At 48.8% G+C, this 283,863-nt stretch overlaps 6 protein-coding genes, 2 long non-coding RNA genes and 1 pseudogene across 20 annotated transcripts; 6 read left to right on the forward strand and 3 right to left on the reverse strand.

The window, feature by feature from the left end:
* Positions 1-2,370: 2,370 nt before the first annotated feature.
* On the forward strand, positions 2,371-4,041 carry LOC118721723. The gene is made up of 3 exons (XR_004988801.2): positions 2,371-2,502; positions 2,797-2,799; positions 3,737-4,041. It is a non-coding gene; the product is annotated as an uncharacterized LOC118721723 (long non-coding RNA).
* Positions 4,042-6,993: 2,952 nt separating this feature from the next.
* On the reverse strand, positions 6,994-20,450 carry MPC2 (mitochondrial pyruvate carrier 2). Its single transcript, XM_036442935.2, has 5 exons — positions 20,081-20,450; positions 15,491-15,531; positions 10,608-10,692; positions 10,001-10,112; positions 6,994-8,038 (listed from the first exon to the last, which is right to left on the reverse strand). The coding sequence occupies exons 1-5, from the start codon at positions 20,187-20,189 to the stop codon at positions 8,002-8,004; spliced, it is 384 nt and encodes a 127-aa protein (XP_036298828.1). The 5' UTR covers positions 20,190-20,450; the 3' UTR covers positions 6,994-8,001.
* A 609-nt stretch (positions 20,451-21,059) lies between these two features.
* DCAF6 (DDB1 and CUL4 associated factor 6) lies at positions 21,060-103,945 on the forward strand. Of its 8 annotated transcripts, none has more exons than XM_036442927.2 (22): positions 21,060-21,376; positions 29,891-29,952; positions 32,073-32,165; positions 35,658-35,843; positions 37,623-37,736; positions 41,827-41,962; positions 44,748-44,962; positions 47,845-47,938; positions 49,152-49,271; positions 51,263-51,463; positions 62,239-62,394; positions 69,528-69,587; positions 79,897-80,014; positions 85,607-85,722; positions 87,704-87,790; positions 88,584-88,911; positions 95,501-95,542; positions 98,033-98,171; positions 99,596-99,752; positions 100,516-100,604; positions 102,516-102,621; positions 103,489-103,945. In XM_036442927.2, exons 1-22 carry the CDS (start codon positions 21,280-21,282, stop codon positions 103,551-103,553), a joined length of 2,781 nt encoding a protein of 926 aa, XP_036298820.1. In that variant the 5' UTR covers positions 21,060-21,279; the 3' UTR covers positions 103,554-103,945. The 8 variants fall into 8 exon arrangements, with proteins under 8 accessions (XP_036298820.1, XP_036298818.1, XP_036298817.1 ...); XM_036442925.2 differs by having other exon boundaries at positions 21,061-21,376; positions 51,215-51,463; positions 87,707-87,790; XM_036442924.2 differs by having other exon boundaries at positions 21,062-21,376; positions 51,215-51,463.
* LOC123652525 lies at positions 25,933-28,973 on the forward strand. Its single transcript, XR_006741900.1, has 2 exons — positions 25,933-25,965; positions 28,896-28,973. It is a non-coding gene; the product is annotated as an uncharacterized LOC123652525 (long non-coding RNA).
* A 6,163-nt stretch (positions 103,946-110,108) lies between the features above and the next one.
* Positions 110,109-145,733, reverse strand: GPR161 (G protein-coupled receptor 161). Of its 3 annotated transcripts, none has more exons than XM_036442667.2 (6): positions 145,509-145,733; positions 130,441-130,857; positions 126,342-127,066; positions 119,941-120,045; positions 111,661-111,780; positions 110,109-111,061 (listed from the first exon to the last, which is right to left on the reverse strand). In XM_036442667.2, exons 1-6 carry the CDS (start codon positions 145,517-145,519, stop codon positions 110,796-110,798), a joined length of 1,644 nt encoding a protein of 547 aa, XP_036298560.1. In that variant the 5' UTR covers positions 145,520-145,733; the 3' UTR covers positions 110,109-110,795. The 3 variants fall into 3 exon arrangements, with proteins under 3 accessions (XP_036298560.1, XP_036298562.1, XP_045438902.1); XM_036442669.2 differs by lacking the exon at positions 145,509-145,733 and adding an exon at positions 145,041-145,199; XM_045582946.1 differs by lacking the exon at positions 145,509-145,733 and adding an exon at positions 144,631-144,905.
* A 9,028-nt stretch (positions 145,734-154,761) lies between these two features.
* Positions 154,762-175,468, forward strand: TIPRL (TOR signaling pathway regulator). Of its 4 annotated transcripts, XM_036442347.1 has the most exons (7): positions 154,762-155,076; positions 160,724-160,903; positions 161,552-161,651; positions 163,852-163,983; positions 169,098-169,193; positions 174,258-174,320; positions 175,206-175,468. In XM_036442347.1, the coding sequence occupies exons 1-7, from the start codon at positions 154,868-154,870 to the stop codon at positions 175,347-175,349; spliced, it is 924 nt and encodes a 307-aa protein (XP_036298240.1). In that variant the 5' UTR covers positions 154,762-154,867; the 3' UTR covers positions 175,350-175,468. The 4 variants fall into 4 exon arrangements, 3 of the variants coding, with proteins under 3 accessions (XP_036298240.1, XP_036298242.1, XP_036298241.1); XR_006741901.1 differs by lacking the exons at positions 174,258-174,320; positions 175,206-175,468 and adding an exon at positions 169,833-170,724 and having other exon boundaries at positions 154,830-155,076; positions 169,098-169,293; XM_036442348.2 differs by lacking the exon at positions 160,724-160,903 and having other exon boundaries at positions 154,831-155,076.
* On the reverse strand, positions 159,267-159,367 carry LOC118721828 (annotated as a pseudogene).
* Positions 175,469-182,539: 7,071 nt separating the features above from the next.
* SFT2D2 (SFT2 domain containing 2) lies at positions 182,540-199,213 on the forward strand. Its single transcript, XM_036442442.2, has 8 exons — positions 182,540-182,704; positions 187,604-187,690; positions 187,886-187,971; positions 190,808-190,889; positions 192,520-192,555; positions 192,638-192,696; positions 195,078-195,107; positions 196,538-199,213. Exons 1-8 carry the CDS (start codon positions 182,642-182,644, stop codon positions 196,575-196,577), a joined length of 483 nt encoding a protein of 160 aa, XP_036298335.1. The 5' UTR covers positions 182,540-182,641; the 3' UTR covers positions 196,578-199,213.
* A 14,945-nt stretch (positions 199,214-214,158) lies between these two features.
* On the forward strand, positions 214,159-237,535 carry TBX19 (T-box transcription factor 19). The gene is made up of 9 exons (XM_045583406.1): positions 214,159-214,162; positions 214,281-214,593; positions 225,927-226,191; positions 227,475-227,609; positions 228,783-228,844; positions 230,404-230,465; positions 232,355-232,543; positions 234,867-235,002; positions 237,052-237,535. The coding sequence occupies exons 1-9, from the start codon at positions 214,159-214,161 to the stop codon at positions 237,335-237,337; spliced, it is 1,452 nt and encodes a 483-aa protein (XP_045439362.1). The 3' UTR covers positions 237,338-237,535.
* The last annotated feature ends 46,328 nt before the right edge of the window (positions 237,536-283,863 follow it).

Genomic DNA, 283,863 nt, shown 5'->3' on the forward strand with positions numbered 1-283,863 from the left:
GGGTCTGCCCCTGACTGAGAACCTTCAGTCATCATGAGGGCGGTCGCGAGCATCAGGTAGTGTCACCAGAGACAGACCAGCACTCACCACCTTCGCCGTGTCCCGTCCGCTCTAATCCTCCTGTTCTTCTACACGCATCTGCGAAAGTCTCCTCCTCTCTCCCACCCCCGGGCTCACTGCTCACTTTGACCTCCGCTCCGCCTCCACACAGCAGTGACATCAGGACTCCGCATAACATTACTGGTTGCTAGACGCCAGTCGGGGCGGCCCTAGCGACCAGTTTATGGTAAATTAATTTTCATTCTGAGACAGAGCCTGGGGGGGGGGGGGGCTTATTTTCAGCGGGGGAGGGTGCCTTATATATCACTCAGAAGGATGAATGTTTTATTTTGGAGGATGTTTTATTTTCGGGGAAACACAGTATCACCACAAAAATAAGACAAAAATCCCCAAAGAATTGGACACTTCAACATGTAAGTAAAAAATGAAATGCTTTGTATGAAAAACTAAGAAATCACGTTGGTTTGACAGTTTACGCGTCCTTAACACTCCAACGAGCTGGTTCCCCTTTACCACTGTCCATCACATTTCCCAACTGGCTGTCCTGCAGAGAGCTCGGAGGGGCGCTAAGGAAATTCATGATGATATACCTGAAGAACACGCACTGTGTGTATGAATGTGAACACCTACACAGATGTGCCTTCCACTGGATGGATGAGAAGAGGACGAAACTGATAGACAAATGGCTCTCTGCCCAAATGAAATGAAGAACCGTAGAGCTAAGTGGGGGGGGGGGGGGGGGGGGAGAGACAGGATTTGAGGCTGCTGAGCCCCAGCTCTACATATACTGTATGTGACTGTGAAGAACTCCTCTGAGACTCAGTTTCCTCATCGGTAAAGGGAAGATGACAACCACCTCACAGATTGGTGAGGACTAAGTGACAAGCACACAGTAACATATAAGAAAAAGCTGACAAAACAAAGAGCACTGTGCTGGTTTTCAGTTTCGGGTGGGGGTGTGTGTGTGAAGAATTGCTTTATTGAAAGAGATAATTGAGGAAATAACACCATAATCATAAGTTCAAGTATTTTTTATTTTAAGTACATTAAGCTTTCAGAAAAAAAGAGAACTTTCTTATACGTGTGTTTTGGTGAACATATGTATGCATTTCACTTGGGCATATACCTGAGTGGAATTGTTGGGGCAAAGGATATTGAACTGCAGGAGAGCCTGCCAGTTTCCTCAAGTGGTTGTACCAATTTATACCAAGATAGGAATTCAGAGCCCTATATCCAACTAGCGCTTGCTAATGTCAGTCTCTTTCCATCTTAGCCATCTTGATAGGTCTCTGAGGTTTTGTTTCCCTGGTTGCACTAATGAAGTTAAGCACTGTTTCATATGTTTACTGGCCATTTTGCTGCAATATTAAGGCACATAAGCAGTGTTCAAATCTGATCCAGAGCACTGTTAGTTCTGCTCCTTTTATTTGAAGTTCATTGACTATCAAATATAAAGAATGATGGGAGAGTCTGGGGATGTTTTCAGGACATGATGACATTTAGGTGAAAACAGGAGTTGTCCTCACATATTTGAACTAAAATGTGAAAGTTAGGAGACAAAGTTCCCTGTGCAGAGTCTAATGTGGGCCCCCACATTCAACAAGAGAACTCCCCTACTTTCTCCTTCCGGTAGGGATTGCATTGGCTAAGCCACAGTAAGGTTCAAGGGAGGGCTGAAGAGGGAAAGGAAAGTTGGGTTTGTTTGTTTTTTTCCTTGGTAGGGGCAGCTAACTTATCAAACTCATGACCTTAAACAGTAGTTTCTGTAGGAAATGATCCTCTGAAGAAGTTTCCACAGAGATGCTGAGGGGCCACCGCACTGAGACAGGACTGAGCAGAACTGAGCCGGGCAGAGTCCCATTCTTCCTCTCCTGCCCTGCTCACTACCTCAGCTTCTTCTCTTTGCCTACCACTTGCAAGACTCCCAGAGTTAGCAAATAAAAACATATGACATCTAATTAAACTTGAACTTTAAATAAATAATAATTTAGTATAAATATACCCTCTCAAGTATTGCATTTTATTTACCAATCCTACTAGCAGCCCCTTCAGTCTCGGCAATACCACACCCTCCTCACATGCACAGTATGGACTGTCTTTGCTTTAGTTTTAACACCGTGTGGAGAGTGGGTTCGATTTTTCTCTAGAATGATTGACTAGGATTGATGGCTATCAGTCACTGGGAGGCAAACTTTGAACTGGGAAGTCTTAGGAAGTATTGGGTTTCCTGGTGGGAGGCTGCCTATCTGCCTGACTGTAAGGCTGCAGAGGTGGTTTGTGGAAAGGTGAATTAAATGATTGCTAAGATTCCATGGGTTTAAAGGGTGAGCTGAGAACCTGGACAGCTTTTTCTGAGTTTGTGATTACTAGGCAAGAAAAGTAGATGCATTTGGAGATTATGAAGACAAATGAAGAAGGGAAACTAGAATACCAAAATTATTTGTTACTAAAGGCCTGGTGCATGAGATTCGTGCACAGGGGGGTTAGGGGGATTGGGAGGAGGAAGGGTGTCCCTCAGCCCAGCCTGCACCCTCTCCAATCTAGGCCCCTCGAGGGATGTCTGACATCGGGCCTAAATGGGCAGTCAAAAATCCCTCTCACAATCCAGGACTGCTGGCTCCCAACTGCTCGCCTACCTGCTTTCCTGATTGCCCCTAACTGCTTCTGCCTGACAGCCTGATTAACCCTAACCACTCCCATGCCAGTCTGATTGATGTCTAACTGCTCCCCTGCCAGCCTGTTTGCCTCCAACTTTCCTCCTCTGCCGACTTGGTCACCCCTAACTGCCCTCCCCTGCAGGGTTGATCACCCCCAACTGCCCTCCCTTGCAGGCCTGGTGCCTCCCAACTGCCCTCCCCTGCTGGCCATCTTGTGGCGGCCATCTTGTGTCCACATGGGGCAGGACCTTTGACTACATGGGGGCAGCCATCTTGTGTGTTGGAGTGATGGTTAATCTGCATATTACTCTTTTATTAGATAGAATAGAGGCCTGGTACATGGGTGGGGGCCAGCTGGTTTGCCCTGAAGGGTGTCCTGGATCAGGGTGGGGGTTCCCTTGGGGCGTGCGGCAGCTTGAGCAAGGGGCCTGTGGTGGTTTGCAGGCCAGCCATGCCCTCTGGTGATCCAAGCGGAGGACCTGGTATCTGGGATTTATTTATCTTATACAATTGAAACTTTGTAGCCTGAAGTGGAGCCAAGCCTTCTGCTTGCTCCGTGGCTGCCGCCATTTCTGTTTGGATTTGTTTACCTTCTATAATTGACTTTGTAGCCTTAAGTCAGGCGTCCTCAAACTTTTTAAAGTGGGGGCCAGATCACAGTCCCTCAGAGAGCTGGAGGGCCGGACTATATGAACTACTAATTCCTACTGTAACACCTCAGCTGCGCTCACTGCCCAAAAAACCTGGCGGGCCGGATCAGACTCCGCTGCGGGCCGCATGTGGCCCGCGGGCCGTAGTTTGAAGACGCCTGCCTTAAGTGGAGGCCTAGGCCGGCTAGGGCAGGTGGAAAGCTTGGTTTCCTCCGTTGCCTGGTAAACCCAAGCCTCCTTCTTGCTCTCTGTGGCTGCAACCATCTTGGTTGGGTTTATTTGCATGCTCACTCTGACTGGCTGGTGGGTGTGGTTTGTGGCGATAGCAGAGGTATGGTCAATTTGCATATTATTTTTTTATTAGATAAGATGGGCAGAAGAGGCAAAGACCTCTAAACTGAGTACCTGAGAGTTTTTCCTAAGAACACGCATAAGATAATAGAAGTTTTCTATTTTAGAAAATACTCTTCTGCTTTAAAGTCTACATCAGAAAATAGTGATGTGGCACATTCCATGTGGTAATTGTAATTTATTAAGACCTTTTTGTGTGAAGCATTTTACATAGTTTGTCTTATTTAATCCTCAAAACAGCACTGAGGCAGCCTACTCTGGCTGAATGGCTATCTCTCCATCCCATAGACACAGACCCTGAAGCTCAGAACCATTAGATCACACAGTTGGAAAGCTAGGTCTTCAGATTTGGAAGTCTATGTGCTTTCTACTGTACCATGCTACATCCCATTTGTGTTTTACGACACTTTGGGGATCTTTATGATCCAGAGACAATACATATTTAATTTTAGAGCATGTTGATGGTACCCTCATCAATCATTTGGCCAACTCATTCACAGTCAAGGACAGAGCGTGAACAGAATGGGATATGAGAAAACATAGATGCACCTAAGAATGAGGATCCTGAAAGAAGATCAATTATATCCATTATTGTTTCTGTAAATAACTCTTCTAGAAATTTCTAACAGATTTCAGTTTCATCCAATTTTACATTAATATGTAAAATAAAGTTTTACGAGTCCAAAAAAGGAGTTGACCTTAAGGAATCATCTTACTGTTCAGGAAACCTCGCCAGACCAGCCAACACAGCTTTTCCTCTGAGGTCTTGGGCACTTAGCTATAAATTCATGCACCTTATTTTCTATTTAAATATCCTTAATTGTCTATTCATCTATCTTCCTCTGTGTTGTAAACTTCTCTTATACAGATTGGGTTCTACACCTGTGTTTCCTCCACAGCATCTTTCTAGCGCCCTTCACAGGGTAGGTGTTTGCCATTTGATGACTGATGAGGGGGATATCACATGAAAAGTAGGTGAAAACAAGTCAGAACAATGGCACATCCAGAATAAACAGCACAGGCAACACGTATGCCCTCAAGCTTCTAATCTCACGCAAGACAGACAGACAGAAATGGAACCTTGACTCCTAGCCCAAGGCCTTCCCACTTTCAGCTCCAACACCTGTCATCTTCCCAGAGGGTCTCCCTCAGCCAGTCTTCCTGCGAGACTCCCACATCTACATACCTCCTCCTTCTCCGAGGCTGAGGAAAGCCGGAGCCTAGATTAGGGACTAGATCTTTCAGGAGAGTAGAAGCCAGGAAAGGGGCTGGGTGGCATTATTCTGAAGACTGCGGAAGTGCCATGTCTGTCGATAGCTGACCAGTAAAATGACAGTTTTGTCTAAAAGCCGTTTTCCTGGCCACACCCTCATCAGAAGCTCATTGTTTCATGGGCACCGCCTATGCTTCTGATTGGCTGGCACTGCCCTGCCTCCCCCTCCCCCGACAGCCCAGGGGGCTAGTGCTCAGACCTGGCCTGGCTCTCAGGTTCTCAGGTCTAGACATGTGGGTTAAAGGTCAGTGAAATGAGGCAACAGTTGGTAGGTGACCATCATAAAGGCGAGTCTCTCCTGAGTAAGCAAACGTGACGTTTTGGTCAATAATGATCATGGCTTTTACCAGGCCAATGGAACTTACCAGTTACAGTGCATTCAGTACTTATTTCCAGGGGCTTTTGTGTGCTAAATTTCTGACTTATCCTTTCTGACTGGTCATGTGGATACTTTTAACCAATTCACCCCCTAAGAGAATCTGCAGTCTCATGTGGCACTGGAATGGAGTTTCTTAACCCAATGTGACACTGGCGAAATGCTTAAGACATATTTCCTAACAGCTAAAATTATGGTTTGACTTTCTAACAGTTCATATGTATAGCACAACTACAATTACACTTACTGACACATGTAAAACTGGAATTTAGAAACACTGAACTGGAAAAGAAGCATACATTCTTAAATAAAGCCCAACCTTGTATTTAAATTTACTGTATTTCAAAATGTTGTAAAACACAGTTGATGTAAGGGAAGGAAACATGGGCTCATTTAATTATTTCTCAAATGAATTTTCTGGTGGAAAACAGTCTTAACATAACTGGACTCACTTCTCCTATAATTGAACAGACCCTGTGGGGCGAAGCCAGCCTGAGTAAGTACCAGTGCTTTCCACTTCTGTCATTGTATAAGCGAACTCCTATAGCGACAGTTTTGCTTTACAGAGAGGAACCTGGGCTTTGAGGTCAGTCCTGTTAAGATTCAACTTTTCACCATCATTTTAGCAACAGAAAAAAAATCTGTTTGCCATGGAGAAACAGCAGACGTACTTAGGAATAATGTTTCCTTGAGAGCAATGCCTAACACAAAGACGAGGGAAAGAATCTACCTCCTAATGAGCCTTCTCCACCTGCCTCTGTCCCCCGTCCCAAAGACTTGTTTTCTGTTTGAACCCGTGCAAGTTTCAAGAGTTCCAACAGTTATTACCTCAGAAGGTGTACAAATAAGTTCACACGGTATATATATTTTGCAGCTACATTAAAAATTCCTTTGTGTAACGAAGTACTTTTCAAGGATCTTCAATCAATAAACCTACTATTTTCTGAAACTTTCTATTTAACACCCATCATGACCCAGGCACTGGGTTAAAACTTTATCTTGATTCATCTAGACAACAATCCTATACAGTAAGTACTATTATCCCCATTTGATTCTTGATGAGACTAAAGCTCAGACCAAAGTCTGTTTAAGTGGGGAAGACCTGGCTGAAACCCAGGCCTGTCAGACTCACAATGAGAAAAACATCTCATAAAGTAACAGCAAGGGCTCAGTAGAGCATTCTGATACAGAATTCAACTCAACTGGTCTGATCAAGTGCTCTGTACCATTATGAAAGGTATTTTTACAGCGTACACTACCTGCTTTGGTAGTAAGAACTTCTAGTCTATCAAGTCTTCTTCCTAAGTTTTTTAACATAGCTGTGAAACTGACCACTGTGTTCCAAGTGGCAGTGCGAGGTTTTGATTGGACACGAATTAGTCATCTAATTTGATCCTTATCAATAATAGATGTACGAGAGTTTGGGGAAGAAAGGAAATATGAGATGATTTGTCTATCAGTGGAACTTCTGCGAACCAAGAGGATGGCCTATGACTGCATCTAAATGCTACAAGTAATTTGACTGACCAGTGGGAACCCATATAAAAGCCCATATAAAAGCCGGAATAAAAAAAGAAAAACTGAAACACCATTTCAAAATATATTTTAATTATTTTTGTGCATCTATGCCATATTTCATAATAGATGTTTTCCCTAAATGCTTAACTCTAGGAAACACACACATGCCAAACAAATTTAACAGTGTAGCTTATAAAAAGGAAACAGTGCCAATGTCAAATTCCTTCTCAAAGATGGACCACAGTGAAGGGATATATGAAAAAGTGCAGGGTCTTCAATGGCTAATTGCCAAATTTTGATTGTTATAGTATATTATTATTCAAGTTCTTTTTCTATTTGCATCTTCATATTTAGAAATAATTTGCTTGCTGATTCTACTAATGGCAGTTCTAACTAGGACTAGCTTTTTTTTTTTTTTTAGAAAAAAGCTCCATACGCCAAATTGGAGCTCAGATCCAAAAGACTGTTAATTATTTCTAGTATGCAGCAATCTATACCCAGTCTTTCCTAATAATGGGGATGAAGGTCCCAGACATTTACAGAAAGCCTAACATTTAGAAATCCTTCATTACTCTTGTAGCTCTAAAATAATTTCACACAATACACAAAATATAATTTTTCAAGATTTTTCAACTTAAAATATCTTAAAATAGTTTTAAATCATTTTGCTAGCCATTCTACCCATTTCTCAACCTCTTTAACTCTATTTACTTCCACTTTTAGCTAATTCACCATCCTTCACTGAAAATAGATTACTTGACCTTTCAACTATCTTTCAACTTGCTTGAACATGTGCACTCTTAAACACACATACTTTGGTGAACTAGAACAGGAAGAGACTAGAGGTATGAATGAGCAAGTATGATTTATTACGGGAAAAGAGTAGGAAAAAATGTTACTAATACCTATAGATAAGTCATATGTAGAGTCACTGTTATTAAAAATTTGCTTTATTTTTCTGCTGAATTGAGCACTAGCTCCTATTTAAGTTAGATTTTTAAAATGCGTTCCAATTATTAGCATAGAGAGCATCACCTTACCAATAACAAATAATAAATCAAACTAGGTCCCAGTGGTATGGCTACATCTAGGTTGTTGGGATGATCAGGAACTCTTTTATTTGTTTGCGCTAGCTTTTAGTTCTTGATTATATCTATGGAGAAAACAGAAAGAAAAATAATCATGAATCATAATAGATAAGTATACAACAAGAAGGGAATGAGAAGCATATTCCATCTCTTCCCTCTCACTAGTAGAGAGGCTATCTAGTTGTAAATACAATCTTCTCGAGGCAGGAAGGAAAATGACTATTTGCATCTGACTTCCAGCTGCCAGAAAGTTTTAATAACTTAACTGATATGCAGTTTCCTGTACAGAAGTATTATTTTAATGACTATTTTCATTCTTAAACTATACAAGAGCATGACAAAAAGTGTGGACTGCATCACTGACTCAGAGTGGAGGACAGGACACGCATAGGAAGGAACTTACTCTATGACGTAAGCATACCTCCCAGGTCTCTCAAAAGGCCCCGATGCAAATATTCGATAGTGTTTTCCTAAATGCTCCAGAGCCAACATCTGCATCTCTAACGAAATCTCTCAATCTGTTATCGTACCAAAGGTGTCAAAAATTCTTTTGTTAAACTGTATTTTAACTTCTAATATTAAAAATAATAGGGCACTTAGCATTATCTTAGCTCTACTATCTATCATGAGTTAATGTTAAAATGGGATGATATATGAGAAAAATATAAATAAAATCACTATACAAATTAAAGTTTATATTAAATAAGTCTTAAAAATATTGTGAGGCATACTCTGTAATGAGTTATTTATTCACCCATCCATTATATGCTAGATGATAATAAAATGATTAAATTATAGTTAATCATTAACCTAGGGGTGTTAACGATGAATTAAATGTACTATACTCCATGGAATAGAATGCCTTCTGAAAGGAATGTAAATTATAACTTAACTAGAGGCCCAGTGCATGAAATTCATGCATGGAGGGGAGGGGGTTCCCTCAGCCCAGCCTGTACCCTCTCCAATCTGGGACCCCTCGGGGGATGTCCTGAGGATCAGGCCTAAACCAGCAGTTGGATATCCCTCTCACAATCCAGGAGCACTGGCTCCTAACTGCTCGCTGCCTGCCTGCCTGATCATCCCTAACTGCCCCCCCTGCTGCCCTGGTCGCCCCCAATTGCCCCACACCCCCAGCCAGCATGGTTGCCCCTTACTGCCCCCCCTCCTGCCCCTCCCACCAGCCTGGTTGCTCCCAACTGCCACCTCCCTGCGGGCCTGGTGGCTCCACAAAGCCTCCTGCTCAGTTATTTGTCACCCCTCACTAACCCCCCTGCCAACATGGTCACCCCACACAGCCTGTTGCTCAGTTGTTTGGTTGCCCCACGCAGCCTGTTTGGTCATCCATTAGGTTGCGATGGTCACTTAGGCTTTTATTATTATAGATGTTTCTCCTTACTGAGATCATTCAATTTTTTTTTTTTACTAAAGAAAACTATTATTCATGACAGTGTTTTGTAATTTAGAAAGGTTCTATGGTGCAAACAAAGCCAGAGCCTTCATCTCAGATGAGCTCATTGCAGAATATTAATGTTCTTTAACATTATTTTAAATAACATAATGTTATTAACATTATGTTAAGTAACATAATGTTATTTAACAAGTGACCAATGTTACTGATGGAGTAAACAGTTTGAAAAATTTCCAAAGCTCATGGAACATTTTCTAATGAAACCAAAAGCCTCACTGGAAACATCATTTCCAATACTACATAACTATGTTTCAGTTCCGCTTATTATATGTAATCAAGAGTTCATTCAGAAAACTTCTTAGTATATCATAAAGTATATATGTTATCTTAATGAAATAGATTCTATGAAAGAGCTATACATCCAGATAATATACAAATTTAAAACCTAGGTAACATACTGCTTAACACTTTTTAACTTAAAACTTAACTTTTCTAGAAGTGCTAAATTTTTGCTTCATACACATCCCATCTTAGTATTATACATAAATTTTACCAAAAAAAAAGTACTGCCACCTGTGGGGCTTCAGAGACACATGTTTTATACCGTCGGTGGGCTTACCTCCAAATACGAAAGAGCTGAGAGGCTCCTGCTGCCCCGACAAAGAAATTAACAGCAAACAGACTCCAGTTTTTTGGAATAATTACAAGTGAGTATCTTGACCAAATAAGCCCTGTTGAAACAAAATATATATTTTAAAAGTATAGGTATTGTTGCAATAACTTATCTGAATATTTAATATTATAGTAAAATATTTCTAAATAAGACTATGACAACATAATATAGGACAGGGGATAAAAAAAAAAACTATATTCTAAGTCTTAATTAAGCTGCTATAATTCATTGTTACATAAAATACTCAGTTCTTACATCAAATTGAGGCAATCTTTATAGGGGAAGTGAATATTTAATGGAATATTTTTCTGACTCATGAAATTATGCTGATGACAAAACCCATGAAAAATAAAAACCCACTGTAACCCTCCTCTGCCTTCTCTGTCCAATAACTTCCTAGAGATGAGCCCTGAATTCCTTTGTGTGTGTGTGTGTGTGTGTGTGTGTGTGTGTGTCTGTGTGTGTAATGTGTTCTAAACATTAAATTATGAGGTAAAACAATATACAAATATTGAATGTCCATACGGAATATGAAGGGTATTCTTTAATTTACCTGTAGCCATCAAAACAGCAGACTGAGCTGTGCTGAGTTTTTCTGCAGGTCTGGCCATGTCAGCCAATCCAGCACACACCAACCCCTGAAATACACAGAAAAAGGAAAAAGCATCCTAAGTGTCAAGTAATGGTTCTTCACATAAATTAAACGCAGAACTGCTTCAGAGATATCCACATTATAATAGCGGTAATTTTAGTATCCATGCCTTAAGAAATTGTATATCATGAAAAAAGCTACAGTGAATTCAGAATACTTACACAATTAATCTGTATTTTGTTAATCAGATTAAGAAACCTGATATATTTGAAAATCAGTAATGTGTGTGTGTGATATATATATATTTGTTCCACAAATGACACTTTTTTCACATATGAATTTATATATTCTTTATACATGTCAGGAACCACTGACATGGAGGATGCCTGAAAACTAAGGTAATTTGTATAGATTCCTCTTTTCGTTTTTTTTGTCAATGTTATTCTTTTTTTTCTTTTTCTTTTTTTTTAAGTGCAAGTATCACCAAAGCTCTGTTAGAATTTTAGTGTCCTAGTTAGACAGTTTTTCTTTAATGTCAGAGGACAGCTGGTCATTTTGTCTCTGCTGTGTTTTTGACACTGCCTTTGATGCAATTACCCACTCATATAGTCTTAGGATCAAGGGCAAAAGGTCCATGTTCCTTTTCATCTTTATTCTGAACTTTGTTCATTCAGATAATAAAACTGTATATTCAGAGAGTGCTTAGAGTATACCACAAGATTAAATGAAATACTCCCTAACCATACCTAGATCCACAGTGACTTGTGTGAAGGCAGTCATGTTAGTGTTTAAGGGCATAGACTTGAGTCAAACAGACCTGGAGCTTCCAATCCTGAGCCTGCCACTACAACAACATGTGCAGCCAGTTCTCTGAGCCTCAGTACCCATCTCTGAAAAATGCTGATTCTATTTATTTCTCTGATATTTTTTGGTGAAGATTAAATACGAGATAATGTATTTTAAATTCCTAATACAGAAGGCTTGGCATCATTAAACAAACTTAAAAATGTTTTTCAAATGTCTGAAGCTCAGATTTGTGGTGATTTCAGGCATTTGATTATCTCCATTAGGTAGCATACTCATCCTATATAATAAAAGCCTAATACACTAAGTGTCCAGTTGTCCATTCAACCAACCAAAGTATAATATGCTAATGATATGCTAAGGCTGCTCAACCACTCATTGTGACGTGCACTGAACACCATGGACAGATAGCTGGCCAGTCGACCAGTCACTATGACATGCACTGACCACCAGGGAGCAGACACTCCAACTGGTAGGTTAACTTGCTGCTGGGGTCCAGCCAATCGGGACCAAGCAAGAAGGGCTTGACATGCCCTGAAGCCCTCCTGCAGTCCCTCCCCAGCTGGCCAAACTCCCATGTCCCTCCCTGGCCCCGATATGCACTGGTGGGGGTCCCTTGGCCTGGCCTGTGCACTCTAGCAATCCGGGACCCCTCAGGGGATGTTGGAGAGCCAGTCTCAGCCCAATCCTGTGGCCAGACCAAGGGACCCCACTGTTGCATGAATTCATACACCGGGCCTCTAGTAGATAGCATAAAACGAACTTTCTTTCTTTCCTCTTTCTTTCTCTCTCCTTCCTTCCTTTTATTATATATCCTATCTAATAAAAGAGTAATATACAAATTAACCATCACTCTGCTACACCCACAAGCCATGCCCACCAGCCAATCAAGAAGCGAGCACGCAAATTAACCCCAACCAAGATGGCTGCGGCCACTGAGAGAACAGGAGGGAGATTTGTGTTCCCTTGGCCAATGGAGGAAGCCAAGCTTTCTGCACATCCTGACAGGTAGAGGTGTCCATTCAAGGCTACAAATTTTCAATTATAGAAGATAAATCTCAACAGAAGTGGTGGTAGCCACTGAGCTAGAGAGAGCAGGAGGCTAGGGTTGCCCCAGACAATGGAGGAAGCCAATCTTTCTGCACACCCTGGCCGACTCAGGCCTCCGCTTAAGGCTACAAAGTTTCAATTATAGAAGATAAATAAATAGCAACAGAAATGGCTGTCACCATGGAGCAAGCAGGAGGCTTGGCTCTGCTCCAGGCTACAAAGTTTCAATTGTAGAAGGTAAATATATCCCAGATACCAGGGCCTCCACTTGAGTTGCTGGAGGGGGCGTAGGGGGGTAGTTGGCATAAAAACCACAAGCCCCTCTCCCAGGCCGCTCCACAACCCAAGGGAACCCCCACCCTGATCTGGGACACCCTTCAGGACAAACCAGCTGGTCTCCACCCATGCACCAGGCCTCCAACCTATCTAATAAGAGTAATATGCAAGTTGACCATCACTCCCACACACAAGATGGCTGCCACCATGTGGTCAAAGATGGCTGCCCCCATGTGGACACAAGATGGCCACCACAAGATGGCCAGCAGGGGAGGGCAGTTGGAAGGAACCAGGCCTGCAAGGGAGGGCAGTTGAGGGCAATCAAGGCTGCAGGAGAGGGCAGTTAGGAGTAACCAGGCCGGCAGAGGAGGGAAGTTGGGGGTGACCAGGCCTGCAGGGAAGGCAAGTTCAGGGGGACCCAGGCCTGCAGTGGAGAGCAGCTGGGTGGGACCCAGGCCTGCAGGGGAGGGCAGTTAGAAGGGGACCAGGCCTACAGGGGAGGGCAGTTAGGGGCAAACAGGCTGGCAGGAAGCAGTTAGGCATCAATCAGGCTGGTAGGGGAGTGGTTAGCAGGTGATCAGGCCGGCAAGCAGAAGCGGTTAGGGGCAATCAGGCAAGTAGTTGGGAGTCAGCAGTCCTGGATTGTGAAAGGGATGTCTGACCCACTGGGATCGGGCCTAAACAGGCAGTCGGACATCCTTTAAGGGGTCTCAGAAAGGAGAGGGTGCAGGTTGGGCTGAGGGACGGTCCCCCCACTCCCGTGCATAAATTTTGTGCACTGGGGCCTCTAGTACATAAATAAAAGCTTTGGCCTCATTGTAGATGATTCAAAAATAAATAAGTATTTACATAATTTGAGTTAAAATAAAATATTTAAGGTATAATTTTTATGATTAATTATTTGGTTTTAATTAAAGTGGCTAAGGTCTCCACCACAGTTAAATGTCTGAAGAAGAATAGTCTGAAATTCTTCAGACAGAACACATATGGTTGGCAGCAGCAATTTTTATGTCATATATAGATTAATTACCAAATGCTCTGGGAGAAGAACACACATTGTACATAAAGTAAATAACCAGCAAAAGAAGTCTCTGCACCAGCGAACAAGACACAGAAGTTCCTATTGCTATGCAGTCATCAGGAGACTATGTTGATTTCAACACGAACTTAAAATAGATGTTTTTAAAGGAGACAGAAGGCACTCAGGCATATCTGATTCTGTCAGTGTTTCAAAACACTGGTGGAACAGATCAAAGAAACATAAAAGCTATTAATAAAATAAATAAACTCCCAAATTGTGGCAAATTTGAGGTCAAAGAGAACCATATTTATGGTAAATAGATTAAATCATTCTTATTCTTTTAATAATGTAGAAATAATACTTCATTAATCATTCCACTTTATAGATATGTTTTACTATATAATTTTAAGTGTAGTAGGGAGAGGAGAAGAAGGAAACAATAACATACCTTCCATTAGTCTAGGTTTTTTGGAGGCATATCACTATATTTGAATGCTTAGAGTGTGAGCATAATCATCCAAGGTCATATAAGGAAACTTTAAAAAAAAACTAATGGGATCTTTTCTCAATATATAAGTATAAAAAACAACTGCTCTCTAGTTCTCTCTAAAATACAGCTCCCAACTACTCATCTAATCTTGCTATTTTATAGCTGAGTATGTAAAATGGCATTCCTCAAAATTTAAATATAGCCCCGCTGGTGTGGCTCAGCAGTTGAGTGTCCACCCAGGAACCAAGAGGTTGCTGGTTCGATTCCCGGTCAGGGAACATGCCTGGGTTGTGGGTTCAATTCCCAGTGGGGGCCATGCAGGAGGCATCCAATTAATAGTCATTAATGTTTCTATATCTCTATCCCTCTCCCTTCTCTAATCTGTAAAATTCAATAAAAATGCATTTTTAAAAATATTAAATATAGAATTACCATATGATCCAATAATCCCACTTCTAGTATAACCCAAAGGAACTAAAAGCAGGGACTGGAACAGACATTTTGTCCACCTATGTTGACAGCAGTATCTGGAGTCAGAAGTCCTAGACTCTATCACTAACCAAATGTTAACATACATCCTTGGCTAAACCCCACTAATTTTTGAGACTACCTTTCCTTGTTTCTGTATTGGTGTATCTTTAATACTCATACTAAATTAACAGTAACAGCTAATTTAGGGAGGAGGGTTCTAACTAGTTTAATGTTTTCTTAGTCATAAAATTTTAGAATGAAGTTCCATGTTTCAAGGGCTCACTTATGTTGTTTTTTTTCTTTTAAAAAAATATATTTTATTGATTTTTTACAGAGGATAGAAGAGGGATAGAGTTAGAAACATCAATGAGAGAGAAACATTGATCAGCTGCCTCCTGCAAACCCCTTATGGGGATGTGCCCACAACCAAGGTACATGCTCTTGACAGGAATCACACCTGGGACCCTTCAGTCCGCAGGACAATGCTCTATCCACTGAACCAAACCGGTTAGGGCCACAATTGTGTTTTGATAACAAATATGTTCCCAGGCCTCCAGATCAATGGAGTTCAGAAAAAAACTAGTGAAAATGATACATCTGAGAATCTTGGCATGACATCATTTAGAGGCATCCCATGAACATTTCAAAGTACATCCTTCATAAAAGTTGCTTCAAATTAGTAAGTAATCAGATAATTTTTTTCAGTAGCTTCTATAAAAACTCAAAACTTACCCATTTCATAATTGGAGCCCAGAAAAAAACTGTTCTAGGACCTGAAACAACAACAACAAAAAATTTAGGAATAAATCAATTATTCAATCATTCCATATGTCTTTTAATAGCTATCACATTTCAAAAACCTAAAGATTTATCAATCTATTTCTAATCATTTTTTCCATTTTTAATCTTTTAATGTTTTCTACATATTTTGTTCATAAGCTAACTTTAAAAAGTCACCACAATATCAATCTTTCATACAAGTTCTTTTGATCTCCCCATCAATTATTTGTATTTTTGTGACCTGTTAAAAAGAAAGTAAAGTGCAACGGAGATGGTTTTGGAAAACATAGAACTTAATGTTTGTTCACTCATGGATAACTTCAAGTTGGGGAATTTACAGATTTCCTTGCCGATGTTTCATCCCAAAGGCTAGAGTTTGATATTTACTCATCTTCAGGGACATCAGGATCCGTTTACATCAGGGTTGCTTTAGACTTTCACTCACTAGTTACTCCCTCTTAAACCATGCCACTCCCCGACCTGGCTCCTGAGAATGCTTTCCCTGAGACTGAAGCCATGATGTACTAACAAGTCAGCTTTGCAAACTGTCTGGTTATTTTGCTTAGCTTGAGCTTCTGGGATTCCTATCCTCACACTGGTTCACTTCTCTTTGTCTACACAAAGTCTCTGGTCATAGGCAGGATCAATGACTAAGTTCATCTTTTATCCCTGCATGAAGCCTGACTTCATCTCTAAGGGTAATTCAGCCCATGTTTTAGTCTCTGGCTTTGAATTTTTCAGCAGACACACCTCTTTCTATTTTCAAAACTCATGTTTCCTCTTGTGCTCTCCTGAGCAAAGCCTCTAGAGTCTGCTTCTTGACCAGCTTAAGTGATTGATACTTCAGGGTTAATGAACCAGCAGGCTTTTCAGTAGGTTTTCCTGGGAACTACAATAATAAGTGTTCCGAGCTAGGTGACAGTCTTAAAATATTAACTAACTGCCCCTGTCCCGCTAACCAAACCAAACAAAAAAACTTCAAATATTACTTCAGTTACTAGAGCCTGGACTAGGAGCGGTATGAATATTTAGTGAATAATTTAAAACTACACAACAAACCCTACATAAGTATGAATTTAAAAATATCAGTAGCAAATAAAAATCAGAGTTGGATATTTATAAATGCAATTCAGTAGTGTTTTCTTCATTGTTTAAAAAAAGGGAATATGGCTATCACTCTTTGTGATTATACAAAAATTTCAAAGAAAACTAATTTTAGCTCACTCTTCCAATTTATCTTATCTAACATTTTCTACCTTAAGAGTAAATAAGCCAAATAAACTTAAACGTGTAAGAATTCAAGTACAGAGGTTGTCTTCCTGAAAAAAGCAATTAACCAATAGTGGACATGGTAATGAGAAAAGATTCCAACTTACTTCAAATTTCTAAAGCAGTTTGAATAAAACAAAACATTTAAAAATAGATATGCTCATACAGTGACAACACAATGTCACATTAGATCTGAGTGTCATTCTAGAACTGGGAAAACCAGCTTTATAGTCTACAGAATGACACAAATATTCTCTCAGCTGTTCATTAAAACACAGCAATTCATTAAAAATATGAGACAATTAAATAATTATGATGCCTGAAATGATTATATTACCTTAAGATCAAGATAGGCAGAACTGTAAACTAATAGGGTACATAGCTAATATTCATTATGAGGCATGAAAAAACGTGATCAGGTCAAATATACTGAATAAAAATCATCTACTATATTTAATTTGGAGTCCAAAATGAGGAAAATATGTCCCCATTAGATATAAACATACATTATTTTAGACAGAGAGTTAAATAACAATTAATATATTTTCATCTTGTTTCATAGAAGTCCATTCTTGGAAGTTGAAAAAGGCCTCAAATGCTGACAATCTGAAAATATCAAACAAGTATTCAGAAAGTATATACACTTTTAAAAATATAAATTATTTTCAGGCATTACAGAAAATGCAGAGGATAATATAATGGTCACTTTCTTTTGTATTGTTATGGGTTTATCTTATTTTTAAAGTGAAATTTTTTCAGAGTTCAAATTTTCATAGAAGAATTTGAGAAACTCTGCAAGAGAATATCACACCAAATCTGTGACATACATCTTCCAACAAATTAACCAATCTAGCTGCCTTGATGAACTTTGATGAACCAGTTAATAAAATGACATAAATTTACCTCCTAATTTCCTCATCTGAAAGGAATCACTGTTAATGAAATATATAAATTCTAGCCCTAGCCGGTTTGGCTCAGTGGATAGAGCATTAACTCTCAAACTGAAAGGTCCCAGGTTCAATTCTGGTCAAGGGCACATACCTCAGTTGCAGGCTAGATAAATCCCTAGCCATGGTTAGGACCTGTCTAGGAGGCAACCAATCGAGGTGTATCTCTCACATTGGTATTTCTCTCTCTCGCTGTCTCTCCCATCGGCTCTCTAAAAATCAATGGGAAAATATTCTAGGGTAAGAATTAACAAAAAATAAAAACAAATTAATTCTACCAAGAAACTACGTCATTTATTGTATGCATGGTTTTCTCCCTAAGGAAAGACTTTCTTCTTGGGACGGAGCACCAGTAAGTAACATTACAAACAGGCATATTGAGCTGAGGTGCTCAGTAAGTCCCAATGTGAAAAATAAAGTTTCTAACTGAAGGCTTAATACTTAAATGGGAATGATTCAATAATATACTGTTATGCAAAACAGTACAAAAAAGCTTGAAGATTCAATCTTGTAACTCTTGGACATAATCAGTGTTTTCTAAGATTTTATTCAATAGTAACATACCAACAGTTATGTTTTTCATACTTCTCCATTCTTACATTGGTGTGCCTACAACTTTCTAATCAAATCATTTTGCAGTGATAGGTATTCTTTCCCTGCGTACTGGTTAAAAGCATAGGAGGGACAGAACAAACATCCCTTCAAAGTCTAAGTGCAAACACTCTGCTACGTGTTTACTGACACTGTCATTTAATTTTCATAACAATCCTTAAATGGTGATAATTATTTTCCCTATTTTATAAATTAGAAAACTAAGGCTTTGGGGATTTGAGGCCAAGGTCAAAAAGTTAAAATTCAAACTGGTCTGTCTGGCTTCTAAGCTTATGCTTCTTCCACTGTACAAACAAGAGATGACAACTCATCTAATTCAGGAATACCCAGGTGAAATGTACAATCTACAAATGTATTCCATTTCATTCTGGGAGTTGAATAAAGTATTATAAGCAAGGAAGGTGGGTGGTTAAAGTCAAGGCCTTGGAAAACATCACTATAAAACGACCTGTTATTCTGGGCTTAAAATTGCTCCTGCTCTACCCTGTCCTTGTCCTAGCCCAGACACAAAGCTGAAAGGGTCAGAATTGACTATGGAATTCAGATGACTCTAAAGCCTGGATTATTACAGAAGCATTGCCCAACCTCCCTCCTGATATCTTAGCACAAAATGCAGCACAACTCTAAACATCTGAGTATTAAAAGAACTAAAAGGCAAACTAAATAAACTTTAGCAATAAACACCTCTTTTTGAAAGATCAATTTCATAATGGGTTCAATATGTACTGCAGTAAACAACATTATACTCAGTATAATCCCCAAATACAGTTCATTCCATTATCAAACTGGAAATCAGATTTAGTGATAGCCAGTTCGGATTCCAGAGAGTCACTTGGGGCGGGGTAGGGGGGTCAGGGGGGAAAAAGGGGTAGTCAACACTTTTAATGAGGCCAAGTGCAGAGAAGAGTCAGCTAAAAGGGCTCCTTTGAGAGCTGCACTTCAATATTTCAGTTTATAGCAGATTTTTCTCCTTTGCAAACTCTTAGGTTTGAAAGAGATCTGCTTTTCGTTCCCAGACAACTAAGTATTATTACTGCCCACTGTACAGAGAATTCCGGCTCATACGTACAGAGTGGGAGGGACTGGGATCTTCCCGTTTCCGTTTCCTATAGAAATATATATATATATTTTTTCAACAGCAAGAACACTGTGTTCCGACAGGGCAAGAGAGCACGCAAACATTTACTGAGCATGAAAGAACAAACATGCATGTTATATTTAACTCTCACCTTGACCATTTTATAAAAACCACAAGAACCAGGGTTTCACCCAAGGTCATGCCTGCAGTTATGGGCACATCTGGGTGACATCCAGGTGTGTCCACGCAAAAACGGTGCAGGGGTGGTTCACCCATGAATATCACGAAGGACAGTCTTAAGCTAGACCCACGGGCCGGGGAGTGACAGGCTCGGAAGCTCGGACGAGAAGGCGGCGTGACCTTTCCGCCAAACCCGCCGGGGCCGCAGCGCTCGGGCCGGGGGAAACGGAGCGGGCTGCAGCCCAGAAGTCGAACCGGGCCAGAGTCGCGCCTAAAGGAGGGGGTGCGACAAAGGTCGCCAAGGTTGGTGGAAGATGTTGGACGAGGCAAAGGGAACAGCAGGGAAGGCGAAGAAGTAGACGCATTCACTCGAGGGTGTAGGTGACGCCTCCGGGAACCGAGGTGTCTGCGGGCCCCGGAGGCCAGGTCTCGGCGGGAGCCGCTCCGGTGCCTTACCTGCCGGGTGGTTGTACAGCGGCCTCAACTTCTCGGGCAGCATGAGCTCCACTTTGTCGAGGACCCGATGGTAGGTGGCCCTCAGGCCCCGGACGCCGGCGGCTGACATCTCTGCGGACGGGGGATCGTGGCCAGGCGGGCGGGAGGGTGGCCGCGGACTCGTCCCTGGCAGACGACGAAGGACAGCTTGTCACTTCCCCGGCCTCGGGGCCTCGCGTCCTACACTCCCCTCGGGTGCTCGCCCCGCCGCCGCTCAGCCAGTCCCCCTTGCGAATCACCGAGGGGCCCGGGCCCGAAGAAGGCGGAGGAGGCGGAGGCTCTGCGACGGCCCGCCCAGGGTCGGCCCTCCGCCCGCCCGCCAGCCGCCCACTAGGAGGGGAGGCATGGCAACCGGGGTCAGAAGAATTACCTCCGCGATTCCGCCCGAGCCCGGCGCAGCGCGCGTGCGCAAGCGGACTGACCCACGCTGATTGGCCTGCCCCGAGGAGTGGGCGTGGCCCAGCGCGAACCTCCCATTTCTCCTTCCTGCCCTCGAGGCCATGTTGGAGAAGGGCAAGTGAAGTAGCCCCGAGCCCCTCTCATTTCGATTAAGGAGGCCCATAGTTAAAATGGGCTCATCGGCCTGCCGTGCCCCAACTAAAGATGATGGCGCACAACTCTCTCTTTGGAATGAAACTCGCGAGAAACTTCCTTTGGAATGAAACTCGCAGGCGAGAAACCTCGCATCTCCGCTTCCTCGTTTATCCTTGCAGAAGGACGGACTTGGCTGCAGGGACCTGAACCTGCTTTTCTAAGGATGAGGGCGGTTTTTCCTCGTGGGGCCGGACACTAGCGGCTTCCGTCCCCCGGATGGTCGTCATCTCGCGAGAAAGCCTGAGGGGCGGGGTCGAGAGCGAGGGGGGGAGAGGGCGGAGTCGCGGCCGCCTCCGCCTCCTCCCCCGCCCCCTGCTGGAGGCCGAGGGAGGGACTGTTGCCGAACTGGACGTTCCGGGCAGTCTGAGGAGAGTATGAGGCGAGCGCCGGCCGCGGCACGCCCGGGCTTCGGGGGCCGAGGCGCCGCCGCCGCCTTCTGAGGCGCTGCGACCGCCCGCAAGGTCCGGCGCGCGGATGGTGCCCGTGCGGCTCGGGGGCTGATCGCACGTCCCCTCCCCCGACCCCTCCCCACGCGGTGGGCTCCCCTCCCACCCGGCGGCGGAGCCATGTCTCGGGGTGGCTCCTGCCCACACCTGTTGTGGGACGTGAGGAGAAGGTCCCTCGGGCTGGAGGACCCGGCCCGGCTGCGGAGCCGCTACCTGGGTGAGCGGGGGCGGCGGGCGGAGCGCCGGGTGCCGCCCAGGCGTGGGGGAGGGGGCCGCGGCCGGGGCTGTTGGCGGCGGGACGGCGCCTCGGCCGGGGCGCCCCGGAGACTCGGGGGGCGCTGGGCGGAACCCGACGGGCGGACCCCGAGCCCCGCCCTCCACGGCCAAGCCCCCTCGCGTGCTGCCAGCTGCCGCCCTGGCCGGGTCTTCTCGCGGGGCCGGACGGTACCGGCCGGGAAGGTGTCGGGGCGGCTTCGGGAGCGGGACTTGGGACGCGGCTTGCCGGGCCTCCCGGGGCGTTTGGAGCAAAGTTGGCGCTCCGGCTCCTCCCGGCGCCGGCCCCGCGCAGCCGGGACCTGCTTTCGGCCGCACCCCCCCTCCGGCCTCTGGAGGGCAGGGGGTGGGCTCCGCCGCGCCGACCGCCCCCGGGACTGTCACGCTCGCACGGGCTCCGCGGAGCCCCCGCTCCGGCCGGGCTGCCGCCGCGGGGCCGGGGCCGCTGGGCGGCCGGCTCGGCGCCTTGAGGAGGTGTAGGGTTTCACGTTCCCGGTCCCAGCCCCGCGGAGCACACTTGGCATTTTCTGGTTCTTAGTTCAGCTTTCTAAAAACAGCCTTCCGTGCCTGAGGGAGCTGCCTTCCACCTTCCCCCGTTCGGATGGAGCGGTTTGGTGGGGATTCTGGGTCACGCCCGGGCCAACCAAAAAGTCCACCGTCTTAAAAGTGGACCTACCCAGCGTGGGTCTTGTTGTTTTCTTCTTGTGCAAACTTGTCATTTCTCTTTATTCTTCATTTGTTTTAATTTGAGGATAACATGAAAGTTTCTTTCCAATTTTGCCACTTTTACGGGCTAAATCTTTTTTTGTTATTTGTTTTGGACTTCAAGTCCGCAGAGAAGTTGAAAGCATTTTTTTTCTTAGCCTTGATGTTGCTTTTTAGTTTTGCAAGTGACATATGAATACATTCTCCTTGTAAAAACTTAGTAAAATGAAGCAAAAAGCCCTGTGATCCTTCCCATTCCAATTTCCCACACACACATCCTTGGAAGTAACAATATTGTCTGTTTCCTGAATATTTGTCCAGACTTTTCTCTGCATTCTTACCAGCACATATGTATACATAGAGATGCTATAGTGTGTGTGTGTGTGTGTGTGTGTGTGTGTGTTGTGTGTGTGTGTGTGTGCGTGTGACCAGCATATGCTGTAAACATTGCTTTGCAACTTTCTTTTTCTACATCTTAGAATTCTTAACATGACAGTAAAAATAGATTTGCTCTTTCTATAGAAACATATATAAGTTTACATATTTTCTTCTGGTTCAGCTGTGTCTATGATAGAATCTATTAAAATAAAAACCCTAGATTCCCCCCTTCCTATTCTAACTCTAATGGAATGGAGTTTGTGTTGAAGTTAGGGAATAGATCTCTTTCCTCCTGCTTCATACATCAAGGGTCAACCACTAAACCACACCGTCCAGACTAGATCCCATTTTTGAGATTTTAACATTTAAACGTTTTGATTATAGTATTGTAAATTAACTACATTTCTAGTTTATTTCCATTATTTGTATTTCTGATAATCAATTACTACTAAATAACAGTGAAATTGGGATAAAATGAAGTGACAGATCTTTCTTGTGACATTTGCATTTCAAATTATTTCACCATAGAATGTATCTTTTCAATGGTAATATTCAAGCTTTGTTGTTTTTGTTTTATTTAAATTTGGTTTATTATCTCTTTTCCTCTCAAGAGAGAAAATTACAGTTCACAAAATGTGCTTTCCATTGTGAGAACGAAGATAATAATTTGTCATACATTATTTAGGAGAAAAAGTATATTTACCAGTAGCCTCCAAATTCACCTAAACCAGTAGAGCTTGGGTTGAGACAGTAGTCCAGGGTTTGTCTTCTCTGTGACCCTGATAAAAATTTCAGTGCAAGATTTATTTTTTTAAACACTAATTGTCAAAAATCCCGAGTTGGAGACACTTATAAGTTTAAGTATTCAGATTTTCTCAACATGTTGTATACGCTGTAGCCACTGAGCACATTGGGAAGTTCTTTGGAATTCAGTGATTGTTACAAATTATTAGCTACACGTTTTAGTGTATATTTGTTTTGTAAAGATAAGCATTGCTTATAAAAGAAACTCATTTCTATACATTTCCTCTTTCCATGTATCTTTCATTTTAGACAGACATGTCTACTACCTATAATGCTTAAAATATTTAATATAAAGTGTTCAAGTTAAGATTAAGTAGTGTCTTGGTCAGCCTGGGCTGCTGTAACGAATTGCCATAAACTGGGTGCCTTGTAAACAAGAGAAAATGGTTTATAACAAATTTGGAGGCTGGAAGGCTGAGATCAGGTGTACACATGGTCAGATTCTGTCCAGGCCTGCTTCCTGGTGCATAGCCATCTTTTCACCATAACCTCATATGGCTGAAGGGCTAGCTTCTTCTCTGGGGTCTCTTTTAGAAAAGCCCAAATCCAGTTCCACTGGCCTCCCAAGACCCCACGTCCTCATACTATCACTTTGGGCATCAGGATTTCAATAGAGGAATTTGGGGATGGGAGCTATATAGTAGGCAGCCTGTGACAACTTTATAGTAGAGGTTGAAATCCTTTTGTAAGGGGATTAGGAAGACTGTCTGAATATTATTAAAGTCAATATGCATTGAAATGGATAATTTTTCATTTACTCTCTTTTAAGTAACTTTTATTTTTGAGAGTATTGCAGATGTCCCCCATTTTTAGCACATCCTGAATTATATCCACATTCAGATTTACCAAATCCATAATGTGTTGCCAAGTTACAATATATTATATGAGGGTCAGTAAATTCTGACTTTGCCTCCTATTTAGCTACTGGGGAAGAGTTAGTGTTTCTTTAGTCTTGAAATCTCTAAAAATTGGAAAATGTCTGATTTTAGTAGTGAAAACGTCAAATATGAAAATATGTCAAATAGAATATGCTAATTCTTGAATATAAGACCATCAGAGGCATATTTTCAGTCATAAATGTAGATAGCAGGATAGGATCGCTCTGTTGAGGACTTCATCCTTCCCTGGTATTGAATGAATGTGTTGAGGAGGGACAAGAGCTTCTGGTAGCGCAGAACTTGTGTTACAGTTAGATAGTAGGTCAGTGTTTGCAAGTGTTTGACCATGATCCACTGTGAAAATGTATATACATGGCAGCTTGAGATACACATGCACACTGAAATAAAAAATTATAGAGTAGGATTTAGCCTTACTAGGTGAGGTATATTTTAATTTAGTTCTTTATCATATTGAAAATGTTGGTGTTGACCCAGTACAGTAGTCGGCAAACTGCTGCTCATGAGCCACATGTGGCTCTTTGGCCCCTTGAGTGTGGCTCTTCCACAAAATACCATGGCTTGGTAGAGTCTCTTTTGAAGGTCTGCTTAGAAGAAGTTTAAATTTAAAAAATTTGGCTTTCTAAAGAAATTTCAATCGTACTGTTGATATTTGGCTCTGTTGACTAATGAGTTTGCTGACCACTGATCCAGTAAATACCCACTAATGAGTTTCAGCTTGAGGTCTGCAAAACTATTCTAGATGATGCGTATTTTTTTTATAACTGTAATTGAATGTTGTTGTCTTCAGGATTCGAGTGGCTGGGGTTTCCAAGTATAGCAGATTTTAAAAAATGTTTAAAACACTGCTTAAAACACTGCTGATGTCTAATATGGAAGATATAAATAATGAAACTTTTTATTTAAACATTGGAAAATAAAACTAGAGCAGGATTCTTTAAAATCCTCATTTATTGGGTAAAGAACAGGGAGATTGCTGAGTTATATACTATGTGTGTTTAACTTCACAAGAAACTGCTAGACTATTTTCCAGTAATTGTACTATACTGCGGTGCTTGAGCGCCCTGTTGTTCCACATTTTTATCAACACCTGGCATTGTGAATCCTCCTAATTTTAGTCTTTCTAGTAAGTTTGTAGAGGTACATTATTATCTTTTTAAGAAAAAGTATTTTTATTGATTTCTGAGAGAGAGAAAAACGTCAGTGATGAGAGAGAACCATTGATCAGCTGCCTCCTGCACGCCTCCTACTGGGATCAAGCCTGCAATCTAGGCATGTTCCCTTGACCGGAATTGAACCCTGGACCCTTCCATCCAAAGGACGACACTCTAGCCACTGAGCCAAAAGAGCTAGGGCCATTATTATCATTTTAATTTGCAGTTGATTTAATTCCCATGATTAATGATACTGAATATCTTTTCACTGTTTATTTGCCACCCATACACTTTGGTTAAATGTTCAGGTTTACCTTCTTAATAATTTAAGAATTCTTTACATATTCTTGATGCAGGTCAAGATAATGCGTTTTGGATATGCATTTTGCAGTATTTTCTCCCAGTTTGTCTTGTCCTTTATTTTTCTTAACAGTGTCTTCTGTAATTCATACTTTTGGTATCCTATTTAAGACTCTACCTAATCCAAGATCAAAATTATTTCTACTGTGGGTTTTTTTTGTTTGTTTGTTTTTTTTAACGTTTTCTATTTTTAACTTACATTTAGGTTTATGAACAATTTTGAATTATGCTATGAAGTAAGGGTCAAGTTTCGGCTCTTTGCCAATGAATGTGCATTGATTCAGCACCATTTGGAAAAAGGCAGTCCTTTTCCCTTTGTTGAAAATCAATGGACCATGAACATGGGTTTTTTCTCTCTATTTTTTTAGGTGTTCTTTCTTTTCCCTCAGCAATGCATTATATATATATATATTTTTTTTTTACAGTCTACAAATCTACACATATTTTGTTCCGTTTTCCCCTATATTTTGTTTTCTCTCTCCAGAGGTTTGTCACTTCCAGCTCTGTGGTACGATGCCATGGGGTGGTTACTTCAGGAAGACAGCAGTCAGTAGTGACAGATAATTCTAGGAGGTCAGGAAAAGTATGACTTGAAAAAAGACCATTGGATTCACTGATAACCCATGATTTCCAAGAAAAAAAAACAATAAAGAGGAGGGACCAAAGGCACAGTGTCAGAAAAGGAAGACCTGACCATGAGCCAGGGAGGGCAGCAAATGTAGATGATGGAAATTTGGCATAAGAAGCTGTTGAGACAATAGGATCAAGAAAAGTGAACATTTCTGCACAGGCGCTTTCCTTCTCAGTATCACTAACCTTATTCTTTTCTCTTAACCACTTGAAGTTACCTCAGCCCCTTCAATAAAGTCTTTCTTTAAATCATCCTTTCTCTTTTCAGACAATATTAACTTAGGACAATCCCACATGTGCATAAGGAGACTGCTAATCTTGAGTGTCTACAGTATATCAGTCACATCTATGAGTTTCCCGTATGCTAATTGTTTACTCTCAGCATTAAACCTGTAAAGGTGATGGTAATATTCTCATCAGAGATAAAACTTGTACCAATGTGAAAACTGAGGCTTTTAGAGGTTAGGTTTTTCCCAGAGTATGTGTATAGTACGTTTCAAGTTAGATATTTAAACCTAGTTCTGACCTTCCTTGTCTCAAGCATCTAATAATGTAATAAGAGAGCTAGTTATGCAGATAAATAACTTATAAAGCTATTTAATAAGTTTCTCAGTCATTAAAATGAGTAATGGCTCAGTATTGATTGTCATTGAAAGATGTTCCTCCCAAATTATTGAGTGAAACACATTATAGAACAGAGTGAAGACTTTGATCCCATTCATTTATTCATTGATTCAGCAAATACAGATTGAGTGCCTGCTTTGTGCTAGGCACTGTTCTAGGCATTTGCTCCTCTTTTTTATGGAGTTTATAATCCATTAATACTGAATGGAATGCTGAGTTTGAAATGGAATCTTAAGAGGCAGTTTGGGTCGCAGAAAGACTGGAGTGGGAAGCCACTGTCATAGGTAAATTCATCTGTCACAAGAGTGTAATTGTTGGAAGAGTTTTCCATGCTTTGTTACATTTCTGCATGTCTTGTGAGCTGAGGCACTGGCTGCTTTGTTCTGGACTATCTTTCCAACGATGTTTACATAGTTTCTCCCTCTGGGGCAGAGGGCAGACTTATTTATTGTCCAGCATAATGAAGACAATGTGTCCCTTTTATCAGGCAGGTTATTTGATTCAATATTTGGGTCCCCGCAGTTCAGAGCTTTCTGGCTGTGATTCAGATCCAATGCTTGCACATTGTAGCATCCAGACTGCTCCGCATTGCCCAGTGGGAATTGGGGGCTGAGGAGTAAAGTGTTAACCTGAAGCCCATACCGTTTGCTGTGCCATGAGTAGTAAAATCTTTGCTTCTGGCTTGAGAGTCTTTTTCTTCTGCCAGCTCCCATGAAATGGCAGGTAACTTGTCAGCTTGCAAGTAGGCCAGACTCTGCAGGCATGAGTTTATTTTTACTTTTGTTTGAGGGGGGTTGAGTTTCTTTAACTTACAGCTCTTATTTTCTGATGGCTTTCAGTTCCCATTTCTTAGAAGCGCATTGAATTGCTGAAAAGGTAGAGGGTGTTGACACTTGTTATTTCTAGAAGCTCATTTTATGGGATCTGTGTACGCACAACCATTTTGATCTCCAAAGTCAAGTTAAAAAATACTCAGGAGCTATCTACTTAACTATTGTGCTTCAGCGTGTGTTTTAGGTACAAATTTCGTAGATGAGCATTATTCTGGAACTCACTTTGTCTTCATTTGTCTTATGTGCCATCATTATTTTCTGTAGACAGAAATGGCAGAGCTGTTTTTTCAAAATCAGATTTTTGAAGTTTGGAAAAGTTTCTAGTACATTTATAAAAATATTTTAATGAATTGTTAATGTTGTTAATTTGAATAATACTTTATTTCTTAACTATGAATTGATTACTTCATAGAATTACCAAGCCTGCCATTGGCCAAAGAGAAAAGAATTTTTTTTATTTTTATTTTATTTTTTAATTTTTTTATTGATTTTTTCACAGAAAGGAAGAGAGAGGGATAGAGAGTTAGAAACATCGATGAGAGAGAATCATGGATCAGCTGCCTCTTGCACACCCCCTACTGGGGATGTGCCCGCAACCAAGGTACATGCCCTTGACCAGAATCGAACCTGGGACCTCTCAGTCCGCAGGCTGACGCTCTATCCACTGAGCCAAACCGGTTCCGGCGAGAAAAGAATTTTTTAAAAAGTTATCTATTTGCACCCAGATGGTGTGGTTCAGTGGTTGAGTGTCGACCTATGAACCAGAAGGTCACAGTTCAATTCTCTGCAGGACACGTGCCCAAGGTTTGGGATCAATGCCCAATGAATGATTCTCATTGATATTTCTATCGCTCTCTCCCTTCCTCTCTGAAATCAATAATTTTTTTTAAATTTGCTATTAATAATGTTTTTATAACTGAAAATTAGATTTGAAAAGTTAAAGTACAACCCTGTTCAGGAAAATACCTTACTGAATTTCTATCAATTGTTTTATTCTACAATAGTAAGTTTTGGAAATGTAGAGCATTCCCCACAAACAAAAAGAAATTTTTTAATCCATATGTTCATCCTCTACCTAGACATCTTGCCAGTTATAAGGAAGGAGAAAAAAAAAACAGTTTGGCTTCAAAGAAGATGCTGATCTTTATGTAGCATGGCGAGAAAACATAATAAAGAAATCTGTCCCTATGACAGTATACAGAAAGCATAGTCAAATTTAATTTTATCCGAGATTTCATCAGCCTGATTACTTAGCTAATTATCGCTCTTTGTCACATACTCAGCTTCCTTTCACTACAGTTTCTGAATAAACATGAAGCTTTTTGGTCCATCTTTGGTAAAGATGATTCATGTCTTAAAGGGAAACATATTTCTCTTTTTCAAAGAAGGAACATGTTCTATTTTTGTAGTGTTTTAACTGATGGACAGTTAGGTTGATTTTATTTTATTTTTTGCTGCCACATTTCATCATTGCAAAATGAGCTTTGAAATATGTTAACATTTCTCAAATTGAGATGTGTTTAAGTAGAGGTGGCAGCTAGCAAACGCTGTGCGCCACCCTATTTCAACTGAAACCCCGTCCTCCACCTCCAGGCCTCTCTCACCCCTTTCTCTGCTTCACTTTTCCATGTAGCACCTTCACCTTCAAGTGTATTGTTTATTATCTTTCATCCCTCACTAGAGGACAGGGGTCTTTTTCTGTTTTGTTTTACCACCGTATTCCTAGCTCCTACTATACTACTTGTACAGAGTAAGTACACTGAGTATTCAATGTATTTGTTGGATGAATGAGTGAATGAAGGGAACCTTGAGTGTTTACTGTGGTCCAGACATGGTGCTAAGTAAGCCCTATCACCCAATCCTTTAACTACAAGAAGTAGGTAGGTACTCTCATGAGGAAACTAGGGCACAGGATGGGGTTAATTTGCCCAATATCACTCAGTTTATAAATGGAAGAGTTGAAATTAGAGCTTGAATCTACTTACGCCAGATCCTAGGCTCTTAACTTCAGTGTTCTACTTTCCACAGCAATAAATTTTAGGATGTATTTAGTTCTTTCTTTCTTTTGAAACAGGAAGAAGAGAATTTATCCAAAGATTAAAACTTGAAGCAACCCTGAATGTGCATGATGGTTGTGTAAGTAATAGTTGTTTTCAACCATGAATGACTTTAAAACTGAGTGTTGAAATGTTTGATAAAATGCCCCAGCCTTGCACACTGAAAGGTTGCTGGTTCATGCAGAAAGCAGCCCGTTGATGTTACTCTCTCTCCTCCTTCCTCTCTCTCCAAAAATTAATTTTAAAATCTTTTTAAAAAAATTCCCCAGTTTTCCCTGAAGAGATTGTAACTGACCAATAAATTGGGAGAATAAAGTTTTACATTGAAGTGATTTTGAATTTAAAAAAGTATATGGTACGTGTTTTTTTTTTTTTTTTTTTAAATATATTTTATTGATTTTGTACAGAGAGGAAGGAGAGGAATAGAGAGTTAGAAACATCGATGAGAGAGAGTCATCGATCAGCTGCCTCTTGCACACCCCCTACCGGGGATATGCCCGCAACCAAGGTACATGCCCTTGACTGGAATCGAACCCGGGACCTTTCAGTCCCCAAGCCGACGCTCTACCCATTGAGCCAAACCAGTCCCGGCGGTACGTGTTTTTTAAAGTAGAGATGGTCCATGCTACTCTGACTATCCATTCCATTTTGACTAAAAGTGGAAGTCTAAGTAGTTTTTAAAAATTTAGATATAGTTTATATGTCATAAAATTGACCCACCTTAATGTGTAATCCAGGGTTTTTTTATGTTTTATATTTTTTATATTGTGTATCTATTTTATTGACTATTGGGGAGACATTGGTTAATAAAATTATATAAAATTCTCTAATACATTGTATTGTGTGTTCACCACCCCAAGTCAAGTCTCCTTCCATCACCATTTATCCCCTCTATAATTTAGTGGTTTTTAAAATATAATCATAATGTAGTACTGCCGTCATCACTATCTAATTCCAGTATATTTTCAGCATCTGAAATATAAGTTTGTGCCATTTATCAGTCATTCCCATGCCCTCCCCACCTAGCTGTTGGCCTTCACTAGTTTACTTTCTGTCTCTATAGATATGCCTCTTCTGGACTTTTTATGTAAGTAGAATAACATGTAAGGCTTTTCAGACTGGCTTCTTTCATTATCATTAACGTTTTCAGGGTTTGTCCATGTCACATTATGGGTAATATTGCTGAATAATATTTCATTGTGCAGATATTTTGTTATAAGCAAACAGTCACATTTTGTTTATAATATTTGGGTTGGTTTCTCTTTGGGTTCTTATGAATGATGCATCTATGGACTTTTGTGTACAAGTTTTTGTGTGACATGTTTTATTTTCTCTTGCATATAGACCTTGTTGTGGAATTAATGGGTACAGCATAATTCTGTGTCAGTTTTGAGGTGCTGCCAAACTTTTTCCCAAAGAGCTGTGCTATTTTGCATTCTTTCAGCCATGTAGAAGGCCTCCAGTTTCTTGACATCCTCACCAACTCTTATTTTCTGTGTGTGTGTGTGTTTGTTTTTAATTATTATAGCCACCTTATTAGGTGTGAAATATAATAGTAACTCATTGTGGTTTTAGTTTTCATGAAGATTTACACCTATGTTTTCTTCTGAGAGTTTCATTGTTTTGGCTATTACGTTTCAATATTTGATCATTTTCAGTCAGTTTTTATATATGGTGTGAAGTAGGAGTCTAAATTCATTCTTTTGCCTGTGTATATCCAGTTGTCCCAGCACATTTGTTGAAAAACTGTTCTTTCTCCATTGAGTAGTCCTAGACTCCTTGATAAAAATTACTTGACCATGAATGTAAGGGTTTATTTCTGACTATCCATTCCATTCGGTTGATGTGTGTTTATGGTTATGACACCACCACACAGCCTTGACCACTGCAGCTTTGTAGTAAGTTTTTTTAATTCCTGTTTAGGTGACCCAGTTTTATGTCTTTGGATATAAAATGAATTAGTTAAAATAATTTAAATAATAAAATTTAAGAGAGACAAACATTTAATTGTGAATTTTCAGAATATTGTGTTTGCTAAATAGAAGTCAACATGTACTTTCAGGTAGTAAATTGGTAAATACTATTTTCCGTACATACAACCTCATTAGTGATATAAATTTTGAACCATCAGTTAAGTAAAAGATTCACACTTGTTTTTATGTTCAATTTGCTGCAATCCCTTTTTTGCTTTCTTTTTAGGTTAATACAATCTGTTGGAATGAGACTGGAGAATATATTTTATCTGGCTCGGATGACACCAAGTTAGTAATTAGTAATCCTTACAGTAGAAAGGTAAGTAATTTTTAAAATCTACAATTTTATGGGAGTGAGAGAAAAAAAGAAATTATAATAATTACGGACTGTAATAGAATATTCTTATTTTGCTCACGTTTGTTATATAATTTATAAGTTATTACAGCCAGGTTTGCTAGTTTCCTTAGCAAAACATTAGGTTTCGTTCTGTTTTTTGATTCTAGAATATTTAAGCATGCTTCATGTTATCCAAGTGGATAACATTGCCAAAAGTGATATTATCTCAATAAACCACTCTTTGAAGGCCAGGGAGGCAATGTGATCTTTTTCCTTTCTGCTCAAGGAAAAATTTTTTCAGCCAAGCAGTATAAGAAACGGTATTTTATCAGTTTAAAAACAGTGGCTAGGTTCTAGTGGTATGTTTCTTCAGTTCAATAAGCTGGGCTAGGAACTAGGATTGCGTTCTGGTTTTACTGGCTCTTCCTCTGACTGCTTATATAGGAGTACGCAACCATTTTTATGTCAGTGAGAACATGGTAAATAGGCACCCTTTTTTAATATTATCAATCTTACAGGATCAGTACTTCATGTATTTCTTATTTTCCTTTAGTTAAGCTATTTAAATAAATGTTTGTTGTCCTTCAGCCTAAAAAGAAGTTCACATTGATGCTGTCCTTGATGGAAAAGATAGGTCATAATTTTATTTCAGAGTCAGCTTTGCTTAATTATACTGGCTTACCAGAGGGAAACTTGATGTTTTCAAGCTCTATTTCTCATACGTCTGTAATTACTAGGACTACTACCTTTTTCTTACAGTGGAGAAATTTCCTGACCATTAGAATTTCAGTGCTTATAATATACAAAGCGCTCATCTAGGTACCGACAAACTTTCTTTAAAAAATGCAGAGCTTTATTTTTTTTAAATTGTGATAATATGCATATAACATAAAATTAACCATTGTTAGGAGTTCAGTTCAGTGACATTATATACTTTCACCTCATTGTGATACCCCGTCCCCACCCAGCTGCAGAACTCAGACTCTGCCCGGAAACTGGAGCTCCTCGTTCCCCCTCCCGGCAGCCCTCCCACAGTCACCAGTCTGCTTTCTGTGTCTATGAATCTGATTACTCTAAGGCACATGTGTCAAACACAAGGCCCGCGGGCCAAATCCGTCCCGCCAGGCCTTGCAATGTGGCCCGCACCGCGCTGTCATCACTGCACTCCGCTGCGTTTCCATCACAATGACAGTTTATGACTGTTCAGTAAACCATTCGGCCCGCGATTTAGGCTGGATTTTAGATTTTGGCCCCTTCTCTGATTGAGTTCGACACCCTTACTAAGGACTGCATCTACTTCTAGGCACAATAGCTGGTGCTGCTGGCCCTAGTTTGATGTTAATGAACTTCACATGTGTTTGTGCAACATTTGCCCTGTTATGACTGGCTAATTTTACTCGGCATAATTTTCTCAAGGGTCACCCACATTACAGCTTGGGTCAGATTTTCTATCCTTTTTAAAGCTGAATAATAACCCATTGTGTGGATAGACCACGTTTTATTTACCCATTTATCTATCAGTGGACACTTGGGTTGCTTTTGCTTTTGTCTGTTGTAAATAATGCTGCTATGAATGTAAGTGTATAAATAACTCTGCAAATTCCTGCTTTCAATTATTTTGTGAAAATGTCCAATGGGCCCTAGCTGGTTTTGCTCAGTGGATAGAGCGTCAGCCTGCGGACTGAAGGGTCATGTGTTTGAATCTGATCAAGGGCACATGGTTTCAGGCTAGATCCCCATTTAGGGGCCGTGCAGGAAGCAGCCGATCAATGATTCTCTCTCATCATTGTTATTTCTGCCTCTCTCCCCCCTCTCCATTTCTCTCTAAAATCCATATATATATATATGTGTGTGTGTGTGTGTGTGTGTGTGTGTGTGTGTGTGTGTGTTAAAAAGCCCAATGGCATAATTTTTAGATCAGGTGCTTCTTTTTAAATTGCTTTTTAAAAATGATATTTGTTTTATGCATGGTTCCTAGTAGATTGTATAAGTAATAGAGGTCCAGTGCACAAAATTCATGGCAGGGGGAGTATCCCTCAGCCCAGCCTGCACCCTCTCCAATCTGGGATATCCCTCTCACAATCCAGGACTGCTGGCTCCCAACTGCTTGCCTTTCTACCTTCTTGACTGCCCCTAACCGCCAGCATGATCACCCCCTAACCACTCCCCTTGCAGCCTGATTGATGCCTAACTGCTCCCCTACCAGCCAGATTGCCCCTAACTGTCCTCCCCTGCAGGCCTGGTCACCCCTAACTGCCCTCCCCTGCAGGCCTGGTGGTCCCCAACTGCCCTCCCCTGCTGGCTATCTTGTGGCGGCCATCTTGTATCCACATGGGGGCAGCCCTCTTGTGTGTTGGAGTGATGGTCAATTTGCATATTACCCTTTTATTAGATAATATTTGAAAAGCAATTGCTCATTACCCACCCTCATTTCCAATTTGATGAATGACTAATCAGATAATACTTTCAGAGATTTTAGGTATAAGAAGACTATCTTTGTCACATAGTGGTTTTAATAGTTTCAAATTTTTATATCATACAAATATTTTTATTTTTATTGTAAAAAAACTAATGATTGATTACATAGGAAAATTGTTTTCTTTTTAATCCTGAGTTAAATCTTTTCTTATAGTTTCACTCTATTTTTAGATCCTGTGAATTCATGGGAAGATTAATTAATACTAAAGAAAGTTTCAAAACACTACCCATAGAGTTAAGAGATCAGAGGTGTTTCTTATTAATGGTATATCTTAATCATTTATATTAATAAAAGGGTAATATGCTAATTAGAGCAGACATCTTCCGGACATCCTTCCAGACAAAGCTGCAATGGCTGCTGCTGTGAGGACCGGGGCTGAGGCTAAGGCAAGCTGGGGTAGCTGACAGTAGGGCGTTGCCTTCCCCTGATCCGCCAGGTCGCCTCCTGCAGAGGAAGGCCAGACTGTGGCTTAGGCCCACTCCCCCTGGGACATGTCCTGAGGGCTCCTGGACATTGAGGGGGGCAGGCCGGCCTGAGGGACCCCCTTCCAGTGCACGAGTTTTTGTGCACCAGGCCTCTAGTATATATAATAAGTCTCAAATATATTAAAAAGAGAATGTTTTGTTTTTCAAAAATTATGGGCTAATTTATTTGGACCAATCCTCCCACTGAAGACAATGAAAAAAATGCTTGATTAAATAGTCCTAAAAATAACAAATAACTTTTAAAATAGTCCTAACAGATAACTGCATGGATAGTGAGGCATTCAGTCCAAAATGATTGTCAAAATTCTTAACACCTCAGAGGGAAAAAAGAAAATATGAATGATTTTGATTGCTTTTTTTCCTAATTATAATATTTCAAACCAAATGGTAATTTTCATTGAGATAAAAATGTTAATGAGAGTTTATTCCTGGCTCTGCTTATGTTAAATATGAATTTTTATTTCTAGGAAGTAATAAATTGCCAAGAATTACCTTCTTTGTATGTTTCAGGTTTTGACGACAATTCGTTCAGGACACCGAGCAAATATCTTCAGTGCAAAGTTCTTACCATGCACAAATGATAAGCAGATTGTCTCCTGCTCTGGAGATGGAGTAATATATTACACAAATGTTGAGCAAGATGCAGAAACTAACAGACAATGCCAATTTACGTGCCATTATGGAACTACCTATGAGGTGCAGTATTATTATGATTATACATGTGATACATATGTGTATGTTTTTATGTAAGTGTATGTATATAGTACATATGTGTAGATTTATGTATGTACACTCCTTCATGAATTTGTAGGCAAAGATAGTATTGATAGCATATCTAGATTTCAGTAAAGCATTTGAGAGCATGGGTCTTGATATGCTTGGGAATAAAGTTAAGAAATAAGCTGTGAGTAATAGTAATTATGTGAGCAACCATACTCTTGGCAAGCAGGTGTCAGCCTTTAAAAGATGCTTCTGTATTGTGCTTCACTTCTTAAACTATCTCTGTCTTGCATAAAGTCTTTATGTCAGTACTATAATACTGGTAATGTTTTAAATACAATAGCTTTGTAATATTTTTTGAAAGCAGCAAATATGAGGCCTCCAGCTTTGTTTTTCTTCGTCCAGATTGTGTTGGCTATTTGTGTCTTTTGAGTTTCATATGAATTTTAAGATTTTTTTTTTTTGGTTCTGTTAAAAAAAAAAAAATACCACAGGGTTAAATCTAGATCACCTTGAGTAGTATGGGCATTTAAACAATATTAAGTCTTTCAATTCATGAACATAGATGTCTTTTCATTTGTGTGTGTCTTCTTTGATTTCTTTCAACAGTGTCTTATAGTTTTTTGTATATAAGACTTTCACCTCCTTGAATAAGTTTATTCCCAAGTATTTTATTCTTTTTGCTTGTAATATAATGAGGTTGTTTTCTTAATTTCATTTCCAGATTGTTTATTGTTAGTGCTTTAAAGAAACCCAACTGATTTTTTTGTTGACTTGTTAACCTGCAACTTTGCTGTATTCATTTATTAGTTTTAATGGTTTTTTTTTTTTGTATGGAATCTTTAGAATAGTGTACATATAAAACCATGTCATCTTCAATCGGAGATAGTTTTACTTCTTTTTCAGTTTCGATTACTTTTATTTCTTTTTTCTTGCTTTAGCTAGAATTTTCAATAATGTATTGAATAGAAGTAATGAGAGTAGACATTCATGTCTCGTCCCAGATCTGAAAGGGAAAGCTTTCAGTTTTTCACTATCCTATATAATAAAAGGCTAATATGCAAATTGTCCCCTTGACCAGGAGTTTGACTGGGAGTTCGACCAGGGGGCAGGGCCAGCTGGCCAACCTCCTGCATCCTCTCCCCTCAGCCATCCAGGCCTTATCGCCCCAATTGGGGCAGGCTGGCTGGACCCTGCCGATGCACGAATTCATGCACCGGGCTTCTAGTTGAATATAATGTTAGCCATGAGCTTCTCATATATGGTGTTTATGTTGAGGTAATTTCCTCCCTTTCCTAACTTGTTGAGTGTCATAATCAAGAAATTTTGTCAAAAATTTTGAGACGCCAATTTAAATGCTTTAATCAATTCAGCATCTTATAGTTTTTTTAAACATTATCATAGAAGAAAATTAGAATGTGTTTATAATATAATTACAAATTTATATCCAGAACTCATAAAAATTAGTCTTTGAATAGCTTGAACAAGTTTCCTAGGGTAAAAATATTTCTTGTCAAAGTTGTTAGAAGTTTATAATTTTAAACAACCACCTATCTGCAGGAACATTCATTTCAAACTTCAAAGTAATGAGTCATATTAATTTAACTATTACTTCTTGTATACTTCTATATGTATTTTACTGTTTCGACATAGTTGCTTTTGCTTTAATCATTTTATAAAACAGTAGCAATGCTTCTCAAAGCCACCTGTTTAAGTGTTCAATAAGAATACCTGTGATTTTGCTCTCATCTTCAGATTATGACTGTACCTAATGACCCGCATACTTTCCTCTCTTGTGGTGAAGACGGAACTGTTAGGTGGTTTGATACGCGCATCAAAACTAGCTGCACAAAAGAAGATTGCAAAGATGTAAGAATTAAATTCTTGTATAAATGATGCAAAATATATAAGATTATAATTAAAATTGAAATAGTAAGCCGTGGCCTATGTTTCTTGGTGGTTAGAGCATCGGCCTACACACTATAGGGTTGTGGGTTTGATTCCTGTTCAAGGGCATGTACCTGCGGGTTGGGCACATGCGTAAGGCAACCAATCTATGTCTCTCTCACATTGATGTTTCCATCCCTTCCTCCCTCTCCAGAAAATCAAAGTTAAAAATATCCTTAGGTAAGGATTAAAAAAAAAAATTGAATAGTACCAATAAATTATCTCTGGATTATTGAGATTATGGGTCAGTTGTTTTGAAAAAATCTTAAATAGCATATATTTTATAATTAACATTTTTTTACATTAAAATGTTAATAGTGAAGTTAAGGAAGTTGTATTTTTATTGTACATTTTAAATTATATATACATGAGAACTGTTCAGTATATACTTTAGTATTATAAAACTAGAGCATTTATCAATATAGCCCACTTATGGAGATAATTTTGGCTAACCAATAGCCACAATGAAAGTGTATGGTAATTTAGTGTCTTCTCTTTGTTTTTACCCTAGCTTTTAAACCAACAATTATATGTTTGGGTTTTTTTTTTTTTTTTTTAAGTAACAAGATACCATTCTATCAATGTGTTCATTCAGATTTAGCACACTTCTCTATAGGCATAGTTTCACTATCAATTTTGTATTTTTAACACTATTGTAAACTTGAAAAAGGCCTGAGAAATCATGTAATGGCCCCAGACAGCTAACCCCAAATGTTATTTATAAACAGTGGCTTTTTTCTCAGATAATTTTGAAGTACCAAATGAAATAAGAAAGTATTACTAAATATATTTTTACTGGAAGTCTCCACCCCCCTCAAAGAAGAATTACTAGTGACGAGGTTAAATGCTTGCTACTTAAACCAGTTACTATTATTGAAATTCTTGATGTGGAGGAGGGGGAGAGATTATTTTCTACATTGAAACAGAAAAAAATAGAAATTAAGAAATTTTAAATGTATGATTTTTAAGTCTGTTTTTATGTTACATATATGTACACACACACAAAACTAGGAAAGCATTGAACTAATATATGAAAGGCAGAATAAGTTTAAAATATCAGATAGTTTACTAGGGTATTTGATATTCCTATTTCTCAGTAAATGGTAGATATTAAAATTTGTTATGTCAAATTCTTTTAAGACATATTTTAGTGTGCACATAGTAAGATTTAGTTGTGCTTTTATAACCAAAAATCCGGTAAAAATAAAGATGAAAGAAAAGCTAATAAGTGAAAACATTGTTAAAATTTTCCTTAATAAAACATTTTATTTCTTTATATATTCAATATAAAAATGAATAGACGCCAAAGTATGAAAAAAAACAAAACAAAAACTGGCTCCTAAAGTAATCTTTAACTACTAAAACAGAATTATAGAAGGCATTTGGTAAACAAATTTGGTATAATAAGAATAAAGTTCTGAGGTCAATACCACTATATAATAAAGAGGTAATATCCAAATTGACCCTCACACCCTCATACAAGATGGCTGCCCCCATATAGTCAAAGATGTCCACCACAAGATGGCCAGCATGGGAGGGTAGTTGTGGGTGATCAGGCCAGCAGAGAAAGGTAGTTAGGGGTGACTAGGCCAGCAGGGGCGGGCAGTTAGTAGGGACAAGGCCTGCAGGGGAGGACATTTGGGGGTGACCAGGCTGATGGGGAGAGCAGTTAGGGGTGGCCAGGCTGGCTGGGGAGGGCAGTTGGGAGTGACCAGGCCTGCAGGGGAGGATAGTTAGGGGTGACCAGGCTGGTGGGGGAGGGGAACAGGCCTGCAGGGGAGGACAATTGGGGGGGGGGGGATCAGGCCTGCAGTGGAGGGCAGTTGGGGGCAATCAGGCAAGCAGGGAAGTAGTTAGGCATCGATCAGGCTGGCAGCAGAGTGGTTAGGGGGTGATCAGGCTGGCAGGCAGGCGATCACTTGGGAGCCAGCAGTCCCGGATTGTGAGAGGGATGTCTGACTGCAGGACATCTAGGGATCAGAACTAAACCTGCAGTTGGACATTCCTTAAGGGGTCCCAGATTGAAGAGGTGCAGGCTGGGCTGAGGGACACCCTCCCCAGTACACAAATTTTGTGCACCAGGCCTCTAGTTAAATAAATAAAACATAAGGTGAATATATTTTAAATACACAGCTGAACTGAGAAGAGTGAGGAGCTTGGATTACAGACAAAATAGTATAAAATTAACAGAACACCTTTAGGATATGTGTTCCGGGTCATAACTCTTACATTTTCTAATGCTTATGGAGGGTAAATGGTAACATTATAGTAAAATTTGTCTTTTATAGGCTGTGTGTGTGTGTGTGTGTGTGTGTGTGTATATGAGAGAGAGAGAGAGAGAGAGAGAGAGAGAGAGAGAGAGAGAGAGAGAGAGAGATTATACTTATATTTAACCTGATAAGGAGAAAGATTTTATAAGTTGAGAAAAGTTTAAAAGTTTAAAATCAATTAATAATACTTTTGTTAGCCGGGACCAGTTTGGCTCAATGGATAGAGCATCGGCTTGGGGACTGAAGGGTCCCAGGTTCGATTCCGGTCAAGGGCATGTACCTTGGTTGTGGGCATATCCCCAGTGGGGGTTGTGCAAGAGGCAGCTGATCGATGACTCTCTCTCATCGATGTTTCTATCTCTCTCCCTTCCTCTCTGTATAAAATCAATAAAATATATTTAAAAAAATACTTTTGTTATATTTTAGTAGTAAAAGAACTAAAATATTATAAGTACCATATAAAATAATTAGTACTAATCAGACAAAGGTAGATTATACCTCCATCTTTACTGTCCAATGGACCAAAAACAGAGGCATTTCTAATGTGGTTAACAACTTATTGATACATTATATATGTGAATGTTTTACATTCCTAAAGATGTTCATTAGTCATAAGCATAAGGATATTTAGGGGGCATTTCTGAGAAATAATTCAATTTGTATTATATCATTATCTGAAGTGCAGCTAGTTTTGAGAAAGGATTTAAATCATGATTAATGATTAGTTTCTTGAATTATTAGCAGCTCTTTTGTAGCTGCTGTTGATTTAGCTGCTGTTTGAGTCTTATATCTGGGAACAATTTTTATTTCTTTCCTCTTTAGAATGTATTTTGAATTACTCAGATGTTGGTTGATTTTAAATTGCTACTTTAATTAAATGTAGTTTTCCACATATGTTTTCTTATTTTGTTTGGTCCATAAGGAAAGCATAAAATTTATATTAGAAGTCAGTTTTGGAATTGTATAACAAACTATAAAGAAAACAGAGTTTTTCTTAGAGTGGTAAACTGCTGAGGAGGAATATTGACTGCATGTATTTATCTTCCTTTCACATAAGCTGAATGTTTTAGAAACTTACTGATAGAAAGAAATCTGAAAAATGAAAGGAAACTGCATTTTCCCCCTTTCAATGTCATACTTATTGAATTAGGATTTCTGAGAAAGATTGTTTTCTTCTAATTGAAGAAAACCTTTTTCAATATACCGTGTTTCCCGAAAATAAAACATCCTCCGAAAATAAGACCTACTTACAGGTTTCCTTCTGAGTGAAATATAAGGCATCCCCCCGAAAATAAGGCCCCCCTAGGCTCTGTCTCAGAATGCTATTGCTAAACATGAGAGATTTGGTCCACTGATTCTGAAAAAAATGGAGTTACAAGAAATTCACCAGGAAATTCAGGAATTGGATTGTTATGATGATGTTCAAGAAGATGATGACATGATTGTCATTGAATAAATGAGTAAATTCTTGATACTGTAGGATTCACAGTTTGTCTGGTTTGTGTTGACAACTACCATACTACCATACCGTATACAGGTAATAAATTTTCTTTATTTTCATTTAACAATAAATGTGTACCGTATTCTTCTTCATGGAAAAATAAGACATCCCCTGAAAATAAGACCTAGCGCATCTTTGGGAGCAAAAATTAATATATGACACTGTCTTATTTTCGGAGAAACAGGGTAGTATCATCTCTACTGTAAGCTCTATGTAACTGCTGCTATTTTGTCTTTTGTAGGATATTCTAATTAACTGCCGACGTGCTGCTACTTCTGTAGCGATCTGCCCGCCAATACCATATTATCTTGCTGTGGGTTGTTCTGATAGCTCGGTTCGAATATATGACCGGAGAATGCTGGGCACAAGAGCTACAGGTACAAAGATATATATTAATGCAGATACAAGATTCTATCAGTTCAGAAAATAAATATGACACTTAAAATTTTTTTATTACAATTTAGTATGTAGAATGTGTTTAAATAATATGTATTATAAAAACAGCCTTTTACTAAGTTTTTATGATTCTGTTGAGGTGGTACTTTCGCAGTTTTTATCTTTAAAAAGTTGTAGCGCTTGATGTATAGTTGTCCTTTACTATCTCCAGGGATGGTTCCAGGAGCCTTGGGGTACCCAATTCCCCAGATGTCCAAGTCCTTTATAAAATGGCTTAGAAAAGTGCATATGTTCAGCCCTCCACTGGTGGAAAGTACCGTTTTCCTTCAGGGGTGGTTGAATCTGTAGGTTTGAAACCTGCAAATAACAAGAGCCAACTATATTAATTTCCTAGGGCTGTATACTAGGTGGCTTAAAATAATAAATTTATTGTCTCATAATTCAGAGGCTAAAGTAAGGATTTTGCAGGGTCGTTTTAATGTGGAGGTTCTCAGAGAAAATCTATTACATGCTTCTCTTCTTTTTTTATTTTAAAGTTTTAAAATTGATTTTAGAGAGAAAGAGGAAGGGGGTGGGAGGAAGAAGGGAGGAAGAAGGAAAGGAAGATTGATTTGTTCCACTCATTTATGCATTCATTTGTTGATTTCTGTATGTGCCCTGACAGGGATTGAACCTGCAACTTTGGCGTATGGGGGCGATTCTCTAACCAGCTGAGCTCCCCAGGCAGGGCTCTCCTTGCTTCCTTGTAGTTGCCACTGGCAATCTTTAACATTCCTTGGCTTTTAAGTGCATTGCTTCAATCTCTGTTTCCATATTTACCTGCCTTCTGCCCTGGGTATGTCTTTGTATTTCTCTTTACTGAGAACATCGGTCATACTGGGCTTAGTATCCTAAGCCAGTATGACCTCATTGTACCAAATAGGGTCATTCTGAGGTTCTAGTGGACATGAATTTGTGTGTGTGTGGAGTGGGGACACTATTCAACACACAACACTTGGTTTTCCTAATTTCTCTTTGCCATTTTTTAAATTCAGAGGTTAACGGTAAGATGATGGAGAGGAAAGAACAGTAACTTGTGCATTAATGTACAGCTTATGTTTTTGCCTGCTTAGCAGATTTGAAGTGCTGTTATCAGTGATGCTACAGCACTGAACTTGAATCTGCCTTCAACTCCTCATCCATTATGGGATCAAACCACTTCTGAAATTCCCAATTCAAAGCCAGCCTCCATTAGTATTTCCTCAGTAAAGAAAGCCAGGAATACTTAAACACTCACATACCCAAATATCAAATATATATTCACATAAATTATATTGCTAAAAATAAAAGTGGACGTGGCCAGAAATAAATGCAGTGTCAATCTCATTGTCAATTTATGTCATTAAAAATGGTTATTGAAATGGGAAGGCGAGAGGAAATTATTTTTTTCTCAACTGATTGAGGAGTCTTTGTCTATTTGAATATGCACATTTAGGGAAATAGTATTAAATACAGAATTACAGGCTTCATTATTGTTTCTCAACAGATGGGACCCAGGTGACATTGTTTCTCAACAGATGAGACCCAGGTGTAAGACCTCATTGTGCAGAATTGTTCAACTTGGTGTATAATTTAGATTCTTAGAATTGAGCATTCCTGAGTCCTCCAGGAGACAAAGTGCTCATTTATCCTCTCTGTCATATTGCATTGTATTAATGACTACTACAAAGAATTAAAACTGGCATAGTATTGCCACTCTGTAGTCTTAGAAGGAAAAAATTTCACGGCAGTCAAATTTTTAAAAAACATGAAGTAGAAGGTAAATCAGTTTAAAAGGACACTGCACTTTTTTATCTAGTATACTAATAAATATAAGCTTTCCTATCCTATCTAATAAAGAGGGGATATGATAATTGATCCTCACAACATTGCAAAGATGGCAGCGCCCACAAATAATAAGGAGGGAATATGCTAATTGACTCTCCTTCCCTTAAAAATGGCGATGCCCACAGTCAGTAGGGAAGGAATATGCTAATTGACTTCCATACCCGCAAAGATGGCAGCGCCCAGCCCCCTCAGCCCTGCCTCTGAAGTCCCCCAGTCCTCTCAGCTCCCGATCCACCCAGGGCCTGCCCGAGGCACAGGCAAGCCTCAGATGTCAGCTGCCCAGCCACACAGGGCTGGCCTGTGATGCAGGCAAGTCTTGGTTGGTGGCTGCTCAGCTGCCCAGTGCTGCCCAAGGCTCAGGTAACCAGGGCCGGCTGAGGCTTGCACTGCTGGCAGTGTCAGCAGCAGAGGTGTGATGGGGCGTCGCCTTCCCCAGATCACCAGATTGTCTCCCGCCCCTAAGGGCTCCCAGACTGTGAGAGGGGGCAGGCCGGACTGAGGGATCCCCCCTCCAGGGCATGAATTTTCATGCACCGAGCCTCTAGTTTATATTACAAAAAGTATATTAATTTGGGGAGAATTTTTTAGAAGATGATTTAGTGTGACTATAATCATAAATTATTTAATTGGTTAAATCATATTTCCAATAAAATATGTAATCTGGCATTCCAGATGATTCTGAATTTTTTTAAAGGTACGTTTCCTTTGTATTGTATTCTTTTTCATTTTGTTATAAAATTTGGTTATTGAAAAAAGAGCCTCTTCTTCTAGAAATAGAATGATACCTTTGATTTCTGTTACTATACATTAAATTATGTATCTCCTTGTGCAGATTAACTTTTTAAAATGTTTTTCTTCAAAAACATGAATTTTAAACACCTTCCTGTTTTCTTATTCTAGGGAATTATGCAGGCCGGGGGACTGCTGGAATGGTTGCCCGTTTTCTCCCTTCTCATCTTAACAACAAGTCCTGCAGGGTGACGTCTCTGTGCTACAGTGAAGACGGTCAGGAGATTCTCGTTAGCTACTCTTCAGATTATATCTACCTTTTTGACCCCAAAGATGACACCGCACGAGAACTTCGAACTCCTTCTGCAGAAGAGAGAAGGGAAGAGGTAAGTTTACTCAAAACCATCTTCTTTATTTTACTCAGAAAATACTAATTCAGTGACTTCTGGAGCCTGAAGGGCTTTAAAAAATAGAGCCAATTTTCAAGGCACTTATAGTCTAGGAAACAAAGACACAAAACATAGATGAAAGAACAGAAGCTAATAATTAAGGAAAGGCTCTGCAGCAGTGGTTCTCAATCTTTTTAATGCTGTGACCCTTTAATATTGTTCCTCATGTTGTGGTGACCCCCAGCCATAAAATTATTTTCATTGCTATTTCACAACTGTAATTTTGCTACTGTTAATGAATCGTAATGTAAATATCTGTATTTTCCGATGGTCTTAGGTGACCCTGCTAGTGGTTCTCAACAAGAATTGCTGCTCTCATGACCCACTGGTTGAGAATCGCTGCTGTAGAGCCTAAGGCCATCAGAAAACACAAATATTTACATTATGATTCATAACAGTAGCAAAATTACAGTTATGAAGTAGCCACGAAAATAATTTTATGATTGAGTGTTACCACAACATGAGGAATTGTATTAAAAGGTCGCGACATTAAAAAGGTTGAGAACCACTGCTCTACAGAGAAGAATTATAAAATATTTTTAAAGAGAAAATATTTAATAACAAAATGCTTTGCTAACTATGAGGTTGCACAATAGCAGCAAGAAATAGCCAAAAGTCTAACAGTTACAGAAAAGGTAGTTAAAATAAAAAAATGTGATGTACAGATTTCCAGGAGACTAAATATTTATGTTCACACACTAATTGGAATTTTACCTTTTACCATTTACTATTCATATGGGGCAAGCAGTTCTTCTGTTCCAAAGACTGCCTTGCCTCTCTTTCACACTTATAACCTACTTAGAGGCCCGGTAAACAACATTCATGCACTGGGGGAGGGGGTGTCCCTCAGCCCGGCCTGTGCCCTCTTGCCATCTGGGACCTCTTGGGGATTGTCTGCCTGCTGGCTTAGGCCTGCAGGGAGTTGGCCTAAGCTGGCAGTCGGACATCCCCCAAGGGGTCCTTAGCACTGCCATTGAGATGGGAGAGGCTCCTACCACCACCACTGCCCTTGCCAGCTGTGAGCCCAGCTTCTGGCTGAGCGGTGCTCCCCTGTGGGAGCGCACTGACCACCAGGGGGCAGCTCCTGCATTGAGTGTCTGCCGCTGGTGGTCAGTGCATTTTTATATATATACTAGAGGCCCGGTGCATGAAATTCGTGCACAGTTGAAGGGGGGAGTGTACCTCAGCCCAGCCTGCACCCTCTCCAATCTGGAACCCCTCAAGGTATGTCCGACCCCAGTGGAATCGGGCCTAAACGGGTGGTCAGACACCCTTCTCACAGTCCAGGACTGTTGGCTCCCAACTGCTCACCTGCCTGCCTTCCTGACTGCCCCTAACTGCTTCTGCCTGCCAGCCTGATCACCCCCTAACTACTCCCATGCCAGCCTGATTGATGTATAATTACTCCCCTGCCAGCCTGTTTGCCCCCAACTTTCCTCCTCTGCCAGCCTTATCACCCCTAACTGCCCTCCCCTGCAGGGTTGATCACCTCCAACTGCCCTCTCTTGCAGGCCTGGTGCCTCCCAGCTGCCTTCCCCTGCTGGCCTGATCACCCACAACTGCCCTCTCTTACAGGCCATCTTGTGGTGGCCATCTCATGTCCACAGGGGGCAGGATCTTTGACCACATGGGGGCAGCCATCTTGTGTGTTGGAGTGATGGTCAATCTGCATATTACTCCTTTATTAGATAGGATTCTTTTGTTTTCAGTTGTTTCTCATTTCTCATTTTCCTTTATTATTATTATTATTTCTTTTTATTGTCTTTTCTCTCTTTTCCTTTTCCTCTAATTTTTAAACTGAATTTATTGGGGTGATGCCTGCCTCACTTCATCATTGAACTGCTGCATTGAATACAATCTCTCATTTTTTCCTAGTCCCCATAGTTTTTCTTTAACATATACATCCCAAATCTGTAGCACTACTCACCACCCTGGCTACCACTGCTACTTGGTGCAAGGTGTCAGCATCTCTCTCCTCTGTTGTTATGGGGTTTCTAACCAGTTCCCCTGCCACACTTCCCATAATCTTCTCATCAGGTCATGTTGCTCTTCTGATCAGCTCTTCAAGCGGCTCCCACTTCTTTTAGAGCCAGACTGAGGTCTTTAGTAGTGTAGTTTCAAGTACCGTATTTTTCAGACCATAAGACGCACCAGACCATAAGACGCACCAGTTTTTAGAGAAGAGAAATGAAGAAAAAAAGATTCTGAAACAAATAGTGTCCTAAAATATTTTATGTGCATTAAAACCCAACATCACAGTCATAAACACATGTAATCAACCCTGTAAAGTAAACAGCAGCGTTTAGAACCATTTTAGAGCCGGGCAAGCACACAGAGACCACACAGAGCCGGGCAAGTAAAAAAACTTTTTTTTTAAAGTATATGTGTAGGCTATATTTGGACCATAAGACGCAGGGACTTTTTCCCCCCACTTCTGGGGGGAAAAAAGTGTGTCTTATGGTCCGAAAAATACGGTAGTTTCAAGGGCATGTATGGGGGGGGGGGGTAGACAATGGAAAAATATGTACACATATAATACCTTAATAAAAAATCAAGTAAAAAAATAAAAAAAGACCTATATCATCTGTTCTCATACTCCCCTGCTCTCTCTGCTTCTCTGCTCTAGCACATCTGCTCACTCGGGCAGCTAAGCAGGCCTCTACCTGAGGGCCCTTGGCTTCCTCTACAATATTTCCTTTGTGTCTCTCTCTCTTCAGTCTACGTGCGTCCTCAGTACAGAAGTAGGGGGAGGGAGAGAAGCTATTAGATTGGAAGTGTGCTTTAGAGGTGAGCAAACAAGTGTCCTTCTCACCTTTTAGTTACGGCAGCCTCCGGTGAAGCGCTTGAGGCTTCGTGGTGACTGGTCAGATACGGGACCCCGAGCCAGGCCGGAGAGTGAACGAGAGCGAGATGGTAACTATACTTTGGTCAGCTTTTTTCTTTTTCTATGGTATTTTAAAATGAGCATTTTACCAGTTTCCATTGTTAGAAGTGATATTGCAGCAAGCGTTCTGGTACATCTCTTAGCACACCCGTGCAAGTGGGTCGCAGCTAAATTTTGCAGTAGAAATATATAAAACTCTGTAAATAAATAAGTGGGATGGCAGGGCCACTGGATTAGTGCCCAAAAAGCGCTTCTTTACATTCCTACTGAAAGTGTAAGAATGCTCGTGCCTCATAAAACATCAGGTGTCATCAAACTTCTTAATTTTTGCCTTTCTCTCAGATATAAATGGAATGAGAACCCTCAGTTTCCAACCAGAGAATTTTATAATAGCACATACATTTTTTTACCCTTCTCTCAGATGCCTTTGACAAGTGTGAGAAACTACCTCAGAAGCTTTAAGATGGCATTTTAAAATATAATTAATTTTAATAAGTGGGACTTTAACGAAAATGTTACTCTAATGACTTCTGAAATCTTTCAAGATCAAAGGCATATTTCCCAGTATATTATCTTTTGTATTATTTTATATCTAAATAGCTATATAATATAAAGGCAATGAAGTATACAATAAATTCTATTTTCACAGAAAATTAAAGAACAAATGATTTTCATTTTTAATTATATGATTGTAGAATAGAAATGAATTGTCAGTGTTGATGTCATACTTAATTTTAAAATGCTCAAGAAAACTTGTGTATTTGAAGGAGGAAAAGCAGGGAGGGAAGAGACGAAACACCTCTAGTTTCAGTTAATTTCAAGTATGTGGAATTTGCTTACAGTAAATGATGAAAACAAATTCAGTTTAAGAAAATTTAAGTGAGAGTGCAAACTTTTCTTTTAATCTGAATAGTGTACAATGCACAAGCCCTTCTTAGCTGTGCACTCTTGGAACTAAAGAGGTGGGTTGGGTAGCGGTGAGAAGACCCTAAGACTAGGCAAAGATGTAGAAGCTCAGTCCTATTCTTGAGAAACTCAAATACACATGGAGAGCCACTCATTTAAACTTGTACTGTGAAATGTGATGTGGCTCTTGTGGATCTGTGTACATTCATAGAATTATTTGGGCAATTTGATTTTTTTAAGTTATGTTCATTTTTAAGGCCCTGAAATCTGGGTTTTTGCATTAATGAAAGGTGCTGACTTATTACTAATTCACTGATATGACCTGTGTTTTCATAGGAGAGCAAAGTCCCAATGTGTCATTGATGCAGAGAATGTCTGACATGCTATCAAGGTGGTTTGAAGAAGCAAGTGAGGTTGCACAAAGTAATAGAGGACGAGGAAGATCTCGACCCACAGGTAAGAGCTTTTATTAATTACATCAGAAAGCTGGTAAAAACTACAGAGTGGGGTTTATTTTTGCCATCTGATTTCCACCAAATTTTAGATCTACAATAACAGAAGGTTCTTACTGTTGTGTGAAGCAGGGGAGGGAGAGGGCATTAGGTACAACTGGTCCCTTCAGGTTCCACTAGTTCTAGCCCTTATTTTTTGCTTTTCTCAAAAAAAAGTAAGAGCAGCTGATAGTCCCCATTTAAGATCTTTTTTTTTTTTAGAGTAGAACTATATAAAACTCTGTAAATAAATATGTTTTATATAATTGAATAGTTTCTACTTTTGGTTACATATATATTGGTTATTAATTACTTTTTTGGTGTTAGCTGACCAGTTTTCATACCTTTGTTCACTACTTTCCAGCTTTGTGGTCTTTGTCAAGTTATTTATCTCTCTCAAAAGTGGGCATATAAAAGTTAACTCCTAAACATTTTAAATCCCCAAATTAAAGATTTGTATTGAACTTTATCTGTAAGTGGATTTTGTTAAATCATGCAGATCAATTAACTTTTAAAAAAATTCCTTGGGCCCTAGCTGGTTTGGCTCAATGGATAGAGCATGGGCCCATGGACTGAAGGGTTCCAAGTTCACTTTTGGTCAAGGGCACATGCCTGGGTTGTGGGCTTGATCCCCAGTAGTGGGTGTGCAGGAAGCACCCAATCAGTGATTCTCTCTTATTAATGTTTCTAATTTTCTCTTCCATTTCCTTCCTCTCTGAAATCAATAAAAATACATTTTAAAAAAATTCATTGTACTGTGGATTTGCTGAAGAGTTACTAAATTTGTGCTTAAATTTAAGAAATATTTAAATCATGGTAATTAGAAAAAACAACATTGTGTGGTAGTTGTATCTTGCAAAGCATGAACTTGGTTTGTCCACTCCATTTTTAATAAAATCTAGATTTAAAGGAAAATTTTTAAATATTTATTGAGTATTAATTATTCCTTTGCAGATAGCAGGAAGCCTAACATAGCACATAATGGACACTTACGCCCTTTAAAATAATGCCTTTATCATGTTAGTTTAGTGGTTAAAACATGGCTAGTGAAATATTAAGTACAGGCGACAGTTTGAAGGAAAAATAAAGAACTTAATCCTATTCTGGCCTATTTGTTTTATTCTTGCTAATAAATTTTCTTTTTGCTAATAAAATTTTTTATTAAATATCTTAAATATTTTACCAAGGACTTGATGTTATAGAATGGAAATATCTCAGTATAAATCCATTATTCTATTATACAACTATTGCATCGGAATCATCACCTTATTTATTTACTTATTTATAATATACTTTTATTGTTGACAGTATTACAGATATCTCCTATTTTCTCCCTTCCCCCCTTCCTTCCAGCCCCTACTTTCTCCTTCAGATCTTTACTACCCTACTGCCCATGTCCATGTTTTATGCGTATAAGTATATAAATTCTTCAGTTTATCTCTTCTCATCTCCCCAACCCCATATCGAGGTATGTCAGTCTGTTCCATGCCTCCCTGCCTTGGGTCTTATTTTGTTGGTCAATTCATTTTGTTCATTAGATTCTACAAGGAATCATCATCTTTAAATTTGAGGAACTAGGCAGTGTTTCTAGGCATCTCACAAGTTATTTACTAGTAGCTTTGTCTAAATGAAGCTGCCATATGGAGCATTTTGCTTAAAAGAATGATTATTTTTAATAAGAATGTGCTATAGATAGATGTTTACCTCTGTTGACTAGCCTAGTCAAATGGACCAAACTATCAGTAGGTGCTTTTGATTTTCCTGTATATTATATGTTCATGTGTGTGTGTGTGTGTGTGTGTGTGTGTGTGTGTATGTAAGCAAGTGTGCTTGAACATACCTCTTCTGAGTGGTTGGCTTTGGAAAGCATTTAGTATTTGAACTTGCATTAACATGTGCTTTTTGAAGGTGGGACGAGTCAGTCAGATGTTTCGACTCTTCCTACGGTCCCGTCAGGCTCTGTTTTGGAAGCGGGTGACACTGTGATGGAAGTAGACACTCCAGCTGAGCAGCTTCTACAACCTTCCACGTCCTCCATGGCCCACTCCGCAGCGTCTTCTGCAGGAAGCCCACCTTCTACTTCTCTGCTGTCCTCTCCAGACAGTGAGCACAGGCCATCTGCCGAGGCGTCTGGACAGCACACACATCATCAGTCTGGTGAGGATGTTACTCTTTAAATAGGCAGTGGGTCGTCTGATGGTTTCTGATCATGATCATTCTCTAGGGACTGTTTGGAAAGATACTAAGTCACATCGACTTATTCCTGCTGGAGCAAATGATCTAAATGACACGTAATATGTGAACATATAACCAAAACCTGAAATTCAAATGTGCCTAATCTGCATGAATTTTAATAAGTAGCAGGAATCTTCCATTTACATAAGAGAGTTTTATAAAAATAGGGTATAATTTAATACACTTAGTTTAATACACTCTATTAAAGATTATTTTTATAGGCCATTATAGACCAAAATCTTTCTAAACCTATTTGGTTGTAAGTCTTTATTAAAGTAATGGTAAAAATTTAGCACTGATTATTATTGTTTCTATTGTATTTATATTTTTCTTTTTTTTTCTCAAATCATGAAGCATTTTTAATAATTCTGTATAGTGATTTGATGTGATATGTTGTCAGCAACATACACAGTACAATTAACTAATAGAAGAATTATTTCTTCTATATTTACTTTAAAAAAAAGTTGTTTAAACTATTCCTTGCCTTTTTGATGCTTGATATTAGGGGAAAAGTTAACTTCTAAATTCTGTTAAAGTACTATTTCCTCAGTATTATAACTCCTTGTGTTCAATTTATTTTTCCTTCAAACTGTGGCCGTACTATTTATAACAGTAATTGTTAGCAGTTATATCTGTAGTTATTTGGCATCTTAACTGTATATATGTAATTATAATAACTGGTAAGATGTTTTTCCTTGGGTTTTTCTAAGGAACCATTTTACTTGAGATATAACCAAAATATTAGCACCTGGAGGTACAACTGGCAGGCCTAAGCTGAAACTGATAAAATTTCCTAACAGTCTAACTGCCAAGCTGTCACTGTATTCTTGTTCTCTGAATTGGATGCCAGATTACCAAATATGGGTGTTTTAAAATTAAGCACTTTAAATCAATATTTCCCATTTTTATGAATTCATTTTAGGTTTCTATGGGAATGAAAGCCAGAACTAATTATGTAACTGTTAACAATATGCTCAGTTTATCTATAGAGTAAAATAAAGCTAAGCTATAAAATCCGGTTTTTCATTCTCTAATCAACATAGCATTCCAACATATGGAAAAATAAAATATTTTGGAGAGTTTGGGAAGTAGGGACAGAATCAGTTAAAATTTGCTTTTCAAAGCAGGTAAAATTGGTAAAAATGAGTTTTTAATTTGATAACATTCTTGGAAATATTCTTCAGTATCATAGTCATTTGTAAGTTATCAGAAAAACTTAACAAGAAGACTCCTTAGGTCACGTTCACGTTCCAATGCATCTCAACTCATTACAGTTATTTCTGAGAAAAGTACTTAGTGTGGAGTTTATTTATTTTTTGTCATAGTTACTTAACACATCTTAATACTACAGTTTAAATTGCTTAATCCTTTTTATGTTAAATATATTAAATTCTTTAGTCATGTGGATCATTGAACTAGAAAAACTTTGTGATGACCATGTGATCACTTGGCAGTTTGCCTATAAATTTTTCAAAGAAAAGTAAGGAAATATTTTTAACTGGTAGATTATTGAAAGAATTTTGGTTGACTACACCATGGAAAATTGGAATATTTCTATGTTATCAAGATAGTTTTGCTATTGAGGAAAGTGTTTGATGTTAGATGTAACATCTAAGGATTATGTTTATAATTGTTTTGACAGTAGGCCTTTCATTACCCCAGAACCCAACATTTTAACCATAAGGACTTAATGTCTTCCTTTGTTTCCCAATCTCTTCTGGACGCTTAAGTCCAGAATCAAGGTTTGTAATGGTGGGACTTGTTCATGGAGTGGGTGGGAGCATCATCTTTGAGCCATAATTTCTCTTACTGCCCTGCCTAGAAGTAGAGAAAACGAAAAGTGTGCTTCTTGCCTTGCTGTGTAGACTTCTTTCTGTGAAGGTTTATGCTCTTCATGTCCCTTGCATTTCCTGTCACTTTTGCTGGGGTGAAGGACAGGGACATTGAGAATGTGGAGACTTGCCTGGCAAAATTCCTTCTCTGATTGAACCTAATTATTCACTCTCTCTTAGAGCTGAGTTCTTGAGCAATAGTGAGGAAGGTCATGACCACACACGTCAGTGTGTGCTCCACACTGTCATTCTACACCTTCTTCTCTCTCAGACTTTTTATCCTCCCCTTTGCCCTCATCCCACCCACAGCTGACCACCTTCTGGCTTCAGCACTCCCATTGATGTGATGGGAGAAGTGTCTGCCTCTATGAAAGGACGCTGCCATTCCTTCCCAGAACCTCCAGGACTTTTCTCCCTCTCCTGCATCATTATTGCCTTTTCTCCTGAATTATTTCTTTTGGCCTCAAGCATGCTCTGTTATTATTATCCCCTGACTTTAAAAATTCTTCTCTTAATTATTCCAATTCCCTTTCAGCCTTATAACTTTGCTTCTTTTAAATCAGTCTTCAAAATAGCCACTCATACATATTATCTCTCTTTTCTTAGCATCTTCTACTTATTTATCCACTAATTCCAGTCTGCCTTTCAGCCCCCTTTCCCATGGAAACCTTTGTCAGAGTCACTAGTGACTTCCCTTTTGCCAAATTTAAAGTCTACTCTTCTGTTAGTACTTACTCGAACTTTTGACACAGTTGCATTTAAGTCTGCTGCTCCTTTCTTTCTCGAAACTTTCTTGGCATTTTGACACCACTTTTGCCTATGTACCCTGACTACCAACTCTCACGGTGGTTTTCAGTGCTGATGTTTCTTCTTCTGTAGAACCCCGTAGTCCGGCTTCTCTTCTCTATCAGTGATCTATCCCTGGACGACTGTGTCGGTTCCCATAGCCTTTTAAATATCTCCTCCAAGTGGATGAGCCCCAGACTCCTATGTGCAGTGGCTTAGAGGACACTGCTTTTTTACTGTCTTTGAACATCTTTAGTTTAGCGTGTCCAGATTAAAACTTAATTTAGCCCCCCACGCTTCCAGTCCCCTAACCTATTCCATCTTAGTTCTTTTACATGTTAGTAAAGTATAATACCACTGCCCGTTTGCTTGTTTTAACAGCCTATGACTTATTCCTGATTGTTCACTTTCCCTCATGTCCCAAGCCCAGTCCACTATCAAGTCCCATTGTTTCTATATCTTTCCCTCTCACCACCTTTCTTGTCTTCTGATTGCTCTTCCTGTAGCTGTTTTGCTCCCTTATCATTTATTCTCCTGGCAGCAGCCTTGTATTTTTAAAGCTTTTTAAAATGTTAACTCAGATTATATAACTTTGCCATTTAAAACCCTTCAAAAAGCCCTGGCCTGTGTGGTTCAGTTGTTAGAGAATCATCCTGCACACCAAAGGGTCACAGGTTTGATACCTAGTCAAGGGCAGGTACCTGGGTTGCAGGTTTGCTCCTGCCCCCGGTTAGAGCTTTTTTGGAGGCAACCAGTTGATATGTCCCTCTCACATCAATATTTCTCTTTCTCTCCCTCTCCCTCCCCCTCCCTCCCTTCCATTCTCTTTGAAAGCAATGGAAAAAATATCCTCAGGTGAGAATTAACAAAAACAAAACAAACAAAACACATATACAAAACATAACCTTCAAAGACTTCTAATTATAATTGGAAATACAACTACAGAAGAAGAAAATCAAACTCCTTGTGGACTTGTAGGAACTGACTTAGCCTCCCACTCCAGCTTTATCTCACACCGCTTTCTCAGTCCCTAAGGATCACTGCGTTCTAGCTGTCCTGGATTCCTTTCAGTTTCCCAAATGTGCCACTTTCTTTCTGATTCTGAGCCTCTGTACTTAGAGTTGGAAAACAGTAAGTACCTGAGCTGAGAAGTTCTTCTCCTGACTTAATCAGAGAGTCAACCCCTTGTTTCTTGGGTCTCGGCTCAAATGTCTCCCAAGGGAGATCTTTCATAACTCCCCTAGCTAGATTCATCTTCTTTTCCTACCCTCCCTAAAATTTTATTCTCCCTTATCAATAGCTGTTTATTTCCTGAAAAGTTCTTATAAAATTTTGTAATTTTCTTGCTTGTTTTTGATTGACATATAACATTTTCTCTTTCTAGAATATATTCTCATGTAAACAGAGAGACATTATCTGCCTTGTTCTACATAAGCCTCCCCCCAAAAATATAGTTACTTTCTAAAGATACTATTAAGATTGTTACCTTTAAGCTAGTATAGCTATACTAGTGACCCGGTATATGGATTCGTGCACATTGAAAAGAAATTAATTAGAAGGTGACTGGTGGGACACGACTGGGTGAGATGGGCCAGACACACCCTGGAGCCAATCTCCCGCAGTCCCTCCCCGGCATCTGCAGAGTGAGTGGGGGTCCCTCCAGCAGGTGGGGTCCCTTGGTCTGGCCTGTGGGGATTGGGCTGAAACAGGCTCGATCATCCCCCAAGAGGTCCCCGAGTGTGAGAGGGCACTCTGCAAAGTTGCTGTTGTACACGGTGTGGAATGCACACACAAGTGTGCAGTAACCAGCAACAACATAACCCACTGCTGAAGGTGGAATCACGCAGCCCCATGAGGAATCAGGCTCCCTCCTCTCTGGTTTCAGGGTGTGTCACCCAAGAACCACCGCTGCCAAATCACTGCAGCTCGGCAGCTCCTGCATTGAGCGTCTGCCCCTGGTGATCAGTGTGTGTCATAGCGACCAGTCGGACTGTCGGACACTTAGCATATTAGCCAGATAGATAGATAGATAGATAGATAGATAGATAGATAGATAGATAGATGATAGATAGATAGATAGATATAGGGTATACTTAGCTCTACAGAATATTAGTCTGTATAGTGTCAGCCCACTCCATTCATTCTGGATGTTTCCCATAGGCTCCCCCATGTGATGTCATCTAGGGGAGATGCTGTGAATGGGTTTCCAGTCATTCATCATTTTTGGATCTACTGTTTGCCCTCAACTATTCAGAACATATAAGACTACATTCTTTCCTACTTTGTTCAAAAATATCTTAAGGTAACTTATAGAAATACTTTTAAAATCATTTTTATAAATGATGGAATTAGGACAAACAGAAATATAAGTAGGAAAAAAATAAAATGAAGCCATGAGTGAGGTGAACACACCAAATGCATTACCAAGGAAGACTGTATCTAGGGGACCCGAGTGAACCATTATTAATTAGGAAAATAAGTATATTCAAGTGTAATTTGAAATCAGCTGGTAGTACTTTGGTTTGACTTATTTACTCTTTGAATACCTGAATTTTATTTCGAGTAGTCAAACCATTTGAAACCATGCTCTATATACATAACCCAAAATTTAAAGAGACATTTTGATTGTCATATTACATGTGGTCTTTTCTTGAATATTTAACAAAAGGCTGGTTATATAATTATCTAAAAACCAGAAAGGTCTGACTATGCATTGAAACTATGTAGGTTAAAATGAAATCTTCACTATTTTATGTATTTAAAGGCAATTATAAGATATTTTCTCCTTTTCTTGGTAATGCCAATCAGACATCACTTATAGTCATTTCTAAATTAAGCCCAGAAATGTCTTCTTTTTGTGTGTTATTTGTAATTTTTTCCCATGGTAATAAGGGAGTGTTACACGAAGCCATCATTCCAGCATGTTATACCTTTTTTCCTTTAGTTGCATTTTAATCTAAATCAAAGGATATGATTAGCAAAGGTGGTTTTGGATTGGACGGGTATCTCATACATACAAAATTCAGTTTGGGAGGCTCCCTTTGAGAATTTAGTCACATCAAGGGCCCCTGTTTTGAATTAAATGGATCACTTAGACCAGGAGGATTTCATTTTGTTAAGATAGTATATGATTTGGACTATGTGTGGATTCCTGCTTATTTACCAACAACTGTGTCTACTCAGATTTATACATTTATTTAGATTTATCCAGAATCATTATAGCTGAATTGTGCTCTGTAGGAAAATGTCTGGGGACATAAGAACTCTGTTATTAGAGCACACATTTTGAAGCCCATACATCTAGATTTTAGTTTCCTTAAAGGGTATCAGGGTCTACTCAGACTAGGTAAGGCCATTTATAGATTATAAACAAGTGGAAATGTTAGGTTGATGGCCACTTTGGGGAAACTAAAGAAGAGGTTAGAGGAATTTGGAAGTCTTAAGTAAAGTAGTGACCAGTTCTAGGAGAAAGAAAGCACAAGGACCACCTGGACAAGACACACATTGAGAGCAGGCAGAGAAAGCACCATGGAGTCAGGTATAAACATAGCTCAGTGTTCATGACCAAAGACCCTGTGTATTGGAGAGGCAGCGCCTGAGGTTAGAACCAAGCTGGCCTTTGTTCTTCTGTCTCAGTGGGAATTAAAGCCTTAAAGAGACTAGCCTGGCATCTTTGAGAAGAACACAAGAAGAGAGTTAGTAGTTTTAGTGATGGAAGTACAGATTTTCCTTTAGCATTTCCTGACACATTGTTGAGGATTTTTTGTTTGTTATTATTTTTTAATTCAACCCAAAGGTATTCATTTTAAACATTTTCTATTTTGGCCTATCTTAGCAAAACTAATTCTAAGCATTTATTTGTATTATAAATTATATATGTCTGTGCGTGCATTTTTACAAGGGTGTAATATGTATGTATTTTACCTGTCTTTAATATGTCAAACCCACTAGCAGAACTATTTGTATGTGTGGTTGCAAATTTTAATTCAGCATTTGCTTTTCTTGTGTTGACTTCTTTTTCTAGGCTCATTTTTTTTTAACCCAATGGGGAAAAGAGCCACCATACAATCAGCCTTAAAAACAGGCAAACAAATTCTTCTTTCTAGAGCACTGGAAGCATTGGTTAAATCTTGATTTTCTAGGTTAGAAATCACTGCTTGTTCTTAGGGCTGCTCTTTCTTTGCTACATCACCTAGTGTTCTAGGATGGAGACTCTTATATTCCCATAAAACATTTGGCAGTACAAAAGAGAGGGTTGGGACAACCATGAAATTGGGTGAATTTTTTGGTGATTTTTTCTGTTTTCATAGCAAAATTTGACAGATATAATCTCACTTCTTATGGCAATTTCTTCTGAAGTATAAAAAAATAGACCTTATGCCTTTATAATGATGCTTTATTTTATATTGTAAAAAGTATTGTTATTATGCTGACAGTTAGTCCTATATAATAAAACCTAATATGCAAGTTGACTGAACTGCGGAATAACTGGTCACTATGATGCTCACTGACCACTAGGGGGCAGATGCTCAGAAACTGCCCCCAGGTGGTCAGTGCGCTCCCACAGGGGGCGCCGCTCAGCCAGAAGCCAGGCTCACAGTTGGCAAGTGCAGAGGTGGTGGCAGGAGCCTTTCCCGCCTCAGCGGCAGCACTAAGAAACAGCCAGCCAAGTAGTAAAGGAGCAGTGAGCAGGCAGGTGGTATGGAGCCGGGAGTCTCAGACTGTGAGAGGGCTATCCAACTGCCGATCCAGGGGGATCGGGCCTAAGCCAGCAATCAGACATCCCCTGAGGAATCCTGGATTGTGAGAGGGCACAGGCGGGGCTGAGGACCCCCTACCCTCCACCTCCAGTGCATGAATTTCTGGCATTGGGCGTCTAGTAAGGTATATGTGTCTACCTAAAAGGAAAGCACTATGCTATTGAGCATACAGTTCATTTCTCAATGAATACTATCCTCCCAGTACTGCTGAATTCTCCAGGAAGAACTAGCAGTGAGAGACTATGATGGTACTTGAATGGCTTGTGAAATCTTAGATGCCAGTTGGCTAATTGAATAAAACTCTTTATACACAGATGGTAATGAGAGGTTAGTATCTCCGGCATAATGAATTCCAGTGTTTGCAGTATGTACAAGAGGCTGAAATCTGTTATGGCAGTTTGTATATTTGCAGCCAGTGTCACAAGAAATTGTGTGCTCCCATCATCAAATCTACAACTATTGACTCTTACCATATGCCCCCACTGCCCTTTGGTTCTGGTGAGTGAAGCTTTATGCACCTGTCCAATAACCAGTTCCTCCTCAGTGCAGCCCATCTCCTTTGGTGGACTCAGGGTATCCTTCTTGTGTTTGCTACTTCTTTTCATGCATCATGTTTTTTTCTGCTCCCATTGTTCGTTAGCATACAAACAGGGATTATCTTCCAAACTAACACAAACCATTCATCCAATTTCTGTGTTCCTCATTAGCAAGACTTGGATTGTAAGTGCCTTTTTAAAATATATATATATTTTTATTGCCGAAACCGGTTTGGCTCAATGGATAGAGCGTCGGCTTGGGGACTGAAAGGTCCCGGGTTCGATTCCGGTCAAGGGCATGTACCTTGGTTGCGGGTGTATCCCCAGTAGGAGGTGTGCAAGAGGCAGCTGATCGATGACTCTCTCATCGATGTTTCTAACTCTTTATCTCTCCCTTCCTCTCTGTACAAAATCAATAAAATATATTTTAAAAATAAATAAATAAAATATATTTTTTTATTGATTTCAGAAAGGGAGAGTGAGGGAGAGATAGAAGCATCAATGATGAGAGAGAATCATTGATCAGCTGCTTCCTGCATGCTCCCCACTGGAGATTGAGCCTGTCACCGGGCATGTATCCTGACTGGGAATACATGAGCTCCTGGCTCATAGGTCAACCACTGACCTACACCTTCCAAGCACATGTGCCTTGATTCTATATCATTACTTCTCCTTTGTCTTGAACCTGTTCCAGTAGGTTTGGCCCCTGTGATTTCACTCAACTCCTCTAGTCAAGGTCAGCAGTGATTCCAAAGTGCAAAATCCAATGGGAAGGTCTCAGTATGTTTTTCATTATATCAGCAGCTTTGACACAGTTGCTTACTCCAAACTTAAAAAAAAAAAAAATATATATATATATATATATATATATATATATATATATATATATATATATATTATTGTTATGCTCAGCATTTATTTTTTTATTTTTATATTTTATTGATTTTTTACAGAGAGGAAAGGAGAGAGATAGAGAGCCAGAAACGTCAATGAGAGAGAAACATCAACCAGTTGCCTCTTGCACACCCCCTACTGGGGATGTGCCCACAGCCAATGTACATGCCCTTGACCGGAATCAAACCTGGGACCCTTCAGTCTGCAGACCAACACTCCACCACTGAACCAAACCGGCTTCGGCTTTTTAAAATATATTTTTATTGAATTTTTTTTTTTTTACAGAGAGGAAGGAAGAGGGGTAGAGAGTTAGAAACACCGATGAGAGAGAAACATTGATCAGTTGTCTCCTGTACCCCCCACCCCAATCATGCCTTTGACCAGAATCGAACCTGGGACCCTTCAGTCCACAGGCTGACACTCTATCCACTGAGCCTAACCAGTCAGGGCTTACTCCAAACTCAACACATTCTGTCACTCAGGCTATAGAAGTCCCTCACTCAGTTCTCAGTGTTCCTTGCGGGCTTCTATTTCTCATTCCTCCTCTTAAGCACTGGAGTGTCCCAGAGTTCAGTTTGTAGACTTTTCCTCTATCATCACTTACTCCCTAGTCACATCACCAGTGACATCCAGATAATTGGGAAATGCTAGATTGTCATATTTAGTCCCTGTTCAGCTTCTCTACCTGGATATGTTAGTTCTTTTCTTTCTTCTAACACTGCTTGCTCCTTCTCTGTTCTTCAGTGTTGCAATAAGTGGCATTCTCTTTTTCCTGTTACCTAGGCCATCAGCAAACTGCTTCCATTGCCTGTAAGGTAATCCCACATCCCAGTGCACTGGCCTCTGAGCATTTGCACTTGTTGTTCCCTCCCTCAGAATGCCCTTCCTCCACACAGTGCTTCCTTGAGGTCTTTGTTCAAAAACCATCTTGTGAGAGAAGCCCTTCCTCATGACCAAACACAAAACAACCTTCCCACTGTCTGTCCCCATTCCTTGTCCTGCTCAATCATCGCATTATCCCACTTGACATGCAGACACATACATATGTGCTATATACATGTGTGTTCAGTGATGTCTTTTTTTTTCTCAGAACATAAACTCCACATGCATAGAGACTGTTTTATTTTGTTCACTATTTCATTTAACTCCAGAGCCTAAAGCAGTGCTTCACACACAGTAGGCACTCAGTAAGTATCTGCAGAATTTTGTATACCTTTTTTTTATACCTATGATCAAGGCTTCAGAAAAAGTTTAAGAAAATATTAAAGATTATATACACATATTTGAGCATTAAAAAAAGCAAACCAAATGACAATTCTAACATAAAAAGAAATAATTTTAGCTAAAAAATACGGAATTTTTACTTTTTAAAGAGCTCTCCACTAATACATCCCAAGAATTGTTTCCAAATGTCTAACTTTTTCATCATTTTAATTGAATTTTAATTATTATTTGAATAAAATTAGTAACACTTTGTAGTTTAGATGAGATAACTGATACTTTTTAGTTTTTCATTTCTTAGCATCATTTTGTTGTAAAAATAAATGAAATTAGTGAGGAGTGGGGAAAGGAATGTTTGTTTTAAAATGTTTTAATCTGGAGGACTTTATTTTCATTCTGTTTAATTAAATATTCTTAGAGAACTATATGTGTCTAAGTCAAGTTAAACAGAAGTATTAGGGTTTATAAGAGTCTATACTGTATATCTTAATGACTGGTAATTTCTTTTTATATGAGTAATTTGTTTTTAGTATTCCTCCATGCTACATGTGTTTAATTTATATCCTTCTCTCTTGTATAATCAGAGTACTATTTTCGTGTATAATCAGATTCTTGCTATTTTCTATTTTATTACTATCTTTTCACCTTTCTTTTCCTGTCTGTGTCAGAATTTTTAAGGGGGCCTGAGATAGCTTTGCTCCGTAAGCGGCTGTATCAACTGAGGCTTAAGAAGGCTGAGCAGCAGAGGCAGCAGGAGCTGGCTGCTGCTTCCACTTCCGGTCAGGCTTCCCATGAGGGCCCCGCCCAAGACCCTCAAGCTGCAGGTTATTAGCATACAGTGTCCTTTAGTAGCTGGTGGAGTTGGTGTTTAACACTGCTACTGTGTAGTCAGACGCTTTTCTTCCCCTTGGAAACAAAGCTGATGCGCTTGCAGCCTCTCCTCTTTCCTGCCTATCTGGGTGGTGGTCATCCCATAACTAGAGGGACACATTGGCAGCAGTATTTGCCAGAAGGGAATATAAAATAATGCATTGTTTTATTTATATTTGGAGAGGGGCTAATGTTTTTTGCTTTTATAGTCAGTGAACTACTTTCTAATAATTACCTATTGAATTTTGAGCCTCCATTGAGATTTCTATTGAAATTTCCTATATCCTTAAATGGTATCTATGCTTATGGCTCCTAGCTGTTCCTTCTCTTTTTTTCTTTCTTTCTTTTTTTTTTTCATTGCTTTAAAAGTTAACCAATATTTCTATTCCCATATAAATGTAGTTATGCTGGATTTTAGTATTGTTTGGCCATACTAACATACTGACTCAGTCATCCCCTTCTGTAATTATTTGACATTTTCAGTATCTGCTGACTTATCTCTTCTACACATAATCAGCTTTCTGATATGTAGGACAGCAGAAGTACTCCACAGTTTTATGTTCCTGTTTTGATGCTCTAAAATTCTGAGATAGTAATTACCTGTACCTCTCTTTTTCTTGGAGTATTTTACTGGCCCCATTCTTTTATGGCAAGAAAGCTTTTGATGCTCAATAAGCATTTGTTGAGAGAATTGATGAAAGACAGAGCATAAAATAATTTGTCAACTCTTTCCAGATGGATCATAGGTACTGCATATCCTATGTTGTAGGTATTGTCTTAGGTTCCATAAATCTCTGCTTAGGAACTAAAGTGTGTCTGCATCCTCATACTAAGAGATTATTATACTTTATTTTACTACCATGAGGGGTGGTGAGTTTGGGCATTAATTGCTTTGAGAACTCTGATTTAATTACTTGGAGTTAATTTGCATATTGGTAAAATTGGACAACTTCTCTGTTTATTCCAGTATGCGCTCTGATAAAAAAAAAAAATTTAAAAAAGCACATTTGTTATAATGCCATGGTGGAATAAAACAGATTTAAGTAACTTATATAGGTGTGCTTTTTCGAACACATTCTGGGCCTGATTTTTAATGCAGTCAGGCAAAGATGTCTCTCATTTGTTTTGTTTTTACTATAGAGAAATCTTTTCCTGTACTTGAAACTAACCCAAAAAAATTGATTAGGTTACAATCATGGCATTTAATAAAACATTTGCTATGACTTTGTGTTTGTATAAGGCTTCAGCTAAATTATTTCAGAAGTAAAAAATAGACAACATAGAAACCAACAAGAAGACAAAATGTCCGTGTGTGTGTGTGTGTGTGTGTGTGTGTGTGTCTTAAAAATACAGAAACTTAAGTGAATTTGAGTATAAAACAAAACTGTTTACATTAGCAGGAAAGCAATTTAAATGGAAGTAGGTTCTTTTTTGAATCAGAAAACTTTAGGGAACTTTAAGAAGCTGAAGCTGAGTAGACACCTTTCTAGTTTTGAAGTTGAAAAATGTGTTATCTTTTCTTCGTTATTAAACAAAGTACTTGGGCCCCAAGGCTGCCACATGCACAGTATCAGAGACCCTTGGTATTGCCACTCTAGGTGTGCCACTCCCCTCACTAAAGATGGGGTCTTCGTCCATTTCAAATGCTTTTGACATAGCATATGTCTGCTCTGCACATGCCCTGGGCTCCTCAACAGTGCTCCTTCCACATGTCACAGGAATACTTTGGTAATCACAAGAACTGCTAAACTATGGGCTGTCACTTTATTCTAAAGGACAACTAATAAAATCTATATATTTTATCCAGTTAATTCTGGAAAATACAAAATTCTTCATTATAGAATATATAAATCATAGAAATAAAGAATGGGAATGAAATTTATGAAATTAAACAGAGAGAGGGGTTTTATTAAAAAGCTATTATTAAAACATTTTGTAATACTTAGTGATTAATACAATTTTTGTATGTATATTATGGGCATTAAGTAATCCATTCTTTTATGCTAGACGTTACTATTCAAGTCTTCTATCAGTAGCGAAAGTATCTAGATTTTAATTTATTAACAATAAGCAATATTCATATATAAAAACCTGTATTTTTTCATTATTCCTTGATATCTTTAGAGTATCAGTGAGTGATAATACTGTCAGTAAATTATATCTCTATTGTCTTCTCATCCATTTAAATCTTATCGATATAAGATGCTCAAAGGAGACATTAATGTAATATGGAAACCAAATAATTTTCACAAATGTAGAATTTCTAAATTATTACATTGTCTAGCAAATAGTTTATTCTCTTTTTAAAATATAGGTCTGATGAGAATCTTTTGTGAAAGACTAAGTTTAAGATGAATCTACAGCACCTAATTTCTGTAGGAGAGTGGGATTAAATCATTTGGTAGAAATCATCTACATTTTAATGGGATGGGGCCTCATGCTAGTAAAAGATAATCCCAAATAGAATATATCTATTTAGTTGGTAGTATTTCTTGGCAAGTAAAAACTAAACATAATTTGAAGGCACCAAATAGTATCACCTTCAGTTTCAAATTGCTGTTTTAAATGAACTCTGGAAGATGTTAAAATAAATTTAAAGTTATTTTCCTCTTCTCTCCTCCCCTCCATCCCCCCCGCCTCTTTTCAACTGTGAACCTTGTACCAGTCTCATATAGAAGTTCTAAGACAAAACACACAAAAGGAATACTGTTGTGATTTCAGCACAAAAGAAGATAAGGAAGGTTACTCACCTGCTTGCCCCCCGTGCCTCCCCCAGGGCACTGCTGCTCCCTGAAGCACATTTTGGAATCACTACTCCTAAAGAATTTTGACACCTATAAAATGACAATTCTACATGGCTAATTTTAAAACATTTTATTTCTCAGTCAATACATTTTTCCTTTATTTAGTGTTTTAAAAAACAGCATTCCCCACCTACATTTTTAGGAAATACACCATAACTTATTGTATTTCTAGCCTTTTGGTGATTTTTTTTTAAATCATACAGAAATGAATTTGCCTTCATCAGATTACTGCCTGGGTATTAGACTTGGCTGAGATCTTGTCTCTGGCTCAATGACTTGATGACCTTGGGCAGGTCATTTAGCTGCTTTATGCCTCAGTTTCCCAATTATTGATGTATTTAGATAGTGTGACTGGCCATAATTTACAGAGATAGCATAAGGATGGGTTAGAATTCACATGTGTCAAACACAAGGCCCGAGGGCCAAATCCGTCCCGCCAGGCCTTGCAATGTGGCCCGCACCGCCCTGTCATCACTGCACTCCGCTGCGTTTCCATCACAATGACAGTTTATGACTGTTCAGTAAACCATTCGGCCCGCGATTTAGGCTGGATTTTAGATTTTGGCCCCTTCTCTGATTGAGTTCGACACCCCTAGTTATACTCCTAAGAAGAGTATACGTAATAATGTATTATCCTAATCATAGTATGTTTCACTTACTACCTCAAACATGCTTTTATCAGGGCCCCATAAGGCTGATAGCATCTGGGGTTCTGAATGAGCTGTGTGTATATTTCTCAATCGAATGCCGCAAACAGTTATGGCAAAGGCCTTCGGCATATGGCTGATTTTAAACCAGCTCTTTTTTTTCCTTTCAGGTCCCCCGAAGTCATGGGTTGCTGGCTCCTGCTCAGAGTGACAGCACCCTGTGGAGTCTGCTGGTCCTGGCCCAACCACCACAGAGCCCCTCTGGAGCAGGGAGCCAGCCTAGAGAGGGTCAGGTAGGAACTGTTTTTTCACTTTATGGCACGGTTTTGCTGACTGGAAAAAAAAAGTAATTTTATACCCCCCAAAGGGTGTAGAACATTGGTGATTATTTTCAAAAAAAGCTTTTCAAAACTGAGCCATATTGGAAAAAATCAGCACTTACTCGTTCCTGGGCAAGCAGGCTCTTTCCATCACTAGATCGCCGGTGTCCGTGGTCACAGTCACGTGTGGCCCTTCTCAGGTGGCTGCACTCCATCCACATTTTAGTGTTTATAGCAGAGGCCACAGTAAATTTGACACAGTGTAGACTTAGCCCTGCAAGCACTCCTTAATAACCTTGAATGAGAGTCCAAGCAAAGTCCTAGAACTTTAAATATGGGGCTATGCTCCATAGTTTTCAGAACAGCTTCCTGTCATCAGTTTTCATTTAACACTGTTCTGAAACACAGACAAGTGATAATCCCATGAATTAACCCTTTTCTGTGAGCTACTAAGTAGTGTATGTGGATTATCTCATTAAATCTTCCAAGAATAGTGTGTGGTAGCTATCATGTCCATTTTACAGATGGGGAAACTGAGACTTAGAGGAGTTAAATAACTTGCCCAGCATTATAGTACTACTGAGGAGAGAAGCCAGATTTTTTGAACCCAGGGGGCCTGGCTTCTGAAGAGTCCCAGTTATTTACCTGTCAGACTTCAATTCGTTATTTTTTTTTTTTATAGTTGAGAAGATTCTGACATCAAAGGGCTAAAAAACTTTCTCAAGACCAAAGCATAAACTTTTCAAAAACATACAGTAATTGGCATGAGATACCTTGAGTTATTATTGAATGAGCTTTTGCTTAAAGTTTATCTTGACCTTAAAAATAATATCATTCTAGACACTTCCAATAAGCTGGCAGGCCATATGGTGCTTTATAGTAAATTACTGCTGCACCATATGGTTAGATAATTATTTTGTGATGGTGCCTTCCAGAAGGTGTCGCACAGAGAGATGGAGTAGAGTATGGAAACTAAAAAGCAAGCAGAATTGAGTGAATAAGTGGATTTTTGAAATATAAGCTATTCTGATGGTTATTGAGTTAACTTTTAGAAATATTTCTAAATATCATGAGTATGATATTTAGAATATCTAGTAATTTAAAAACAGCACTTCAAATGTTTACATAATAAGCAAATAATCTTTATAGTAACAGCTGCAGGGCACCAGGATTAGAAATAGAAGGGAAGCAGTGGACAAGAAGGATTGATTGTTAAAGGCTGATCTTCAGGACCTGAGGACCGAAAGTTCCCTGAATGTCAGTGGCTGGGAGACGAAAAAGAAACCCTTTTGGTTTAATCGTATCCATCGTAACAAACTTTGTTCATGTTTTAAATCCTTTTAACGTTCAAAATATACAATTTTATAAAAATGACAGCATTCTAGGTCAAAATCAAAGTTGTGAGGTTTTTTTGTTGTTGTTTTTTTTAGAAGTTTATTCCTTCCTAAATTTTATTTCAATAATTAAATAAGAAACACTTCATAACATTTGTATGTTCTGTAAGTTTATGGAAAAATTAAAGATTTGTAAAAAGATTGCTTGGACAGTTTATAAGGATCTTCATCATGAAATGAGAGCACAATAAAATGTATACTAAATCCAAAGGGATGGAAAATATTTCATAGGACACATTCTAGGAGGATTTTCCAATATTTATTTCACTCTGTCTCTCATTTTTATTATGTTTTATTTCAAAGAATAGAATTTTGTTTCTCTGTAAAAATCAACTTATCTATTCTTCAAAAGCAACATAGGATTGTATCCAACTCTGCAATGGATAATTGAGAAGCAGTCTTGTAAAGGAGAGGAAAACATGAAGAGTTAGGGAACTGATTGACGTTCTGTCATTCCTACTTTCTTTTGTGTGTGTGGTACAGATTTGTTGAACAGAATGTTCTAATGAAGAGGTGATCAGTAAGGATAAGTAAAGCTGTTATTCAGATGATGGCCATGTTCTATCAAAATCTAGCAATGCAGAAACCTATGAGCAAACCGATTATATCAGAAAGCAGACAATTTAAAGTTGATAGAAGGGGTCCTAGCAGCAGGATTCAGACTATTAAATGTACAGATAGTCAAGTGATATATAGTTGCTGAGAATTCAGGATATATTGGAAAACTCTTTGCTATCATGTTAAGGACACTCGTAACTCAGAAGATCTATATACTTTAGGGGGCATCAGATGCCCTTATGAACGGGAACTGGTGATCAGCCACAATGCTAGATCTTTGTTTTCTTAACAGAACTTGCCACGAACTAGAGCTTAAGAGATTAGAAACTAGGAACCATTCTTACATTTAAGAGAGAATTGTGCTTATTATCCAAATTTTTCCTTTTCCTGTAGCTCACCTGGAACACTGGAACCCAAGCCAGGAATAGTAGCCACCTCCCACTATTCCCCAGTGCCTCGCTCAGGTTCCCAGGATGGCCAGGAAGAAAGGAGAAGTTTAGGCCTAAAAATGTTGTGACTTGTTCTGGGTCACAGAGCTCATTATCAGAATCAGAATAGAGTAAAAAATGACTAACTCCAGCAACTGCTCTTCCATTTTATCATGCTGCCTCCCCTCTATACCAGTGTTTTTCAAACAATAGAGCCCATTTATAAAGTAAATTCTTCCATAGAAATTCAATGTATCAAAGAAAAAATAAAATACTCTTTTAGGGGCCAAGGTGAACATCAGCATGAAGCCAGACCATTAAGCTTTCTTTCTTTCCCCACAGGCACCCATAGAAGCCTGACTTTGCAGAGTACAAATGTGCTATGCACGACACATCCCAGAGTTTTACAGTTACCTCTTTCTGTAGTGGTAATGACCTCACTGAATATTTCTTACATAAACATTTTCTTGTCTAAATCCTCACTTGAGCTTCTTTTCAGCTCAGGGTATAACGAACATCTAGCAAAGTGTAGTGAGCACCTCATTTCATGCTTGACTCCTCCAATCCAGAGTAAACTCACCGTAAGGAACTGGCACAGGGGTAAAGAAGGACAAGAAGTCTACTGTTTAGTGGAAGAGTTAGCATTTCTGTTTTATCTCCCTTGCCCCTTCTGCCTGTGCTGAGTGAATTTGATTAAAGGTATATGCATGGAAGTGGAAGGATACTTCCTCAGCTCATTCTTAAAGTTGCTACCTGCTTGTCTGGAATAACATATCCTAAGCATATGCCTTGCTTACTCACTGCCTGGGGAACACTCCGCAGTCTTACTTCTGTCCCCACCCTGGTCATTTGTTTCTTAAGCTTAGATATGATCATGACCTTGCTGTGCAGTTGTCTGCTGCTTACTTTTAAGTGGAAATCTCATTTTTGTTTCAGATTCTCCTTCTTCAGTGGTTAACAAACAGCTCGGATCCATGTCACTTGACGAGCAACAGGGTGCGTGCAACAGGAGATGTGCTATGCCCGCCATCCATAGTTCTATTGCAGTGCATAGGCCAACCTCTCTCCTTTCCAGAAGGTTCCATTTCCATTACGGTTTAAGAGTCAGTATTTGTGGGCTAAATTGCCCTAGGTGGTACTGTGCAAGGCTCCTTCTTGACCTATACAAATATGTTCTATGTAAACTAAGGTAATTTCTACTTTTGGCCCTTTATGCCAAATTGAATTCTCTTCTGATACCAGTACTGTAATGAATATAAAATATATCCATTTTTTTATTCTACGTATCTGTCATAAAATTGTGTAGAACTGTGGATGTGAGGTTAGCATATTACCTAGTGAGTAATTCAGAAAAGGTTATTTGAACATGGTAGTACTCTATATTACTACATTGCTATAGTCATGATACTTGGCCTGACGTCTCACTTTTCTGGTGAGTAAGCTCTGGATAGCTGTAACTAAGGAATACAGTTATGAGCTATAGTCCTGAGGCTCCAAAGCCACAGTCAGAAAGAAAAGGACTTCCATCTCCTGCCTGCACTTTGGAAGCAAGAGAAGTGCAGAGTCAGCCTCAGAGCCTGGAGCAGAGCCTGATGAGATAGTCATTACAAACGTTTTTCCAAACAATCACTGAATTTTCTGGCGTATAAGACGACCCCTAATTTTACAGTTAAAACAGGTTTAGGCCTGTATTCGCTGTATAAGACTACCCCCCACTTCAAAGAAAACACTTACTTTGCCATCAAGATCTGCAGGTAATTTTTGTGCAATTTTGGTCTTTTGCCCCCAATTTTCGGTTGACCTTTTTTTCGTTTCAAAAGTCATCTTATACGCCGGAAAATATGGCAATAAAAAACTGAGCTCAAAAGCCATAAGCTTATTGGCTCAGTGTTTCCATACGCAGGATGCCTCATGCATAAGCAGTATTGGGAAAGTGAAATATTGCTGAAGAACCTATTTGGTGTGAAATCTAATTTTAATTATCTTCTTGGAGAAATATTCAGAAACTAATTTTAAAGCAAATTGGAAAACTCCTGTACTTCTAATCTTAAATTATTATTTATACAAGTAGGTTTTATGCTACAGGTTTTTCTGTCTTGATTTTTTTAAAATATATTTTTATTGATTACAGAGAGGAAGGGGGAGAGAGAGAGAAAAAAAAAACAGCAATGAGAGAATTATTAATTGGCTGCCTCCTGCACAACCTGGTCATGTTCCCTGACTGGGAACTGAACCTTGACCTCATGGTTTATAGATCGACTCTCAAATGCTGTCCAGGCAGTTTTTCTGTTCTTGAGAACGAATGAATGAATGAATAGGTAAATGAATTTTAAAACTAAGAAGTTAAGCATACTTTAACTTTATATATTTATTGTAGTGGTATTAACAGTGAAGAATAATTACTTTGAGGTTAAATACAATTATAGTGACATTACATTTTATATTTTACTACTGTTTAAATTGCTCTCTAATCAAGTAATTTTTTTTATTTTTTTTTTTTTTGTAAGGATATCTGAATGTGAAGAGTATGTTACTACCAGGGAGTTTGTAGCCAGCTTCATAGTCTATAAAATCACATGGAATAATTTCCATGGAATTGTATTAAATATCATATTCAATTTAAGTTGGTATTTAATTTACATAAGGTATGGGACATCATGGAAGGAAACAAAGGATAATTCCATATGTTGAGTTTGAAGTATCTTGGGATGTCCACATGGAGCAGTCTCATAGACAGTTGGATGGATATGTGATTCTGAACGTCATCAGAGAGATCTGAGGAGGAGATAAAAACTAGGAATCTCCACTTTCCAGGTGGGAGTGGTGAGACTGTTGTGGATAAGAGGGTGAGTGAAAAGGAGTCTGTACAGGAGCAAGCAGAGAAAGAGTCTAGCTCCGAGACAGGAAGGAGTTGTCAGAGAGACAGGAGGGGTGCCATTTCCAAAGTTGAGGGGATCTGGTCAGTGGTGCGATGGGAAGCACCGGCGTTGGCAGTTGGCTGGTTATCGATTGCTTTGGCATTGCAGTTCCAGTGAAGTGGTAGAAAGGTGTGGTTTTTTTTTAAGTGGAGACATTGGCCTGTAGGTGACTCAGTAAGCTCGATTAGGAATGAAACGATAGAGGAAATGTAATATTTAACATAAAAATGTAATTATCTCTTATCATTGTGTCATTTTGAAATAACATAAAAATGATTATCTCTTATCATTGATGTTTCTATTGGGGATGTCGTTTCAAAACTAGAATGGAACAAGTTGTAGATTTAATAAGTTTCTTTCTGAATATATCTCTAACGAATGGTTGTTTAAGCATATTTTAGATTGCCATACTTTTAAAGAAACACTAATGTATTTTTAATTGGTAATTCAGCCCCCGTGCTTTTAAATGTTTTAATTTTCCATAGTATTGAATATATTTCTTTATTTGAGGCTCAGGACTTCTGTGTCCTCCGGGAGCTGGCTCTCTCGCACTGGGCACTGGGCCGGAGAGAGAGCCTCAGTCAGGCTCTTGGCTTCCCCACTAACCCTCACTAGAGTGGATTGCAGACCCATGCGGACTAGGAGGCTTCTATCTCTGAGGGCTTGCACACTCCCTAGACTTTGTCCCAGGATGCAGTAACACTTCTAAATGATACTAAGTGTCTATATTCTTCTACTTGGCAGACCCACACTAACGAATAAGCTGGCACTTGGGGGGGGGGGGGCGGGGAAATATATTTTATCAGGTTATTTATTTGAGGTGATTACCAAGGATAAAAATGTTCTTAATAATTTATTTTCATTTTAATGGCTTACTTCACTGAAAAAAATGTTTTTCATTAATTATGTACACATTATTGAACTGGTTGTTTGCAAATGGTGTTTTTGCTTATTTATCTTGAATTTTTAACAAAAGTACAACATTTTAGAAACAAATATATTTAGTCTAAACATTGAGAGTCATACTTTCTCCATAGTTCTTTTCTTTTATCAAAATACTTTTTAAGAAACAAAATAAGTTTACAACATGCAGATTGTTTCAATCCTGTTCTAAAACATTTTCTAGTATTCTCCAAAGTTAGTGTTGTGTGTACACCCAGTCATCCCTTCTAAGCTAATTAGAAAATCCATTTGGTAACAATGATATCTGTTGTGTGTTTTCTTTAGTTTGAATAGTATGTCTCAATGCGTAGTTTATTTATTTATATCTCTACGCCTATGGGAAAAAGTCCTCTTCTGGCATATTATTTATTTTGCCTATTCATATTATTGAAACTAACAAATTTTTCCTCTTAAAAATATTTATGCCAGAAATTTCTCCTTGTTCTATTAAAACAACAGCAACAGCAAAAGAAAACTGTGATCTTCAAATTTAATTTTTGAGAGGGTATGAGAAAATAACTTGCTTGAGTTTTACATTTCAGCCATGACTAAAGCCACATGGTTTTGTATTCATCACAGTGACTATCCCTCAGTGGAAGTCAATAATGCTATGAAGTGTACAATTTAAGCCTGTAGGCAGACACTTTCTATTCTATGTCTAAAGAGATATGAATGCTAATTTACAGGCTAAAAAATACAAATGTTAACTCTCCATTAGGTACTATTTTACATAAGCAGTCTTCTTTTCTGAAAATATATTTTTATTGATTCCAGAGAGGACGGGAGAGGAAGGGAGCTATAGAAACATCAATGATAGGAGATAATCATTGATTGGCTGTCTCCTGCACAACCCAGGCATGTGCCCTAACCAGGAATCAAATCGTGACCTCCTGGTTCATAGGTTGACACTCAACCACTGAAGCATGCCAGCTGGGCCAGACTTCTTTTGATGTTTATAAATATTTACTTATAGAAAGAGACTTGAATGATCAGAATCCAGTGAAACAGATTACTAATTTTATTAGGTAGATTGGGAAATTGGACCTGTCACCAAATTGGAATTTTATTTTAGCAATATCATCTTGACAAGATTGCATCAAATTATATTTTAGCTAGCCATTAAATTCACTCTGACAATTCTCATCTTCATTAAATAAATATCTAATAATTGAAGATAAAAATCTAATAATTGAAGCCTGCTGTGTTAATGGTAAATATAAGTTCAGAGTTCATCACACTAGAATTTATCTCTAAATACTATATTTTAAATTGTAGAGAGAAATAGTAAAATCAGACTTTATTCTAGATTTTCTGTATTCTTCAGAACTAATCATCACTTAGATGTTTAGAATGAAGTAATTCAGCTGGGACCGGTTTGGCTCAGTGGATAGAGCGTCGGCCTGCGGACTAAAAGGTCCAGGGTTCGATTCCGGTCAAGGGCATGTACCTTGGTTGCAGGCACATCCCCAGTAGGGGATGTGCAAGAGGCAGCTGATCGATGATTCTCTCTCATCGATGTTTCTAACTCTCTATCCCTCTCTCTTCCTCTCTGTAAAAAAATCAATAAAAAATATATTTAAAAAAAAAATAGAATGAAGTAATTCAGGCCCTTCCCCCCCCTGCTCCTAAGTCTGGTATGCCCAAGTAGGTAGATACACAGGTCTCCCGCACTCTGAGAAGAGGTTCCTATGATTCTTTTGTAAGCTGAAATGGCATAAAATGAAGATGCAGTTACCATTAATATGGAAAAGTTTTGTAGTGTTTCCAGACCAGATTATACCAAATAACGCATAAAACCTAAAAGGGCACTAACATACGTACTGTAAAAGCAGGAAGAACTAATCAATGGAGATAAAGCCCAGATGCCCACAGATAGTGCAGAGCTCTGGCAGCTGGTGCCAGACATGCCCAGTGTGGTTCCGGGATCGTGGGGCCACTTGCTGCTTAGGTGCACGCTGCCTCTGTCATGGTTCATGCAAAACAAATACCAATGTCTCTCTTCATAAAAGCAAAGCCCTTTTTGGCTTTCTTTTGGTTTGGTGAAATCAGGTACTAATGTAGATAGGTCTTTTGTCAAAGGAAGTGGCGGAACACAGACTTTCAGAGAGCAGGCTCCCTGTGTTCTTTTGGAAGTTGAGCCCTATTTAGCTTTTCTGCATACGCTTATTGCTCTACTTGCCTGCTAACCAAATCAGTATATCTCCAGTTAAATTGTTTCTAACTCAGAAATGTCTGTGATAAAAATAACTGACATTTTTTGAGTTTTTTAATGTTTTAATTTATATACATTATCAAATTTGTTCTCATTTAATGAGGTAAATGCTAATACTACCTTCATCTTCTTGATGAAGAAACAAAAATGCCAAGAAATATGTAAAGACTAGTGCAGTTAATGGTGGGCCATGTTTGTAAATGTCTATTTCATGAGTTCAGCTGATATTTAAATGCCTGTCTACCTGTGGCAAGTATTGGGATCAGCACTAGGATGCATAAGTGAATCAAGCTAATGCTCCCTGAGCTTAGAACATAGAGTTAATTAATGATAACTCTATTATTAACAATAAGAGAGTCAGTTAACTAATAATAACAATAACATAGATACTTAATATGGCATTTTTTTTGTGCCAAATATTACTTTGAGGAATTTTTGTATGGTTACTTTACTTAATCCTCACTACAACCTCCTACAGTAGAGTGTTATTATCCCCATTTTCTAGATGAAGTAACTAAAGCAAAGAGAGGTTAAGAAACTATTTTAAGTGTGCCTCAGGTCACACACAGGAAATGGGTCTAAGTGTTAGGGATGTGATTCAGACGCAAGCAGCTTGACTCAGCATCTGTAATCATTACGACCGTGCTTTGCTCATCATCTGTGATCATTAAGACAGATAATGGACAAATAAATGTGTAATGAGTGTCCTAAAGAGAAAATAGCAGAGTTCAATGGGGAACATGTAGGAAAGAGTCTTCTGGTAGGGGCCTAGCAGCTGAGTCCTGAAAGAGGGTCAGGCTAAGTCGGGTGAAGGGAGCAGGGACATCGTGGGAAGAGCCTGAGGTAACCACATATGATGACTGGAAGCAACTGGTGTGGTCGGACCTTGTCATGGTATCAAGAGAGGGGGAGGGCCCAGACGGGGAAGGATCTTTGGGACAGTTTCAGGTTTGGGATTTTATATTAAGAACATCAGGAAGCTAATGGAGGATGTGTATTATGGAGTGTAGCCTGGTCTGGTTTGTTCCACACAAGTAGAGAGAATTGTCCGGAGACTAACTCATGTGGGAGGTTCTCCTGGTAATAGATTCTGACCCAATGATAGAAGTAAAGTAGAGAGGTGAAGCGATTGATAAAATATTTAGGATGTAGAATAAACAAGATATACAAACCTAGTTTCTAGATAGTATATTTTGTACTACCGTTAGCACACTTAATTTTTTTGGTATGTCTTTGAGCATGTGTGTTTAGAACCACAAATAAATATAATTTAATAGTAGTAATGGATTAAATAGTAGAAATAGATTGAATGGTTTGAAACATGCATTACCAAAAAAAGTTAATTTGTGGTTCTTCTGTGAAAGGCTTGGAAGATACCTAATTAAACAAATAAACTTGAAGTAAGTTGCTTTCAAATTCTATTCCAGCCCATATTGAAATTTATTTCTGAGCCAATGCATTCACCTGACAAAAGGGCTTTTGTACCATTTCTGGAAGGGACCTTTAAATTTGTCAAGAATCTTATGTTATTGACTATTCACTTCTAACCCTGAAAAATGAAATCTTTCTAGGACTTACATTGTCATTTTTATGTGGTTACTAGAGGCCCAGTGCATGGAATCATGCCCTTGGGGCTTGGGTCCCTCAGCCCTGCCTGCGCCCTCTTGCAGTCCAGGAGCCCTCGGGGGATGTCCTACTGCTGTGGAGATGGGAGAGGCTCTTGCCACGAGCTTGCCAGTTGTGAGCCCAGCTGCTGGCTGAGCAGGCCTCCACCTGTGGGAGTGCACCAACCACCAGGGGGCAGCTCTTGCGCTGAGCACCTGTCCCCTGGTGGTCAGTGCACGTCATAGTGACTGGTAACCTTTTATAATATAGGATTATTGTGCTTCTGAAGCATGTATTTTAATTAGGTGTCATTCGCCTTGATTGAAAGCATGCTGAGCTACTAACACCATAGGTTGTTTTTCATAACTGTAGTCACTAAGCAATATAGAATGGCGCCTGAAGTCTTAGCAGTGTTGGACAAGGCCATAGTGACTTCCCCACTGTACTTTAGTCTCTTCTGATGTCTTTAGAGGGTTAAGAAACAGTGCGGTCTCTAAGTGCCCCGAAGAAGGTGTTTCAGTGGCACCAGAGTCACAGCATGGCTACCAGGATGTTGATCAGTTATAGTAGTGTTGCTGAAGGAATGGTTACGCAGCCCTCTGAGGAATAGCAGCAGTAACTATTTCTGAATTAAAATAGTTATTTATTCAAGCACTCTTATTTTCTACTTTGTAGTCAAGCTATTTCCACATCGGTCTAGTAAGTAGGAACTTCATGTTGCAGGAAACTAGGTAACTGGCAAAAAAATTTCATCATCTGGAAAGTGGAGATGGTGACAGGAGCTACAAAGATTGAAAAAAAGGAGTATATCTTTCTCCCAAGAGATGAGCACGCAGTACCTTCACTTACTGTCATGATGGTGCCTTGGATAGTGTCGTTTGTGTATTGAGGTGACGCTCTAACCTTATGTCTCTTAAATTAAATCTCTACCAGTTCAAAAGAAGTCTTAAGTAGTATATATCTGCACTATGTAAGCAAGGCTTTCAGTAATAACATTTTTAGAATGTGCTGATCCAACCTCTAACAAATAAAGCAAATTAGGGAGAACCAATATGGTTATAAATATTTTTTTCAAATACAGTAGATATAAAACAAATGTAATATTTTTGCTCTTTTAAGCAGATTTTTCTTAGACATTTGTAGCTTAAAATATGCACTTTATCAGAAACAAATTGTGAATGAATTTACTAGTAAGTCAGGGAACTTTATTTCAGAGAAAACTAAACCTGATAGATTGTAATGATCCAGCTGAGGAGCATTAAACTGGAAAGAGCAGGATGGAACAGACAGGTTGTGAGCTCTGGGCCTCAGAGAGACCCTCCCACTCATACCTCGCTTCGAGAAACTTGGTTCTATGCTGCGAAGTAGTGTTTTGGCCAGAGACACCCTGATTATTGAATCTATAGGGAGGTACCTGGATTCGGGAGTCCGAAATTGTGTAGCTGACAGAGGGGTGCATTCTGCCTAGATAGTGGGACAATTTTAGACAGACTGCTGAGTTCCCAACAACTTAACACCAACTGTAGTCATTTTATAAATTAAATGAATTCTGTGTGTGACATGATTTACATTATATAGGTTATATTCAGGAGAGAGTGGAGGGTAACTCTGTAGTAGATTCCCTAAGGAAGAGGGTTTTAGTTAACAATGACCATCCAGAGCTTCTTGGTTTTGGGTGGTGGTGGGGCTTGACTATTTAAATAAGGTATTTTTTACACCATTCTGACCTCTTGACAACTCTGCTTACTATATTCCTGTAGTCATAGCATGCAATCTAAAACCCCTTCTAATTCTAAAGGAAAGCTTTGAAGTAGCATTTAAATTTCACAAGGCTTCCTAACCAAGGTGTATCTAGGAAATTTAGTCCTACAGTTCTTTCACACCTGCATGGTTTTCTTTTTATTCCTTCTTTAAAATAAAATAGCAAAGCACTTTATAAAACTTTGTGAGATAATGGGGGGAAAAAACAAAAACAGTCCCGTTCCGCCACTTAGTTTCCCTGAGCAGCAGTCTTTCGCTGTCCTCACCAACTCCAAATGCCTAATGACCATGGCTTCGGCAGCAGTGAGACCAAAATTTCAGCAATAGAACTAAAGAATACAGGAAAGCTGTGTGGACAAATGACTAACAAACATCAAAAATTTCAGAGATGGGCAAGGGCAAGATAGATGTTTTAAAAGTTCCATTCTTGGTAATTTTATGTAATCTAAAAGTCTGTTAATTATTTTATCAGAATGTCATTTGGCAAAATATCTCCTATGAAAAAGTGTGATAACAAATCTTTGGATGTTGTAAGGGAGTGCTAATTTATTTCCAGTGCTGTTTATATCAAGGACATAAGTCATAACACAAGTAGTACAGTAATTTTACCACTTGGGAATTCGGCTTTAGAATTGATTTACGTGTTTATTTTCAAATAGTAATTGATGTTATGGAAGAGGACTTCTTATGAGACAAAGGTAAAGATAGTGTTATCAGCCTGATTTCTCAGCTCTTGGAGAAAATCCCTTTCCTTCCACCGCAGTTCTGTTTAGAAGTCTTGTGACTTGTTCTCTCTCATGATCAAAGCTAGACCGAGGGTCTCTGAGATTCTCTCTTAATAAGTGCGCCAGTGTCTCCAGCAGAATTCAAAAAGATGGAAGTCCTTAATGTAAAGCAGACCTCAGGACCACAGAGCCTAAGTAGTTTGGGTTTTGTTAAGTTGTTAATTGTTTTTGTTGTTATCTTACAAGACAAAGCTTATCTTTATATCACTCCTTGAACTGATATCAAGAAAACAATTATATTACAGGAGAGTTCTCTTTCCGCAGGCACTGGCTGAAACGGTACATGTTTGATTACATAGCAATTTATATTCCCTATGTATTTTAATGCTCCCCTAAGCTGCTATTCATCATAAAAAGGAAAAAAATTTAAAGCCCTATTTAATATTGCTCTTGAATATCTATACTTTGAAGTGGTCTATATCAATTTCTGTAGAGTTTCTTAATTTTATTTGCCACTTTGCAAATATTATGTTCTTTAAAATAGAGGTATGTCCTGGAAATCACCTACAGATTTGTAAGGGGAAATTCCCTTTTCTCTAATTTAGTGATCAAATTTCTTGCAAGATTAGCCAGGAGGAAGAGATTAAATACACCAAAACATATGGTCTAATAACAGAGTTTTAGAAAGTTACAAAGCACTGGAAATTTTCTCCCTCCTCCCCCAGATTGTGTCTATGAATTTGAAAGAATTTCCTTTTGGAGCCGTTGCATCCCCTCAGTGTTCCTGTAGTTACTATTGGTGCCATAGCAGCTGACGTAGAAAATCATGAGCATTCTGTTAAATAAAAGTATCAGTTGATAACGTATGTCATTGCATGTTAATATTCTTTGAATCTCTAATGATGAAATGCAGTTCTGACTTCCATCTGAATCCAAGGGAGTCATGCACACAAGGCTAGAACAGGATGCAGTGCCGCTTTGGAATATGAGTGTTTCTATGACACTTGCCCTTGAATTTAAGTGAGAACCATAACAGATGTGAGAATTATGATGAGGACAACCTAATTTAAGTTTTATAAATTTTAGGAAATGTCATCTTTTATTTCAGAGACTTTTTCAAATGTTTTAAACACAATTTTCAGATAACAATAATGAAAAGCTGAGCCCCAAACCAGGGACAGGTGAACCAGTTTTAAGTTTGCACTACAGCACAGAAGGAACAACTACAAGCACAATAAAACTGAACTTTACAGATGAATGGTAAGTTCATATTTTTGTAAAGATGTTCTTAGCCATTTTGTAGGATTTTGTTAGATATTATTTGCAGCACTTCATCTTTGTGCCTTGCTTTGCTATGTGTGCTTCAGAATCACTTGGAGAGCTCGTTAAAACAAAGGACTGGGTCCTACTCAGAGTTTATTCAGATTGAGGAGGGATCCGAGAATTTGCATTTCTAGAAACTTCCCAGGTGATGCTGATGTTGCTAGTTCTGGGATATCCCTTTTGATAGAAAATGACAAAGATAAAAAGAATTAATCACCTATAGACCATTGGTGTAAAAATAATGAACCTAGCACTTTGGAGCTTTTTGTAGTCTGGGTCCTGTTTATATATGTGTGTATCATTTTTGTTTTTAGTTTTAAATCATAATTTTAATCGTGTTGAATGTATTCTCTCCTGCATTTATTTGACTTAAGTTTATAATAAATATTCACGTTACTACTTAGCTTTGATAAATATTATTTTAGTACCTGTATATACCCATCAAGTAGATGTACTACAGTGCACTTAACCATTTCTCTTTAATTGGGCAGTGAATTTGTTTATCCTTTTTTTACTTAACTAAATAAGATTATAATGAATATCTTTGTTTACAGGCTTTTTTCCTACCTTTAAGATTACTGATTTGAGATATGTTTCCAGAAATGAACTACATCTAGGTCAAAGATATTGCCAAATTACTTTCAAAAGAGTCTTGTATCATTCCATTTTACTAGCAGCATATGAAAGTACATATTTTGCTATCTCTGGGCCAATATTCAATATATTCATTTTTTTAACTTGTATATTTGATTTTAAAATAACATTTGTTTCTATTTAACTGATTACTAGTAAGATTGAGCTTTGTATTTATTTAATAGTTGTATAGGTTCTCTTTAATGATATTTCTGATTATGTTTATTCCCATTAACCTAGTTAAATCTTACTCTTTTAAAAAAAATCAGTTATGTAGACTTCTTATATTCTTTCCCACTGTTTCATGGCCTTCTGCTTCAGATTACCTCCAACATTTTTATTTAAATTTATTACTATTGCTACTTAATATTAATAAAAAAGTAATATGATCTTTCCTAATATGTCATTAATTATTAATATAACTACATATTATATATAGTAATTGTATTAATCATTTAATAACCAATATATTAATTATTTGGCATAATTAATATATTAACATACTTAATCACATATTAATATAATATATAATGTGCATAAATACTATATAATGTCATTATATATTGTTTATTAATATATAATTAATTATATGTTCATATGATGTTAATATTTATGTATTCCAATTCACTGGTTTCTTTTTGTGTTTACATGTGTATGTATTTTGCATTAAAATCTGTGATTAAATAATATTTTCAAATATTATAGAATACTTTCTATGTTCCAGACACTATTGTAGATATGGGGAGTGCATCAGTGAAAAAAGTAGGGGGGAAAAATTTCTGTCCTGTAGGAACTCACATATCTGAGGAGACAGATAATACATATCGGGTCTAGTAATAATTAATGTCGTTTTTAAACATTCGTTTAAAATCTTGCTTGGCGTTGACTTGTATTGACATAACCTTCAAACACGTGGTATCTACAGAACGTGTGAAGTGCAATTAACAAGTTTTGCTTGAAAAAGTTTGTGTTTGGTTTGGTTTTTGTTGCAAAACTAGGGCTAAGAAGATGGCAGATGAAGAGCATATTCGGCACTGCATGCTTTACGAGTTCCAATTAGGAAGAAAAGCAAGTGAGGCTGCAAAAAACATCTGTAGTGCTCTTGGTCAAGATGCAGTTAGCGCCAGAAAATGCCAGCGTTGGTTTGAGAAATTTCGCGAGGGAAATTTTTCGTTAGATGACAAGAGTGGTCGAGGCCGTGTGTCCAATTTTGATCAAGAAGCTCTTCAAGCTCTTTTGGTGCAAAATCCTCAAATTACCCAACAAGAGCTTGCGACAACTTTAAATTGTTCACAAAAAACAATTTCCAATCAATTGCGTGCACTTGGCAAAGTCCAAAAGTTTGGAAAATGGGTTCCTCATGAGTTGACCGACTACAACCGTAATCAAAGAGTCACAATTTGCAGTTGGCAACTCTCTCGTCAAAACCGTTTGCCGTTTTTAGAGCAAATTGTTACCGGAGATGAAGAATGGGTACTGTATGTTAATTTGAAAAGGCAGCCTCAATGGTTGGACAAAAATGAGGCTCCGCAGCCCACGCCAAAACCTGACTTGCATGCGAAAAAAGTGATGTTGTGTGTTTGGTGGAATTTTAAAGGAATTCTTCATTATGAACTTTTACCATCTAACCAAACCATTACAAGTGCAGTGTATAGTGCCCAATTGGAAAGGTTAGCCCAAGCTTTAAGAGAAAAAGAACCCGCGCTGATTAGTTGGAAGGGCGTAATTCTTCACCACGATAACGCACGACCGCATACTGCAAGAATCACTGCTGAAAAACTGCGCCAGTTGGAATGGGAAGTTCTCCCTCAACCTGCATATTCTCCTGATATTGCCCCTTCCGATTACCATTTGTTTCGTTCTTTGCAAAACTTTCTTCTTGGAAAAAAATTTCATAATGAAGAATGCCTCAAAAATGCATTGACCGAATTTTTTGCATCAAAATCACAAGAATTTTACAACAGAGGGATTAAAATGCTTCCTGAGCGTTGGGCACAAGTAGTAGAAAACAACGGCAACTATATTGTTGATTAAATTTTGTTGTATTGTTTAAATAAATTCGATTTAAAAAAGTATTAGAAAACGACATTAATTATTACTAGACCTAATAAATAAGTGAATTGTAATACATTAGAGTACTAAGTACTCTGGAAGAAAAGGTGAGGGTGGTTGACAGGGTGGGCAGCAGCATTGGGGGGATGAGGAGGAGTGAGCTATGCACAGCTTGGGGAAGAGCAGAGAGAAAGCCAGCACAAGGCTCTGTAGGAGCAGACCTACCGTGTGAAAGGATCTGTAAAGAAGATACATGTGTAGCCAGAGGGGAGTGACCAAAGGAGAGAGCAATGGCAGAAAAGAGCCATTTTCTTTTCAAGAACAGCCGACTAAGTGAGGAAGACATTTGAACGATAGAGGATATCTGGTTGCTGTGTAGGCATAGGTCATCGGTAGAGATGGGACCATGATCAGAGGACAGGCTGAAGCACTAGCAAGGTGAAAGGTGGGTAGTGCCTGAGGCAGGACAGGCACAGGGGAGGTAGTAAGAGGAGACTGGATTCTGGATATGTATTTGAAGGTGCAGTCAATAGAATTTCTTTATGAACCTTAGCATTTGACCTCTGCTTTTTAAAATTAGGTATCTATGGCCCTTTCTCTTAATATGTAATTTAAGATCACAGAAGATTATCATCCTTATTCTGTTTATCTTTTCTATTCTCATAATTCTGAACAGAGGGGCTGGTTTCTTATAAAGAATCTCATCTGAGCACTTTTTTTTTTTTTTTTTTTTAAGAAAAAAAGATCCAGTCCCTCTTCTTTTGAACTTTTCCATCTCTAAAAACTGACTGAATTATATTCTCTTACTCACCAGTTTCTTATTTCTTTATCAAAGAAGTAATTAGCTTTTTTTCTGATTATGAGAGTATTCAATATCATTGTAAAAAAAAATCAAGAAAGGATGCAATTTTTTTAATCTCTGACACAGAGTGTCCTATTCTTAGTTTAGTTTCTTTGAGGACAAATGAGTCAGTGGAGCCCATGGATTCCAGTTTTCTCACCTGAAAATGGGCATATTTAATAGAGGTGCTTGTAGAGTTAGTGAGACCACAACAGGAAAGCACATGGCACTTGGCACATTGACAAGCCCTAAAGAGTCCTGAGCTGCAAGTACCATCTTTTGTAAACTGCCTTTCAGGTCCTTGGCACAGTTTTCTTCTGTGGTGTTTGCCTTTTTCTTCTTGATTTACAAGAGGTGTTTATAGGAGTCAGTGGGGGAGATACCATTGACTTCCCTTTGTAGCAGATATTTCCCCCAGTTTGCTATGTCTTTCAGCTTTATGGTAGTTTTACTCTAAGGTTACAGTGAGCGCATGCCTGTAAAAGTCTGTCCTTCCCAGGATTAGGGAGAAAGTTTTCTCTTGTTTTCCTCTTAATTTCTATGATTTTATATCAAAGATTATATGTTTGGTTCTTCTATAACTTATTTCTCCATAAAGTGTGCTATAGAGCTATAGCTTAGTAATTTTTCACACGTTGCTTCCTTTGTCCCAGTCCCACTTATTGAGCAATCGCTTCATTTCTCTGTGATTTAAAATGCCATATTAACATCTGCTAAATTTATTTACTTTGTTACTTTGTTTTTTCCACTAATGCCTCTCAATTCCTACATCAGTGGCATGATGTTTTAATCATCATAACTATTATACGTGAACATTTTATTTATGCCTGTGTCATAGCTTTCTCAGTAGAATATGACATTAATTTCACTTTACCCAAGTGACTATATACTTTTTTCTGTTTAAAAAGAAATGCATATTAATTGCAAAAAATAATTCAAAATTTACAGAAAAGCACAAAAGAATCACTGACAATAATGCTACTGAAATGACACCACTGCCCGTTCTTTGACATTTTTCTCTGGGAATATACCCAGAAGGATACACATTCTTTTTTCTTTTTTTTAATTCCATATTATACATGGATGCCCTTTTTAAAAAAATCAAATTGACTTTTGTAATTAGCCCAAAAGCAGTTTTTATAAAATCTTGGCCAAAAATCTCATGATAATTTGTATTGTTTACTGAGTCACTGATACTTGTCTGTAATTAATGGTTTTTAGGTTATCATAACTCTTAAGTTTCATTTCCTTGTTCACATTTATTCTAAATTAGAGAAAGTGTCACATTTCTGTTAATTTAATTTTAATCTGAGTCAGATACATTTTCTCCTATTTTCTTTCCCACTCAATTCCCTCTTTATAATATGTGATGCCATGACTGGTCGTCGCAGAAATTCATTTAAGTTGTTTATTTAAATTGGTCTAGCATTCTGCTCTCACCAAAAATGCTAACAGAATTATGGCCATCATCAGGTGGGTAGTAAAACTAACCCAGAAAATGTCTTCTGCTTCTACAAACTGGTGCCCAGTCACTTGCCATATTGAACAGCAGTCCGAACTGGAAGTGGTCCGCAGAGGGCAGTGCAAAGACCAAAGAAATGTCTAGCCTTTTCTAAAGTATTAACTTTAAAGTAGCCTAGGGGAAAAAAAAAAAATATATATATATATATAAGCCTAGGACAACAAATTGGGCATATGATCAAAGTCTGTAGAATCAGTAAGGATTAGGGTGAACAGAAGGGAGACAATGTAATTAAGTTATGAAGTTCAAGAGAGAGTTGGGTAGAAATGTGAAGCCGATCATAGAAGCATTAAAACAGTATGAAGCGATCCTTTTGTATTTCTAGGGCTCCTTTTTAAGATAAGTAGGTTAGAGTGGTCACCTTATCAAAAGTGATATTTTGTAAATACTATTAAAATAATACACTCTACATTTTATTTGAGCCTGAATTTTTGTTAATCATTGACTTATTGTGGGACCACTGCCTTTATTTTGATGACAGGAGCAGTACATCCTCCAGTTCTAGAGGGAACGGGACCCATAGCAAACCGGAGGGTCAGGAGGAGTCCCCGGTCCCACAGAGCTCGGAGCCGCCTCCAGCAGGAGATAGTGAGAGAGGTGAGCTGTGACTGTGCTTTGTCATCACAACCCCCAGTGATGGATGTCCACCCATTTTTCTGATCCCTCAGTGATGCCCTTTGGTTTCTTGTTTTTAATGAATTACTTTTTCCTCTAGTCTAGCTATTCCTGTTGATAAATAGGTAACAGGTTCACCAGGAAGGACATTTGAAAGACAGAGGAATGAACTGTAAAAAATATAATTCACAAGTCTTTCTTTGAAGTCACATAAAGGAGTCTCTATGAAGTCACTTAATGTCAGCATTTCAGATGGGGCATCACAGTGCAGCCCAGTTTCCCTCTGTGGACAAATGACCAGGAGACATGGTTACTGCTCTGACAGTGTGTGCACTGTCACTGTCAGTTTGGATCACCTGCCGTTTTATACCAAGCAGTGGAATTCAAAGTATCTGTCTTGATTTTTTTCAGTGTATATGTGGTTTATGGAGGAAAAGAAAGAAGGAATATGATCTAAATGAGTTATGAGTGAATCTTGTTTCATACAAGAAGTGCCATTTAAGGACTTTTTCAGAATCCTTTCCTAGAATATTTTTATGTAACACTTGAGGTCCAGTGCATCGAATTTGTGCACGGGTGAGGTGCCTCAGGATGACCTGCGGAGATTGGGCCCCAGCTGGCACCTTCACCCTTGCAGCCCCAGCTTGCACCCACAGCCCCACAGCCTCGGCCTGGCACCTCCCCCTGGCACCCCGCCTTGGCCTGGCACCTCCCCGTCACCTGCTCCACATTCCCTCCTGCAGGACAATCAATCAGGGCTGGGCCCCCCACCATCGCCACTGGTTGTCATCTGTGGGGCGATTGGGCCCCCGCTCACACCCACCTTGACCTGGTGCCACCCGATCACATACTCCACCATCCTGCTGCGGTCCTGCTCTCGTCAGGGCCCATCAGGGCTGGCAGCGCCTCCACTGTTGCCCCCTTCCAGCCCCGCATTGATGCCGCCCCCTGGTAGTCAGCGCACGTCATAGCAAACGGTTGAACTTGCAGTCAAACGACTGTCGAGGGGACAATTTGCAGGATTATATGAAAGTTAGAGTCTAGCAAAGAGCTTTAAACAGTTGATTATCGATAATTATTTGATGAATGAAGGAATAAATGAATTCTGTTTCTTAAGAAGTGAACAGATGCTTTAGTGTAACAGTTTACAAGAATTAAATATGTGTAAGACAACTGTCCAGTTAGGTAAGCAGCTATCCAGTTAGGAATAAAAAATGGATCCTTTGTGGGTCTTGGAGTTAAATCCCAGAATTAAGTATTTTCAATGGACAAAGCAGAATTTAAAGTAGGCTCAGCTGTACTATTGGTTCATGATAGTTCAGGTTATGCCAAATGTTTGAGGGGCTTAACAATACTCTGTATTAAGTTTGGCTTTGTGACGATTAGAAACAAGCAAGATAAGGTCATCTTGGCTGTGAGGATCATTGTCACCAGATGTTCTCACATAGAGTTAGTTCCCAAAGGTTGGCGCCTCTGGAAGGGGCTGAGGACACAGCGGGGCACCCTCCTTGAGGGTGTCGTATTTGTGCACGTCTGTGTTTGTGTCATACTGAGGGGAGGCTCATCTGACAATCTAGTTTCCATGGCCTCCAAAGGGTTAAGAACTACTTATATATAAGAGGGCTGGAGTATTAAGTTGATGGTTATTTTCCTACAAACGGTCTGGGCCCTGGCCAGTTATGTTCAGTGATTAGAGCATAAGCCTACACACAAAATGGTCATGGGTTTGATTCCCAGTCACGGGCACATATCTTGGTTGCAGGTTTGATCCCCAGCTGCAGTCAGGGTGCATGTGGGAGGCAACCAATTGATGTGTGTCTCTCACATCAGTGTCTTTCTCTCTCCCTCCCTCCCTCCTTTCTCCCTTCCACTCTCCCTCTGAAAATCAGTGAAAAAATATCCTCAGGTGAGGATTAAAACAAAAAATAATGTGGATTTAATGATCATTTGGTTTATTTCCCAGAAGCTCCTGAAGAAGCCTCAGAGGGTGTGAACACATCCCAGGAAGGTGCATCTGCAGAAAGCACAGTTCAGAGCCAAGTAGACACAGGTGAGCTGTCTTCTCTCTAGTTGTTTCAGGTGTTAGTCTCCTAGAGTCAGAGGTTATTTCCAAATAGATGTGTTGTGGAATTTTCCCTTCCGTTTAGGGAATATTTTAGTTTATATTAGAAAGTAAATATAACTAAAGGCCCGGTGCACAGATTCATGCACCAGTGGGGTCTCTCAGCGTGGCCTGCGGGGATCAGGCTGAAACTGGCAGTTCAGTATCCCCCAAGGGATGTAACAGTGCGTGAAGCCGCAGCTGGCTGGGAGGAGCCCGAGCCCGGGCCAGGCGCCATGCTGCTCCGCTCATCCCAGCCCCACTGCGCCACTCGGTAGACTTGTTGCCGCTCCGCTGCGGTCTCCACGCGCCTGTCCTAGGGCAATGCTGGCATGCCCATGGCTGAGAAGCGGCCACAGGCTTGCGCCCAGGCAGAACCAATGCCAGTCTCGATCCTGGTCCTGATCCGGACAGGGAAGGGCGCACACAGGGAGTGTCCACTGGAGAGGCTTGCGCCGCTGCAGCCACACTTGCCAGCTGTGAGCCCAGCGTCTGGCGCCCATCGGTCAGCTGAGTGGCGCTCCCGCTGGGGAGCACACTGACCACCAGGGGCAGCTTTTGCATTGAGCATCTGCCCCCTTGTGGTCACTACCGTCATAGTGAACAGTGGAACAGAACAGTCGCTTAGGATTTTATATATATAGATACTTTATATTGGAAAACGTCTATGTCTGCTTTGGAGTTAGATAAAATAGTCAAGGTTGCCGACATCACCATCTGTTACTACTTTACTTTCCAACAGCACAATCAGACAAGTTCTCATCTGAGCCGTCAGATTCCAGCTCAGGAGAAAGGAACGACTTCAATCCTGATAGTCCTTGTGGGGTTCCAGAAGACACCGCTTTGTCTGAGAAAGGCTGGGAACCAGGGACTTCGGATCAAACCAGTGCTGACAGCACTGCCCATCCCAGTAGCCCTGATGCTGAGCCTAAGACACAGACTGAAGCTGTGGGGCCCGTGCCTCCCGAGGAAACGTCAGCCACAGACTCTGCTCTCCAGGACACGGATGACAGTGACGATGACCCAGTCCTGATCCCAGGTGCCAGGTATCGAGCAGGACCTGGGGACAGGTTGGTACATTTTTAATTGAAATGAACCGTAAAAAGTATAATTCACAAGTCTGTCTTTGAAGTCACATAAAAGAGTCTCCATTTTTGACAGTTGCTTTCTCTAAGGATGTCTTAGTCATGTAAACTTATGGAGCTTTTCAAACAAAGTCATTTCACATGGACCTTCTCTAAGCAGAGTGTGCATGAAGAGGGAGCAGTCTCCGCGTTTCTCTGACTCTGAGGCTGCTCCTCAGCTTGCAGACTGGAGAGAGGAGTGCCCAGCAGCCTCATGTGAAGGCGGTATATTTAGCCATCATACTGCTTGGTGGACATCCTTTTCCTTTAGCAGGTTTTTGGATAATTTTTACTCTTCAGTGTATCTGCTTTTCGTAGACACTGATAAGGTAGTGTGATAGCAGTTCTTGTCTTGAGAACATTATTTTTCTCTGATTTATTCTAAATTTTAGTAACTTAATTTAGAAACTGAAAAATCACACCAAATAACAAATATAACCATGATAAAGAATTGAATTGCTACCCAGTCAACATAGCTCAGTGGTTGAGCATTGACCTGTGAACTAGGAGGTCACAGTTTGATTCCTGGTCAGGGCACATGCCCATGTTTTGGGCTCAATCCCAAGTGTGGGGCATGCAGGAGGCAGCCAGTCAATGATTGATGTTTCTATCTCTTCCTCTCCCGTCCTCTCTGAAATCAATCCTATATAATGAAAGCCTAATATGCTAAGTGTCCAGTTGTCTGGTTATTGATTCAACCAATCAAAGTGTAATATGCTAATGATATGCTAAGACCACTCAACTGCTCACTATGATGTGCACTGACCACGAGGGGGCAGTCAGTCAACCAGTTGACCAGACGCTCTGACATGCACTGACCGCCATGGGGCAGATGCTCCAACTGGCTCAGCTGATCAGGACTGAGCAAGATGGGTTATACATGCCCTGGAGCCCTCCCACAGTCCCTCCCACAGTCCCTCCCTGGTGCCCCTTCCCAGGCCCAATCATGGACCAGTGGGGTCCCTTGGCCTCGCCTGCACCCTCTTACAATCCAGGACCCCTCGGGAAATGTTGGAAAGCCAGTTTTGGCCTGAACCCACAGGCCAGGCCGAGAAACTTTACTGGTGCACGAGTTCATGCACCAGGCCTCGAGTAAAAAATATATTTTAAAAAAAAGAATTGAATTCCTAACATGGTCAGGTACTTTACTCTATATTTGTACTTGGAGATTAATCATACGTCTCTACCTGCCCACATTAGTCTTCAGCGTTCTTATCATATGTTTTGGACAACTAACACTTTCCGTACCAGAGGGAGTCCCACAAGGTTAGCAGGCATAGCACATTTAGAAAATCACATTGATGGTTTCTAAAACCTAGGTGGAGAGTGAGAGTTGTGTTTAAGTCTGTATGTTTAAGGCCTCTTGAGGACACATGTCCTTGTTTTTTTCTGTATATAGGTAACAAAAACAATACTAAGATCATAATGAAAAATAAAATTATCCACTTTTAAATAAAATATATAACTTTCCAGATTTGTTTGCTTAAATAAGAAATTGTATTTTTAATAGATACTAGACACTTGCAGAAAATCAGAATTATTTAGCAGCTTCTGTCCAGGCTAATTACAACACATTTTTTTACCAAGTGTGCTTTATACTTGAGGAATCTGAGGTACTAAGCATGGGTTTTCTATATTCTAGACCTAAGGTGCATTTTTTTTAAAAACAGAGTACCCTGTTTTCCCGAAAATAAGACAGTGTCTTATATTAATTTTTGCTCCCAAAGATGCACTAGGTCTTATTTTCAGGGGATGTCTTATTTTTCCATGAATAAGAATATGGTACACATTTATTGTTAAATGAAAATAAAGGAAATTTATTACCTGTATATGGTACGGTAGTAAGGTAGTTGTCAACACAAACCAGACAAACTGTGAATCCTACAGTATCAAGAATTTACTCATTTATTTAATGACAATCATGTCATCATCTTTTGGAACATCGTCATAACAATCCAATTCCTGAATTTCCTGGTGAATTTCTTGTGACTCCATTTCTTTCAGAATCAGTGGGCCAAATCTCTCATGTTTAGCCTGGGGGGGCCTTATTTTTGGGGGGATGCCTTATGTTTCACTCAGAAGGAAACCTATAAGTAGGTCTTATTTTCGGAGGATGTCTTATTTTCGGGGAAACACGGTACTTTGTTTTATTCTGTAGGACATGGTAGAGTCACTGAAGGATAAAATTCTTACCCTTAAAGAAACTCATTTGAAGAACAGAGGACAGTACACAAGCCACTTATAAAAACATGGAAAACAGTTTATTAAAATTAAGAAATTAAATATATATAAAGATGTACATATGAATGTGATGCCAAACTGTTTATGACCACTGCTTCACAGTTTCATCAATTTTTCTTTGATATTTAGGAATTTTCTTTGAATTATTCTTTCCCAACTAATTACCAAAAATTTGTAAGTGGTGAAAAACCTTCCATCTGACTTTCATCTAAGTAGTTTTTAAGGTTCCTAACTTCCATAGCACCATCTTAAGTCTTGAGCTACCTGTATAAAATATACTTTACTATCTCTGCCCTTTCTATGGGCTCTTCATCCTGAGACTGCTGCCATCTTCTGAATTCAGAGGAATAGCTATGTTGATTTTTATTCTAAAGTGAGAAAGTTTAAGACCCTTTGCTTCTTAGGAACATGGGAAAGAATCATTTACCAGCTTGTAAGTAGGCATATGATTTTTGAGAATTTATTTCTGAAGGGACAAAGGACCCAGAGCTCTGTTGTAAAAAATTCAGTTCTTGAGGTCTCAGGATACATTTCACATGTGGATAGGATGCCCAATTAAAGTGTGCATGCCTTACAGGGAAGCTGATCAAGGTTAGTTTGGTTAGGATAGAAAAATGGTCCAAAATTAAAAATGGTGGAAGTGTGTATTTAGGTCTGTACTTTAATTTCTATAAAGAATTACATAGTAGAGCTCATAATTTCTTTTGTCCCAAATTACGTTTGTTTTTGTTTTTTTAAATCCTCACCTGAGGACATACTTACTAATTTTTTAAATATATTTTTATTGATTTTTTTTAATAGAGAGGAAGGGAGAGAGATAGCCAGAAATACTGATGAGAGGGAAACATCGATCAGCTGCCTCCTGCACACTCCCTTACTGGGGATGTGCCCACAACCCAGGTACATGCCCTTGACCGGAATTGAACCTGGGACCCTTCAGTCCATAGGCTGTTGCTCTATCCACTGAGCCAAACCAGCTCAGCCAGGGCTTGTTTTTTGTTTTGTTTTGTTTTGTTTTGTTTTGGTTGTTTTTTTGTTTTTTGTTTTTAAGAGAAGGGAAAGGGGGGAGAGGGGAGGTAGAGGATAGAGAAACAGAAACATTGATTGGTTGTCCCCCATACATGCCTTGACTAGGGATTGAACTTGAAACCTTTCACTTTATGAGATGATGCCCCAACCAACTGAGTAACACAGGCCAGAGCCCAAATTTAATTTTTAAAAATGAAACCTAAAAAGTTTATAGCCAAGCCATTTTGGACAAACATTTAATAAAAATATCAGAACAGTTCTTTGCAATGCAGAGTAATGATTTCTTTTTAGAGATTTGTATTCTTAAATTTTGGTTAATAAATACGACCTTGGTTTTTACTTTGGGGCTGAGATTAAGCATGAGAGGAAATGTCTCAGAAAATAAAGACCTTAACAACTAACATGGCTATTTTAAAATGGAATGCTCTTATTAACTACAGCTAGTTTCGGTGTGAACAGAACTGGAACCTATAGCAGAGGTCGACAGACTTTTCCCTCAAAGGCCAGAGCGTGAATCTCCTAGGTTTTGCTGGCCAAGAGGCAAAATGGAGGCTGTTATGTAGGTCCTTGTATAATCATTTAAAATGTCACCATTTACAAATACGAAAACTCTTCTTAGCTGCAGGATTAGGTCCAAAAGCCAGAGTTTGCTGTTTCCCTTTGTAGCTAGTCACTCTGGTAGAGAACCAGGCTAGAGTATATGGTAAAACACCGTGACTGGCAGATCCCCAGAGTTTAGAACATTAAAAAGTATGACTCCCACATATTAGGTCCCTGTGAACTTGGCCTGGGGCAGGAGCATAGAAGAGTAAGTGAAACTAAAGTGAAGGAAGAAATAAAAGTGATATTGATAAAACAATACATAAAAATAGGATGTGTATCCCATAGTGATTTTACATACTGGACTTAGAAGTAGACACACATGCCTGGGAGTGGGTGAATTGTTTTTATGTAAAGTGTTTTCAAGGTGCCTAATTCATCTTAGAGGGCAGAGGCCTAGCTAGTAGCTCTTCCGCCTGCAAAGTTCAGGAATTCTCTGCTCAGAACTGGGGGCATCTAAGTAAGCTTCCTGCGAATAGGTTGTGGTTACAGATTCCAAAATACAAGACATTAACCCTCTAAACCTGTTAATGACTTTTTTAAATATATATATTTTATTGATTTCTTTACAGAGAGGAAGGGAGAGAGATAGAGAGCTAGAAACGTCGATGAGAGAGAAACATTGACCAGCTGCCTCTTGCACACCCCGTTCTGGGGATGTGCCCACAACCAACGTACATGCCCCTGACCAGAATCGAACCTGGGACCCTTCGGTCTGCAGACCGACGCTCTACCACTGAGCCAAACCGGTTTTGGCCTGTTAATGACTTTTAAAAAGTATTTATTTGCATAGAAATTTGGTTCCAGTTACCTATTGGAAGCCAAAATTCTTCACATACTGTAAATTTGCCATCATCTATTTAGTCATCATATAATCACTTTCAGTATTTCTAATGATTCAAGTTTATTCTTTATTAACCTGTTAACTGAGCGGGACCTATAAATATGTCAAATGTAAACAATATCGGGAACGAGTAGGACTTATGAATACGTCCTTGAAATATATGTTGCGCCCCGAGAGGGATGGTATATATTTTTTGTAATCTTTTATTTTATTTTATATTTTATTGATTTTTTACAGAGAGGAAGGAAAGGGAAGTTAGAAATATCGATGAGATGAGAAACATCGATCAGCTGCCTCTTGCACACCCCCCACTGGGGATGTGCTGGCAACCAAGGTACATGCCCTTGACCAGAATCGAACCCGGGACCTTTAGGTCCGAAGGCCGACGCTCTATCCACTGAGCCAAACCGGTTTCGGCTATTTTTTGTAATCTTTATCATTGTTTGTAAAATTTATAATTTTTTAATTCGACGTGTCCATTTTTTTTTTTTGTCGGTATTCTTTTCTATTTTTTTGTAATTTTGTATTTTCCTTTGTGCTTTATATATATAAATAAATGAAAAAATATATATATTTTATTTATTTTCATTAAGTATTGTATAAATAAAAAAAATAATATGAAATTACGTCCTCCAGGCGTGACGTACTGACACGTCCTAGTGAAAGAGTACGCGCCCGTTACAGGTTGCGTAATTAACCTGTTAATGGAGCGGGACCTATAAATACGTCAAACATAAACACTATTGGGAACGGGTAGGACATATGAATACGTCCTTGAAATATATGTTGTGCCCTGAGAGGGACAGTATATATTTTTTGTAATCTTTATAATTGTTTGTAAAATTTATTATTTTTTATATTTTATTGATACTTTACAGAGAGGAAGAGAGAGGGATAGAGAGTTAGAAACATCGATGAGAATCATCGATCAGCTGCCTCTTGCACACCCCCTACTGGGGATGCGCCCACAGCCAAAGTACATGCCTCTGACTGGAATCGAACCCGGGACCTTTCAGTCCACAGGCCGATGCTCTATCCACTGAGCCAAACCAGTTTCGGCTATAATTTTTTAATTTGATGTTTCCATTTTTTTGTTGGTATTCTTTTCTATTTGTTTGTAATTTTGTATTTTCCTTTGTGCTTTATATATAAATAAACGAAAAAATATGTATTTCATTTATTTTAATTAAGTATAAATAAAAATAATAATAATATAAAATTACGTCCGCTGGGCGTAATGTATTGACACGTCCTAGTGATAGAGTATGCACCCGTTGTACGTTGCGTAATTAAAAAGGGAACTCCCCGGTTAACAGGTTAAAGAAAATTGCAGAGAAAAAATAATCATAGAGAAGAAAGTGTTCCCAGGGCATTAAAAGCTATGTTGTCCTTCGCTCCCTTGTTATATAGACTTCTGGTTAGGACAGTGAGTCAACTCGGGGCTTAATTAGTTATTTCCCAAAGAGCAGCTCAGCCCTGAGGGGTCTCCCAGGTGCCCAGGGGATGGAATGGAAGATCTGAGTCCTGGCAGGTCCCTCCACGGAACAGGGCTGGTTTCTAACCTTTTTAAAAGACAGAGAGAGGAGTTAAGTGCAGGGTCTTCCTTCTAATCTGCCTTCAGTGAGTGTTTCTGCTTCCTTCATTTCCTCAACCTTTCATTCAACTATTTAGTTGAATGACATTCTCACATAATAACCTAAATCACAAAGAGCAGCAAAGGTTTTTTAAGGTTGAGATGTTTGGATGAAATGGTGACCTTGATGCTTTACATATCTGGTTCTCTGAGGTCTGTGAGTGACTTTATTGTGTTCCCTTCACTAGATTTATTATCAGAGGAACAACAATAGGTGATAGAATAATGAGGTAATTCAGTATGTTCCTTCATTCTTTTATTTTTTTTACGATGAATTTGCCAGGTCATCCTTTCCACAGCTAACCACCTTTCCTATTAACACTTAATACTCCTGAACGTACTGAACTCTTCAGGGCTAAGATTTGTAAAGCAGGTTGCTTTTCACGAACTGTCGTAGCTGCATGACTGCATGGGGACAGAATGAAGGAGATGTCCTGTGTGCACACCTAACGGAAGCTCACATCTAGTGTGTCGTATGCCAAGCGACTACAACTGAAATGATGTACTTTAACGTTGGTAACTTGCTTTGACTACGTTATTGAGAAATGCAATGTAGGGTATTTTTTTTTTCATTGTAGGGTATTTTTAAAGCTGTTTGGGATAACAATTAGCAACTTTTTGTCATTATCTCATTTTTTTTTTGAGATCATTAAAAATGGACTTGAGTCTAATTCTGTGCATAAAGATTCTGATTTTTTAAAAAGAAAGCTGTATTCTTACAAATACCTTAATAACGTAGTAAGGCAATACATCAAGACAATACACAACTCTCAAACACTTCTGCAACCTGAAGACTAACACGGGGGTACATTTTAAAATCTGACATTAAACCATTATTTATCCACACAAAACCTGGTATACTGACTAAATGAACAAAATAAGCCAAAAACTAAGAAATTCCCTGTTATGTCTCAAATTGTTTTGCTTTTATGCTGGTGTTTCTAGGCTGTTTTCACATTAAGGTATGTTTGAAGTAACTTTTAGCAAATTGGTCTGTTGCCAATTGTCACTTTCTAGTTAAATAACAATAAAATGGAATTTGTTTCAGGGCTTTTTTGAATTTCTGGTTTATACTTTTTATCCCAAGTACTCAAAGCCAGTTTCTGCTCTTACAATGAAGATTGCAACTAAAAAATATCATGTTGCGTTAAATGAGTCACATTTAACCATTGAAGTGAGATTATTATGAACTGGTGAACCTGATAAGCAGAAATGTGACCCTAACCTCCCTCAGAGGGAATGAGATTAGACTCCTGCTCTGCCTCAGTTGCTTCTTTCTTCCAGAGAGAGGGTCTGGGAAATTTCTAAGGAAAGGCAGTCTCTTCCTGCCCTTGTCCTCATTCCTATTTTTGTCTTCCTCTCATTTTCTGCCTTGTGTGATTTTAACTCAGCATTTTATAGGCACCCATTTTCTTTCCTTTCTTGGCATATCAATTATACTTTTATTTTATTCTTTTAGTGGTTGCCCAAGAGTTTACTTCTGAAATTTTCCATACATTTTCTTATGAATTTTAAATCATACACCAAGTTAGTATAATAAATCATAAAAGAAATGGTAACTAATACTCTCAAAAACAACTTTGCAAACAGTAGGCTTTTAAGGAATATTTGTTTTCTGCTTGGTGTTCTTCAGATGTATGTATATGTGTTCAATGGAAATTTTACAATAAAAGAGTGCACTCTCTTTTTACCTAGAGAGCCGCTTTCAACTCCCTGCAACAATGCCTGTTTTCCTGCATTCTTGCCACTCACTGACAGAAGTTTTGTTCATCTAATAGATCAGATTGTTTTATCATTATCTCATTATTAGTAAGGCTGAGCATCTTCTCACATATTTACTAACCATTCATTTCTTCTGTAATTTTTCTACTCATGTCCTTGGCCTATTTTTCTGTTACAATATTCATTTTTCTTACTGACTTAATAGACTTTTTATATATTTTAGATTTTTGGTCTATTACATGTTGAAACACAATGTTTTAAATAACATATTCAGACTAAGAAAGTTATTAAATAGTATCATGTGTTAGGACAAATTTCTTCTAATAAGTAAATCAGTCTTCAGTCTCCAGCTCTGTCATCAGCTGAGCTCTTAGGAGAGTAAAGTCTGCCTCACTTGCCCCAAGTCTGTATTCCACCGTGGAGTCCATATAGCTAGATGGTCTGGGAAGTCTTTCTTTATTGCACCTATGTTAATATTTATTCTCTTTTCTCTTGACTCATCTGTTCTTTGCTGGGAACATCTTTAAACAAAACCTCAAAACATACGTTTATCTATTGCTATTACATGTTAACCTTAATTTCTTTTGGTTTTTATTTATGCCTTTACATTTCCTAAAGTAGAGAGGAAAAATGGCATGGACTATAGGACTTGTTTTATTTGTGGAAAACTGCACACGAATTTGTCTGTATTACATTTTTATAATATAGCCCTTTGAACCCCAGTGTGCCGCATGCTACTCCCCTTACCGTCCTAGCCAGGACCGAATCTCTTAAGTGACCTATTCACTAAAACATCTTGTTCTAGTAACTCAACTAGTCTCGTGGAGTCCCACTGTCATGTTTGCCTTTTGATGCTTTCCGTGGGGTGCCTTACTGAGATAATATGTAGTCTACATATTTTCTGACTTACTGACTTAAATGTGCATCATTGATTCCACAGGAGCCTGTGAGTGTTTTTCACTTACTTCTGTTCTTTTCTTTTCATGTGTAACTCATAGACGCTCTGCTGTTGCCCGAATTCAGGAGTTTTTCAGGCGGAGGAAAGAAAGGAAGGAAATGGAAGAACTGGACACCCTGAACATTAGAAGGCCACTGGTGAAGATGGTTTATAAGGGCCATCGCAACTCCAGGACAATGGTACCAAGTGCTCGCGGCATTCTTTACAGAATGTGCGCTTTCACAGCATGACTTTTTGCATAACAATTATCCTCCTGTATTGCCATGTGGCTCCAGTATAGCTGGCACCTTCATGGTTATCTCTTCAAGTCCTGTGATTTATCAGGAGAGACCAATAGTTTTTTTAAGGAAACTTTACCCAGGAATTATTGTAGAGTTTAAATTTTTAGCTTGTACAAGTAACCAGTGCTGCTTCTTTGCGCTCTCACACTTGCTGTGTACTTTTCTAGTAGATTGTTTTTGGAGAGAAGGGTTTGGCTATATGAAATCAGATTCATTGAGAAATATAGTCAGGTTGCTTTCATAATCACCCCGTTAAGATGACAAGTCAAGGTTGGTTTTAGTCACTTTGCTCCCTGAACTTCAAGTTCCTCATCTGTGAACTGAACAGAATAGATCCAATGATCTCTAAGGTCTTTTCCAGTTTTTACAGTCCCCACATCTGTGCACCCAGTGCTACATCCGTCACCTACTAAGGGGATATTGGGAGGTGGCTAGTGTGTCATAACTGTGATTCTGAACCATTTCTGTCTAGAAAGTGCTGTTCTCACATTCACTGAGTTCTCAAACGTATCTATAGAATCGGTATTAAACTGCTTTCTTACTTTAGGGAAATAATAAGCTCTCTATAGAAATCAGTGGTAGTAACAATTTAATCATTCAAAAAATAATATTGTTATTAATAGAAGTAACCAATTTACATTTCTTGCATTTTGCTGGTTAAAATTTGAGGAAAATAATTAGGGGCTGGAATAAGAAAAAAAGATAAGCAAGTAAAATAACAGCTTCAAGTAAGAACAGAATGGGTTCTCCTCTTTTACGTTCCCAAAAACAGCAGTGACAGCTGCAGATAAAATGACTGGAGAATCCGATCTGAAGCACAAAGATTTTGATGGTTTATTCGTATGCATCCATTGAAAAAAATGTCATCATAACTACTCCAACTGTCTATTCCTTTGTCTCATTGCTTCATAAAAGTGCATGTGTTTATATCTTTTCTTCTTAATTATGAGAACTTCAGAGAACTAAGAAAAAGATTGGTACTTTTTGTTATGCTGTCAAAAACCCAGAAATTTCATTCATTCATTTAGCAGTTAATTAATTCAGCACCTACTGTGTGCTAAGAGCCGTTGCAGGCACGATAAACACAGTATTGAACAAAAACACATCCCTGTCCCTGTGGGGGACTCGTCATTACTGAAGGCCTGGTTCTCTTTGCTGGCAAATCTACCAGGATTTGTAGATATTAAAAGACCAGGATGCTTTTCAATTTGTGTTTTATTTTCTAAGCCAATTAATTTTTTTAACACAAGAATAGAATAAGTCTTTATTTTAATAACTGTGATTTGAATTTCCTTATAACTTTTTTTTTTCTTAAACCTTAGATAAAAGAAGCCAATTTTTGGGGTGCTAACTTTGTGATGAGTGGTTCTGACTGTGGCCATATATTCATCTGGGATCGTCATACCGCTGAGCACTTAATGCTTCTGGAGGCTGACAATCACGTGGTGAACTGCCTGCAGCCACATCCATTTGACCCAAGTAAGATGACCGTGCATAAGGCGAGGGCTAGAAATCATTAGTGGCTCATCAGCCCAGCGGTGTTCTAGTTCACAAACAAAAATCTGAATTATCTGTAGTAGCCACAGGAGTCACTTCATCTCTGCTTGGGTTTAAAACCAAAGCACACTTATAACCCGCTTTGGGCAGAAAGTATGGTGAAGTAGGTTAAAGAGTGTTCTAATATTTCTTCTAACTGTTTTAGCCATAAGAGGTTTGGCTGATTGAACTTCTCACTACTTATCCAAATGGAATCTGCAAGGCTCACTGGTGTGCTCTTGCCTTCCATTGGAAATTGCCCCTAGTCTTGAACTAATATTCTAGAGTGGCTTTTAGGAAATCTTCAAAATAATATTCTCAGTTAACACATGCATCAGTACATTTCCACTGCAGCTCACCTTTGCTGTGATGTACACACAGGAAGTCCTCACTGAACGTCATAGATAGGATATGCAACTTTAAGTGAAACAACACGGAACAAAACCAATTCTATCCTAAGCCAATGGTTATAAACAAGGTTAAGTTCCTTTAGCATCTCATCAGTGGCACAGTGAAAAGACGTTAAACAGAATGACTGTATTTGAGGCCCTGATGTATATGTACATATGCCTGCGTCTGTACCCTACAAACACATTGTATACACACACACACACACACACACACACACACACACACGTGTCTGTGTACATAGCTAGAATAAATGCATGTGTTCTGAGTTTATGTTAACTGTACTTTTTGTTTCTAGTTCTAGCCTCGTCTGGCATAGATTATGACATCAAGATCTGGTCACCACTGGAGGAGTCAAGGATTTTTAACCGAAAACTTGCTGATGAAGTAAGATGTTTATTGCATTTATTAGACCATAGCTTACCTTGTTCCTGAAATGCTTTCTTAAGAAATATCAAAGCAGCTCCTCCCTTAATTGGTAACATAAAATAATTTCATGCAGGTAAGGAAGTCAGTTTTAAGAAAAAGAAAAATGAAGATAAAACCATGCCTAGAGGTAAAAATTGAACTAGTATTTTGCTAATTAGAAGACTGCGTATTAGTAATAGCAGATTGTTTTGTAGTTTAAGAAAAGTAGGTTGACTGCCTACTGCAGTAAAGAATCATGAAAAACACTGTCCTTTTGAGAAAACTCATTTCACTGCAACATCTTCATCATCATGGCCCAGTGGTAGCAGCACAAATGATGAGAATCTTTTCCTTTGTTCTATTTTAAGATTTCCTCAGCTTCTTGTTAAATCAGTAGTTTTCCAACCGAGTTCAGTGAAGGGCTAGGTTGTTTATGAAATTAGGATAAGAAAGCTGATTTCTAAGCTTCAACCAGGGTTTTCATTTGTTGATTTCCATAGATTTCTTATAATAATTAGGGTCCATTGCATTAATCAGCTACTCATTGCTGAACTCCTATGGGTAGATGAGGGCATAAATTGGTAAATAAGGATCTATCACTTAAAAATGTTAGTAAATGGCCGAAACCGGTTTGGCTCAGTGGTAGAGCATCGGTCTGCGGACTGAAAGGTCCCGGGTTCGATTCTGGTCAGGGGCATGTACATTGGTTGCGAGCACATCCCTGGTAGGGGGTGTGCAAGAGGCAGCTGGTCAATGTTTCTCTCTCATCGATGTTTCTAGCTCTCTATCTCTCTCCCTTCCTCTCTGTAAAAATCAATAAAATATATTTTTAAAAAGTATATTTTTAAAAATGTTAGTAAATAGGTCAAGCAGCACCTCAGGGTGAGGTGGACAGTTCCCTTGGGTGCTTTTCCTCATTGAGTAGACACACAGCAGTGTCAGCCCTGCACTCAGAGCGCATGGTAAGAGGAACAGACACAGCACAGAATGTTGCAGTCAGTGTCTGAGGTGTATGCACAGCGTTTGGAAGCCTTAGAGAAGTAAAGCTGCTTGTGAATGGAGTTGATGGGGTGGGGACATCCTCACGGAGGCTATAGAAGTCGCTAGGACTGCGTTCACCAGGCAGAAAGGAGAATAGGAGCGCTGGAGACACGGGACCAGCAGGTTCCACGTTGTAAGAAAGTAAAGGAAACATCCGTGTGCAGAACCTACAGTGCGAGGGAAAGCTGCTCAGTCAGACTGGAAAGCTCATTTGGGACCCTAAAGGGCCCTGAGGGACCCAGGAGCTGAGAGAGTTGTCATTTCACTGTGGACTGTTGGCCAGATGGCATCTTTCTCCTGCTCTCAGGCTTCCCTTTCTTCCTTCCCACACTCTGCTTTTCCTCTTCCTTCTTTCCTCTGCCCATGGTATGCATTGGGTTCCTCAGAGCCACGGACAGTCAGCTGATTCCTTCCTTGGTGCTTCGGACACAGCTCTTGGTAGCTTTTGTCCAAAGGTTTGTTTTTCAAGATTACTTCGCCTCAGCCAAGGTAACAACTCTCAAAGGAGCCACATGAGGCGGGGACAATGATTTAACACAACTTTGTCCCAAAGGTACCTGTTCTCCTCTGCACGGTGTAGACTGCTCTGGGAAACAAGTAAAGATAAATTGAATTCTTGGATGTTTTAGTAACTAGAGTTGACCTTTGTCTTCCTGCCAATCACATGAGGCATGTTCTCTCATCTTACTGCTCACACGCAAGTCAAAGTAATTGGCCTTGAGAAGCCTTAACAGGGAAACGTGACAGCAGGCACCTTGGGATGGCAGGCCGCTCTTTTTCCTACCATTCTCCTAACCTCCAGGGGCGGGGCAGGCGCTCTGTCTCTCTGACCGTGATTTCATTGCCCAGGTGATCACTCGGAATGAGCTCATGCTGGAGGAGACCAGGAACACCATCACAGTGCCCGCCTCCTTCATGCTCCGCATGCTGGCCTCCCTGAACCACATCCGGGCCGGTAAGAACAGCCAGCCTCTATTCCAGTTAGGACTATGTCTCAACAGCATGGTGTTACCTAACATTTATCTGTGACTTCCTATGTCACACAATGGAGGCAGAGTAACTCATTAGCACAGTAACTCATTTGATGAACCTCACTTACTGGAAAGCATCACAATGACAGACAGTCCCCGCTGCTTCTCTGAGTGGAGGCTCCTACACAGGCCTTGTCATCATAAATGCCTTCAGCAGTCCATTCGCTCCAGGTCGGCAGAGCCCAGACGAAAGAAAGGTAGCATGCTAGGGAGGCTGAACAGGCACCTCTCTGTTTTCTTCATCTTTGTTTTGTCTTAAGTGATAAACTGAGGCTCAGTGTCACAGATAACACAAAATGCATATATTGTAACTACTATTCAGGAAGGAATTCAAAAGCTATGCTCATAACAAGAAAAAGTTCCAGTATCTGTTATTATCAAGAGTATGTTCACTGACCTCATGAATGAAATGTCTCCCTGTGCTGAGCATCCCGTCAGTTCACGACAACAGTGACCACCCTCATTGAGCTCCAGCCTTCTCAACAGGCTTTCTGTAATGACTTACCCAGGCCACACCACTGACACATGGTAAAGCCATCTGTAGTGTTTTTAAAAATGTTTGTTTAGAATGACATCCATTTTCAAAGTTAATAGTGTTGTTTCCTTTATTTTTTAAAATTTCCCTGTAGAGGCAAAAATTTAGTATGTACACACAGTGGTGAACTGAATTTTACATAGTGGTGTGTTGAGTTCTATACATTTTAAGTAGCTTTAAATAAAAGGCATTGAAGATTACCCTAATCATAACCCTAAAAGTATTTCTTTTAACGAATCTCATATCTGTTTTCCAGACCGGTTGGAGGGTGACCGATCAGAAGGCTCCGGTCAGGAGAATGAAAACGAGGATGAGGAATAAGCAATTCTGAGTGGCCAGCACTTAGGATGTTTTGATATTTGTATAAGACACTTATATTTTTTTCTTTACAGAGCTTCAGTGCAATTTAAAGGTTATGGTTTTTGGAATTTTCCCTTTTGGGGGGGATAACCTGACATTGGTGTGGAGTGATTGTGTGCATGAACTTGAGAGAGTGTGTGAAATAAAACTAGCAGAATGTTTTAAAACCTAGTTGCCATGTATGAGGAGTGCTAGCAACGAAAGTGCAATACTGCCAGCCTCAGCACGGGGGAGCTTGGATCAACGTTGAAGAGCAGTTCTCATGGTAGAGACAATGTTGGTTCAAATAAATTTCTACACTTGCCATTTGCATGTTTGTTGCTTTCTAATTAAAGAAGCTGGTTGTTGTAAGATCTCCTGAATTTGACATTGTTTTAATGCCTGTTACCCTGGCCTGTGTTTTCCAGTCTTTCCTATCACATAGGTCTGTTTCTCTAGTTATAACCATCTTTTCTGTTTTGACTTGTGACCGAATCATATAGAAGAGAATTACTCATGTCTCATTCCAAAGTGCTTCATCTTCACCACCAATCATCATCTTAATGATCAGTGAGACTGTGTTACCCACAGGAGTCGGGGCCAGCAGAGACCAGAGCGTCTGGGGTTCACATGCTATAGGAGCATAGGCTAGTTCTGGGGGCCCTGGCTTCCAGTTCTCCTGCCTTCAGCTAGATTCCAGCTGAGAGCTGTGACCATCCTGTCTTCTACATCCTGGCCTTCCTTAGCTCCAGTGTCCACCTCCACTCCAGGCATCAGTACCCTGCCCTGTAGCTTATAGGTTATGACCTGAATCTGTTCCTGCAGACTTAACCCTTCGGTCACCCTCCCTTCCCACTTTTAAATTGTCATCCTTTTCTCCGGCTGGGCCATGAGGCTCAGGTGTAGCCAAGTAGAGCACCCCTCTCCGGTGTGGAGACCGGGATCGCTTCTCCCCAGGTGTGCAGCTACTGATGGCAGGTTGGCTTTGTGGAGAGGAAAAGCCCCTTCGGTGGCTCAGTCACTGGAGCCGGACTGCCACCCCTGACCCTTGCCCTGCATGCACAGGTGTCTCCACATTAGAGAACGAGGTAAGTGGGTGAAGAGAAGGAATTAGGGTTTTAGTAAAACAGGGCAGCTGACTGGGCTACAGATAACTTCTGGAAAGTGCCAGGGTCTTAGTTCCTGGTTCCCAATTAGCTATGTGACCTGCTGGGGCCACCTGACTTGTCTGGGCTCCTGCTCCATCTCCCAGGGGCTGAGTGAGGGCCCCATGACACCCAGAGGAGGAGGGACTCTACAGAGTAACTGAAAACACTACTGTCAGCACATCCGGGACATCATTCTCACTGGAGTGAAGCAGTTGCAGGGATTCTTAGAGTGCTGGAAAGCTGGCAGGACAGAGGCTACTGGAGGGCTCCCTGGGGTCAGGAGTAACTGGCAGGAAAAGCAACCGAAAATCAAAATGGTCTGGGTACCCTCCAGGCAGGATGGCACGGGGGGATGGGCAGAAGTATGTGGGACCTGACCTGACCTGCTCAATTTTGCTTGGAACCCAAAAGTGCTGTAAAGCTGTGATTTTTTTATTGATTGTTAGAGAGGAAGGGAGAAGGATAGAGAAACATCAATGAGAGAGGAACATCATTGATTGGCTGCCTCGGGATTGAGCTCACAACTTTGGGCATGTGCCAATTCTGAGTCGAAACATGACCTCCTGGTTCATAGGTCAATAACCCCTGAGCAACACTGCTGGGCTATTATTTTTTAATGGTATTTGTCAAAGGAATTACCGTGTTTCCCTGAAAATAAGACAACCTCGAAAATAAGACCTAGCGCATGGAAAGATAAGACATCCCCTGAAAATAAGACCTAGTGCAACTTTGGGAGAAAAAATTAATATAAGACACTGTCTTATTTTCAGGGAAACAGGGTAGTTTTCCTACTTTGGGTGATTGTGTAGTTTGGTGTGTTAAATAGGCACAGGGCAGACCAGACCACAGTCCAGGGGCAGAAAGAGGACATATTCCAGGGAGTTAGGTCCTGGCCATGGTGCAGTGCATGCTGGGGGCAGGTTAGGCAGCTGGAGCCGAGCTCACCCATGCCCTCAGCCAAGCCGGTGAGGGCTCAGTTGGGGGTGCTGGGTTTTATGCCCTGAGGTGGTTTTGAGTCACTGATCACCACACCCTCTTGACCTTGGTTATGGGGTGAACATGTGGAAAAACCCTATAAAATCTGGGATAGGAGTATTTGTTCTGTATTGACACTATTTCATGAATCTCACCGTCTTGGGGTATTTTGAAAATGCATGGCTGGATGTACCCAGGTGACTGTGGTGTGGATCACACACACACACACACACCCAATTCTGCAATAGCCCTTCCTGCTCAGTCTCCTTCCTCTTTTTAGCCCTTGGGAAGGAGGAAGGGAGAAAGGAAAGGAGCTGTAGGAAATGGGGATGTGGGGGGAAGGAGGAACACCCAAAACCCACAGTCCACAAGTCCAAGTACAAATTCACTATTTCCACATCTGTACACGTACCAAAAACATTTACTCAAGTAAACAAAGCTATTCTAAATACACTTACTTGTTTATAAATAGTGATTTATAATAACCCTAAACATTTTCTTGTTTTAAAAAAACAAAGTTTCAAGTGAAATGCATTTCAGGACTAGCTTGTTTTGTGTGAAGGTTGGTGTTTAACCCCGTTTGCATCCTGGGCTCCATCACCAGAACACAGGCCTCCCCTCCACAGACCCACAGCTGGACCCCTGTGCCCGCGCTGTGGTCTCCTCCCACTGCCCCGGTGTGGCCCTGCCTGCTCGGGCCCAGGACTGTCCTTGCCCCTGGGAGGGGGTGACTTGCCTGGGATGGTGACACTGCAAAACAGTGGTGTCAAAAGGAACAGCAAGTGGCCTCGAATTCCAAGCTATTGCTGCTGCTCAGGAAGGTGCTTCCTGGGGGAATGAACAGCTCTGTGATGTCCTAAAATAACACCGAGCAACGTGGTGCCGTGCTAGTCTGCAGAGGAGAGGGTCTGTGCTTTGGATCTTTCCAGGGAGTCTAAGCACATCTCCCGGGCCGTGATTTCTGCGGGCCGGCAGGCGGGTGCTCCAGGCACTCAGCCACCAGCTCTTCTACACGAGAAAGCCGCAGGCCTGCTTCTGGGAATGCCTTCACGGCCCCTCATCCTCGAGCTGCACGGCTGGCTCCTTCCCCTCGGTCACGTGGCCAAGACCCGGCGCTGGGCCCTGACGCTGGTTCCCTGCACCTCGAGACCTTGGGCATTTCTTCACTTTCTAGGTCCCCCTGGATTCTGTCTGTCCCCAACCCAGGAGTGTCCACTCTGCCTTTTGTCAATATGACTCTCAGCCATTTTCCTTTGCTTCAGGCGAAAACGGTGGTTTTCCTCCAGCTCCTCGTGGTTCCCCTTGGGGTTCTGCATACCCTGGGGTGGTAGATGGGCTCCGGTCCCTGCACTGGCCTCCTCAGGGTGGAGGATAGGAGAATCTGAACCCGAGAGCCACCGCCACGCACTCACTGTCCCGCAGGACGGACTGGCCGCAGTCTCTTCCGGGCTGGGAAGCTGAGCTGATGCCACGACACGGGGTCGACACCAGGCCCGGCCATCACCTTGGACAGACACTGTGTGCCCCTCGGACCTCTGCAGCTCCCAACGCCACACCTTCCCCTCCTCTCCCTCCCCTTCCTCACCGCATCCCTTAATCCCACGTCCTCTTGTGCTGCTCAGCAAGCAGGACAGTTCCCACAGCGGAAGCCGCGACACCTCTGATCTAGAACAGCTCCTTAGAGGCCCTACGAGGCAAGAAGAGGACACCCACCTTGTTATGGACGAGACCCCCGTGGTCCGGCCCCACTGCGTCCCAGGTGGGTGCCGGGAGCTTAATCCACGTGGCCTCCTGGGGGGGGGGGGGGGGTTGCTGCGTTCTACATCCCCACAGGAAACAGGTGGTGAGAAAACCGATGAGAAAAATGGACTGGCCCAAGAACACCCAACTACCCAGCAGTCGCGTGGGTCTGAATCCAGAACTTAGCCCAGCCGTCTGCACTGCTCCCATGTGGACACGGACACGGACACGGAATGAGAGCCCTCAAGTGCCTAACACGGACACGGAATGAGAAGCTGCACAACAGGCAGAGTTCTCCACCGTCAGGCACACAGTAGGTGCTCAGCCCGGCCACCCTCCCAGTTCCTCCCAGACAGGACAGGGGCCAGAGCTGGACACCGGAGGGTCTCCTGGGCTCTGTCCGGAGACACGCCTCACATGCAGGTGTCTCAGCGAGTCCGGTGGGAACACATTCCTGCAGTGAAACCTAGCAGGCTACGACCTCTTGCTGGAGCAAGCTTCTTCCCCTCCTAACCCCCTTTCCTGGCCGACTGCAAATACTGCTTAGTCTCACTGGCCACTCAGGTATAGCTCCTGGGATGACAGCACATTAGCACCACAGGCCCAGCCTCATACAGTTGCTTAAGATCTTACAGCTGAGCAGGGGCAGAACCTGCTGCCCCAAAAAGGATCACACGTGTGAGCAAGCTGGGTGGTCCTTCCAAGGCTGAGGACCAAGGTGAAGACAAGTTCAAAGCCAGAGCTCTGCTGAGGCATGCCTTCAGGTGTTTCCTTAGCGCTCCCCACTGCTGCAACCTCGTGGCTAAGGTGCTGAACTTCAGTTTTCCCAGGCCAGGGAGCCCAGTGCCTCTGGATCATAACAGCCCCAAGCCTGGAATCTGGGCAGGCACAGCACAGGGACCATCAAGTGGTGATCTCAATGAAAGAAGCAGAGATGGCAATAGCCCTAAACTCGGTCCTGTCAAAACCGTGGACAGAGGTGTGGACAAATGGCCAAAGTGCCACCTGCCACTGTCCATGTAGCCACTGCACAGAGTCTAAAGCTATGGCCTGGGTTCCAGCCAGCACTAAGGGCAAGTGTCCTCAGAAATGCCTCTTGGAGCTTCAGAATGTATGGGACTCCCCACTCCTCCCTCCCACCTCCTTTACCTCCTCCCTCCCTCCCCAACCCCTTCTCTTTCTTCCAGGCTTCATCGGCAACTTTGAATTCTCGGTTATGCAAAATATGGTTCCAGCTGCCAGATATCCTCCGAGGCTTGGCTCAACTGCCACCTCCACGGAGCTACATGGAAGTAGTCACCTCCCTCTGGAGCCCACCGTTCTCTCTCTAATAATCACTCGACTTTGCTATTTATCAGCATCCGCCTCCCCCAGGTCTGTCCCAAATGAGAGTGCAAACACGTCCATGCGACTGCTCACGGGCACAGCTCGGTGCTCTGCACAGGTGTCCTGCAGGGCCTGGAAGATGAATAGACGAATGGTCCTCGGTAAAAAAAAAATAAAAAAATAAAAAAAAGGAAACGGTGAATCCTTCTATGATGCGTGGCATTTCTAGATAAGTTTAGATTTAATCCTAGTAAATCGCAGCCAGTCTGCAGCCAGCCAGTGCAGACTTGGGGTCTCAGGACTCTCCCTAGAGCCCAGCCCAGTGCTGCCCAGGGGCGCGCACTCCAACCCCGGGCTCCCAGCCAAAGGTGCTGCACTCAGGCCTCACTAGCGAGCGCCCTAGTCACCCCAACGAAGTGGCGATGCCCCCTGCCAGGAATATGGTCCCCTTATAACGACAAGTGCTAGGAAGATGTGAGAGTAAAGCGCCGACTGAGGAATGCCATAGCATAGAGTGAGAGCAGCCTGACTTGCCAATCTCCTTAGCCGAACCCGCAGATGACACCACCCTGCTCCTTCCCTCCCGCCCACAGCCACCGCGGGCCAGCCGGGAGTCCTTATCCTTATCCGTAAGCTGATCACCACGAAGGTGCAAGCCCCCAGGCCTTGCAAAGGTCTCTGCCAACTGCAGACTGAGGACCAGCCAACCACTGGTGTCCACACCGCAAACCCGCTCCCCTCCTCCGAGGAGGCATCTCTCCTCCGCGCGGCCCCGGGCAGGCGGCACTCTGAGCGGACGAGCCGGGGAGCCGCCTCCCCGGGCCTCCGGCTCTGTCCGCACTCACGCAGGGGCTGTGCCAACACGGGCCCGGGGTCCCTTTTCCTTTCCTGTCTCTAACTCACAGAACATCAGAGGGGGCAGCTGGCACCGATCCCAGAGACGGTTCAGTCTGACAGCTCCCTCCCTCCCCGGCTGCACAGAGTGCTGGGAGGTGGAGGGAGGTGAGGAAGAGGGGGAGCTGGGCGGGTGGAGGTGCGGGCTCAGGCCAGCGCTTTCCATTCTGCCTTACCTCCTGTCAATCACACTTCACACTCAGAATGCAGAGGCCCTGGGAGGAGGCTTTCCTTCGTGAAGGGAGTTCCTCCAGCGACAAGTGCCTCCCCCTGCTGTTGGGCTCCACGGCCGTCCAGGCATCTCCTAGCCCAGTGGTCGGCAAACTCATTCGTCCACAGGACCAAATACCAACAGCACAACGACTGAAATTTCTTTGGAGAACCAAATTTTTTAAACTTAAACCTCTTCTAACGCCACTTCTTCAACCTAGACTCGCCCAGGCCGTGGTATTTTGTGGAAAGAGCCACACTCAAAGGGCCAAAGAGCCGCAATGTGGCTCGAGAGCAGCAGTTTGCCGACCATGACCCTAGCCAAACAGTTTTTTTAATTCTTGGAAATGAAGCATCCGCCTGTCTGTCACAGCGGTTTCTCCCTCCCTTCTTTCGAAATAGCAAAGGATCAGCGAGGAGGGAGGGGGCCCGGGGCTGCCCCGTGAGCCCAGCAGGTGGCTCCACCGAGGCCAGGTCGTAACCAGCACTGCGGCCTGGGCACTGTGTGGGGCCCTGCTCCCAGGCTCTCCTCTGGGGACCCCACACGGCCTGCTCCCCCCTGCAGAAGCCGGGGTGCCTCACCCCATGCACTGGGAGAGCCCCCTCCTGAGCCCCCAGGGGACAGTGAGCAGAAGATGTGAACAAAGAACATGACCCACCCGGTGGTGCCCCAGCCTGGTCTCTGGGCCCCACCTGTGTCCCCTTCCCAGAAAGCCACAGCCACACCTCCGTCTGCTTTTCTTTGTGCTTTTGATGCCTCTGTCCCAGCACGGGCATCTAGGAGCCCGCGGGTGGGCTGGCACAGACACAGAGCTCCTGGCGTGGACGCAGTTCTCGGTGTTGTTTTCTGGTGGCTGCACCCCCGAGGCTGTTCCTACCCCGCTTCCTGGGGCTGTGGGCACCGTCCGGGGCCCGGGCCAGCCCGAGGCCCTCACTTCTGCTCCGCAGCTGGCACGCTCGCCTCCTCGATGCTCTGCAGCTGGAGCCTCTGGCTCCCGAGGGCTCGGCCGCCTCCGCCGGCCCCAAAGCCCGCCCCCGGGATGGTCCGCGCCGCCATCAGGACCCCGGGCAATGCCTCCTTCCCAAACAGGTTGATTTTGGCTTCTGCCTCGATGGCTTTGGCCAGGCTGTCCGCGTAGCTGTCCAAAGATTTGTGCACGTCGGCTTTCACGTGGAGGATGGGGTTCCTGGCAGCTTCTGGGGGAAGACGGAACAAGGTTACGAAGGGCCAGACCCACGTGGAGGGCGCAGGGTCCCAAACCGGGGTCCCTCCTAGGTCCTGGGAAGTGGTAGGAGTCAGGCTAACCTCAGGGTCTCCTCTGCCGAGAGAGGGTCCCGGTGCACCTCTTACTCTGCAGGGTTTCTGTGCTAAACCGTTCTTCCCAGAGGCTGGGCCAAGGCCCGGCTCCCAGGAAAGGCCTGGTCACTATTTCCCGTTAACCACATTCACAGTTTGCTCCTTTGGAGGGGCTCTCTGGCCGCTGGCTGCCTGGGGTGTGCGGTGTCTGCGGCTCTAAACCGCCCCAGGCTGAGTGCTGAGCCAGGAGGGACGCTCAGCTCTGAGCTGGCTCAGGCTCCCCCGAGTCAGGGCGGCCTCGGGGTCGGCAGGATACCTCGGTTCCGGCGCCAAGGGCTCGAAGGACATCAGGGTTGGGAGTGGCAGGGGCGGGGGGAAGGGAGGGGTAAAGTGGGGGGCCCGGTGTGCTGGAGTGGGACGGGGATGAGCCAGGAAGTTTCCTAAGACCATTCCCTCTCCCTGTGCTGTCCGGGCGGAAGCTGCAGGCACAGAAACCAACCTTTCATCTGCTCCACTTCGTCCTCGAAGGTCACGGAGCTCCTCCTCTTGGGTGGGAACGCGGAGTGGGAGGGAGGCTGGTCCTCAGACGGGTAGTCTTCCAGCAGCATCACGTCCGTCCCTAAGACCAACGGGGCAGGTTGCACACAAGGAACCGGCCGTCCCAAGTCCTCCTCCACCTCCTCCTGGCCCGACGGCTTTCAACCCCCTGGGATCCCTCTCCCCCGTTTATTCCAACCCACAGCCCTGTGCGAGAGCGGCTCTGCAGCATGCACCCAAGAAGCGAACACGGTGCCATGCTATCTCAGGGAGTCGGCAGCCAGCCACTGGGCCTCTTCCGACACGTGAGGCACAGCAGTGCCTGCAGCGCTGGGCGTTCTGGCCACAGCGCGCACACTCAGTGTCCAGTGGCCGGACCTGGGCTCAGGGAGGGGAGGGGAGAAGTGGGAGAGACCGCCCTGGTAAGGGAGCTTTGTGTTCTGAGTGATTCCTCTTACCATTTGTATTTCTATCCGTCATTACTTTAAATGCAAATGGATTGCACAATCTACAACACATGTGTCAAACACAAGGCCCGCGGGCCAAATCCGTCCCGCCAGGCCTTGCAATGTGGCCCGCACCGCGCTGTCATCACTGCACTCCGCTGCGTTTCCATCACAATGACAGTTTATGACTGTTCAGTAAACCATTCGGCCCGCGATTTAGGCTGGATTTTAGATTTTGGCCCCTTCTCTGATTGAGTTCGACACCCCTAATCTACAAAAATAAACTCAAAATGGATTAACAGCTTAAATGTAAGGCCTGAAACCATAAAACTAGAAGAAAAATAGAGAGTAAACTTTGTGGTTAAAATACATTGCACTAAGTAAATATTTTAAAAATATGTTTTATTTTTTTCAATTACAGTTTACATTCAACGTTATATTAGTTTTAGGTGTTAGGGCACAGTCAGCACACATTTATGTAACTTACAATAAGTCTTGCACCTTCCTGTCCCCACACACATTTACTGCAATGTTTCTGAGTGCTAGAGGCCCGGTGCACGACATTCGTGCACTGGGGGGGGGGGGGCAGTCTCTTAGCCAGGCCTGCGCCCTCTCGCAGTCTGGGACCCCTCTGGGGACGTCCAACTGCCGGCTTCAGCCCGCTCTAAGCTGACAGTCAGACAAGGCGGGAGAGGATCTTACAAGGACTGAACACGGCACTCCCTCTGTAGGAGTGCCCTGACCACCAGGGTCAGCCCCTGCATTGAGCGTTTGCCCCCTGGTGGTCAGTGCGCATCATAGGACCAGTCGTTCCACTGTTGGATCGATTGCATATTAGGCTTTTATTATATAGAATGTCCTCTTGTTGCACCTCACAGCTCCCACTACTGCTATGACTGCCGATTTGTACTTCTTAATCTCCCCACCTTTTTCAGCCAGTCCAACCCCCCTCCCATCTAGAAACCACCAGTTTGTCCTCTATCCCTATGAGTTTGTTTTTCCTTTGGTTGGTTTTTTTTAGACTTCATTTAGGTGAAATTACATGGTACTTGTTTTCCTCTGTCGGAATGATTTCACTTAGCACAATCCCCTCTAGGACCATCCATGTTGTCACAAAGGATGAGAGTTCATTCTCTTCTTTGGCTGAGTAATATTCCCTTGTATATGCGTACCAGATCTTCTTTATCCAATCTGCTATCAATGGATATGTAAGGTGTGCCCATATCTTGGCAACTGTAAATAATGCTGCAATGAAAATGAGGATGCATATATATTTTCAAGTTAATGTTTTTGGTTGTGTGTGTGTTTTTTTAATATATAATATATACTCAGAAGTGGAATTGCTGGTTCATATGGTAGTTCTAATTTTAATCTTTGAGAAACCTCCATACTATTTTCCATAGTGGCTGCAACAATTTATAATCCCAGCAAGAATGCTAAGGGTTTTTCTCCACATCCTCCCCAACACTTGTTTGTTGATTTATTGATGCTACTCATTCTGACAGGTGTGAGGTGACACCTCATTAGGGTTTAATTGGCATTTCTCTGATGATTATGTTAAGCGTCTTCCCATATGTCTGTTGGTCATCTGTGTGTCCTCTTTGGAGAAATATCTATTCAGGTCCTCTGCCCAGTTATTAATTGGATCTTTTTTTTTTTTTTTTTCCTTTTTTGTAGTTGTTATTTTTTGGTAAGTTATATGAGTTCCTTATATATTTGACTTATTAACCCCTTATCAGATGTATCATTGCTGAATATTTTCCCCATTAGCTAGCTGTGCAAAACCTTTTTAATTTTATGTAGTCTTGCGGGGACCGGTTTGGCTCAGTGAATAGAGCATCGGCCTGCGAACTGAAAGGTCCTGGGTTGATTCCGGTCAAGGGCATGTACGTTGGTTGTGGGCACATCCCCAGTGGGGGGTGTGTGCAGGAGACAGCTGGTTGGTGTTTCTCATCGACATTTCTAACTCTCTATCCCTCTCAATTCCTCTCTGGGTAAAATCAATAAAATATATTTTTTTAAAAATATTCTATTAATTTTATGTAGTCTTACTTGTTTATTTATTTTGTTTACCTCGCTAGAGGAGACATACACAAAAATATTACTATGAGCAATGTTAAAGTTTTTACTGCCTATTTTTCTTCTAGTTTTATGTTTTCAGGCCTTACATTTAAGCCTTTAATCCATTTTGAGTTTACTCTTGTAGATTGTGTAATCCATTTACATTTAAAGTAATTATTGATAGGTAATGTATTGTAGTTATTATCATTTTATTATTCATATTTTTTATTATTCATGTTTTCATCTTTTTTCTTCTTTTTCTTAAAGAAGTCCTCTTAACATTTCTTATAATATTGGTTTGATAGTAATGGATTCCTTTAGCTTTTCTTATCTGTGAAGCTCTTTATCTGACCTTCAGTCCTAAATGAGATAGCTTTGCTGGGTAGAATAATCTTGGTTGTAGGCTGTTCATCACTTTGAAAATTTCTCATGCCACTCCCTCTGGCCTGTAGTGTTTCTGCTGAGAAACCAGCTGACAATCTTATGGGAGCTCCCTTGTAGGTAACTAACTGCTTTTCTCTTGCTGCTTTTAAGGTTCTTTGTTTTTAACCTTTGCCATTTTAATTATGATGTGTATTGGTGTGGGCCTCTTTGGGTTCATCTTGTTTGGGACTCTTGGCACTTCATGGACTTGTATGTGAATTCCCTTCACCAAGTTAAGAAATGTTCAGTCACTATTTCAGCAAATAGGTTTTCAATTCCTTGATCAGAGGTCTCTCTTCTTTTAAAACCTTTATGATACAAATGTTAATACACTTGATGTTGTCCCAGAAGTCCCTTAAGTTTTCCTCTTTTTAAAAAGTTATTTCTGCCTGGCAGCGTGGATCAGTGGTTGTGCGTCGACCTATGATCCAGGAGGTCACAATTCAATTCCTGGTCAGAGCACAAGCCCGGTATTATGAGCTCGATCCCCAGTAAGGGGCAGGAGGGAGGCAGCTGATCAATGATTCTCTCTCATCATTAATATTTCTATCTCTCCCTCTCCCTTCCTCTCTGAAATCAATTAAAAAATGTATTTAAAATTACATTTTAATTGAAAAATAATTTATTTATTTATTTATTTATTTATTTATTTATTTATTTATTTTTGCTATTCTGAGTAGGTGTTTTCTGCTACCTTGTCATCCAAATCACTAATTCAAATCTTTGCTTCATCTAATCTGGTGTTATTCCCTCTAATGTATTCTTCATTTCAGCTATTATATTCTTCATTTTTGACTGGTTCTTTTTTTGTAATCTTTATTGTTGAAAGTATTGCAAATGTCCCCTTTTTCCTTTATTGATCCTTCCACCCTGCACCCTCCTCTTCTGCAGAACTTTACTGCCCTATTGTCTGTGTCCATGGGTCATGCATAAATGCATATATGTTCTTCATTTAATCTCTTCCACCATTCCTTCTGAAATATATCAGTCTGTTGCATGCTTCCATATCTCTGGTTCTATCCTGTTCACCAGTTTATTTTGTTCACTTGATTCCACATGTGAGATCACATGATACTTGTCTCTCTCTGGCTGGCTTATTTTACCTAGCATAATACTTTCTGGGTCATTCCATGCCATTTCAAAGGGTAATAGATCCTTCTTTTTTACAGCTGCATAGTATTCCGTTGTGTAAATGTACCACAGCTTTTTTTATCCTCCCATCTACTGATGGGCACTTGGGCTGTTTCCAGATCTTAGCTATTGTAAACTGTGCTGCTATGAACATAGGGGTGTATATTTTCTTTCGAATTGGTGTTTCAGACTTCTTAGGATATATTCCCAGAAGTGGGATCACTGGGTTAAATGGCAGTTCCATTTTTTAATGTTTTGAGGAAACTCCACCCTGTTCTCCACAGTGGCTGCACCAGTCTGCATTCTCACCAGCAGTGCACGAGGGTTCCCTTTTCTCCACATTCTCAGCAGCACTTGTTGACAGTCGTTATGGCAGGTGCGAGGTGATGTCTCATTGTGGTTTTAATTCACATTTATCTCATGATAAGTGATGTTGAGCATTTTTTCATATGTCCCTTGGTCATTTGTATGCCCTCTTTGGGAACTGTCTATTCAAGTCTTCTGCCCATTTTTTTAATTGGATGTTTTGTGTTCCTGTTGTTGAGCTGTATGAGTACTTTATATTTTGGAAATTTACCCCTTATCAGATATATCATTGGCAAAATATGTTCTCCTGTACAGTGGGTTCCCTTTTCATGTTGGTGCTGGTGTCCTTTGCTATACAGAAGCTTTTTTAGTTTGATATAGTCCCATTTATTTTGTCCTTTGTTTCTCTTACCCTAGGTGATATATCTGAAATTCTATGTGAGATGTCTGATAGTTTGCTGCCTATATTTTCTTCTAGGATTTTTATGATTTCACAACTTACATTTAAGTCAAGTCCATTACCCATTTTGATTTTACCCTTGTGTACAGTATATGTCGGTGGTCTAGTTTCTTCCTTCCTTTTCTTTTCTTTTTTTTTTTTTTTTGCATGCACTTGTTCAATTTTATCAACACCATTTATTAAAGATACTGTATTTACTCCATTGTATGCTCTTGTCTCCACTGTCAAATATTAATAGAGCATATGGCTTGGGTCGATTTCTGGGTTCCCTGTTCTGTTCCATTGATCAATATGCCTGTTCTTGTGCCAGTACCAGACTGTTTTGATTATGGTGGCTTTGTAATATGATTTGATATCCGGTATTGTGATCCCTCCACCTTTGTTGTTCTTTCTCCAGATTGCTGCAGCTATTCAGGATCTTTTTTGGTCCATATAAATTTTTGGGGTGTTCTAGATTTGTGAAATAAGCCATTGGTATTTTATAGGAACTGCATTGAATCTACAGATTGCTTTGGGTAGTATGGCTATTTCATTGATGATATTTCTACCAATCCATGAACATGGTATATTCTTCCACTTGTTCATATCTTTTTCTATCTCTTTTTGCAATATCCTGTAGTTTTCCAAGTACGGGTCTTTTACCTTCTTAGTTAAGTTTACTCCTAAGTATCTTAATTTTTTTTTTCTTGCAAAGGTAAATGAGATTTTTTTTTTTTTTTTTTTAGTTTCTCTTTTTGAGAGATTATTGGTGTTTAAAAATGCCACCAGTTTCTGGCTGACTGGTTCCTGTTTATGTTTTTCTATATCTTTGTTAGAGTTCCCACTGAGTCATCTAATCTTCCCCTGAACTGCTGAGCATCCTTTTAACCAGTGTTTTGAACTCTGTACCTGGGAGATTTTTTGCCTCCATTTCATTTCATTCCTTTTCTGGAGTTTTGCCCTGTTTTTTGGGACATGTTTCTTTGTCCTCCCATTTTGGCCACCTCCCTGTGTTTGTTTCTATACCTTAGCCAGGGCTGCTTTATCTCCCACTGTTTTCGTAGCAGGTGCCCTGAGCAGCCCCATGGTGCAGCCTCATTGGTCACCTGAGCCAGGTGCTCCAGGGGTGTCTCTTGAACAGGTTGTGCATACCGTCCAGTTGTAGTTGGGCCTTGATTGCTGTTGGCATGTTAGTGGGTGGGACTGGCCTGGGGCTGGCTGAGCACAGGACTACAGCGCAGGAGCTATTGTGCAGGGCTGACCCCATGGAGCTGGATTTACTTTAGTGGGACTCTGGTCCAGCGGAGTCCACCCTGGTGGAAGGTCATTTGTGGAAGTGGTTGGGTGGTGCTCTGGTGTGGTCCACAGCTGACCACAGGGTGTGTTGATCCTGAGGCCTCTTGGGAGGGACTCCAGAGCAGGCCACGGTTGGCCCTGTCTGTGTCGGGCCTGGGGCCACCATGTAGGAGCTACAACGTGACCTGCAGCTGGTAGCTGCCTGAGAGAGGCTCTCCTGCAAAAGGAGGCTGGCTGCCCCTCTTTCGGGGCTTGGGGCCCCTTGGCCAGAGGTACGGGGCATGCAGTGGCCAGATGCTGCTCTGGGGGGTTTGTGGACCTTGGAGAGATTTCAGGAAAGTGTGCAGCATGGGCAGAGCCGGGCTGCTTGTGAGGAACAGCCACTGACAGAAGTTGGGGTGGTGCGCACCGTGTGTGGGATGGGTCTCAGGGCGTCCGCTGGGGGTGGCGAGGGGTGTGAGCCAGGCTGATGGAGACTCAGATGTGGTGCCTTTGCCTGCAGGCTGGGTGGGTGAGGGCTCAACAAAGGAGCAATGGCACCTGCTGGCATGTCTGTTCCCGAGAGAGCTGCCCTCCAGGCCTCACCCAGAAACCAGACCACCCAGCTGCTCTGCTGTGTCCCCGGTGCTCTCTGAACGGCCTCCCTCTGCTGGGCTCAGAGCAAGCATTCGTGACCTCAGGCCCTTCACAAGGACGCCTGGGTCGACAGCAGCCTTTCACGTCACCATGGAGTCCCTGTGAAGGTCACAGCCTGACATTGCGGGACTCACTCCTCTTCCTGGTACGGCGGCTCCGAGCGGGGAGCCCAGCACCGGCTGAGACCCTCACGCCTCAGCGGCACCTCTGCCGTGGAGCTGTGCCTCCCGGTTCTTCACGCGCGTGGGCGTGGCACCGGCCCGTCCCACGTCTGTCTCTCCCGCCAGTCTCTGCCTTCTTCTGTATATCCTTAGTTCCAGTTCTGTTCGGCTAGTCTCCAGCTGGTTCTTAACGATGGCTGCTCTAGACTTTAGTTGTCTTTTTTTTATATATATATATACTTTAGTTGTCATTTTTGTGTGGTTGTGGGAGGAGGTAGGAGAGTGTTTGCCTGCTCTGCCACCTTGACCAGAAGTCTGTCCCAACCTTCTAACAGCGGAGTTATCGAGGCCTTGTTCCCACACCACACAGCTCACCCATTCACAGCGCACGGCCCTGTCTCCCCACCAGGAGGGCGGCTCGCAGGGTTCTCCGGAGCCTGGACAGTGTCTGGCCGAAGCAGGGGCTTGGCAAATACAATACTTGTTGAATGAGCGAATGTCACAGAGTCTCGGGACCTCTGCTGGTTGTCTGAGGCCTTCCCTTCCTTCAAATCGCACCAGGGACCCAGGATGGTGTGGCCAGTGGCTCACCCTCTGGGCTGTCAGGGAGGGAATGTGCTCAGGGCAGGTTCTGTGACAGAGGCCTGTCTCAGTGCCGGCCGTTCCGCCCCCGGAGCCCGCGGCCCGGGCTCAGGAGCAGAAGCCCAGGTCAGGCAGAGACCTGCAGCTGCCACAGCGGCGACAGTGGCACGGTGCCCGCTGCTGTTCCACCCAGCGCTCCGAGGCGCCCTGCAGGCCAGAGCCCGGGGCTAGGACCCTGGTGCTTCTCCAGCCGCGTGGAGCCACGGTTGGGGGACACTGCCAGCCTCTGCCCTGTGCCCCCCCCCCCGGGCCTTGTGAGAGCCCAGGAACACGCCTGGCAGCACCGATGTGCACGCGCTTCCACCAGCAGCAGGAGAGCCCCTAACTGCATGGCCCCGGGGAAGACGGAGGACCTGAGGTGGCGATGCACCTGCTGCGGGGGCAGGGGTGCAGGGCATGTGACAAGACAGGATATCTGCCCGCGATCCAGGGGCTGCCGTCCCTCATGCACAGATGGGGACACTCAGAGGTTAGGGACTGACACCAGGCCACCCCACTCACAGCCGCACAGCCCGCACAGGCGGGGAGAGTCCCCGCTTCAGAGAGGAGGAGCTGAGGCCCGGGCTCCGCCAAGCTAAAAGCACCACTGGGAGCCGGCCTCTGGCCCCCGCCCCCTCCTCCTCCTCCCGCCAGCACAGGAGAAGCACGTCCATCCCTCGGGGGGAGGGGGGAGCCTGCGGGAGGCAGCCGCCGAGGCTTACCTGAGTCCTGGGAGCAGCTGAAGCCCGTGTCCCCCGTGCTGCTGCTGTGCCCCAGGGGCTGTCCGCCGGCCATGAGCGCCGTGAGGTGTGGGGACAGGCCCAGGTCTGAAAGGCAAAGTCGGCACTGACCACAAACCCAGTCGCTCCCGCGGCCCCGGCCTCCCACGGCAGCCCCTCGCCTCACCTCCCGTTCTCCCGTCCCCGCTGTCCTCCCTGCAAGCCAGCCTCAAGCCATGGACAGACAGGGAGACCCTGCCGCCCTCCCCACTGTGCCCTGGGCCGCCCCGGCAGTCTGATTGTGACATAGCTGATGGGTCCCCGGAGGGCCCTCCCTGACAACTCAAACCCACAGGCCGGAGGGAGAGGAACTGGGAGGTGGACCGTCCCGGTGAGACACGGAACGAGGGTGTACGTTACCTCCTGAATCCTACCTGGATACCAAGAAGGGCTTTTTAAAAGGTTTACCGCCCAGAGCAGGGCAGAATGCTTGTCTTCTGGGTGAGGGGATGGGGGTGGAGGGGAGTAAGGCAATGGGTGTGACCCGGGAGGGAGCTGGGTTGGCGGTGGGGGGAGGCTGGTTCTCACGCTGCGCCCCCAAAGCTCAGGAAGCTCGATAGAAGTCTCTACAGGAAGCAGTGGGCCCAGGTGTCAGCAGGAGTGGGGGGACAGGGACAGAGCCTGTTATGGGCCACAGAGGGGAGCCCAGACCCAGGCCTGTGCGCAAAGGGCTGGAAAGACAGAGATGGGGGAGGGGGGAAACAAGGAAAGAATAACGGGTCTCAGAGGCGGCAATGCAGGGAGCTTAAGAAAGCAAAAAAGTTCTGATTTTCTCTGAAGGTTGAGAAAACAATGAATCCACGGACAAGAGGCTGGTGGCCAGGGAGGCGACAAAAAGGGGCTCTTAGGAATGAAACCTGAGCTCCAGAGCCAAGCTCTGGTGTGACGACAAGATCTATGGCCTGGTCCTCGGCAGGACCTCCCGAGGGGCCACCCCTGTCCTCCACAGACACAAGGAGAGGGAGCACCAGCCTGTACCGTTAGCGGGTTTTTCCTTTCTTTTTTAAGCCTCACCGGAGGGTATTTTTCCCATTGATTTTCAGAGAGTGGGAGGGAAGAGAAACATCAATGTGAGATGTGAGAGAGACATTGATTGGTTGCCTCCTGCACGAGCTCTGACTGGGGCTGGAGATCGAAACTGCAACCCAGGTTCATGCCCTCGACTGGGAATCGAACCTGCAACCCCTCCATGCATGGGCCAACCCTCCGACCCTGAGCCACACCGGCCAGGGCTGAGCCTGGTTTTCTGAGGAACAGCGACAGACACACACTGTCCTCTGTTCTCTGGAGCCGAGGACAACATGCGATGGTGGAGGGCCAGGCGGGCTCTAGCCCTTCCCCGTCATGGCATCCGGGAGCTGCCCTCTTGCCCAGGGTTGGTGTGGTCGGCTGGGGCGAGAACCCACGTGACCACCCCCTCCAGGCTCTGGACCCCAGACCATGACTGAGCCGCACCGGGAAGCCTGGCTTGGGGAGGAGGCCGGGACCGTTCGCTGCCAAGTGGGAAGGCTGAGGCCACAGCGGGTTTGGACACTGACTCTGAGGCTGCGGTGAAAGCCAGGAACCCGTCCCGGCCTCCACAGGGGACTCCCTGCAGCCAGACCAGCGTGGCTGCGCTGGAAGGTCTGGGGGCCGCGCGGCCAGGTGCCCTCCCGTCCGTTCCCCCAGCATCCCCCACCAGAGCGGGCGCCGTCACCCCGAGATTCTTCCCGGGAAACAGCAGACCTACTGGGCTGAGCCCAACCCGGCCCTCTGACACGATATTCTAAAGGCACAAGCGAGAGGCCCCAGGGGTCAGGCAGAAGCCGGGGCAGCTGGGCGTCACCAGTGCCTGTGAGAGGCATGGCAGGTGAGAGGGCATTCTGAAGTAACCGAAGGCACAGGTGGCACCAGGAAAGGGACTGGGGAAAGCAGATGGGAACATTCCAAGGCTCCAGGGTGGCCCTCCCTCCCTGCAGCCCAGGCCTTCCGTAGAGGGTCCAGGGGCCAGCATGTCCTCCGGGTCCCCGTGAGCCTTGTCCCCAGAGGAACCCGGGGCGGCACTGGGCCCGGTGCCAGGAGCCGGGAGCATCAGGCGAGTGGCGTCTGGATAGGCTGTCCTGCCCCGGAGGCCAGGCCACCTCCAGATTCCTAGGGGGCCCGGGCGTCTGCTAACGACACTGCGTGAGCAGAAGATACCCGGGTAGCTCCGTGGCAGGCGACACCCCAGGGAGAACCTAACCTTTGAACCTAACTTCCTCGCGGCAACAGAAAGAGAAAACCAAAACGCATCCATTGTGGCCGACATCTGTGTGTGAAACAGACACGACGACGTGTTCGTAAAACTCCCGGCTCCCCAGAGCCAGCTGGGAGCGCCGGCTATTTCTGGAATTCCGCTCTGCCTTTGCTCACGAGCCCCATCGGGAAAAACCACCCCACGTCCTCCTCCGTAGTCATAGCTGTGCGGGTGCCCAGGCAGACGGAGAGGCACGAGAGCAAGGCAGGGCCTCCACGTTGCTTCCTGCTGGCTTTGGACGGACCTTATTGTCCTGCTTGGGCCTTGATGACAATAGTAGGGGTGCACTCTCTAAGGGGAGCGGAGGGAGAGGGGGGGAGATGAAGCAAGCTTGGGACAGAGGTTGAGGAGCCTCCTGCAGATCCAAGTTTGCCCAAAGAGGGCACTAGACCAGGGTGTGCTCCGCCTCGGCCTAGCCATAGGGGCCAGAGGGGAGGGGAGGCCAGGGTTCCCCATCAGAAGGCCATTCCCAGCAGGGGCAGGGCAGGGCAGGGTGCGGGCCGGTGGGCACTGCATCCGCTGTGTCCAAGGCTCGGGCTGGTGCTGCTGGCCGCGGCCTGGGAACCTCCAGGGGAGAGGCGACAGGGACCCCCGGCTCCCGTTCCTGGAGAAGGCCAACCACTCCTGTCCCCACACTCTTCAGCCAGAGTCCTCCCGCAAGACCGCGTCTCCCTCAATGAGCAGGAGACGGCCGGCTGCCTTGGCCCTGCCAACCCAGCCACAGCGGGCTTTGCCACCCGTCTCACAGCCACCGAGCTCTTCCCGGCTCATCACCAGTGACTCGCATGGGGAATCTGGGCCTGAGAAGCACATGTTTCTTTTCGTTCTGTCTACCCTCCTCTCCTTCTCCATTCGCTTTCCTCATTTTTTCCCTTCCTCATTCTTCATAAGAAACCTTAACTTTTAAATTTTATGTTTTCCTGGAAGAAAAGCGATTTTACAAAATCTGAACAAGTAAGTTAACCAGTGACATAAAACCAAGCCCTGAAGGCACTCGTGGCTCACACGTCACACTTGAAAACATGATCTCACAAATGCCCTGGGCTGGCATTCCAGTGGCTGATGGACGGGGAGACTTAGTTTCTCCTTTGGCCAACAGTCCCAGAACGCCTTCCTCTCTCAAGAAGTAACACTCCATCAGCCCACGAAATACACCAGTGGCGTTGGCGTATGTAACTGCCTCCTAGCATCACTGCCGTTGAGTATTGGTGTCATCAGGAGGAGTTCTCTCTCTCCACCCTCTGTTTCAGGAAGAGGAAGGCTCCGACTGAGGGGAGCGAGCTGCCCAAAGTCATCCAGCAGGAGATGGGAACTGCAGCCTGTCGGGCTCTTTACATAAACACTGCGTAAGTGCCCTCAGATCTCTCTCCCCTCAGCTCGCCCAGGTGAGGGCCCCTCAAACAGGACCCTCCAAGCCCCGCTGCTTCTCCATCAGGACAACACGGCAGTCACTGCAGGAGGCGAGGCCCCGAAAAGCACGGGAAAACGGGACAGAGGGAGGAGCGGCAGGACGAGAACAGTTGCCTCACAGCACCTCCCGGTTGTACTTGTTAATGACAGACAGCGGCTGTGAGAGGGGCACCACCTTCCCCGTCGGAACCCCTCCCCACATTCACACCTTGAAGCCCTCACCCCGTGTCAGGGCACTGGAGGCGGGGCCTTCGGAAAGCAATCACATGAGGCCGTTAGGCTGGCGTTCTCCTAAGAGGAGACCAGAGAGCTTGTTCCCTCCCATCTCTGCCCCATGAGAGGACACGGCAAGGAGACAGCCAGGGGGGAACCGCACCCGAGCCCTGCCCGGCCCCAGCCTCCGGGCCTGCTCTGTGAGCACCAGGCCATGGTGCTCTCTCACAGGGGCCCGCGCTGACGGAGACATCGCCCAAGAGATGCCGGGTCCCATGGTAACAAGGTCCTCTGGAGCCCCCGGTGCCCCTGGCATCATCACTGAGAGGGGTTCCCGCCCAGAGCCTAAAGCTCCCTCTGATCCCGAGCACACACTGAGGGGCTGCCCCAAACCCGGCCAGCGGGCACGAGTGCCCGTGTCACGGAGACAAGGAGAGAAAGGGGCGTGAGGTGATGGGGAGACCGATGGCCATGTGGGAAGGGAGGAGACGGGAGTGGGGAACGGGCGGCACCTGAGCCCAGTCTGCCGTCTGCCAGCAGGGGTGGTGTGACCATCGGGGCTGGTGGCCCTGTGGTCAGGCAAGACGTCCGCTCTGGGGGAGGCTGGGCTTCCCCAGCCCTTCCAAAGTCTAAATTATCTAAAACAAAGAGGTTTAAAAGGCCTGTCCCTGTCCAGAGTGTTCCTGTGGGTCTCACCAAAGGGGACGGATGGCGTCCAGAAGCTTGTTTGTCCTGAATCCACTGTCTGGCTGAGGAGAGGGAGCCTCGCAGGGACATTCAGTGTGTGTGTGTGGTGGCGGGATGCGGGGGGAGAGGAGAGGGAAGAGGGGGAGAAGCTGAATTATGAGGGACAATCTAGGACCCCAGTGACCTGGGACGAAAGGCCAAGAACAGGCCCAGTGAGGAGGAGCAGTGAGGAGGACGGCTGCTGCTGTGCAGAGGTCTGGAAGGAAGGGGTTGGCGGAGAGCAGGCGGCCGGGGTGCGGGGTGCGGGGTGCGGGGTGTTCTCTCAGGCAGGGGGGCGGTCCTCTGGAGGCCAGGACGGGGCCCGGGAACAGGAAGCAGACGCTGAGCTCGGGCGCCCCTGCCTTGAGCTGCTCAGCCCGGGAAAGCCGCGGGCGTCGCAGCGGGCCCTCTGGGCGCCCCTCCCCCAGAGGAAACCGAGCTCTGAGCCTCCAGCCACCGCGGGCGTGAGGCCTCGGCCGGCGCCACGCCGGAGGACCTCCGGGGGAGGACCACGGGGGGAGGACCACGGGGGGAGGACCTCCGGGGGAGGACCACAGGGGGAGGACCTCGGGGGGAGGACCTCCGGGGGAGGACCACGGGGGGAGGACCTCGGGGGGGAGGACCTCCGGGGGAGGACCACAGGGGGAGGACCTCGGGGGGAGGACCTCCGGGGGAGGACCACGGGGGGAGGACCTCGGGGGGGAGGACCTCGGCGGGGAGGACCTCTGTGGGGAGGACCTCGGAGGGGAGGACCTGGGGGGGAGGACCTGGGGGGGAGGACCTGGGGGGGAGGACCTCGGGGGGGAGGACCTCGGCGGGGAGGACCTCGGAGGGGAGGACCTCGGCGGGGAGGACCTTGGGGGGAGGACCTCGGCGGGGAGGACCTTGGGGGGAGGACCTCGGCGGGGAGGACCTCCGTGGGGAGGACCTCGGAGGGGAGGACCTCGGGGGGGAGGACCTCCGTGGGGAGGACCTCGGAGGGGAGGACCTCGGGGGGGAGGACCTGGGGGGGAGGACCTGGGGGGGAGGACCTGGGGGGGAGGACCTCGGCAGGGAGGACCTAGGGGGGAGGACCTCGGTGGGGAGGACCTCAGCGGGGAGGAGGACCTCTGTGGGGAGGACCTCGGGGGGAGGACCTCGGTGGGGAGGACCTGGGGGGGAGAACCTCAGCGGGGAGGACCTCGGCCGGGAGGACCTCGGAGGGGAGGACCTCGGTGGGGAGGACCTCAGGGGGGAGGACCTAGGCGGGGAGGACCTCCGTGGGGAGGACCTCGGTGGGGAGGACCTGGGGGGGAGGACCTTGGCGGGGAGGACCTCGGGGGGGAGGACCTCAGGGGGGAGGACCTCGGGGGGGGGGGACCTCGGCGGGGAGGACCTCCGTGGGGAGGACCTCTGTGCGGAGTCCCTCGGCGGGGAGGACCTGGGGGGGAGGACCTGAGGGGGAGGACCTCGGTGGGGAGGACCTCTGTGCGGAGTCCCTCGGGGGGGAGGATCTGGGGGGGAGGACCTCGGCGGGGAGGACCTCCGTGGGGAGGACCTGGGGGGGAGGACCTCTGTGGGGAGGACCTCTGTGCAGAGTCCCTCGGGGGGGAGGATCTGGGGGGGGAGGACCTCGGCGGGGAGGACCTCCGTGGGGAGGACCTAGGCGGGGAGGACCTCGGGAGGGAAGGCCCGCGGGCCGCCTGGCAGAGGGCGAGCTCCCCGACCGGCTCCCAGGCACCTGTGATCCTGTTGGAGATGCTGAAGAGCCGGGCGGTCCGCTGCCGCTGCGCGAAGGGCTCCCGGCAGTACCGGTCCCCGAAGCACATGCCCAGCAGCTCGCGGCGCACCGTCTTGTTCCAGAGCCCGTAGATGAGCGGGTGGCACACGGCGCTGCCGAAGCTCAGCCAGGTGGCCCAGGTCTCCAGCCGCGGGGGCACGCAGCTCGCGCCCCAGAGCGCCTCGCAGGCGATGACCGCCATGTAGGGGCCCCAGGTGAGCAGGAAGGCGCCGAGCACCACCAGGATGGTGACCAGCGCCTTGCACTGGTTGGCGGAGTAGACGGCGCCCTGGAGGGCGTTCCGGCGGCTGCCCGAGGAGGACGTGGAGGTGCTGGAGTTCTTGCGGCCGGTCGCCCGGGCGTCCTCCTGCCCCAGCACCACCGCCCCGCAGTGCACCTTGCGGGCCTTGACCCGGGCCACGCGGAAGATGAAGCCGTAGCACACCAGCATGACCAGGAAGGGGAACAGGGCGCACCAGATCTGCCAGAAGGCCGTGTAGCCCGGCTCCCGGTGCCATGCGGCCACGCACATCCACTTGAACTCGTCAAACTCCACGGAGGACCAGCCGAAGAGCGGGGGCAGGCAGCCCACCAGGGAGTGGAGCCAGATGTAGACGAGAGCCAGCACGGCGCGGTTCCCCGTGATCTTCATGGGGTACACCATGGGGTACAGGACGGCGTAGTAGCTGGAGAGGACGGGAGGCGAGAGAGGAGTCAAACAGAGAAAACACCGGCTGGGCCCCGAGGCTTTCCGTGGAGAGCACCCCCCCCCCCCCAGATCGGGACCGGGGACGCCGGCCGGCCCCGAGGGCTTCCCCGAGGGCAGTGCACGCAGGGAGGGCGGCCTGGAGGAGGGACTGTGGCTACAGCCTCACTGTCACCGTGAAGCCAGCTCATCCACCAGGGCCTTCTGCAGTCCCTGGGGACACAGCTCCGGGTCAGCCTGAGGCTGCCGACCTGGCATCTGGCCTAGGGACACGGACAGAGCCGGGCATGCGCCCCGGGCACAGCCATCAGTTATCCTGGCATCGGGGTCTGCCTCTCACTGAGGCCGTGCGTGCAGCAGAGAGAGAAACAGGCCTCCGAGCAGGGGCGCTGGCTCCGCGGTGGCTCTGCCGGGTGCAGGCTGACTCAACCGCCCAGAGCTCTGTTCCCCCGTCGGTGACCCGGAACCAGGGAGCCTCGCCTCCGATCCGAGCGAGGACGGAGCGTGCCCGCCGGGGCCAGGCCTGCAGCACGCCGCCCTTCAAAGGGCAGGGGGGCCCCCCGCTTGCCTCTGCCTGGTCACCACCTGCTCCCCCTTCTTCCTCCCTCTTCTTCCTCCCCCTCCTTCTGCGGACGGGCCGCCCTCTTGTTCGTGCTCCTGTAAGGCCGCTGTGACCACAGCAGCCTGGGGAACGAGGCAGGCCCCTCTGGTGGTCGCCTCGCCCAGAGACGGGTGGAGACACTGGCCTGGGTCCCATCACCCTGGCCAAGGAACGGGAGGGGAGCTCGCCGAGGGCACGTTCCCAGAGATGCTTTCTCCTTTGCTCTGCCCTCTGCCATGCGTGTGGGGAGGCCTCAGCCCCGGGGTGGCCGGGCGGCGGGCGGCGGGCGGCGGGCGGCGGGCGGCGGCCCCGGGCGGCGGGCGGGGGCCCCGGGCGGCGGGCGGAGGCCCCGGGCAGCAGGCAGCGGCCTGAGCTCCCGCCCGGAGAATGCCAGCTATCTTGGCTCCTCTGACCGACCCCGTCTGGCCGGGGCAAAAACAAGCACGATTAATAACCGTCCTCTGCACACAGCCTCTGGCTTTCCTCAAGCCGCTGTTAGTGTTAGCACGTTATGGCAAGACCTCAGCTTTATTGTGACAAATGGTGTTTATATCCCTCCAGACTGAGGTCCTGGCAGGAGCAAGTCCCGCCGTGACAGTGAGTTCTCCCAGCTGCGCCCGGGCCCGGGGCAGGCCCAGCCGAGGAGCCCCCCGGACCACACGGGCGCAGCCCTGCCCTGTACCCCCACACCGCAGGGCCCTTCGGTTTTCGGGGGGCTTGGGGAGGAAATGTATATACATGGAAATGCACCAATCGACACCTCTATCGTTTCCATGTCTGCCACAAAAGACAGACTTGGTAGATGTGAGACTTCATGTTTGAAAGTTAAGCCTCATGTAGGCCTTGCTGCAGGTTCAGAGGAAAATGGAGACAAGGGCAGCTTCCCCCGCGGGGGAACGAGGGTGAAGACGGGGGTCCCTCTGCTCCCTGTACCCCCGGCTGTCTTCCGAAGCCCCCCATCTGCTCTCCAACAACTCCCGCTCTGACCGGAGCCCCAGGGGCCGCGTCCCCCGGCTTCCTAATGGCACCTGTGCCGAACCGCCCCAGGCACTTGTGGGCTCCAACACTCAGCTCCCCGCCCCGAAGCCAGCGACCTTGGCATGACCCTGGCTTTCACAGGAGGCTCCCCCCAGCACGAACAGCCCTGCGGCCACCCCGGGACACAGTCCCTCATGCCGAGCGTGGTTTCCCCAAGGAACGGGCCGGCCGTGGCTCCAGCCGCCTTCTCTGATGGGAACGGCTGGGAGCTGGCGTTCCCTCCAGGGTGAAGGGCCGCCTGCTTCCTCCTCCCCGTCCTCCCGGTGCAGACCGCCCACAGGACCCCGGCCTTGGGCCTGGCCTGGGCCCTGCACGGACAACCCAGCCACCATTTGTCAGCTAAAACCCTGATGGTCCCACGGGAACCCGGGGGCTGTGTCAGCCACTGACTGTCCCAGGCTCGTCCCTCCGTGTTCCCCTGACGGCGTCTTCCCCGATCCTACGCGTCCCGCGGAACCCGAGTCTTCCTCTGCCAGGAAGACTGTGTGTCCCCCCAGCCCGCCTGGGGTGAATGAGCTGACCGTCAGCAAAATGCAAACCCCCAAGCTGCCCCGGGACGGCACACAGCGGGAATGGGAGGGCGCCTGTCGATGCCGCGAGGGGCACCCGCAGGCCCCTCCTTACGGAGCCCTGCACCACGCGGGCATCTCTCAGGCGCCAGCATCTTCGTCCCTGGGCTGTCCTCCCTCCCCGGCTCCCCTCCCAACCAGAGAGGAGGCTGGTGAGGCCCCTGCACTGTGGACGGGGCAGTGTTCCCTCTTTGCGTCCCCACCCCGAGCCCAGCTCTGGCCCAGGTCAAAACAACAGGCAGAGGACAGCAGGTCTAATCCCTCTGTGGCCAGGTCAGCTTCCGCTGATTCTCTACGCTAAGAATCAGAGGTCTCTGTGAATGCTTTTTAAAAGCCCTGGAACCTCTTTAAGAAAACAACAACAACAAAAAGAAAAACTACAGCGAGAATGATATATAAACATTTACAAATATTACGGATTACATACACAGGGCACTGGGCTCCAATGCCCACTGCCAGCCCCTCCCAGGATGCAGCCTCTCTCTCGGCCTGGGCAGGGGCAGGGATGTGATGCTGGAAAGGGCTCCAGTGTTCCACAACACTAAACAGAATGCAATAGCAAACATCTTACCTAATAATAGACAAACATGTAAATTGACTGTACCTCCGCTATGCCACTAGTCAATCAGAAGTGACATGCAAATCAACCCAACAAAGATAGTGGTTAATTTGCATACATAGGCACCGAGGGATGGGGGTGGGACACTTGCATCATCTCCATGGTGATGACGCAGGCGTTTGCCCCACCCCCGGTCTCTCAGGGCCTCTGGGCAGCGTGGGTAGGTGGGGCTGGAACAGAAAGAGACAGCTCCAGGGCCTGAGCAGAAAGGGGCTGGGCCAGAATGGAAAGGCAGTGTCGGCAGCCAGGAAAAGGAAAGCCCAATCTAGCATGAATCTTCGTGCATCGGGCTTCCAGTATATACAATAAATGATAGATAAAACTCCATGCAAGAGAGACGAGGTAAGGCCCACGGTCCTCTGGCTGAAGACGGAAGCAAAGGCAAAGCTCTGCTTTCTCTCCTGGCCCCACAGAGCCCGGCACCCTCCCCAGGAGCTCAGCGTGACAACCCCAGGGCCAGGTGCCCGCGCCAGGTCCCTCTGCACACCTTCCCCCCTCCTCCGTTCTCCGACCTGCGGCAGGCTTACCGGTCGATGGCGATGACGCCGAGGGTGAGCATGCTGGCCGAGCTGATGAGCAGGTACAGGAGGGCGGAGAAGTTGCACCAGACCACCCCGAAGATCCATTCCCGCCGGATGGAGCTGGTCACCACGAAGGGCAGCACCAGCACCGACAGCAGGAAGTTGGAGAGCGTCAGGCTGAAGACGAACTTGTTGCTGAGGGTGAGCAGGTAGGACCTCTTGTACAAGGTGACCACGATGACCAGGTTGCCCAGGCAGACAAAGATGGTGATGACCACGATGGCGATGAACTCGGCGACCACGGCGCCCCCTTCACCGGCGGCCGCCCCCGTGCGGTTGCTCAGCTCCTTCCAGTGGCCCAGAGAGGAGTTGAGGCTCATGGTCAGCGCGCCTGGGCGTGGGGTGGGTGCAGCATGCTGATGACTGGGGGGACAGGGCAAGACGGGGGGACAGGAAAGGTCACCCGGTCAGACCACCGACCTCCACAGAGAGCAGCAGAGGCCCCGGGCCCCAGGCTCGTCCAGAGGCCCCGCCAGCCTCCCTGCCAAGCTCTGCACACACGGCCTGTTGTCTGTGTGCCCCCCACTCACTGTGTCCCCGTGAACGGGGCCTCCTCCGTGCTAACCGGCCATCCATCCCGCCAGGCCGGCAGCTCCGACCTTGAATGCACCAACGAGCCATCCTGAGTGTCAGCCCCAAGGGTCGCCTGCTAGATTCCGGCCCCCGAGACCAGGGGCGGGGCCTAGGAGTCTGCATGTGAGAGGGGCTGGAGCAGGCGGTCCCGGGGGCACGCTGCGGGCGGCTCGTGCCACTCCAGGTGGACCCTGACCCGCAGCAGCTCGGCCCCTGGAGCTCACCCGACAGGCGGCCTCCGCCTCCGCCTGTGACTCGGAGCCAGGCCTGGGTGCTGCCCCCGCCCTGCTGACCCGGGTGCACTGCGCGGACGGCAGGACCCCCGGGGGCGCTGTTCTGAGGCCCAGAGCAGGGCAGAAGCAAGTGCACCTCCCACGGAGACGTTACCATGGCTGCGCCGGACAAGGACCCCGCACTGATACCAGGGGGAGGAGGACCAGTTAGGGGACTGGGCCCACAGCCCATTCTCTGAGAGCGCCGTTCCTGCTCTCGGGAGACCGGCTGGGGATCTTGGCTGGAACTCGGCATTGACACAGGTTAGCAGTAACTGCTGCCGATGAAGGTCTCTCCAAAAATTTCCGTCTGCTACAATCGGCCAAAAACCCCAGTCACTTTCCCTTCCACCTGCTCTGGCTCCCCACACACAGAAGGCACCAGAAATAAAGGGGAGATTGCTTTGCTGGAGCCAGACAGGAAGAGCCGGTGCCTCACACAGCGCAGCCCCGGGCTCTCCCACACTCACCAAACCCCTCCGGCCACAGGAGCTGCTGGGATGGGAGGCAGCCCCGGCCCCACCGGCACTCCCAAGGACAAGATTCCCTTCCGAGGGAGCCCGCCGCTGAGGGTCACGACCCGGGGTCCTCGGCCCGCTCCCTGGAGCAGGACCCAGTAAACCTGGTCTCTCCTGCATCTGACAGCCTCGAAATCCGTCACAAGCTACTTCCTTCCCTTCTGCAGACAAAGCTCCCCGATCCCGAGATGCCGTCCAGGCCGCCTCTACCTCAGACTCCCTGCGGGTGGTCCCCAAACCTGCACACACCCTTCTGGATGTGGTGGGTGAGGCTGGAGGACACACAGGGGCGATTTCCTCCACGATCAGGGTGATCTCGAAGAAGCGTTTTCTTAAGCAAGTGTCTCAGCCTGCTGGGCTTAATGAGCTCACGTCAGTGTGAGCCCAACGAGAAGCCAGCGTTCACACACACGCATTTCTGTGAAGGAAGGTAGACACCCCCAAAATGGAGCCTATGAAATGAATGTCTTTAAGCCTAAATTTTAAAAAATGTATTTCTATTACATTTTATTTTGTCCACTTCGGCCCGTATGTCCGGGCTGCCAAAACCTTCTGGCTTTGGACCCAACGATGCAATGTGCTAGGTCCCCCAGCTCTGTGCCAGGACTGCGCTTCAGAGATGAGCCCCGAGGTCTGTCTTCGGGGGGTCACTGTGGGCTTCGTCTTTACTCTGTGAGCTGCAGGTTTTGTTAACTCTTACCTGCAAATTATTCATCGCTGTCTCAAAACAAGGCCCTACATAAGCTGTTACTCTTCTTTTTTTCTTTTTTTAAAATATATTTTATTGATTTTTTACAGAGAGGAAGAAAGAGGGATAGAGAGCTAGAAACGTCGATGAGAGAGAAACATGGACCAGCCGCCTCCTGCACACCCCCTACTGGGGATGTGTCGGCTACCAATGTACATGCCCCTGATCGGAATCGAACCTGGGACCTTTAGTCCGCAGGCCAATACTCCATCCACTGAGCCAAACCGGTTTCAGCTAAGCTGCTACTCTTAACTGCACACGTGATAACAGTGGCTCAGAGACAGACTCTGAGAGCCCTGGCTGGGTGGCTCACGTGGTCAGAGCACCATCACGATACACCAAGGTTGCAGGTTTGATCCCCGTCGGGGCATTTACAAGAATCAACCAATGAATGCATGAAAAGGTGGAACAAAAAAATTGACAGGAGCTTTTAAAGCAAAATTAAATTAAAACACTAAGAAAGATGGAAGCTCTTAGAGAGGTGTGATTAGAGTAAAAATATCCTAAGTTGCCCTAACCGGTTTGGCTCAATGGGTAGAGTGTCGGCCTGTGGACTCAAGGGTCCCAGGTTCGATCCTGGTCAAGGGCATGTACCTTGGTTGCAGGCACATCCCCGGTAGGAGGTGTGCAGGAGGCAGCTGATCGATGTCTCTCTCTCTCATTGATGTTTCTAGCTCTCTATCCTCTCCCTTCCTCTCCGTAAAAAAGCAATAATATATATATATATTTAAAATACCCTAAGTTAGTTTTGGTCCAGAAGCCTTGGCCATGGCTGCTCCCAGCACCTGGGCCAGTGCCAGGCTCACAGTGTGTAGCTCAAGAATCATCAGTGGATGAATGACTAACCTTCAAAACCATGTTGTTAAGTCAAATATGATGGTTAACGTTATCAAGTAAACACGAAAGGAATAAAAACTGTGTGCAAACCTTTATTCTAAAGAAGGAAGGAAGTCCTCCTGGGCCCGGCTGCTCTCCGGGGCCGTGTTAGCAGGCACACTGAGCTGTGCAGTCACGGCCGCGGGCTGGCTGCAGGCCTGGGCTCCGCGCAGGAGGCAGAGAGGGAGGCGGGACAAAGACCTGCCCACAGGGAAACCCACAGCCCAGCCTCTGCCAGGAGCCCGGAGAGGGGAGGGCACAGCCCCAGCAAATCCTCGGGGTGTGCTTTTAACGAACAAGAGGGTATGGAATGCCCCAGCCCACGAAGGCGCCCAGGCAGGCAGCCAGCGTCCGGGGCCTGACAAGCCAGGGCCCATCGAATGAAGCAAACTCAAGGGTGACTCACATTTCCCCTCTCCTGGCCAGTTCTGCTGCCAGACACAAGGGTGTTCCACTCCCACACTCACTCTGTCCTGCCCTGACCAGATAATCCCCCCCACCCCCCTCCAGCTCCAGCTTGGAGAAACAACATGATTGGAACTCGATTGACGTTTAATGGGAGCATCAGAAACCCTTCCTTCACGGAAGGCAGCCTGGCAGCACTGCCCGCTCACTGCCCTCGGGGCCTCCTCTCCTGGAGCGGCCTGGTCTCCCTGACCAGTCCCGGGAGCTGGCCGCGGAGCCAGGGCTGGTAGCAGGCCTCCAGTTCTCACAGCCAAACCTGCCACTCAGAGGAGTTAATGCCATTGTGTGGGTGCAAAACGCAAAGCGCAAGGCAACACGGTGGAATACGGAGACGGTATTCATGGCTTTATAAATTGGCTAGCGTGGCAATTCCCAAGACATCATTCTAGAAAAGCCTGGTGTGTGAGGCAGCATGGCGATAACAGAGGGTGGATTCGTCCCCTTATTTAATCGTGTCGGTCAGGTGCTGTGCGGCTCACCTCATATCTGACCTAGAACTCTTGGGTTTTCCTTGCCTTTCACCGGACTCCTCCTGCTCAGAGCCTTCGCTGGCATGTGTCAGAGCCACAGCGAGGCCTGGGGTTGAGTGTAGGAGCCACCGGACCCGGGTTTGAGGAACCAGCTCCGGGGCCGGCAGGGAGGTAGTAGCTGTTAGAATACACAGCCCCGGGGCAGGAAATGCTGCTCACACTGCTTCAAAGGGCCCCGGTGAGATCACCTTGTGCTACTTTGGTCCAACTCTGGGGGCTCTTCATCTCAGCACCTCAAAGCTCTTTGCACACATCACTCATCGGCTTGGGGGTGGGGCTGGGGGGGAGTTGGGAAGAAGGTCCTAATAACCACCCTCATTTGCACTAAGATAAAGAGCGAACCCCTGCCCCCACTCCACCCACAAACCAGGCCACCCAGCTCGCTCAGTGCCAGGAGATCACAGGCCCTGGGTCCCCTCGCTGCCCTCCTCCACCCGACCCTGGCACTCCCCCTGGCATGCCCGAGACAGCTGAGCTAAAGATGGACGGCCGGCCAGCCAGCCCAGGGCTGTGCAGTGCACAGTGCTTTGCTCTTGTCCCCATGAAGGCACACGACCTAGTAAAGTCGGTTCAGAACCCCTCACTTCTGCCAGGAGCAGGGCTGAGCTCCATGCATCAGAGGAGGGGGAGGAGGCGAGAGGCCGGGCCCGGGGGCCTGTGGTCTGTCTTCGTTCTCGGTTTGGCAGCGGGGCACGCCGGGCGGGTCCCTCTGCAGACACTCCCAGTGTGAGCCCCCGCGGCCCCTCGGCCTGTGCGGGAGCTGAAGCCTGGAGGCCGTGTGCCTCCGCTCTGCCCCGGGCGGCACTGCATCCGCAGGACGTCAGCGCTGACTCTATCCGATGTCTCCCCAGGACAAGCTCCTGCTCCTCAGCACGGACACTCCCCAAGGCTCGGCCGGGACCCACTCCTCTCCCCACACCTTGGGGAATCATACCCATTTCCGGCGTGCTGCCTAACTATTAGTGACTGTTATCAGTGTTTGCAGAAGGTCCGAGCAGCACACACCGGACCTTAATAAACATCGTCTCATCGGACCCGGCGCATGACGGGGAGAGGTGGGAATGGCTCCTCTCCACGCGTCAGGGACAGCATGAGCTCAGGAGCTAAAGGGCCTGGGTTCAAATCCTGGCTCCGCTGCTGCCAGGCTCCACCTCCCTGGGCACCGGCTTCGCACTTGTGAACGGAGAGAACATTCCCGCTCAGCTGAGAATATCCCTCACAGGGTTAGTGGGAGAAACCAGTGAGTTAATATCTGCACGGGTGCCTGTTAAATAATGCATTGGGGAAACTGAGGCTCAGAACCAGTGCCTGGTTCGAGAGGACAGTCAGTAGTAGTCCCACAATGTGGTCCCCTGGCCGTGGGCTGCCACGCACCTTCAACCCATCCATCCCCAGGGCAGGTGAGATTCCACCCGCCGTGGCCGCCTCCACTCTCACGGCCACACCCTCCACGTGCTTCCGCTCCGGCCAGCGGGCGGTGCGCTCCCGTTTCTAATTTGCTTCGCTCCTGCCTGTGCTCTCCCTGCCTGCAGAATGGATGAAGATGCCGTAAGTCTAAGTACTTTATTGATCTGTTGGTCTAATAACTTTATGGAAGGAGAGAAAGAAACAAACCAACAAATGGGGGAGGCGAGGAAGGGGCTTGAGGATAACTCAACATCTACCACGTCACACGCAGGGCTTGGCGATGAGGTCTTGGATATGCCACTGAAAGCAAACAAAGAAAAAAAAATAGATAATGGAACGTCATGAAAAAGTTTAAAATTCTGTACATCAGCCGGGACGGGTTTGGCTCAGTGATAGAGCGTCGGCCTGCGGACTGAAAGGTCCTGGGTTCGATTCCGGGCAAGGGCATATACCTTGGTTGCGGGCACATTCCCAGTGGGGGGTGTGCAAGAGACAGCTGATCGATGGTTCTCTCTCATCGATGTTTCTAACTCTATCCCTCTCTCTTGCTCTCTGTGAAAAAATCAATTAAATAAATAAATAAATATATATATATAATTTTTTAAAATAAAAACATGAAATAAAATAAAATTCAAGTATGGGTGAGAATGTGGGGAAATTGGAGCTTTGTGCACTGTGGTGGGAATGTGAAATGGAGCCGCCAATGTGAAAACAGCAAGGTCATTCCTCAAAAAATTAAACAAAATTACCATCTGGCTCAGCAATTCGATTTCTGGTTATAGACCCCAGATAACTGAAAGCAAGGTCTTGAAGACAGAGTTGTCCACCACATTCATAGCATTAGTCACAGGAGCTAAACTGTGGAAGCAACCCCAGTGTCCACCAACCAATGACTGGGTTGGCCAAATGTGCTCCATCCACACATCGGAATACGATTCAGCCTCAAACAGGCAGGGAATTCTGACACACACTGCAACTTGGATGCATCCTGAGCACAGTATGCTGCTGAGTGACGTAAGCCAGCCACAAAAACACAAATACCGTAAGATTCCACCTATCACGAGGTGCTTAGGCCAGTCAATGTCATAGAGAGAGCAGAAAGGCTGCTGGGGCTGGGCAGAGAAGGTGATGGGGAGCTATCTGTCAGTTTTGCAAAATGAAACAAGCTCTGGTCATGGATGGTGGGGATGGCTGCACTATATGAAATGTACCAAGTACCACTGAACCGTGCACCTAAAAATGGCTACAATGCTATATTTTATGTTATATATATTTTACCATAATTTTGAAAGTTAAAAAAAAGTCCCAGGGTACCTGCTCTTTAATCCCCCCTCCTCCCCCCGGTTTGGAGGGCCATGCGAAGAAGGCAGGGTGATCCTCACAGCCTCTCAGCCATGGACAGAGACGAACCACAGAAAGCCCCCAGCCCAGTGGTCGGCAAACTCATTAGTCCGCAGAGCCAACTATATAACAGGACAACGATGGAAATTTCCTTGGAGAGCCAGATTTTTTAAACTTAAACTTCTCCTAACGCCACTTCTTCAACATAGACTCGCCCAGGCCGTGGTATTTTGTGGAAGAGCCACACTCAAGGGGACAAAGAGCCGCAGTTTGCTGACCACGGGACTAGAGGAAGGCGCTCAGGCCTTGGCGAGCAAGGACCACTCCTCACAGGGACCGGTCCACGGCTGCGCCCCTGAACGCAGCTCGTACTGGGGCTGCACCCGCCCCGGATCACAGACTGAACCCAAACCCCGCTTCTGGCCACCAGGCGCCTCCGCGCCAGCGCTTCCTGTGGGCGCTGAGGCCCAGAGGACTCAGCACGGAGCCACGCCGGGCTCTGAGCCGTGGACTGTTGGCTGGATTCCTCCAAAGGGCAGCTGGCCCCTCCCAGGCCTCCGCCAGCAGCAGAGCTGCCATCATCGCCCTCCCGTTTCCCGGTCAACACGCACGGGGGGTCCCCGCGAGCCGCCCAGAAACGCCACAAACAGCAGCTGACGTCATGGCGAAGCCACGTCACCCAGGGCAGAGGCTGGGCCCCGAGGGGAAGATTCCGGAAAGAGGAGAGGAGCCAGTGATGGCCACAGAGCAAGGGGGAGGCGTCAGCCATCGAAGGTGGAGCAAGACCTTCCCATGGAACAGCTCCCGGCACCGGCACCGGCAGGCCTGGCTGCTGTGGGTGCAGGAGCGGAAACGCCGGTGCTCCCCGAGGCTCACCAACGCCTCCGGCCCTGGCTCACCAACGCCTCGGGCCTGCACCTGGGATCCCCGCAAATCCCCAGGCAGCGCCGGGTCAGACCGGGTCGGCGCTGCCAGGCTCTCCCAAGCCTACCTGCGGCTGCCAGCACCACGCGGTGACTCACCGGGCGGCCGGGCCCGGGCGTGGCGCGGAGCCCCTGCTCTGGCAGCAGCGAGGCCAAGGCCAAGGCCACGCCGGAGTCCCCGTTCCCCACCGGCCTGTCCTGCAGCTGCTCAGCGTCGCCCTGGGAGTCCCTGGGCGCAAGCCTAGCGCGTCCAAACCCGACTTCCTATCCTTCGCCTCAAACCTCCCACCCTCTTCTTCATCCATGTGAGCTCCCCCAGTCCCCCCACTGCCAGACAGACCCTCAGCCTGGGGGCCTCCTGCCTCACTTCCTCTCACATCCCCTAACAGTGGTCGGCAAACTCATTAGTCCACGGAGCCAAATAGCAGCAGCACGACGATGGACATTCCTGTTGAGAGCCAAATTGTTTAAACTTAAACTTCTTCTAACGCCACTTCTTCAAAATAGACTCGCCCAGGCCGTGGTATTTTGTGAAGAGCCACACGCAAGGGGCCAAAGAGCTGCATGTGGCTCGAGAGCCGCAGTTTGCCGACCACGGCCCTAACTAGCCCATCAGCCAATCTGATTGACTGTCTAACCACTGTGCATAAATGCATGAAATGTATCTCGAATTCAGCCAGGTCTCACTATCCCCACCACCGCCATCCTGGCCGAGCCTCCTCGTTATCCCCTCCTTCTCTTGTTGTAATTAAGCATTTTCTCCACGGGGAGGGACGCCAACAGGCAGGTGGACTCACACAGCCTGGGAAAGCCGGCGATCACCAGCATCAGCCATGCCCGAGCCTCCGACTCCCTTTGTGGCTCATGGGAATAACATCTAGTTCAAGGTCCACCTCAAAAGGAAAATTCTGAAGACCCCTTCTGGAACCTTCCACTCCCAGGAGGCCCCTGAGCACCACTTACACCACCGTTTTCCTTTGCTATTGTAGTTATCCTTTCAGACACGCATGCTCAGGCACAAGTTTTTGTTTTCATTGAAGAAGTTTTCCCCTCCGGATGGCTTCGAAATTCTCCCCACAGCACTGTGTATGTAGAGGAAATGAGTATTTTATATCCCCCTATTCATTAATATCTACTTAGATCTGATATTCATAGAGAAAACATTTTTTTAAATGTGTGAAGTGATCATATTCGTGACTCCCCAACATTTGAAACCTCAGAGAGACTTGAGAAGTAATTCGTTCTAGCCATGCTATGTTGCAGCTGGAACTGACACCCAAGGCGGGGGGAGTTACTCACAGCCATGCCCCCATCGCTGACAAAGCCCAGCTTTCCCGATTCCATCTCTGCACCCTGCCTTTGCTGGCACTCCCCGGGGCCGGATGGGAATGGCATGGCAGGTAGATAGGACCCTCCAGAAGATGGTCGAGGTCACAGTGCCCAGTGAGTGAGTGGTGACCTGCTTTGGGCAGGGCTGCCAATGGCCTCCCAGCCGAAGCCAGCCGCCCTTCCTTGAGCTCTGCCGCAGGGCGCCTTCCACCGCTTCCCTTTCTGCCTGCGCCTCCCTGCTGCCCGGCTCCCCGACCTGCTCCCTCTGACAGCTCCCTCCTTCGCTCCTGAGCCCCCCATTTACCTCCTGACCCCCCCATTTACCTCCCAAGCACCCCATTTACCTCTGGACCAGCCCCATTTACCTCCAGACCACCCCCGTTTACCTCCTGACTCCCCCATTTACCTCCCAACCAACCCATTTACCTCCGGACCCCCCATTTACCTCCTGACCAGCCCCGTTTACCTCCAGACCACCCCCGTTTACCTCCCAACCCCCCCATTTACCTCCTGACCAGCCCCATTTACCTCTGGACCCCCCATTTACCTCTAGACCAGCCCCGTTTACCTCCTGACCAGCCCTGTTTACCTCCTGACCAGCCCCATTTACCTCTGGACCCCCCATTTACCTCCTGACCAGCCCCGGTTACCTCCAGACCACCCCCGTTTACCTCCCAACCCCCCCATTTACCTCCGGACCAGCCCCATTTACCTCCTGAGCAGCCCCATTTGCCATAATCATCCCGCCCTGTAAGTGTTCCCATTTCCCTCTGGGGCACGCCCTCCTTTCTCATCCACTTTCTCAACTGGGAAATGAAATGCCTGCCTCCTCTACCTCCCTCCCCCCTGCTCCCATAGCTGCCCCGAGCTTCCTCTGTGGAGTCCCCCTTCCCATAGTGAGTCCCTGTGCCTTGGTGGATGTGACACACCACCGAACGCCTTCCCAGTCACATCCCCGCTCCCACCGCCCATCCGCTCTGAGATAGGATGAGACTGTTGCGGGGACAGACGGGAGAAAGACAGCTTCCTCCGGGGACGGCCCGGGACAAGGACGTAGGAAAAGGAGACCCCATGAAATGACTCAGCCTGGACCCCTGCCTGGAGCCAAGCAGACCCTGCCCTCCTCAGGGGCATGAGCAATAACTTTCCTTTCGCTTAAGTCAATTTCAACTGGAGTTTGTATCTCTTAAAAAAAAAAAAAAAATCCAATTTCCACTGTGTAAAGTACATGACTGTCTAACCACCCTGAAGATTGAATACAAAATAATATCAAATGCAAACTGTACCTGAAAATAGAGTCGGATTTGATATCGCAATCTCTGTCTTTAAGCTCCCTCTGCACCTCCTCAAACAAAGACCATCCCGAGCCTCCATCTATTTCAATATCTAATATAACCCAGACAACTGGAGCTCCAGCCTCTTAGCCACACCGGGTGGATGTCCGCCCGGCTGTCACGCCAGGCACCTGGGGGGCATGTGCAGATGGGATCCATCACGCCTGCCCTGCCAGCTCCACATGCAGTTCTTCACGGTTCTCCCTGCCGTCGAAAGAGCACCGCCCACTCCATCACTCAAGTCAGACATCTGGATGCCCAGACTCCTCCTGCCAGGCATTCCTGCCCTGGAAAGCCCTCTGTGTGGCCGTAGATGAGTGAGCCCTGGATTTCCACACTGACCTCAGGAAAATCGCGTATGTAAGGCGTTGGCCGGTTCCACTCCTATCCCAGACACTGAGCGCATCACTAACTTCTCACTCAAAACCGCATCCTCTCTGCCACTGCCCCAGCTCAGAGCACCCCGGTCTTCCCCAGGGACTCCCAGACATTCCCATCTCGTCATATCTCTGACCTCACCCCACTCCAACCTGCTGCCAGGCTGCCAGTCCCCTGGCAAGCCTGAAGGTGCCATGTCATTCTCTGGCACCCGTAGGATGTATTCACTGGCGGGACCCTCCACTTCGGCTACCCGGCTCACTCTCCTCCTCCACGTCCGTGACTTTGCACATGACGATGCTCTCGCTCGCTCGCTCTCTCTCTTTCTCTTTTTTCCTTCAAAGATATTTTATTGATTTTAGAGAAGAGGGAGAGAAAGATAGAAACATCCATAATGAGAGAGAATCATTGATCAGCTGCCTCCTGCATGCCCCCCACTAGTGACCGAGCCTGCAGTGCAGGCATGTGCCCTTGGCTGGAATAGAACCTGGGACACCTCAGTCCACAGGCTGACGCTCTATCCAGTGAGCTAAACCAGCCGGGGCATGATGATGCTGTCATCCAGATGTCCTTCCTGCCCTTCTCCCACCTGCGGAAGAGCGCATCCTAAAGACGTGGAGAATCAGACTGGAGTTTAAATTAGGTGAGAATGTTCTTGGTATTGCTCCCCCCTGGCCTGGCAATTACTTCTGTCATCACAGATTTTCCTATGGATTTCCTATGTTACTCAGGTAGCTGCTTCTTTGCTCATTTTAGTTATTTGTGGAAGAGATAACCTCTCTGCCATTTCTTTAAACATTAAATTGAAGAAAGGATGCAGAACTAAAAAAAATTCAACTTGGTAAAAAAAAGAAGTCGCTATGAAAATTAAAGAAATTATACATGTCACACTGGCTAACGGGGCTCACGGATCAAGTCAAGCCTGGAACCAGGGAGGAAAGAAACTGAAAGTAAGAAAAGCAGTAATTTAAAATATATGTAAATAAACAGTATCAAAGAAAAATGGAGGGAAAATTTAATATTGAGAGAGAGGATTTCCTAATCAAGAAAATGTGATAACCAGTTTGCTCAGTGGTTAGAGCGTCGGCCTGCAGACTGAAGGGTCCCAGGTTCGATTCGGGTCAAGGGCATATACCTGGGTTGTAGGCACATCCCCAGTGGGAGGTGTGCAGGAGGCAGCTGATCGATGTTTCGCTCTTATCCATGTTTCTAACTCTCTATCCTTCTCCCTCTCTGTAAAAAAAAAAAAAAATCAATAAAATATATTTTTTTAAAAAGAAAAGAAAATGTGAAGCCACTAAAAAAAAAAAAAAAAATCAATATAGATTTAACCACCTAAAAGATAAATACCCTGCACAAAGGTACAATAAACAAAGTTGGAGAAAACATAAAAGGCAAGATGTTTGACTTACTAACAAGAAAAGGATTAAACTCCAGAATTTAGTCAGAGCCTCACAAATAGATGGAATCACAAACAATTCCATGAAAAACTGGGGGTGGGGGTGGGGGAGACTTAATGGTGAAATTGAGTCACAAAGCCAGTCCTTCCTCCAAATTGCAGAGAGCTGACCGCTACCTCCAGTTTTGGGATGGTTTTCTGGGGTGGTTGTTCTCAAAGAAAAACATCGAGAAGAGGAAACATTGCTTCTCACCTCAGGGATGTCCGCTTGTCTCCTAAGTGCCTCCTGAGGGCCAATGCAGAGGGTGCAAGTCTGCACATCATGGGAAGTGTTTTGAATTAGTTGTCAACTTAAAAAACATGGAGCTTTTCCCCCCATAAAAAAATGTACAGCTCCCGCCCTAGCTGGTTTGGCTCAGTGGATAGAGCATCAGCCTGCTCCATCTGAAGGGTCCTGGATTCGATTCCGGTCAAGGGCATCTGCCCAGGTTGCAGGCTCGATCCCCAGTGGGGGGCATGCAGGAGGCGGCTGGTAAATGATTCTCACTCATCATTGATGTTTCTATATCTCTCTCCCTCTCCCTTTCTCTATGAAATCAATAAAAATATACTTAAAAATGCACAGCTCCCCCTGAAGGCAGGGAGCACTGTGCTGGAGCCTTGATGCACCTGCCCCTACCCGGCCCCTGCTCCTGCCCCTTTACTGGAGGCATTACCCCCCCACACACACACACACACCACACACCACACATACACACACACACACACACACACACATACACACACACACACACAGCCCCCCTGCCTGGTCTCCTCCCGCAGCAGCCTCCTGACAACCCCCCTTCCCCCCCAGCACTGAGTTCACACGACACAGAACCAAACCTCCTTTGACTGGCACTTAGGCCTGTTTCAGTTCAGCCCGTTTCTGCCTTCCTCAGCCCCCCTGACCACATGCCTCATTCGCCTCGCATATTCCCACTGCCAGGGGCTGCAATGAACCCGGAGGGTTTGAGGGTCTGAGGCCTTGGATTTGTTGCTGAAAAGCTCAGTAGGCCTCTACGTGAGGGGCCTAACCTGCTGAGCGGTGGAGCAGGACAGGGCCGGTCCCGAGTCCGGGGCCAGGGCTGTGATGGAGCCGCTCAGAAGACCTGACTTTCATGGTGGCTCCCGTTTGCTAGACAGAGAACTTCATCTCCCCAGTCTCAGTGAACTCCTCAGGGCTGTCAGGTGAAGGAAACAAAAAGTGTCTGAAAGTGCTTGTCAGCTCTTCTACGTGTAAAATAAGCTGGGTGTGGCCCTGGACAGAGAAGTGTGTTCTGGAGAAGTGCGCACAGGGGCGGAGGAATCCCAGGTGAAGAGAGTTCGGTGCAGAGTTTGCTCGGTGTGACCTGGGTCCCTCCCTCACCCCCTCCTGCTGCTCCGGCCTCCCCCCGCGGTCTCCCTGGGGGCTGCGGGAGGTGCTTCCCAGGGATGCTGAGCTCTCCCCAGGCTGGACCAGGACCAGCTCGCAGGGGAGGAGGCCGCTGGATGGGAGGAGGCGCCCTTCGGCCGGTCCTCCCAGCCTCCAGCTCAGGACACCGCCGGCCCACGTAACTTACCCTCACTGAACTCACCCAGGAATGGAGGTCCTTTCCCTCCAAAGCCACACACCTCCCGTCCAATGACCGATCTTGAAAGCACTTCCCAAAACTGACCAAAGGCAAAGAACGCACGGACAGAGCTCGGCGCTGTGCCCGGAGCGGTGCCAGCCGGCGGCGCGGTGCCCGGAGCGCAGATGCCGGAGCAGCACTCCCAGACCCCGGCCGCCAGCCCGCAGGCTTCTCCCCGCAGGCCTTTGTCCGAGGCGGCACGGCGCTCAGCTCTGACCCAGGAGGAGCAGCAGGCCGGCCAAGTCCCCCCCCCCCCGAAGCCAGCCGGACCGGCCCCTCGCAGATCGGAGGGGCAGAGGCGCCCCCCCGCCCCGCCCCGCGGCGCCAGGGCGGCCGGAGACTCCTGGGCGCGCCCCCCGCCAGGCGCCCCGAACCCCGCGGAGGATGCTCTCACCGGGTCCTCCGGGTCCCGCGCAGGAGGAGGCCGCCGGCCCCGCACACCTGTCCCCGAGCCGGGCCCGGGCCCTCGGCTGGGGCGCACGGCCCCCGTGAGCCGGCCCCGGGCGCGCACCGCCGCCCGCTCTCCCGGGTCCCGCAGCGGCTGCGGCGGCGCCGGGGATGCGGGGCGAGGCTGCGGGCAGGGCCCCCGGGAAGCCCCGGTGCCGGGAGGGCGCGCCCCCCAGATCTCCCACAAAGAACGCGGGCTCCCCGAGCCCGGCGGGTGCGGCCGCGGGGACCGTCCTGCCTCCGAGAGGGGTGGGGGGAGGTGCGGGGACCCCCGGCCCACGCCCCGCCCGCGCCCTGCACCCCCGCCCCGGCCGCGATCCATCCCGCCCGCCCGCCCCGCCCGCGCCCCCCGCTCACCGAGGGGCCGCCGCCCGCCCGGCCGCCGCCGCTTCCGTCCTCCTGCCGCGCGGGGCCGAGGTTTCGGGTTTCAGCCCCGATCCCGCCCGCTCCGCCCGCCCGGCCGCCGCACGCGGGCCGCGGGGCGCAGGCCGGGAACTCCGCGCCCCCCCCCCCCCCCCCCCGGCGCTGCCCTCCGGCTCCGCCGCCCCTTCCTGCCGGCCGCCCGCCCCCGCCCCCCTTCCCCTCTCCTCCCCGATCGGCCCGGCGGCGGCGGCTCTTTGTCTCGCCCTCGCCTCCCGGCTCGCCCCCTCGGCACCCGCACACCCCGAGGCCCGGCCTTCCCGGTCGTCCCGTCCCCCCAGCCCGCTTCCCCTCCGGGACGCCCTCTCCGCTGCCCGGGCTTCGCGCTCAGACTTTCGGGCTCTTCCGGGCGCAGCCCCCGCGCCTCCCCAGGTCTCCCCGGACGCCTGCATCCTCCCCGCTCACCTCTCATTCATCCGCCCGCAGCGAGTGTCCGCCCGGGGCGGCCCGGTCCCGGCCCCGGCCCGGGAGCATCTCAGGAGCCGCCCGAAGCCTGCCCGCCGGAGGGACCCGCATGGGGTGGGGGGGAGGGTGTTTACCCGCTGCTCCCCTCTCTCTGATGCACTCAGCCTGGCGCTCCGGTCCCAGCACAGAACGGAGCCTCCTCTGAAGGTCTCTGTCCTCTCCTGCGTTTTCTACGCAGAAAACTTACCCCCAGAGGACGGGACGTGCGAGCCAACAGTAAAACTGCTTTAGAAAGGGAGGGAGGGAGGGAGGAGGAGGGAAGAAGAGAGCAACAGAGCAGCCTGGAATCGGGTGGGAAGTTAAGTTCAAACTCCAGGGGAAATGAATACTGTCCCTGGAGCAGGATTCAAATTCCCCAGAAACCCGTCTTTGATGCATGCATTGATTGTTCCCTTGTCTGCAGACTGGCCCTGTGGGAACCGCTTTCTTGTTATTAGGCCACGGAGGCGGCGTTTAGGGCGGTAATTGACTCTGGAGCACCTGCCAAGCACCCCGCTTGTCTTTGGGGACACCCGGGCAATGGGGGGAGAGAGTGACTGGGTGGCTGAGCACTCCCGAGGGTTCAGCTGCTTCATTTGGTCAGAAACCGAGCGGAAGCTCCTGAGGCCAGGTCACCAGCCAGCCAGGTGCTGACGGATCCCAGCAGTCTGCTCTCCAGAGCAGTTTATCCCTTTATTCTGAAATCCCTAGTTGTTATGATTTTTTTAAATTTGCACTGATTCCAACACTGGCAAAGACTTGGGACCTTGGGGGGAGTTATTTAGCCTTTCTGAACCTCGGCTTTGTCGGGCATCATCTGTGCACACTCCTGCCTGCCTATTTGTAGACTTTAAAAGATGAGTTGAGATAATGTCAGTAAAGCCCCTAGTGCCATAGAACCTGAGAGCTGAGCCCCTTTGAAAATTGGAATTAGAGAAAGGTCTGAAAATATATGCCATAAGTTAACATGGCGAGAATGAGAATCTATTGTACAATGGAAGCATCTTTATATTTTATATAAAACTGCTGTCTGAGATTTTAACCCTGCTATTTGGCTTCTGTAAATGCTTGTTTGCTTAAATAATAAGGAAAATAACACTACTCCCATTTCAGTGAGGCCATTAAACCTTCCCCAGACGAAGTTATCAGTGCTGGCGCCAGGCCAGGCCTTTGGTTGAGGTCTCAAGGCCCCAGCACACAGGGGCTCTCTAAGAACTTGCAAAGGGGGGTGGAAACACCCCATATTGGGAGACAAAGAAGGTAAAAACATGTAAATAGGGAAAGTTCCTCCATGTGGAGGCCCAGAATTTGAGAGACATTTTCCTCTGGACCCGCGCATAATAAATGTAACTCCGTCTCTCTAAGTATTGCGTGGCTCTTCTCCGGTTTTCTGTAACACAATTATGGCTCTTTGGGCTCCATATCCACCCATGATGCAAAAACTGCCCATCCCGTACTTGGTTCCATTGTGAACTCTTCAGATGAAAACATTTGTTCCTTCTGCTGCTCATTATCAAATATATTATTTATCACAAAGGTTTTTCTTCCCATCGCTCAACAGCTCAGAACTTGCTGTACATTCTAGGATAGAAATTGCTGCCAACAAGTGCATCTTTCCAGTTGCTCTTAAGATTGGTTTTTATTTCCTCTAGAGCTAATATTGAGCCATGAACAATATTCAGTCAAAGGCAGACAAAACAAAAATTATTTAAGTAATGATTCCACTATATATCGCTGTATAGGTGACAGTTGTGTGAAAAACAACATTGATTTGAGCAAGAATTTTTTTTTTCCAAAAAATTTATTGAAAGATTTTAAATAATTCTCCTTTCTCAGATCAATTTCATAAGCCATTCCCCTTCGGAGTACCTCCTCCCCTCCAAAGACTTCTGAACTAAAATAATGAGAGGTTTTGCTCAAGTGAACCCTAAATGCTCATGAGGAATTGACATTTGATGAGACATCTTTGGTACAAAGTACCTTTTCAATCCCACAATCCACATAAAACTAGCCAAAGCAAAATCAGGGCCTAAACCTATTACACATTTTAAATAAATTTTAAAAAATGGAAATAAATAAAAGCATGTCTTCAAAGACCTCTGGTTCTCAAACTTTTGGATATATAAGTATCTCTTGGAGTTTCTTAGATACAACACCAAAGGCACAAGTAATTAAAAGAGAAGTTGGATATCTTGAATTTTTATTAAAATTAAAAGCTTTAATGCTTCCAAGGAGACCACGAGGAAGCTCACAAAATGGGATAAAATATTTTCAATTCACCATATCTGATAAGGGACTTGCATCCAGAATATATAAAGAACTACAACTCAATAATAAAAAGATAAACAACCCACTTTAAAAATGGTCAAAGAGCCAAAACCAGTTTGACTCAGTGGATAGAGTGTTGGCCTGCAGACTGAAGAGTCCCAGGTTTGATTCAGGTCAAGGGCATGTACCTTGGTTTCGGGCACAGCCCCAGTAGGGGGCGTGCAAGAGGCAGTTGATCGATGTTTCTCATTGATGATGTTTCTGACTCTGTGACCCTTCCTCTCTGTAAAAAATCAATAAAATATATTAAAATATATATATAAAATAAAAATAGGCAAAAGATCTGAGCAGACATTTCTTCCAAGAAGATGTACCAATGGCCATTAAGCACAGAACAAACTGCTGGACATCCCTGGCTATTAGGGAAATGCATCTCAAAACAACACTTTTAGCCCTTACCTGGTAGCTGCATTGGTCACAGCATCGTCCTCATACACCAAGTTTGCAGGTCCGATCCCTGGTCAGGGCACATACAAGAAGCAACCAATGAATGCATAAATAAGTGGAACAATAATTCACTGCTTTTCTCTCTCCCTTCCTCTCTCTCTAATAATCAATCCATCAGTCAGTAAAACAAAAACAAGTTCACTTCATACCCTCATTGATGACCATAATAAAGAGGTCAATGACAAGTACCGTGGAAGGTGTGGAGAAATCAGAACCCTCATGGGGATTTAAATTATGTCTCCACAAAAGCTGTTTTACAATTAAAAGAAACGCTTGGGAAGTTTGTTAAAATGCTGAGTTTCAGGACCCATTCCCAGAGAGCCTATCTGCAGAAATTGGGGACAGCTGCTATCTGCTCAGCACCCATCGTTTCCTTTGGGAAAAACATTGTTTCCCTCTGGGGATCTGCTATGGAGTCTGCCTAGCAGTGACGTCCCCCCTGGTTCCAGGGAGGGCCCTGATTGCCCACATTTCTCATCTTTTTCAGCCACGTGGTCAATTGAGAGGTGGAGACTGGTCAGACGAAGCTTGGAGGACATTTTGCCGAGAATACTGGGTGGAACCAAAATTTAGGAAGCCGAGTACAGAAAAGGGGAGGGAGGTGAGAAAATAGGAAAAATTAGATGCTGGCTGAACTGTGTGGCCCTGGGTGAAACCTTCCCTGGAGTTGTACCCCTGGACTAATCACTTTTGAAAGCCAATAAATATTTATCCATTAAGCATATATGGGTTTATTTCTGTTATTTGGAGCAGAAAGCATCTAATTCTGCTCTGAATATGACATTCTGGGGACCTGGGGGTGCTTTGGGGTTGTCATAATGATTAGAGGACACTCCTGGCATTTAGTGGGTAGGGACACGGATACCAGACATTGTGCAGTGCAGGGGACAGTCCAAGATTAAAAGCAATTCCACTCTGCTGATATTATTACTTCTGGGCATGGTGTCCAGTTAGGGAAGTTATCCATATTATTAACACACATGACTTTGGAAGGATTCCCCCAAAACTGAAATTCTTCAGCATGGTCTTGTTACACACCAGTTTATCCAGGAATACCATTCCTGTGTAAACTGAGGAAAACATGTGCTTTGATTTGTTCAAAGCTCATCAAGAGTTGTTCATCATTTTTTGCCCCTGCCGGTTTGGCTCAGTGGATAGTATTTGTTGGTCTGTGGATCAAAGGGCCCCGGGTTTGATTCCGGTCAAGGGCAAGTACCTGCAGGAGGCAACCAATCCATGTATTTCTCTCACATTGATGTTTCTCTGTTGTTCCCTCTGTCTTCCACTCTCCCTAAAAACCAATGAATATCCTCAGGTGAGCATTAACAAAAAAATAAAACAAAGCAAAACAAAAAAACTTGTTCATCCTTTTTGGAAAATCACATCACTGTGAGCAGTGGAACTCATGGTGTCAGGTTAACCAAGCTAAGGGACTCTGTTTGTCTCAATCTCCCAGAAATCAGTCTTCATCAACCAGTCTGGATTCTCTCTGGCCAACCACCAGCAAGACAATCTGTTACATGGGCCTCTCCATCCCCCATAGAAAGAAGAGGCAATCTGAATAAAGTCCCTCCTGTTCTCTTCTCCCCCAAAAAAGATGTCTTTGTCCCCACATAACCTGTGTTTTCTTTGTGAATAGCTCCCTTGCCCACTCTTCTTCCTATAAAAATCTGCCCTGTGTACAACCCTGGTTCATGAGTCACTTAATAAAGCCAAGGAGCCAAAACCGGTTTGGCTCAGTGGATAGAGCGTCGGTCTGCAGACTGAAAGGTCCCGGGTTCGATTCCAGGCTGAAGCATTTACGTTGGTTGCGGGCACATTCCCGGTAGGGGGTGTGCAAGAGGCGGCTGTTTCTCATGGACGTTTCTAGCTCTCTATCTCTCCCTCTTCCTCTCTGTAAAAAAATCAATAAAATATATTTTAAAAAAATAATAAAAAAAATAAAGCCAAGGAGATCTTCAAACTTACTCAGTAGAATTTTGTTTTTAACACTAATTATGAGGATTAAATGACACAAATCTTGACACATGACTAGAATTTAGCAAGCTCTAGTTAAAGTTAGCTATTATTATTGATTTTAGTATTATTGCTATTATTAGAATCTGTCTTAAACTGTACTTTCCTAATAAGTGATGATGATCATTTCACCATTATTATGCCTCTGCCCAGAAAATGGCGTATTCCAAACCAATGAAAGATGTGTTCAGGGGGTGATATAAGAATTTGTGTAAAAGACAAGTCCCAAATGTGTCAGAGATCTAAATGTCAAAAGGAAACCCATGCCGAAACCGGTTTAGCTCAGGTTCGATTCCGGACAAGGGCATGTATGTACCTTGGCTGAAGGTGCATCTCCAGTAGGGGGTGTGCAAGAGGCAGCTGATCCATGATTCTCATTGATATTTCTAACTCTATCCCTCTCCCTCTCTGTAAAAAATCAATAAAATATATATATTTTTAAAAAAGGAAACCCACATAAATTGTAGAAGAAGAAAAAAGGTTAAATTCCTTTATATCTGAAAGTGGGAAAATGTTTTCCTAACTAAAAACCACATCCAGAAGTAACAATACTAGAAAAGAAAAATTTGAGTACACAATTTAAAAATAATAATTTCATGAAAAATTACCCCGAACAAAATCCAAAATAAATAAACAAACAGAGAAAAGCTGTTTTCAGCGTGTCACCAAGGAGCATGTGACACTTTGGATCCTGGCAGGAATCAAATCCGCTTCCCAGTGGCTCAAATGAAGGGATGGGCAGGGCTAAGGGAAGGAGCCAAAGTCGTGACCTGCGGAGACCCCCAGGGCTGGAGCGATGGGGAATAAGTGAGCAGGCTGGGAGCTGAGCTGTTGACCAGGAGCTAGCTCCCTGAGAGCTTTCTCAGGGAGAAGCTGGGAGGGTTTAGTGCTCTTAACCTTGGAAACGACTGTTTGCTGTTGGGCGCATCTTTTCTTTGTTTCTTCACATTTTCCTTTGGTTTACTTGGGGATGTTCTTTTGAAAATACCCATGAGAATTAATGGCATTTCTGTTAAGAAAGTTGGATAAAAGACTTTTTTCTCCTCTCAGGCTAGGGTAGTAGAGGGCCCCTAGTGGCCAATGTTGGAGCTGCAACAGTCCCAGGCGATGACTCGGTGGGCCTAGGAGGTAGATCAGGTACAAAAGAGAGGGGGGGAGAGGAGGGAGATGGGGAAGAGGGAGAGAGGGAAGAGGGATGAAGGGAGAGAGAGGGAGAAGGAGATTGGGAGGAAAGAGGATTGAAAAAGATTAGGAAGGAGAGAGGGAAGAATAGGAAAGAGAAGAACGAAGAAATGCCAACCTATGATTATAAAACATGGAATATTCAATAGTTGCTTTTAGCAAATAAATACCTCTAATAACTTTAACCAACACTATATAATAATTTGTGTACCCCCAAAATTAAAACATTTAAGTGTTTTTGATTGATATAAAAATAACATTTTTTGTAGGAAAATAATATTGCTGAAAGAATTGCTCCAATTACTGTTTGAATGATGGCCACATGCTATCCATAAGCTATAGACTTAATTAAATTTAAAATGTTCCATCACAGATGGCAGTGTTCTACCATGTAACTGTGATAACAACAAAAATTTATTAAATGATAAATATTACGAATGGGATGGACAGATACTGAGACATGAATTTATGGTTGAATTATTTTCTTTTTTCAATCTCGTTGGGGTGTCTATGCTACTTATAATGTTACTTGGTGATCACGTGAAAGTTTACATTTGAGGCTATTTGTAGAAGGGAGTCCCATCAAATAGCTTTCCTGATTCCAGCCCCTTATTCCCCCTCTTGGTAAATCCTACAGCAAGGTCAACCTGTGACTGCCAAACCTTGCTTTCTATCAAATTACACGGAGAGCCTTGAAAAAAATTCAGATTCCCAAGTCCCTCCCAACACCTGCTAATTAATGTCTCTGGAGGTGGGTTTTCTTCACATTAGCATATGGAACTAGGGTCCTGAATTCTCATTTACTGCTGGTAACAGTGTATACAGAGTGGGGCAAAAGTAGGTTTACAGTTGTGAGTACTAGAGACAGTTTGTCCTTGTATTATTATTATTTATTAATTGTTGTATTCTTTCCATACAAACAACTCTAAACCTACTTTTGCCCTATCCTGCATATATATAGCCGCTTGAAAAAACAATCTGACAATATCTGTTAAGTTAAAATAAATCTATGTCCTTTGACTCAGAAATCCTACTCCTGGGAATCTACCCCCTGGAAAGGAAAACACCAATACAGACTATACATATGCAAGAATACTTATTGAAACATTATCTGTTGTGGCAAAAAACATAAACAAAGTGAACACACATCCACAGAGGAAAGGTTGAATAAACTAGAATAGCTGTACTAGAGATTATATTATTAAATACAATAAAAAAGAGTTCACGCTAGCCAGTTTGGCTCAGTGGATAGAGTGTTGACCCATGGCCTGAAGGGCCCCAGGTTTGACTCCAGTCAAAGGCAGGTACCTCAGTTGCAGGCCCTTGTAGGCTCAATCGGTGGGGCTCTCTCTCACATTGATGTTTTTCTCTCTTTCTCTCCCTCTCCTTTCCACTCTCTCTAAAAAAATCAATGGAAAAATATCCTTGATTGAGGATTTAACAACAAAAATGCGTTAAAGTGGTATAAACTGCTCTGGAAGGGTTTTTCACCATGTATATTGTTAAGAAAATATACCAATGGGTAAAAATATATGTTTTGGAAGTGTATAAAACTATATGTTGTAAAAGTATATTTATTCAGAGGATTGTCAGCTAATATATTTCTCTGAAAGTCTCTGAGAGTTTGCAATGGCTGGCTTTTATTTCTCCTTTACTAATGGGTTCCTTTTATCTCCAAGTCATGCCACAAGTTGAGAGTAGGCAATGTTTCCTTTTTAAAAATAAATTTGGATGCAATCAACTCTGCTCTTCTCTCAGCTCTTCAAATCCTATGGGTCTTCTATACCCTATCTCCCTACCCTATTACTCTGCTGAAATATTTATATTCTCATCTCTAGCATGCCCTTCTTCCCTTGTAAGTTCCCCACAGCAAGAATTCTTATTCTGTCTCCTCCCTGCCCTCCACAGAACGTGGCCTCCCTTATATATTTTATGTGCATATTTGGGGGATGAAGGGTTGAGGGGAGGGCAAACTCAAGGAGATGTTGAAGGTAGCCCATTGTTTCCACAGAGCTCTTTGCTTGTAAGGAACAGATGTGAAAGACCCACGTCCCGTGTGGTTCAGGGTTCGGGATCTGGAGAAGGGGCTGCATGCAAATGACAGAGACCAGATAAGAAATAATAATTTGGAAATTGGGGGGCCGGGTGGGAGCCCATCCCAAGAGGAAGGACTCTGCTTGGGCTCGGCCTTGCCATCCTTTTATTCCGTTTGGGATCCTCCTATAGCCCTTAGGCAGGCAATGTCCAGTAACAGGCAATCTTATCAGTAAGGATTTACATGACTGTCTGGTGGGGAAGTTGCTTCAGCCATCATTGTCTCCACTAAACAGTTGGTGCAGCTCTGACCTTTGCCAGGGCTCAAGGGTCACCAGCATCCCAGGCTTCTTGTCCACACTTCTCTGCTAGTGAAGACAATAAGTAGGTGGTTTCCCACAGAGACTTTACCAAGGTTTTTCTTTTATTTTAAAAAATGCAGTTATTGGTGTGCGTGAGAGAAACATCAATTTGTTGTTCTACTCATTTATGCATTCATTGGTTGGTTCTTGCATGTGCTCTGACCTGGCATCGAACCCACAACCTTAGCATATCAGGACAAAGGTCTAACCAACTGAGTTCCCTGGCCAGGGCACCCCCAAGGTTTTGTAACAGGGGATGGGGAGGGGGGGAGGGTGGTGGAGGTGGAACTCGATCTAACCATAAGCATGAGAAAAAGGAAAGTGCATTCCCAACTTGGGATCTAAGTTCTTTCCCTGCTCCTCTATGACTGAGCCTTTGCTTGATGCTTTGACACATTGCCTACCTGCCCAACAACTTCTTGTGGCTGGGGTTCTGCCTTCCTCTCTCATGCGGTACTGCCCAAGTCCTGCTCTTTGGCCTCAGATCTGTGGCTGGATCTTCCAGCCTGGATAGCACCTGCGCTCTCTCCATGTTTATCTTCCCCGTGGGAGCAGGAGTGTCTCTGGTTGCCTACTGTGCTCCCGAGGGGTCCCCTGTCTCCCTGGGCTTCCTCCCGCCAACCACCTCTGGGCTCCTCGCAGGCCTTGCCTGGGCCCAGCGGGTCCATCAGTCTGGCCTTCCACCGCTGACCAAGCCCCAGGCTCTCCCGGTCAGGAAACGCCCCTAGATGACGTCACCCAAGGAGTTCCGGGGGCGGCACGACGCTGACCACGCCCCCGAGGCCGAAGCCCAGCCCCTCACCTGGTTTCCCCGCCCCTTTTCCGGTGCGTCGTGACGTAGACGTGGGTCACGCAACCTTGGCGCCTGCTCCCGGAAGCAAAAAGCGCAGGGCGGAGAAGAGGGCGGAAAGAAGGGCGGGCGTCGGGGCGGACGGCGGGGCGGGGCGGGGCATGGTAACGGCCTGCAAGCCCAGAGGGCCGGGCCGCAGAGGCGGGGAAACCGGTGTCCGCTGCCGCCGCCGCTCCAGCCCGCTCCGCGCCGCCCCCGCCGCGGCCATGATGATCCACGGCTTCCAGAGCAGCCACCGGGACTTCTCCTTTGGGCCCTGGACGCTGACGGCCACCAAGACCCACATCATGAAGTCGGCGGATGTGGAGAAGTGAGGTTCCGGGCCCGGAGCGGGGCGCGGGGCGCGGGGCGCGGGTCGGGGGTCGGGGGTCGGGAGCCGAGGGCTGGGCTGGGCTGGGCGAGAGCAGGGCGGCCCCGCGCAGCCCCCACCTTCCCCGGGGCGGAGGCCAGGCCCCTGACTGGCAGCCTCGGTCCATGTTCGCATCGCCCCTCCGCCCCTCGGTGAGGTTCGCCTGCGTGAATCTGTCGCTCGACCGGGTCTGAGTGGCGCCTGGCTGTTTCGGAGGATCTCTGCCCCCACCTGCCCCAGGTCTCTGCCCCGTCACCTTTGCATCTTTCCTTCCTGAGGGGTCCTGACCTGTTTCCTTGGCGTCAGTGACGGGGAGGACATGCTTGCTTGGTTTTTAGCACGTCAGGGCAGGCGCTGGAGATGCGGAAGGTGGGAAAGCCGGCCTCTGCCTTAGCGATGCAGGGTCTCCGGAGGCAGACGGCGATGCCCGGCGCGAGTAACTGGCTCAGAGGCGCGCGGGGTTTGGAGCTCCTGTCGGCGGACGGGGCATCCGGGAGGCTGGGATGCCTGCACCGAACCTCGATCACGGCGGTGGGATGAGGCGCGGTGGGGGCTCCTGGAAAGCAGGGGTCCCAGCGGTGAGCACCGGCGCTGCCTGCGCTGAATCTTTTTTTTTTTTTTTTTTTTTTTTTTATATATTTTATTGATTTTGTACAAAGAGGAAGGGAGAGAGATAGAGAGTTAGAAACATCGATGAGAGAGAGTCACCGATCAGCTGCCTCCTGCACACCCCCCACCGGGGATATGCCCGCAACCAAGGTACATGCCCCTGACCGGAATCGAACCCGGGCCCTTCAGTCCCCAAGCCGACGCTCTATCCATTGAGCCAAACCGGTCTCAGCCTGCGCTGAATCTTGACCAAGCGCAGGTCTGAGAAGAGCCCTGAGTTGCTGGGAGAACCACTTCTGTGTGGTCGGAGCTTGGAGGTCCAGAGGGGCCGGAGTGAGAAGGGGAGCCGGCGCTGGCGGTGCAGACATCACCGAGACAGCTTTTAGGGTACAGGTTAAAGAGATGAATTTTATCGGACCACCACAGGGATCATACAAAGGAGCGACATCATCAGCTGTAGACTCTGAAACAGGGATTTTCAACCAGGGTGCCGCAAGAATTTTTAGAACATGTAATACCTGACTTTTTAGATTGTCAAATAAAAAAAATGACAGCCACCAACACACAGCCCTGCGGTGTGACTGAATCCTTTCTCTCTAAAAATCAGTAAAAAACAAAAGGCTTGTTTGGGAATCATCACCTTGTAATTGAGCCTTGGGAGTGAGTGAAAACCATCTTCTAGGAGAGAAGGAAAAGGTCATGATATGGAACCCTAGGGAGCACTGGCCTTTTAAGATTGAAGTAGAGAGAAGTGAGGAGGAGGGGCAGGGAAGAGAGGGAGTCTTAAAAGAATATTTAGCTGTCTAGTTATAAATAAATACATTAATAAAGTAATATTCTTGCAGATTCACTAAGAAAAATAAAGAAAATGCAGAAAAGAAAGGGAAAAATAATTCCCTTCTTTCCACCGTACATTGATTTACTATCAGGGTTTTCATCTCCTTATCACCTTCTCTGTTACTATCTCACCATAGAGATAAACTTGTGCATGTATAAAGCAGTCAGCTTCCAGTGGTGTTTACCCTGTAATTTACTTCCAGACTCCAAGAGGGGCTGGATGCATGGTGAATTTTAAAGGCATTCAAATCCCAGGTCTTTAATCTCCTTATTTGTTATTTCTAAAATAGATCTGCCAGAGTATACTACGTAGTCCTTGCTATGACAAAAGAAAGGCTAGACCTTCACCCAGTCTAAATTTTCTGTGATGTATCACCCAGGGCGTTAAAACCTCCAGGGTGCTAAATAAATGGATTAGGGGAAGTGTTGGATTAAGGACGCTTTCTTTAATGATTTAAGACATATAAAATCCCATAGAGGCTTCCTGCCTTCCTGCCTTCCTAATGGTAATACCTATTTGTTAAGAGTGAAGCTTGGCCTTAGAAATGGCATTAGCCAAGACTGGTTTGGCTCAATGGATAGAGCGTTGGCTTGGGGACTAAAAGGTCCTAGGTTCGATTCCCGTCAAGGGCATGTACCTTGGTTGCGAACATATCTCCAGTAAGGGGTGTGCAAGAGGCAGCTGATCATGTCTCTCATTGATGTTTCTAACTATCTCTCTCCCTTCCTCTCTGTACAAAATCAATAAAATATATATTTAAAAAAAATGGCATTAAACCCAGTGTGTGTTGCTCAGTGGTTGAGTGTCGACCTATGACCCGGAGGTCATATTTGGATTCTTGGTTGGGGCATTTGCCTGAGTTTCAGATTCAGTTCCCCAATAGGGGGCGTGCAGGAGGCAGCCGATCAATAATTCTCCTTATGTTTCTCCTCCTCTCTCTGAAATCAATACAAATAAATTTTTTTTAAAAGAGAAAAAAATAGTGTTAAGATACTATGTTTGGCCAGTGGTTAAGATAGTCTAAATTTAGAACATTTGAGACAGTGTAAGTTAGTGACAGTGATTCTTTTACGTATGTGCCTGGAATATGTCATAGGACTAGTAGGGGTGTACACACTCAATCGAACTTGGGTATCTTATAAGAATCTTAAATGTGATGATCTCTGATAAACAAGAAAAAGTTAAATAATATTTTCTGTTTTCGGTTTAAGAACACAGAAAAGTCTATAATACATTTTGAAAAATTTCCATAAAATAATTTGGTACATAGAGCACATGTGTCAAACACAAGGCCCGCGGGCCAAATCCGTCCCGCCAGGCCTTGCAATGTGGCCCGCACCGCGCTGTCATCACTGCACTCCGCTGCGTTTCCATCACAATGACAGTTTATGACTGTTCAGTAAACCATTTGGCCCGCGATTTAGGCTGGATTTTAGATTTTGGCCCCTTCTCTGATTGAGTTCGACACCCCTAACATAGAGTAACTGGAAAATTCACTTCCATGGAACCTCTGCTTTCAGGTTACAAGGATCAGAGACCCAAGCTGCCTTAAATGATGGGAATTTAATAGTAAGTGAGGAGAAAATTAAACACAGGAATTGTCTCAGGAAATAGCAGCAGTTCTTGTGGCCTCCAGCAATAAAGTGCACAAGATTCATGCACTGGGGAGTCAGGGGGTCCCTCAGCCCGGCCTGCGCCCTCTCACAGGCCGGAACCCCTGGGGGGATCGGGCCTAAGCCAGCAGTCGGACATCCCTCTTGCAGTCCGGGGCTCTTGCAGTCTGGGACCCTCCTTACTGCCCACCTGCTGTGGAGGTGGGAGAGGTTCCCGGTACCACCACTGTGCTCGCCAGTCATGAGCCTGGCTCACTGCTCCTTAACACTGCCTCCTGCATTGAGCATCTGACCTCTGGTGGTCAGTGTGCACCATAGCGACCAGTTGCTCTGCCATTCGACTATATGCACATTAGGCTTTTATTATATAGGATTTCTCCATCTCTGCTTTCTTCTCTCTGCTTCCCTTGCTGTTATTTAACTTTTTCACCCTCTCCACCTCAGGCTGCTCTTTTCTGTCACCTCTCTTGATCTGTGCTTCCTTTGGCTGTCATTCAGACTTATGAAAAGAGAGGTCAGAGTATACTTCTTGGCCATGATTCAATTCAGCAAGAATTCTCCGGCTAAAATTGAAGGGCTCCTGCCAGCCCATAGATAATTGCTTTTGGTTGAGAAGCCAAACTTGCATCTCTAAATTGAAAGTCCTGGTTTTGACTGAGGTGATGGGTCATTTGACCATTGTGTTACAATGAGGTGATGGGTCATGGGCATGGTGATTTATATACTGTATTTAGCTGCTTTTTTCAGAAGTGAGTAGCTTCCACTTAAAAACCTTTATAAACTCAACTTTCTTAAGGGGTAAGGGGTCTGGTGCACCACTGAGGCCCCAGTTAAGGGGCAGCCTCTACTCAGCTTCAGCCTGTCAGTGCTGTGTGGATTGCCAGGCCTAATACTGCCAGTCGTGGTGGTGGTGGTGGTGGTGGTGGGGGTGGTGGTGGTGGTGGTCGTCGTCGTCGTCGTCGTCTTCTTCTTTTTCTTCTGTCAAAAAAAAAAAAAAAAAAAAGAAAAAAAGAAACCAGAAGTCCAGATTCCTCAAAAGACTCTCAATTTTTGTTGAAAACTATCTCTCAATCATTGTGTTGTGTTTTTTTAAAAATATGGAATGCTTCATGAATTTGCATATCATCCTTGCATAGCTCCTGCTATGCTAATCTCTGTTTTGTTCCAGTTTTGGTATATGTGCTCCGAGCACATCATTGTGGCAACTATTTCAGATATTGTTCAGGCAAATCAAAACACACCCGTGGATTAATAATTTGTGATCCTGGCTTCATAGTGTGTCAAATAAAACTTTCTTTTCTAATGAGATTGGCTAAATGAGGGGCAAGTATTTATTTATTTTAAGTATATATATTTTTATTTCAGAGAGGAAGGGAAAAGGAAAGAGAGAGAGAGAAATATCAATGATGAGAATCATTGATTGGCTGCCTCCTGCATGTCCCACACTGCAGATGGGGATTGAGCTTGCAACCCAGGCATGTGCCCTGACCAGGAATTGAACTGTGACCTCCTGGTTCATAGGTTGACTCTCCACCACTGAGCCATGCTGGCTGGGTGAGGCAGGGCAAGGCACAAGCATTTATAAAGCAGCTGGCATAATGGAGGAGGCCTGGTATTACTACTTCCTGGCTCTGTAATCGGTCATTAGGTACCTAAACTCGGTGTTTCTCAGCTCACAAGGTATTGATAGTTTTGAGGCTCAAATTCTATCTCAGAAACGATCTCTGACCATCTTACCAAAAATAGGCCCACCATTGCATTTCTTTATTTTTTATTATATATATTTTTTAATACATACTTAATTGATTTTTCACAGAGAGGAAGAGAGAGGGATAGTTAGAAACATCAATGAGAGAGAACCATCGATCAGCTGCTTCCTGCACCCCCCCCCCCCCGAGTGGAGACGTGTCCGCAACCACAGTACATGCCCTTGACTGGAATTGAACCTGGGACCCTTCAGTCCGCAGGCCAACACTCTATCCACTGAGCCAAACCGGTTTCGGCGCCTTCCTTTATTCTTTATGTCACTTAACAGTAGCCGATAATATATTATTTACTTACTTCTCTCTTTACTGTCTGTTTTGTAACCCATTAGTAAGTCTGCAGCCCTGGCCGGGTGGCTCAGTCAGTTGGAGCATGGTGCTGTGCACCACCAAGGTTTTGGATTCAGTTCCCAGTCAGGGCACATACCTAAGTTGTGGGATCTCTCTCCAGACGGGCACATACGGGAGACAACTGATGGATGTTTCTCTCTCTCTCTCTCTCTCTCTCTCTCTCTCTCTCTCTCTCTCTCTCTCTCTCTCTCTCTTTCTCTTTCTCTTTCTCTTTCTCTCTCTCTCCCGCCTTCCTGTCTCTAAAATATATTTAAAATCTCCCCTCAGGTGAAGGTTAAAAAAACAGATAGACATAGAGAGAATAGATGATTGAAGCACTTATAGGTTGTACAAAATATATCATGTTAATTAACTCAGTAATGTAGGGAAGAAAAGGAAACCAAAGTGTCAACAGCGATATGAAATAATCCTGCCCGCCCTCTGGTTGTGCGTAGGTTAGCTGATGAATTGCACATGCCATCCCTCCCCGAAATGATGTTTGGAGACAACATTTTAAAAATCCAGCATGGTTCTGTCTTGGAGATTGAGTTCAATGCTACACATGTTTTAAGATGTGTAAACAACTACCAAGGAATGCTTAAAGTGGCCTGCGCGGAGGAGTGGCAGGAGAGCAGGTGAGAGTCCGGCAGCTGTGGGTAAAACCGAGGAGAGAGCGGAAAGAAATATTCAGTCACGATATTAGAATGAGGGGCTAGGATTATTATTAAACTTTGTAATTGAATTATTCTAAAATTCATCTTTCTCTTATACAACATGGAGATTAGTTACCCCATCTCTCTTACATGCTTGTTGAGTTAATTGCATAACATTTGAGCTGAGCTCTGTGGAGTTTGTTTTGAGCGTTTAGTGTTCCTTAGTGAAGAGTACACGGTGTGCTTGAAGGTTCCTGTTTTTTAAGAAAAACGCTGTGATTTGCATTGAAAATTTGAGGATCTTTGAAATTAAGAAAAACTTATTTGATAGTCAAATCAGATGCTATGTACTTGGTGCCTGTTATGTACTGGGTACCTTGTAGGATACAAAGGATAAGGGCTTTAAAAAAAGGCCCTCATGCAGTGTAGAGGACTAACTGGAAAGACTACATAGCCTGTGACAAGTTAAACTGCAGTAAGTGTGCAGGAAGCAAAAAGGCCTGTGTTAGTGAATGCTGACAAGTGTATGGAGTAGGATGTTTTACATTGTGTGTGGAATGTAGTTTGGTGTGATAATGAATGCAGACGATCTGCATCACTAAATCTGGTCCTTCTCATTTGGTATTTGAGGTCGGAGGGTGAGCACTCCAAGGAAGTCATTAAACCATACGATTGGACCTTTACAACAGACTATAAGGGGACGTTACTGGGAGATGCCCTCAAGCTAAAGGTAACTGTTATTTTTTGCTTTTATGAGTCATCAATTATCTTGGATGGTCTTGGCATTAAAACTTCCTAGTAATGGCTTGTTTTTTACTATTTTCACCTGTTTATTTCTGTTGTGGGGGCTTCAGAACCAAACATGAGGGGATTCTGCTTATTGATTATCAGCAGGAAATAAAGTGGAGGGATTTTAATTACATGTGGTTTGATGCCTTAATGTTGTCACTGTGCTGCGCCAGCACATCGAAGGGTTCGGCGAGCCTGAGCCGGGGCGAGGAAGGATGGAGAAGTGATAGACAAAGAGGAAAGGCTGGGTCTAGGTGGACCTTCTGTGCCTGGCTGAGGCCGCAGAACAGATCCAAACAGCACAGCTGAGGCTTATTTTATGGCCAGGAACAAACAAGGTAATCTGCGATGTTCTTGTAAGTTTCAGTTGTTTTGGCAGCACTTGCTGCCCCCCCACAGCTCACTAGCTACCCAGGAAAGATCTGGGGAGCAGTTGCAAGATCAAGCTTAATTATGCTTAGAGGGCTGTGCCCTCCAAGCTGGGACTTGTTTGGGACTTTGCCAGCAGGTCATTCCGAGGCTTAACCCTATAACCGCTTCCTACAAGTCACTGTAGAGAGGTGTTCAGGCGTGTGCTTTAGACCAGTGGCTGCCAACCTTTCGGACCTCATGGACCGCCATAGTCCGCGCACCACCAGTTGGCAACCGCTGCTTTGGACAGACCTGCTGGCAGCAGCTCCCAGGTGTACAGTTGAATAGAGATGTGGGCAGATGGGACTTCTGTCCTGTGTACTATGTGTGAACTGGTATGATCTTAGGGGAGTTACTTAATCTCATCAGTAAATAGGTAAACAGAAATGTCTGCCTCACGGCAGAGTTTTGATACGAGGTCATCGATGGGAAAGCCCCCAACAGATTCGGAAGCTCCATGTGAATGTTAAATTGCTTCTTTATAAGCCCTGCGTAGGGTAGATTACTTCATGATAAATATACAAAGAAGGCGGAATAGGTAGGTCTCATATTGGGAGCTTTATCTGCTTATTATTTATTGGTTTTGTTTGCTTATTATTTATTTTTAAATCTTACAGTATGACTGAAATGAGGGAAATTTGGCTTAGTTTGCAGTTTCTAAATATCACACTTTGTTATAGAGAACAAAATGTATTTCACTGGAACTATTTTCATTAAAAGTAGTTACTGGAGCCCTAACTGGTTTGGCTCAGTAGATAGTGTCGGCCTGTGGACTCAAGGGTCCCAGGTTCAATTCCGATCAAGGGCATGTACCTTGTTTGTGGGCATATACCCAATAGGGAGTGTAAAGGAGGCAGCTAATTGATGTTTCTCTATCATCGATGTTTCTAACTATCTCTCTCCCTTCCTTCGTGTAAAAAAATCAATAAAATATATTTTTAAAGTAATTATTGGAGTCCCCATATCATATGTGGGGTTTTTTGTTTTTTGTTTTTTTAAAAATATATTTTATTGATTTTTCACAGAGAGGAAGGGAGAAGGATAGAGGGCTAGAAACATCGATGAGAGAGAATCATTGACCAGCTGCCTCCTGCACATGCCCTATGGGATGTGCCCGCAACCGGAATCCAACCTGGGACCTTTCAGTCTCTCCATTGAGCCAAACCGGTTTCGGCCATATGTGGGTGTTCAGGCAGAAATGTAAGGAGGGGGGCACCTATCTTTGTGGACATTGTTAGAATCTTAGGAAGCTGGAGTTCATGCCACTCCTATATTCCAAGCATTAACTATTTTATATTGCTTCCAAGACAAAAACACAGTTTTTGAGAACCCATGCATACATTCATTCATTCTTGAGCTCTTACTGTGTGCTGGGCAGTAATCCTAGGAGCCCTGGATACATGGGACAGACAAAAATCCCTCCTTTGCAGTCTCATGGGAAGCAAGGTTTGTCTGACTTTTATAATGCTTCAGAGGTTCACGTCTTCTCTCCTCACTCCTGATTGAAGAACTCTGTAAATTGGTGGTGGGTGGCGGAGCTCTGGCACATGGTTGCCAAGAGTGAGGAAATTTCGGGAACTTGTTTTAACTCGATGCAGTAAGGATGGTGATGCCTTCGGGCTGACTTAGGAAGAGCCTCCTGGAGGCTGTGGAGTGGCATTAGCTACTTTCCTGTGTCTCCGGCTCCTCAGAAAGATTTTAATGTGCTCCTTCGGGCATTTTTCTTTCAGGTTGTGCCTACGACAGATCATATAGATACAGAGAAATTGAAAGCCAGAGAGCAGATTAAGTTTTTTGAAGAAGTTCTCCTGTTTGAGGATGAACTTCATGATCATGGAGTGTCAAGCCTAAGTGTGAAAATTGTGAGTATTGTGATTTTTGTTTAAATTTCTTCTGTTTCTACTATTGGTCAAAACTATGACTCACTTTGAGTTGTACCGTCTTAATATGATATCATGTAAAGTTTCATTTGAGTCTAGAGTATATCTTACTAATTATCTGTTATAAAATTCACAAAATCTTAATATATTGTTAAGACTTTAGCAAAGCATTTTTTTAAAGACCTGCCTGGTCACTTTGTACTTTGTTTGCTTATTATGTAATTTGAATGAAAATTATGACTTAATTTTCATAGTTTGAATTAAAAACAATGTGGAGAGACTGAGCAGACAGCAAGGTGGATACTATTTAAGGAAGTGACCGTGTGTCAGGACTCAGTGCCCCATAAACTATACTTCAGTTTCTAGCATCCACGTGAAAACCGGAGTGACAAGTATCGGTTCCTTTGGAGGATGGACTGCTTCCATTACCAGTGCTGTTGGTGAAACATATACGTAAAAAGAAAACAGACAGGCCACCGCAGCAGTTACTCATATTTGTTTACTATTAGGTTGTAATTGGTTTCTTAACATTTTCCAGAAAAACCACAACTTTTTATTAAATGCCTTATCCTTTAACACCTAGCTAAAATGTCACTCCTCTATGAGGTCCTCCACAGCAGAGTGAAATATCCCTGGTCCATACTCCAAAATACATTATTTTTAACACCCCCATTATAGCACTTATCATAAGGTCTGTCAAAGATGGGCCCAGCATCAAACATTGTTCTCGAAGCACAGTGATAGTGAGTTTTGTGGCTTAAACAATAATTGATATATATAAAAGCCTAAGTGACCATTAGGACTGGACCATCGGCTGGTAGCTATGACACGCACTGACCACCAGGGGACAGATGCTCAATGCAGGAGCTACTGCCTGGTGGTCAGTGCACTCCCACAGCTAGTCTCTCACCGCCAGCCAACCTCTCTCGGTCTCCCTCCATTCCCTGAAGCCAGCTGGCTCCAATGGGCCTTCATTGCTGACCAAGCCGAGAGACCATACCCGTGCACGAATTCATGCATCAGGCTTCTAGTTAAGAATGAAAACAATAAATCAAAAGCAGCAGTAAATTTATTTTAAAATTAAGATTTCTGTAGAATCCTAGGATTTTGGAATTGTGATGAATTTTTACAGAATCATTTAGTGTAGCCTCTGTATTTAGACTTCCCAAAAGACTAGTTTATCTAAGTTGGGGTAACTAATTAGTACTGCTTTCTTTGACCCAATATCTCTATATTTCTAGCATTACATCACTGTTTTCTGAGCACCCCACTCCCTGTTCACCCATCATTCTCCCCCAGTTTATCTTTGTCATTTAGATTTGTTCATGCTGACTCACTGAGTCATGTACCTTTCCATTTGTCTACCCACTCACAGAGCTGACGGTGTGGAATGTTCATTATGATGTGCATATCTGATTGGGCACTTGTAACCAAGTGGGTGGGTATGTCTGCGATGTATACAAGTGGGTAGGCATGTGGGGAGCACGTATGTTTGTGTGGGTGAAAGTGTTGGAGAGGGTGTGGGCATAAATGGAGCATGTGTGTACCAGAGTAAATAGTCTCAAACTGAACAAACTGAAGAGTAATCATCATTGTGAGACGTTTTTCTTCTCACTTACTGTACTTGGAGGTGATGAGTGTGGACCAATGACGTTCCCTTGTATGGAAGCAGAGACTAGCTGAGAAGCAGGGGCGTCTGGAGAATGCAGAGATGTGGTGCCCGAGAGTCGAGGGGAGGACATGTCCCATGGAGGAGGGCGCTGAGGACTCCGCAGTGCTGGTGCAGGGGCCCTGGTTAAAGTCATGGGGACTTTACAGAGAGAGCCTGAGGCCATTCCTTACGCCCCACTTTTAAGTTGGAGGAGGAGACCTGGGTGGTTCAGTGACTTGCTCTAAGTTACTGGTTTGCCATCTCATCAGACCCATCACTCCATTTTTTATTTATTTTTAACCAAGTACTATAAATACCTTCTCCTATTTACTACCCTGGAGTGAAATTCATAAAGTACTACTTTTCAGTAAATTAACAAAATGTCCTAATTATAAATTAAAAATAAATTGACTTGGAATAAAATGTGATGCATTTCACTAGGTAAGTGCATAGTATGACCACTAGGTGACATGATGAAGTTGCCAGGTGCTTATGTGCGCGTATTGAGTCACTGTGGGTGTGACAGTTACAGATGTAGGCCGACAGAAATGCTGGCAGTCAGTGACTCAGATGACAGGTTGGCATTCCAATGATGCATTTTTCAAAGTAGTGAAATAACAAAATTCCAAACAAAACGCAGTATAATCTCTCTTGATTTAAAAGGCCAATGCCTTTATGAATAATTGAGTGGGTTTTTATTTATATGTAAAATGGAATTAGGTTCTGAGGTTAGATAGATGCCAGGTGAGAGATGTGGAAGTCTGTGGGGTGCAGGGTTGGACTTTGTTGGATAGGGTCGTCCTGTGCACTACAGAACAGCGACCGTCTCTGGTCCTTAACTCCTGAATGTTGGTGCCGATTGCTCATCACTGTTGCTCACGACAGCATTCCAGACGCTCTTAGGAGAGAGCCACTCTCTTAAAATACCACACGTGGATTGTGGTAGGATTGGGACTAGAACACAGGCCCCTAATTCCTGGTCTCTGCATTGTGCCGTGTAGAAATGGTGCTTTAGTCTGCTTCCCTGTTGTGTCAGGTGACTGTTTACTAATTATGGATTGGAGGGAATGTTGTAAGTCATTCTTTCCCATACATTTGAACTAGCACTCTGCTGGGTAATGATGTGTTTTTAGATCGACTTGTTGCATATTGTATTCAGTGCTGCCTCTGTGTTCCTGTGTCTTCCTTTGGTCCCTTGCTGCTTAGCCCACCCCAGTGCATCTGACTCAGCCCTTTGTCCAGCAGCGAGCATCTGGCCTCTTCTGTTCAGCCCCCAGTTAATGGCCACCTGCTGTGTGCTGGCTCCTTTCCTAAGGGGCCTGCTGCTGAAGGAGGCCAGTATTCCCACCACTGAGGAACATATAGTTAAATAGAGGCTTTATGCAAGTAAACACATAAATGGATGTAGTTATTGACCTGTTCATTCGTAGTGAGTATGCGAGAGGGAATAACAGGGAAATCTGTGATGACAGGCAGTGCAGGAAAGGCCCCATTGTAAAGTCACCACGTTTGCATTGAGCTCTGGAGGACTAGAAGTGCTGGCCAGAACACTCCAGGTCAGGGAACAGGATGTGGAGAGGTCAAGGGCAGGAAAGAGCTTGGCCTGTGGCTGGGTACTCTTAGGCAGTTAAGCCACTATCATCATGGGGTTATCTTATTATTCCTTATTCTTGGTTAATGTTGCCCTGTGCTTATATCCCCGCCAGCCCTGGTCTCTGCTCAGGGCTACAAAGTTTCAATTATAGAAGATAGATAAATCTCAGAGACCTGCTGCCAGGTGGGCTTGGCCTCTGCTCAAGGAGGTGCTGAAAAAAAAGGAAGAGCTGGGAGCCTGGGTCGCCAGGGGGCGTGGCCAGCCTGATACTGGTCCTCAGCCCCTTACCCAGGCTGGCCACGCCCCCATGGGGTGAGGCTCCCTGCTGGGGGGCTTGGCCAGCCTGCAAACAGCCATCAGCCCTCACCAAGGCTGGTCAGGCACCCCAGTGGGGACCTCCAGCCTGAAAGGGGTGTGGCCAGCCTGAAAATGGCCTTCAGCCCTCACCTAGGATGACCAGGCACCACAGTAGGACCTTCCACCATGACGGGGCTGAGGCCAGCCTGAAAACAGCCCTCAGCCCCTCACCCAGGCTGGCACGCCCCCCTCCCCCCAGAGAGGCTCAAACCACCACAGGCCCCTTGCCCAGGCCACCCCACACCCCAAGGGAACCCCCACCCTGATCTGGGACACCCTTCAGGGCAAAGCAGCCAGCCCCCACCCGTGCTCCAGCCCTCTATCTATTGTATACTAATAAAAGGGTAATATGCTTCCGGATGTTCTTCTGGACAAAGCTTTGGTGGCAGGGTCGAGGTAGAGGGAGTTAGAGGCCAGAGGGGAGGGCAGTTGTGAGTGATCAGGCTGGTGGGGGACGGGGCCTTTGGAGGTAAGTAGACCAGCAGGGGTCCTGTTGGGGGCAAGCAGGACATCAGTGGGGGTCAGTTGGAGATGATCAGGACAGTGGGAGAGGGGGGGCAGTTGGAGGCGAGCAGTTGGGGGGCAGTTGGAGGCGATTAGCAGTATCTAATCGGCTCTGAGCATTCCTGTTCAGTTCTCGAGTCTTTATTTTATATAAAGTGAGTAAAAGGCAGCAGCAACAAAGAACTAGGTTCTTTCATTTTGGTATTATTGGTGTCACCATTTACTGTAAGTACTACCATTTTTTATTTTTTTTTAATATATTTTATTGTTGTTGTTTTTTTGTTTTTTTTTAAAGAGAGGAAGGGAGCCGGGACCGGTTTAGCTCTATCGGTTTAGCTCAATGGATAGAGCGTCGGCTTGGGGACTGAAGGGACCCAGGTTCGATTCCGGTCAAGGGCATGTACCTTGGTTGAGGGCATATCCCCAGTAGGGGCTGTGCAAGAGGCAACTGATCGATGACTCTCTCTCATCGATGTTTCTAACTCTCTATCTCTCTCCCTTCCTCTCTGTACAAAATCAATAAAATATATATTTAAAAAAAAAATAGAGGAAGGGAAAAGGATAGAGAATTAGGAACATCGATGAGAGAGAAACATCGATCAACTGCCTCCTACATACCCTCTACTGGGGATATGCCCGCAACCAAGGTGCATGCTCTTGACTGGATTTGAACCTGAGATACTTCTGTGCTCAGGCTGGAATCCTAACCACTGGGTGCACTGGCCAGCGCTGTGTTGTCTTTTTAAGATAAATAACTTTTGACTTAGAAAAAATATATTTCTATTCTACAAAACTGAAACCAGGATGTTAAATAATATACACAAGTTTTGGGGCCTTAGTTAGTTCTAGGACAAAGAATCTCTAGTTCAGAGATTCCTATATAATGCTAATTCAGCCCTCCTCCCATGCTTTAACAAATTCATTTTCTTTTAGCACAGTAACAATATTTAATTTTAATTGAAATATTCATGCACTTTTTTTTTCTTTCAGAGAGTCATGCCTTCCAGCTTTTTCCTGCTATTGCGGTTTTTCTTGAGAATTGATGGGGTACTTATCAGAATGAATGACACGAGACTCTACCATGAGGTATCTAATCTCATTTGATGAATGTACTAACTGATATTAGGTCTGTTTGTGTTGTTTCATGTCTGTGTGAGAATTTGAATTGAACAGTGCTTTATATTCTACCAGAGGCCCGGTGCACAAAATTTGTGCACAGGGTGTGTGTGTCCCTCAGGCCAGCCTGCACCCTCTCCAATCTGGGACCCTTCAAGGGCAGTCGGACATTCCTCTCATAGGACTGCTGGCTCCCAACCGTTTGCCTGCCTGCTGGCCCAATTGCCCCTAACTGCCCTCCCCCGCCATCCTGGTCACCCATAAATGCCTTCCCTGCAGGCCTGGTCACCCTTACTGCCCTCCCCTGCCGACCTGGTCATCCCTAACTGCTCTCCCCCTGATGGCCCCCAACTGCCCTCCCCTGCAGATCTGGTTCCCTGCAACTGCCCTCCCCTGCAGGCCTGGTTGCTCCCAACTACCCTCCCCTGCAGGCGTGGTCCCCCCCAATTGCCCTCCCCTGCTGGCCCGGTCCTCCTCAACTGTCCTCCCCTGCAGGCTTGGTTGCCACCAACTGCTCTCCCCTGCCAACCATCTTGTGTCCTCATGGAGGTGGCCATCTTGTGTGTTGGAGTGATGGTCAATTTGCATATCATCTCTTTATTTAATAGGATGGCATGCTTCATATTCACTGTTGACTGTGATTACTGAAACACTCCGTCTTTTCTAAAAGTTCTGGCAACTGAAACTTTATTCTACAAGACACTCCCTACTGTGGTCTGATGCTTCTTAAAAAATTGTGTTTGTACTTCATCTGTGTTTAAGAAAACTGTCCTTTAACTTTTACCTTTGTTTATAGTATGTATTGTTTACATCAGCTTTCGCCAACCAGTGGTCGTGGGCCTCTGGTGGTCTGTGAGGTCCAAAAGGTTGGCAACTACTGGTTTACATAATGTCCTAATATTGGAAAGTTCTTCTAAAGTTTGAAAGCTTGTGCTCCAGCAAAAGGAACTGTTAACAAGGTTTATAAACAATAATGATGAAGTGTTTTTTAAAAGGACGGGGTGGGGGGTCTTAAATGGAGCTATGAAAACTTTTCCAGTAGCTTCGTCATGGCATGCCCTTTGTGAATGAATTTTTAACTGCAGATTTGTGGGGTGATGAGTTAGAGACGAGACTGCAGTATCAGTTAGGGCGTTGGGTAATGGTTAGCTCTCCTAACAACCCAAAGAAACATGGGCTGTGTGATCTCTGTCTCACGTCAACCACATGGGACAGCTAATGGGGCAGAGCTGGGATCTAGCCCATAGAATGGGATTGGATTGGTCGTTTCCCAAATCCTGCACTAGGGAAGGTTTTTTCCCCTTGAAATAATATGGTGGCTGTGATGACCTTTTTCTTTTTAAAAGTGGAAACAAAATACTAAAAATAGGCTGTATTTTTTTCCTTCAGAAAGGATGAAGTCAATCTAAATTTAAAAATCATATGTTTTAACTCAACAATATTGAGTTTTTATGGAATTACCCTAAAAAAGATTCAATATACAATAACCCACAAATATGAATCAATGTGTATATAGCAATTTTTTTTAATAAACATAAATATTTTATTTACAGAGAGGAAGGGAGAGAGAGAGCTAGAAACGTTGATGAGAGAGAAACATCAACCAACTGCCTCTTACACACCCCCTACCGGGGATGTGCCCGCAACCAAGGTACATGCCTTTGACCGGAATCGAACCTGGGACCTTTCAGTCCACAGACTGATGCTCTAGCACTGAGCCAAACCAGTTTCAGCAGCAATGATGTTTGTAATTCAAACAGGAGGGGAGGAGGACACTTACTGCCTATTGAATGGACATTGATTAGATTTTTTACTTTATATCCATATAATAGAAAAATATGTAGTCATTAAAATTAATGCCAGAGAGTTATATTTAACTGCTTTGGAAAGATAAAATTACTGGGTTAATTATCTTAAAATCTTACATAAGATTTTGTGTAGAGATTTCTAAACGTTAAGAATAGTTATCTAGGAGAATCCAAGATGGCTGCACAGGTAAACACCTAGCCGCAGCTGCACACAACAATTTCAATAAAATACAACTAAAATATAAAATGGACATTACCCAGAACTACAGGAAAGTCGACTGATTGGAAATTCTACAATAAGAAGCAAGGAGAAAGCCAGAAGGAAGAGCGGAGGAGCGGTAAAAGCCTAAGGTACAGAGACATGCGATGCGCGCGGAGAGGACGGAGCCAGAGAGGAGGGAGGCTGAGTGCCTGGCTGGCGTTCCCTAGTGGGAAGGAGATAAAAGCTCTGACTGTGCTGGACCCCAGTTCCTACTGCTCTGAACCCCAGTTCTAGGCAAGACCCCAGGGACCCAGGCTCATCCATAGGGGGCTGGGCTGTAAGGCAGAACCCCCGGGGAGCGGCGAAAGGAGGTCCCGGAGGCGTGTGCGCAGAGAAGGGACGGTTGGCTGTGCCATGGGATTGCCCTGGCGGGAAGGAGGCAAAAGCTCTGGACTGCTCTGAACGCCACCTCCAACCCCACTTCCAACTGAACTGAACCCCAGTTCCAGGCTCATTGGGGGAGAGCCTAGACTAGGGATGTCGAACTCAATCAGAGAAGGGGCCAAAATCTAAAATCCAGCCTAAATCGCGGGCCGAATGGTTTACTGAACAGTCATAAACTGTCATTGTGATGGAAACACAGCGGAGTGCAGTGATGACAGCGCGGTGCAGGCCACATTGCAAGGCCTGGCGGGACGGATTTGGCCCGCGGGCCTTGTGTTTGACACATGTGGCCTAGACTGTTTGGTAGCAGGCGAAAAGCGAGGGCACCTTTCTCTCAGAGGTTCTTGCAAGGAGTACTGAAAGACCCTGAGGATTACTGAGACCCAGGAACCCCATAGGGCGGGGCTGACAGAAGCCAGGCTATAGGCTCTACCCTGAAACCCCGCCCCATCAGGAAAGTTGCGAAAATGCCAAGACAACGAAATATATCACAAATGAAATAAATGGAGGACAAAAAGCGACTGGATATAGAGTTCAAATCTACACTTATAAGGTTTTTCAAGAATTTCCTAAAAAGGTCGATAAGACCTATGAGGATATGAAAAGGGATCAACTAGAATTAATAAGGAATCAACAAGAAATGATAGGGATCAACAAGAAATAAAGAATACATTATCTGAAATAAAGAATATTATACAGAGTCATAAAAACGGAATGGAAGATCGCAAGAATCAAGTCAAAGATTTGGAACATAAAGAGCCAGAAGACACTCCTCCACAGAAGCAAGAAGGCAAGAGAATCCAGAAAATTGAAGATAATGTAAGAAAACTCTGGGACAACTTCAAGTGAACCAACATCAGAATTATGGGGGTCCTAGAAGATGAGAGAGAGCAAGATATTGAAAACATACTGAAAGAAATAGTGACAGAAAACTTCCCCCTCTGGTGAAAGAATTAGACTTACAAGTCCAGGAAGTGCACAGAACTCTAAACAAAAGGAATCCAAAGAGGACCACACCAAGACAAATCATAATTAAAATTCCAAGAGCAAAAGACAGAGAATATTAAAAGCAGCAAGAGCAAAGCAGATAGTTACCTATAAAGGAGCACCTATACGATTGTCAGCTGATTTCTCAACAGAAACCATGCAGGCCAGACGGGAATGGCAAGAAATATTCAAGGTGATGAATAATAAGAACCTACAGCCAAAGATAATCTACTCAGCAAAGCTATCACTCAGAATCGAAGGCCAGATCAAGAGCTTCACTCATAAAAAAAAAAAGCTAAAGGAGTTCATCACCACCAAACCAGAATTATATGAATTGCTGAAGGGGGTTCTTTCGGGAGAGAAAGTAAATAAGATAAAAATTATGAACAACAAACTATCAACAAGTGAATCTAAAAACCAAGGAAATTAAAAAAAAAATCTGATGAACAATATTAACTGGTGAATATAATAGAATCAGAGGTATGGAAGGGGAGTGAACTGACGATTCTTGGGGAAAAGGGGAGAGGGGGATGTAAGAAGAGACTGAACATAAACTGTGCACCTATGGATGAGGACAATGGGGAGTGGGGAAAGGGCAGAGGGTGGGGTGGGAACCTGGTGGAGGGGAGCAATGGAGTGGGGGGGGCAGGGGGAGAGAAAGGAACATTTGTAATATGAACTATAAAAATTTATTTAAAAAAAAGAATAGTTATCTATAGGAACTGTGATGCTGATGATTTATACTTTATATACTTTGTTATTAGATTGTTTTACATGAACACTAATCTGTCTTTATTGATATGAAAGACTGAAACCTTATGGAGTTTAATCTTGTGGTTTTCTTTTATTGAAAAGTACCTCTGAAAACAAATTATGATAAATTGCTGCTTTCAAACCTAACTTTAAAAAACTTAAAACTTTTCTGTTGATTGGTGAGAGAGAGAGAGATCTCGATTTGTTGTTCCACTTATTTATGCATTCATTGTTGATTCTTCTTTTTCTTTTTTTTTTCTTTTTAAAATTTTTATTGAATTAATTGGGGGTGACATTGGTTAATAAAATTATATAGGTTTCTAGTGTACAGTTCTATAATACATATCTGTATGTTGTATTGTGTGTTCACTACAAGTCTCCTTCCATGACCATTAATATCTTCTTTATCCTCTTTTACCTGCTCCCATCCTCCTTTCTCTCTGGTAATCACATTGGTTGATTCTTGTAAGTGCCCTGGCTGGAGTAGTTTTCCCCCTGGAACATAAAAGTAGCTGCAGTTATGTAGGTGAAGATAATATTGTGACAGGAAAATCTCTTGCGTATCTCACTCACATACATATTTACTGTTAAGGTAAAACCTTGCTTGTGTTTCTCTTACATGGTAATTATTAAATCTGCTTGTATTTTTGTATCTGATGTTACTATGATTTATAGGGATTGGAATTAACAATTCAGAATTCTTGGTGAGCGTTAAATAGCAGTTCTTTCGTCATACCACCATCACAACCTATACTAAAATGTAAGCATTTTGTTTAATAGAAAGGATTATAAAGTAAATAAAAGTAAACTTGTTACAACTTTTTTTATTTTTAAACCTAGGCCGACAAGACCTACATGATACGAGAATATACGTCTCGAGAGAGCAGAATTGCAAATTTAATGGTATGGCATTCTAATATCGTACAGTTTTCAAATGTGGAATTTTTTTCTTTTCAGATACATAATCCCCCACCCCCTACCCCACTCAACCAACCAGATCTATTCATTTACCCAAAGGGCTCAATAGGGTTATATCCTGCTCGATATAACTGAGTTTACCTCAAATACAGGAACAGTTAGAGTTGCTGGGTACTATAGCCATCGTCCAATCTGATTTCCACATTTCATTCTGGAAAAGCTGAGATCCAGAGGTGGGAATTCCCTGGAGTCACACCTCTGGCTGGTTGGCACCACCTGGGTGTTCTTTCCACATGCCACCCCGTGATGTCTTCCTACCCAGCTTCCTTTCCCCTCAAGCGTGGTAATTTCACACCATGACTTGTTCTTTTTGGCATAATTTCTCTCTGCTTTTGCTCTCCTGGGAATTGGAAGGGCCTTCCTTGGGATGTACAATTCTAAATAAGTCGCTTAAAACATGACACCTTCCTGCAGACTGGACATTCTCTTTTCACCCTTTGTGAGTCACTCTGTCTGGGCCCAGCGTGCACACTGGGCTCCCGGTACAGCAGCACAGAGAAGGGGACTGGGCCAAGTGGTCCTACATTCAAAGAGGAATTCAAAGGTTTCAGTGAAAGAAAAGAGGCATTGGATTCCTAGGACATTGATGGCAGCGTTGTAAACACCGTATCCCTGTGGTCCCTGCCATCACTAAGTAGCAGAGTCGAAGAGTCGGGAACAAAGATACCTGTTAGCACCAGGGACTGGGTGATGCTTCTTACCTACATTTATGTGCTTCACTTTACAACCGCATGCTTTATACCCAAGCCTTTCTAAAGAGTGTCAGCGCAGTAACCGAATCGTTGCTGATATAATTTATGTGTTTCCCAGCATGTCCCGCCTTCCCTCTTCACGGAACCTAATGAAATGTCACAGCATTTACCGATCAAGGAGACCGTCTGTGAGAAGCTACTATTTCCAGAAAGAATTGATCAGAACCCCTCAGACTCACAAGCAGATGAGCCTGTGGAATAGAATGTGACACATCAGATCCTCACCCTGGAATCCGATGGAGACCGTGGCTATGTGGATGTGGGTTTTTTATGAGAATTAATTGCCTTGTCTATGTGCAGATTTTCTGTAGACTTTAAAGGGGGAAAAAAAAGATTGTTGCAGTTAGATTCCACTCAACTACTGTTTATACTGCCTATCTTCAGGTTCATAGTCCAGATTTGTTTCCTGGCGTTAACGTGCATTTCTAACTGTCACAGTGCGATGGTGTCAGGAGGGATGTGTACATGTCTCATGAGTAGTGGGCATACTCTATCCATTGGGAGCACGGTCTTCCCCTGGGAGGTGGGCGCTCTGAACCCCTGGATGGCAGCACGCGCCTCGGGCTGCTGTCAGCACGCGGTCGGCCTTCCACCCTGGGCTTTGTGGCGTTTCCCCTCTGCTGCATAGTCGTGGCTTGCTCCCAGGAAACTGACCTCATACTTTAATGATCTTCACCCCAAAATTAAAGAAATATACATTTCTGCTCTAAACTTAAAGTTACTCTTGAAGTTTAAAAACATTTCAGACATAGAACCCAATAACCGGGTCCTTTGGAGAGCGTAAGCTGTTGTGCCCCTGGAAACACACGAGCGTGGTTGGCATTAACCGCAGAACGCAGAGCTGTCTCTCCGTCTTCGGGTGCTACTGCCTGTGCGCTTCTGCTGGTACCGACATCTTCACTTCCCTTCCACGCAGCCGCCCCGTGGGCAAAATCCACTGAGCACTGAAGTTGGTATTAGTCCTTAAAGTTTAAAGAATCCATATGGATTGTGGTTAGCACATATTACATCAACCCCTAACAACCAAATTAATTTCTGCTTAAAATATTTGAGAGGTAGTTGTGGAGGTGGAGGCGGCAGCTAATTTTTATATTTTAAAGCCAGTTTTTTGGTTTTAAAATTCATGTTAACGTTACAGGGAATCCAGTAAAGTGTAATTAGTATAAGACCTGGGTAGTCACTCCAGAAAGTACTCCAAAGTCCATGTAAAGGCCATTTGGTTATTCTGATGATGACCTTTTAAACACACTTATATCCGTTCCTGTCTTTCTAAAGGATCTTCCGAAAGTGGAAATGGTTATAAAGCACCAAGTAAGGACTTAACTTAAAATGGGTTTTTAAAATGACTTTTTTACAGGGCAAGGGCAAAACCATCATCCCCTTTTTTCCTGGTTTGAAATAACTGTTGTACATATTTCCACTTGATGGATAAATCATTAAATAAGAATATTTAAATAAAAGTTTTAGCAAAGCTCTTCAGGTATTATTAGCCTGATAAGAAGCTCTAGTGAACATTCATTCATTGGTCCAACTCTGGTGCACTCTTGTGTGTATTGTGGTTTCACTAATTGTATTACCTAATTTTGGTCTCAAATGGTTTTGGTATTGGTTTGCCACCTGTTGCATCACTTGTGACATACAGGAAATCAAGATTTTGTTGACTTAACAAAAACACATGGCATGTTCACTGTGTATTAAATATGCCTGAATTTCATGTTTTCTCTTAGGCCAGAAAAGTAAACATATTGTACACAGCTTCCTGTGTTATTTTATTTGCCATGCAGATTTGAATAGAACAGCCTCTTTTTTCATACAAATTATAAGAAATGAAAAAAACCTCTTAAGAATACTCACTAGTTGAAATTTCTGGGCAGTATCATATATATCTTTTAAAACTTGATTGAGATGTCTTGCTCCTTGAGTCATTCTTAGATTGCTTATTTTGCTTCATTTTAAACATTGCGGGGAATTAAAAGAACTGACCTTGTTTTATAGAAGGTGAATTGTGCCTAGGAAAATGTACTTCTGAAAATTCAGGAGTTTATTCCTGCAAAGAATACCAAGAAAACCTGTATTTGCCCATTGCTAAATAAGACATATACCATTCTATATTCATTTGTCCTAAGTGTCTTTTTGTAAGAGGAAAATAAACAATAAGGAATTATTGATCTGTTTTGCTATTTCATTTACTTAAGTTATTCTTAAAGTTTAATTAAAGAATGGTTTGGTATACCTTTCTTGATTCTGCTTTTTGTTTTGAAATTGGCCAACATTATGGCCAGAATCTCCAGAAGGATTATAAATGAACATCTGATAATCCCAGTATAGCTTTTGGGTTCTTTGTATCCCAGTTCTTCTGTATCCCAGTACTCTCTGGCTGTTACAACTAGCCAGTGTTGACTAGTTGGGTTAACGTTTTCTGTTCTTGGAAATGTGAATACCTGTTGTGTGCAACTTCCCATGTAGTTCTTTTTTTAATCTTGATTGTTGAAAGTATTGCATAGGTCCTCCTTCCATGTAGTTTTTCCCCCAGGTAGTGTTGAGTGTCCCATATGGTGCTAGAAGGGATTGCAGTAAGAGAGTTTATGTCTTCATGGGGTTAAAGTCTAATGGGAGAGACAAAGTAAAAATAATTTCAGATTTTAATAAGTGCAGTGATGGAAATAACACTGATTTAAGAGAAAAACAATCACTGTTAGTAGAGGTTCTGCTTCTGAAGAGAATATAGAAAGCCTCAGGAGAATGCCGCTTCTAATGTAACAAGGAGAAAAGTCTGTGTAAGCGACAGAATGCCAGCATTCCTTGGGTGCATCAGAGAACTGAGGTTCAACGGCAGAGCAAACTGAATCCCAAAGAGTGATGAGCCCTCTGACGGGATGGGGCATACAAACTGCTATGTCTCAAGAAGAACCTGAGACAGGTGGCCACTATACAAGCAGGTAAGAAAAAAAGCTAACATGTTAACAGGTTTTTTAAAGGCTGAGTATGGCCTAGCCCAGTGGTTTGTCACTCTGTTGACAAATGAGTTTGCCAACCACTGGGCTAGCCTATCAGTTTGGAAGAGCTGAGAGTCTCAAATAAGGGACCTGAAACACACAGTTCTCAAGGTCTACACCAGGCACTCACCAGATGCTGGGGCGGGTCGTGGGGGAACCCCTGTTAGTGGCTCAGGCAGGCAGGAGGTCTGAGGCATAGGTATGAAGCCCTGCCTTGCTTCCCCCAGACCCTTTCCTTGAGGGATTCAAGTCTTAGGCTGCTGGCGGGGAGGAGCAACACATCACATTACCCTCTGGGGGGGAAATAAAGGCAAAAACCTTTAGCCGCTGGGGCAAAAGTCAGAAATGCTCTGACACAGTCACTGCTAGAGGAGGCCAAGTAAATATCCTTGACCTTGGAGCAGGGGCAGAAAACCCTGGGCCCAGATCCTACTGGGATAACAGATATGCTGCCCCTGAGGGATGGGCACGGAATCCACACACAAGAACAGCAGCAGATTTAAGGCACAGTTTGGCTGCCACAGGGGACGGGGCAAGAGTGTTGAGAGAACCACCCTCCAAGGCCCAGGCACACAGACTGCCTTGGACTGAGGCATCAGTCACAGAAACCCCGGGCCACCACAGCCTCGCACTGAGTAACAAGGGCCACCATCTTAGTGATGACCTGCACAAATGGTCCACTCGGAGAGCAGGAACTGTGTATCTCTTCACTGGCACATAGTACCCAATACATGTGCTTAGAGCGAATAAGAGTGATTAGAACCGTGGTCAGCAAGCTGCGGCTTGCGAGCCACATGAGGCTCTTCGGCCCCTTGAGTGTGGCTCTTTCACAAAATACCACTGCCTGGGTGAGTCTATGTTGAAGTGGCGTTAGAAGAAGTTTAAGTTTAAAAAATTTGGCTCTCCAAAGACATGTCCATCGTTGTATTGTTGATATTTGGCTCTGTTGACTAATGAGTTTGCCGACCACTGGGTTAGAAGAACGAATCAGCAACCCTGAGAACAAGGGTTGGGGGGAGAAAATTCTAAGATATTCCTCAGACTTTACATAACAATGTGCATAGTGACAGAACTAGTGAAACTGGGCTCCGTGCAAATTCTAATACTTTGCCTCACTCCCTCTTTCTTAGGGAGCTGCAGTCACCTTGAAGTATCCCCTCTTCCCAGCAGGAAGGAGCTTGGTCTAAAGTTCCTTGGAGGCAGGGGTAACGGTTAATTCTGCATTGTGTCAAGCACCAGGCATTGTGCACCGTGTGTAACAGATGCTCAGTGAATGCGGAAGAAATGGATGCCTGTGAGGCTGAGGCAGGGAGGCTGCCTTGGAGAGGGTCAAGAGACCTTCAAGGGCAAGAAGACTGTACCCAGTGTCCCTGGGAAAGACCCAAGCGACCCAGTCCCCCTGGACGCAGACCCCTCTCCGGTGGGCTCAGGCTGAGTCTGCATTAGGGCCTTGCTGTAGACACCCGGCCGCATGCTTGCCAACTGCTGCTTTAGGTAACTTCGTCACCATGGGACGCGAAGCTCCCGAGCCGACGCTCTGGTAGCAGCTTGCTTCTCTCCGATTGGAAAACAGAAAATCCTTGTGTTCTTACAAGGTTGAAGCCATCTGGCATTTCCGGTTAGGCCTTTGACTAACCACTTGCAGGCAAGGTTGCCCTATGATTTGTGGGGCCTGGGAAACAGTGCAAATGGAAGGCCATTAGCCATATGTCTAAATAGTTTGTAGCTAAACATCAAGCTAAGTAATTGTTAAATTATGTATGGCCCTCCTATATTGACAAATACCTGTTGTTGTGGCTTTTATAAGACTGAAAATTGGCCAAGTGTCAAAGATGATATTTAGCCCTGGACAGTCTGACTCAGTTGAAGTGTCATCCCCAAACCCCAAAGGTGGTGGGTTTGATTCCCTGTCAGGACACATACCCAAGGTGTGCGTTTGATCCCTGGTCAGGGCACATGTGGGAGGCATCCAATCAATGTTTCTCACATTGATATTTCTCTCGCCTCTCTCTAAAAGCAATTTTAAAAAGATGATATTCAAACACCTAAATTCAATGATCACAAAATTAAAATACAAAAATATAAATTTAATTTAAAAATAAATGGCATTATTTTTTATGTTTCCAACAGTTATTTAAAAGTATTTAAATCATATACAAAAATTAAAGGGAAGAAATCTAATTTATAATTCACAAATGTTTAAAAATTAAATTTCAGGTATTTGAATAAAGTTGAATTTTTTGGAGGGTTTGATTATACACTTTATTTATTTATTGGTATTAGAAAGAAGAAGGGAGAGTCACCAATGTGAGAGAAAAACAGATCATTTGCCTTCCAGTCGTGCCCAGTGGGATTGAACCCATAACCTGGTCAGGGTTATTTACTTTTTAAGCTGAAATTTTCTACTTGACTCTGAAAATGTAATTAATAAATATTTTTATTAAAAAGCTATTTGTGGTTCTAATAGTAAATATCTTAGAATCAGTATCATGTTTCATGTATTTAATGCCTAGACCTACATATTTACACATCAAGAGTAATATGAATTGTTTAATATTGCAGAATATTCCTCACCCTCCGTGTGAACTGCAAATACTGCATCATTCTGTGAGTACCTCTGCAATGGTCAATTAAAGCATGCAGAAAAATGAGCAAGTGGACAAACGGGACATGGTATACTGTTCTGTGATATTCTGCTGCATCCTGCCATGTCCGTGTGGGCTGGCACAGGGAAGGCTTCAGAGAGGCAGCAGAGGGATGCTGGCTTCCATTAGATGCTACCCGAATGCTTGCCAGGTCCTAGGCTCTCCGTACACTGTTTGGTTTCTTTCCCACAGTGACTTACAGAGGTGGCAATGTGTGTCCCTTTTACAGATGGGAAAATTGAGGATCAGAAGGTTACATAACTTGCTCAGTGCCACACAGCTAGCAGTAAGAGTTGGTGCTAGAGTTATAAAGCCCGGCTCTTCCTAACTCCACAGTGGGTGGGCTTGCCACTGTGTTCTCGCATTGGAAGGATGTGTAGGAATTTACCTGAGAGGAACAAGGGGGGAAAAGGGCATCCAGACAAAAGCATTTGTTACTCGAGTTCTGAGGTGTAAACTAAAATCATAGAAGCAAGAGATGTTTGACTATCCATAAAGATGAAGTCCCATAAGGAGTGTAAGTACAACCTTTTGACTGACTTGAATAGGGTCCTTTGCTTGGTTGTTTTTAAGTAATTTCCAACAGGCCCCTCCTGGCTAAGGGTACAAATTCATAACCAGAGTCTAGCAGCCACTGCCAGCAGAAGCCTCACACAGCCCGCTTCTCAGGGAAAGCCAGAGAAGGCAGAGAGCCTCCTGCACTATGCTCCTGCCAGCTGAACCCACCTTTATAACGGAGTTCCTGGAATCGCCCTTCAACCAATGGGCTGAGACCTGCTCTGTCCAATCGGAACTATGCAGCTCTGCCCTCATTTACATACTTACTGACCAATCAGAGCAGCTCTATAATCGACTATTTGGGACAATTACTATCTAGACCAATCAGATTGCAAATCTGGGTTCCTCATTTGCAAAACAATGGGCCAATTAGTAGCGAGGGAGGGAACTTTATAAAAGCCAGCCTCCCTGTTGTGTCAGAGGAGCGCTTAGAATTTTACCGGGATCTGTCTCCTGGGTTAGCAGACTTTGCCTGGGAAACCGTTCTCTTAGGGGCCCTCAGACTGAAGCCTGTAGGCACTGATGGCCCACCTTTCGTTGGCACTGGTAACAGTTTCTGTCCAGGCAGCCTGCGTGCGTCTGGGAGGTGGCGGGAGGCTCACTGCACGCGGCAGGGAACCCGTCTGTGGGTTTGTTTGTTTTTTTTAAAGCGACTTAATCTAGACGTTAGCTTTGCAGACACTATCCAGCGAGCAGTCTGCTAGCCCCTGTCCGGAGGCTAGGTTCTCCGACATGTATCCATTAGCGCAGGGCCCCACTTTGAAGTCGGTGAAAGGAACCAACAAACTAGCATTCCTTCCTCAAACCCCAGTCCCACCTGATTTCGCCCAAATCACACTGGGTGCATTTCCGCTTGGAATTAGCGTCTCCGCAAAGCTCGTTGCAGACGGAACTTATTGCAGGTGGTCCCACGGGATTCTGAACAGGTTGCAGATGCAATGAGAACGTGGACGGAGCACGAGTCTGAACCCACCGGCTCGGGGACGCGCGCCGGTGGGTTCCCAGCCCCGCAGGCGGGCCCTCGGCGTCTGCTCCTGACCCAGGAGGCGGAGGGCGGCGGGAGGGGGTGCGGGCCGGCTCGGTGGCCCTCCGTCCCCTCTTCCAGGCCCTCCCCGCCCTCCACCAGCGCCGCCGGGCGGAGCGGGCGGGGCGCGGGCGGTGGGTCCCGGGCGCCTGCGCCGGCGGGGGCGGGGGCGGGCACCGGGGCGGGGCCGCACCCGGAAGAGCCGTGGCCGGGGCAGCGCAACAGGCGGCGGCGGCGGCCGGGGCTGCGCGGGGCTGCGCGGGGCGGCGGGATGGACAAGCTGAAGAAGGTGCTGAGCGGGCAGGACGCCGAGGACCGCGGCGGCCTGGCCGAGGTGAGGGGCCCCCCGCCCGCCTGGCGCCGGGGGCGGGGAGGGGGAATGGCGCGGCTGCGGCGGGGAAGGAGCCGGACTTCCAGGGCGTCCTGGAAAGCGCTCTGCCCGCCTCCCGGCCCGGCCCGGCCCGGCCCGCGGGCTCCGCGCTCCCCGCTCCGCGCTCCCGGGCTGGCCGGGCGCCGGGCTCCGCGTCCGCGCTGTTCACTGGGTCCCGCACCCCCTCCCCGCGCAGAAGCGGCGCCGGGGCCGAACCCACAATCGGCTGAGCGGAGTGGGTGGGCCCGGCCCGGGGGCCCGGGGGCCCGGACGCGGGGCATTGGGGTCAGGCCGGGCCGGGCACCTGGGGGCGGGCGCCCCTCTCCGCGGGGGGTGCGGGAGCCGCACTGGGGCTCCGGCCGCCGTCCTGGCCGCAGCGGCTGCAGACGTGCCGCTCCCCCGGCCCGTGCCCACCTGCGGGCGTGTGACTGGGCGTGTGACTGGGCGTGTGACCGTGGTTCTCTGCTCGCGCAGCCTGCACCCGGGGCCCCTCCGGGGGGCTGAGCGGGGCACGGACGGCCTGGGTGCCAGAGCCCCCAGAACGCTGTTTCCTCTCCTGGGTGCTTTCTACTTTGGTTGTTTTCCTTTCTGGATAACAAAACACCCTGTGTTTACTTTTGGGCGTGTATTCCCAGGGCCTCAGTTTCCCCACCTCCTGTCAACGCCAAACCTGTTCTTCCTCTCACTGTCATCGGCGTCTCCCAGGGTTGCTCCCACGCTGCTGGTGGCACCGAGTTCTGTGGGATGCCAGTGCCTCCACCCTCCTGTGGTTTAATCTCTGTCACTGCACACCCCACCTGGAGGGAGCACTGTGGGAATGCAGCGTGAGAGGAGCTGAGCTTTAACTCCCCTGCCATCGCAGAGCAGCGCCCTGCCTTCTTTTCTCAAGTCGCTGGCTTTATGAATTGGTGGAGGCCCAGGAGTCACTTCCTGAGTCTTTGTTCTGGATTGCTGCCTCCTGTTAGGAACTCTCCCGGGAAGCCCCGGGGACAGGGAGAAGGACACAGGTCCTGCGTGTGTCCAGCTTTGTGCCCTGTGGACTGTCCACAGCCTTCGTGAGCGGTGGCTTCCCCAGGGGGACCTTTTCTCTTCCCGAGGCTCCGGGGAAGGTGTGGGCAGTGGGGTGATGCCAGTGTTACATGTTTAGAGAATCACCACGAAGCAGTGGACAGCCCCGGAGAGGGAGAGATGCTGAACAGGTTGAGAACTACATCTGAGTTTGTTCTCACCTAAAAGGGTGTCTGTGGATGTTGGGCACCGGGAGGGCTTTACGTGGGAATCTAGTGCGAAACAGAGTAGGTGCTTCTCTCTTGTTCCACAATACCGCTGCCAGCCCCCTCCTTTGGAGAGTGGATTCCGGTTTATGTCCGAGTCCGAACTCCTGGGAAACATTTCGGCGCCGGCCGAATCATTTCCAGGGTTTTTGTTGGCTCTGTTCTTTCCTGTTAGGTAAGAGCCTCTTTAAAACATCGATTGTGCTCACACGTCCCAGGGCTGGCAGGCTGGCAGGCTGCAGGGTTTCCTGCGATTTAATGTCTGTCAGGTGGTAAGGTGGACAGGTGGCCTCTGCCACGTCAGCACATAAGCTGTCAGAAGTTGCCAGAAGCAAGTGCTTTCATTTTCAATTGTTAAAAATAGGTTTTTATTTTATTTTTTTGAAGAGAGATGAAGGGAGAGGGCTGCCTCTTTCACGCCCCCTACTGGGGATTGAGCCAGCAGCCCAGGCATGTGCCCTTGACCAGGAATCCAACAGGCGACCTTTGGGTGCTTGGGTCCATGCTCAGCTAACTGAGCACACTGGCCAAGCTTTTAAAAACTTCTTTTAACACGAACCAGAGAAGGATGACAGTTCTGTCCTCCTATGGAACCGAGGGTTATACACATCGCTTGGCCGTGTCCAAACCCAGCGGTCTCACGGTGGGTCTGCTGATGCCGCATCCGCCTGACTAACCGTCAGCGGGTGGTGTCGGCGGACTGCTTTTAAAAGTGTAGGTTTTGCCAAAACCGGTTTGGCTCAGTGGATAAAGCGTCGGCCTGTGGACCGAAAGGACCCAGGTTCAATTCCGGTCAAGGGCAGGTACCTTGGTTGCAGGCACATCCCCAGTAGCGGGTGTGCAAGAGGCAGCTGGTCGATGTTTCTCTCCCATCGATGTTTCTCTCCCATCAATGTTTCTAACTCTCTATCCCTCTCTCTTCCTCTCTGTAAAAAAAAATCAATAAAATATAAAAAAAATAAAAATGAAAGTGTAGGTTTTGTGTTCCTGCAGAGGGTTCCAGGGACAAGGACGGTCTGAGTGCCCCCTGGCCGGACGGCACAGGAGCGAGGCAGTGTTCCTTCCTCAGCCCTGTTTCCCGAACAGTTCTCGGTGTTACTTCTTTTTGGCCAGAGCTGCTGCTCTGTCCGCATCCCGCATCCCGGAGTCAAAGGCCGCTTTGTGCGTAACTGACAGCACAGCCTCCAGAGTCCATCCGGGCGCCGTTTTAGCGGCTCTGATTTCCGAAGTGTTAGCAGGCTTCCCGGCAGCCGTGAGTTCAGAGACATTTTACACCACTGAGTGTGTTTTCCTAAGCGGGTTTCGTTTTCCCTGAGTCCAGTTAGAAGCAGTGGGCCGCACCTCCTCCTGCCGTTGACCGAGAGCTTGCATCCACTCGGAGTGGAAACGGGTGAAAAGTTATCTGCCCGCTGTGGTGAGCAGGGAGGCGTTTGGACGGAATTCAGCTTGAGGGACTGGTCGAACTAACATATCGCTTTCCTTCTGAAGGTGGAAAGCCACCTTTGCCAATGCTGTTGATTTTTTTTTTTTAAATGAATTTACCTTAAGTGCCCATTTAAAAAAAAATTAATTTCTTTATTGACCTCAGAGAGAAAAGGAAAGGGAGAGAGGGAGAGAAACATCAGTGATGAGGATCATTGATCGGCTGCCTCCAGCAGGTCCCCTGCTTGAGGATTGAGCCCAGAACCCATGCACGTGCCCTTGGCCGGAATCGAACCTGGGACCCTTCAGTCCTCAGGCCAGTGCTCTGTCCACTGAGCCAAACCAGCCAGGGCAGTACCTTTGTTTTCTACAGGGGCTGGAATCTCACCGTTCTCTGTTGAGATCGTTTCATATCTTCCAGGCCAGGGTCAATTCAAGTTTGATACTTACCCTTACGGTTTATTCTCTTAAAAAAAAAAAAAGTTTGAATATTTTAAAACATTCCTGTTGGCCTGGCTGGCGTGGCTCAGTGGTTGAGCGTTGACCTATGAACCAGGAGTCCACGGTTCGAGTCTCAGTCAGGGATCCATCCCCAGTGGAGGGGTGTGCAGCTGGCAGCCGATCAATGATTCTCTCTTACCATTGATGTTTCTATCTCTCCTCCCTTCTTCACTGAAATCAATAAAAATATTAAAAAATAAAGTAAAACATCTCTGTGGGTGCAAACGGTGCTCCGGTGACCGGCCCAGCCCATCCCTGTGCCACCCTTCTCTCCCGCACGCAGCCCGGGGCTGTTTTCCACTTCGGCAAGGTAAGTGCCTGGTGCCGTGGTGTGATTTTATTCTGTTCTTGGGGGAGTCGAACAGGTGGGCAGAGGGGTCTCGCCCGGTGGTCCGGGTGCACCCGGAGGGCAGAGCATCCCAGGACCACTGGGAGGAGAGGCTTTCCTGTCGTTGCACCAGGTGGCCGAGTCCCTGGTCCTAACCCCCTCTTCCCACTGCCTGTTACAGCCCCGAGTGTGCCTTTCGGAGCAGGCGGTGTGTGTGTGTGTGTGGTATTGCAGTGTCACTAGCCCACTTTGACTACCTGTGAACTATAACCTGCCCTAATACCTGTGTCCGGGCGGAGGGAAGCCGTTCCGGAGCAAGGCCTGCTGCACCGGGGGAGCCGCTGGCTCTCCTCCAGCTTCCGGTTGGACAGGAATTTGGGAGACCAGGTTGAAAACAGGCCCTGAGCCGGGAACACCCAAGGCCGAGGGAGTGGCCAGGCCAGTGACCCTGGCAGCCTCTGCCACCGCCTCCCTTCCTCCAGCAGCCCCCACCGCGCTGCCAGACGGAGACTGTGCGGCCACACCGGGGCCCTGGGTGAACAGACCGGCCCGGCCGCCCTGGCCGTGCAGCAGGGCCTGTGGGCTCAGTGGCAGCTGCTGTGCCCGGCCTGGAGCTGCCCTGGCCACTGGTCGGGTGGACGGCCTGGGCCGGCCTCTGCGGAGGACCCCTGGCTGACGCCTGTGGCCGGGGAGGAAGCCTGGCGCTGCTCCCGGCTCCCTGTTTGGCAGCGTTGCTCTGGAAACGGCGGCCTCCCCTGGACTTTGCTCTCGGGAGGGATCAGTCTCGGTGGCAGGGAGCCGGGATGGGTAGGGAGGTAACTAATTAACGAGGCTCTGCCTCCCACTCGAGGGACGCGGCTGGTGCCAGCCCCGGACAACACCACCGACAGCAGCAAAGGACTTAACGGGGTCCTGGGGTGGGGGCCTTCGCCCCGGGTCTCAGAGGTGCTGGCCCTGCAGGAGCAGCGGCTGCTGAGCTTGAGTGGACGCAGGAGGCGATGGCGAGGGCCACAGCTGGGTGCTCCCTGGCTTTGCCCATCTCCTGGGTCCTGCCCAGCAGGGTGCATGCCTTTCCTGTGTGGGCCCGGGCTGCCCGGCTGCCGGCTGCTGGAAGTGGCCGGGGCTGGACACAAAGCCCCGGTTCTGGAGGCGCCCGGCCTCTCGCCGCGGCAGGACAAAGGCTGGTGGACGGAGGAGGAGCTGGTCCCGCGCTCAGGGGGCTCCTCAGCCGGGAGCGGTGGGATTCTGCTCCCGCCGCCCTCAGCGCGTCACACACTAACCTGACTGCGTGCGGCCTTTGTCTCGGGGGCTGTGTGTGACCTGTTTTTCCAACGGCAGGTGGCCGACACATCCTCCCTGAGCTGGAGCACCAGGATCAAAGGCTTCATTGCGTGCTTTGTTGCAGGAATTGTCTGCTCTCTGCTGGTGAGATCCCCCCTCCCCGCCCCCTTGCCTTTGCCCCTGCCCCCCTAAGCTTGGTTCTTCTGGGCCACCCCCCTCCCTTTCTCTGTTGCTTTTCACAGAGACGCATGGGTGAGGGGAGCGGGAGGGGAGTGGGAAGGTAGGGGGGCCCTGGCTGAGGCTGGGGTGGAGATGCAGGCACCTCGCTTTGTCTTCCAGGGCACACTGCTGCTCTGGGTGCCGAGGAAGGGGCTGTACCTCTTCGCCGTGTTTTACACATTCGGCAACATCGCTTCGATCGGCAGGTACGTCTGTCATCCGCCCTCAGCCGGCTATTCGGTGGGAAAGAGCTGTGTCTCATGGGGTGAGGAGGAGCCTGGAGGGAGGGTGGGGGAGGAAAGAGGCAGTCAGGGTGCATCCCACATGTCCTGTCCCTCTAGATATGTTTGCATTTCTTTCTTTTTTTAAAATATATTTTATTGATTTTTTACAGAGAGGAAGGGTGAGAGAGAGCTAGAAACATCGCTGAGAGAGAAACATCGACCAGCTGCCTCCTGCCCATCCTGCACTGGGGATGTGCTCGCAACCAAGGTACATGCCCTTGACCAGAATCAAACCTCAGACCTTTCGGTCCACAGGCTGATTCTCTGTCACTGAGCCGAACCGGTTTTGGCAGATACGTTTCCGTTTCACAGTTCCCCTTGGAGACTCCCTGGGGGGGGACAGGAGGCACGCTGTGCTGGGCTGTCACACTCGGGGGACGGGCGCCGAGCCCTGAGGGTGGCCGTGCGGGCACGACGCAGACCCCTGCGTGGTTCTGGCCCCCGCTGCCAGCGCTGAGGCCGTGATTTCGCGGCGCGTGAAACTTGTTCCTCAGAGCAGCACCTGGTCAGACCGGCTCCTGAGGGCAGGGCACCAGCCGTGCCACGTGCTGTGGATGCACAGACACTCCGGGCCACGTGTGTGCACGCTGACACCTCAGCCACACCCGTAGGCTGACAGCCCCAGGCCCGCCTGAAGCCAGGGGAGCGCTGCCCGACTGTCCTCTCTCCTCGCCTCCCCCAGAATCCCGGGGTCCACCCCTTCCCCATCACAAGGCTCCGTCCCCTTTGTCCCTGTGTCCATTGCCCCTCATGCGAGGAGCCTTGATCAGACCCTGCTGGGCTGTGAGCGTTCTAAGACCAGTGTGGCTCGGCTCCTGCCATGGTGGAGCTCACTGGCCGGCCAGGCAGGCAGACAGACAGACAGACACACACTGATACAGAAGAGGCTCGGGAAGGGAGCTGACCTGGTCTGACTGGACCAGGGACCCGGGAGGGCTTCCTGGAGCAGGTGGGGCGCCAGCTGCTCCCAGTCTGCCCTGTGGCTCACCTGACACTGCAGGAGTCCACCGTTCTGTCCTCTGCCTCCTCCATCTCCCCTGCCGGCCACCCCCTCCCTGCCCCGCCTTCCTGTCTTCTGCCCCCTCTGTCGCCCCCACCGGCCACCCCCTCCCTGCCCCGCTGTCCTGTCCTCTGCTACCTCCGTCGCCCCTGCCGGCCACCCCCTCACTGCCCCCCCCCCCCCCCCCCGTCCTGTCCTCTGCCCCCTCCGTCGCCCCTGCCGGCCACCCCCTCGCTGCCCCCTGAGCTCCTCAGGGGCCTTGGTTCCTCTCTGCTGGTGGAGTCTAATCCGTCAGCTGCGTGCAGGCCGGGCCCTCGAGGGCTGCCTTCCCCTGCGCCTCGCCCCAGAACCAGAGGCTGACCCTCGGCCTTTTCCCCGAGTCTCTGCTCAGGCTGCCTTCCTGCAGGGGACGCCGCCCCTATGCCGCTCCTCCCCTCCCCCCCCCCCCCCCACTGGGCGGATACTCGCCAGACCTGGCTCCAGCGTCGCCTCTCGGAAGCGATGCCTCCACCCCTCTTGATCAGCGCCCTTTTCACACGGGCTCTGCGTGCCCGCCTGTGTTTACGTGATGGCCACACAGCTTGTCGTTAACGGCCTCGGCACCGTCTGTGAGCCTCCGGGCTGCTTGTCCCTGACATCCCTGAACCAGCTGCTTCCGGCTGGAGTGTGACAAGGGGCTGTGCCTGCCTCCGGCCCCCTTCTTACAGTCCTTATGGAACGCTGCATGCACGTGTCCCCTGTGTGTGCCTCTGAGCCCGCACGTGCTCCCGGGAGCTCTGCCTTGGGCAGACGGCACAGGTGGTGACACAGAGTCCAGACTGAGCACAAGATGCAGCCGGTTGTTTAGTCCAGAGGAGCTGCTAGGAAACCCCAGCGGGACCAGCTCTGCAGCCTTGTGCAGGGGGACGGCCGGGGAGCGAGGGGCTGCTTCCAGGCCGTGTCGAGGAGGTGGTGGCTTCCCTGTTAGTCTTAGGTGTTTGTGCTGCGTTTAACTTCTAAGGCCAGCCTGGGCCGTGGCTTCGTGTTCAGTGTTGGCTAAATATCTGACCCAAGAGCACAGCCTTGAATTCCACTGAAACTAAATGGCAAATGGCATTTCAAAGAGAGGTGGGCTTACGCTTAAAATGTCTTTATTTTACATCAATAAAATAATAATCTGGCCACTCAGTGTATATCCTATAGAATAAAAGGCTAATATGAAAATTATCCCCTCGACCAGGAGTTCAACCAGCAGGCAGCGAGCCAACTGCCCATTTCCCCTCCCCCTGACCAGGCTGGCTGGACCCCATCCATGCACGAATGCATGCTCCGGGCCACTCAGTGTGTGGATGCTTATGGCGTACACATGGTTAAGTTACTTGAGTGTTTTTGGTTGGCTGTTCATTTCCAGGGTGGACTGTGAAGGAGGCACCTCTCAGAGAGGGTCCTCTCCCCAGCGGAGGCGAATGTGGCCCCAGAGCCAGCCCTCTGCACTCCGGCCTCCGCCTCTCCTGGACGGGAGGCGGGGATGGACCCAGCCCCAGGGGCTGCAGTTCCTTCGTCTGTAAGACAGGTCTGATGCCTGTTCCGTGATCAGCCCGTTCGTGTGGATGGGTTAAACAAGGAGAGTGCAGGCAAGGCCCTTCCTCGCGTGCTGGGCACAAAGGAGGAGCTTTCAGATGCTGCCGTCGTGGCCGTGGTTGGTGGCCCGGGGGCGGTGGGAGGCGGCGGTGCCCGGCGCGGGCTGTCGGGGCTGATGGCCTGTGTGTGTGTCTGCAGCACCGTCTTCCTCATGGGGCCCGTGAAGCAGCTGAAGAGGATGGTGGAGCCCACGCGTCTGATCGCAACCATCCTGGTGCTGGTGAGTCGCCTGTCGGCTGGGCGTTCTGCTCCGGGCATTTCTTTCTTTCTTTTTTTCTTTCTTTCTTTCTTTCTTTTTATTTTTATTTTTATTTTTATTTTTATTTATTTATTTATTTTACATATTCATTGATTTTTTTTTGCCCTCCTCTTTCCCTCCCCAGAGTTTTATGTCCATTGGTTGTACTTATATGCATGTATACAAGACCTTCAGTTGATCTATTGTATTATCTCCCCAAGATCTTCCTCCCCTCCCCACTGTAATTTGACAGTCTGCCTGTTGCTTTACTTTCTCTATATCTGCCTCTTGGTTCATCAGTTTATAATGATCTTTATCATCCACCAATGAGTGAGGTCATGTGGTGTTTCTCCTTCACTGATTGGCTTATTTCACTCAGCATGATGCTCTCCAATTCCATCCAGGTTGCTGCAAATGATGGTGCTCTGGGCATTTCTTCCCGAGCCTTTTCCTTTCCTCGTGACTCAGTTCCCGATGCCCGTGACCCTGCCGCACAGGGAGCATGCTCCACCTCATCATCACCCCGCTTTGTGTTTCTGTGGGTGTTACGGTGCTGCCAGTTCTGTAAAGCACCTCCAGAGGGCGCTGCTTGTCAATTTAGCCAAAATGATAGGGTTGGTGAAGTCTCACTCAGCCATAATGGAGGGAATCAGGCATAAAGAGGGAGTCGCTGGGAGAGACCAGGGGGAGGCAGGGGGAGGGGGGGGGAGGGGCTCAGTCTCTGGGGGTGGCTTTAACAAAGTCCTGTGACTTTGGGGTCATGTTTGATTCTGTAGGTCTTCCTTTCTCCCTGTCCGATAACTCAGAATGCCCGTCATGTCTTTGGCCCGTTCTCTTCCATGCGACCATCCCAATCACCCAGACCGCGCTCTGGCATCATCAGTGGTGTGACACTGGGAGCCTGGCAGCACGATGCGTAGGTTTTCCAAGGCCACGCCCACGTCGCTGTCCATTTCGTGCCCTTCCAGAGCACTGGGCCAGTGCCGGCCACACAGAAAAACTCAGACTTACCTCTGGGGAAGTTACGGTGACGGAAGGAGGAGGTGGCAGGCGTGCGGCCGCTCTAGCTCCTGCCGTCCTCGCCATCGAGGGTGAGGGCCTGGACAGGTGTGCCTCGTAGAAAGAACTTTCTGAGAAGGGCCTAGAGGAAGTGTCAGGTGGCGGGGACACACACAGGTCCCCGGCTCGTCGCCTGTGAGCGTGGCATCTCGGGTTAACCTTGCCCTCACGTGGCTCTTCCTCTCAGACGGATGCTGGCAGGAGCTGGATGCAGGTACGGGTGAAGCCCGTTTACAGTTTGAATGGAAAGACGGCCGGGACTGGGAATGTGGTTTTTGTTGGCTGGGCAGAGATTTTGGGGAAATTACAAAAGGATCCTTCTCGTTTTAATCCGCTGGGAACCTTATTGGTGATTTTAACTTTCCTGCGAACTGCGGGTGCTCAGGCGGTGACGTGCTCGGACATGAAGGATGCATTCGCTGCCGAGCCCATCCCGGGGTCTGCATCCGGCAGCTCGGGCAGTGCCGGTGTGCGTCTGCCAAGAATGAGTATGGTTTTCCCCCGTCGCCATTGTCGCCATAGTAACTCATCACTGTTTCCTTTCTCTCTGCAGTTGTGTTTCACGCTCACCCTGTGTTCTGCCTTCTGGGTAAGTGTGTGTGTCTGCATTCTCCTGAGCCCCCGTGTGTGCGCCCCGCACCCTGTTCACGGGACTGTCGCTTCCCTTTCAGTGGCACAACAAGGGGCTCGCCCTCATCTTCTGCATCCTGCAGTCTTTGGCCCTGACGTGGTGAGTGCCCTTCGCCAGCGGCCCTGCCCTCGGCCCCGGGTGAATGTGCTGCGGGAGGCGGGCTGGGAGAGCACAGAGGGTTCTCAGGGACGCGGTGCAGCCTGTGACCAGCTGCTGCCAGCAGGTGGCAGGAGTGGCCCCGGGAGGCTGGCTGCCAGGCTCCTGCTTCATCTGGAGATGTTACTGCTCCTAACCACTCGTGTCCAGTGAGAGCGAGGGCAATGGAGTCTGACAAGGGCTGGTAAAAATAGTCTGTGAGTCAAAAAGATGTTGAAGACAAAGGAGAGCGGTAAGAACGATAATGAGCGCTGTGTGGGGAGGGGATGACTCAGTAACAGAAGCAGGAAGAGGGAGCTGTCAGCGGGAGACAAGGAGCCCACTGACAGGCCACCATGTGGCTGTGGGCGGTCTCAGCCCCCGCACAAGGCCTGGGGCCAGGCCGGTGGAAGGGCCGCTGGGGATGTGGGTACCTGGACCCACCGGGGGCTGTGGGCTCATGGCCCTGTCAGTCTGGTCCAGCGTCAGAGGGAGGTGGTGGTGGGGGAACATATGGCGTCTGTAGCTTCTGGTCCTGTGGGGCCTCCCTGTGCTCACAGGGAGACGGCCGCTGAGGGGAGGTAGGGAGGAGAATGAGGGAGGGTCCCGTTGGGACATGACGCATGTTTTGTAGCAGGCGCTGCATGGGCCTGGCGTGGCCGCTGATGTGTGTATTTCTGTTTTCTGGGGGCAGAAATGTGTACCCACATACATATGTCTGTCTTATATAGCTGTCCCCTTACCCGTGGGGCCATGTTTGTTCCGTGTCCCCCTGAAACCAGGGCTAGTACCGAACTCTATACGGTACATACTAGGCCTTTTTCTGCACATGCCCACCTGTGATGAGGTGTCCTCAGTCATCAGGCACAGCAGGTGGTTCACCACAGTAACTAATAAGATAGAACACGAACACAGTTTAGAGGGGTGTCGAACTCAATCAGAGAAGGGGCCAAAATCTAAAATCCAGCCTAAATCGCGGGCCGAATGGTTTACTGAACAGTCATAAACTGTCATTGTGATGGAAACGCAACGGAGTGCAGTGATGACAGCGCGGTGCGGGCCACATTGCAAGGCCTGGCGGGACGGATTTGGCCCGCGGGCCTTGTGTTTGACACATGTGGGTCACTTTAGACAATAAACGTTAGTGAATGTGGCCTCTCCCTGTGGGTACCACCCTGCCGTGCGGCCTCCCTGTGACCCCGCGGCGGTGAAGGCCTGAGGTCGGGGTGCCCCTTCTCACGGAAGGAAGCCTCCCGGCTTCTCCGCGCGGATCTGGAGCGCAGCACCAGGTCCTGCACTCCGGCCATCACTGAGAGAAGTGAGGGACCCGGGCACCAGCCTGTGGTTCCGAAGGCTGAGCTGGTAGCTCAGCGGCTGTCGGGTGGGACAGCGTGAAGATTCGCGTCCCGATCGGGACAGCGTGAGATTTCATCACACGATTCAGCACACAATTTAAAACTCAATTATTTCTGGGATTTTCCATTTAGTATTTTGGACCACAGTTGACCACGAATAGCTGAAACTGTGGAAAGCGAAACTTTGGAGACGGGCAGGAGGGACGGCTGTGGACTGCTGCTGAAGCCAGTGTTCAGAGGACCCGCGTCCCTGTGGGCCCAGGCCAGGGCCCTCCCGTTGCTCTGACGGTTTGCTTTTCCTAGGGCTCCGTCTGCAGGCCTTCCTCGGGGTGGCGGGCACGGCTGCCTGGGGCCACCAGGTGCCTTTGGACTTGGGTTTGAAGAACCAGAGGTCGTTTATGTTTTCATCCGTAGAGTAGTTGGTACTGGGTTTTATGTTTTTCTGTTCTCTCTAGTTTCAGCAGTAATTGGAGCAGAGCGGGCAATTCCTCCCATCCAGTGGTGCGAGTTGTGTGCTGTTGAGGATTTATAAAATATGAGAGCACAGGGAGTCTAGGGCTTGTATGGCATTCTCTCCGGACAGGGCTCTGTGCCATCGGGATTTCTGGATCTGCCTGTTTGAGGGGACCCTGCTGGCTCAGCGGGTCAGATCGGTCACCCACGAGCCTGAGGTCACCTGGCTGTCTCCACCTGGGCGTGTTGCCTTCCTCCTTTGGACACAGATGACACTCCCCCCCCCCCCCAGTATATGATGGCATAGCGTGTGTGCACGCGCACATGCGTGTGCATGCACAATACTATGTGTGTGTGTGTGTGTGTGTGTGTGTGTGTATGCGCGCGCGCACGCGTTCATGTGCATGTGTGTGTGCCCTCGCACCCTTCACCCCAGGATCCCATAAGTCCCTGCAGATGCCCTTACAGCGCAGAAGCCTGTCCCGCTGTACGGTCTGCGCCCCCGTTTAACTTGACCTTCTGTTTGTTTCTCTGTAGGTATAGCCTCTCCTACATACCGTTTGCAAGGTAAGTCGGCTGCGTGAGGAAGTGGCGTTGTCACTGGGGGGTGTTGATGTGTGTGCACAGGACTGTGGTAGGAAGTGTTTTCAGAGATTGCCTGTTCTTCCATCTTTCCTGAGCTGTGAGACAAGCGGGCAGGTTGTATACATACTATTTATAGGTCAGTGAGCTAAGGTCCCCCCTGCCCATATAAGCGGCGATGGGCATCGGGCAGGCCACCTGCACGTACTGCTGCGATCTGTCGTGTGTGTGCCCATGCCCACCCATTAGCCTGCAGCTTTGAGAACCACATCCATCTGCCTGAGCCCGAGGTGGAGGGACCGGAGCGCGGGCTGTCTTCCGCAGCATCACTGGGGCGATTCAGGGAGGAGTCTGAAGGGGAAGTCAGCTGGCCGGGTTCCTGGGAGAGGGCGACCTTGGTGACCTTGGCGACCTTGGCAGCCCGCTGCCCCTCGGGCCTCAGGCTCGCTGACGACTCAGCGGGTTAGCCCTTCAGCACTAAGGCTCTGACTGCAGACCTCCTTACATTGGCACCGTGTGTGGTCTGCCTCTGACCCTGCTCCCATGTCACCATTTAATTTCCATGCTGATAAAAAGAAAAATGGTGTGTGAGCAGGGCAGCAGGCTTTCGTCGGACGCCTCCCAGATCCGTTGGACGGTGACGGGGACGCTGGGAGTGAGGGGACGACAACGTAGAAGCCCCCGGCCGCATTCACAGCGGCAGCGCCTTTGTGAAGGGCCCCCGCCTTCCAGGCCCCAGTGTGACCTGTGCATGTGAGCTTCTCTCACCGGAGCCCCTCCTGGCCACAGCAGAGCAGAGCTTAGGGAACGTTCTTCTCGCATCATCTTGCTGTTAAAGCACACGGGAGTGCACGCCCTCACCGCCCTGCAGCGGGCACCCCGGGCCGGGCACAGGTGCCGCTGGGAATGGGCAGGGCTGGGTAGGGCAGCGGTAGGTTGAGTGCTGTCTCCCCGTGCGGCCCGCACTGGTCCCGGAGCGGCCGGCGAGCGCCTGCTGTAGGGCCCGGCAGAGCTCCTGGCGGATGGCGCGCCGGCTGCTCGCTTAGAAGGAAGGAACCCGAGCGGCCGTCTTGCTGACAGCATGGACCTCATCCTGTGACCCTGGTCGCTAGAAAGGGCCCCCTCCTGGCGGGTGCCTTGGTTCCTGATGGGCTGTACCTCCTTCCTGCCTTTTCCTTTGGTCATCACGATCTCTGGCTGTCCTTGAGCACGTTCCTACTGCATTCAACGCCCTCCTTCCCACCGCTGCTGGTCAGGAGGGAGAGTGGGGTCACCCCTTTGCACAGATGAGACATTTGCAACTCAAACAAGGCAAGCGACCTGCCCAGGCGGTCTGACCCCCCGTCTGGTGCTTGCCGCTCTGCAAGGTGCTGCTCCGGGTGACCGTCTCCGTTCACCTCTGTGTCTCCTCCTAGGGACGCGGTGAAGAAGTGTTTCGCTGCCTGTCTCGAGTAGCAGGCGGCCCGTTTCGCACAGCTCTGGACGGCACGGCGGAAGGAAGCTTTCGTAGGAAGCTGGCAGACGCTTTGTAGATGCCTCCACACCTCTCGCTCACGGACACCGGCCTTCCCTCCTCGGCAGTGGGTCCCCGCGATGCGCGTACGGCCCGCTGTGCCCAGCCCGTGTCTGCAGCACAGCGGGGGCTGTGTCCTCCTCGCCCTCCGGTGACAGCGGTGTTTCCGAACCTGCACGGCGGCCCCTGCAGATCCCGCCCGGCGGGTTTAACGTCAGCCACGCCTTTTCTCTTGGGGCTGCCAGCTTGCTTTCCTCCTGACCTGACCTGGAGCTGGATCGGGAACGGAGCCCCGGGGAAGACACCGCTCTCCCTCTGGGAGAGCCGACCGGAGGCGAACACGTTTGCTGTCCTTGCTGTGTTTTCCTTCGTTTCCGTCTGGAGTGGAGCCGGGGGGGAGGGGAGGGGAAAGACAGCCCCAGGCGCTTGAGCCCGAGGCAGAGACACTGGAGAAGGCGCCGGGGCTGCGGGCAGACCCTGCTCAGCCGGATGGCCACCTCCACGCGCGCTCCTGTGCCCGGTCTTGTCTGGGCCTCACCAGCCTCGTGGCTGAGCAGGTGAGGAAACCGAGGGCCAGAGAGGTTTCCGGTTCTACCCAAAGCTACGGCTGGTGGCAGCGCCGAGCCTCGCAGGACCCTGTGGTTCCCGGGGTGGCCCTGGGGTGCTCCTGGGCCTGGGTCCCTGCCTCCCTCCGCAAGCCTGCGACGTCCCGGGCCCGAGCTGCGCCCCTGCGGTGGCCCCCGCCTCTCCCCTCTGGGAGGTGCCTGACCTTGGCCTCTCTGTTCTCCGTGTCCTGGAGCCGTGGCTGCCCGGCCATCAGAACGTCCCGCCGTGGCCCCGAGCTCCTGGCATTGAAGGACCTCGCGCAGGCCTCTTCCCTGCACCTCCACGCCGAGGCCGGACTCCCTGCCACTGAGACCCCGGCCGGCCAGCCTTCCCTCTGTGCTGGGAGGGAAGGGACACTGACGACACCCTCTGGCTTTTAGGGTCCTGGCGCCCCTGGGAGAGAATCCAGGGCTCTGAGGGGCACGGCGCTGCCTCACGCCTCCCAGGTGTGTAGATGGTGGTGGTGAGCGTGGGCGTTGATGGCAGGCCCGTCGGGTGGGAGTTGGGGCTCTGTCACTGCCATGTAGAACCAGTCGCCTAGCCTCTGGCCCTCAGATTGCCCCCGTTTAACCACCGGGAATAAGTCTGCACTGGCTGTGGCAGGACGGCCTCACGTGGTGGTGGGTCTTGACCAACGTTACTTAATGCCAGACATCGCCGATGCCGTGGAGGTGACGGTGCGTGTCTCGTGCCGCTAACTCGCCTGAAAGCTGTGCCCTGCACAGTGTGCCTGCGCGGCAGGTGTTGCCTGTGCGATCGCATTAATAGTCACAGTGCCTCGCCCTTGTGGGGAGGCCTCGTCTGCCTTGTTCACAGAGCGGCCTCAGCTGTGTGGATCCCACCGGGAGCGGCAGCGGCTCTTGCAGCAAAGCTGCTTCCCCACTCTGTGGCCGGGGCCTGTCGGATCGACTTCCATCAGGACACGTGGGCAGCGAGGGTGTGGCGCTGCCTTCCAGGACCTTCCGGAACCCTGTTTCTCCTGCTTCCGCTTGTGCTTTTTTGCTGCTTGTTTCTGTGGGAGGAAGACGTCCGTTTCAAATCTGCTGAGCACCGTTACCAAGCAACTGCCTGTTTCCAGCCGCCTAGTGGGTGGGAGACGGGCGTGGAGAATTGGGGTTCAGACCCGGGGCTGTAGGGCTCTCCCTGCTCCCCTGCCTGGTGTGCTCACTGCTGGGGGAGAGACCATAGCGTTTGGGAGCGGAGGGGACCACTGAGGTGACGCCTGCAGAGGGCTGTGCTCCCCTGAGGGCACAGTGCCAGCTGGGTGCAGTGGGCCCTGCCCCCCTCCTTCCTGGACCTGTACCCCAGGCCGCTGTGCTGGGAGGTGGGGAGCAGCTGGCCAGCAGGCTCCCGGCCTCTTCCATGCCGCACAGAGCCTGCCTTCCACCCCGTCTCCCTCTGCCTCTGGTCTTGGCTCCTCGTGTGGCTGTGCCCCGTCCACGGCTGCCAGGCCCGCCGGCTCCCCGCCCCCATCTCCCGGGCAGGCCGCCTCGTCCCTGGGAGAGCAAAGCTGCCCCCAGCGGAGCACTGCCACCGTGCTTACCAGGCCGAGGAGCTTCTGTCCCTCTGGTGGGGCGACGGGGCTGTTCGCCTGCGTGACCCTCCTCCCACCCAGGCCGTGTGTGCTCAGTACCATGGAGAAGGGGCGCACCTTAAAAGAGGGTGGAGGGGTGTGGGCTCCTGCGCTGGCCACATCCCGCTTGGGGAGTGCCATGGGGGACAGCTGTTTCTATGAGTGGTGAGACCAGTGGAATGAGTAGGAAGCGGCTGCAGGGCTGTGGCCCAGGACCCCTCTCGGGGGCAGCGGCAGTGCCCCCTCCCCTCCCCTTCCCTCCCCTCGGGTCCCTGCTGCACGGCCAATCGTGTGCAGCCTTACAGAGCCGCCTGGCTCGGTTTCTGATACCGTTCTGACTACAACCCAAGTAACCTTTGATGCGGACATGTGCATAGTTTCTTTGCAGATGCTATTTTTGTAAATGCTTACAGACCTTCCACTGAGGGTAAATGCAGGTTTATATCCGGATGTCTCTTGATAAGACATTAACAAACGAATTTAGATTAAGGTGACCAGTCGTCCCGCTTTTGGCGCGACAGTCCTGATTTTTAACCATTTGTCCCGCATCCATCCCGTTTTTTTAAAACGCCGCGGGATGCGGGACAAATTGTTAAAAATCGGGACGTCTGGTCACCTTAATTTAGATGTGGAAGTCCAGGTTTTTTGGGGAGTCCTTACTTAAAACATCGGGGGGTTAAATTATGTGTTTCCAGCACCTTCTAGCACAACGCCTGACGGGATGCTGAGATCTCGCGGGTTTTATTGGAGGAGAGCGGGCAGGTGCGGTGCAGGGTGTTTAGTCCCAGTTCATGCCCCATATGGGGTGTCTCGTTCCCCCTTGGGGCGCCTTCCAGCTCTGCCCCGTGCACGGCTGCCCCCGGCCTGCACCAGCGAGCTCCCGGGGCGCCCGGGGGCCCCTCGCTCCGGGGCCGGAGGGCCAGGGGGCTGCGGGAGCCGCGGAGCCTGAGTGCGTGGACGGAACGCGATCACCTCCTCCCTGGCAGCAGCCGGCCCGCTGGCAGCGGCTCGGAAACGTGCGGACTGTCCTGTCCTCGGACGAGCTAAGAGCCGGGAAGATGGGTCCCTGGCACAGGAGGGCCCGGCTCTTTGGAGCCACAGGTCGGCCATAGCGATGTGATAGATCAGTGACTTCACCCTTTTCCTCACGTGGCACAAACTAACTGCTAAAATTCTGTGGCACACCAAAAAAACACGTGTGTGTTTTTTTTGACAATTTGACCAAAAAAAAAAAAAAAGGTGTAATTTTGATTCATTCACGCTGGATGACTGTTGTGGTGGCTGTTGTCAGTTTTTTATTTGGCGTTCTGCGAGAGAAGAGGCCCGTGCCCGGGCTGCCCAGTCAGGTGGTGCACGTTTTAAAGTTCTTTGCACCGGGTGACAGTCAGTGTGCTAAACAATACCAGGGTGTGCTTCATAGCAGAGTTTTGGCACCGCATCTAATGCACAGAACCAGGAAAGGTCTCAGGTCACTGCATCTAATGCACAGAACAAGGAAAGGTCACAGGTAGAAGCTCCCTGATGAGAACGGGCTGTTGCACCGAGCATCCTGCATCCTGCCAGGCGTCCTGGGACCATGCAGACGGGTCTGGGCAGGTGTGGCTGCGGCCGGACACCGTGCTGGCGGGGGCAGGGAGGCCTCCCGAACGTCTGGACGAGCCTCAGTTTGTGAAATGTCCTCCAGGAAAATCCTAGCTCACAGCTCATCTCGCCTTTCCGCCGTGACACCTGTTTACTTTGCCTTCCACATATTTGCTTGACTTAGCCGCTTAGAACAAGGAAAGGAAACACAAAAAACCCCCCTCTGGATGTGTACTTTTTGCTGCATTTGTAAAATGGATGGTGAGGGTGGGGGTGAGGATGTTCGGAAACCCGTGGAAACTTCTGTGCCTTCAGAACATTGTGCCTGTTCAATGTGATGAGCTTTTAAAACACTTTGTTAAAACGTGATCCTGTTTTTTGTAATTATATAGTCAACAATTTTGAATGTTGCTGATTGCATCACTGAACTTTTTAATATCCAAAAAGGTTTGTGTGTGTGCTCCTTTTCCCACCTTTTCATATAATAAAGATTGTGCTCTTTTTACTAGCTCATTTCAGAGAGGAAAAGTTTTGCTGGTATAAGCTATTTCATACTCCCCTTACCCCCAAAAAAGAATCAAAACTATTCTGTTTTTGTTTTGCTTTTTTCCCTTCTTTAATAAATGATAACGTTATGATCTTTAATAAAGCTAGTGTTGCCTCTTATTCTTGTTTGTATTTCCAGGAGTCACTACACCAAATGATGCTTGTATGACTATAAGGAAAGTCCACGCCTTTAATATGAATCCTTTGTGGGTAGCATACATGGTAGGCGCTTACCGATGTTCATTAAGCTGAGTGGACATGTGGTCCTCTCAGAGGCCCTGCAGATGGGTCTAAGGACGGTTTTGAAGGTGTTTGAGGGGTAAGTTGTTTGGGGGCAGTTCCTATACACCTAGCTTGTTTAGTCACCTAGTTCAATAAACTAGGATTGTCAGATTCATTAGCATAAAGTTTTTAATTTTAAAAAATTGTTTTCATGTCTATAGGATTTGTAGTGTCCCATCTTTCATTGCAGAGACTGGTGCTTTGTGTCTGCTCTCTTCACCTGAGGTTTATGAATTTTATTGTCTCAAAGAAACATCAGTTAAAAAGGTTTGAACAAGTATTTTACAAAAGAAGATATGTGAATGGTTAACAAACATATCTAATACTAACTAGAGGTCCAGTGTACAAATGCGTGCACGGGTGGAGTCCTCTGGGTGGCCTGCAGGGATTAGGCCGAAACCAGAAGTCCAGCACCACCTACAGCTCCTACCTGCTGCTCCTGCTCATCCCGACGCCACTGTGCCTGCCATGGGCTCAAGCCTAATCAGTCCCGATATTGAGAGGCTTGCGCTGCCATAGCCGCACTCACCAGCTATGATCCCTGTGTCTGATGCCCTCCCAAGGGGAGTGGCCTACGGGATCGAACTGAAACCGGCTCTCCAACATCCCCGAGGGGTCCTGTATTGCGAGAGGGTGCAGGCCAGGCTGAGGGACCTCACTGGTGCACGATCGGGCCAGGAGGGACCGAGGTAGGGCTCCAGGGTGTGTCTGACCCATCTCACTCAATCTTGTTCAGCAGGACCCCAGCAGCAAGCTAACCTACTGGTTAGAGCATCTGCCCCCTGGTGGTCAGTGCACGTCATAGCGAGCTATTGAGCAGCCTTAACATATCCTTAGCATACTAAAGGCCCCGTGCATGAAATTCGTGCACTGAGGAGGGGGGTCCCTCAGCCCAGCCTGCCCCCTCTCACATACTGGGGGTCCTCAGGGGATGTCCTACTGATGACATCACTAGGGAGCGGGCCTAAGCCACAGTCTGACCTCCCTTTTCAGGAGGTGACCAGCTGATCAGGGAAAGGCACCTGCCCCATCGCCCCGCTGCTGCAGCCACTGCCAGTCACCACAGCCGCCAAGGTGTTTTCATCAACACAGACCCCCTTCACCATGAAAAACACAACTTTCTTTAGGTATTTTCAAGATGTGTCTTTCATAGGATATGACATTTATTTTTCTTTTATCCTCACCTGAGGATATGTTTCCATTGATTTTTATCCCCTTCCCTCCGATCCCGGACAGCCATCGGAGGGACAAGGGCCCCTTACTTTCCCTCTCCCCCGCCCCTCCCATCATGGGCCTAGGCTGCCCAGGCTTTAGGCTTGGGCAGGGGGCCCCTCTGATTGCAGGCTCGGGCCCTTCCCAAACCTGAAGCCTCTGTCTGAGGCTTTAGACTTGGGCAGGGGCTCCGCCCCTTCGATGGCTAGTTGGGAGTGACGTGGGTGCCGAGGAGGTTCCTGGGACCCAGGTATATATGCAAATTAACCACCATCTTTGTTGGGTTAATTTGCATTCTCTAATTGGCCATGAGCATAGTGGAGGTATGGTCAATTTACATGTTTCTCTATTATTAGATAAGATTATGCTTTGATTGGCTGTTTGATTATTTTGCCTTTTGGTCTATTTACATATCACCCTTTTATTATATCGGACTAGCTTCCCAGTGCATGAAATTCATGCACTTGTGGGAGGGGATTCCTCAGCCCGGCCTGCACCCTCTCACAGCCTGGGAGCCCTCAGGGATGTCTGACTGATGGCTTAGGCCTGCTCCCTGTCAGTCAGACATCTGTAACACAGACATCTGTAACATGGAGGCATGAGTCCAGCTTCTGGCTGAGCAGTGGGAGCACACTGACCACCAGGGGGCAGCTCCTATGCACCCTGGTGGTCAATGCACATCATAGTGACTGGTCGTTCTACTGTTTGGTTGATTTGCATATTAGCCTTTTATTATACAGTGGTGCCTCGCATAAAGAACGCCTCGCACAGCGAACGCTGCACACAACGAACTTCATTTCATGATTCATACAACGAACTTCGTTTCACACAACGAAGTCGCCCGAGCTTCCACGACCGCTTTGCCCGAGCTTCCACGACTGCTTCGCCCGAGCTTCCACGACTGCTTCGCCCGAGCTTCCACGATCGCTGCCGATGTATTGCATCCTTCCGCGCAGGCACTGTAGGCAGTCGTTAGTCACTGCGCTTAACTTAAGCACGTATCGCGGCAATCGTTCTTCATTACGAATTAAATCACGCACGTATCACGGCAGTCGTCCTTTTAAGTTAAACTCAATATTTTTTTTATATCATGGCTTCTAAAAAACAGGACAATGCTCAAAGGGAAGCGTCATCTGATAACGAGGAGCAACAATCAAACAATCAACCATTCCCAACTGCTGACATCAAGAACATCCTGGTCAAATGGAAAGCAGTTCAGGAGTTTACCAATGCCCACTATCCGGATTCAGCTGAAGCAAACAGGATCAACGATCTTTACTCCGATACTCTTGTCCGTTATTTCCGGCAGATGTTGGAGAAAAGAGAAAAACAAACGACTTTGGACAGGTTTTTCATGAAACCATCGGCCAAAAAGCAGAAAATGGATGAAGATGTGCAAGATTCGGTAGACTCTACTTAGTCTGTCTTAAAATTTAAAAAATGTGTGTTTTTTTTTTAAAAATTATGTTTTTAGATGTATCTAAATAAAAATAATAACAAAAAATTTATCTTTTTTTATGTCATCTTAGCATATTTTATGCTACAGAACGAATTATTTTTCTTAACATGTATTGTTATGGGAAAACGCGTTTCACATAACGAACTTTTCGCATAACAAACTTGCTCCTGGAACAAATTAAGTTCGTTGTGTGAGGCACCACTGTATAGGATTGTGTTATTGTATGAAGATTAAAAACCAAATAAAACTAAATTCTTGACTTTAAAGATGCATTCTTAGGTGGTAAAATTAAAATGCCAGGCAAGGAAGTTATTTGCATAAAGTTAGGATAGTGATGACTTCGGGAGGGTTGGAGAGGTTAAGGACTGGGAAGGGGCACTGTGTGCAGGCGAACCCTGGGTGCTGGTCATGTCCTATGTCTTGATTAAGTGGAATTTACATTTACAAGATGTTCACTCTGATAAGTCATCCCACTGTATGTTTTTTGTGTATGTGCACTTTCGTGATGTATTTTACAATAAACAATACCCACTTTCATTTCATGATTGGTTATCTGTTTTTCATTTAATTGATTTATTTTCTTGCCTTTATTATTTCTTTTATACTTACTTTGGGTTTAACTAATTCTTCTAGATTTTTAAGGTGGGAGCTTAAATAACTTATTTTAGATCTTCCATCTTTTCTAATATAATACTATACGTTTCCCTCTAAGCATTGCTTTAGCTGCACTTCACAAATTTTGATATGATGTGTTTCATTTTAATTCAGTTTGAAATATTTTCTCATTGCCCTGTGATTTCTTCTTTGACTCATTGATTATTTGGAGATGTATTTAACTTTTAAACACTTGGAGATTTTCCAAACATCTATTATTGATTTATAGTTTCATTCCTTTGTAATCAGAGAACATACTCCAAATGATTTTAATCCTTGAACATTTATTGGGCCTTGTTTTATTATTGCCCACTATATAGTCTATCTTGGTGGGTGTTCCAGGTGTATTTGAAAAGATTATGTATTTGTTGGGTGGAGTATTCTATAAATATCAATTATGTCAAATTGTCTCATAGTGTTGTTCAAGTTCTAACCTTACTGATTTTGTCTACTTCTAGAAATTATAACTTGGGTTTAACTATTCAATCAGTTATTTACACTTTGCTTATTTTAAACCTTTTGAAAAATAAAACACACAAAGAGACAAAATGAAATACAAAACAATAAAGAATGTACAGCTCAATGATGATGTAACCACCACCCACATCAAGAAACAGAATGTTGCCCACACCTCAAGGTTGCTCCTGTGTCTCAGAGGTCACTGCCACCCTGTGTGCTGCTCTGTGTTGTCCTTGGCAGACCTGAAGTCCCCTGAGGGCTGAGTGTTGCTGCTGCCTGCCTGCCCCCTCACACCGCCTGAAGGAGAACAGGCTCCCCGAGGTGATGCTGAAGGGATGGAAGCATGAGGGGGAGGTCCCAGGCAGCAGGCTGACTGGCAGCAAACAGTTTGTCCCCACACGACATTTGAGATGGCTTTGCTCTGGGTGCCTTTGGGGGGTGGCACGGGCCTTTTCCTCTCCAGCCCGAGGGCCCAGCCCGGGTCCCAGGCCCGCGTGGCGGTGTCCCTGGTGTAGCTGTGTGAGGGCGGGCAGCTGCGGGAAGTCAGGAGCCTTTTAGCTTGGCCAACCTGGAGGACAGGGTGTCCCCCGGGGGCTGTCCCCTCCCATCACTGGAGGTCTGGAATGACGTTCTAGCCCTGGAGACTCGGGGCAGCATTCACTTTGGTGACGTTTCTGATGAAAACTCAGCCGTTTGGGTCCGACGAAGAGTGGGTTGGTTACCTGTGGCTTTATAGCCTAACCCAGTGGTCGGCAAACTCATCAGTCCACAGAGCCAAATATCAACAGGACAACAATGGAAATCTCTTTTGAGAGCCACATTTTTTAAACTTCAACTTCTCCTAACGCCACTTCTTCAACATAGACTCGCCCGGGTCATGGTGTTTTGTGGAAGAGCCACACCCAAGGGCCAAAGAGCCGCGTGTGGCTCACCTTTCGAACACAGAGGGATGGGCTGTCGGCGTGGCAGGGTGTGTGACGTTAGGACACGGGGCTGGAACTGCCCCCCAGACACTAATGAAAGTGTAATCCTTCCTAAATTGCCCCAAAGCTCGTAATCCCCGGGCTGCAGGCTGGCGATTAGAGGAGCAGGCCGAGCAGGTGTCGCTTTGTTCGGTTTAATTAGGACGATCCCCGGGCGCGTGTTCATTTCCTGGGCCCGGCGGGAGCAGGTGTCAGGTCTCCCCGGGACTGAGTGTACCGCGGCCCTGCCCAGTGGGTGCCGGCGGCCACAGGCCCGGGCTCAGGTTGCGTGGTTTCCACTCCTGCCCTTTGCGTCGGAGACGCGCTGTGCGTGCGGAGAGCGGCGATCAGGTGTCGGCCGGGCCGCACACCTTAATTAGTGCCCCTCACCTCGTGAGGCAGCCAGGCAGCTGCTGGCCTCGAGACAAACAGAACACGGTGCCCCTAAACTAAGGTGACCAGATTTTAACATTGGTAAAGTGGGACACCCTTGACCAGGGGAGGGTGTGTGTGTGTGTTCTTGATTAAAATTTTGGTCTATATGGAGCAACAAAAATTTTCATAGAACGCAAAAATAGTATTGTAATGTATATTTTTAAATTTCAACGTAAGTACAATTTACAAATATAATAAATAAAAAAATTATGTATAATCGTGTCACTTACAAGACCGGTGCTAGACTTTTTGCCGCCACTATAAAATATAAATAATATGAGTACTGTCTGCTAAATTCAAGAAAATTTATGTATTTATGAAATAAATAAATAAATTATTTACCTAAATTATCTGAATAGCTGATTTGTAATGACATCACTTGTTTAACTAGCTTACTAGCACACAGTATGATGTGTATTGTCTGAGAGACAGTTACAAAATGTTTTCGTCGCTGCCATTCCCAAAAAATGCCATTGTTCATTAAGTCCAAACAATGGTGGTGGAATTCTAATCAACTATGCGAACTTTGATAAGCAGTTCTCGATAATCAGTTCTCAACAATTATTTGTTATTATTAAAGTTTAACATTATAAAATTAACAAAAATAAAATAAATCTCATATCCTGGCTAAATAGCCACATGGCCGCCAAAAACCGTATATTTCCTTCCCGTTCTCCTGCCGTTCCCTAGCTTGTCCTGCATTCTTTCCAAAAATTGGGACTTTTTTAAAACACCACGGGACGTGGGACAAATTGTTAAAAATTGGGACTGTCCTGTCAAAAGTGGGATGTCTGGTCACCTTACCCTAAACTCTCTCCTCCCCCAGGTAGGGGAAGAGGTCAGAGCGGGCACGGATCCCCAGTTCCCAAAATCCGGTCGGAGTCCAGGGTGCTCACGGTGGCCCATGAGCTGCAGGCTGCTCCTGGGGGCGCGTGTTCGTGCTCACTTGCTCGCCGTGAGCGTGGACACCATCCCTCTGCGGGGCCCCCCCCCCGGTCCCCCCCCCCCCCCCCGCCGGTCCCAGGACACGCCGTCACCGGCCCGGCCTTCCGGCAGACCCCAGGGCGTCCTCGCGTGGGCCCTGTCCCTGCAGCCACATCCTGTGGCTCCCACCTTCTACAGAGTGCCACTGCCATGCCCTCCGGTCCCCACTGCACCTGCCGGCTCCCCCCTGCCCCCTGCCGCCCCCAACACGCCAGGCCTGTCTCCTTGCCGAAGGAAGCCGCTCTCACCACCAGGGCGGCTTCTGTAAGCGTCCGTCATCTCCGCTGCCTCTGGGGTGTGTGCATCTCCCCTCACTCTCGTGGTTAGTATCCTCACTCAGACAGTCTTCGTATCTACTTCCCTTTCTCCTGGTCCGGAGCAGTGCTGCCCTGGGAGACAGGGTTCCGTGCTGGTTCTGCTTCTCTGGCAAACCTGTTTGACACCTGTGGTCCGGGCGCCGGCAGGTTGCCTGGGGGACACGGAGTGTCCGAACGCCGCTCAGTGTCCTCTCGTCCATGCTCCACGGCTGCACTCCTCCAGGCTGTTGTGATGTTTTCACGCCTCCAGCCTCTCCGTGGGTCTCCCTCCGCCTGAGGGCAGTTCGTCCCGGGCCAGCAAACGTGTGCCCGTCCCGCACTCCGGAGGCCCCGCTCCGCAGAGGCCCCGGCTCCCGGGTCTGGGCCTCCTCTGGCGGCTTCCCTTCCAACGTCCCTGCAGCTCCTGCCCTCTTCCCCGTCCCGGGCCGGCCGCCAGCTCAGAGCGCACTGCGGGACGGGCTCGGTGAATGCGGGATTGCAGCCATTGGTGCCCGGGAAGCACGGCCTCCTGCCGTCACCAAACCGGCGCGTGTCGGGAGAACTCGGAGGTTTCGGCTCCTCCTGGCACTTGAAGCAAGAGGAGTGATGGTGTGGACTGCCCAGGCCTCCAGCTCAGTGGCTCAGTGCCGTGGCCTAGTGACTTAACCCACGTTTTTAGCCCAGCGGTCTCACCTACCTGGTGGATATAATCACAGCCCCACAGGGTTCTCTTAAGGATTACGTGGGATCATCCACATAAGTTGCTTAGCACAGTGGTCGGCAAACTCACTAGTCAACAGAGCCAAATATCAACAGTACAACAATTGAAATTTCTTTGAGAGCCAAATTTTTAAACTTAAACTTCTTCTAACGTCACTTCTTCAACATACTCTTCCAGGCTGTGGTTTTTTGAGGAAGAGCCACACTCAAGGGGCCAAAGAGCTGCATGTGGCTCAAGAGCCTCAGTTTGCTGACCACTGGCTTAGCATGTTGTGTGCTTGTCAATCATTACCACTTCTAAAGACACTCTAAGAGCCGAAACCGGTTTGGCTCAGTGGTAGAGTGTCGGACTGAAAGGTCCCAGGTTCGATTCCGGTCAGGGGCATGTACCTGAGTTGTTGGCACATCCCCAGTAGGGGGTGTGCAAGAGGCAGCTGGTCGATGTTTCTCTCTCATCGACGTTTCTAGCTCTCTATATCTCTCCCTTCCTCTCTGTAAAAAATCAATAAAACATATTTTAAAAAATAAATAAATAAAGACGCTCTAAGAAAACCACCATGGCCGTTCCCAAGTATCTGTTGTACAGAATTTTTTAAAAAAATATATTTTATTGATTTTGTACAGAGAGGAAGGGAGAGAGATAGAGAGTTAGAAACATCAATGAGAGAGAGTCATCAATCAGCTGCGAGAGAGTCATCAATCAGCTGCCTCTTGCACACCCCCTACTGGGGAGGTGCCCGCAACCAAGGTACATGCCCTTGACCGGAATCGAACCCGAAACCCTTCAGTCCCCAAGCTGATGCTCTATTCATTGAGCCAAACCGGTCTCAGCTGTTGTACAGAATTTTTATCTAACTGTTAACACTGTAAAATACAGAGAAATAGTAAATATACAGGAATGGAAGATTGGGTAAATGAAACATGACCCATTCCTAAGATGGAATAATTTACAAACAGTAAAGTGACAGCATTATTTAATAACATGGGAGAATTGTCTGTATGTGTTGTTGAATTAAAATTAGATAGAAATGAATAAATCTTACTAATGTCTCATTTACTCATATGGTTAAAAACTTATAGGAAAAAAAAACCAGTATTCCTCTGTTTCTCTCCCCAGAGGCAGTTATTGTCCTCGCCTTCTTTAAACGTTTTTAAAAATTGTATTGATTTTTTAGAGAGAGGTAGGGGGAGAGAGAGAGAGATTGATTGGTTGTCCCCCGAAAGGGCCCATGGGATTAGACACACAAGCTGGGATGAGCGCTGACCTTTGGTGTGGGAGGACGCTCCGGCCAGCCATGCAGCGGCCAGGGGAGTCGCTGCCCGCTCTGTGCTGTCACACCGGCCATTTCCTCCACACGGCTGCACAGGGTCTGTGTGCTGCCGCGTTGGTTGACTGTCAATGTTAGACTTAGTTTACTCTCTTCCTACCATGGAGGACATGAGGTTAACACCCCCTTTCCTTGCCACACAAGCGTCCCCTTTTCTCATCATCCCAACATCATGAGCTTTTGTTAAATCAATACTTTCATTTTTACAATGGCATTTCTAGCTGAGGTCTAGTCTACTGTGATTATATTTTCTTTCCTGGACAATTTGTTTGATCCGTTAGGGTTTGTACAATAGTTGCCTCTGCTTCTCTCTCTCTCTCTCTCTCTCTCTCTCTCTCTCTCTCTCTCTCTCTCCTTTTTTTTTTTAAATAAATCTTTATTGTTCATATTATTACAAATGTTCCTCATTTTTTCCCTCCATTGCTCTCCTCCACTAGGTTCCCACCCACCCTCTTCCCTTTCTCCACCCCCCCATTGTCCTCATCCATAGGTGCACAGTTTATATTCAGTCTCTCCCTGCACCTCCCCCAACTCTCCTTTTCCCCGAGAATCGTCAGTCCACTCCCCTTCCATACCTCTGATTCTATTATATTCACCAGTTAATATTGTTCATCAGATTTTTTAATTCCCTTGGTTTTTAGATTCACTTGTTGATAGTTACATATTTGTTGTTCATAATTTTTATCTTTATCTTCTTCCTCTTCCTAAAGAACCCCCTTCAGCAATTCATATAATTCTGGTTTGGTGGTGACAAACTCCTTTAGCTTTTTATTTTTTTATTTTTTATTTGTGAAGCTCTTTATCTGGCCTTCAATTCTGAGTGATAGCTTTGCGGATGGGCCACCAGCCAGTAGAGTAATTTTGGCTGTAGGTTCTCATCACCTTGAATATTTCTTGCCATTCCTGTCTGGCCTGCATGGTTTCTATTGAGAAATCAGCTGACAATCCTATGAGTGCTTCTTTATAGGTAACTGCCTGCTTTTCTCTTGCTGCTTTTAATATTCTCTCTTTGTCTTTTGCTCTTGGAATTTTAATTATGATGTGTCTTGGGGTGGTCAGCCCTCCCCTTGTGCGCTCGCCTGAGTTTCTGCCTGACCTCTGCCTTCCTCGGCTCCCCTGAGTTTCCGCTTGACCATTCAGATTCCCTGTGCAAGAGAGAGTGGATGCCCAGGGGCTCACCCGGAATTGGGTTGGGTCTCTGTAGTCTGGAGCTTCTGACTCCTTCCGCTATGGAGAGGCCTTGGCAGCATCTGAGGTCAGACCTCTCTGCGCACACTCACTCGTGCGCAACTGTAGACCCTGCCCGCTATGGCTCCCAGCTCCCCCAGTCTCTCAGTCTCGGAGTCTCTGGGTGCCTTTTCTCTACAGTCTGGACTCCACGCACATGAGCCTGGGTCCACGGGGTTTCAGTCGGGGTTGAGGTTCTGTACAGAAAGGGTTCAGTGCAATCGGGGACTTCCTTCCCTCTCCCGCCAGCCAGGCATTCGGCTGCACTTGCTCTCTGTACACGTATCACCCTACCTCAGTGCTTTGTGGCTCCCAATCCGATCCATGAGCCTCTCTTCTTCTTTCCAGTTGTAGATTCCCCACTCCACCAGCTTTCCTGTGGTTTTGGACGATGTCTGTTCTGACTTTAGTTGTTTTGAAATTGTTGTGCGAGGCGGCAGCTTAGGTGCTTACCTAGGCCGCCATCTTGGTTCTCCCCTGCCTCTGCTTTTTTCACCTGTTTTCCAGCTTGTTTTCAATGTGCTCTGGTGGGCAGAATTCGTAGATGCCCCCCAAGGTTCTGCCCCTCTGGTGGAGAAGCCCGTGCCATCCCTCCCTGAGGGTGGCAGGCTCTGAAGAGGACGGGTGTCTGTCACTCCTGGGTTATGGAAAAAGGACTTTCCAGATGCAGTCGGGATTCCTAATTGGTTTATTTAGTTAATAACGGGGTCGTTTCAGGTGGTCTCCCCTGATCGCAGATCCCTTAAAGGAGGAGACGGTCCCTCCTGCTCTGGGGGAAGAGAGCACACAGCGGGTTCCGTGTGGATGGCGGGGAGGCCTGTGGGAGCCGCGGCCTCGGCCTGTGGCCGGGAACAGAGTCTGCCAGACGTGCCCGCCAGAAAGGCCTGACCGTAGTTACGGCTCCTCTAGTTCTCTTCTGCTGCCTGGTGGACTGTTTCCTCAGAACTCCTTGATTTGCTTTGGTTTGGCTTAAATGTTGGACGGTCCCTGACGGTGCAGTCCCTGAAGGTGGTGCGGTGTCTGACGGTCTGGTCCCTGACGGTGTGGTTGAGGCCCATAGATGGTGATGAACTGCCCATGAGCAGGGCAGGCGTGACCAAGGTTGGCTTCCCCATGTGACTGGGGCTGGCGGTACGTGGGGACGGGTCACTTCACTGAGGAATCATGTCTCTTACCTGAGGGCTGTGTCTCTGTTGTTGTTACATCTCACCTGAGGATATATATATATTTAAAATTGATTTCAGGGAGGAAGGGAGAGGGAGATAGAAACATCAATGATGAAAGAGAATCATGGATTGGCTGCCTCCTGCACACCCCCTACTGTTCGAGCCTGCAGCCCAGGCATGTACTGTTGACTGGAATTAAACCCGGGGCCCTTCAGTCCCCAGGCTGATGCTCTATCCACTGAGCCAAACTGCCCAGTGCTCACCCAAGGATATTTTTCCATTGATTTTTAGAGAGAGAGGGAAGGAGGAAGGGAGAGGAAAGAGAGAGAGGCAGATGTATGAGAGACAGAACGTGCCCTAACTAGAGCAGAGATCGAACCTACAACCCAGGTACATGTCCTTACTGGTCATTGAACTGAGACCCTTAGGTGCACGGATGGGCCACCAGCCAGGGCAGGACTGCCCTAACCCTCTGTGTTCCGTGTGGCCCTCACGCCCACTCCGTCAGCGACCTCTGACTCCGCGGACAAACCCTTCCGCAGGATTCTGTTAATTCTCTTCTGAACCTCAGGCTCCTGCTCTCCGAGGCAGCAGGGGGGACCGCCGCCTGGCTGGTGGCTGGGGGTCTCCAAGGGAATTGTTTCTGACACAAACTCTCAAGACAACATCCCACCCCCTGGTCCCACCCAGACGCACCCACACCCGCCTTTAGAGGGAAGTGACGGCCCAGGCCCCGAGGTGCTCAGACTTCCCGCACACTGTGCTGCCCGTGGCTTCTCCCCAAAGCTCAGCGTCTCTGAGCTGCTCCTTCGTGACCTTTCCCGGCCCCTCTAACCGCGTGCCCTCAGTGGCCGGCCTCGCTCCTCACCGCTCCTCCGCCTGCCCTCCTCCCCCTTCCCTGGCCTCCAGCACCTGTGGGTCTCAGCATCTCCCCCGCAGAGAGCCTTTCCCTCCAACCCCGTCCTCCGTCCCACCTGGCGCCCCCGCCCCCACCTCCCCTCTGCCACAGCCTGAGCCGGTCTCCTCCTTGGGGCTTGTTGTCTGATTGTCACCTTCTCTCTGGTTAAATCCGGGAGGTGCAGCCACGCCTGCTCCACCCGCCCCAGGCAGCCTGGGCACCTTGCAGGCACCAAATGCTCTTTAGGTATGGGCCTCGCCCTGACTTGATTTGCCTTTTGCTTTTATTCTCCTTCTGTTTTAACTTCCTGCTGCAGCGGGAAGAGCCCACAGCCCCCGGGTCCACTCGGGCGGAGGAGGAGGCAGTACTGCCCAGCCCTGGGTCCTAGCCCTGGATCCGCAGACCGCCCCTGGCCCGGGAGACACAGGAAAGCATCTAGTATCTTCCTGGGAAGCTGGCACCTCCCGAGAGCGTGGCTGTCCAGGAGACGCGGCGGCAGAGCTTCCTGGCCCAGAGCTGCTCCACACCCGGTGGCCACGCTGGCTCCCCTCCTGGGGGCAGAGCACACCCTGGGGAGATGCTGAGGGCTTCTCTCCCTCTGGCCTCACTGGGTTTAGGGCCACCAGTGCGGCCCCTGGGGGAGGGACCAGGCCCAGAGCTCTGCCGTGGGAGGTGAGCAGAGTGTGGGTGTGCGTGGGCTCTGCCAGGAGTGAGGGGACCCTTCGGGGACGCCCTGGGAGAGGGGCCCTTTGGACCTGTGACCGGGGGCGGTGGTCACGTTCCCTGAAGGCGCCCTCGGCCTCCATACAGGCTCGGGGCGCGGGCCGGGGCCGTGGTCCAGGGACGCAGGTTCTCGACGTGTCAGGAGGCCCGTGTGGGCCTCAGTTAGCCGTCCTCCCGGGCCTGTCCTCCCTATGGGGCCACATGCCATGGTTTATACACAAACACGATTGCCCGGTTTGGCAGTCGGGCCTGGAACGGTTTTAATTAACGGGAAAATGGCCCTCCACCCGCTGATTAGGCCTCTTCGGGCTCAACACGATAAAAGCCGGATAATTTGGATGGAGTACTCTTCTTAAACGGTTCCTCCGTGCCAGCAGCCAATGGCAGGGAGGACTCTCCCCCGCCCGGTCCAATGGGTGATTAAGAGAGGGCTTTTCTCCCCCTCCCCCCGCCCCCCGCCTCTCCCCAACTAAAGCTTAACAGGTTGGTGTGTAATTTGGAGACCCGGAGGGTGTCATGCTCGGTGGGGCTGAGGCGAGGGCCAGCATCTTCCCTCGGCCCTGCCCGGTCCTCACCACGGGGAGAGGAGGCGGAGGGAGCGGCAGGTAGGAGCGCCGGAGCCCACGGTCTCCCTCGGAGGGCCCGTGGCCATGGGCGAGCCGGGCGCGCAGAAGGCCGGCGAGGGCACGGTCTCCCGCCTGCTCAACGTGGTGGAGAGCGAGCTGCAGGCCGGCCGGGAGAAAGGCGACCCCACGGAGAGGCAGCTCCGCGTCACGCTGGAGGACGCCCCGCTCTGGCAGAGGTTCAAGGAAGTCACTAACGAGATGATCGTGACCAAGAGCGGCAGGTGACTCCCGGGCGGCCCTCGGGCGGGCGGCCGGGCGCGGGCGGCGAGGCCCCAGGAACACGGGGGAGGCGGCGCCGAGTCTGATGAAAGCTGGGGAAGAGCAGCCTCCAGCTCCTCCAGCCAACAGAGTGGGCTTCTCTGGGACGGCAGAGAGGGGTGTGTGTGTGTGTGTGTGTGCGTGTGTGTGTGTGTGTGTGTGCGCGTGTGTGTGTGTGTGTGTGGCGGGGAGGTACCTGTCTTGCATGCTTTTTCATGGAGAAATTACTCTGAAGGGGGCAGGCCCAGGGCTTGGGAAATGGGCTCACACGTCAGCAGAGTGGCCGTTTTGACCGACGGTGAGTGAGTCCCAGCGGAGACCTGCGTCCCAGCTGCTCAGAAAGGCGAAAGGCAACTTCAGTTAGAAGCCGGGCGGGTTAGCTGACGTGTACAAACTTCCCGGAGATTTCCGACCGGTGGAAACTGGGAGCAAAAGGGCAAATTCGATCATTGCCTATCACTACATCTGCTTCCTGGCATGTGTGTGTGTGGGGTGCGTGTGTGTGTGTGTGTGTGAGCCGTTGGGGTCACAGGTAAAGAACTGGCAGGTACCGCCTGAGCAGGGAGGTTTCTTTTTTCATTGCAACAAGTTGGGGAGGAACGGAACCTGATCTCCGCTGGCATTTCTCGGATTCTATTAACCCTCGTCCGCCGAGGGGCTTGCGGTGATCTTATTAATAGAAGCTTTCACTTGGTAGGAGAGAGAAGGACTTTGAAGATAGTCTTACTGCTCCCTGCCTGGGCAGACCAACCAGCTCCCGACCCCCAGCCGGTGCTCTCCGGGGCTCCCGTGGCCCGGAGGGCAGCGTCGGAGGCGGGCTGGCAGGACCGTGGCAGCCGCCCGGAGAGAAGCTCTGCTCCCGGGAGGGGACGGCCACGGCTTCCGGCTTCCGGAGGCATTGGTCCTTGTGCAGATGCCTCCGTTCCTGAGGTCTCGCTCCCCATTTTTGAGTAAAATGCCCAGAGGAGAGAGTGAACCGCTGACTGCCCTGGGAGAGGCGTGCAGCCGAGGGCTGGCCTGTGACATTGACATTGACATACTTTGTGGTCACAGGTGTGCTAGGCAATGCATTGCTGGTGCCAGGATGTCAGACGGTTTGATATTTATATTTCCCCTTTACTTCATATGTATGATGTATGTGTTTCTTTAATATCTGTAGTTGTTCCTCCTCTTTATAGGTAGCTGCTACACATTGTTTTTGGTAGAAAGAGATATGAAACACGTTTTTTGTTGTTGTTGTTTTGTTTGTTTAATCCTCACCTGAGCATTTGTTTTGAGAGAGAAAGAGGAGAGAGAGAGAGAGAGAGAGAGAGAGAGAGAGAGAGAGAGAGAGAGAGAGAGAGAGAGATTGCCTCCCTGACTGGGTATGGATTGAACCCACAACCCAGGTATGTGCCCTCACGGGGAATTGAACCCGAAACCTTCTACCAGTAGTGTACAGGATGCCGCTCCAACCACTGAGCCACCAGGCCAGGGCCGGATTTACCTTCTGTTCACAGCTGTAAACATCCGATGACGCCCAATAAGAGGCAGGACTTTCTGTCCCTTATTCTTTGTGTTGCTGCTGTGGTTACTCTAACACCAGCTCACACTAACGAGTTGGCTGTCAGCGGGTCACGGATAAACGTGAAACAAGCACAGCCACCGGGTGGGACTGTGTTTCACCCCTTCCCTTTAGGAACAAACAACAGGCTGATGCCGTCCTCAAGCTCAGGTTAATAATATCCAAGTTGCCATGCACTTGCTCTTGCCTTTTTTTACCCATAACGTTCCTTCCTTCAAATTAAAAATGTGAAGTTCTTCAAGGATGTTGCCCACGTTTCTCCTAACCACCTACTATGTTTCCCCTTCTCCTGGGACGTAGCCCCTGCCTCCCTCCCACCCCCCTCTGTCCTCCACAGCAGCCCCCGAGCCCGAGCTGGGTGGTCGGGGCCCTTCTCCGGGGAGAAGAATATTCCACCCGAGCCCTGTAGTGCGTTACGTCACCGCGTAGGCAGTGGCTCTCTGACCTTCCCAGAGGCCTCGGTGAGGGTCCCGCGCCCCTGTGCACCCGGGGGGGGGGGCCTCGTTGTTCTGATGAGACAAGCAGCCTGGAGAGCCCCCGGACTCGCTGCTGGAAGGAGGAAGGCTCCTTGGACCCCGTGGGGAGCTGTCTCTGTGCATTAAGCGGACTCACCGCTGACGTGGATGAGAAGCAGCCAAGAGAGAGGATTTTTCCCGAAAACCACTGAATTATCCCCAGACCTGGGGTCCTGCCGCCCACACTCCTCCTCCCTTGTCCGTTTTAACACACCCTCTCCCTTTCCTTCTTGGTCTCTTTCCTTCTTTTTTATCGAGAACTTGCAGTGATTCATCCTCAGTCTTTCAGAGAGAACAATCGCGGTTCCTCCCGAGCCCCTGAGTCATCGCTGTGGTGGCCAGGCTGCCTCTGAGCCTGGGAGCCGCGCTTCTATTTTAAGGCAGAGCGGGCGGCCTCAGGCGGCAGAGGGAACAGGCGCGTCCCGGTCCCTCTGTGTGGCATCCCTGTCCCTCTGTGTGTGCATCCCGGTCCCTCTGTGTGGCATCCCGGTCCCTCTGTGTGCGCATCCCGGTCCCTCTGTGTGCGCATCCCGGTCCCTCTGTGTGCACATCCCGGTCCCTCTGTGTGCACATCCCGGTCCCTCTGTGTGTGCATCCCGGTCCCTCTGTGTGGCATCCCGGTCCCTCTGTGTGCACATCCCGGTCCCTCTGTGTGACATCCCGGTCCCTCTGTGTGTGCATCCCGGTCCCTCTGTGTGCGCATCCCGGTCCCTCTGTGTGCGCATCCCGGTCCCTCTGTGTGGCATCCCGGTCCCTCTGTGTGGCATCCCGGTCCCTCTGTGTGCACATCCTGGTCCCTATGTGCGCGTCCCGGTCCCTCTGTGTGCACATCCTGGTCCCTATGTGCGCGTCCCGGTCCCTCTGTGTGCACATCCTGGTCCCTCTGTGTGCACATCCCGGTCCCTCTGTGTGCGCATCCCGGTCCCTCTGTGTGCGCATCCCGGTCCCTCTGTGTGGCATCCCGGTCCCTCTGTGTGCACATCCCTGTCCCTCTGTGTGCACATCCCGGTCCCTCTGTGTGCACATCCGTGTCCCTCTGTGTGGCATCCCGGTCGCTCTGTGAGCGCATCCCGGTCCCTCTGTGTGGCATCCCGGTCCCTCTGTGTGCACATCCCGGTCCCTCTGTGTGCACATCCCGGTCCCTCTGTGTGCGCATCCCGGTCCCTCTGTGTGGCATCCCGGTCCCTCTGTGTGCACATCCCGGTCCCTATGTGCGCGTCCCGGTCCCTCTGTGTGCACATCCCGGTCCCTCTGTGTGCACATCCCGGTCCCTCTGTGTGGCATCCCGGTCCCTCTGTGTGGCATCCCGGTCCCTCTGTGTGCGCGTCCCGGTCCCTCTGTGTGCACGTCCCGGTCCCTCTGTGTGCACATCCCTGTCCCTCTGTGTGGCATCCCGGTCCCTCTGTGTGTGCATCCCTGTCCCTCTGTGTGCGCATCTCTGTCCCTCTGTGTGCGCATCCCTGTCCCTCTGTGTGCGCATCTCTGTCCCTCTGTGTGCGCGTCCCGGTCCCTCTGTGTGCGCATCCCGGTCCCTCTGTGTGCGCATCCCGGTCCCTCTGTGTGGCATCCCGGTCCCTCTGTGTGCGCATCCCGGTCCCTCTGTGTGGCATCCCGGTCCCTCTGTGTGCGCATCCCGGTCCCTCTGTGTGCACATCCCGGTCCCTCTGTGTGCGCATCCCGGTCCCTCTGTGTGCGCATCCCGGTCCCTCTGTGTGCACAGCCCGGTCCCTCTGTGTGCGCATCTGTGTCCCTCTGTGTGCGCATCCCGGTCCCTCTGTGAGCGCATTCCTGTCCCTCTGTGTGGCATCCCGGTCCCTCTGTGTGCGCATCCCGGTCCCTCTGTGTGCACATCCCGGTCCCTCTGTGTGCGCATCCCGGTCCCTCTGTGTGCACATCCTGGTCCCTCTGTGTGCACATCCCGGTCCCTCTGTGTGGCATCCCGGTCCCTCTGTGTGCACATCCCGGTCCCTCTGTGTGTGCATCCCTGTCCCTCTGTGTGTGCATCCCGGTCCCTCTGTGTGCACATCCCGGTCCCTCTGTGTGCGCGTCCCGGTCCCTCTGTGTGTGCATCCCGGTCCCTCTGTGTGCGCATCCCGGTCCCTCTGTGTGGCATCCCGGTCCCTCTGTGTGGCATCCCGGTCCCTCTGTGTGCGCATCCCGGTCCCTCTGTGTGCACATCCCGGTCCCTCTGTGTGCGCATCTGTGTCCCTCTGTGTGGCATCCCGGTCCCTCTGTGTGCGCATCCCGGTCCCTCTGTGTGCACATCCCGGTCCCTCTGTGTGCGCATCTGTGTCCCTCTGTGTGCACATCCCGGTCCCTCTGTGTGCGCATCTGTGTCCCTCTGTGTGGCATCCCGGTCCCTCTGTGTGCACATCCTGGTCCCTCTGTGTGCACATCCCGGTCCCTCTGTGTGGCATCCCGGTCCCTCTGTGTGCACATCCCTGTCCCTCTGTGTGCACATCCCGGTCCCTCTGTGTGGCATCCCGGTCCCTCTGTGTGCACATCCCTGTCCCTCTGTGTGCACATCCCGGTCCCTCTGTGTGGCATCCCAGTCCCTCTGTGTGCGCATCCCGGTCCCTCTGTGTGCACATCCCTGTCCCTCTGTGTGGCATCCCGGTCCCTCTGTGTGCGCATCCCGGTCCCTCTGTGTGGCATCGCGGTCCCTCTGTGTGGCATCCCAGTCCCTCTGTGTGCGCATCTCTGTCCCTCTGTGTGCACATCCCGGTCCCTCTGTGTGGCATCCCAGTCCCTCTGTGTGCGCATCCCGGTCCCTCTGTGTGCACATCCCTGTCCCTCTGTGTGGCATCCCAGTCCCTCTGTGTGCGCATCCCGGTCCCTCTGTGTGCACATCCCGGTCTCTCTGTGTGCGCATCCCGGTCCCTCTGTGTGCGCATCCCGGTCCCTCTGTGTGCACATCCCTGTCCCTCTGTGTGCACATCCCGGTCCCTCTGTGTGGCATCCCGGTCCCTCTGTGTGGCATCCCAGTCCCTCTGTGTGCGCATCCCGGTCCCTCTGTGTGCACATCCCTGTCCCTCTGTGTGGCATCCCGGTCCCTCTGTGTGCGCATCCCGGTCCCTCTGTGTGCGCATCTCTGTCCCTCTGTGTGCACATCCCGGTCCCTCTGTGTGGCATCCCAGTCCCTCTGTGTGCGCATCCCGGTCCCTCTGTGTGGCATCCCGGTCCCTCTGTGTGCGCATCCCGGTCCCTCTGTGTGGCATCCCGGTCCCTCTGTGTGCGCATCCCGGTCCCTCTGTGTGCGCATCCCGGTCCCTCTGTGTGTGCATCCCGGTCCCTCTGTGTGGCATCCCGGTCCCTCTGTGTGCGCATCCCGGTCCCTCTGTGTGCGCATCCCGGTCCCTCTGTGTGCGCATCCCGGTCCCTCTGTGTGCGCATCCCGGTCCCTCTGTGTGGCATCCCGGTCCCTCTGTGTGGCATCCCGGTCCCTCTGTGTGCACATCCCGGTCCCTCTGTGTGCACATCCCGGTCCCTCTGTGTGGCATCCCGGTCCCTCTGTGTGGCATCCCGGTCCCTCTGTGTGCACATCCCGGTCCCTATGTGCGCGTCCCGGTCCCTCTGTGTGCACATCCCGGTCCCTCTGTGTGCACATCCCGGTCCCTCTGTGTGCACATCCCGGTCCCTCTGTGTGCACATCCCGGTCCCTCTGTGTGGCATCCCGGTCCCTCTGTGTGCGCATCCCGGTCCCTCTGTGTGCGCATCTGTGTCCCTCTGTGTGCGCGTCCTGGTCCCTCTGTGTGCGCATCTGTGTCCCTCTGTGTGGCATCCCGGTCCCTCTGTGTGCACATCCCGGTCCCTCTGTGTGGCATCCCGGTCCCTCTGTGTGGCATCCCGGTCTCTCTGTGTGCGCATCCGTGTCCCTCTGTGTGCGCATCTGTGTCCCTCTGTGTGGCATTCCGGTCCCTCTGTGTGCGCGTCCCGGTCCCTCTGTGTGGCATCCTGGTCTCTCTGTGTGCGCATCCGTGTTCCTCTGTGTGCACAGCCCGGTCCCTCTGTGTGTGCATCCCGGTCCCTCTTTGTGCGCGTCCCGGTCCCTCTGTGTGCGCATCCGTGTCCCTCTGTGTGGCATCCCAGTCCCTCTGTGTGCGCATCCGTGTCCCTCTGTGTGGCATCCCGGTCCCTCTGTGTGCACATCCCGGTCCCTCTGTGTGCACATCCCGGTCCCTCTGTGTGCACATCCCGGTCCCTCTGTGTGCACATCCCGGTCCCTCTGTGTGCACATCCCGGTCCCTCTGTGTGGCATCCCGGTCCCTCTGTGTGCGCATCCCGGTCCCTCTGTGTGCGCATCTGTGTCCCTCTGTGTGCGCATCCGTGTCCCTCTGTGTGCGCATCTGTGTCCCTCTGTGTGGCATCCCGGTCTCTCTGTGTGCGCATCCGTGTTCCTCTGTGTGCACAGCCCGGTCCCTCTGTGTGTGCATCCCGGTCCCTCTTTGTGCGCGTCCCGGTCCCTCTGTGTGCGCATCCGTGTCCCTCTGTGTGGCATCCCAGTCCCTCTGTGTGCGCATCCGTGTCCCTCTGTGTGGCATCCCGGTCCCTCTGTGTGCACATCCCGGTCCCTCTGTGTGGCATCCCTGTCCCTCTGTGTGGCATCCCGGTCCCTCTGTGTGCACATCCCGGTCCCTCTGTGTGCGCATCCTGGTCCCTCTGTGTGCACATCCCGGTCCCTCTGTGTGCGCGTCCCGGTCCCTCTGTGTGGCATCCCGGTCCCTTGTGTGCGCATCCGTGTCCCTCTGTGTGCACAGCCCGGTCCCTCTGTGTGTGCATCCCTGTCCCTCTGTGTGCGCGTCCCGGTCCCTCTGTGTGCACATCCCGGTCCCTCTGTGTGCGTGGCCTGGCATCCTCGGGGAAGTGCTCCTGGTCATGTGCACTCCATCCGCTAAGTCACCTGACTTCCTGCTGCTAAACTCGCCCTCAGCAGGCCCGTCCATTTGTCCTAAAGTAGGTGTGGGGCCCGAAGTCAAATTTGGTGGTGATGACGGCTGTCAGCAGGCGGGGGGGTGGGGGGGGTGTCGAGTTCCCAGTGAGCTGTGCAGAGCAGAGGATACGGGGTGCGCCAGGCAAATGGTCAGTGTCCATCTCCTCCCTTCCCCCAGACATTCTTCTCCGAGCTTACCTGGTACAGCTGCCATTTATGAGGAGCACGTGTGTTTGTGTAATCTGCCCTGACACACACACACACACACACACACACACTCACACACATACATTCACACACATGCACATTCACTCACACACATACATTCACACACATGCACATTCACTCACACACTCTCACACACTCACACACACACTCACATGCACATACACACTCATACACGTACATTCTCACACACTCACACATACACACGGACGCACGCTCTCTCTCACACACACACACTCACACACACATGTGCGTGCACACGCGTGCTCTCTCTCTTTCTCTCACACACACACACACTCACACACACTCATACATGCACATTCTCTCTCTCTCTCTCTCTCTCTCTCTCTCTCTCTCTCTCTCACACACACACACACACACACACATACACACACTCTCCCGGAGCTCTGATGACTGCTCCAGAACATTCTAGTTCTGTGGGAGACGGAGGAGGGTGTTGAGGAGGGCGCCTCCTGACGTTTGCCTTGACCACCTCTGCCGCCCCCACCCACAGCATCTGCCTCGTCCTGCCCCTTCTTTCGCAGGCCCCACTCCCACAGCCTCCTCCTGCCCCCTGTTAGGGAAACAGCGTGGAAACGAGCCTCACGGCACAGCCACGGGTTCAAGGGCGACCCAGCCCATGGTCCTCACACGTGGTTTGCGGAGTCCTTACTCACCTGCCACACTGCCTGCCCGCTCTCCTTGTCTCTCGTCTTTCTCCCTCTCCCTTCTCCTGCCCCCTCTCTCCATCCCCCTTCCCCCCCTTAGTGATCCACACATTTCCCAGCTCCCCCAGAACTCCGGGCATCTCTGGTTCCCGGCACCTTGGAAAGAAAAGGGGGGTGGGGACCAACCTGAGGAGCAGAGCCATTCACCCTGAGAATGACCCGCCCCGGGTGCTGCCCACAGGTAAGCCCACGGCGCCTCCTGGCCCTGTGAGGCCCGAGGAGCTGAACTTGGTCCCAGGCAGGGGGCGCATGGACCCCTTATAAGACGTTTGACAAATTGACTGACTTCTATTTACTCCTTCCGGGCTTAAGGGAGACTTAGAAAGACACAGCATCCCATAGTTCATTTGTTTGATGATGAAAAATAATTGCAAAATTGTTGGCAAATGAAGTGCTAAAGAGAACAAGCCATTCCAACTTCCCTGTGGTCTCTGAGCGCAGGATGCTGGCCCCTCGGTTCCCCCTGTAGCAGCTTTATTGCCCCCACACCACCCCATCACCCCTTAAAGCAGACAAGTCAGGTGTTTGGTACAGTCACAGAGCTGTGCTTGCGGTCCCATGAATAATTTTAGAACGTTTTCATTATCCCCCCAAAGAAATTGTGCATTCTTAGCCGTCACCCCTCCTCCTCACTCCCTCCCCCCTCCCCCAGTCCTGGCAATCTCTACTTCTATCCGCAGAATAGAGGTGCTGGCTCTGGACGCGTCATGCTAATGGAACCATGGACGCACGGCCCTCTGGCTGGCTCCTCTCCCTGGGCTGAGTCCTCCAGGCTCCTCCTCGCTGCAGCATTTTTACTGCCACCCGGTGCTCCGCGGTGTCCTCACACCCCACGTGCGTCAGCGGGTGGCGCGCGTGCTGCTGCTCGTTGTGAAGGAGGCCGCCGGGAACATTGTGTGTCTGTGTGGGTGCGCGTGTCCTCCCTCCGCACGTGCTCCGGGGAGAGGGCTGCGGCTCCCCGGGAGCTCGGCCTCTGACCGGTCCCGGAGCTGCCAGGCTGTTTTCCAAAGAGGCTGGACCGTTTCCACGCCCGCCTGCAGGTGTGGGGGCTCGATCTCTCCGCGTCCTCCCCCCACCCACACCTCGCTGTCCCTCCTGGAGCGTGGGAGCCTTTCCCTGCTGGCCAGGGAGACGGGACCTTCCCCGGGGGTCACGTTTCCTAGAGCCTCAGGAGAAGACGCCGGAGCTGTCCTTGCTGTCAGAACATTCCTTGGGGGACCCGGCGTGAGGCAGGGGAGAGAGGCGAGGGCACGCGAGCCTGTTGGTGGCAGCGGAGTGGAAACTGGGATTGTTTCTTCCATTTGCCTGACCCCCTGGCCTTCCCCCTCAGTAGCCCAGGCCCATGTGGACCCCAGGGCCGTGGGTCTGCGAGTCCTTGGTGTGCAGGTGTGCTGATGTCACCCGTGTTCGGCGTCTCGTCATTTAGGTCTCAGCTTAATGCTACCCTGATCCACTGGGGCCCATGGAGAGCAGTCCTTCCCCTCCAGCCCTCCGGAGCCCCCACGGCGACCCCCGGGGCCCTCTGACAGCTCACGTGGCTTCACACGGTGGACAGACACCTGTCTGCCTTTCTGGCCTGACTGCTCCGCTCGGGCTTGGCGGCGAGCAGGACGCTGGTGGGAATTACACCAATTCCCCCCCAGCAGCTCGGGCCACGCTGTGTCAGAGGAGGAAACGCACCTCCAATGAGGGGCTCACATGGAGGAAAGCGTTTCGGGGCTGCCTCTCCGTGGGGCCTGCCCACGTTTACTTTCTAGAAGACTCGGAAGGGGAGGGAGAAAAGGTATGCGTGTGGCAGCGGGAGAGGCAGGGGGCTGAGATGTCCGAGAGCTCAGGGAGCCGCTGTGACCATTCCCCTCTGCCTGCCTTGGAGCGGGCTCCCTGCACACGCCATGGCTCCGCGCTCCCCAGATCCTCATGGTCCTGGCCAGCCGGGACCCCTCCTCCCAGTGGCAGGCCCATCCCACCTCCCCTTAATTCTCCCAGCGCTCAGAGCACCAGTCTTTAGACAGACCCCCCCTCACACTCCCCCTCACGCCCTGCACGTCTCCTTAGGTACCATCTTAGGCCCCAACCAGACCTCTGAGCGTTAAGGTGTGTGCCTGTGGCTCCGGGGTCTGGAAGGCAGTGAGGTCTGAGGGCCTGCATCCCTGACAACTCCCAGCTACACGAATGCTGGTTCATGGACCAGCCAGGGTCTGTCTAGACTCTGGACGGATAGCGTCTCGATTTGGGGCTGCAGATTTTAAAAGCTGTATTGATCAGTAAGACAGCACATGGGTAGACAGGTGTGTGTGTGTGTGTGTGTGTGTGTGTGTGTGAGAGAGTGTGTGTGAGTGTGTGTAAGTGTGAATGTGTGAGTGTGTGTGTGTGTGTGTGTGTGAGTATGTGTGAGTGTGTGTAAGTGTGAATGTGTGAGTGTGTGAGTGTGTGTATGAGTGTGTAAGTGTGAATGTGTGTGTGTGTGTGAGTGTGTGTGAGTGTGTGTAAGTGTGAATGTGTGAGTGTGTGAGTGTGTGTATGAGTGTGTAAGTGTGAATGTGTGAGTGTGTGTGTGAGTGTGTGCGTGCATGTCTGGAAACCAGGCCTTTAGAGGACAGAGTGCAGCAACTTTGAATGTTTGGTGAAGGAAGAGGGAGTCGGAAGCAGGTGGCGAGGTGGCCGTGCACGTGCCCGGAGAGCAAACGTGCTGCACTTCCTCGCAGGGGCGGGAGGTCTGGAGCCAGATCCGCGGGTCCCAGCCCGTCCCTCGGACGCAGGCGCCCTCAAGGTGCTCACGCAAGGAGGGCCGTCCTGTGTGCTGAGCTCAGAGTGAGCACACGCCATCTCCCTTCTCAGAGGTCTGCGGAGCATGTCCGCGGAGGGAGGCTTTGAGACAGATGCCTGCAGGAAGGAGCCGGCTGCACTCGCTTTTCCGTGAAAAAACCACGCTTCCGCTGGCCGTGCTCTGTGTTCACATTTGCCTTCTTGAGGCCAGAAAGGGCCACTGGGGGCGTGAGTGTGAAGTGCCCCGTGTGCGGGCCAAGACGTGGGAATGCCCTCTTTGCCAACGTGCCCCTGACTGTGCCCCGGGGGCTGCAGGGTCCCGCCCAAGGCCCTGGAGGGTGGGTTTCAGACTCTTGGTGGAGCCGAGGGTCAGAGCGACCCCGATGCAGAGTGCCTCTGTGGGAAGGGCTCCGTGGGGTTGGGCCTGCTGCTCGGCTCCTCTCTGCTTATCCCCCGGCCTTCTCTGCGCCTGAGGCACTCAGGGCGGACCGACGGCTGGACAGGCGGCGGTGGGGGTCCCTAACACTCACGCATCCCCGCCGTGGCTCCGGTTCTGCTTTTCTTTCAGGCGGATGTTCCCTGTGCTGAAGATCAGCGTCACGGGGCTGGACCCCAACGCCATGTACTCCCTCCTGCTGGACTTTGTCCCCACGGACAGCCACCGCTGGAAGTACGTCAACGGGGAGTGGGTGCCCGCAGGCAAGCCCGAGGTCTCCAGCCACAGCTGCGTGTACATCCACCCGGACTCGCCCAACTTCGGGGCGCACTGGATGAAGGCGCCCATCTCCTTCAGCAAGGTCAAGCTCACCAACAAGCTCAGCGGCGGCGGCCAGGTAGGCGCGCCCGGGGCCCTGCCGCCTGCCACCCTTGGACCAATCGAGGAGAAACCAGGGTGCATTTAGTCAATTAGAGGGGTCCTCAGCGGCCTCTTCGCCCCACAGAAGCCAATTACTCCCCCCCAGCCCACCCCCCGGCCCCAAGGTAAACAGGAATAAACAGCTCTTAATTGGTGCTTTGGGTTTTTAATGGACTTCCTGATGTGAAGAGAGCGCTTACTGAATCAGGGCCTTGCAGGGCAGGGCTGGGAGGGGGAGGCGGGCCGGGGTTTGCTAGGCGCACTCCCCTCTTTGTTTGGGGGAGAGTGGAGAGTTGGCAGTGGGCGAACGCCTTAATCGAAAGCGTCTCCTAATGAAATAATGGCTCCCTCCTCCTGGGCATCAGGATAATTGTCAGTAGAATATGGATGCAGCGTTGGTTTTGCAGAAAAAACAAAAACAAAAAAACAAAATAAAAAAACCCCAAAGAAACCTCGAGAAGGGAAGGAAGGTCTTCAGGGCGAGGGGACGAGACGTGGGGGCGTCTCCCTCCTCTGTCTTCTCAGGTGGGAGTGCGAATGCCAGTGCTCCGCGAGGGTTGCTGTTCCCTTTATGAAATGTAGACTTTGGGGGCATCCGAGGAAAGGTTTGCTACCCCCATTTCCAGTGGCCAGCCCCTTCGCCTGCAGCCTCGGCGCCTCCCCCGTCTCTCAGCCCCTCGGACGGGACACAGGAGGTCATGTGTCTGCAGGGGAGGAGGCCCCCCAGGTCTCGGCAGTTTTCAGAGGTTTCAGGTCTGATTAAAACAGGAAGTTGGGAAGCGAGCTGTCACCGCCTCCCACATTCCAGGGTCCCTCAGGGGGGCGGCAGTGGGTGCTCCGTGACCGGCAGGTGCCGGCATCCCTGCCCCCCAGGCAGCTCCTGTGGATGCAGCACATCTGGGCCCGGGATGCTGGGTCCTCCCACGAAGGAAACCAGCGTGGGGAAGGGTCACAATCCACATCACTGCGATGCAAAGAGGGAGAGAGAAAGAAGGAAGTCAGTATTTGGGCGGAAAATGGAATAATCTTTAGAACCGCTCCCTGGAAGCCTGCGCCAGCCTCCTATCGGCGCCCACGCTACGGTCCCTGGGGGCTGCTGGGGGAACCCCCTTCTTGCTCAGAGAGGTGCGCTGCATCAGGGGGCCGAGGGGGCCCAGTGCGTGGCCCTAAGCGGGTGGTGCCGAGCTTGGGGCGAACCACGGTCTGTTTCCCGTGAGAGCCCGGCTCCGCACGGCTCGCTTGCTCCTCTCGCACCCACAGATAATGCTGAGCTCCCTGCACAAGTACGAGCCGCAGGTGCACATTGTGCGCGTGGGAGGTGCCCACCGGATGGTCATGAACTGCTCCTTCCCTGAAACCCAGTTCATCGCCGTGACCGCCTACCAGAACGAGGAGGTGAGGGCGTGCGTGCGTGTGTGTGTGTGTGTGTGTGTGTGTGTGTGTGTCACCCAGAGGGCGTGCTTTTATTGCCATCTCCCAGCTGGGGTGACAGGTAGGCTTTTTAGGGTTCAGACACTTGGCGGAGGCGGAGTTAAGCAGTGGGGTGGCTGTCCCAGGGCCTCGGTGCCTGCAGGGAGCTGCGTGTCTGGAGAGAAGAACCATGTGCCTGTGGGCTTTCATTTGCCCGGTGCGCTGTCTCTCCTTTCAATGCTGTGGGCTTTTAAACCGTCACCATGTGTCCCCCGGAGCCCAAAGCAGGAGAAAGACGGGTGTGCGCAGCCGCCTCCCCTGCTCTAGGGCTCCCCCTCGCCCCTCGCCCCTCCGCCTCCCCCTCTCCCTCCGGCTTCCCGCCTGCACCAGGAAGAGCCTGCGTCTCGGGCCTTTGCTGACGCACCTGTCCTTTTTAACATCCGTTCATTCGGCAGCTGCCTGTTGAGTGTTAACTCCCTGCCTGGTGCTTCGCCCGCTGGGAAAACTGCAGTGAATTAAACACGTGTCTGGTCCTCAGGCTCATACGTCCCAGCAGGGAGAGGAGGACCAAATATACCTACATCACATGGGCACCGGGTGTCTGATAGGCGGTGTGTACAGGTCAGGGGCCCGAAGGAAATGAGGCAGGCGGAGGCCGGGGGATCGGGTGGCCGTGGGTAGGGTGAGAGCTTGAACGCTGTGCTAACCGGCCCCGGGGGTGGGCGGCTGATGAAGAACCAGGGAGGTGATGCCGGGCGCCTCTCGGCGAGGCTGGATCGCACGGCCTTACTGTCTTCCCTCCTGGTTCCCAGGCCAGAACCTAACTGACACGCGGGAGGCGTCCAGTGATGGGTGGAAAGATGAATGAGCAGGTCCAGGAAAGGGAGCGGGCTCAGTGCACGAGGCTCAGTGCTCTGGCCTGTCCTTGCTCACGCTCACGGCACCTGTCCTTTCCCCACGGGCCACGATAAAACGCTCTTTGCCAGAGATAGTGCGTTCGACTGTGGCTTTGTGCAGAAGCCAGCAGAGACACGTGGAGGAGGGAGGAGAGGAGACGGGGATGGTCCGGTGTTACAGAAACTCCCAGGTGAAGGGAGAGGGTCTGTCTGCTCTGCCTGTCTTGCTTCCACTAACACTTCTTATCTTTGTGAACGTAAGATAACAGCTCTCAAAATCAAGTACAACCCCTTTGCCAAAGCCTTCCTGGATGCCAAGGAGAGGTGAGTAGAGACATTTCAGTGAAACCTGGTGCATTGATTTCTGCAAAGGCGGGGTTTATGCTCCTCCAGAAAGAGCTAGACGAGCGGCACTGGCTTTATCTTTAAAAAAAAAAATGTTTCTACTTATTTCAGAGAGAGCGAGAGGGAGAGAAACATCAATGATGAGAGTGAATCATTGATCGGCTGCCTCCTGTATGCCCCACCCGGGGAGATTGAGCCTGCAACCTGGGCCTGTGCCCTGACCGGAATCTAGCCGTGACCTCCTGGTTCATGGTCGACACTCAGCAACTGAGCAACACTGGCTGGCTGCACTTGCTTTATCTTTAATAGAAATGTTTTTAATACTCAGTTTAATATTTAACAAAATCAATGAAACTCAACAAACTTATAACTCTCTGTCCCTTATAATACAAGCCTGGGAGAACCTCTCACTGGCACTACTTTGCCACCTGCTTGTCTACAGATTCCTGAAGCTAGCTAGCACAACCACATTTAAAAAACAATTCATGGGCTTAGAATTACATAGTTCACTCTGCCCTCTCCCAGTATCCCTGAGTTACTGATTTTAGTAAGTTTGATTTTTCAAAAAATGACATTTAGCCTAGGGAAGATGAGTTGTTCATTTAGCAGCTCGTGCAGGTGAGTGGGCCACACCGTTCAGGTCTGAGAGAAGGCAGACTTCCAGGTGTAAGTGGTACTTCTACCGCTGGGCCAGGGACTTCAATCCTGGTCTCTTCCCTTCCGTTCTAGGAAAAACATGGAAAAGTAATAGTACTTGTCATAGACTTCCATCAGGGAGACCAGAGCTCTGACGTGGTTCCGTTGGAAGGGGTCCTACTTTACTGCCTGAGTTCCAGGTCTTTTTTGATGCCTCCTACAGCTGTCTGTCTCCTTCCCATCCTAAAAGCTCCGGGTCAATGGACAGCTGTTTGTAATGGCTCCACAGGGCCTATCCTGTCAATATTTGACTTAATTTTGAGGATGTAGAAGACATACTTATAACCTGTTCAGATAAGCAAAGGCTTAAAGAAAATCTGCCTCGTGAGATGCCAGAACCCGGATTCAGAATGCTGGTAGCGTGGTCCAATCAGGAGAATCCAGCTCCAGGAGGGAGCGTCCTGCCTTAAGTCTGAGCTTCGCCATGTCCACTCTGATCTGGCCCACTTCCCTTACTCCCTGAGCCCCCTTTTAACCCTATGTCCCCCACGGGACCGGGGTGGGTCCAGCTCGGCACAGGTGGGGTTGTGCCTTGAAGTGCCCGCGTATCTTAGCTGTTGTTGGGCTTGGATTGTGTCAGGCGGGACCGTGGCCAGAAGTCAATAGGCTCTGACTAGGCGGAGAGAGCTGTAAACACGGTGAATTGGAGCAGCCCGTAACATTGCGATTAAGGAGCCATGGCCCAGGCGGATGCAGCACCTGGAGAGCAGGGAGTGGGAGAGACAGCGGCTTCAGGGAAAGGGGGTTTGATTTTCAAGAATGGGGTGCTCCCCGAGATTCGGGGCGACTTGGCGCTGATATGGGGCCGGCTGGACAGCCATGTGCCTTTGTTCCTCCTGCAGGAGCCACCTGAAGGACATCCCGGACGCCATCTCCGAGAGCCAGCACATGGCCTGTCCCCACCGTGAGTTCATGGGTGAATTCAGCGGGGGAGGCGCCTGGGGGGGACACCATCAGACTCCACATCAGACTCCACGGTCATGACCGCTGGCCTGTCCCAAACCTCCGTCAACACCCAGCGGGTTTTTCTTCCTCTCAAGACAAGTCTGTGCCCTGGCGAGAGTTCCAGAGAGATAGAGACAGAGAAAGAGAGACAGAGACAGAGAGACAGAGACAGAGACAGAGAGACAGAGACAGAGAGAGAGAGACAGAGACAGGGAGACAGAGACGGAGATGGAGATAGAGATGGTGACGGAGATGGACACAGAGACAGAGATACAGAGGGATAGAGACAGAGACAGAGAGATACAGAGATGGAGACAGAGACAGAGACAGAGATGGAAACAGTGACGGAGATAGAGATAGAAACAGAGAGAGACAGAGAAACAGGGACAGAGCTAGAGACAGAGACAGAGTCATAGATGGAGACAAAGAGTAGCAACAGAGATAGTATATAGAAATGCAACTGATTTTTTGTGTTGATTTTATGACCTGTAAGTTTGCAGAATTTATTAGTTCTAACATTTGTGTGTAAGTGTGTGTGTGTGTTTGTGTGTGTAATCTTTAGGGTTTTCTCCATGTAAGACAGTGTTTCCCAAATTTTTGACATATGTGTACCCCTCCTATAATTTTCTTTTTTTAAAAAAATATGTTTTATTGCTTTTTTTACAGAGAGGAAGGAAAGAGATAGAGAGCTAGAAATAGCGATGAGAGAGAAACATCTACCAGCTGCCTCTTGCACACTTCCTACTGGGAATGTGCCTGCAACCAAGGTACATGCCCTTGACCGGAATCGAACCTGGGACCTTTCAGCCCGCAGACTGACGCTCTACCACTGAGCCAAACAGGCTTCGGCCCCTTCTGTAATTTTTGTAACGCTGAGTACCCCTCATACTCATGAGAACGTAGAATTAGGTGCAGCTAAGCACGGTGCAGTGCATATCCCCACCGAACTCTGGTGCAACGTGTACCCCCATCAAACTCTTCCCGTACCCCTGGGGGTATACGTACCACATTTCGGAAAACACTGATGTAAGATCATGTCATCTGTGAACAGGGATAACTTTATTTCTTCTTTTCCAATTTTGGTGCCTTTTCTTTCTTTTTTAATTTTGATTTGATTTTTTTCCTAATTGTTCTGGGTGGGACCTCCAGTATCAGGTTGAATGGAAGTAGCCAGAAGGGGTGTCTGCCTCCCTGCCCTCAGAGGAGACGCTCGCACCTTCCTGCTGAGCTTGTGAGCGGTGGGCTGACAGATGGGCCTTTAGTATGTTGAAGCAATTTCCTTTCATTCCTCTTTTGCCGAGTGTCGTTGTTGTTTTAATCATGAAAGCATGCACATGCATTTTTTGCATTAGTTGAGGTGATTGATTACTCACAAACAAATTTCTATGAAATATTCTGCAAGATTCTTGCTGAAAGATATCCCGCTGCAAGATTCTTGCTGCCCAGGCAGGCCAGTGGCTCCCCATCTTTTCCATTTTCGGATCCTCTTCGTGGGGGTGGGGGACAACAGAGAGACCTTCACCCCTCTGTGCAACCACAGCAAACAGTCCTGGCGGCTGCCGCTGGCACCTCCTTCTTAGACTGACTTTTAATGCCACTCGTTGAAGTCAGAGCAACATAAGCTGTGAGTTTCCATTAGCGTATTCATTCCAACAGCCTTTTATATCGCTATGATTTCGGGGCCACAAACCTGGCTCGGACCTGCCCTCCGAGAGAAGCCGACGGGCTGTGATGTGGAAGGGGCAGGGTGGTCTCTGTCCCTCGGCAGATGATTCGGTGTCATCCACACAGAAACGGGGGCTGGAACCTGACTTTCCGTGTGCGTGTGTCTCCCTCTGTCTGTCCCAGTGGGCGGCTGGATCTTCTCCAACCCGGACGGAATGTGCTCGCCCGGGAACTCCAACTTCCAGTATGCACCGCCTCTGCCTCTGTCTGCCCCTCACGCCCACCACGGCTGTGAGCGCTACGCCGGCCTACGCGGGCACCGGCCGGCCCCCTACCCGGCCCCGTACGTGCACCGGACCCACGCTCCCTCAGGTGTGTGGCTCCGCTCACTACCCAGCACCGGGGTGGCGGGGGGTGGGCATGGAGGAGAGAGATGGGTAAAAAGAAGTGTCTGAAGATGAAGGAACCCCTTTCATGGAACACAGGTATGTTGTCATTTTAATGTTCTCTGTTATATACTAACAGTTGGTTTTAGATAGGATGTTGCTAGGTTTTGGTAATTTTCATAAGACACCGAGTGCGATGGGTGTGATGGTGCGGGGCACGGTGCCTGGAGCAGTTCCAGGCTTCGCCTCGGGGAGCCAGGTTGGAGGAGTGTCTGAGACAGTGCTGGTTGCCTTCCCGGGCTTTTCTGCAGGCACGTGGCTCCGTCCTGGGAGCTCGGGGCCCGCCCTGAGGCGCGGCCCGGAAGGTCTTGGGAAGCGGCCGCTCTGCACCCAGCCTGCGCAGGGTTAGTTGAAGGCACACCGAGCCAACCTGGATAATTTTTGGTCTGATTATTTTTTTATGCTGACGCTGATGTGTGCTTTTACCCTCCCTGACTGCTACCCGGCCCCCCTGGCCTGTGTCAACCCCTTGCTGGATGTTTTTGTGAAGGAGCGAGCAATGAAACCAAGGATGGATTTCTCATTCAGTTATTTATGCAAAAAATATTTATCAGAGGCCAATGGGATTCCAGGTTCTGCCCACGAACAAATCAGACCCTCATGGGGATTCCATTCGCAGATGGGGAGATGCACATGAAATAAGACAAGCAAGTCACGTCCGTGGCTGGGAGGCGGAGGAGGTGTTAGGCCTGCAGTGCCAGGGCCTCGGGAGCCCCGAGTCTGCAGAGGGCATCCCCGGTCACCTGCACCTGTCCCCGTGCCTCCGCCTGCGTGCTGGCGACCTCGACAGCTGCTGCGGGAGGGAGGGCGGAGCTGAATGTCTGGCGCTGAGCAATGTTCTCACGGCTTCCTGGTTCTCTCCGTGGCCGGCACAGAAAACGCGCCCTCGGAGCAGGTCCCCAGGCCTCTGCCAGGCGGTGGAAGGCGATTGGGGTGCAGTGTCTCCCTGCAGGGACTCAGGGCTGCATGCACCCACACGTCACTCATCACGTGATGTAGGGGCAGCACGAAGGTGGGCCTGGGCCTGTGCGTCCCCTGGAACCTCGCAGAGGTGGGCTCTCAGGCTCTCCCTCTGAAAGCGGCTGCGTTTAGCAGGGTCCCCAGGTGACTCCGAGGCACAGGAGAGTCTGAGAGGCCCAGGTGCTGAGGGGGAAAGGGCAGAGCTGCCCAGAGGAGTGTGAAGACCCACGTCCCCCATGGTTCAAGGTTCGGGCTCCGGAAGAGGGGCCGCATGCAAATGACAGAGACAAGACAAGAAGTAATAATTTGGAAATATTGGGGACCAGGCAGGAGCCCAACTCAAGGGGAAGGACTCCGCTTGGGCTCCGGCCTTGCCATCCTTTTATTCAATTTGGGAGATGCCTATAGCCCTTAGGCAGGCAGTTTCCAGTAACAGACAATCTTACCAGTAAGGATTTACATGGCTAGTCTGGTGGGGGAGTTGCTTCAGCCATCATTGTCTCCACTAAACAGTGGGTGTATGGCTCTGACCTTTGTCAGGGCTCAAGGGTCACCAGCCTTCGGGCTCCTTGTCCACACTTCTCTGCTGGTGAAGACCGCGGGCGGCTTCCGCAGAGGGGTTGACACTGGAGGTCTGGGGGCTGCGTGGAAAGCGAGGGGCGGGTGGGGTGAAGGACGGATGACCTGGGACACAAGCAGAGGCGAAGGGCGCCCCGGTGACAGCGTGATGTGAGCGAAGACCCAGAAAGGCGAGGGCCGGTGTCTGGGGAATGGAAGAGGAACGGGGTGGAGGGAGGGGAGGTAGAAGACAGAGCGGAGTCCGAAGAAGTTGTAAGTGCCCATCAGGTGAGGCGTGGCTTGGCCAGGTGGATACGCCGGAAACTTCTTCTCTCTCCTCTTTTCCCTCCGTCCTCTCTTCCTCTTTCCCTCCCTTCTCTCCCTTGTATTTACACTATTTATGCAGGTGGAGATTCTAAGACACAGACGACACTGTTTCTGAGAGGGTTAAGTCCGCCAGAGGCTGCTGAGAGACGTAGGTTCTGGACCTCAGACAGCTCAGCTGGGCCTGAGGGTGATGACACCCTAAAGTGCGACTTGCGCCTCAGCTGAGCCTGTGGCTTATGGCTGACGTTAAAAATTCCAGCCTCCCCCTCCTTTCTGTTTCCCTCAGAATGCTAGCAGCTACTGGCACCTGTAGGCAAGCCACGGCTGTGATGGCACAGGATAAGGGCATTGGGCACCACTGTGTAGGTCTGCGCGCTCCCTCAACTGTTGTTATTTTTCCAAAGTGAACTTGCTAGAAAGCTCTGGCAACAACCTGCAAGTGTTCTCCGGAGCCGACAGCTGGACCTCCATCTCCTCCACGCCGCATGCCAGCATCCTGTCCGTCCCGCACACCAGCGGCCCCATCAACCCTGGGCCCAGGTAAGACAGCGCCAGCAGCCGCTCCCTGACTCAGGGGCAAAGGTCAGCACAGGGGAACCCCGTGCTTTCTCTCTGAGGGGGCCTCGACTTCTCAGCCATGGGAAATGCCGTCGCAGGTAGGCAGTGAACAGAGGGGAGCTGGCGGGGGGGGGGGGGGGGGGGGAGAGAGTGAACGCACACGGAGAATGCAAGGCTTGAAGGTCCACATTCTTTCAAGCCAAGTTTTCACGGGGCAGGGAACGGGTGCCTGGCCTGCAGTGCAGGTGAGGGGCTGAGGGCAGGGCAGGACCAGCATGGCACTCACAGATACCAGGTCAGTTCTCACTTCTGGAAATGGGCGTGGCCGGTGAAGGCAAGGGGCCTGGAGTGGGATGGACGTGGGCTTAAGCCCCAGTGCCCTTTCAGTGACTTGGGGCAGCTTTCTCAGCCTCACTGAGCTCCGCTGTCCTGCCTGCGTGAGCTGCTCTGTAGTCAGAGTGGATCAAATAAGAAAATGCATGAAAATGCGCTGGAAGCAGTAGGTTCTGTCTCCGCTCAGCGGCTGTGCTCCACAGACGTGTGCAGCGTGTGAAGTCCCCAGAGGGGTTCAAAGGACCAGACGGGGCTGGGAGGCCAGAGGGCTGTGACTCTGCAGGTCCAGCCCAGGCCAGAACGCAGGGCTTCGGTCTACAGCAGCACCTCTCACGCCACATTCGCCAGGCTCGCTTGCGACGCTGCCACAGTGCACCGCCGGCGAGACCTGTGTGTGCCACAGGCTTCCAGGGGTGGCCAGGGTTGCTGTCAATTGTGATCTTTTTTTAAAATACATTTTATTGATTTTACACAGAGAGGAACTGAGAGGAATAGAGAGTTAGAAACGTCAATGAGAGAGAAACATTGACCAGCTGCCTCCTGCACACCCCCCACTGGGGATGTGCCCGCAACCAATGTACATGCCCTTGACCGGAATCGAACCCGGGACCCCTCAGTCCCCAGGCCGACGCTCCTCCACTGAGCCAAACCGGCTTCGGCTCAATTGTGATCTTGGTGTTGCCGTGGCCACAGGGTCTGTGTCATGCTGTCCCGTGCAGCCGCCACCTGTCACTCGCAGCAGGCTGATGCTCTATGCACTGAGCCAAACCGGTTACAGCTCAAGGTGGCCTCCTCCTCCTCCTCCTCTTCCTCCTCCTCCCCCTCCTCCTCCTCCTCCTCCTCCTCCTCCTTCTTCTTTTTCAAAAATATATTTTATTGATTTTTTTTTTACAGAGGGGAAGGGAGAGGGAGAAAGAGATAGAAATATTGACAAACATCGATTAGCTGCCTCCTGCACCCCCCTTACCCCCACTGGGGATATGCCTACAACCAAGGTACATGCCCTTGACCGGAATCGAACCTGGGACCCTTGAGTCCCCAGGCCGATGCTCTATCCACTGAGCCAAACCGGTTACAGCTCAAGGTGGCCTTCAGTGCCAGGCTTTCGGACCCCAGCGTGTCCTGGTGTCCGCACCTCATCGCCCCTCCTGGCCAGTGTCCGCACCTCATCGCCCCTCCTGGCCAGTGTCCCCACCTCATCGCCCCTCCTGGCCAGTGTCCGCACCACATCACCCCTCCTGGCCAGTGTCCGCACCTCATCGCCCCTCCTGGCCAGTGTCCGCACCTCATCGCCCCTCCTGGCCAGTGTCCGCACCTCATCGCCCCTCCTGGCCTGTGTCCACACCACATCGCCCCTCCTGGCCAGTTCCGCACCACATCGCCCCTCCTGGCCAGGAGACCTCTTGCTTCCTGCCCTTCAGGCTGCGACAGGGAGGCCCACAGACAGGCACTGCTGTGCTGGGAAGGGAATAGCGTGTTCGCGGCAGGGCCAGCCTCCACATCCGGGTCTCAGCAGGCCCAGTCCTGTCCTTACCGGCTCCTCTCGCCGCTCCCCTCGGCGTCTCTGCAGAGTCAGGGCCGGCGTGTCAGCGCCGCAGTGAAGCCACTCCCAGCCCCACGGCCTCCCAATATCACATATGCTTGTCGGGCTGTTTCCGGGGTGCCTCAGGCACCCCGCCTCTCCTTCTGTCTCCGCAGCCCCTACCCGTGCCTGTGGACCATCAGCAACGGAGGTGGAGGCCCCGCCGGGCCGGGCCCCGACGTGCACGCCGCGTCCCCGGGCGCGTTTCTCCTGGGCGGCCCCGCGGTGACCTCGCCCCTCTCCACCCAGGCGCCCCCCTCGGCGGCCGTGGAGGTGCTGGGGGAGCCCTCGCTGACCAGCATCGCCGTGTCCACCTGGACAGCCGTGGCCTCACACCCGTTTGCGGGCTGGGGCGGCTCGGGCGGGGGCGGGCGCCATTCCCCCTCCTCGCTGGACGGCTAGGCAGGGTCCGAGGGCAGGGTCCCCGGAGAACCGTCCACGTGCCCGGCACCGAGAAACCCCAATCCCAGGGAGTGAGGCTCGGGGGTGGGCTCCTCCAGAAGCCGACGGGCAGATGGTTCAGCGAGGGTGATGCTAGTGCGTCCTCGGGTCTCTCTACCACTTGTGTGTGTTCCCCTGTTCTGGCAGCGGATCTCTGCTATGCTCCAGCCTCAGCCGCTCCTCGGGTACCCTCCTGTGCCTCGCCCCTGCTCCCAGATGATGGTAAAGGCTGTCCTTCTCCTGCTGGGCGGGGGCCCAGCTGTAAGCGAGCCCCACGTGTGCCTGCCGAGGCCACTGCTTCGTGGCCGTGTGCAGCCCGGGAGTGTGTGTGGCCACAGGCTTCTCCTCTGAGAGCGAGAGGCCGTGACTCAGGGTGAAGGCAGCAAAGACAGAGCACATCACGCAGCACAGCAGGGGGCCTGGAACTGAGGTCAGACCACGCACTTCCTTGCTCACCGGTGCCTGCGGAACGGAGCCACGCTAACCGCCAGGAGATCTTCTACGGCCCGGCCTCGCCGCTGCTGCTGCTGAGCGCCCTGCTACCTGCCAGCACCTGTGTGCCCGCCGAAGGAGACACGGCCTCGGTGCTCTGGGTGTTCAGTGGGCTTTCCCACCACGGTGCCTCTGACCCGAGCTGACCTCTGTCTAGTCCCACTGTGCATCCTACTCCGCTCCCCGCCCCTCCCAGTGCCACTCCCTGCACCAGACCTGCCAAGCCCAGGGCATTGCTGGAGCCAGTGTCCTGCCAGGCACACTGCCCTGTGCCCTGCCCAGCCCGCCTGCCCCCTGCTTGGCCTCTGGCGTGGAGCTCACCTCTCCCTGCTTGTGCTTTTCTTACCTGTGAGTGTGTCTCTCCCACAGACTGCCAGCCCCTGGGGGTGAGGCCTCGCCTTGACTTTGTAGCCACAGCCCCTGGATCTGTGCCTTGCCCGTTGTAGGTGCCCAATAAACCTTGATTGAGCTGAACTGGTGTGAAGGGTGTTTGCTAAAGGACCGTGGTGAGGGGCAGAGCTCAGAGACACGTGTCCGGGACAGGGCAGCCTGTCCATGTGGGAGCCTGGGACACGCTGGACAGCCAGGGCTCAGTGCCTGCGGACACAGGAGACGGTGTGGGCTAGCACTGGCCCGTGGCTCCTGCACCAGGGTCACCTGGAGCACCTGCTGGGGTACAGATTCCTGGGCACACCCCACACCTGCGGGTCAGAACCAGGGGCTGGAGGTCAGGAAAGTGCATTTCAAACGAGGGCTCCAGACAATGGACACAGAGCCGTTTGAAAAGACTTGCCTAGAATAGAGAAATAAAATGATAAATACTCTAGGAACCTCATTACAGATAAAAGTTCCAACCTCTGTCCCAGCCAAGCTCATTGCTATAGCCATTATCTCAGCCAAGGTCATCGCTATAGCCAATATCTCAGCCAAGCTCATTGCTATAGCCATTATCTCAGCCAAGGTCATTGCTATAGCCAATATCTCAGCCAAGCTCATTGCTATAGCCAATATCTCAGCCAACGTCATTGCTGTAGCCAAATATTTCAGCCAAGGTCATTGCTATAGCCAATATCTCAGCCAAGGTCATTGCTGAAGCCAATACCCCAACCAAGGTCATTGCTGTAGCCAATATCTCAGCCAAGGTCATTGCTGTAGCCAATGAGAAAAATCACTTTCCTTGGTTCTCCTTTGCCTCTCCTACCCACTGCGGGATGTGGTGGTGACCAGGAGCGAGGTTTCCAGAGCCAGGTGGTGAGTGGCTCTCCCAGCATTGATGTCACACTGCCCTGACAGAGTGGTCACTGAGGGCATCCAAGGTTCTGTCAGCTGCTCCCACCACTGTCCCACCAGCTGAGCCCATACACAGCCGCCCCGTGCCACGCCTTGGTCTGGGCATGCCAATATGGCCCTATTGCATCCTTGGTTCTTTCTACAGAAAAGGGCCCTTTGCCATGTGCTATTCCGTGTTGGACTCAGATCTCTGGAAATAATGCCACTCCTACTGCACGGTGACCTGGAAAGCCGCCCGACCGCCCCCAGGCTGCCTGGCCGGGGCTCGGGCCCCTGAGGGTGGGCGATGAGGCGCCAGGCTCCTGCACACGGCCCTTTGCAAAGCTGCCTGGCCAGCACCACAGACAGGACGCTTGCCTCCCTAGGCCTCTGCATGCCTTCAGAGGCTGCTGAGATATTAACATGGCAGCATCTCTGCAAGACGGACGCTGGTAAGTTGTTGGAAGTGGCCCTTCCTCGCTGTTGGAAGCTGAGGCTGTGGTAGCGCTGTTGCCCCTGCAGGCTGGGCACAGCCCTCCTCCGCGCCAGTTCCTGCAGCAGAGGCCATGCACCAAAGAGCGTGGCAAAGGCAACCCGCTCTGTGGAAACCAGCTGTGGTCTCGCCCTCCCCTTCTCCCTCTGCCTCGAGCAGACGGGAGAGGCCGGGGCCCAGGGCAGAGGGAGCCTGCAGCCTTCAACCCCTTTCACGCCTGCCCCTGGCTCAGAGGAATGGGGTCCTCGCAGAGGAGGACGGAAGCACGAGCTGGGCTGGACGTGCGTGCGTCTCCTCGGCCTGGGAGCCTGTGATGCTGCTGAGACAAATGCAGCGAAGCAGCTGCATGGGGGCCCCTGGGTGTTCGCCCTGCGGCGGGAGCCGTGTGCTTTCTGGTGTTTTCTCCACCGTACGGGCCCAGTTCTGACCGGGAGGAACAACACTCGACAGCTTGTCAGTTTAAAAAAAGGACAGTCTCTCCTGACCGGTTTGGCTCAGTGGATAGAGCGTCGGCCTGCGGACTGAAGGGTCCCAGGTTCGATTCTGGTCAAGGGCATGCACCTTGGTTGGGGGCACATCCCCAGTGGGGGGTATGCAGGAGGCAGCTGATTGATGTTTCTCTCTCATTGATGTTTCTAGCTCTCTATCCCTCTCCCTTCCTCTCTGTAAAAAATCAATAAAATATATTAAAAAAAATAAAAAAGGACAGTCCTTGAGGTTTTAGAGAAATGTTGGAGCACAGTTACTAGCTCATTATAAAGAACAGCAGTGCCCCGTCGGGTTTAGGCGCGTTGCATGAAACAGAAGAGCAACTTAGATCCCAGCTGCACAGGGAGAACTGGTGCCGCTCCGTGAGGCGGGCGCTAGGCATTCTCACTCTCCCTGAGGCCTGGCCGATTCGGAGCGTCTCTGTCGAGGGCCTGTGGGTCTGCGTGGCCTCACCGGCCCTCTCTCTGCGGGTGAGGCAGCTCCGGCTCCCAACACCTCTGCCTGCCGGGCCGAAGCCAGGTGCTGGCAGGACGCTGCTGACCCCCTCGTGCCCCTCGGGGGGCACCTCCTGGGATGGGGTCAGGGTGGGCGGTGGTAACTGAGGAGAGTGAAACTGTTACAGAGAATCACACTCCCTTGTTGCTCGTGGGAGCGAGGTGGAGGTTCTGGGGGTATCACCGAAATCAGCATCTTCAGAGGCCCCCACAGAGGATGGGGTGTGGAAGAAAGCTTCACGGGTGTGGACCTACATTCCTCAGTGTCCGATGTCCCTCTTCCCCCAAGCCAGTCCCGAGAGAGGGGCAGCTGGAGCCTCAGCAGAGCTGGAAGGAGGGCCAGTGGTCAGAGCTTCAGTCCCTGTTGCAGCCGGATGTGGCTGGCATCCAAGCTGATTACAGTCTATTCATTCGTGTGAGGGGTCCACCATGGCTGTCCACCACGTGGGCACAGGGCAGCGATCCCCCAGCCGCAGGAGTCACAGAAGACAGCACCCGGGAGCCAAGAGAGCCAACCGCCTTAGCCTGGAAGTTTAAATGTTGAAGTACTGTGGGCTGGCAGTGGCCACGCCCATCCAGGCCACTAATTTGTTCTCAGGTGTGACTGGCAGGCAGGCAGGCACCTGCCCAGGCCACTCAGACCTTCCTGGGCAGGCGTCCCAGTTGCCTTCGTCTGGTTTCTTCCCCATCAGTCAGCGGAGAGCACACTCGGAGAGTGTTAAATGCCGTGTTTTGGCAAAGCTGCACAAATGGCATGCCTATATCCAGTTTTCCCTTTTCTCCTTCCTTGTTAAATAATAGCCAGGTTGCTATAGCGGCGGCAAAACCCTTTCGTTATTAAGACAAACATCTCAGTAAAAGCATCCTGTAGGTGGGGCTGTTGAATAGCACAACTATAATAGATGCAGGAGGCCGCTGCTGCTCAGAGTGGCCACAAGCTTTGGTGCAATAAAAGCAGTGTCGGCACAGCCAGCCCTGTCCATCGGCCCAGCTCCACCCAGCGTCTCCCTGCCAAGAGCTTGATATGGTCTGAGACCTAGAGATGCTGTCTATGATCGTAGAGTTTTCTCCTCTCAAAGTTGTTACAAAACTCCAGGTTTTAGGCATCATGTGCCATTAAGCCAAGTTTGTACATTCTATTGAATATATTTATATGGTCAACTAAAAAAAGCTATTTGGCCCTAACCGGTTTGGTTCAGTGTGTAGAGCATCAGCCTGAGAAGCCAAGGGTCCCGGGTTCGATTGTGGCCAAGGTTCCTCCCCTGCCCGGGCCCTCGTCAGGGCTCCTATAGGTAGGCAACCAATCAATGTGTTTCTCTCACATCAATGTTTCTGTCTGTCTTTCCCTCTCTCATCTATTCTCTCTAAAAATCAATGGAAAAATATCATTGGGTGACAATTAACAACAAAAATCTCTCTATATAAAAACCTAAGCACCATTACAACCTGACAACTAGATGACCAGCCAGTAGCTATGATGCACATTGACCACCAGGGGGCAGATGCTCAATGCAGGAGCTGCCTCTTGGTGATCAGTGTGCTCTCACAGCCAACCTCCTGCAGCTGGCCAACCTCCCACAGTCCCCTGCCCCCAGCTGGCTGGTCCCAATCGGCCCCTGATCACTGGCCAGGCCAAGGGATCCCACCTGTGCACAAATTCATGCACCGGGCCTCTAGTAAATAAATAAATATTAAACAAAAACAAACAAATGAACAGAAAAACTATTTGTAGGTCTTCAGTCTTTAAGAGAAGTCTGTTGAAGTTTAGCCTGTTGATTTATTTTTGAGTGAAATTCTGCCACATAATAAACACATTCTCAATCCTCCGCAGCCCATGTCATATAACATTTGATCAGCATATCTCCAAGGAGGCTTGTATTAACAAAGATATTCAGTAAGTCAGATGTGTCCTGAGAGTTGTAATTACCAAAATCCACATTCCTGGATAAGAATAATCTCCTCCATGAACTCTCAGTTAACTAGAAAAATAAAACGAAATCTTCCAGGCGCTGACCCTGCTGACGCACATTATCATGGAAAGCCTGGAGAAGACTCCTGGGCGTGTTCCCACACCAACAGGCCAGTTGCTGTTGGGGCTTTAAACTGGGGATGAGCCACCAACAACTGTCAGACCTCATTCGAGTCAAATGAGCTTTAGTTTTCCCCTGGGGGTGTGCGTAGTGGCTTCGCAGGGTCCTGGCTCCTGGGCGGTTTGTACCTCCCGGGGACTTCTGTGATGGATTTAAGGTTGCCTTTCCTCTCTCAGAAGTTGAGGCATTTGTGCTCCAAGGGGGGACGGTGGGTAGGTGGGTTGAAGAGCTTAGAGATCACATTGCCTATGTTTGCCCTCCTCTTCCTCCCTCTGTCCCCTTTTCTCACTAGGGCGTATGGGGGGACAGGAGGAGGATGCAGGAGAAGATGACCTGAGAGCAAATGGAAAGATCTGGCGGTGGGAGAGTGCTGGGCACATGAACTTTGCCCTGGTGCCAGGCATTCTCTCTGGACCACCTACTGGGAAAGTTTGTCTCTTCACCGCATCATCCTCACAGGCTGACACCAGGTGGCAGCAAAGTGCCTGGCTGGCGGGCTTCCTACACAGAACTTTTAAAAAAGAAGCAATTTATATCCTCAAGGGTCTCACTAAATTTATCAGCCTTTTCTAGAAAATTCTTGAAAAACCTTATAACCATGGTTTTGAATTCTATATCAGTCGTTTGCTTTCCTCCATTTTTTAATTTGCCCTCGAGGATATGAAAAGGGACGAACTAGAAATTAAGTATACACTGAAATAAAAAATAATACACAGAGATCCAATAGCAGACTAGAGGATCGCAAGAATCAAGGCAAATATTTAAAATACAAAGAAACAAAAAATACCCAAGCAGAAAAAGAAAAAGAAAAAAGAATCCAAAAATATGAAGATAGCATAAGGAGCCTCTGGGACAACTTTAAATGTATTAACATCCGAATTTTGGGGGTGCCAGAAGAAGAGAAAAAGCAAGATACTGAAAACCTATTTGAAAAAATAACGACAGAAAACTTCCCCCACCTGGTGAAAGAAATAGATTTATAAGTCCAGGAAGCACAGAGAACCCTAAGCAAAAGGAATCAAAAGAGGACCACATGAAGACACACCATAATTAAAATGCTAAGAGCAAAAACCAAAGAGAAAATATTAAAAGCAGCAAGAGAAAAACAGTTAGTTACCTACAAGGAAGCACCCCTACGACTGTCAGCTGATTTCTCAACAAAAACCATGCAGGCCAGATGGGAGTGGCAACAAATATTCATGAATAGCAAGAACCTACAACCAAGATTACTCTACCCAGCAAAGCTATCATTCAGAATTGAAGGTCAGATAAAGAGCTTCACAGACAAGAAAAAACTAAAGGACTTTATCACCACCAAACCAGTATTATATGAAATGCTGAAAGGTAGTCTTTAAGAAGGGGAAGAAGAAAAAGGTAAAGATAAAAATTATGAACAACAAATACATATCTATCAACAAGTGAATCTAAAAACCAAGGGAATAAAAAATCTGATGAACAGAATAAACTGATGAATATAATAGAATCAGGGGCATAGAAAGGGAGTGGACTGACAATTCTTGGGGGGGGGGAAGGGGTGTGGGAGGGGGGAAGAGACTGGACAAAAATCGTACACCTATGGATGAGGACAGTGGCGGGGGGGGGGCCCTAAGGGCAGAAGGTGGGGTGGGAACTTGGTGGAAAGGAGCTATGGGGGGAAAAAGAGGAACAACTGTAATAATCTGAACAATAAAGATTTATTTAAAAATAAAAGAAGCAATTCTGCAGAGTTTTCTTTTACAGAAAGAGCTGCCCACGCAAGGCTGGCAGCTCTCAAGAGAGCCATGGAGATAACAGAGACGTCACCGGGATGAAGGCTGCCTTCGGGGTAGATCAGGCAAACACCCCCCACCCCCCCGGGTCCCCCCCTCCTGTTAAGTAAGCATCCTTTATGAAGCGTGTGGGAGAACACAGTGCCATTTGGTCCTGATTCTTCGGAGCTGACAATTCCATGTGGAGGGTGTTCCAGAGGCGTCCCAGAGGCAGGAAAAGGAGGAGGGGTCCAACACCGGAGCCCTGTCTGCCAAAGGCCAGCTGGTCCTCAGGATTTAGGGAATCTATTCCCCCCCCCAGCTCCTGCCCACATGCCTGCTCCTTCCACAGGATTTTCCGTTTCGGAGTCCTGGCCAAGTCCTGCAGGAGGCCAGCCTGTCCCAGCAGAGGCTGCTATGCTTGCAAAAGTGACCATCTTGCCCAGGACCACTTTCCCACATGCTGGAAGGCTGTGCCTGTGGCTCTAGAGACAGCAGGAGAGACAAAGGCCAGGAGAGGAGGCGAGTCAGAGCTTGGGGGGTTGGGGGAGGGGTCCTGACAGACACCTCTTTTCCTTTCCCCACCATCTGGGAGCCCTGCACGCTCACAGGGAACAAGAGCCCGGGTCGCCGGTGTGTGGCTGCTGACTGCCTCCTCTCCAGGTCTCCTGTGGCCTCAGTGGGGTGGGGCCACCACACGTGCCCGGTGCCTCTCTCGGGAGCCGGGCGGCGGGGGAGGTGCATCTATCTGCCGTCTGTGTCGATGGACCACTTAACCCACAGAGTGTACTCTAGGCTCACCTTTCTGATATCTGCATGTTGTCCAGAGTCCTCCTTTTCCAGAAAGCCTTCCTGGATTGATGAATGAGAGTGGGCTGGTAATGAGTGCCCTGCCTTCGAATGCCACCATTCTCTCTCCACATGTGACCTCAGCCCATTAACTTCTTTGCTGACAGCGTCAAAGGTTTCCATGTAAATCTGTGCACTGATGCTAGCTTTGTTCGTAGTTTGCGTTTTCTCTGTGCGTCCATATTTCTATCAGCCAGAGGGCATGCACCGAGGAGGGTGGGGGTGAGCCCCTGCACGCTGGACACCATGCAGGTGGATGCCCTGGCCCAGGCTTCCCAGGCCTGGAGCCTCCAGCTGCCCAAGGCCCACTGGTGGGGTCAGCACAGATTAGGGCGCCAGGATCTGAACCCCACAAGTTTCAGGCTCTTGGGGGAACAAGCCCTAAGCTACCCTAAGGTAGCTACTCTCACTGGGGCGGATGCTGGGGGGCCCTGGTTGCCAGAGAAGCCCTAGGTCCCTTCGTGTCTCAAGTCCATGTGGGGCTGGTCGGTCCATGCAGAGTTGCAGGGAGTGATTTGAGGGGGGACGGGCTCTCTCCGCTGTGCAGCCCCGGAGGCTGTGGGTGGGCTGGGCTGCAAAGAAGGCCCATAGCCAAGGTCACTGACTGCGTAGGTCTCAGCAGCGGGCTCTCAGGGGACCAGGCACCACCTGCAGCCCAGCCCTACACCGGCCTGTGCACACACCATGGGACAGGGGAGAGAGCCACTGCCTTGCAGCAGGACAGCGACACGGGCGGGTGTCCTCTGCTCTGAGCACCCGGAGCCCCAAGGCTGCAGGTCCGCATGGGGACCCACTGTTCCCATTTGCAGCTGCCACCGGGGAGCCAGTTGCAGGCCGAGGGGGGGGGTGGGGGCGCTCCACAGTCCCAGAGACCAGGGAGGTTTGGGGATTGGGCTCCTGCTCGGTCTGTGGGCAGTGAGGGCTGTGGGTGTGTGGGCAGCCAAGTTGGGGTTCTGGGACTCTGGGTGGAGCTGACCTGGGTCAGCAGAGGCCTGGCCTTGGGGGCAGAATCTTCAGTGAACAGGGCACCTCCCAGTTGTAGCCTCTAACCTACTCAGGGTGCTCATCCCCCTGAGGGACCTGCACAGAAGGGGTGCCTGGAGAAGCCTCGGCTCCAGGGGGTTCCTATGGGCCCCATATGTAGCTGCTGCCCCTCGATGTGGGGCAGGGGGCTCCCTCCTCCCTGGAGGCCATGCGGGTGGTTCTGTGGGCCCAGCGCGGAGGCGGCTGAAGGGGGCGTCCTGCCCGCGGGCCTGCAGCCCAGCGGTGGAGCCAGGGTCCGGGACGGGGAAAGCCGCAGAGCGCCCGGGCCCAGGGGCGGTCTCGGACGAACAAAGCAATTGCCTCGGGCCAGCTCTCTGCGCGCTGACGTCCAGGCCTCGGTTGGCTGGCTCACACGGTTCAAGGCTAACACACACAGGTCCTGGGCACTCACTCAGATGTGACAGGTGCAGCGCTGTGAGCTGTGACAGGACAGTTAGAAACCAAGTTCCGAATCCAGCTGCGTGTTGGTCAGCTGCCCTCCCATGCCGCCTCGCCATCTCCTCTGTCTCCTGGTGCTGGGTGGGCCTCAGCAGCGCCCCTCGGGTGCCAGCCCTGGCACGCTTGCTGTGGAAGGTGCATTCTGAGCTAAGAACCGCCCACAAATGGTCTCGGTGGGAAAGGCGCCGGGAAGACCGGGAAGACCAGAAGCCATGGCACTGGAGCACAGCATGGTCCTGCTTTTCTTTCTGGGCCCTGAGCAAGCTGCCGGTGCTGTTAAGGACCAAAGCCTCTCCAGCAGCTTCTCCGCTGCTGGTCTGGTGGTACACGGGTTGGGTGTGCTAGAGGCAGACCTCGTCTGAAACTCTGGCCCTCGGTCGCTGCGGTGAGCACACGCATCCTTTGTAAAGCTCGCTGAGCTCTGCTCCTCCTCTGGGTGTGTGTGTGTGTGTGTGTGTGTGTGTGGTATTAATACCTCATTTGCAGGCTGTTGTGGGATGAAAGAGAGATGAAACCTGTCAGGCACCTGACACTCTGCAGGTGGCCTCTCAAATGGAAGCAGGTGGCCCCACCTCCATCTGATATCGAAGTAGTTGCTAGGGCACATGTGTCAAACACAAGGCCCGCGGGCCAAATCCATCCCGCCAGGCCTTGCAATGTGGCCCGCACCGCGCTGTCATCACTGCACTCCGCTGCGTTTCCATCACAATGACAGTTTATGACTGTTCAGTAAACCATTCGGCCCACGATTTAGGCTGGATTTTAGATTTTGGCCCCTTCTCTGATTGAGTTCGACACCCCTATGCTAGGGTATCACCCAGTTACATGGCCCTGAGGGCGTTTTGGGGGAATCAGGCCCTTCTGCAACCAGAGTTCCTCAGGGCTTGGGCAGAGCAGTGTGGCTCCCCGCTGCCCTCCCCCGAACCCCCAGGCTCCCACCTTCCTCCTGCAGCACAAGGCTCAGCTGGGAAGAAGTCCCTCCTCCCGTCCGACCCCGCTCTGTGCCGGACCTTCAAGACCTGTACTTACTTTCCTCTCTGGACCCAGCGGTCTCCATGTTTAATGGAGCCTGGTTGTTATCTGCTTAGAAAGTTGGTTTTTGCATGTGTTTTGGGGAAAGAAGAAGGCATCTCAGAGCCCTGGAGTCACCCAGCTCCCCAGCCCCAAGGGATACCCACTCTCGGTGCCCCAGCCCTGCCCGGGCTCGGCCCCGGGGATGGTCAAGCAGGGCCACTCCTTCCGGTGACTGGAAGGGAGGAGTCCCGCTAAGCACTTGCAGAACTGGCCCAGGAAGGCAGGGGACACGTTAGGCTGTATGTAAAAAAAAAAAAAAAAATTAAATTTATTGGGGTGACATGAGTGAACAGGAACATACAGGTTCCATGTGTGGATCATTAATTTACAAAATCTGTGTATAGGACCATGTGCCCACCACCCAAGTCAATCTTCTCCTGTCCCCTCATATTCAGACCTCTTTCCCGCCACCCCCTCCCTCCGACAACCACCACACCGCTGTTTGTGTTGGTGAGTTTCAGTTTCGTAGTCCACCTGTGAGGCTGTATTCTTGGAAACAGTATGACCACCCAGGGGCAGAGCGATCGCAGCATCCGTTTCCATGGGCAGAGTCCGTCAAGCCGCTTTAAGTTTCAGGAAGGAGGTAGCTGCCCCCGCAGGTGTGGCTCAGTGTTTGAGCGTCGACCTATGAGCCAAGAGGTCAAGGTTCGATTCCCGGTCAGGGCACATGCCCGGGGCGTGCTAGAAGGAGGCCGATCGATGGTTCTTCCTCATCACTGATGTTTCTATCCCTCTCTCCCTTCCTCTCTGGAGTCAATAAAAATATATTAGGAAAAGAAAAGAAGGGAGAAACATTTTTTAAAAAGCAGGGGGAAGCTATCAATAGTTGGGTGATTCTACGTGATGCTCGCTTGTCTCCCACGAGGGCAGCCCCACCCTCGCCAGGCAGTTTAACCCTCCGAGAGTCACAGGAATTGGCTTTGAAACGATCACTTACATTGGATCCCACAGGCCTTTCCGGTCTCCTGCCTGGATAGGCAGTGAGCTTTTCTCCTGAAATGGCAGAGAAAACGCAGCAGGATTAGAGCGAATTTAATACGATGATAACTCTTGCTTTCAACCCTCTCATTTTGCATACCTTTTTATTTTAGCATTTTATTTTTCTTACGTCTACACGTATCTATTGCAATCAATCTGAACATTTTGAAATGCAGTATATTTACTTCCTTTTATCCTGAGCACTCTCTCCCATATTTTTTATAGACTTCCTATTATTGTTTTAATTTCTGTAGTAGTTCATCTTGCTCATGCACCACGTTTATGAAGTTATCACCAGGTTGTTGGATTTATTAGCGTCCGACAGAGAGCTCTGAGTGCGCACACCGTACCCGGGCCTGGGCGAGGCCGTTACGGTTATGCCGCAATGAACAAGTCTGCCCCTCTGTATGTTTTCTTCTCGTTGTTTCTCCAGGGCAACTTCCTGGGGTGGACATTTGGGCCAAACATTAGGAGTCTCGTATTGACCCTGGAAAACGATTGTCCCAGCTCCTCCTGTGACAGGCAGCAGATGAGTAGGTACATGCATTTTGCCACATGCCCTTCCGCTCTGTCTTATCGTTGTTACTGTATTTTCAAAGGCCTTTTGCTTCCCACAGAGCTCTAACGCGGCTGGGAGGAGGCAGGCCTCACCCAGGGTCGCCTGCTCTCGGGCTGTGCTTACAGAATGGCCGGGTCTTAATCAGAAAACGAAGGTCCTTCGTTACTTTCTCTGCCCCCTGCATCCTCCCCGCTCCGGTTTGGGGGAGACGTTCAGCCTCTGACTCAGATTCCTGTCACCCCTCGGCTTTGACACCTCCAACAAGTTCCTTGAAGACAGACCCTGTGACTGAGGGCGGGCCAGGGAGGGGCTGTGGCGGTGGCCTGAAGTTGCGGAGTGACTCAGGACAGACCAGACCCAGGTCAGCGAGAGGCCAGATCTGGCACCTGGTGTGTGGCTCCCCCACTGGCGCTCCCGCTCGCTTGGGGTGCTGCCTGCAGGAGGAGCTTCTGAAGAGAAGGAAAGGACATTAGATGGGAGACCGAGGGGAAGGCAGGGCAGAAGGTCTAGGGCAGGGTGGGCTTCTAGAACTTGCTGGGCATAACAGAAAGGCTTTCCAAATCTCATTTGGATCCAGAAATCTCACTCTATAGAGAAGTTGATTCAAGTCTTCTTGTGTGATTCTCTTATGTTAACTCATACTTATTTATTCCCCAGTGTGTTTCAGAAAGGGTCTGGGGTAAGTTCCCTTTTCCCCAGAAGGAAGATGGAGAAGGGAGAGGGGAAGGGGGCAAAGGGGAGAGGAGAGGGGAGAAGGGAGAGGGGAGAAGGGAGAGGGAAGAGGAGAGAAGAGGAAGGGGAGAGAAGAGGGGGGAGGGGAGAGGGAAGGGGAGAGGGAAGAGTAGAAGAGAAAGGGGAGGGGGAGGGGAGAGGAGAAAGGAGAGAGGGGGAAGGGGAGAGGGGGGAGGGAGAGAGGGGAGGGGAGAAGGGAGAGGTATGCAGAGGCCAGGCTGCGGGAAGCTCTGCTGGAGAAACTTGTGGACCGAGCTCAGAGCTGCTGCAGACTCGGAGGAGTGAGGGCTGCAGGTGGAGCCCCTTCTCCGAGCTTCTGAGCATTTTGAGTGGATGCAGTGGTCACTTCCTAAATGTAAGAAAGGGCAGCCCTGGGTGGTTGGGCTCAGCGGATAGAGCATTGGCCTGTGGACTGAAGGGTCCTGGGTTTGATTCCTGCCAAGGGCACATGCCTGGGCCATGGACTCCATCCCCAGGCAGCCGATCAATGATTCTCTCTCACTGGTGTTTTTCTCTCTCTCTTTCCCTCTCTTCCTCCCAGAAACACACACACATATATATATATATATCGGCAATCACTGTGCAAGCCCGGGGGATGCCGTGGGCAGTGTCTCGCCATCCGGCCCGGCGTCCAGGAGAGTGCCCCGTGCCCTCTCGGTGGAGAGTGTGAAGTCTGACTGGACTCTGTTGTCAGGCACACCCGGCCCCTTTAGGACAAACAGGGCCCTTGCTCAGCCTGTGGGTGGTTTCTGGTTGAGACAGAGGACGCTGCCCTTGACCGTGGTTTCGTCCCGCGCAGACTCTTACCCGGGCCTCCATTGAAGGAGGGAGCAATTTACAGTCCAGCAGCGGGGACAAGGCTCAGGGGAGCCTAGCACCAAGGATGGCAGGGCTGGATCGGGAAGATAAGCTGTGGCCTGGGATAATAGGCTGGAACGGACTCAGTGAAGTTCAATGCCACCGATCTGGCCACATTCAGCACGGGGCGGGGCCTGGGAAAGACCCGGGGGCAACAAAACACAGCAGCTCCGGGGTGAGGGCGGTTCAGGGTCCTGTGTGGACGGCGGGTGTGTCGCACCTGAGCCGGGACTGGCCCTCTGAGGACGGCGTTGCGATCCAGCAGTGTGCTCAGAGCAGGCCTCCGGAAAGCAAACAGAGGGGCGTTTCAGGAAGAGCAGAAGGCAGTGAGAGGACGTGCGAACTACCTTTGAGTCTGTAGAGACTTTTATAGAAGTGGGACTGACATCGTTCGGGCATCGTTCTGGACGCCCGTCTTCCCCGAGTGTGGGGGCAAAAGAACCACCCGTAGCCCTACCCTCCGAGCTCCCGCCCGGAGCTCACGGAGGCTGGAGGAGGCCTGCAGGGCAGGAGAAGGAGAGCTCACACCCCAGCAGCTCCCGGCTAATTCTGCTCGTCACGGGGAGGCATTTCCTTGCGTTCACTCCCCGCAGCCCCTCAGCGCCCCCCATGAAGCGGCTTTTCTTGGTGCAAAGGTGCACAGTTTCCGCTGCGCTTGGTGGAAACCAGGTTTGGCTTGTGGTTTGGGGGCCTGGGCACCTTTTGTAAAAGCGGTTCTACGGGGAAACGTCCGCTGCGGGAGCGCATGGCGAGGGGGTCTGATCCGGCACCATCTCCGTTTGGGGGAAGGAAGTGCTGACTCGGCATTTATTCCAGCCGTGGCCTCATCGAGACACGGAGAAAACCCCGAGCTGGAAGTGACACTGAGGAGGTAGCGGCAGGTTTCGAAACGGCTCCTGTTAGCTCCACCGACCATTCACTCTGCTCTCTGGGGTTCGGTTCCTGCCTGTCCCCCTGTCATGGCCCTTCCCTGCCACCTTCCTGACTCCGGCCACCATTTGTCTGTCTGGGACACTTTCCTTTACTTCTGCCCACAGAAGTCAGTGTGATCCCAGAATGGGTGTGGCCGGTGACTGTGGAGCAGGGCCTGGGTTGGGTGTGTGTGTGGGGGTGACTGTGGGGAGCAGGGCCTGGGTTGGGTGTGGTGGTGGTGGGGTGACTGTGGGGAGCAGGGCCTGGGTTGGGTGTGTGTGGGGGTGACTGTGGGGACCAGGGCCTGGGTTGGCTCTCCTCTGACAGGGAGGTGCGATGAGGGTGTGGATGGGCCAGTGTGACGGTGCTGAGCGTGGCTGATGATGGTGTCACACAAGCCGGAAAGCTGTGCAGGAGAGGAGGGAGGGAGGTGAGTGCTCCGTCCTTCTGTTCTTGGAACTCGAGGGAGTGGACAGCAGCCCAGGGACTTCAGAATAGATGCCATTGGTGGGGAAGTGAGGTTCCTCCTTGGAGAAAGGAAGGAAGGAAGGAAGGAAGGAAGGAAGGAAGGAAGGAAGGAAGGAAGGAAAAAAGAAAGAAAGAAAAAAGAAACAGCCCTAACTAACCGGTTTGGCTCAGTGGATGGAGCGTCTGCCTGCAGACTGAAAGGTCCCAGGTTCGATTCTGGTCAAGGGCATGTACCTTGGTTGCGGGCACATCCCCAGTAGGGGGTGTGCAGAAGGCAGCTGATTGATGTTTCTCTCTCATCGATATTTCTCTCTATCTCTCTCCCTTCCTCTCTGTAAAAAATCAATAAAATATATATAAAAAAAAAGGGAGGAAGGAAGTAAGGGAGGAAGGAGGGAAGGAAGGAAGGAAGTAAGGGAGGAAGGAGGGAAGGAAGGAAGGAAGGCAGTCTGAGAGTCCATTTCAGGTAAGAATTAGTCACGAGAGGTGACGTGTCCACGAAGCCGGAGGGGCGTGGGCTAGCGTCATAGCTTCTCGCTTGCATTTCCTTTCAGCTTTGATTTGTTCTCGGTGACATCAGAGGAGGGCGAGGGCGCGTGGGGGCGAGGTGGGAAGACGGGGCGGAGAGTTCTGACTGTGGGTGTTGTGTAGCTCTCTGTGGGACGAGCCTCAGTGCACTGGGGTGACTGCTGGGTACTTGTGAGGCCACCAGCAGACGCGGAGGGTCCTGGTTTGGGGAGCTTCCGTGTGGCCGGTAAACCAGTGCTCCCTGAATATCGCCACTGCATCCAGGGCTGCTCTCCGAGCGCCATGAGCACTGGAAGATGCTGACCCGGTCAGCGAGTCACTTGTTCAGCCAGAGCTCACCAAACACTGTCCTCTGGCTGGCAGGGCACGAGTGGGGTGAGAGGAAATGGGAGAGGAGGAGACGGGGTGCACATTGCTAACGAGGAGGAGACACCAAGATGCAGGACTCAGCGAAGCAGGGTCTGAGGCAGTACGTCAAGCAGCGATGCGACGCATACAGCTGTCCACGTAGGCTAGGGGTGTCGAACTCAATCAGAGAAGGGGCCAAAATCTAAAATCCAGCCTAAATCGCGGGCCGAATGGTTTACTGAACAGTCATAAACTGTCATTGTGATGGAAACGCAGCGAAGTGCAGTGATGACAGCACGGTGCGGGCCACATTGCAAGGCCTGGCGGGACGGATTTGGCCCGTGGGCCTTGTGTTTGACACATGTGATAGGCCAACAGGGAGGCCCGGCCCCGCGCGTGGGCTGGGAACGCTGTGGGAAGGGTTGGAATTTGAGTTGGTTGGGGAAGAGGGAGGGCATCAGATTTGCAGAGAGGAGGGTGGGTGAGGAGCCATCGGAATGGAGAGCTGTGGACGGGTGAAGGGAAGAATTTCCGTGGAGCGAGAAGACAGGGGGTGGGCAGGATCAGGCAGGAGCGGAGCACAAGTCCCGTTGGCTGGTGCGACATGGAATTTTGATCCTAATAGCGCTGGGGAACCACGGGGGACGTGGCCTGGAGGAAGGCCGCGGCTGCACTGCAGTCCCAGTCAGTATTTAAATAGATTCACGTAGTCTTAGCCAGAAGCTTCCGGAGAGAGGGCGGTGGTCAGGCCCTGGTTTTTAGGGGAGGAAACAGGTCCGGGGCAAGAAGGCGGTGCGGGAGCCGGGACCCTTCCCATAGCGTTCCCAGTGTTCCCGGATGCAGGCCTGGTCTCTGACCCGGTGTCCCTCAGCAGTTCAGGTCCCGTGCTCTTTGGAAAACATCGCAGTTTTTTTTTTTTTACTTGCCCAATTAAATCTCTTCCAGGGTAAGTATTCAAAACAGTAATGCACACTTGAATATATACTCCCAAGAGCAGCATTTAAGTTCAAATGATTAGAATAGATATACTAACAATACATATCTGTTACCCTAACACCAATGAAGTAATAAAAATTAAGCTTACAAATTATACAATTTATCGAATCTAAGTTGGATAACTATAAAAACTAAACTAATACCTTCATTTTATTAAAACAAATGCCAAACATTTAGAAATTATATAAAATAAAAATTTAATGTGTGGAATGCATGCAACATGGGTGTTAACTCTCATGTTTTAATTTAAAGCTTCTTTTATATCTAATACCTTATATTTAATTTTTTTTGAAGATGAGGGTCACGCCCCTCCCGGCTACCTCCTCGTGGGGGACCAGGCCTGTCCATCCGGGATTGACTTTCCTCGGGAGAGCAGGGCCTTCCTCTTCCTGCCGAGAGCTGAGTCCAAACAGGTCTGGGAGCTGGAAGGCGGTGTGGCTGATGGTGACTTATATGGCTCTTCCATCAACTAATTATCAAGCCCCTGCCGGGGAGTGAGCACCGGGTGGCATCCTGAGAGGACACTGGGCTTTCCGGCTGGAGGGACACAGGCAGCTAGAATGTAGCTTAGGAAGTGCCTTGAGGGAGGTGGAACCCGGGGAGCCATGGGGGCTGAGAGGCCACTGATCACAGTGTGGGCTGGGAGAGCGCCTCACGGGTGGTTCGACCAAGAGCTCATGGGGAAGAGCCTTCCAGGCAGGAGAAAAGCCCGATAGAGGCAAGGCTGGGAGGGAGAGAGAGAGAGGGAGGTGGGGACAGAGGTCTGCCCTGGCTCCGTGTGTCTGAGGCCCTGCCTGCTGGCTGGGAGGGGGTGGTGAGGGATGAAACTGGAAGGTCAGCGGAGGAGGCAGTGAGGACAGTGTTAGGCCATTTGAGAAACTTGGATGGAAGGGGATAGGTAGTCAGGAGCATGCCTTCCTTCAACGAGACCTCACAGAGCACGTCCCTGGCCAGGTATTGTTCTAAGCCCAATATTAGCCTCAATCCGTCCTTGAAGCATCTCTCAACAGATAGACACGATAATTGTCCCCATTTCACAGACGAGGAAACCAAGGCCCAGGGAAATGAAGTAATTACTTAAGGTCCCCCAGGCAGGAATGGGCAAGGCAGGACCTGAGACCAGGCTGTCCAGGTTCAGGGTCCACGATCTTGCTGCTGTCCGGTGTGAATGCTGGCAGGGCCAGGGAAAGGGCAGCCCTGCTGTGCCTCGTGGGCTCTGTGCTCTGCACACCCAGTCCAGGCATAATGCAGCCAGCAGTTAGCTGGGCCGGTCCAAGGCCGGATGCAGGCAGCCGGGCTAGTCCAAGGACGGATGCAGACAGCTCGATTGGTCTAAGGCCGAATGCAGGCAGCTGGGCCGGTTGAAGGCTGGATGCAAACAGCTGGGCCGGTCTCAGGCCGCATGCGGGTGGCCAGGCCGGTCCAAGGCCATATGCAGGCAGCCAGGCCGGTCCAAGGCCAGATGCAGGCGGCCGGGCTGGTCCAAGGCCGGATGCAGGCAGGCCGGGCTGGTCTAATGCAGCCAGCAGCCAGCTGGGTCGGTCTAAGGCCGGATGCAGACGGCCCGGCCGGTCTCAGGCCGGATACAGACGGCTGGGCCGGTCCAAGGCCGGATGCGGGCAGCTCGGCGGGCCCCTCTCACAGCTGGGCCCCTGGGGCAGAGCTTCTCAGAGAGCCGCTGAGGCCTGAGAAGGTGATGCTCCTCCAGCCAGGCCGTCTGCCGTGTGTGTCAGCCCTGCCTCGGCACCGGCGGGCTCTCCTGGGTGCTGCTGGGGAGGGAAGAGAGAGAATAGTGGCTGAGTGGGCCTGACGCAGGCGGAAGCTGCATTCAGACTTCAGGCCCAGTTCCAGCGCCTGACAGTGCTCAGTGAGCATCGGTGAGCAAATGGATGCATGCCTGCCTGCATGCCCCTGCACCGCTCATTGGGAGTCCTGCGAAGCTGGGGATATTGGAGACACAAGCAGCTGGCAGGCACGGGGTCAGGGTTCGCACGGAGTTGTGCATTTTGTAAATAGATGGGCACGGGCTGGGCGGGCATCCCTGCTGCCCTGGAGGGGCGGTTGCCTCTGAGACAGACCACACCCGTCCTGATGCGGGAGCCTCTGAGCTCCACATCCTCTTGGTACAGAGACGTGAACTGTAATTTGGGTTAAAATCTTATCCTGCAAGAAACCCCGCTGAGCGGCACAGGGACTGTGTGTGTGTGTGTGTGTGTGTGTGTGTGTGTGTCGGGGGGCGGGGTGAGGGGCTGGTGGCTGCCTGGCCCCCTCCCCGCTGCTGCTGACTCGCTGTGACACACAGATTGCGTCTTGCGTGGGAGCTTCTGGGCAGCGCCCACAGCTGTTCCCGGGAGTTACAGGAATTGCAGCCTGCCGAGGGAACAATCGTGCTAAACATGCTCTTTTAATGAGACCTTGTTTTTGTTAGCGCTGCCTAATGGCTTCCTGAGCGGAGCAGCAGGCCCCACTGTCTTCAGCAAACCTGAGCGGAGCAGCAGGCCCCACTGTCTTCAGCAAACCTCTCCTCCTCCACGGACACATGCTCTCCTGGCTCTGAGCTCGGAGCCCTGTGGTGTGTGGTGGGTCCGGGTTCTGGTGCTTCTCCTGGCGGGAGTCCCGGGCCAAGTCCTTGTCAGGCTGCTGCCCTGGGATCGGAGTCTCGGGCGTCCTCCCCCAGCAGACGGCGGCACCCAGGGGTCCGAGGACTTGGTAAGCCCTGAAGCCGCAGGATGTGGCCGGCCACTGCTCACAGCTGCCAGGCTCCGGGGCCACCGGAAGAAGCAGATACTGTGTGCTCTGTTCTTCCAGCGGCCCAGGCTGACAGCTCACTGCCCTGAGACCCGGCGGGCAGGAGGCCTCACTGCTTCCTGTGTGTGCACCCCCTGCCCCGTTTTATTTTATTTTATTTTATTTTATTTTATTTTATTATTATTATTTTTACCATTTTTGGTGTCCTTTGCGGGTCTATTCATGACTTTGGCCTTTCCCGCTGGCCGCAGTTACCTGTCGTGTATTACTCCTTGGCAGAGATTGCCTGAACACGTCATTTCCAGAGTCAATATACCTGGTTCAGTGATTCTTTAAAAAAAGTTTTTTTTTTTTATTGATTTCAGAGAGGAAGGGAGAGATAGAGATAGAAATATCAATGATGAGAGAGAATCATTGATCGGCTGCTTTCTGCACGCCCCCAATGGGGATTGAGCCCCAAACCCGGGCATGTGAATTGAACCGTGACCTCCTGGTTCATAGGTTTATGCTCAACCACTGAGCCACACAGGCCAGGCCTGGTTCAGTGGTTCTGAATCCTTTTTGTGGACTGTCAGGGACCCGAGCTCTCTGAGAGGCTCATGGAAGCCATACACGCTTCCCTGCAAAGGGCTGCATATCATCTCAGGAAGATCAAGGTCTGGGCGACAAGCTGAAGGCCCAGCTGGGCTCCTTTTGAGAACATCAGTCACCAGCCACGCTCTCCTCCGTTCCTTTCCCTCCCGGGCCCGGCAGGTGCTCAGGGTGGGGAGTGAGGACAGCTGAGCGGACTCTGCTTCTAGACTCTGCTAAGGAGCCTGGCCTGCATCAGATCGGAGCCCCGTGGAGTCACTCACCGCACACACAGCAGGTGGCGCTGTAGGCACCGGCTTGGTGACAGTCTGAGAGTGAACAGCGGCTGAGGGACAGCTCCGAAGTGCAGGTCCCAGCATGGGCTGCCTCACCGGTGTCTGCCGCTCCGGGCGCTTTCCTGAGTGAGCGCCTGGGCGTGGCCCGGCCACGCCAAAGGGTTTTGTCTGGACATCAGTGTCCAGCCCCTTTGGGTGGGCCTTGTGGTGGGAGATATTGGCGCCTCCCTAAGTATTTGTAGGGTGACCCAAACGGAAGAAATTCGGTCCGTTTCCCAAGTCAGGACACTTTTTGCCCGCGTGCAGGACGGTGCTGTGCTGGGGCGGCGTTTGCAGGTGCAATGGCATTTCCTTAGGGCCCCCCCTGTTTCCCCCCCCGCCCCCCGGGAGTCCCTCCTGCTGGGCCTGCTGCTCGTCCTCTGCAGGAGCTACTGCGCGCACACAGGCCCGCACATCCCGAAGATTGATTTTGGAACCTCAGTGTCGCCGTCCTCGTCCTCCTGGCACCCAAAAGGTACCTCCTGGCCTGTCTGGGCCTGAGCTTTCTCCTCCCCAATCTCACGGCTAAGTCCCAGGTAAGAGTGGGGGTGGGGCCACGATGGCACCTCCCCCATCCTTCCCGCTGTCTGTCAGGGTTTGGCGGGGGGTGGGGGGGGGGGGGGGGTGGGGGGGGTGGGGGATGAGGAGAGACCTGAGGCAGCTCCTCTCTCCGTGCTGGCGCGATGGGAGGGGACGGCAGCACCCAGGGTTCTGGAAGGAAGCTCGGGGTTGATGAAACCTGACCAGGCAGCCCGGCCAGGTGAAGAGCTGGGCAGCTTCCCTGTGGGGTGCCTTTCCTCATGACGTCAGGAGCCACTGCTGTTGCCTTGGCAACTCAGCCTCAGGCTCTGCTCTCAGTGAGGAGGCCCCAATGCATCCCTCTCCCCCACGGAGCCGGCCCAGGGAGGCCTCTCCAGGGCCATGCATCTGGGGGAGACGCTCAGGCAGAGGGGAATGCTGGGATCATCCAGGGACACGTGGGGGCCAAGAGCTCTTCCTTTTCACCCTCAAACTTGCATGTTCTAGAGCACATGTGTCAAACATAAGGCCCGCGGGCCAAATCCGTCCCGCCAGGCCTTGCAATGTGGCCCGCACCGCGCTGTCATCACTGCACTCCACTGCGTTTCCATCACAATGACAGTTTATGACTGTTCAGTAAACCATTCGGCCCGCGATTTAGGCTGGATTTTAGATTTTGGCCCCTTCTCTGATTGAGTTCGACACCCCTATTCTAGAGAAATAAACTGCTGACCACCCTTTTCACGTGGAAAGTCTTGTTGAGGCATGAGCCCTGTCCACCCTCCAAGTCCTGTCCACCCCCAGAAGGTCTGTCCACCCCCAGGGGCCCTGTCCACCCCCAGGAGTCCTGTCCACCCCCAGGAGCGCTGTCTACCCCCAGGTGCCCTGTCCACCCCCAGGAGTCCTGTCCACCCCCAAGCCCTGTCCACCCCCAAGTCCTGTCCACCCCCAAGTCCTGTCCACCCCAGGAGTCCTGTCCACCCCAGGAGTCCTGTCCACCCCAGGAGTCCTGATCCAGGCCAGAGGGGCTGGTGGGCACTGGGAGGGGACGGCGCGGAGGAGAAGGGGAAATCTCAGCTGCGCACCTTCAGTGAACATAGCCTGTCGTCCCAGGCTCACGCTGAGTGGCTCAGGAGTATGCCAGTCACAGAACTAGCGAGTGAGGGTGAGACAGGATTTCGCGGTGGCCAATAACACTCCCAGGCGTCTGTGTTCCACTGACCAGAGGCTCCGCCACTTCCTGGCTGTGTGATCGCAGCTCAGTTAGCTACCCCCCTGAGCCTCAGTGTCTTGTCTGTAAAGTGCTAACAACACCTGCCCCAGGGCATTTTAAGGAATAAATGACATAATACAGGGACAGAGCTTAGCAACGTGTCTGTCCCAGACAGGGACTGGAATAATCGTGCGTTCTCCCATTTAGGATTGTGCTTAGCCATGCCTGGTGCGGGGCTGACCTCGCGTCTGCCACGCCTTTGCACAAACGGGGAGGAAGTGCCCGCTGGCAGACTCGCTGGGACACGTCCTTCGGGCCTGGTCCCTGCAGGCTCTCCGAGGCCCAAGGCCCAGCCAGCCCAGGCCCAAGGCCTGCCCCCCCTTCCCACTGCCCCCCTGTCCCAGCACCCGGGGTCCCTAATTCTGGATTCTCCTGTGCAGGCTGCTGTCGGAGGGGGTCCGAGACGTGGCATCTTTGCCCTGAAGGTGCTTCCAGTGCCAACATGGCGCTGGGGAAATGCAGCTGCTTGTGCAGAGGAGAGCTGGGGAGCGGAGGAGCGTGCTGTCAGTGCAGAGGGGCCGAGAGCAGAGGTGTCACCTTGGACCTGATGCATCGGCCCCGCCCAGCGCCGTGAGCGCTTGTTTCCAGGAGAAGAACCGCCGTTCGGCTCAGCGCCCTGGTGTCCGCGCCTCGTGGCTAATTAGCCCACGATAAATCAGGAATGCTCATTGAATCTGCAGACCTTGGCGAGCCGGCATCGCGATGGATTCAGGGTCCCCGCGGAGCTGGCGGCGGCCTGGGCTGTTTGCACAGGCTGGTTTGGGGCCGAGGATGGCCTTTCCTGTAAGCAGCGTGGCAGTTAGATGGATGGCAGCCGTGCCCAGATTAAATAGGATGGAATTAGGTGGCATTCTGCAGGCTCTGCAATTCAATTTGTTTTCTGGGAAGGGAGTCAAGAAAAAAGCAATAAAAGCCTTTAGTTATATAAGGTCAGACCGGGGCTGGGCTCCCTCCCTCAGGAATCCTCTCTCCTCCTCCTCGCTGCCTCCTCAAGAGCCCATGCATCGTGCCTGGCCCAGAGTTGATGATTAACTAACAACTAACTAACTAACTAACTAACAACTAACTAACTAACTAACTGACTGACTGACTAACTGACTAACTAAACGCATAAGTAATTCATCCATCCATCTGTGCAATAAAGTTCAATAAAATTCCCTGTGGAAGGTCCTAGGACTAAAGTGAAAAGCCCAGGGAGCCGGGCATCAATGGGTCAAGGGTTCGATTCCCAACCAAGGCCACGAACCTGGGTTTCAGATTCCCTTCTCGCTCTCCCCTCCAACCCCCACCCCCACTCGGGGCAAATGCAGGAGGCAACCAGTTGATGTTCCCCTCTCTTTTTCTCTCCCCGATCCCCTCCCTCTGTCCCTCCCACCCTCTCTGCTGAGTGATGGAAACTGTATCCTCTGGGGAGGATCAACAGCAGCACACACAGCGGGAGAGCTCCCAGCCTGTTAGGGCAGCGGGCTCCCAACAAGCAGCGGTTAAGACTCCGCAGTGGAACAGGCTAGTGAGCAGAGAGGGAAGGGCTGGGAGAGCAGGGGGAGGGGCGGAGGGACGTGTGGGAGACATGGCAGGGAAGTGACCTGTGAGCGGGGTCTTCGAGGTTTGATAGCCGCCCCAGGTGCAGGGCTGAGGAACACCCCCCACGTGTGGAGGGTGGCGGTGTGAACACAGGAGCCTTTGATGATGCGGGCCGTGTGGGAGGGCAGGGGAGTCTGTGATGCCACCTCAGGGAGCCTTGGCTTCACTGGGACCTAATGGAGCCTTAGGAGGCTTTGCAGTGAGTGCCAGGGCCAGAGTCAGGTTTTAGGAAGGGTTCCTGTAGTGGACGGCAGTGGGGGGACTCAGGGTGGAGACGGAATGGCAGCCACAGGCCTGGGGAGAGGCAGAGGGAGGAGGACACGGGTGGGGGAGGAGGGCCACACGGGTGGACAAGCTCATTTCTCTGAGCATCCTCCATTTCCCTGACCTATACAAATGGGGGAAATAGTTTGTCTCATGGGGTTATTTTGATGATAAATCACATGCAAAAACTTCAGTAAATATGAAGGCACTTAGTAAATGTGAGTTGTGTATTTACTTGGGGAGAGAGGACAGGCGCGCAGGCGAGGCGGCCGCTGCAGGATGGGAGCAGGTGTGGGAGGGAGAGATGCGAGGAGGCGCGCCAGATGCTGAGTCACGGCGCCCTGCAGAGAGCTGAAGGCCGCTTTGTGCTGACTCATTGCAGCAGTCTGCTCCGCTGGCCTCACCGCCCGCAGATGAGGCCCTGGGCTGCTTGACCTTGGCTCCTGAGGACCCAGGCAGAGCCAGCAAAGCTCAGTGAGTCTCCAGCCAGAGAGGCGTGGCCCTGGTGGAGGCGGAGGCCCCGGTGGAGGCGGAGGCCCTGGTGGAGGCAGAGGTCCTGGTGAGGGTGGAGGCCCTGGTGGAGGCAGAGGCCCTGGTGGGGGCAGAGGCCCCGGTGGAGGCGGAGGTCCTGGTGAGGGTGGAGGCCCTGGTGGAGGCAGAGGCCCTGGTGGGGGCAGAGGCCCCGGTGGAGGCGGAGGTCCTGGTGAGGGTGGAGGCCCTGGTGGAGGCAGAGGCCCTGGTGGAGGCAGAGGTCCTGGTGAGGGTGGAGGCCCTGGTGGAGGCAGAGGCCCTGGTGGGGGCAGAGGCCCCGGTGGAGGCGGAGGTCCTGGTGGGGGCAGAGGCCCCAGTGAAGGCGGAGGCCCTGGTGGGGGCAGAGGCCCCGGTGGAGGCGGAGGCCCTGGTGGAGGCAGAGGTCCTGGTGGGGGCAGAGGCCCTGGTGGAGACGGAGGCCCTGGTGGGGGCAGAGGCCCTGGTGGAGACGGAGGCCCTGGTGGGGGCAGAGGCCCTGGTGGAGACGGAGGCCCTGGTGGAGACAGAGGTCCTGGTGAGGGTGGAGGCCCTGGTGGAGGCAGAGGCCCTGGTGGAGGCAGAGGCCCTGGTGGAGGCAGAGGCCCCGGTGGAGGCGGAGGCCCTGGTGGGGGCAGAGGCCCTGGTGGAGGCGGAGGCCCTGGTGGGGGCAGAGGCCCTGGTGGAGGCAGAGGCCCTGGTGGAGGCAGAGGCCCTGGTGGAGGCAGAGGCCCCGGTGGAGGCGGAGGCCCTGGTGGAGGCAGAGGCCCTGGTGGAGGCAGAGGCCCCGGTGGAGGCAGAGGCCCCGGTGGAGGCGGAGGCTCTGGTGGGGTCGGAGGCGCTGGTGGGGGCGGAGGCCCTGGTGGGGGCAGAGGCCCTGGTGGAGGCAGAGGCCCTGGTGGGGGCAGAGGCCCTGGTGGAGGCAGAGGCCCTGGTGGAGGCAGAGGCCCCGGTGGAGGCGGAGGCCCTGGTGGAGATGGAGGCCCTGGTGGAGGCAGAGGCCCTGGTGGAGGCAGAGGCCCTGGTGGAGGCAGAGGCCCTGGTGGAGATGGAGGCCCTGGTGGGGGCAGAGGCCCTGGTGAAGACGGAGGCCCTGGTGGGGGCAGAGGCCCTGGTGGAGGCAGAGGCCCCGGTGAAGGCGGAGGCCCTGGTGGGGGCAGAGGCCCCGGTGGGGGCAGAGGCCCCGGTGAAGGCGGAGGTCCTGGTGGGGGCAGAGGCCCCGGTGGGGGCAGAGGCCCTGGTGGAGACAGAGGCCCTGGTGGGGGCAGAGGCCCTGGTGAAGGCGGAGGCCCTGGTGGGGGCAGAGGCCCTGGTGGAGGCAGAGGCCCTGGTGGAGACAGAGGCCCTGGTGGGGGCAGAGGCCCCGGTGAAGGCGGAGGCCCCGGTGGGGGCGGAGGCCCCGGTGGAGGCGGAGGCCCCGGTGAAGGCGGAGGCCCTGGTGGGGGCAGAGGTCCTGGTGGGGGCAGAGGCCCTGGTGGGGGCAGAGGCCCTGGTGGAGGCAGAGGCCCTTGTGGGGGCAGAGGCCCTGGTGGGGGCAGAGGCCCTGGTGGAGGCAGAGGCCCTGGTGGAGGCAGAGGCCCTTGTGGGGGCAGAGGCCCTGGTGGGGGCAGAGGCCCTGGTGGGGGCAGAGGCCCTGGCACCTGCTTCTCTGCTCCTGGCCCTGCGGGAGCCTGGGCACGGCCTGAGTCTGCTCTGAGGTGCCTGGTGAGCAGCAGGGCAGAGCCGCAGCTGGCGTTAGGAAGGGGGCTCCGTGAGCCCCCGTGGGTGCTACTCACAGGGAGAGACTGGGGCGCCATGAAGGACCTGCCCACTCCTTTCTCTTGGTTTGAAGCGTCACCTCTAGGGACAGAACTGTTTGGTTTAAAGACTCTTTCTCTCCTCCTGAACGCAAACACCCCAGTGAAAAGCAATGTCACTGCGGGAGGAATAGCTCATTTCTAATAGCAGAAGCAAATAACAGTAATGGTGACCACCGGTATTTCCGGAGGACGGTGTAGTGCCAGGTCCTGTGCCAGGCACCTTCTGTTCACTGCCTCATCTAATGTCGGACAGTCCTGGGGGGCGAATGAGGACATGGGAGCTCAGAGAAGTTAGGAACCTGGATTAAAAACACACATCATACATTTTCGAGAGCACTAGGACCGAGAGAGAGAGAAGGAAGGCAAGAGTGAGAGGTGGATGTAGGCATGAGATTTGGTAGGTGTCCCTAAAGGCATTAAAGGGCAGAATAGAGTCTATATTTTGACATATTTCACTCCCTGCAACCTTTGACCTTTGCCCTCTGAAGTACAGCTACCCCCTGGGCCCCTCCTGACCTGACCTGCTCGTGGAAGCCTCTTCGCTCCCCACGCACACATGGGCATTTCTCCCCTCACTCCACACCCTGACGGCGAGCGACCTTCTCCGGGGTCAGTGCAGCTCCGGTGCCAGGTCCCGGATATTTCCAGGTGACTCCCCAGGTTCTGGTCCCCCTGAGCTCTCTGCGGAGTGGCTCCCCTGGGAAGTGCGGGCATCAGAAGTCCGGTGTATTACGTCCTTGGCAAACGTGCACCTTCTCCTGTTTCTTCCCCCTTAAATGGCATTGTGGTCCCCTTAGCTGTCCTCTGCATGTGGCTTTTACCTACTGTGATTCCTCACCTTCCCAGCATCACTCATAGTCTCTGCAGCATCCGAGTTGCTAACTTCTCCCATGTTCATCCCTGCTCCCCATCTTCTCTGATGTGGCCTTGGGTTTCTAGGGGTGTCGAACTCAATCAGAGAAGGGGCCAAAATCTAAAATCCAGCCTAAATCGCGGGCCGAATGGTTTACTGAACAGTCATAAACTGTCATTGTGATGGAAACGCAGCGGAGTGCAGTGATGACAGCGCGGTGCGGGCCACATTGCAAGGCCTGGCGGGACGGATTTGGCCCGCGGGCCTTGTGTTTGACACATGTGGGTTAGTCCGTCCATGCTTCCTGCCTGGGTTCCATCACCGTCCCTGCCTTCCTGCTGACAGCCATCGTCCTCAAAGTCAATTGGCACATGGGCCATGGCACTCCCCAGGGATTATCCTGGCTGTGTCCTTGGTCAAGCCTTTTGAGGCCTGGCTTTGCTCACCTCCACAGCCCCCCTTCTCTTCGGTGGCCACAGATGGCTATGCTTCCACACAGCACTTAGCCAAGACCCCAGCTTCCAGTGGCTTTTTGTTCCTTTTCTCCTAACTTGTTATCCTGTCTTTGAGCTTTTCCAGATCTTCTTGATGCCACCATGTTTAAAATCCTAATCTATATAACAATAGCCTAAGCAACCATTACGGTGGAATGGCCAGAACGACTGGTCACTATGATGTGCACTGACCACAAGGGGGCAGACACTCAATGCAGGAACTGCCCCCTGGTGGCCAGTGTGCTCCCAGGAGCTGGGCCCACGGTGGAATGGCCAGAATGACTGGTCACTATGATGTGCACTGACCACAAGAAGGCAGACACTCAATGCAGGAGCTGCCCCCTGGTGGCCAGTGTGCTCCCAGGAGCTGGGCCCACGGCTGTTGAGTGCAGCTGCATGGCAGGAGTGTCTCCCAACTCCATGGCAGCACTACTGAGCAGTGGCAGCAGGCATGGCAGGCTGGGGTGAGCTGAGCAAGAGCGGTGTAGTGCCTGGCTCTGGTTTGGGCTCTCCACCTGCCACTTAACACACACTATATCCCCCGAGGAGTCCCGGACTGCGAGAGGGATGTCTGACTGCCGGCTTAGGCCCAATCCTGGTGCTGTTCTCTGCAGAAGGCAGTCAGTCTGAACAACTCAGTGACGCAGGGAAGCACAGGGAACTCAGGGTGAGCCTGCCTTCGCGCTTGACTCACCCATTCAACGGTGTTCCCAGGACAGACATGGTGGCCCAGTCCATGCACGTGCAGCGGCTGCTGCAGCTCAAGCAGCAGGCTGTGTCAGCAGAAGGCCATCCAGCCACAAGTCAGCTGGCGGACACCCCTTGAGGGGTTCTGGATTGCGAGAGGGTGCAGGCCAGGTTGAGAGATTCCCCCACCCCCCCCTCGCCCCACAGTGCATGAATTTTGTGCACAGAGCCTCTAGTATTTTAATGATATCAAACTTATGCCATTTACATTTAATAAAATTTGTATTTCCTTGAGGAAAATGCTTTATATACACTAATCACACAAATGAATGGGAACATAATACAGTACTAAAAAAAAGTGAATGAAGAAATGTGTCTAATGTTACAAAAACATGATTTATACTTAACTTTCCAACCACAATCATAGAGTAAGGCAAAGCACACAGCTCTAAAGAAAGTAAATAATTTTACTCATGAATTTTAATATTGAAAAAATGGAGTAACTTGAGAATATTTTGTTCCTCCCAAAACCACTGTTAGCTATTCTTACCAGGCAATGGTGCAGCGATTAGTGAGCAGGAGAGGGTCACCGATGGACTGTCCGAGTTGCGGGCCACACGTAAGTGGTTCAGGAAACCTCAGCAGGTGATCTCTTTGTGGCCTGGCCTCGTTTTCTTCAGATGCATGTTCATATGGAAAGCCTGACTAAGATTAGACTTAATTTTCACTTAAAATTCAATCAGAATTTTTTTCTTAAACTCAGTCATTGAAGGCAAGCACATTGTTCAAATACTCTTATATGGCTTTGTGGGTAATCACTATTCCTGGAAAAAAGAACAAATGGCTGTCATCCAGCCCCTGTCGCTGAGGGGATGGATGGATTAAAAAAAAAAAAAATCTGCCGAAACCGGTTTGGCTCAGTGGTAGAGCATCAGTCTGCGGACTGAAAGGTCCCAGGTTCAATTCCGGTCAAGGGCATGTACATTGGTTGCGGGCACATCCCCGGTGGGGGGTGTGCAGGAGGCGGCTGGTCGATGTTTCTCTCTCATCGACGTTTCTGGCTCTCTATCTCTCTCCCTTCCTCTCTGTAAAAAAATCAATAAAATATATATTTTAAAAAATCTAAAATGTCTCTGACTTGGTTTGTAAATAATTCTGACTCATAGCATAGTGCTTTTGAGAGGTTAGATGGTGAGAATGAATTTTGGCTAAAACAAAATTAAAATAGACCCTGCACTGTTTTTCTTTATCTCATAAGTGGGAAAGAGAACATCTTTAAGGATTCAAGTAGTTTCCTCTCTCTGGTCACATGGAGTTAACGCCCAGTCGGATTCATTGAAAAAAGTGGCCCCATGCTGAAATAAAGGTGTTGGGTGAATGTGAGGATATTTTTTTTAAAATTGATTTCCAGAGAGAGAGGAAGGGAGGATATATATAGAGAGAAGCATCACTGAGATAGAAACATCATCGATGGGCTGCCTCCCACATGCCCCCTACTGGGGACCGAGCCCCAACCAGGGCCTGTGCCCTGACTGGGAATTGAAAGGTGACCTCTTGGCTCATGGATTGACACGCCACCACTGAGCCACGGCGGCCGGGGCTGTGCGGCTACATCCAATTTCCATTCGAGGCCCATTGCCAGGGTCACTTTTATTAGTTGTTTGATCTCAGGCAAAATTCTCAACTTCTTTGAGCCACAGTTTCTTCCTCTATAATAGTACAATGTTAGCAATCAGACCCCTGTCACCAGTCCGCTGAGGTGTCAATGTGTTTACATACCGAGAACGCCTGGCACATGTAAGTCCTCACTCAGTCCTGTTGTACACAGACACGCAGACATGTGCACACAACACGTGGGCTCAGACAGAAGAAGAAAAATATGGTTTTCTTTAATTGGGGCAGGAAAATTGTCTGACAGTCACCGGGAAATGAAGTCGTCCTGGCTCACGCAGGCAAGTGGTATTAAGGCAAGACTCCTCATTTTTGCTGATCATGAGTACATTTCCTCTTAGATGCTTGTTGGCTGCTGGGCAGCCACACCATCTTTTTTTTTTTTTTTTTTTTTTTTTTACAGAGAGGAAGAGAGAGGGATAGAGAGTTAGAAACTTTGATGAGAGAATCATCAATCAGCTGCCTCCTGCACACTCCCTACTGGGGATGTGCCCGTAACCAAGGTACATGCCCCTGACCAGAATCGAACCCGGGACCTTTCAGTCTGCAGACAGACGCTCTATCCACTGAGCCAAACCGGTTTCGGCAGCCACGCGTAATTCTGGTTCTCCCAATCACTCCTTCCCACCCGCCTGGCACTGTTTGCATGGAGAGCTGGCGAGGACCTTTGCGACCTCGTTCCCCAGAAGCATGTCCGTAAGGCTGCAGCTTAAAGCATTTTTATTTCGAGGCGGGAGATGCAAGGTCACTTCCCCTTGAAAGAACAGAGGTGCGAGGGGCGGGGCCTGAGGCTGATGGGTAAGGGCCAGGAGAGAGGAAGGGAGGATATATATAGAGAGAAGCATCACTGAGATAGAAACATCATCGATGGGCTGCCTCCCACAACCATATCCAACTAGGTATTTCAAACACCTAGTTGAAATATCTGGCACCGTTTTCAAAGTGAAGCTGTGACATGCAGACTCAGACATCCAGACTTCCTCTGGAGTCTTAGGTGGCAGATCCTGGACGGTCCCCGAGGCCCCAGGGCGGGCAGGCTCCGCCTGGAATGAGCTGACACGGATTTGAGCTGGTGTTTGGCAGCTGAGGCTTCCGGGGACAGCGCTGAGGAGTGAGGGTCCAGAGCCAGACAGGGTGTGCTCAGGCCCAGGCCACTGTGTCGGGCGGGAGTGGGCACAGCATCCGGGCACCCACATGCCCGCCCAGCTCCGAGCAGCTCGCTAGAGGCAGACGAGTTCCTCAGCCTCTTCCTTCCTCATTGGGGATGGGCTCCCTGCCCGCCTTTCAGACCGGGCTGCTGTGAGGCTCACGTGGTACCATCTCTGTGAAGCCCCTGGGAAAGGAGAGACAGCCCAGGCGCAGGGCACTTCCGGCTCCAGGGACATGTGGCTGCTGGCAGGAGGAAGTGGGGTTGGGCGTGTCCCCAAGGGCACTGTGACCAGTGGAGGGGGTGGTGGGCAGGGGGGCGGTCAGACCTGGGTGGGAGCTGAGCGTGGCGTGGTTAACCTCCCCTGGTCCCCGTGTCCTCCCCTGTGAAAGGGGAGAGAAAGCACCACCAGGCGGTGGTGAGGACGAAGCAGAAACGTCACGGAGTGCTTGCCGAATTGGAAGGCGTGGGCTGTTGGCGGCATGGAAGGGGGCGGGTCTGGGGTGGGGGAGGTGGGGGGTCAGGGGCTCGGGGTCTGGGGGGTGGAGGGTCAGGGGCTCGGGGTCTGGGGGGTGGAGGGTCAGGGGCTCGGGGTCTGGGGGGTGGAGGGTCAGGGGCTCGGGGTCTGGGGGGTGGAGGGTCAGGCGCTCGGGGTCTGGGAGGTGGAGTGTCAGGGGCTCGGGGTCTGGCTCAGAACACGTGAAAGGCAGCCCTTGGTGGGTGGTGGGCGAGGCTTTCTGTGACTCGGGCATATTATCTTCTCGGCTCACGCTTCATGGGATATTTGTGAGGATGAAATTGATCTGCAGCAAGAGGAAAATAGCCGTTGCCTAGGCAACCAGCTGATGACTCACCCTGGCTCTGAAGCTGCAGAAGCCATGAGACTGCAGTAATTTTCCAGATGCTTAACCTGCCCTCCCCCTCCCTCTCTCTGCTTCCCACTCTCCATCCTTCGGTTCTCTCTCTGCACCACCTTCCCGCTCCTCCCCGACAGACCCCGCACCCTGCAGGCTCCCTGCGGGGCCCCCTGGGTCCTGGGCCCCCGGTAGCAGGGGTGCAGACCCATCCTATGGTGCTTTGTGGCTGAATGGGTTGCTGCTCTGGTCTCTGCAGCCAGGAAATGGCCAGGCTGCACCAGCCTCGGAGCCCCAAGCCCCAAGCTCCTTCCTGTGAGGGAGCCTACGGAGCGTAGCACTGCCTCAGGCCGCAGAGAGCGCTGTGAGGAGAGGGGTCCGCTCTCTGACCTCCAAGCAAAGCTGTGCAGCCTCCCTCTCTCATTCATCCTTCCCCCACTCACAGCCTGGGGTCTGGTGTTCCAGAACCTTCTCAATTATCCATCAAACTTCTCTCTGTAACACAAAGTAATAGAAGCTTAAGCCATTCCTCTTCCAGAGGCACCTCATCTTAAAGAGGAGTGTGGGGGACCCAGGACCAAGCCTGTAGCCTGTGAGGTGCGGGTTGAGGCAGGGGCTTGGGCTGTGTCTTTCTCTGCACGTCATGTGTGCACCTGTGTTCCTGCTGATGCCGACTTACAACACTTATGCCGGATACACTTTGGTCCCTCACTTTTGTATCCCACCCCCATTCATATACATATGCACTGAAGTCACACACATGTGCACACACATGCACACACCATCTTGGGCAGCAGCAGCAGCAGATGGGAAATGACACATCCCCTCTTCCCTCCACCCCCAGTGATGAAGGCTGGGGGTCTACTCACTTTCATTTTATTTGTTAATCCTCACCTGGGAATATTTTTCCATTGATTTTTGGAGAGAATGGAAGGGAGGGGGAGAGACACAGAGAGAAACATCGATGTGAGAGAGACACATCAATTGGTTGCCTCTTACTTGCACCCTGACCAGGGCCGGGGGTTGATCCTGCAACTGAGGAACGTGCCCTTGATTGGAATTGAACCCCGGACCCTTCAGTCCGAGGGCCGACACCCTGTCCACTGAGCCAGACCCGCTAGGGCTCTCCTCACGTCCATCCATTGGCTCACGCCAGGCCTCCGCTCTGTGCAGAGCGTGCTGTGGGCCGCGGACTGGGGCCCGAGCTCTCAGCACAGCCTGTGGCCAGAGGGGGTCCGCCAGGCAGGCCATCCTCCGGGGAGAGGGAGCGGTGCCGCTGCCCTCGGAGCTCCCAGCCCTGTGCCTGTGTCGCTGGCGCAGCGGGCTCAGGCCCACGAGGTCTGGCTGTCCCACCACACGCTGTCCCACCCTGGGGGCCACCCGGCTGCAGGGCCACCCAGCACAGACATGCTCCTTCCTTTCTCCGTTCTTCCTCCTGCTTGGTCCCCCAGCTCTCGGAAGGCGTCATGCGCAGGAGTGGTCCTCTCCTCTGAGCTGGAGCCCAGGGCGGTGCCCTCCAGCCCCTCTGCCCGGTGCAGGCACAGCTTCCGAGGAGGCTCCGCATGACGGTCCCCGACGGCCGCACCCTGCCGGGCCCACACGTGCGGCATGGAGGCCGCCTCCCAGCAGCCCGCGGCATTGTGGAGCAGACGGCGTTGTGCACCGATTCACTTGTTTACCGGCAGCTCCTCTGTTCGGCGAGGGTGACACGGGCGCCCACGGCGTGCTGGACGCTGGAGCTGCCATCGGGAGCGAAGCAGATGGTCCTCCCAGCATGGGGCTTGCCCTCGATGGGGGAGGCAGCATCCTGGGGCAGCCTGGCAGCAGCTGCTCACCAGAGGGATGGGAGCCCCAGGCCGTAGGCGGGGACCCTGGAGGGTGAGGGTGGGGCCGTGGCAGTGCAGGGGGGCAGGGACCAAAGCGCCTAGCTGGCTGAGAAGGCGTGGTGGGCAAATGGGAGCAGCGTGAGGGCGGAAGGAACAGAGTGCACAGGGCAGCGCCCGCGGCGAGAGGGACTCTGTGGGGAAGGAGGCTTAGCCCAGCGAGGGGGACGTGGGCGTGAGAAACGGCCCACGGGTGGCAGATGGAACAAGGCCCGGGACTCGGCGTGTGTCTCCTACGGAGGCAAAGGCCACCTCTTCCTGCTCCTCCCCACCCGGCCCCTCTCCTCCCAATCCCTGCCCTCCGCCCCCTCTCATCAGTATTTTTTGGGGTGGGGGGTGTTATTATTGAACTTGGTCTTTCTCAGGAACTCCATCTGCCGAGGAGCAGAGCTTGCTGTTTCAGAGCTCAGTGTGAGAAGAAGATGCGTCGTCCTTTGTGAGGGAACAGGCTGAGGTTCAGCCACCGCCACCCATGGCGCTTCAGGCCTCTGGGAGTCCTGGGAGGCCTCTGGCTGACCCGGGAACTGTGGCACCGGGCACAACGGGGCCGTGGGCCCAGCAGGACCAGGACTGTCCTCGTCTCTTTCAGATCACCCAGCCCCGCCCGCTGCTGTGTTGTCCCCCAAATGGCCTGCGTGGGGGACCTCCTCTGGCTGTGCGGAGCCTGTGGTCTAGGCGGCCGGCCTGGTTTCTGAGTTAAGAGAGGTCCTCCCTCGCACGCTGGCTGCAGAACCCCGTTTCGAAAGAGGGAATCTGAGTGGGAACGCCCTCCCCTTGGCGCCCCTCCCTCCCAGCCCGTCTTCCCTCGTGAGGGGCTGCTGGGGCCCAGGGAGAAGGGGCCTCTCGGTGAAGGCAAACGAGGAAAGGATAGGGGTGTGTGTGTGTGTGTGTGTGTGTGTTTCAAACCCGGGCTCCTGCTCCTGCACCGTTTTAGGGACTTGGAGCTCTTTTCGCTGAGATCTCTCAGAAACCTCGGGAGCCTTTCGGCGAGGGGGCGATAGATTCAGACTCGCATCTTCCTAGCGATGGTGGAGGCTGGGAAAGAGAGGGCACTGGGGCGGGTGGGTCAGCAGTTTCCGGAGGCAGCGAAGGGGCCAGAGAGGTCTAGGGGATGGGGGCGGGCAGGACAGGGAGAGGGGTCAGGTGTGGGGGTTCAGGAAAGGTAGAAAGTGCCTCCATCTCTGCTTTATGTGGCTGCATAGATGTGGGGACATTGGCTGACGGGGAATCAATAGCAAGCACCCAGATTTAGAGAGGAGGGAAAAACAAGTCTGCAGGGCGTTTGCGTGGGAAGGGTCTTGGGGACGTGCACGTGCAGAGTGGGTGGGCCCAGGGCAGCTCCAGAGAGTCACTGTGAGTGGGTGAGCGTCCGTGACCATGCACTGCAGGCAGACAACAAGGGGGAAGGGTGTGAGCGTGGGGAGGGGTCCTGCTCCAGGATCAGACAGAGATGTGGTTGTGACAGAGGGCGTTTGTTTTAAGAGGGGTTCTTCTTATCAAAGACAGAAAGCCCTGAGCACCTCTACATGTGCAGGCCCGAGGCAGGGACAAGGTGCCAAGTTTGTGCCAAGGTCATGCCAAGGGTTCCTTCGTGAGCAGGGACTCCTGCACCTGGGAGTCTGGCAGAGACCACTGCAGCTTTGCTAGAGAAAGAGAGAGAGAGAGAGAGAGAGAGAGAGAGAGAGAGAGAGAGAGAGAGAGAGAGAGAGAGAGAGGGAGAGGAGTTCATTGGATGAAAATAACGACCACATGAAAAGCACAATAATTTTAAAGCTTCTAAAGCAAATGCTCTGGTTTGGTCTGGGAGGAAAACATTAAAATTAAAAATTGCAGATTAAAAAATGCAGAGGACTAATGCTAATGACGAGAACCCATGAGGCGAGAAGCCGCCAAGAACGGCATGTGAGCGCCCTCCATGGCTGCCCTCGTGGCCACCACATCTTGGTGCAGGTGGTCACGTCCAGTGGGAACAAGTCACCCATTTCTGGGTGGAAGAGTGACGGGGGCAGAAACAGAACGTCGGGGAGCAGCTAGGATTGTAAGAAACATGAATCGTGCTCTGCTCCCGTGCTTGTTTGGTTCTGACTGAGGAAGGCACGTCCTCACCTGGCTGGCAGCCCCACGGGGGCCTGGGAGCTCACCTGGCAGCACAGCGCCCTCCCCGTGAGGAGCTGCCGTTGTCATAGGAAAATGGCAACTTCGCTGCAGGAACCAGAGCCGCCCTGGGCAGACCCCAGCCCTTTTGTGTCCCTGCAGCCTCTGCAGACCTCCGCCTGCTCGCCTGTGGCATACCCTTGGCGACTTTCCCATGCGATCTTGGTCTTGTGCGCATATAAGCAGCTGGCTGTGCGGGGGTGGGGGAAGGTACAGCAGATTTTTGTGGGTGACCTGCTGCTCTCCCATGCTGCCAGCAGGATTGGAATAAACACTCATAACGATTCAACCTCATCTCTGCTTAATCGGCTTAAGCAGGGACAGTCAGCCCAGACCCATTGATAGGATGATGTTAGCTATAGTGTGAGTTTCCCTTCCTTCCTCCCTTCCTTCCTTCCTTCTTCTGGTCTGACGTGAGAACATTTTGCAATCCATTTTTTGCACTTCTGAAAGAACAACTATGTAACAAAACAAAAAGTATATTCCAGGTCATTTGAAAAAAAAAAAGAGAGAGAGATACTGGTGCTTTATATTGAGTTCAAACCCTCCCACCTTTCCTCTGAAACGATTCTTCTGATTGTGAGAGCGATTCACAGCCCCGGGGGAGCAGAGCACGTGGAGAGTGTGGGGTTGTAAAAGAAGAAAATAAAATATCATGATCCTGCCACCCAGAGACAGCAGCTCTTAACACTTCGAGGCCTTTCTTTCTGCTTTTTCTCCCAGGCACGCGTTTAAACAAAGTCAGAAGACTGGCGTTCCACAGTGCGCTAGTTTGAAAGCCGCTTTAAAAAATTAACACTCTGTCAGGAGCGTTCCCCACGCCATGGAGCAGTCCTGAGAGCAGAGCTCTGGCAGCGGGCACAGCTATTCTGTGACTCTGCTCTGTCCCAGGGGGGCCAGCTTCCTGCGCAGCCTCAGGACTGCGCCTGTGCTCCCAGCCCCGTGCGCTCTCCGCTTCCCTGAAATGTCACCGACGGAGCCTTCCTCGCCGGCTGGTACCCTCCGCTGCCATGGCCTCTCCCCGGGCCTCCCGCGCCTGCAGGGCCCGCACTTCGGAGCGAGTGCCGTTTGCCAGGGCTGCCGCAGAGGACACCACAGTCTGCGCGGCCTGCACAGCACGCCCGCTCCTCGCAGTGCTGGAGGCCGAGCCTGCGGCCAGGGGGGCCGCGGGGCTGGTTTCTTCCCTCTCTCCCGGGGCCCCTGCGGCCCTGTTCTCCTTGTGCCTCCGCACGCAGGGCCACCCCCACCCCCTGCTGTGTGTGTGTCTGTGCCAATCGCCCCTTTTAAGGAGGACGCCAGCCTTCAGGGCCACCCTGATGACCTCACTTGACCTTCATTATTTCTTTGGAGGCTCTGACTCCACACAGGGTGAGAGTCCGAGTGTCCGGGGCTGAGGACTCCCTCTTGGGGCTCTCAAGGGGGACACATTGCAGCCCAAATAGAGTGCAGGGTGGTGACGTGGCACTCCCTGCTCCCAAGGGTCTGGACGAGGGTTTAAAGGTGTGCATTGTCTGTGGTGGATCTTTGGGTGTAAGCATGGCACTACGAGCCTTCTCCTTCCCAACCCGGCCAGGTGTTTATTGCCGGTGGAAAGTGACTTTGAACGGTGCTGTGACACCAGGGTAGGCTCTGGAACCTGTTACGGGGACGCACTCATCGTCATCCTTCCGGCGTCCCCTTGGTCTTCCCACCCATCCATCACAGTCACTATCATATTTTTTTTCTTATTTATTTATAAAACACACGGATCCGTGCACCTTGAAAGGAAATTAATTAGAAGGTGGCCGGCGGGGTGGGACTGGGTGAGACGGGCTGGACATGCCCTGAAGCCAACCTCCCTCTGTGCCTCCCCAGCATCTGCAGAGTAAGGGGGTGGGGTCCCTCTGGCAGGTGGGGTCCCTCGGCCTGGCCTGCGGGGATGGGGCCTGAACAGACTGGATCACCCCCCGAGGGGCCCCAGAGTGTGAGAGGGCACTCTGCAAAGCTGCTGTCGTGGAATGCAGACACAGTGAGCAGTAACCAGATTCAGGGCCAACAGTGGCCCAGCAACAACGCAGCCCACAGCCGAAGGTGGAATCGTGTGGCCCCACGAGGAACCGGGCTCCCTCCTCTCTGGCTTCAGGCTGTGTCACCGAGAACCGCTGCTGCCGTCACTGCAGCTCCGCAGCTCCTTCATTGATCATCTGCCCCCTGGTGGTCAGTGCATGTCATAGCGACCAGTCAGTCGGTAGGAGGGACACAGCATATTTTTCAGAATGGAAGGGAGAGAGAGAGATAAAAACATCAATGATGAAAGAAAATCATTGATTAACTGCCTGCTGCATGCCCCCCCCGCCCACTATTGGAGATTGAGTCTGTAGCCTGGGCATGTGCCCTTGACTAGAATCGAACCCAGAACCCTTCAGTCTGCAGGTTGATGCTCTATCCACTAGGCAAAACCAGCAAGGGATTTTTTTTCCTTTCAAAAATGATCTGAAATATAATTAAAAACATTTTTAAAAAATCCTCACCCACGGATATTTTTCCATTGCTTTTTAGAGAGAGTATAAGAGAGGGAGGAAGATGGGGAGAGAGAGAAATATCAGTGTGAGAGAGACATGTCGATTGGTTGCTTCCCGCATGACCCCAATAGCGGGCAGGGATCTAACCCAACCCACAGCCCAGGTACATGACCTTGACCAAGAATCGGACCTGCTACCGTGTGGTGCGTGGGCCCACGCTCTAACTGCTGAGCCACACCAGCCAGGCCGAAATATAGTTTTCATTTTGTCTCATAACCATTTTTCTTTTTCAGGTGGAAAGAATGGATTGCAACATGTCTTAAGCCAGGTGTAGCTATTTTCTCCCGAAATATTATGGAATATGGATAAATATTGTCAGTATCTCATTGATGTATCTCCTTCTACCAAAACCTGTTCTCAGTGTGTGGAGCTTATCCACACTGGAGCGTTAATACCCAATGACCACATCAGAAGTTTTTCTCTGCTTTCGGGTCATGTTGTCAGAGGCCAGGCCTGAGCCAAAGGAGTCAGCACGCTGTAAGGCAGGGGTGGGGGCGTCTGGCCTGGAACAGCGTTTGGTCTGGCCCTGCCAAGGCATTAGGGGGGGTAAATGTGTGACCAAAGGCAGCAGGCTGATTCTGCAGGTGACACTTCTGTGTGGCCGGTCACTGAGATTCCACATAGTCCCGGGCAGAAGACAGGTTCCCACCCCCGCTTTCAGGGCATGTCCGGGGCGAGCAAGAGGACGAAAAGGTGCTTTTTAAAGTCCTGAGGATGCAGCACTGTGGGTGCCAGCCCAGCAGACAGTCATGTGCTCCCCGCTCCTGGTGGGAGCTGCTAAGAACTGCCTTGAACCCAGGGGAAAGCGACGCTGGCTGCACGGGGAGGCCCCTTTTACCTGGCTCACTGTCCTCCAGCCCTACTTCTACCTCCCTGTGCTGCCAACAATGATGCTGTCATCCTCGACGGGAGGCAGCGTGGGCTGGCTCTCTGTTCAGGCCTAGCGTTTGCTCTGCCTTCCCCAGTTCCAGAAGCATTAGCGTCTCCTGCACAGCAATGCTGTTAGGACCGAGCAGCGTTGGAGTTGGCTGGGAGCGGGGAGCTGGCTCACGGTGGCTTCCTGCCTCTGCAGAGCTGTCGCTGTCAGCCACGTTGTCTGCCAGCTCCAGCCGGAAGGTCATGACTCGTCTGAGGAGCAGACGTGTTGTAGGCTAACACCGATCAGGACTCAGAGGGAGGGGCCTGGTGCTGGTGCATCCTCGAGACCCAGGTTCTGGAGGGAGGACGGGCTCTCTGTGTCTCTTCCTTTTCTAGATTTGAGAAGGCATCTGAGTCCCTGAGCAAGTCCTTCACAACCCCCACGCCCGGGGTCACCGGGACCTCACGATGGCTCCCAACGGCCTCCTCCACACGGCAGAGAGCAGCTGGGATCTTCCCACGGCCTCCGCGGCGCTCTGAGCTTGCCGTTTGGGAGGAGATGGAGCCACGTTCCACAGAAAGGGCGCTTCGCTCCGGAAGGCGGAGCCAGGGACGGTCTCGGGATCCGGAGCGGGCTGCGCGGGCAGGGCAGGGGTCAGACGCGCTTCGCTGGAGGCTGAACTTCCGTCCTGACGCCAGGAAAGCCGCAGCTCGGTGCTGACGGCTGAGTGTGACGGAGGTGACCCCGCTGGCCCTTTCAGAGGGAGGACTGCTGAGGAGGTGTGCCCGGGGTCCAGGCCATATTTAGCTAAAGATGGAAGGGTGCTTTCTGGACCGGATCCCGGGAGTTTGCAGTTTAATGGAGAACCATGCTTCTCTCTTTTAAAAAAAATATATTTTATTGATTTTTTACACAGAGGACGAAACATCGATGAGAGAGAATCATCGATCAGATGCCTCCTGCACCCCCCCCACTGGAGATGTGCCCACAACCAAGGTACATGCCCTTGACTGGAATCGAACCCTGGACCTTTCAGTCTGCAGGCCGACGCTCTATCCACTGAGTCAAACCGGTTTCAGCAGAACCATGCTTCTCAGGGGGGCTCTTCTGTCTGAGGCGTGTCTGCACGTGACCACGGAGGTCATTGTCATCCGGTGCCGGGGCGCCGACCTTCCGGACTCACGGCCACCGGTGTTCCTCGGACCGCGTGGTGACACGCTGGCACATGTGTGCCAGGGAACAGCCAGGCTGGTACATACATGCACTGCGGCACCCGGCTGGGAATCAGGGCGGGGAAGCCTTGGAGCTGGGTCTGAGGATGGAGGGGAGTTGGCCAGGGGGCTGTGCCCGGCCCGGCCGGGGGGGGGTGGAGGGGGGAGAATGGAGGGGGAGGGCAAGGCCCGGCCGCAGGGGCAGGGGGGTCCTCGGCCACGTGAGGGAGGGTTGGCTTTACTCCGAGAGCCTGAGAGGCAGCGAAGAGAGGCAGAGTGTGTCTTGAAAAGATCTTCTTGGATAGAGTGAGTGTGGGCACAGGCCAGCGTCCCGCACATCCTGTGACGCATTTTGAATTGTGGGGCGTGAAAGGGCTGGACGTCACTGCTTATGGCTTCGAAGGAGCATTTGTCCCGATCCCCGGCCAACGGGAAGGAAGGCGGCACTGGATGGGGAGCGGCAGACACGATCAGGGGATCCTTAACTCAGTCTCGGCCACCATGGGCCGTGGCCGGGCCGGCAGAGGGTTTTCTAGATGGTTCCACATCTCGGAGCCAGAAGCAAAGCAGCGTCTCGGCATCACATCCATGTTGGAGCCGGAAGTAAACCCGTTGCCTGGACTCCACGCGAGCGGATCGCTGAGAGGAAGGAGGCCGGCTCTGAGGGCTCAACCCTCCGGGCCCGGTGCCAAGCAGGTGTGCCTGCCGAGGCGTCCCGGCTTCGCGGCGACCACATCTGTCTCCGGCGCCCTCTCCCGCGGCTCCCCGGGGCTCCCCGGGCTCCCCGTTTCTGAGGATGCCTGGGATGGAAAGCTCCAGAACCCCTCCTTTCCCCATTGTCTGTGTCGGACACAGACCAACAGGAGCTGCCCCCCCCCCCCCCCCCCCCCCCCCCCCCCCGCCCAGCCCTGTGCTGCGCAAGAGGCCTCACTTCAGGCTCCCAAGAAGGTCACGGCCGAGACGTCGGGGCTGGGCGTGTGCTGTGGGCCCCACGTTCAGAAGGCTGGCAGATGAGCTGGGAGAGCTGGGCCTCTCGGTTGCCACAGAAACCGAACCGAGCCGGATTTAGCATTAAATCACAGGGAACATGCAGGGACAGAGTCAAACATTTGTCTGCCATTGCTCTCCTCTTCTCTTTCCAAGTTGGACCCTCTCTGGAGGCAGCAGCGACACCAGGGTAGCTGGCGGGGGCGGCAGCCCATGTGCCCAAAGAGGGGGGGTTCTGGAAGCTTCACATGTGGCAAGGACATAGACCCCACCCGAGGCAGGACTGCCATCTGCATCTCCCCCCTCCCTCCAGGCTCCGGTCCTGCAACCAGGAGACCTCAGGAAGGCCGGGGAGGGGAACTGGGCGGAGCCCTGAGCGCTGGCTTCCCACAGGCTGGCCCGGGCCCCGTGGCTGCTGAGCCCCGGAGGTGGTTAGCTGGAACCGAGGTGATCCAACAACAGGGACCCAGGCCAGATTTCCAAGCCGAGGGTGATAACAATGTAAAACAGCTCACTAAGTTTTGGTATCGAGTACTGATGAAATGGCGGTATTTTGGACCTCGGTTAGACAGGATGTGTGACTGACATTGACTCCACCGGTTTCTTCTCACCGTTTTGTAGAGTTGTTCCTGGAAAATGTCAAACCACACACGTGGCCCCCATCGCAGTCCATGGACGGCTGGTCCAGGGGCCGCTGTTCCATGCTGGGTCGACAGTCGCTCAGTGCTTCTGGGGTGTGAGGCCCAAGTCCCTCACTGCCTCAGTTCGTCCTTACTGTCGCCATCAGTGAGCACGTACACTGCACCCATTTTACAGGCGGGGAAAGCGAGGCAGAGGCGAGTGCGGCTCTGTGGGCTGTGGAGCCTCCTGGGCAGGAACGGGGCACTCAGCGCGCTCCCACCTCCGGCAGCCACATGTCCAAGGGGCTTGGCTGGGCGTGAGCCGAGAGCAAAGACAAGCACGCTCACCAGGGCCTTTCTCCTTTATTCCAACGTGTGACCTTCCAGAAACATCTCGGGGAAACTCTGCTAATTGCAAAATTACGTTTGCGTTCTCATCTCTGTGTTGGAGTGATTGGAAAGAAAACTCTTAGGAAAGGCTGATGTGATTTGGGGGAGCAGTGACGAGGAAAGGGGAGACCAAGAGAGGCCCGGGAGCCTGTGTCCCGCTCAGTCCGTTGGGGAAATGGGACCCCCAGGGGACCAGTAGGTGGTGACAGCTTAAAAAATGTTTTTGGAGCCAAAACCGGTTTGGCTCAGAGGAAGAACTTCGGTCTGAGGACTGAAAGGTCCCAGGTTCGATTCTGGTCAAGGGCGTGTACCTTGGTTGTGTGCACATCCCCAGTAGGGGGTGTGCAAGAGGCAGCTGGTTGATGTTTCTCTCTCATCAATGTTTCTAGCTCTCTATCCCTCTCTCTTCCTCTCTGTAAAAAGTCAATAAAATATAAAAAAAAATTTTTTTTGGAGATAGAATTGCCATATAAATTGTCTAAGTGTAAGGTGTACACCATGTTGGTTTGGCACATTTAAATATTGCACATATCTATACATTATCTATTGGTTAGGCACATTTAAATATTGCACATATCTATACATTATCTATTGGTTTGGCGCATTTACATATCGCACGTTGTATCTATAAATTATATACTGCCGAAGCTTTTACCGACCAAGGGTGTGGCTTCGGTTTCTGAGGCCCCGGAGAGAGGCGGCGGGAGCTCACCAGATGTCCCACTGCAGGAGATCCCGGCACAGGACTCAGACACGGAGCCTCCTCTCCTGGGCCTGGGCTCCGCCAGGGGAGGTCACCTTTGAGCTCAGCAGCTGCAGCACGAAGCACAGGCAGACGGGAGAGCCTGGCTGGCGGAGCAGAATTTCTCCTGCAGCAAAGAGAACGAGCTCTGAGCTGCTGGAGGCAGCCCGTGCTTACTTGGTGCAAAGTCTGTGTGAGCATCGAATGGGCCCCTGCCAGACCCTGGCCACGGGTCCTCCGCTGCTGGACAGTCGCTAAGGCTTCTTTGCACTCTGTGTGGGCAGGGCCGAGCAGCGGGCAGCAGACACTGGGCTGCGGGCTCCACCCGGGATTTCCCGGAGAGGTCACGGGTTCGCGGTCTGCCCTGGGGCAGGGGCGCAGTTTCACAGGCTCCCCTTTCCCCTCCTGGTGCGGGAGCCGCCCTCAGGCACTGAGCTGCTTAGCAATAACAGCACTGCGGTTTCAGAAAACGCTGTTTCTCCAGGGAGCGTCAGAGCCAGCAGGTGGCGCTCCTGCCCTGGCACAGGTGGAGGACACAGGCCACGTCCGGCCTTTGCAGTCTGCAGGCACCAAGGGCGCAGCAGAATGGCTGGTCACGACTGCTCCAGGGACAGCTGTTGTGTCACAGCCCCCCCCCCCCCCGGACGCGCCATGCAGGCTGCCGCAGTGACTACGGTGCACGCGCTAAGCCCACCCTATGACCTTGGCACCTGCTGCTGCACCCAAAACGGGGGTGTCTCTGAGTCCCAGACGCTGGCTGCCCCTGGGCTTCCGAGCATGAGAAGGGGGAGGGGTCTCACATGTCTGGTCTCTGGGTGTGGTCAGCATGCCTGTCACTTATCCCAGGGCGCTGTGGGCTAAGACTGTCCTTGGGAACAGGGTTCGAGGAGAGCCCTGCTGGGGGAGCTGGGCTTTGCAGGGCAAAGCTGCACCTGCTCAGAGAGAAGACCTGGCGCTGGGTCCCTTCTGGAGAGTCATAAACAGAAGTGAGCAAGCAAACCAGAGCCGAGCACACACTGACCTCGTAATGGAGCCAGGAGGCCATGGACTGGAGCTCAGGTAAGCCAGCTGGCGGCGTGACCTGAGGCTGCTGCTCCTCTCTGGTCCTCAGGCTCGCTGAGATCTCAGGAGTAACGGCCTGCCCGTGTTTCTGCTAGCACCACGTTCAATAGCATGTAATCTGTGTGTGTGTGTGTGTGTGTGTGAGAGAGAGAGAGAGGGGGGGGGAGAGGGGAAGGGAAGGGAGAGAGAGAGAGAGAGAGAGAAGAGAGAGAAAGGGAGAAAGAGAGAGAGGAGATGGGAAGGGAGAGAGAGAGAGAGAGAGGATAGAGATAGAGAGGATATAGATAGCGAAGAAGAGAGAGAGAGAAAGAGACAGAAGATAGAGAGGGAGAGATGGCGAAATATCAGGAGTGAGTAACTAGATAGAGATCTCAAAGATCATTAACATAAAGCCAGCGAAGAAGAGATGGAGCAGAGGTATAAATGATGTCGTCTCTCAAAGCTCGATTTTTTGCGCTCGTGAGAACTCTCCATCAGGCCCTCGAGAGATATATCGCATCTCTCGCCTAGCTATCTATCTCTTCTATCTTATTCCACACATTCCGCATGTACAGCAGTCTTTCTTTTTTCGTGAGGAGTCCCTCTCCCTGATTTCCATTTCAGTCACTGAAGCTCAGTGACCACATCCTCATCCTCTGGGAGCTGAGGCAGCTCCCCCAGAAGTGCGCGAGCCCACATCCGTGTGCCCGTGACCTTCACGTCGTGGCTGGGATGGCCGAGTGCCTCCCCTCGGAGCCCAGCTCTTCTGGCCTCGGGGGTGGGGGGCAATTGTAACAACCACGTTCCAACAGGAGGCCTACTCGGCTCCCGGCCCTGGAAGCGTCGTAGAGGTTAGGAGAGGAGCGGGGCAGGTGGCCGGTGTGCGATGCCACATCCTCAGCCACCGGACACGGACTGAGCACCTACTGTGTGTGGGCGAGGCTGTGGGGTGCCGGAGCCCGACAGGGTCTGCTCTCATGGAGCTCACAGACCTGCCAGGAGAACACGGAGCCTGTGGTTCCCGTCAGTCACTCCAACAAGGAAACGCAAGCTCCGAGGGCTCAGGGCGAGGCAGCCCCCCTGCCTGGGCAGGGCAGCCAGGGGGGAGGGACGTGAGCCTTGCCGGTGCTCTGCCCCTGGATCAGATGGTCCCAGGCTGTCCTGGTGAGGGTTTTGCTTGGCAGGAGCCTGCTCTGACTCTACACCTGGAGGCTCTGGGGACCGGGTTCCAGGCCGCTCAGTGAGGCACTCTGTGCCCACCAGCAGGCCTGGCTGTGACGCGGAGGCGGCGGCAGCATCGGGTGGGAGGCGGCAGCATTGGGAGCACAGGCTGGACTGGCCCCAGGCCCCAGGCCCAGGTCCAGCTGCCACAGGGCGAGCTGCTGACTCACCCGCAGTCTCCTTGCTGCAGCAGGAGGGCAGCCCTGGGAATGCTTCCTGCTGCTACAGGGAAATGTGACATCCCGGAGGCCACAGGGACCCTAAACGGCCGGAGAGCGCTCCCACCAGGGTCCGGGGAGAACGCTGTCATCAGCCTGAAGGCAGCGGCCCTGGCCGCGCCCCTCGGGGGTGTCCATACGGAATGCCATCCCGGCGGGAGAGGTCAGCCAGCGGGAGGGTCCGGAAGGAGGCCTCCTTCTCTGCGTCCTATTCATTTTCTAGAGCATCTCCGCCCGCCCGTATTGGACATTTTATTCTCGGGAATTCGTAAGAAACAGCTCCCTTTTCGGAGTCCATCTCCCGCCCCGCAGGAGGCCCCTCGCTGCGCAGGAACGGTCTGTGAGACGTGGCGCCCCCTGGTGGTTTCACGGGAGGTCACTGCCTGAACAGACCGGCACAGGCCGGTGTAGCCGGCTCATTCTGTCCCCTCCTGTG

This window comes from Pipistrellus kuhlii, unplaced genomic scaffold (assembly GCF_014108245.1).
Source record: "Pipistrellus kuhlii isolate mPipKuh1 unplaced genomic scaffold, mPipKuh1.p scaffold_m20_p_18, whole genome shotgun sequence".
Taxonomy (NCBI): domain Eukaryota; kingdom Metazoa; phylum Chordata; class Mammalia; order Chiroptera; family Vespertilionidae; genus Pipistrellus; species Pipistrellus kuhlii.

Excerpts from the sequence above, each read along its gene's own strand:
- MPC2 (XM_036442935.2), bottom strand. The coding sequence starts at position 20,189 with ATGTCAGCCGCCGGCGTCCGGGGCCTGAGGGCCACCTACCATCGGGTC. Across the intron at positions 15,532-20,080 it reads GCTGTACAACCACCCGGCAG|GTCCTAGAACAGTTTTTTTC; the intron begins GTAAGGCACCGG and ends TTGTTGTTTCAG. Across the intron at positions 10,113-10,607 it reads TGCTGTTTTGATGGCTACAG|GGCTTATTTGGTCAAGATAC; the intron begins GTAAATTAAAGA and ends TTGTTTCAACAG.
- DCAF6 (XM_036442924.2), top strand. The coding sequence starts at position 21,280 with ATGTCTCGGGGTGGCTCCTGCCCACACCTGTTGTGGGACGTGAGGAGA. Across the intron at positions 95,543-98,032 it reads ATAGGTGATAGAATAATGAG|ACGCTCTGCTGTTGCCCGAA; the intron begins GTAATTCAGTAT and ends TGTAACTCATAG. Across the intron at positions 99,753-100,515 it reads GCCACATCCATTTGACCCAA|TTCTAGCCTCGTCTGGCATA; the intron begins GTAAGATGACCG and ends TTTTGTTTCTAG.
- GPR161 (XM_036442667.2), bottom strand. Across the intron at positions 127,067-130,440 it reads GGCGTCATCGCCATCGACCG|CTACTACGCCGTCCTGTACC; the intron begins GTAAGCCTGCCG and ends CGTCCTCTCCAG. Across the intron at positions 111,062-111,660 it reads CGAAGTGGAGCAGATGAAAG|AAGCTGCCAGGAACCCCATC; the intron begins GTTGGTTTCTGT and ends GTCTTCCCCCAG.
- TIPRL (XM_036442347.1), top strand. The coding sequence starts at position 154,868 with ATGGTAACGGCCTGCAAGCCCAGAGGGCCGGGCCGCAGAGGCGGGGAA. Across the intron at positions 155,077-160,723 it reads AAGTCGGCGGATGTGGAGAA|GTTAGCTGATGAATTGCACA; the intron begins GTGAGGTTCCGG and ends GGTTGTGCGTAG. Across the intron at positions 169,194-174,257 it reads ACACGAGACTCTACCATGAG|GCCGACAAGACCTACATGAT; the intron begins GTATCTAATCTC and ends TTTTAAACCTAG.
- SFT2D2 (XM_036442442.2), top strand. The coding sequence starts at position 182,642 with ATGGACAAGCTGAAGAAGGTGCTGAGCGGGCAGGACGCCGAGGACCGC. Across the intron at positions 190,890-192,519 it reads TCGCAACCATCCTGGTGCTG|TTGTGTTTCACGCTCACCCT; the intron begins GTGAGTCGCCTG and ends TTCTCTCTGCAG. Across the intron at positions 192,697-195,077 it reads CAGTCTTTGGCCCTGACGTG|GTATAGCCTCTCCTACATAC; the intron begins GTGAGTGCCCTT and ends GTTTCTCTGTAG.
- TBX19 (XM_045583406.1), top strand. Across the intron at positions 228,845-230,403 it reads TTCCTGGATGCCAAGGAGAG|GAGCCACCTGAAGGACATCC; the intron begins GTGAGTAGAGAC and ends TTCCTCCTGCAG. Across the intron at positions 235,003-237,051 it reads CCCATCAACCCTGGGCCCAG|CCCCTACCCGTGCCTGTGGA; the intron begins GTAAGACAGCGC and ends CTGTCTCCGCAG.